At 43.5% G+C, this 249,203-nt stretch overlaps 4 protein-coding genes across 4 annotated transcripts in view; 1 reads left to right on the top strand and 3 right to left on the bottom strand.

Annotated features, from left to right (window-relative positions):
- The window catches only part of TAX1BP3 (Tax1 binding protein 3), a 26,236-nt gene extending 24,148 nt beyond the window's left edge, over positions 1-2,088 (bottom strand). Inside the window, exon 1 of the mRNA XM_040338634.1 lies at positions 1,957-2,088. Within this exon, the coding sequence (XP_040194568.1) occupies positions 1,957-1,995 (39 nt within the window). The 5' untranslated portion in view covers positions 1,996-2,088. The remainder of the gene's footprint in view (positions 1-1,956) is intronic.
- A 10,016-nt stretch (positions 2,089-12,104) lies between these two features.
- Positions 12,105-19,413, top strand: EMC6 (ER membrane protein complex subunit 6). Its single transcript, XM_040338633.1, has 2 exons — positions 12,105-12,258; positions 18,739-19,413. The coding sequence occupies exon 2, from the start codon at positions 18,768-18,770 to the stop codon at positions 19,098-19,100; it is 333 nt and encodes a 110-aa protein (XP_040194567.1). The 5' UTR covers positions 12,105-12,258; positions 18,739-18,767; the 3' UTR covers positions 19,101-19,413.
- Positions 19,414-36,624: 17,211 nt separating this feature from the next.
- P2RX5 (purinergic receptor P2X 5) lies at positions 36,625-152,197 on the bottom strand. Its single transcript, XM_040338632.1, has 12 exons — positions 151,978-152,197; positions 93,914-94,064; positions 93,762-93,833; positions 88,943-89,018; positions 80,566-80,662; positions 77,751-77,831; positions 64,390-64,528; positions 57,162-57,298; positions 50,000-50,093; positions 48,071-48,136; positions 42,999-43,081; positions 36,625-37,112 (listed from the first exon to the last, which is right to left on the bottom strand). Exons 1-12 carry the CDS (start codon positions 152,112-152,114, stop codon positions 37,016-37,018), a joined length of 1,230 nt encoding a protein of 409 aa, XP_040194566.1. The 5' UTR covers positions 152,115-152,197; the 3' UTR covers positions 36,625-37,015.
- A 44,248-nt stretch (positions 152,198-196,445) lies between these two features.
- On the bottom strand, positions 196,446-199,969 carry LOC120927743 (polyubiquitin-C-like). The gene is made up of 2 exons (XM_040338631.1): positions 199,865-199,969; positions 196,446-198,643 (listed from the first exon to the last, which is right to left on the bottom strand). The coding sequence occupies exon 2, from the start codon at positions 198,635-198,637 to the stop codon at positions 196,565-196,567; it is 2,073 nt and encodes a 690-aa protein (XP_040194565.1). The 5' UTR covers positions 198,638-198,643; positions 199,865-199,969; the 3' UTR covers positions 196,446-196,564.
- Positions 199,970-249,203: the final 49,234 nt, after the last annotated feature.

Here is a 249,203-nt window from a genome sequence, read left to right as displayed (position 1 = left end):
TGAAACTGGTCCGCGGACCAGTTTCAGCAGACATGTTCGGTCATGTGTACGGGGTCTTACTGACAATTTTTCGGCCGTGCGACGTTGTACCTAAATTAAATTTACGTCCTTTTTTCCCACAAATAGGACTTTCTTTTGGTGGGATATGATCACCTCTGCGTTTTTTTTTTTTTGCGCTATAAACAAAAAAAAAAAGACTGACAATTTTGAAAAAATATATAAAGCACATTCAATAAAAAAAATGAATGAATGAATATATATATATATATATATATATATATATATATATATATATATATATATATATATATATATATATATATATATATATATATAGAATTTCTTCATCAATTTAGGCCAATATGTATTTTGCTAAGAACAATCCCAATAAGCGTATATTGATTGGTTTGGGCAAAAGTTAACTATGGGATTTTTTTTTTTTTTACTAGTAATGGCGGCGATCAGCGACTTTTAGTGGGACTGCGATATTGCGGCGGACAAATTGGACACCTAAACGGACACCTTTTGGGGATCAATGGCACTAATACAGTGATCGGTGCTAAAAAATATGCACTGTCCATAGGTGTGAGCATGGGGTGTGTCATATGTGCCTGGGCACACCCTAATCACTCTGTGTGGTGCCAATTTCCCCTACTGCCCAGGCTTACCCCCCTCAGTGCTGCTGGCTTCCCTCCTCTCCTATCCCCTCCACTGCTGCGAGGGGGGGGGGGTTTAGAAAGGAGAACTGGGAAAAGGGCTAGTCAATATGTAATTTACTGCCCCCTTCTTTTTCTAAGTAAAAACACTCTCTCACTGTGTTCGATCATAGCTGAAACATAGTAAACTGTGTTTACTATCTTCAGTTTGTGAATGAACAAAAAGCCATTCAGCACAGAGCACTTCCCATTCATTCACTGTCCAGTAAGGATGAGCTCCGGCGTGTTCGCACAGTCCACGTGCAGAGTCCACGTGTGATTGAGCCTTGGGGTGCACACCCTAATGCAATAGGCTGCGCACACCTATGGCACTGTACTAATGACACTGGCAGGGAAGGGGGTTATCAGGGCCGATCAAAGGGTGAAATGTGTGCCAGTGTTTTCCTACTGTGGGTGAAGTGCTTGTACTAGGGTAACGCATGGATCGCTGCCCTTGCTTTGCAGGAACACAGGATCCATGCCTTCTGTACTGACAGAACAGCGATCTGCCTTGTTTACATAGGAAGATCGCCATTCTTCCTCTGTACTGGCGCACATCAAGTCTGCAGCACCCGCTGACCAGCAGGCCGTTGGTGGTGTGTGTGCCCCAGAAGTATCAGATCACATACTAGGCACCCAATCAGCTCACCCGTGCCACCATATATCTAAGTTACATGGTCGGCAAGTGGTTAATTAGAGTAAAAAATGTCTCCTGCCTTTAGAACTACTCTACTTAGTCCTGATGCCGGCTTCGCACTTATGCGTCTGCTTTTCAATGCGTTTTTTCATGTGTGCCCATTGAAGTCTATGGGGGGACAAAAAAAACGCACCCACAGGCGGCCTGCATTGCAATGGTGTGAATGGATCCCAAAGCCAGTAATGGGATTCCTCCTGTCCTACAACGACAGATGGCTGTTTTATGGATGCATCTACAGTGCCTGTTATACAGAGATCATTGGGGGGGGTCACATCTTTGGGGGGGTAATACACCCAGAGATCACACAGGTCTGTGTATGACAATCACAGGGGGTGATAATAGGTGCAAAAACCAGAACTGCCTACTACAGGGTGCCCATCATTCTCCCATTACTCCTCTATGGTATGGGGTGATGACGTCACAGGAGTGCTCTAGGTGTGTCCGGTGCCCCCCGGTATGAGGAGATCTCCATGCTGGGACGGAACTTCCCCGCTCTCTCTCACACACAAAGTACACAAGGAGTTGTCAGGAGTTTCCTATGTCCGCCCCACCGAGCCCACTCACCACCACGGCGGTCACCGGCTGTCCCGGGATGAAAGACATGACGACTCCGGACTCCGCTCAACTAGCCAACACCCTCACTGGACAAAGCGAACCCGGGCCTCACACACGCCCACCTCATGAATATGAATAGAGCAGGCGGGCCTCTTACAAGAAACTCCACCCACAACGTTACATTCCGGAATCCAGGCTCAGCCAACCACGCCCATCTCACAGACCCGCCTCTCGTTACTACCACACCCAACGCTCCCGTTAGGCACAGAAGCCACGCCCCTACAAAGCAGCGCCTGCAGACGTGCTCATAAATTATTCAGGATTGTGTCCGCCCCTTACAGAGACTTCACCTGTACAGGACCCCGCCCACTGAACTTTAAATAATGGGGCACCGTGTCTTTCCTAAACCGTCTCCGCCCCTTCCTGAGCAGATGGTGTCTAGAGAAGTATGTACAGATCTGTATGGGAAGTCAACTTTCAGTACATTTACAAAAAGTTTGTCATTTTTGCATCTGCCCATTACGGCCAAAAATTGTAAAATGTACAGAAAGTTGGCAACTTGATGCTGTGCAAATCACTAAACAGACCTGAGAAGTGCTCACTAGATGTGATTGGATGATACAAGCCAATACTGACTTTTTTTTTTAACAATTGTTAAAGCGGAGGTTCATCTTAAAACAATTATATACTATTCCATCCAGCATACTGCCGACATGTACAGTATGCTGTTTTTTTTTTTGCGCTGTACATACCGTTTAATCGTTCTTTATCTTTTCAGACTCCCGCGGGGAATAGGCGTTCCTATGAAGAGGCGTAGATGATTGACGTGCGGCTAAGGCGCGTCACGCGTTCCGAAAATAGCCGAACTGGGACTCGGCTATATACGGCGCCTGCGCAGTCAGCTCCTAGTCTGTGCGCAGGCGCCGTATAGTGCCGAGTCCCAGTCAGGCTATTTTCGGAACGCGTGACGCGCCTTAGCCGCACGTCAATCATCTACGCCTCTTCATAGGAACACCTATTCCCCGCGGGAGTCTGAAAAGAATGATTAAACGGTATGTACAGCGCAAAAAAAAAACCCAGCATACTGTACATGTCGGAAGTATGCTGGATGGGATGGTATATAATTGTTCTAGGGTGAACCTCCGCTTTAGATTGGTAGATTTAAGTTGCTTTATATGATGTTTTTTGTTAAATGGAATTGTTGAAAAATATATAAATATTATAGTCTATAAGAAAAAGCCAACACTGATTTAACCATTTGACCTCCAGAAGATTTACCCCCTTCATGATCAAGGCATTTTTTGCGATACAGCACTGCATTACTTTAACCACTTGGCGCCCACGCTATAGCCAAATTACGGCTACAGCACGGACCCCAAATGCTGGGAGGACATCAATAGACGTCCTCCCCTTCGCGCGCTGTGATCACCCGAGTCACTGAGACTCGGGTGATCACAGATCTGAGTAAGGGGCTGGTCCTGGTCCCTTACCACGTGATCATCTGTCAGCCAATTACAGATGGTCACGTGATGTAAACAAAAGCTGACAGCGTGAGGAGAACAAAAAGCCAATCCCCGGCTTATGTATAAGGGACATCGGTCCCAAGGAGGAAGGAGGCAATTCTGCCGCCTCTAACTAACAGTACCCCCTGCCATTGCCACCTGCAAGTGCCCACCAGTGCCACCTATCAATGCCCACCAGTGATGCCAATCAGTGCCACCTAGCAGTGCTGCCTATCAGTGCCCATTACTGCCACCCATCAGTGTCCATCACTGCCATCTATCAAGTATTTCTGCGCTACTATGGACAGATAGTAAAATTGCTAAAGGGTGCCGCAAACACTGTGAGGGTCAAACACTACCCACAAAAGAATCCCAAAAAAATTAAACAGTGGTGTTGCGCTCCCACACAAAATAACATATATACCTAGGTACATAAATGATAATATGCAGAGAGGATACAAATATATATATATATATATATATATATATATATATATAAAGTGCTGATGTGCTGTAATCAAGTGACTTTAAGTGAAACAATGATGATAAAACACTAAGTGTTCAAAATATATATGAAAAAATATTGAGTGTGAAATTTATAAAATAAATGGAAATGTAGCGCCTGCGTACTTTCGTAACAGGTGCTATATTCAAATTTAGTGGGAGAATGAGAGAGTTATGTTACACTCATTCTTTGATTTGACAAATTTGGCTGTCGCCAAATCTGGATCTGTCCTGCGGGTCAGTCTGTGCCCCAGAGATGCAGTCTCAACTCTGGGCGGCAGGTGGCATCAGAGGGGTCCAGGCAGAGCCGCTTCTTCCCAGCAGCCAATTGGAGGAGTTTTCCCTCACGGGGAATGCTGTGGAGGAGTATTTCTGTGGTGGAGGCCGTTGTTCGGGGTTCTTCGTGGGTTCCTGGTTCCAGGTGCGGCACCCACCTTTAGGGTGTGCGCACGTCACGTGCCCCACCACTATGGCCTACCTGGCCGGGGCCGCGTACTACGCGGAATTTCTGACTCTGGGCTCTCATAGCCCGGAACAACGTATGCTGCAAAGGGGCCCCAGTGATTTACTGGGTCTTCACTTCTATTGAGAAGATCCCAAGCTGGGTGCTGTTCTGGGGGGGGGGAATCGGTCTGAGGAGAACCCTGGAGGCAGGTGATCCAACAGGGCTTGAACGAACCATCGGGGATCTGGGCACCGGACACTGACAGGTTGCATTCAGGCTGTCAGTCGGTGACCCCAAAGACATACTGGGAGGATTTGCTCTACCGTCCTAACTTCCAAGCACTAGGCTTGTGGCAGAGGTCTCATCTGGACATCCAGATCTAATTTAGAGCCAAGTCTGTGGCAGAGACTTGTTTCCTTTCCCAGAAGCTTTAAGTGGCTCTCTGGCTGCCAGGCCTGTGAGAAAGGTCTGTCCAGGGGCACTTCACCCACTCCGGCTGGAGTGGCGACGTATATAAATACCATTGCTAAAGGGCAGGACTGCCTTTACTATCCATAGCCTGATACTGTGAAGTTGCTTTTCCTTCACCAACCTATCCTGTCTACCTCAAGTTACATGTTCGTCGTGTTTGACCAGGAAAATAAAGCATTGAAAACGCAATCAACGGTCCTGGACATTCTATCATTCTCAACACCACCTTCACCCCTAGACATAGTAAAGAGGTAACTTAAATACGCCAATCCCAAATCTAATCAGCGGCTCCTCCGGGGGTAGCGCTACAGAGATAAAGTCCATTGTGAGTGTAGCAAAAGGTGCTGTGAGTGCTGGCGAATCTCAGAAGGAGAGAGCAAATTCCTCTGGATCCAGAGTGCAGAGTGCAGTATACAGGTGCTCTGTAACAGTAACAGGTGGCACTGTGACTTCCGTGATACCCGTAGGTGTACTACATTCTTACCTTACTGCAGTGAAGTAAGCAGCATTAAAAGATATGGTGGAATGCTAGGTCATTCAAGATGGGGGAGGGGGTTCCTTCCTTCTCATGCATTCCCAATATTGTGTGGATGATAGATGGGGGGGGCGCTCGGGGAGCCGAGTATGGATGGAGAGATAAGAGAATACAGAGCCTCTTGGTGCAGTACGTTTGGTATTTAAAATTTTCACAATTTATTTGGTAAAAGGTACTCACATTAAAGATGAAATAAAGTGCAATGCGTAAAATGAGCAGCGAGCTCGGGACCTTGTCGTGTCACTTCCGGTGTCCGTATGCCTGTGTCCTACGCGTTACGTCCTACGTGTAGGACACAGGCATACAGCACTTTATATATTTATTTATATATATATATTTTTTTATCCTCTCTGCATATTATCATGTATGTACCTAGGTATATATGTTATTTAGTGTGGGAGCGCAACACCACTGTTTGATTTTCTTGCGATAAAATAACACTTGGGATTATTTACACATGGATATACATGGAGTCTAACCACAAATTGGGATATACAGTACATAAATGTAAGTTACAAAAGGGAAATGTAATAAGAAGAAAGGTAACGGAGTGGAGGAAATGGGTCCTCTCTAGGTTAAGGTGACCAGATTTTTAAAATGAAATCCGGGGACATGTTTTTTTTTTTTACTAGTAATGGCCACAATCAGCGACTCTCTGCCCGTCGCTGGCCGCCTCACAGCCTGTCATGTCTTACTCTTACTCTTCGGGCCCCGGCTACTACTGGATGGGGAGCGGAGGAAGATCACTCCACCAGGGAAGGCAAGGAGATAAGCAGGTGGCTGGCCAGGATTTGAGCCAAGGCAGAAGAACACGCGAGCGGAGCTGAATGGGCATGCGCCCGAAACTGAAGAAATATTCCCTCCGCTCTGACCAGCACATGATCATCAGAAAGGGGCACAGATAATGGGAAAACTACAACCCCCCTAAGCTAGTAGGCACGGCGGAGCGGGGGTGTTTCATTCAAATTTTAATTCTGCACTGACTGTCTTTGAAATTGCCCCTGCCCCCTATTAAATCCAATCTGGCTACAAAACCAGGGACAGACTTGGTCCGGGAACAGTGTCCTCAATCAGGGGACTGTCCCCTGAAACTGGGGATGTCTGGTCACCCTACTCTAGGTTAACACGTCCTTCCACTCTTTCACACAAGGATTTCTTTTCCAATTTTGGACCCATCCCTTCAGGTAGTTCCCAGGAAATTGCACCTTTGATCCATCAAGAAGTCATAAAAATGAATTCCTGTTCCAAGATGAGAGTTTAGTATTTTAACAATCACATGATCACACAGGATGACCGTAACAATACTTCCACCAGCAAGCATGTGACAAGTGTGGATAGTTAATACCAATGGAGGGAGACATACTGTCCCCTGTGCTAACAACCCTCAAACATTCATCCATTGATCATTTTTACTGCTCATCGAACCCTTTGTTGACAGTTGATTTTGCAATCTTCATCTACCGTAATAAAAATCTACTTGCAATTTGCTTCCCCGGGAGACATATTTTAGTTCCTATCAAGGCTGCATGGAAATGAATTGTTATCAATACCCTGTTTCCCCAAAAATAAGACCTACCCTGAAAATAAGACCTAGCGTTGTTTTCCCAGGAGGGTTGCAATATAAGCCCTACCCCGAAAATAAGCCCTAGTTAAAAATGCTTGTAAAATCCTCTAATCCACTATATTACAGTAGTATATAATGTACAATGTGTGTGTTTCTGTAATATAATTGCAGGGAAAAGAGCTCCGGCGGGTAACAGAAGTGCAGAGCGACGCTATAACAAATGTATTTGGCACAATTATATTACAGAAACGCACACATTGTATATTATATAATACTGTAATAGAGTGGATTATAGGATTGTACAAGCATTTTAACTCGGTTCACACTTGGGATTCCTGACAGGCAGGGAGGGAGAGGGGGAGAGAAGACAGCACATTACATGGTAAGACCTACCCCGAAAATAAGCCCTACTGTGTCTTTTGTTGGCATAATTAATATAAGACCCGGGCTTATTTTCGGGGAAACACAGTAGTAACAGAAATAGTAGCCCATGGCTGATGTCAGCAAGATGAATGCCTCAACACTACGATTGATGTCAATCGGTTTTTACAATGTGAATGATGTCAGTGTCAGTGTCAGTGGAATGGATAGAGACCTATCGTTGGTGTCAGTGGCATAGTGTCCTATCATTTCTATCAGTGGAATAGTGTTCTATCATTTCTATCAGTGGAATAGTGTCCTATCATTTTCTATGAGTGGAATAGTGTCCTATCATTTCTATCAGTGGAATAGTGTCCTATCATTTCTATCAGTGGAATAATGTCCTATCATTTCTATCAGTGGAATAGTGTCCTATCATTTCTATCAGTGGAATAGTGTCCTATCATTTTCTATCCGTGGAATAATGTTCTATCAGTGGAATAGTGTCCTATCATTTTCTATCAGTGGAATAGTGTCCTATCATTTTCTATCAGTGGAATTGTGTCCTACCATTTCTATCAGTGGAATAGTGTCCTATCATTTCTATCAGTGGAATAGTGTCCTATCATTTCTATCAGTGGAATAGTGTCCTATCATTGGTGTCATTGGGAGAAATAATGCCCATCATTGGTGTCAGTATGAGGATTAATGCCCCATCCTCGGTGTCAATGGAAAGCATAGTGCCCTTTATTGATGTAATTTGAAAAAATAGAGCTCCATAGTTAATATCAGTGAGAGAAGTAGTGTCCATCATTGGTGTCAGTGGAAGAAATAGTGACCCATTGTTGTTGGTGTCATTGGAATGAATAGTGCCTTTTTATTAATGTCATTTGAAGGAATAGTGCCCCATCATTGATGTTCATGAGATGAATAGTGCCCCATAGGTATCAATGGAAGATGCTCCTTCATTGTGCTTCATTGTTGGTGTCAGTGCTTTGAATAGTGCCTCATTGCTGGTGTTGGTGGGACAAATAATGCTCCATAAGATAAGGTGACCAGATTTTTTAAATGAAATCCAGGGACATATTTTTTTTTTTACTAGTAATGGCGGCAATCGGCAACTCTCTGCCCGTCGCTGCTGCCGCCCGCCTCTCAGGCTGTCAAGTCTCACTCTCCGGGCCCCGGCTACTCCTGGGTGGGAAGTGGAGGAAGATCACTCCGCCGGGGAAGTCAAGGAGATAATCAGGCAGGTGGCTGGCCGGGACTTGAGCCAAGGCAGAAGAACATGCGAGCGGAGCTGGGTGGGCATGCACCCGAAACTGAAGAAATATTCCCTCCGCTCCGACCAGCACATGATCATCAGAAAGGGGCACAGATAATGGAAAACTACCATACTACCATAAGAGGAATAGTGCTTCAAAGGCTGGTTAAAGAGGAACTACTGTCTGCTCACATAAAAGCTTTCCTTCAACCACTTTCCATATTATTTTATATATACTGTGATTCTGTACTTGCCAAATATGCTGCAGAAATTTCCCTCCACTAAGTCTGGCTGCAACCATTTTAACTGTGGGCAGCTGAAGCTGCTGCCTGTTCACTTCCTGGATTTACACAGACACACCTCCAGCTCTGCAGCTCTCATTGGCCCTCTTATGACTCACCCCCTCCCTTTTTGGCAAACTCTCACGTGAGTGAGAGAGAGAGAGCTGTGCATGATGTCATAAGCCTAGGCTTTTTACCAGACAAGAAACAGGAAGTGGGCTGTATAAGGTATTTACTGGCAGAAAAAAATGTTTTTACTATCCAAAGTCAAAACAACAAGGGCAGAAGATTTAATAGATGGAAAGATGAAAACATGACCAAAGGTCTGCTTTAAAGGCAAGCAAAGAGCTGATTCCCTGTCCACTAGACTCGGTTTGTAGACCAATTTTTACCCTCTACTGAGTTATCTTAGGCTGTCCATACAACTGCATGGAATTGTATAGAGCGAATGTGCGCACAATAATATTCTAGATTGTCATCACAGCAATAAGTGAAGTAAAATTCTTAATTTTTTTAAAGTAGGGAAGGGTTAAGTTCTGTCATGGAGATTTCCCTTCACTGCACTTCCTGTCTGGCAGACACAAAAAGGAAGTGAGAGGGGAAGTTCCATCTTCGGAAAGTGATTTGGATGGCTGCAAAGCTGCTGGATCTCTTTCTCAAGCACCAGAACGTATTGTCCCCTCACCATGTATCCTCGGCTTTGCTGTCCCACCTGAAGGCCTAGGAAGGGCAGGACGAGTGTCACTTGGTGGAGCTACTTCTATTATTATATAAATATTATGTAGCGCCTGTGTACTTTCGTACAGGTGCTATATTTAAATTTAGTGGGGGAATGAGAGAGTTATGTTGCTCTCTTTCCTTAATTTGTTCAATTTGGCTGCCGCCAAATCTGGATTGTTATGTGGGTCAGTCTGTGCCCCAGAGATGCAGTCTCATCTCTGGGCGGCAGGTGGTGCCAGAGGGGGTCCAGGCAGAACCGCTTGTTCCCAGCAGCCAATTAGGGGAGTTTTCCCTTGCGGGGCATGCTGGGGAGGGGTATTTCTGTGGTGGAGGCCGTTGTTCGGGGTTCTTTGCGGGTTCCTGGTTTCAGGTGCAGCACCCACCTTTAGGGTGTGCGCACATCACGGGCCCCACCACTATGGCCTACCAGGCCGGGGTCGCGTGCTACGCGGAGTTCCTGACTCTGGGCTCTCATAGCCCGGAGCAACTGATGCTGCCCAGTGACTTACTGGGTTCCCATACCTATTGAGGAGATCCCAGGCTGGGTGCTGTTCGGTGGGGGATCGGTCTGAGGAGAACCCGGAGGCAGGTGATCCAACAGGGCTTGAACGAACCACTGGGGATCTGGGTAACCGGACATTGACAGGTCACATTCAAACTGTCAGTCAGTGACCCCAAAGACAAGCTGGGAGGATTTTCTCTATCGTTCAAACTTTCAAGCGCTAGGCCTGTGGCAGAGGTCTCACCTTAACATCCCAATTTAATTAGAGCCAAGTCGGTGGCAGAGACTTGTTCCTCCCAGAAGCTTTAAGTGGCACTCTGGCTGCCAGGCCTGTGAGAGAGGTCTGTCCAGGGGGCACTTTACCCACTCCGGCTGGAGTAGCGACGAGACGAATACAATTGCTAAAGGGCAGGACTGCCTTTACTATCCATAGCCTGATTCTGTGAAGTTGCTCTTCCTTCACCAACCTATCCTGTCTACCTCAAGTTGACATGTTGGTCGTGTTTGACCGGGAAAATAAAGCATTGAAAACGTCAACCAACGGTTCTGGACATTCTGTTACTGCTCTCAACACTACCATCACCCCTAGACACAGTATAGAGGTAACTTCAATACGCCGATCCCAAATCTAACCAGCGGCTCCTCCGGGGGTAGCGCTACAATTATATCACTTCTGGGTTCAAAGCTGCTATTCCCCGACAGTACTGGCTAGGGGTGGCGCTGATCAAGCATGATCTGTGCTTGCTCAGTCTTTTTGGAGTCCCTAGGTGACATTAAAGTGTTACTAAACCCAGAACCTGCATTCACTATATCTGCTCTCCCACAGAACATGGAAATGCATTTATTTTAGTAAATATAAACTGCTAAATACCTTTTCTCATCAGCGGTATATAGTAGTCTTGTGACTGCTATCAGTGTCCAGATGAACACTAATTAAAACTTGTAGGAGGAGATTTTATTCTCCCCTGAGAACCCTGACCCTCTGTCTGGACTCTGGACAGTGCTGATTGGCCCTGTGCTGATCACATGCACTCTCCCAAGAAAAAAACAAAACACACCAAACTGAGCATGTGCAGAGTGTCTCCAAAGGCTCTGTTCTATCAGGAGATGGATTGGGGACTGTGGAAGAAGGAGAGGATCAGAGAAGACAGGATCAAACAGCCTTTTTACCTCTAAATTTACAGCAGCGCCTGTTCAACAGGTGCAGGGCGCTACAATAAAAAAAAACAGCAGTGATTAAAACGGAGGTCTGCCAATTTTTTTTTTTTTTAAAGTCAGTTTTGTTTAAAATAAGTACACTTATATGTCCAGCGCGCCCGTAATGTTGGCACCAGGGGCCGACCCATCCCTTGGTCCTTGGATGCTGCCGCTGCCATCTTCGGTAAGGGAATCATGAAATGAAGTGTTGCGGCTTCACTTCCTGGCTCCATACTGAGCATGCTTGACTCGCGCTGCGTGATCCCACTGGTCCCTGCTGTTTTCTGGGACCCGTGTGTTTCCCAGAAGACAGCGAGGGGGGACATGGCGTAGACTTGCTGGGGTCTATGCCCGGAAGTGGGTGCAAATACCTGTATTACACAGGTATCTGCTACCCCCTCCTCCCTGAAAGGTGCCAAATGGACATTGGAGGGGGGGGGGGGGAATCCGGACAGCAGAGGTCCCATTTTTTTCTAGACTTCCACTTTAAATACCACCAAAAAAATACTTTATTTGTGTGGGAAAAAAAGATAAAAACATCATTTGGGTACAGTGTAGCATGACCGCGCAATTGTCATTCAAAGTGCAACAGCGCAGAAAGCTGAAAATTGGCCTGGGCAGGAAGAAAGTGAAAGTTTACAATTTAGGAAGTGGAAGTTCCAAACAGAATAATTATAATGGCGAAGAGTCTGATCCCTGTACTGTTCACACTGGTATACCCAGGCTCCTCCCCCGGCACGCCCACATGTTATGTGACGTAGAAGACGCTGCCCCAACTAAGATGGCCGCCGCCTCCTCCCGCACAGCATGGAATAGGGTTCTCTTCCGCCATACTAATAGAGGTGAAAGGTTACTTCCTGTCTGTAGTCAAGATGGCAGCGGTCTCCCTGTAGGATCCGGCCGGTGGTCTCGGATAAGAAGAAGGATTGGGGCTGCCGGGTTGTCAGCGGGAAAGAGTCCTTCATAGAGGTGAGCGGGACGTGAGAGTGTTATTGGAGGTGACCTGTCAGAGTATAGTACGGGGGAGGGGGAGTTCAATGCCGGTGACCGGCTCAGGGACTGAACACCGGATCCTGCCATTGTCAGCGCTGAATGATTACCCTCCCCCACATCTCTCTGTACATTGCGCTGTCATATGGGGGGAATACACTGGGCCTGATCTATAATGTCTCTACATGTATGATCACATCCAATACAATCCATGTACATGACACACGGGGGGGGGTCATCAGTAATGGCAGCCAGTCATGTGACACCCCATACTCCGCCGTGATCGGCCCTGATGTTGTACAGGGCTGTCATTGGAGGAGACGAGGAAAGTTGAGAGATGCAGGCAGCCAATTACTGAATTGCACAAATAATCCATAGACTGTGAGAGCGATCACCAGAAACATTGCAGTTCATTGATGGTACTTGTAGTTCATTCATTCACCAAACTTTTTGAATAAGACAGCTGTTTGGGGGGAGCCCTGGATAGCTGTGCAGGGAGAAGATCGGTATTAGACCCCTTTCACACTGGGGTGCTTTTCAGGCGTTTTTAGCGCTAAGAATAGCGCCTGGAAAGTGCGCACACTCCGTGTGCAGAGCCCGCCAGGAAGTCGGCACTGCGCTAATCACAGGCAGTGAGAAATTTCCTGATCTCTGTCCCGACGCGCGGCTGCAATGTCTCCCTGCCTGTGATTAGCGCAGTGCTGACTTCCTGGCGGGCTCTGCACATGTCGTGTGCGAACACGCCGGAGCTCATCCCTAGGAAGCAGCATCTTTGGGGCGGTGGAAGAACGGTGTATACACTGCTCCTCCACCACCCCTGAAATGAATGGGCAGCGCTGCCAAAGCACCGCTAACCATTTCTTTGCCTGCTAGCGGGGGTAAAAGCACCCTGCTAGCGGGCGAAAAGTGCCGCTAGAATGAGCATCGCTTTGCCACTGATGCCCGCACCGCCCCAGTGTGAAAGTACCCTTATGTGTGAATGTCACCCAGGGTGGTCTGCATGTAATTACTATCTGCCTAGGAACTCCCACAGACTGACATTCACCTATCGAGGCATTTTAATATTTGCACAACTCTTCCCAAGAGCCAGCCCACTGCTTGTCAAAGGTGAAAGCTCTTGGGGTGAGTACTGAGGCTGGCGCTGTCATGTTTTCAGGAAGCTATGTACAGGCCCCTCCCAGCCACCAGGATCTGCCTGAATGAATAGAGAAGTGCAGAGATCAAATGATGTCAGTGGACAGCAATGCAATTAAAATAAATCTATGTATTGTAAATAGGTTTTATTTAACCACTTCAATACTGGGCACTTTTACCCCCTTTTCTGCCAGGCCAATGTTCAGCGCTGTCGCACTTTGAATGACAATTACACGTTCATTCGTTACTGTACCCAAATTACTTTTCGTCATATGTATTCACCACCGGTTTTAAATTTTTTTTGCTAAAAAAAAATAAAAAATAAAAGTCTGAAAAATTTGAAGGGGGGAAAAAGTCTATTTGTCAGAAAACTTTGTAAATAAGTAATTTGTCTCCTTCACTGGGCTGCACTGATGAAAAGGCACTGATGGGCATTGTTGGGGCAGCACTGATGATCAGTGCCCTGATTATTTGTACAGGTCTCTCCTGTGAGGAAATGCCGCTGATCGGCTCTGTCCGTGTGAGGCAAGGAGAGCCGATAAATGGCACTTCTATGTTTACATGTGATTGGACACAGCCGATCACATGGGTAAAGAGCCATGTTATCGTCTCTTTACTGAAATCGGGGTCGCTGCCGAGATCTTGGCACAGCACACGAGATGTTGTCGTATGACGTCGTCCCAGAATGAGAGGGGATCCTGCCTGCCGTCATTTGTCTATATATTTTTTTTATCTTAATGCATTCTCTACATTAAGATAAAAACCTTCTGTGGGTAGCAGCCTCCCTATTACCTGAGTGCCATCTCAATCCAGTGATGTTGCACGAGAGTCTTGGCTGTCCAGGACTCTCCCTCCTCATTGGCCGAGACAGCAGCGGACTCGCATTGGCTTTTGCTGCTGTCAAAGTCAGTGAGCCAATGAGAGTGGGGGTGGTGCCAACTGAATGGACACACAGAGCAGCAGTTCGGCTTGGGTACCCCCAGAGCAAGCTGCTTGCTCTGGGGGCACTCGGCAAAGGGGAGGGGCCAGGAGTGCTGGCAGGGGACCCAAGAAGGGGATTCGGGCTGCTCTGTGCAAAACCATTACACAGAGCAGGTAAGTATAGCATGTTGGTTATTTTTAAACAAAAAACAAGACTTTTTAAAATCGCTTTCAAAATGGCATTAGGTTTATGAGGAATAAAAGGAGGAACCAGGGAAGGTAAAATAGAAGCAGATAAAACTTTAAAAAAAAGGGGTGACAATTATTTTTAAAATAAAGTACTGTGACAAACGATTTACTAATCAATGAAATGCAGCACACCAGAGCAGCCTATGGATGATTCCGTTTTTTCATCTTGTTCAACCAGTGGGTTGAATGAAAAAAATGACCCAATTTCCCCCCATGCATACATTTTGAGGTGAATGTGAGAATCCCCCTTCTGTACTATTGTATTCTGACAGCGGGGAGAGCTCTAGAAATTGGGCTAAACTGGGTGAATATTGTTCCAAGGCCAGCTTAAAGAGGAAGTAAACCCTAAAAAAAAACCTGCAAGACAATTGGCATACTAGCTCATTATTACTTACCTGAGATCGAAGCCCTCACAGTGGTCCTTGTCTCCCCCTCCAGCTGCCGACATTTCTCCCGACGCTTACTTCCGGGTATCGCGGCTCCAGCGCTGTGATTGGCTGGAGCTGCCGATAACGCAACACGGACTGAAGCAACGGCACATAGGTGCCATTGCTTCAGTTTTCCCCAGTGTGCATGTGCCGAGTACATCAGCACATGCAGACACAGGGGGATATCGCCTAAACCGTGCAGGTTTAGGAGATATCTTGTGTAGCTACAGGTAAGCCGTAATATAGGCTTACCTGTAGCATAAAGTGGTTGTAAAGGGTTTACAACCACTTTAAGTGGCATGCCGAAAAAAACTTGTACACTAATACTGTCATGGGAAGGAGATGCGATGTATGTAGGAATATGTAACACTGTGATATCTTTTCAGTGTGCTCACATATAAAAGCCGACCCCCCTGAGCAGGGCTGTGGAGTCGGAGTCGGGGGAAATTTTGGGTACCTGGAGTCGGCAAACAATGCACCGACTCCGACTCCTACTAAATTTAGATTGGAATAAAAAAAAAAAAAGCAAGTTTAAATGTCCCAATTCACAAAAAGTTATAATTAATGACTTCTCTACTGTAAGAATAAAGACCAATGCATGCAGTGCCTCACGTAACCGCAAAACGAACACGTTAAGTGTCCATGAAGAAGCATGCTTTTCATGTGCTTCACTATATGGCACGCAACGCACAATTAGGAGCGGCAATACTTATACTTTCCATAGTGTTGTGTTCTGCTTTTACAGGGAACGCAGCGTCCATGTGTAACCTAGCCTCTCACTGATAAGGGATTAAATAAATATGTTTTTTGCAGGACTAGAGTGAGACACTTGTATAAGTGAAGGGAATGGAGGGCCAATAGTTCAAGACTGAAGCTGTAAACCATTGGAAAAACTGCTGTCATTTAGCTAAGGCTATAAAAACGTGTAAACTCCGATTGTTAGCTTAAACTTTAAACATGACTATGGGGGAAAAAAAATTAATAAAACTTTGTTTTCATTGTGTTTGTCTTTTGCTTAAACTGTGCAATACAGTAGACTGTTGGCTTCCCAGCCAGTAGTCCTGTGGTAGGTTGCGTTTCTTTCCCTCAAGGAATGTATAAAATACATTTGCATATTAATACAGAGGAGTCGGAGTCGGGGAGTCGGAAGTACATAAAACTGAGGAGTCGGAACATTTATCTACCGACTCCACAGCCCTGCCCCTTAGTGGTATTCCCGAGTCTGGCTCGGGGTGGAATTTCAGAAACAAAAGCGGTAACCCTGAGCCAGACTCAGGGATCACCTCGCAGAGTCCACTGACACAAGTTACTTACCTTGTCCCTGCGATGCCTCTCCGCTGTGTGATCGAGCGGCGTCCTCGCTCGATTCACAGTGGCGCGGAGCTCCGTTCCCTGCGATGTTACGACGCACGGGGGCGGAGATCGGCGCCAAATTAAAAAAAGTAAATGAACACAATATGTACTGTATGAAAAAAAAATACACACCCCCTTTGTCCCTAGTGGTCTGCCCAGTGCCCTACATGTACTTTTATATAATAAAAACTGTTCTTTCTGCCTGGAAACTGTAGATTGTCCATAGCAACCAAAAAGTGTCCCTTTAGGTCAAAAATGGTTTTAGAGCAGCTAGAAAACAGCGATAATAAATTATAATCACTTGCAGAATTGAGCGATAGCGATTTGTGGGAAAATTCATCAAACACAAAGTAATAATTTTTAATATATTATTTGTTATAATTATTTATTTATTATATTATAATTTATGATTTTGTGTTTCAAATTTTATTATACCTGGGATGTCTACTAGACTCTTGTTTGGACAGATTTGATTGAGTTATTCCTAAGAATTGCAGGCCTACAATATAAAATGCCAAATTTCCATGCAAAATAATGGTAGAGCTTTCAGCGCCTAAAATCTGAAAGAATCATACCGCCAGGGAGGTTAAAGGGTTTGTTCATCTTTCAAAGAAAAAGGTGAACTAACACCCTACACCTTCCCTAGTACTCGTTGCACTTACCTGTGTGGGTGATGGTTTTACAGTCCATGCAGCCCAGTGCCACAGATATGTTCCTTTTTTTTTTTTCTATAATAGGGGTGCTGTGATGGACCAGCACGCTTCTGATTGGTCAGTGCTGGTAAGTGGCCACACTGACCAATCAGAACCTTTTTGATCTCCTAAGCAAAGAAGAGTAAGAATAGCGCAGTTTTGAAACCCAAGACTGCTGCACCAGGCTGAGTAGATGGAGAAACTGAATTGCCCACAGCAGGGACTGCGTGGGGGGACTGTGTGTAGGTTTTTAATTCACCTTTTCATTTTTTACTGAAAAGGTGAGCTTACACTTTAAACCTCTGTGCATACGTACAAACAAAGACACCCCTTTGTAAATATTTTATTATATCTTTTTATGTGACAACACTAAACAAATTACACTTTTCTACAATGTAAAGTCATGAGTGTATAGCTTGTATAACATTACACTCGCTACTTTACATTGTAGCAAAATGTAATTTATTCCGTTTTGTCACATGAAAAGATATAATAAAATATTTACAAAAATGTGAGGGATGTACTCACTTTTGTGAGATACTGTGTGACACAGACAGACTTTTATAACCTGTACTTAGGATTTAAAGTGGTTGTAAACTCTGTTACACCACTTATACCTACAGGTAAGCCTATAATAAGGCTTACCTGTAGGTACTAAAAATATCTCCTAAACCTGCACAGTTTAGGAGATATTTACGATTGCACCGACATTATCAGCACATGCGCTGTGAAAAAACGTCTCTCCGTGCCGTTTCTTCACTAGCAAGTGCCATGACTCACTGCTTCAGTGCACATGTGTGGAAGTGATGTCGCGCAACTCCGGCCAGTCCCGGCCCGAAGGAAGAGGGGTGAAGATACATGCAGACAATGTGGGTTTCGTTTGCAGGTAAGTGCCACTTAATGAGTTAGTATGCGATGTACTAGCCCATTATGATTTTGCTTTGCAGGGGGGGGAAAAAACGAGGAAGTAAACCCTGATGGGTCCAAGCAGGGATTTCTGTGGGGATTAGGCGTTCCTAAGCCAAGCGGATTTGATTGACGGGCTGCTAAATCGCGTCACGCCTTCCGAAAAGACCCTTAGTGACACTCGGGTGTTTACGGCGCTATACGGCGCCTGCCGTGTAGAGCTGACTGCGCAGGCGCTGTAAACACCCGAGTGCCACTTTGGGTATTTTCGGAAGGCGTGACGCGCTTTAGCAGCCCGTCAATCAACTCCGCTTGGCTTAGGAACGCCTATACCCGGAAGGAATCCCCGCTCGGAGCCGGATAACAACGGGTGATAAAACGATAAGTACAAAAAAAAAAACCCAGCATACTGCAGATGTCAGCAGTATGCTGGATCTAATGGCAGAAAGTTGATTTTTGAGTGAACCCCCGCTTTAAGGAACTGTCCACAATGAGTGTCAGGAATGAGAGGAGAGCACCAAAGCCTACTGAAGTGAGAAAAAAGTAAAACAACCTTTTCTTCTTCCCATGGAGCTAATGAGCATTTAACCCTTGCGGTGTGGAAGAGCCCCACTTTAGGGTGTTTGTTTGCTTGTTTCCATGTGGAATTGAGGGTTAAAAGCAAAACATTTTTTAAAAGATGAATTCTGATAGTTCCTGCATATCAGAATGCTTTGCTCAGTTATTCTCAGAGTGGTTATATAACCTTTACCTGATTATTCTTTTCTGTCCTATAGCTGTACCAGGAATCCATATACTTGCAGCAATGGCCGCCATAGTAATGAAGAGAGAAGGACCACAGTTCATCAGTGAATCTGCAGTTCGAGGGAACGCCGCTGTCCTAGATTACTGCAGGACATCCGTCTCGGCCCTGTCTGGGGCCACAGCTGGGATCCTTGGATTGACGGCCTTGTACGGTTTCGTTTTTTATTTCCTTGCCTCGTTCCTTCTCTCCCTGCTCCTGGTATTAAAGTCCGGACGACGATGGAATAAATATTTCAAATCACGGAGGCCGCTGCTCACTGGCGGGCTTGTTGGCGGCTTGTTTACCTACGTCCTGTTCTGGACCTTCCTGTATGGCATGGTGCATGTATACTGAGATACCGCCTTCCACAAACACTCTTTTTTTAATGGAAATCGTGGACTCCCGCCCAATGATTCATCAACTAGTCAGGTTTAGTTTTTAAATTAATAAAGTTATTGCTTGGCTCATAGTAACTTAAAAATAATGTTTTCCTTAATTAAACCCTTCCATATCCCTTGTATTTTGTTAAAGTGTAAATGATTCACAAGAATACTATAAATGAAAGTCTATGAAACATGCAGTAGTTTGTTTATCAGAACACAGACTTTTATTCTTACTTCATTGCCATTCTCCTCATTGCTGAGTAAAAGAAATATGCTGCTATTTATTTGAGTTGTCTTGCATTCTTTGTATCTCTTTTTATTCTATTTATATGGCAAAAACATCCTTCTGAGAAATTATAAGGATGAAACGGCTGCTGAAAATTTCCGTGACCTACAAAAACGCTGACCCTGAGGTGTCCTATTGTCCCTTCTATACAGGAGATGGTTACATAATTGTTGCTATACTACGCCATTAAGTGCTATCGTACCATCCTATCGTGCCATGCTAGTATTATGATACAATTAGGGCTGCAACTAAGCTTAGTTGGCCGATTATTGTTTAGATTAATTGGATAATAGCCTTAAAAAATAGCATTTTACATTTTTTTTTTGGGCAGATTACAAAACACAAATTGCCGCAAAAACACATTGCATGCTTTTCCATTGAAGTATATTGAACCAAAAAAAAACAAAATGGCACCGTTTTGCATTAAAAAGTTCTTGCCCTTTCCAAATACAAGAAAAGAAAAGTCGCGACTTTTCTTTTATATGTATTTTGATGTTGTATAACATCTTTTAAGTCGCAGCTTTTCATATTTTTTATTTTTCACGTTTGGCATGCGCAATTTTCTCCATTTTATAACCCTTTCCAAATACGCAGCAGCTGAAAAAAATCATGGATGTAAACGTGTCCCATAGGAAAACATGTGAACTGTAGTGTGTTTCTGCAAAAAGCACCAAAAAACCGAGGTGTGACCCCAGCCTGAGATGTTTAGTAACATAATGGGGTTAAAAAAACAAAAAAGTACAAAAAGAGCAAATAATCGTTACTGTAAGGGGTTCATTTTTTTTACTGTGGGACAGTGAAAGTTATAATTACTATAGCGATTTGCTTTTTTGTACTACAAAGGCTAATTTTAGTTTTTTTAACCCCATTATGTTACTGATCGATTATGAAAATTGTAATAGATTCATTTCATAATCGATTAGTTGTCGATTAGTTGTTTCGGCCCTAGATACAATTAATAGCACTATAATATGCCAGTACACATTGGGAAAATATACTTCAAGGTCATTCTAGGAATCGGTACATATATCATAAGCAGATCCAACTTTTTCAACAAGTCACTGCTTAACCCAGAGGGGTGCCCAACCAGTGGCCTGCAATCTCCTGCTCTGGGATGGACTATAATACTGTTAATAAAGGTAAGTTTATTACTAACATCACAATGTATATATGGGCATATCTGTTCTGGAATGGTTACTGGGCTGCTTTCAAACTGATCTGCATGTGCAGAGCAGTTTACCTGTGGGTTACCTGCACTGAGCCATAGACTTCTGTTATTACTGCGAGTTTGGTGAGCTTTCTGAAAGTGCACCAAACCTGCAGAATATAATAGAAGTATATTACAAAGTGCAGGAAAGCCAAAGGCACACTGTGTTGCACCCGTGGTGTAGGTAAAATGCAATTCATGAGAGTGAAAGCAGCCTTGGGCCCCTTTCACACGGTCAGTCCGACCAATTGGACCCTCCATAGCAGTGGTCATCAACCCTGTCCTGCAGGGCCCACTAACAGGCCAGGTTTGCAAGATAACTGAAATACATCACAGGTGATATCATTTGCTCCTCAGTAATTGCAGTATTCTAGTCTGCATCTCCCCAAGGTAATACATAAAACCTGGCCTGTTAGTGGGCCCTGCAGGACAGGGTTGATGACCACTGCTCCATAGGATGGGCCAGGGACAGTGAGGTTAGGGAGGAAAAGGAGCTAGATCGGGGTCTCAAACCCTCCAGCTGTGGCAAAACTACAAGTCCCTTCATGCTTGGAACTGTCAGCCTTGCAATGCCTCATGGGACTTGTAGTTTCGCAACAGCTAGAGGGCCGCCGGTTTGAGACCCCTGCGCTAGATGATGCTGGAGGTCCTCCAGCCAGGATATGAGGTGGGCTCTATCTGACCTGCTGCAGCCTATACTGCACACTGTGAGAATCTAATAGTGTCCAGCGAATCAGAGTAAGCAATATCGGTAAAGAAGTGGAGCCTGTACAGCTAAACTGAAGGTAAGGCTGGAGTTTGGTGCCAAGCTCGCCCCCTGCACCCCACAGTGCACCATTAACTTCTCTCTGGAAATGGCTGAGAAAGGAATGTACTGGCTGCTATTGGGTCCATAGTAATTGGGTTAAAAGAAAACTATCTGCAGCTGTTTCCATTTTCCCACAAGTGCATCTATTTTTATTTAGTCCTTGGGATTAAAAAATCAGCTGATCTTTATTCTGTCCTTTTGGGAGTTCTGAATTTTCAATATATCCAATCTACATATTTATTCCTGGTCAGTGTCTAAGAAAAATACAGAAGACTTTAGGTCAGGCAATTGGCATTTTCTGAACAATGTAATGATGAGTATGATTATTTTCTCAGCCCCCCGTTACCTGTGATGTTTTGGAATCCTTTGATTTTATGTATACGAGAATATTTTGTTTTGTAGTGGTACAGAGTGTGTTCTGCTGCTGTTTCTCTCAATGCAAATCAAGGAGTTGGCTGCCCCATTGAGAATCATTTATTAATCTTTGACTCCCTGTATTTAATAACCTACAAATAAACATTAATGATCCAGCTTATTCCACTATGAATGTTATTTTAGTTACCAATACACCATGAAGCATTTTCAGTGTTTGGATGAGAAGGTGACGATCCTAAGAGCCAACCTTAACCACTTGCTTACTGGGCACATATACCCCTTCCTGACCAGGTGAAATTTCAGCTTGTGGCACTGCGTCACTTTAACTGACAATTGCGCGGTCGTGCGACGTGACTCCCAAACAAAATTGACGTCCTTTTTTTCCCCACAAATAGAGCTTTCTTTTGGTGGTATTTGATCGCCTCTGCGGTTTTTATTTTTTGCGCTATAAACAAAAATAGAGCGACAATTTTGAAGAAAAAAAAACAATATTTTTTACTTTGTTGCTATAATAAATAGCCCAATTTTTAAAAAAAAAACATTTTTTTTCTCAGTCTAGGCGATACGTATTCTTCTACATATTTTTGGGGAAAAAAAAAAAAATCGCAAGAAGCGTCTGGTTTGCGCAAAAGTTATTGCGCTTACAAAATAGGGGACAGAATTATTATTATTTTTTTACTACTAATGGCGGCGATCAGCATTTTTTTGCCTTTGACACATTTTTGGCACCATTCACATTTATACAGCGATCAGTGCTATAAATATGCACTAATTACTGTATAAATGTGACTGGCATTGAAGGGGTTAACACTAGGGGGTGAGGAAGGGGTTAAATGTGTACCCTAAATTGTGTTCTAGGTGGAGGGGGGTGACTGGGGGAGGTGACCGATCTATGTCCCTATGTACAAGGGACATAGATCGGTCTCCTCTCTCCCCTGACAGGACGTGGAGCTCTGTGTTTACACACAGAGCTCCACGTCTTGTCCCTGTAGCCGCCGATCCCGAGTCCCTGACGGACATCACGGCCGCCAGGCACTCGCATCGGCATTTCAGTGATGTGGCGAGCACGCGCGTGCCACCGTCGGACGCCCGCGCCGCTGGATGCGCGTGCAGGCCGTGTTTTTACAGCCTGTTAGAGATTGAGAACCACCCCGCAGCCGTATAAAGTCGTACGGCCGTCGGGTAGTGGTTAAAGGGGTTGTAAAGGTACAATTTTTTTTTTGCCTAAATATCTTCCTTTACCTTAGTGCAGTCCTCCTTCACTTACCTCATCCTTCCATTTTGCTTTTAAATGTCCTTATTTCTTCTGAGAAATTCTCACTTCCTGTTCTTCTGTCTGTAACTCCACACAGTAATGCGAGGCTTTCTTCCTGGTGTGCAGTGTCGTGCTCGCCCCCTCCCTTGGACTACAGGAGAGTCAGGACGCCCACTAACACACAGCTCCTTTCTCTATCTGCAACATAGTGGGTGTCCTGACTCTCCTGTAGTCCAAGGGAGGGGGCGAGCACGACACTCTACACCAGGGAGAAAGACTTGCATTACTGTGTGGAGTTACAGACAGAAGAACAGGAAGTGAGAATTTCTCAGAAGAAATAAGGACATTTAAAAGCAAAATGGAAGGATGAGGTAAGTGAAGGAGGACTGCACTAAGGTAAAGGAAGCTCTAACTTTTTATTTATGGGTAACAGCTGCATATAGGAACATGGGCCTTTGGAGACTTCTGACAAAGTGAGGGTGTATTTCTCTTATACTCATTGATGAACACGGCTCTTCCAGTATCTTCATTGTAGGGTTTATAGCGCCACCTTCAGGAGTAGAACCTAGGTAGAAAAAAAAAAACATGGCACTGCCTATGGGCAGTATTGGCTGCTAGTAAACCCCCCTCCCTACTCTGCTATAGGCAACTCGGTTCTTTCTGCCTGGTATCAGGAGTCCCTTTTGGGACTTCTGGTTTCATAGTTGTTGATTGAAGATCTCTGCAGGACAAAAAAACAACAGCTAGATGAGCTTATGCAAGCTTAGCATACAGCCATTCATTACTATGGCAGGTGTATGTTGCAGTCGTCTCTCCCGGGTGTTGAAATATGCCTGCAATTTACATCATAAGCCTCAAACAGGCTGTGTCCATGAGGCCATAGAAGTGGTGAAAGTATAAGTTTACCTATTCAGAAGAAATTAAAAAGGTGATCGAACACACCTTACACCCAACTTAACCACTTAAGACCCGGACCATTATGCAGGTTTAGGACCTTGCCCCTTTTTGCGATTCGGCACTGCGTCGCTTTAAAGCGGGGGTTCTGTGGGATTTTTTTTTTTTTAATATGTGCATCTACTGCTTTTCAGTTTGGTAAGCTTGTATTCACTTGTCTGTAGTCTGTCATTTTGCCGTAAATGTTTTATAAAATTTCCTCCAGGAATGTGCCATCTTGCTTGTGGGCATTGCGAAGCCCACAAGCAAATTCTTCCGGGATTCGGTGAATGCTGATATCCCAGCATTCACCGCTCTATCCCGCGCATGAGCAGTGTTCACGGTTGCCATCACAACTTACGTTTTGCTGAAATATATGTAAAATATAAGGAGCTAGTTATCTTGTCCCGTGCAAGCAATGGTTTCCTTCTCCGCATTCTTTACCTTTTTGCCATTAATTAAAATGGCGGAATTAGATCCGCCCTCCTCACGTGACCTGCTTCTTGAGTCACGTGACGAGTAAAATACCGCAAGATTTCGTCTTTGGGTGTTCTTACTAGCATGACGCTGTGCTCCCAGGAGACACTCGGGCACTGAGAAAGAGAAGAGACACGCCCACTCCCGCGGGAGACAGACCAGGAAGTGTCTGCATAGAACAACAGATTACAGGTATTTGAATGATTTAAAAAATTTTAAATAGCGAAATGTTGATGTGTATAATAAGCTCTTCTAGATAACCTCTACTGTATATTTAGGGTGAACCTCCGCTTTAACTGACAATTGCACAGTTGTGCGACGTGGCTCCCAACAATTTTGAAAAAAAAATGCAATATTTTTTACTTTTTGCTATAATAAATATCCCCTAAAAAGATATAAAAAAACATATTTTTTTCCTCAGTTTAGGCCGATACGTATTCTTCTACCTATTTTTGGTAATAAAAATCGCAATACGCGTTTATCGATTGGTTTCCGCAAAATTTATAGCATTTACAAAATAGGGAATAGTTTTATTGCATTTTTATTAATAATTTTATTTTATTTTTTACAACTAATGGTGGCGATCAGCTATTTTTTTTCGTGACTGCGACATTATGGCGGACACATTGGACAATTTTGACACATTTTTGGGACCATTGTCATTTTCACAGCAAAAAGTGCTATAAAAATGTGCTGTTTACTGTGAAAATGACAATTGCAGCTTAGGAGTTAACCACTAGTGGATTCATTTCAGCTGTACATTGGGCAGACCACATGTGTATGTAGAATACAGCATCAGCATTCACTTTATTTGATCTCTCTGGTTCACTTCTATGTCAAAAAGAGCTGTACAACTTTTGATTTCAATACAAGTTGCTGACATTTTTAGGTATAGAATAGATCAACTTATTTTTACGTAAACTGTCGACTTTATTCTGCAGCAGTCAACATTTGTTATCCTTAAACCACTTCAATACCGGGCACTTTTACCCTCTTCCTGCCCAGGCCAATTTTCTGCTTTCACCGCTTTTGCACTTTGAAAGACAATTGCACGGTCATGCAACACTGTACCCATATGACTTTTTTTTTTAACTTTTTTTTTTTCATAAATATAGCTTTCTTTTAGTGGTATTTAATCACCACCGTTTATATATATATATATATATATATATATATTTTCTAAATAAAAAAATACCAAAATTGGAAAAATAAAATTCATTTTCTATGTTTCTGTTATAAAATTTAGCAGATTAATAATCATTATTCATAAATTTAGGCCAATTGTATTATACTACATGTCTCTGGTGAAAAACCCCAATTAGTGTTTATTATTTAGTCTGTAGGGATGTTATAGTCCACAAATTATGGTGTGTGTGTGTGTGTGTGTATGTATATATATATATATATATATATATATATATATATACATATACACATACAGTGCCTTGAAAAAGTTTTCCTACCCTTTAAAATTTTATTGGGATTTTATGTGATAGACCAACACAAAGTGTCACATAATTCTGAAGTGGAAGGAAAATGATAAATGGTTTTCCAATAATTTTTTTTACGAATAAACATCTGAAAAGTGTGGTGTGCGTTTGTATTCAGCCCCACTGACTCAATACTTTGTAGAACCTCCTTCTGCAATTACAGCTGCAAGTTTTTTTGGGGATGTCTCTACCAGCTTTGCACATCTAGAGAGTGAACGTTTTGCCCATTCTTTGCAAAATAGCTCAAGCTCTGTCAGATTAGATGGAGAGCTTCTGTGAACAGCAATTTTCAAGTCTTGCCACAGGTTCTCAATTGGATTTAGGTCTGGACTTTCTAACACATGACTATGCTTTGATCTAAACCATTCCATTGTAGCTCTGGCTGTATGTTTAGGGTTGTTGTCCTACTGGAAGGTGAACCTCCACCCCAGTCTAAAGTCTTTTGCACACTCTAACAGGTTTTCTTCTAAGATTGCCCTGTATTTGGCTCCATCCATTTTCCCATCAACTCTGACCAGCTTCCCTGTCCCTTCTGAAAAAAAAGCATCCCCACAACATGATGCTGCCACCACCATGTTTCACGGTGGGGATGGTGTGTTCAGGGTGATGTACAGTGTTAGCTTTTCTGCTACACATAGCATTTTGCTTTTAGGCCAAAAAGTTCAATTTTGGTCTCATCTGACCAGAGCACCTTCCTCCGCATGTTTGTTGTGTCCCCCACATGGCTTCTCGGAAACTGCAAACGGGACCTTTTATGGCTTTCTTTCAACAATGGCTTTCTTCTTGCTACTCTTCCATAAAAGACAAATTTGTGGAGTGCACGACTAATGCCGCGTACAGACGGTCGTTTTTTGTGATGAAAAAAACGACGTTTTAAAAAACGTCATTTAAAATGATCGTGTGTGGGCAAAACGTCGTTTTATGTCTTAAAAAAAACGACCAAAAAAAATTCGAACATGCTCGAATTTTTTGTGTCGTTTTTCAAAACGTCGTTTTTGTTTCACAGAAATTGACCGTGTGTAGCAAAAAACGACGTTTAAAACAACGTTTTTAAACCCGCGCATGCCCAGAAGCTAGTTATGAAGTGAGCTTCAATGGAAAAAAGTGGTGAAACGTAACCTCGCTTTGCTAGAGCATTGTGAAAAAACGATGGTGTGTAGGCAACATCGTTTTTGAAAATGATGTTTCAAAAACGTCGTTTTATTTCATGATTTAAAACGTCGCTTTTTTTCATCACAAAAAACGACCGTCTGTATGCGGCATTATGCCGCATACACACAATCGGAATTTCCGATGAAATAAGTCAGACGGAATTTTTTCATCGGATATTCCGACTGTGTGTGTGCCCCACCTGAGTTTTTCCTTCGTAAGTTCTGATTGACAGAGAAACTGTGTTCAACATTTCTATTGGAAATTCCGTTCGTCTGTATGGAACTCCGACGGAGAAAAACCACGCATGCTCAGAATCAAGTCGACGGATGCTCGGAAGCGTTTAACTTCATTTTTCTCGACTCGTCGTAGTGTTGTTGCGTTCTTGACGGTCAGAATTTGGTGTGACAGTGTGTATGCCAGACAGCTTGAATGGAATTCTGTCTGAAAAAGTTTATCCCAACGGAAATTCCGATCATGTGTACAAGGCATAATAGTTGTCCTGTGGACAGATTCTCCCACCTGAGCTGTGGATCTCTGCAGCTCCTCCAGAGTTACCATGGGCCTCTTTACTGCTTCTCTGATTAATGCTTTCTTTGCCCGGCCTGTCAGTTTAGGTAGACGGCCATGTCTTAGTAGGTTTTGGAGTTGTGCCATATGCCCCGTACACACCATCACTTTATGTGATGAAAAAAAACGACGTTTTTAAAAACTTCAATTTAATTGACCGTGTGTGGGGGAAAACGTCGCTTTATGTCTTGTAAAAAACGACCAAAAAAAATTTAAGCATGCTTCAATTTTATGTGTCGTTTTTCAAAACGTCGTTTTTTACTTCACAGAAATTGACCGTGTAGCAAAAAACGTTGTTTAAAACAACGTTTTTTCATCCACGCATGCCCAGAAGCTACTTATGAAGCAAGCTTCAATGGAAAAAGTGGTGAGAACGTAACCTCGCTTTTCTAGAACATTGTGAGAAAAACGATGGTGTGTAGGCAACTTCGTCTTTGAAAATTGAAGTTTCAAAAACGTCATTTTTTACTTCACAGAAAATGTCGTTTTTTTTCATCACATAAAGTGATGGTGTGTACAGGGCAATACTCTTTCCAATACTGCAGCTGTCCCCCGCTGGCTCTTAGACTTAGTCACTGTATTTCTGCTCTGCCCTCCAGTGCTTACTAGAGTGCCAGGCTGTGCAGGAGGCAGGATCGACTGGCTCAGGCTCTCAGCGGTCACATTGAAAGGCTGAGCCATCTTCCGGTCAGGTGTCTGGGTGGATCTCCACAATAAAGTCGGGATCCTTGCGGAGTCTGGACCAGTTCTGTGATGTTATCCGACAGCGAGCTTTATCCCATTGTTGTCTGGGTCATAGGAGTGTAGAAGTGCCCTCACATATTGTACATTATGACCAAAAAAACTTCAGTCTTACTTCTCTTTTAAGGCCCAACTCCAGGAAAGACCTTTTGCAGCATAATGAAAAATATCACTTTTACATCACACATTTACTGGTAATTATCTGACTACACTCAAGTTAGGCATATTCTTAAGTTATAGGTGATTACTCATCAGATCCTTTTTAACCACTTCCGACCGCCGCATGTACATTTACGTCGGCAGAATGGCACGGACAGGCACATTAACGTACCTGTACGTGCCTGCCTAGACGTGGGTCGGGGGTCCGATCGGGGCCCCCCCCCCGCTACATGCGGCGGTCGGATTCCCTCGGGGAGCGATCCAGGACGACGGCGCGGCTATTTGCTTATAGCCGCTCCGTCGCGATCGCTCCCCGGAGCTGAAGAACGGGGAGAGCCGTATGTAAACACGGCTTCCCCGTGCTTCACTATGGCGCTGCATCGATCGAGTCATCCCTTTTATAGGGAGACTCGATCGATGATGTCAGTCCTACAGCCACACCCCCCTACAGTTGTAAACACACACTAGGTGAACACTAACTCCTACAGCGCCCCCTGTGTTTAACTCCCAAACTGCAACTGTCATTTTCACAATAAACAATGCAATTTAAATGCATTTTTTGCTGTGAAAATGACAATGGTCCCAAAAATGTGTCAAAATTGTCCGAAGTGTCCGCCATAATGTCGCAGTCACGAAAAAAAATCGCTGATCGCCGCCATTAGTAGTAAAAAAAAAAAAAAATAATAAAAATGCAATACAACTATCCCCTATTTTGTAAACGCTATAAATTTTGTGCAAACCAATCGATAAACGCTTATTGCGATTTTTTTTTTACCAAAAATAGGTAGAAGAATACGTATAGGCCTAAACTGAGGAAAAAACATTTTTTATATATGTTTTTGGGGATATTTATTATAGCAAAAAGTAAAAAATATTGCATTTTTTTCAAAATTGTCGCTCTATTTTTGTTTATAGCGCAAAAAATAAAAACCACAGAGGTGATCAAATACCACCAAAAGAAAGCTCTATTTGTGGGGAAAAAAGGACGCCAATTTTGTTTGGGAACCACGTCGCACGATTGCGCAATTGTCTGTTAAAACGACGCAGTGCCGAATTGTAAAAACCCCTTGGGTCATGTAGCAGCATATTGGTCCGGTCCTTAAGTGGTTAAGTCAGATAATTTCGAGCCTCCTCTGTCAAATTATCAATGAGTTATGTTAGAATGAAAAGAATTTATGATCTGATCCTAGGTGTGAAGACCCAAACACTAACAATGTGTCCTGGCTCAGAGGGAGCCAAACCTCCAGCTACCTCATTATATTTGTACAATCCCAGTGAGGCCACTATGAGTTGCTATAAATGACAATGCAATACACACTGATTACAGAGGGAGTTGCCATGTCACAAAAACTGCCACTAGACACTTCAAAGCCAGCATTGAACTAGAAGCTGTTTGGACTCCTATATAGTAGGATGGAAACACATTAAATACACAATATATTTTTTTATTTGGTCAGGATTCAGCATTTGTCAAACAGCCAACACTTTATTTTTAATATCCCCTGAACAGATTATTTAGCACAGCCTTTCTTAATCTTTTAACATTAAGAAACACTTAAAATACCTTTCAGATGCCAGGGAACTCCTGTTAATGATTACTTTATATACAGCTTACAGTGCATTAGGGTAAACATTAAGTTGTAGTTATAAGAATAAAATAAAAGAATAAGGAATTTGGGGGTTATTTATTAAAGGCAAATCCACTTTGCACTACAAGTGCAAAGTGCACTTGGAAGTGCAGTCGCTGTAGATCTGAGGGGGACATGCAAGGGAAATAATGATTGGATAATAAAATCAGCAGAGCTTCCCCTCATTTCAGATCTTCCCCCTCAGATTTACAGCAAAAGCACTTCCAAGTGCACTTTCAGTGCAATTTCAAGTGCACTTAGCACTTGTAGTTTGCACTTGTAGTGCAAAGTGGATTTGCCTTTCGTAAATAACCCCCATGGTGATATTAGCATCTTTGACATCCAAGGCTTCCCTACAGGACCAAAATTATTTTCAATATCAATATTGAAATGAAACGAATTACAATGATAGTCAAAAAAGAAACTGAAACAGTAAAAATGTCAGTATTTTTTCTCACACCATGATCAGTGAAGAAATACCTGCTTACGTTGATGGTCAGTGACGTCTCCTCCTTCCCTACCCTGGTTGTCATAATAAAGGGTCTTCTTAAACTGGTCACTACTGAAATTGTTCCTTACACTGTTAGACGGTGGGGATGGGATCTACTTAGATTGGTCGTCAGTTGAGAAAGATCCTCTTAGCTTGTTGGCCAGTTCATAACGGCCTTTTTAGATTGGTGGTTAGTTCATAAAGGCCTTTTTAGACTGGCTGTCAGTGGAGAAGGGCCTTCTTAGATTGGTGGCCAGTGGAAAGTATGCCCCCTTACAGATAACTAAAAAGATATTTGGTGTTAATGGTTACTTATAAAAAGGTCTGAAACCGCTCAAGTATCCCCTAGTAAACTCTAGGGCAGGGGTGTCAAACTTGATTTAATCGTGGGCCGCATCAGCATATGATTGCCCTCAAAAGGGCCGGTTTTATCTGTAAGATTAGATGTCCAGCACATCCCCTCCCCTTACATTAAATGTTAAGAGCCTCCCCTGATGAAGTCAGTGATGTGACGAACACGCGTCGGGACTCAGAGCACTAACCGGGAGCAGTACCGAACGGACGGCAGACGAGCGCGGTGCTCGTGGATATGCGACCGCCACCCTACTGCTCCATGTGAGTTTTTTATTGATTGTTTTTAGCTTTATTAAAAGTTGCTGTACAGTTTTATGCGATGTGCATCTTCTCCCTCCTCCTTCCCCTGCCTCCTTCACCCTGACATGAGCGGACGACTCCACGCAAGCTAAGGAGTTAAAGTGGTGGCAGTGAGAAGTCCCAGGAAACGAGTTCGGCACTCGTGGAGATAGGCATTCTTTCCCTACACACTGGGTAAGTTGTGTAAGTGGATACCTACCCTGTTATCTTGCAAACTGAACCCCTCCCCCCCCTCCATGAGTGATAGGAGGATAAGGCTACAGCTTCTTTGTTATCTTTTTCCATATGTATGACCAACCATTGAGAACTGGCAGCAAGATACCCACCCAATAGGAATACTGGTAATTTGTTTGGTCCTGAATGACAGCTGGAAGGTAAGCTGCACGAGTCACTGAGGTGTGGGTTGCACGCTTTTTGGATTTGTCTGGACTGCACATCTTCACCTATGTGAAGTCTGGAACTCTTTTCATTCTCAACCATTTATTTTTTCACTGCTGTATCAGCTCTAGTGTGGAACTGTGGTCTCTCTTCTCTGTTTTGCACCAATCCAGGATCTTTTGTTCATGTTGTATTTTTGATTTTCACACATATGTTTTTGCTTCTCACCGAAGACTTACACTGTGTTATATTATACAGTCCAGCTAGGACTGTACCTATTTAACCACTTGCCGTCGCCGCACCGTCGAAATACGTCCACAAGGTGGCTCTCCTAGGCGAGAGCACGTAATATGACGTCCTGCCTATTAGCCGCCACTAGGGGCGCACGCGCGCCGCCGGAGGCGCGCGCGCCCCCCGCTCGCCCCGACTCCCGTGCGTGTGCCCGGCGGGCGCGATCGCCGCCGGGCACACGCAATCGCTCGGTACAGAGCGGGGACCGGGAGCTGTGTGTGTAAACACACAGCTCTCGGTCCTGTCAGCAGGGGAAATGCTGATTTTCTGTTCATACAATGTATGAACCGAGGATCAGTGTTTCCCCTAGTGAGGCCACCCCCCCCCCCCACATTAAGAACACACCCAGGCATACTTAACCCCTTCCCCGCCCCTAGTGTTAACCCCTTCACTGCCAGTGGCATTTTTATAGTAATCTAATGCATTTTTATAGCACTGATCGCTATAAAAATGCCAATGGTCCCAAAAATGTGTCAAAAATGTCCGAAGTGTCCGCCATAATGTCGCAATACCGAAAAAAAAACGCTGATCGCCGCCATTACTAGTAAAAAAATATATTAATAAAAATGCCATAAAAATACCCCCTATTTTGTAAGCGCTATAACTTTTGCGCAAACCAATCAATAAACGCTTATTGCGATTTTTTTTTACGAAAAATATGTAGAAGAATACGTATCGGCCTAAACTGAGGAAAAAAAATGTTTTTTTATATATTTTTGGGGGATATTTATTACAGCAAAAAGTAAAAAATGTTCATTTTTTTCAAAATTGTCGTTCTATTTTTGTTTATAGCGCAAAAAATAAAAAACGCAGAGGTGATCAAATACCACCAAAAGAAAGCTCTATTTGTGGGAAAAAAAGGACGCCAATTTTGTTTGGGAGCCACATCGCACGACCGCGCAATTGTCTGTTAAAGCGACGCAGTCCCGAATCGCAAAAAGTACTCTGGTCTTTGGGCAGCAATATGGTCCGGGGGGTAAGTGGTTAAATACCGTTTTTCAGGTTACTTTATTTGTGTCTGCATTACCTCCCATCTCTCAGGCCCACCTAGCCCGCCCACTCACCCTTCCCTATATCCACTTACCCGGCCAAGCAGTATCACAGCGCAGACAATCATTACCTTTTTTTTTTACATATGACTAAAAAGATATTTGGTGTTAATGGTTACTTATAAAAAGGGCTAAAACCGCTCAAGTATCCCCTAGGCCGGTTTTATCTGTAAGATTAGATGTCCAGCACATCCCCTCCCCTTACATTAAATGTTAAGAGCCTCCCACCATCAGAAGTTGAGTCCCCCACTCTCCCTTACATCACAGTGCACCCCCCTTTCCTTATGATGCTGCTGGGAAGAAGCTGGATGCATTGCTTGAAAGGAGAAAGTAAGGGTCTGGAGGAGAACTAGAGGAGGGCTGGAGCTCTCCTGCAGCTGCAGGAGAGGTGCAAGGGCCACATGAAATGGTCTAGAGAGACGGATTTGGCCCACGGGCTTTGTGTTTGACACCTGTGCTCTAGAGGAACCCTGATTAAGAAAGGCCTAATCTAGCTTTTATAAATATAAATCTAGCTTTTATAAACATAAAGATGGCGTCAGGTTCAGTCTATAGTGGTCTCACCACCTCCAGCTGATCAGCTCTCACTTCCTGTCCTGACGTCACATCCGGTTGCAGCGCAACTGTCAAGACAGAAAATGGAAGTGATGTAGTGGTCATCCCGATCAGCTGGAGGTGGTGAGGCTATAGACCAGGGATATGCAATTAGCGGACCTCCAGCTGTTACAGAACTACAAGTCCCATGAGGCATAGCAAGACTCTGACAGCCACAAGCATGATACCCAGAGGCATGGTGGGACTTGTAGTGGAAGTCAGCTAATTGCATATCCCTGGTCTATAGCCTCACCACCTCCAGCTGATCGGGATGGCCACTACATCACTTCCACTTCCTGTCTTGACAGTTACGCAGCAACCGGATGTGACGTCAGGACAGGAAGTGAGAGTGATGTAGCGGCCATCCTGATCAGCTGGAGGTGGTGAGACCACTATAGACTGAACCGGACGCCAACTTTATGTTATGAGCTATTCTATTAGGATTTTAAATGTGAGTGATTTTCTTTGAATAAAACATATGTTAATTTGAGGTATTACAGCATTGGAGGTGTTTCTCTTTTCTTCTACATGTTTTTAATAACATGAGAGCTGGATAAAGGAGTTGGAGGTTGTGTTTGATAAGTGGAATCTTATCATCATTATATGCTATTGCCAGTCATGGAAATGAATGGCAATTGGGTCCGGTGAGTGATATGCTGAAGGGAGTGGGATGCGCTCTTTCACTTTGGTGGTGAATTTATGTTTTATTGTCTTTCTTGAGAAAACATGATGCAAACATTTTTTGGCACTTTATGGACGTTTGTTTGAAGGACATGTTATTCATGTTATTAATTTTCATTTTTTTTTTTTTTGGTACATTTGCGCTACTGTGGAATATTATTGGGTTAACACTGATGATCTTTCACCTTTGTGGGGATCAATCAACTTTTTGCATCCCTAAAATTAGCCTAGAATTGTTTTCCTTAATGCTTTCAGTTTGTCAGTGGACTGATATGAACAGGGGTGGACTGACAACTTATGGGGCCCCTGGGCAATAGAAGATTATGGGGCCCCCGGGCAATAGGATATTATGGGGCCCCCAGGCAAAAGATTATGGGGCCACACAGTATACACATACAGTATACATACACAGTATACACACACAGTATACATACACACAGAATACACATACACACACTGAAAAGGTACTGTAGAGGCGGGGCAGATATAATCTGTGTTTTTTTTTTTAAATCCCAAGATTTTTACATACTGCCCCTGGTTTTACTGAGGCTGGCAACCCTGATGGGGCCCCCTAGTGGCACGGGGCCCTCGGGCAGTGCCCGAGAGCCCAAATGGTCAGTCCGCCCCTGGATATGAATTGATCTATGTAAGTGCTGGATAATATTGTGAAACTATATAAATTATGATCATTTCACCTGTTTGCTTTCAAAACAAAGACTACCCACAATTGTTTATTCCATTTAGGGTAGCGTGCTGCATTCTGTGGGGGTGTTATGTAGTCTGAACAAGAGATCTCCGTCTGCTCTCTTCAAGTGTTCTGGTTCAGGCCTTCACTTATACCTATAGACTCATACACACGATCGGATTCTCCGACAGGAATTGTGTGATGACAGGCTGTTGGCGGAAAATCCAACCGTTTGTATGCTCCAATTGTTGACGGATTTTCCACGGACAAACGTGGGATAGCATGCTTTAAAATTGTCTGCCAACAATTGTGTAATGTCGGATTATCCGATTGTACACAAGTCCATCTAAAAAAACTCCAAAGTACAAACACGCATGCTCAGAAGCAATGCTAACCATAACACAACATTAGCAGAAGTTGCCCAAAGGGTGTCGCTAAAGAGCTGCAAAAACACGTAGTTTCATGTTTGTTGGCTGACAATTCTTTGCCGCTTGTATGCAAGACAAGTTCCCGGCCAACACCCTTCAGACAAAAGTCCTACGCTTTGTCCGATGAAAACCCGATTGTGTGTACAAGGCTTATGAGAAATAAAAAAAGGGGATGCAAACAGTGCTGTCATAGGGCTACATGGACAGTAGTGGAAGGCCAGGTGGCATTGTTACTCAGCCTAGTGACAGGCGTGTTTACAGTACTTGATGCCATACTCTAAAACCAAACTCCAAACCTTTAGATCACCAAAGTGGAACTGTCTTCTAGACCAGTGTTTCTCAACTTCAGTCCTCAAGGTGCCCCAACAGGTCAAGGGCCAGATCCACGTAGAACGGCGTAATTTTAAGCAGGCGTAGCGTATTGTAGTTACGCTACACCGCCGCTACTTTGACAGGCAAGTGCAGTATTCTCAAAGCAAAGTTGCGGCGGCGTAGCGTAAATAGGCCGGAGTAAGCCCGCCTAATTCAAATATGGAACATGTGGGGGTGTTTTATGTCAATGTATTGTGATCCCACGTAAATGACGCTTTTTATGAACGGCGCATGCGCCGTCCATGAAAGTATCCCAGTGCGCATGCTCCAAATTAACCCGCAAAAATCCAATGCTTTCGACGTGAACGTAAATGACGCACAGCCCTATTCGCGAACGACTTTGACGCTGGCCCGACGTCCATACTTAACATTGGCTGCGCCTCATAGAGCAGGGGTAACGTTACGCCGGAAAAAGCCTAACGTAAAGGCGTATCTGTACTGCGACGGCCGGGCGTACGTTCGTTAATTGGCATATTTAGCTGATTTACATATTCTAGGCATAAATCAGCGTACACGCCCCTAGCGGCCAGCGTAAATATGCAGTTAAGATACGACGGCGTAGGCGACCTACGCTGGTTGTACCTTAGCAAAATTCTGGCGTATCTTGTTTTCTGAATACAGAAAAAAGATACGCCGGAGCATCCTAGAAGTTACGCGGCGTATCAATAGTTCCTTACACCTTTTTTTCCCAGTGGTCTTTCACATGCAAGCTCATATAATAAATATCGTGAAGTTACATTCCCATGAATAGTCCTTCTTCTTCACATCACAGAGCTTCTGATTAGCTTAGTCATGTAGAGTCCAATCCATGGTTTAAGAAAATGAACATAATCAGTCATTACAAAATATGGTGCAAAGCCTAGAAAACAACACTGCACCCCAATGACCAACCAGCAAGGTGGGTAGGTCCCTAAATTGCTTGCAGTGGATTTATCAAATGCCTTACAGTGCCTGTAGAGTTCCGCCTGATTGTTGCGTTGGATGAACGAGACTCTAATGTCCCCCATGAATAAATAGGTGTTGCTGTTTGGGGTGCAGCAAATGTTTACACAGAACAGCCGCCGAAGAAAGCTATGGATGGAACAGTTCATGAAAACACCCAACAATGGCGCAACATTCAGCATGTCCTGTCTTATTACACTTCCTCATAGGCACTTTATCTGGATCCTCAGAGTCATCCAGTGCTTTACGCCTCCACACTCTGCAACTGTCTCAACTGATCGATGTCATCGTGGCTTTTTGATTTCTTTTGTCCATTTACCTGTAGAGTTTTCTTGACTGATCTGTACATAGAAATATGCTGTATTAGAATGTGTTAAAAAAACAAGACGTTATAAATGATCTATTTACCGTATTTATCGGTGTATAACACGCACCCCAAGTTTAGGAGGGAAGTTTAACCTCCATGGCGGTATTCCAGAGTCTGGCTCGGGGTGGAATTTCAGTACTAATAGCGATAACCCCGAGCCAGACTCGTAATCGCATCCCAGGATACAGGCAGGGAGTTACTTACCTTGTCCCCCGGATCCTGCGATGTCTCCCCCACTGTGTGAGCGAACTGTCTTCTCGTTCGATTCACAGTGCCCGAGTGCCGCCGAGCTCTGTTCCCTGTGAATTACGACGCACGGGGCGGAGATCGGCGCCAAATTCTAAAAAGTAAAAACACAATACACATACAGTATACTGTAATCTTACAGATTACAGTATACTGTATAAAATAATTTGTCCCTAGTGGTCTGTCCAGTGACCTGCATGCACTTTTTTTATTAAAAATAAAAAAAATTCAGCCTGGAAACTGGAGATTGTCCATAGCAACCAAAAAGTGTCCCTTTATGTCAACAGTGGTTTTAGAGCAGCTAGAAAACAGCGATAATAAATTAGAATCACTTGCAGAATTAAGCGATAGTGATTTGTGGGGAAATTCGTCTTCAGACACTGAAAGTAATGACCTATCAGCGTTGTTTTAGTGGAGAGACGGTTCCACCGTCCTTCCTGACGACGTGGTAACACGAAACGTACGTCGAGGCGCCTGGTCACGCAAAATCAACGCACTTCCGGTCGCGCTGGCTCTCGGGATTTGAGAGGTGGAACGCACGCTATCCTGCTAGTATCCTGAGCGTGAAACCGTCTCTCCACTAAAACTTACAACGCTGATTAGCCTCAGTGCCGGGGAAAGGCACCAACCAAAGTAAGGAACCACTTGGCGCTGTCTGATTTTATATTTTTTATTAGAAACGATATTACCCTATGGCGGTTTTCTCTTTTTTCTGGTTTGCTTCATATGATTTGGAGTCTGGTGGAATCAAGTGACAAAGAGCTGCGCATGGAATCCATGGCTTTTGCTATATGTTGTTATTGACCTCTTTTTAACTAAATAGGTCAACATCTTGTGATAAGGTGCCATCTTTGAGCACATTTGCGTTGATTGTTTTCCATTTGGTGGAGGTGGAAACTTCTATTGGTAGAGTGGAATTATTCTCCGAGCACAAGTTTATTACCAACAGCACTTTTATCAATGGACTTTTGTTGCACAATACTGATTTAGATTTAACACCTAATCTCCCAGTTGGGAGTTATGCACTATGTTGGACATTATTATTATTACTATTAATATTATTAATTATTTATGATTATTCACCGTTTGTTATTGTTGGACATTATTATCACTATTATATATATTTATGATTATTAAGTTATTTCAATATCTGTAGCGCCCCCTACCTTTTCACTTTATCCAATATGGTCAGAGTTAACAAACTCTCTGACCCCCTCTAAATTTAACATAGCACCGGTTCTAGAAAGTAACCAGGCGCTACACAATTATTTGTTATAATTATTTATAGTTATTTACTATATTATAATTTATGATTTCGTGTTTCAAACTTTATTATACTAGTCTCTTGTTTAGACAGATTTAAGTGAGTTATTTCCAAGAATTGCAGGCCTACAAACTTTAAGGAGGGAAGTTTAAGGAAAAAAGGAAAAAAATAAATTTTTTAATGCCCATCAATGCAGCCTTATCAGTGTCCACCTGCAGCCTTGCCCAAAATTGCAGCCTGATCAATGATGGGTTTTAAATTGTTACTGGTACTCAATTTTTCACTTTGCATTGTGTTTAGTTGAATTGGCAGATAAATCCAGCTGCTGTGAACAACACATAAACCTTCCTTTTGCCTGCCGAGGAGGGAACAAGTGCTGCCGAGTTAGACGGAGCCGGATGTCCTGTGTACTCTGCTCGTCTCGCAGTCCCGCCCCTTGACCCGATTCCTTTGATGGACATAACACTGATACAATGGTGGGACGGAAATGCAGGGAGGCAGGACTGGGCGTGACTGCGAGCGGAGCCGAGTACAGTCTTCTATGGGCACGCATCTGATTCGCAGATGTGTTCATTTCTCTTCAGGATTTCTCTCATTCACCTCAATACACTTCCCCCCTCCCCTCTCCCAGGTCTCCAAATTCGCAGCTAAAACGGAGATGATCTGCAGAGATAAGAGAGCTGAAATTCGCACAGCACAAGTGTGAATCCAGCCTCAAAGTGCTGAAGCCACCTTGTCTGCGTCTATTGACAGGGTGGCTCAGCCCCACCCCCCACATGCTCATCACAGAATTTGATCAATCTGTGCAGTGGGACAGAGCCAGGAGAGCCATGGCTCTTATGCACATCGCTGGATCAGGATCGGGCGCGGGCAAGTATAAGCGGGGGGCTTGGAAAACACATGCAGCAGACAGTGTTAATTTTGGCAGCAAATTTCGATTTAGTTTTAGCCTTAGGACTAAAATGGCATTTTAGTTTTAGTCCCATTTTAGTATTCTGCAATTGTTTTAGTTTTAGTCATATTTAGTCTACTAAATCTCCAGGACATTTTAGTCATCTAAAATCGAATGGGTGTAATTAAATTGTAATGCATTATTTAACATTTCTCTACAATTTCCAAACTGATTATATACTGCTGGAGTGAAAAATATCATATGTTATTATTTATGGTATTGACATATGAACATGCACTACAGATCAGTGTTTATTTTGAAGTCAAATTTCAATTTAGTTTTAGTCTTAGTCTTTTGACTAAAATGGCGTTTTAGTTTTAGTCTTAGTCTTTGATTAAAATTAGGGCTGTTACTGATTAAAATTTTCATGTTCGATTAATCATTTTTTTTTTAATCGATTAATCGACTAATTTAGATTAATTATAACGCACATACATTTTTCGGATCACCACCATATATAGTCCCCACTGTAATATCCACAGACATCTCCCCACTGTAATATCCACAGACATCTCCCCACTGTAATATCCACAGACATCTCCCCACTGTAATATCCACAGACATCTCCCCCACTGTAATATCCACAGACATCTCTCCACTGTAATCCACAGACATCTCCCCCACTGTAATATCCACAGACATCTCCCCCACTGTAATATCCACAGACATCTCCCCACTGTAATCCACAGACATCTCCCCACTGTAATATCCACAGACATCTCCCCACTGTAATATCCACAGACATCTCCCCACTGTAATATCCACAGACATCTCCCCACTGTAATCCACAGACATCTCCCCACTGTAATATCCACAGACATCTCCCCACTGTAATATCCACAGACATCTCCCCACTGTAATATCCACAGACATCTCCCCACTGTAATATCCACAGACATCTCCCCCACTGTAATATCCACAGACATCTCCCCCACTGTAATATCCACAGACATCTCCCCCACTGTAATATCCACAGACATCTCCCCACTGTAATCCACAGACATCTCCCCCACTGTAATATCCACAGACATCTCCCCCACTGTAATATCCACAGACATCTCCCCACTGTAATCCACAGACATCTCCCCACTGTAATATCCACAGACATCTCCCCACTGTAATATCCACAGACATCTCCCCACTGTAATATCCACAGACATCTCCCCACTGTAATCCACAGACATCTCCCCACTGTAATATCCACAGACATCTCCCCACTGTAATATCCACAGACATCTCCCCACTGTAATATCCACAGACATCTCCCCACTGTAATATCCACAGACATCTCCCCCACTGTAATATCCACAGACATCTCCCCCACTGTAATATCCACAGACATCTCCCCACTGTAATATCCACCTCTCCCCACATCTCCCCCCACTGTAATATCCACATCTCCCCCACTGTAATATCCACAGACATCTCCCCCACTGTAATATCCGCAGACATCTCCCCCACTGTAATATCCACAGACATCTCCCCACTGTAATATCCACAGACATCTCCCCCAGTGTAATATCCACAGACATCTCCCCCACTGTAATATCCACAGACATCTCCCCCACTGTAATATCCACAGACATCTCCCCACTGTAATCCACAGACATCTCCCCACTGTAATCCACAGACATCTCCCCACTGTAAAATCCACAGACATCTCCCCCACTGTAATATCCACAGACATCTCCCCCACTGTAATATCCACAGACATCTCCCCACTGTAATCCACAGACATCTCCCCCACTGTAATATCCACAGACATCTCCCCCGCTGTAATATCCACAGACATCTCCCCACTGTAATATCCACAGACATCTCCCCACTGTAATATCCACAGACATCTCCCCCACTGTAATATCCACAGACATCTCCCCACTGTAATCCACAGACATCTCCCCACTGTAATCCACAGACATCTCCCCACTGTAATATCCACAGACATCTCCCCACTGTAATATCCACAGACATCTCCCCACTGTAATATCCACAGACATCTCCCCCACTGTAATATCCACAGACATCTCCCCCACTAATATCCACAGACATCTCCCCACTGTAATATCCACCTCTCCCCACATCTCCCCCCACTGTAATATCCACATCTCCCCCACTGTAATATCCACAGACATCTCCCCCACTGTAATATCCGCAGACATCTCCCCCACTGTAATATCCACAGACATCTCCCCACTGTAATATCCACAGACATCTCCCCCAGTGTAATATCCACAGACATCTCCCCCACTGTAATATCCACAGACATCTCCCCCACTGTAATATCCACAGACATCTCCCCACTGTAATCCACAGACATCTCCCCACTGTAATCCACAGACATCTCCCCACTGTAAAATCCACAGACATCTCCCCCACTGTAATATCCACAGACATCTCCCCCACTGTAATATCCACAGACATCTCCCCACTGTAATCCACAGACATCTCCCCCGCTGTAATATCCACAGACATCTCCCCCGCTGTAATATCCACAGACATCTCCCCCAATGTATAGGAAGATTAGTGCTTGCTTAGTCTTACCAGAGAAGCCGGCCGAACACGAGAAGTTGAGGCCGAGTGATGAAGTGTAAAAAAGTGTAAAAGGGGTCTTAGGCCCCATACACACGGGAGGATTTATCCGCGGATACGGTCCAGCGGACCGTTTCCGCGGATAAATCCTCTCGAGGATTTCAGCAGATTTTAATGCGATGGAGTGTACTCACCATCGCATTGAAATCCGCGCCGAAATCCTCTGGCGATGACGTGTCGCGCCGTCGCCGCGATTATGACGCGGCGACGTGCGCGACGCTGTCATATAAGGAATTCCACGCATGCGTTGAATCATTACGACGCATGCGGGGGATCCCTTCGGACGGATGGATCCGGTGAGTCTATACAGACCAGCGGATCCATCCGTTGGGATGGACTCCAGCAGATGGATATGTTCTGCATGTCAGCGAATATTCGATCTGCTGGAATCCATCCCAGGGGAGATATATCCGCGGAAAAAGATCTGCTGGCGTGTACACACCATAGGATCTATCCGCTGAAACCCATTTGCTGGGATTTATCTGCGGATGGATTCTATGGTGTGTACGGGGCCTTAGTCCCATTTTGGTCTTTTGGCTAAAATGCCATTTTAGTTTTAGTCGTATTTTAGTCATTTCAGTTGTTTTAGTTTTAGTCGTATTTTAGTCGACTAAAATAGTATTAATTTAGTCGACTAAAATGTTTTCGTTGTTTTAGTCGATGAAATTAACACTTGCAGCAGAGAAGGTTTTTTTTTACCTTAATGCATGATCAGTGATGGAAGTTTTTTTTGGTTTCTTGACCTCACTATAACTTGTCTGGTTGTTCCAATGTGGTTCAGAAACATTATGGACGTCTGTTATACTTACTTCACTTCTTCAAATTTCTTGTCTCTGTAGAAGTTACTCCTTTTAAGCACATACAGTAAGACCAAGTCACAGAAGAAGGCCCCCTGAAAGAGTAATAGAACACATAATATACTTCCAGTCATAACAAGAGTCCCAGCGACAGTGGGCTGGATTCAGATACATTGGCGTATCTGTCCGCCCGGCGTAACGTATCTGAGATACGTTACGCCGCTCTAACTTTGGGCGCGAGTTCTTTATTCAGAAAGAACTTGCGCCCTTAGTTAGGGCGGCGTAACGTATGTGTTGCGGCGTAAGGCCGCGTAATTCAAATGGGGATGTAGGGGGCGTGTTTTATCCAAATGTGTCTTGACCCCGCGTTTTTTACGTTTTTTTGGAACGGCGCATGCGCCGTCCATAAAATATCCCAGTGTGCATTGCTCTAAATGACGTCGCAAGGACGTCATTGGTTTCGACGTGAACGTAAATTACGTCCAGCCGTATTGGCGAACGACTTACGCAAACGACGTAAAAAATTCAAAACTCGGCGCGGGAACGACGGCCATACTTAACATTAGCTACCCCTCATATAGCAGGGGTAACTATACGCCGAAAAAAGCAGAACGCAAACGGTGTAAAAAATAAGCGGCGGGCGGTCGTTCGTTTCTGAATCAGCGTAAATACTCATTTGCATATTCCTCGCGTAAAAATACGGAAGCGCCACCTAGCGGCCAGCCTGAAATTACAGCCTAAGATCCGACGGTGTAAGACACTTACACCTGGCGGATCTTAGGGAGATCTATGCGTAACTGATTCTCTGAATCAGTTGCATAGATACGACCGGCTGAACTCAGAGATACGACGGCGTATCAGGAGATAGCCCTTGTATCTCTTTCTGAATCCGGCCCAGTCTCTCTCCAAGGCAAGTGGTCCCTGCAGTCCACTCCAGTCTAAACAGCATTTATGGTCCCGGTCCCAGCTTACCTTGCTTCTATACCGCAGACCCACACACAAGGCTCTGGCCGCTGCGGCTTGGCTCCATTGCACCATGACATCTAGCGACATGCTAAGGCACCTCCAGAGCAGCTCAATCACACTGTAGCATGCACTCGGATGGTCTCAGCCAGCTCCGGACCAAGTCAAGTGCCATATTTTTTACTGGCAACCTTTTACTTTTACTGGCACTTACTGGCAGGATAAAATGGCCTGTTTTTTACTGGTTGTCAGTAAACATACTGATGGTTGGCAACACTGAGACTAGGTGATAGCTATGGCAAGGAGATAACGGTCTATGGACCTGTGAGATCAAATGATCAAATGGCTGTCTCTGCCCCTACTCTGTACATTACCTTTCGTATATTGAAAAATAGCATTTCCTTTTCCCTGACATCTGTTTTATTCCTTCTGTTATCTGTTGTTTAAAGGATAACCACACATTTATACTAAAGAAATCCATTTTACCACCATTGTATTCAAGAATAATACATATAGGGCAGCGCAGTTGGCCTAGTGGTTAGCACTACAGTCTGTGGTTCAAATCCCGACCACGATACTGGTTGACTGGAGCCTGCATGTTCTCCCTGCGTTTGCGTGGGTTTCCTCCGGGTGCTCCGGTTTCCCCCACACATATAAAAAAAGACATGCTGGTAGGCCTGTAACGCTTGACGTAAAAAAAAAAAAACAATAATACATATAAATATGGACCTCAGATAGAGACTTCTCCATTTAACACAGCCATGGCTTGCACTAAGTTGGACTAGTGATCAAGTCTAGGGGCCTCTGCAGTAATGTGCATCACATAGGGGTGACCATAGTAATTACGGTTTCCACCTCATCCCTTTGAGGCTGGGTTCACACTTGTCCGACAAACGCTCCGACATTGGGAGCCTCATGTAGCATGACGTGTGAAAATCAATGTATCCCTATGAGAGCCGTCTTAACTGGTCCTACACAAGTCGGTCCGACTTTGAAAATGCTCCCTGTACTACTTTTGGTCCTACATTGATCCTACTTCAACCCATTGAATAACATTGAAGTCGGACCAAAGTAGTATCCTGTTCATGAAAGTAGGATGGATGTAGGACCAATGTAGGATAAATGTAGGACCAATGTAGCAGAGCAAAGTAGGATGAAAGTAGTGTAGTAGTGTGAACCCAACCTGAACCTAAACACATATGAATTAGACAAGTTCTGAGGCTAATTTAATGCAGATAAGGCACCAAGTGAGTTTAATTACCACCTTAATCGGCCATAAAACCTGTGTAATTGATATGTGTTCAGTTTTAACGGGATGAGGTGGCAACCCTAATAGTAATGGCTGTAACTATTTCCCTGCACCAGAGGGGAGATGGTCACAATTACTCTGTATACTCAGAGGACCCATTTCAATTACAGTGGAACCTTGGTTAACGAGTAACACGGTTAAAGCGGAGGTTCCGCGGTCCAACCTTTTTTTTCTTCTGTGCAATCAATGTTGTTTTTAGTTAACAACTTATAGCTAGATTCAGGATGGCGAGCGAATACTTGCGGCGGCGTAGCTTATGGCATTTAGGCTACGCCGCCGTAAGTTAGCGAGGCAAGTACATGATTCACAATGTACTTGCCTGCTAAGTTACGGCGGCGTAGCCTAAAGCGGGCGGGCGTAAGGGAGCCTAATTCAAATTAGGCTGAGGGGGCGTGTTTTATGATAATTAGGCTTGACCCGACGTGATTCACGTTTTTTTGGAACTGCACATGCGCCGTGCGCCTACATTTCCCAGTGTGCATTGCGGCTAAGTCCGCCGCACGGGCCTATTGATTTTGAGGTGGACGTAAACAACGTAAATCCCTATTCACGGACGACTTACGCAAACGATGTAAAATTTTCGAATTTCGAAGCGGGAACGGCGGCCATACTTTAACATTACTATTCCAGCTATTTGATGGAATAACTATAGGCCTGATAATGCGTTACGTAAACGGCGTATCTGTACTGCGGCGGCCAGGCGTACGTTTGTGAATAAGCGTAGTGATTTACATATTCTATGCCGACCGGAATGGAAGCGCCACCTAGCGGTCAGCCTAAAAATTACACTTTAGGATACGAGGGTGTAAGACACTTACGCCGCTCGTATCTGAGCCTAATTTAAGCGTATCTGGTTACCAGAATAAGCTTAGATTAGCGCGGGCGCTCACATTCAGACTTAGGCTGGCGTATCTACTGATACGCCAGCCTAAGTCTCTCTGAATCTGGCTATGAGTACTTACTTTTTTTGCGATTAAAAGCATCCCCTGTCCATTTTCGTTTAAAAGATTAACTTTTAAAAAATTATCCTGGCATGTTCCATTTTGCTTCTGGGCATTGTGAAGCCCACAAGCACGAACTTCCAAGAAGCGGTGAATGCTCATCTCCTGGCATTCACCGCTTTATCTCGCGCATGAGTGAGCAGCGCCGTCAACACTTCCTGGTTGCCATCACAACGGGCGGGGTCATTTAAAGTACACGCCCCGTTGTGACGGCATTCACCTGTGTGCCCTTATTTAAAATGGCGGAAATAGATCTGCCCTCGTCACATGACCGGCTTAATGAGTCACGCGACGAGTGAAATCTATAGCTTGTCTCCTGGGAAGCATGACACTGTGCTCCCAGGAGACATTGCGGAGACATTCCAGCAAACACTGCGGCACCAGGGAAAAGAAGAGATAGCCTACTCCCGCGGGACGAGGTATACCCGGAAGTCCACCTTTACAGAGCTTAGTAAAGGTATTTAAATTATCATAAAAAAAAAAAAAACACTAGGCATATGTATATGTATATGGTGCACTGATCAGGATAAGCTAATGTTAATATTTTGGGTGAACCGCCGCTTTAACAAGCGTTTTGAAAGATGAGCAACTTTTCAAAAAATTCTGACTCGGTTTGCGAGTGTTGTCTCGCAAAACTAGCAGAATTCAAACTAATGGGGTGTGCAGTACCGCATTAGGCCAGAGGTGCGGGGTGCCGGTGACACTCAGAACGGTTTGTAGTCATTCGGAAATACTTGGAAACACTCGGAAATACTCAGTTCCCAAGTGTTTCCAAGCCTTTTCAAAGATTTCTGAGTTCAGCCGAGCTGTCCCAGAGTATTTCCCAGAATATTTCTGAGGCTCTCCGGGGCCCCCCATCTCAGGCCACATGTGGTATTGCATCCAATAGAAGTCAATGTGGAACAAAGTATCTTCGTTTCCATTGACTTCTATGGGGAAACTCGCTTTGATATGCGAGTGCTTTGGATTACAAGCATTCTCCTGGAATGGATTATGCTCGTAATCCAAGGTTCCACTGTATGTTTATTACAAATTCTCCTTCGATTTACCAGTCTTTATAATTATGTCTGATTTTCCATAAATTGAGTGGAACATTTAGGATGACTCTCATACTACATAGTTATTGGTTGATCTAAAAGGAACTGTACAAGGATTGTATAATCAAAAATTGTAAAACGTGTTGTCAATTTAATAAAAATTTGTCAGACTAAAGCCTTGTACACACAATCGGATTTTCTAACGGGAATTGTGTGATAACAGGCTGTTGGCGGAAAATCCAACCGTTTGTATGCTCCATCAGACAATTGTTGTCGGATTTTCCGCCGACAAATTTTCAGACAACAAATGTGTGTTGATGGATTATACATATTGTACAGAAATCCATCGGATAAAACTCCAAAGTAAAAACACGCATGCTCAGAAGCAATGCTCACCATAACACTACATTAGCAGAAGTTGCACAAAGGGTGGCGCTAAAGAGCTGAAAAAACATGTCGTTTTGTGTTTGTTGGCCAACAATTGTGTGCCGTTTGTATGCAAGACAAATTTGCTTTGTCCGCTGAAAATCCGATTGTGTGTACCAGGCCTATAAGATTGTGAGGTGTAAAGCCAATCTGCTTGGATCAAAAAAAAAACATCTCCAACTCATCCAATCGCTGTTTAATGAAACTTTGTTGAAAAGTTATGAATCTGCTGGATTTTGTGAGCCCAAAGACTTTTAGATTTCTACAATTCTGCCTACATGTAGTAGATTGTACAGTTGTATTGTAGCTCGCTTTAGAGCTAATTTGAAACATTTCAGATCTGCTTACCGCACCCATTAGAGCCAGGCCTGAGCCTATATTGACGATTGTTGGGATGATATTGAACTTTCCAGCCTGTGAAAATAAACAGAAAATGTTTGCGCTAAAGTTATAGGGCCAGATTCAGATACAAATGTGTATCTTTAGGCGGGCGTAACGTATCTCCTATACGCTACGCCGCCGTAACTTTGTGAGGCGAGTATAGTTTTCAGAAAGATTATGCGCCCGAAGTTATGGCGTCGTAGCGTATAAGAGCCGGCGTAAGCCCGCCTAATTTAAAATTGGAAGATGGGGTGTGTTTTATGCTAATTAAGTGTGACCCCACGTAAATGACATTTCTAATGAACGGCGCATGCGCCGTCCGTGAACGTATCCCTGTGCGCATGCTTCTAATTACGCCGCATATAGTCAATGCTATCGACGTGAACGTAACTTACGCAAAGCCCTATTCGCGAACAATGTAAACGACGCAAAATTCAACGCTGGCCGATGTCCATACTTAACATTGGCTATGCCTCATAGAGCAGGGGTAACTTTACGCCGGAAAAAGCCTTACGTAAACGACGTAAAAAAATGCGCCGGGCGGACGTACCTTTCTGAATCGCGTATCTACCTAATTTGCATATTCAACGCGGAAGTCTTGGGAAGCGTCCCTAGCGGTCAGCGTAAATATTGCACCCTAAGATACGACGGCGTAGGGGACTTACGCCGCTCGTATCTAGGCAACATTGAGGCGTATCTGATTCTATGAATCAGACACCGAGATGCGACGGCCCGCATTCGGAGTTACGACGGCATATCTGGAGATACGCCGACGTAACTTCTTTCTGAATCCGGGCCATAGTGTTTACAAAATAGGGGATAGATTTATGGCTTTTAAAAAAAAAATTTTTTATTAGTAATGGCGGCGATCTGCGATTTTTATCGTGACTGCAACATTATGGCCGAACACATCGGACACTTCTGACACTATTTTGGGACCATTGTTATTTATACAGCATTCGGTGCTATAAAAATGCACGGATTACTGTGTAAATGACACTGGCAGGGAAGGGGTTAAACACTAGGGGGTGATCAAGGGGTTAAGTGTGTCCTAGGGAGTGATTCTAACTGTGGGGGGATGGGATACCACTAACATGACAGCGATCACGGCTCCCGATGACAGGGAGCAGTAGCTCCCTGTCATGTCACTAGGCAGAACAGGGAATGCCTTGTTTACATCTCCCCGTTCTGCCTCTCCGTGTCACGATCGCGGGCCACCGGCGAACTCGATGTTCGCCGCTTCTGCGGGCATGCATACGGAGTATGTGGCAGGTGCACGAGCCCCCGCTAGCAGACAAAAATGAAAGGGGACGTATCTGTATGCCCATTTGCCCACCGCTGCCATTGTGCAGACGTATATCGGCGTGCAGCGGTCGGCAAGTGGTTACAAATGCTGCAATTACAGAAAAATAACTTGATCTGTGTGTAGGCAGGTGCAGTCTATTTTCTCCACTGTTGGTGGTGCTCATCCGCAGCGGCATTGCAGTTGGAGGGGAAGTCAAGCGGAACATGGTTCCTCTATGGTTTTCTGGGTCACTGGGAAAGCTTTCTGATTGGGTGCTGCTGCCCCATGTGACTCTGGCAGCCATCTTGGGTCAGGCAGAGCCTACTTAGGGCCCTGGCTCTCAGGCTTGTCGCTTTTTTCACATGTGGGTAGTGTAGGGACAGGTCAACCATCTGGTAGGAACAGTGACTAGCAGTAGGAGGAGGTTCCAGAGGAGTAGGGAGAGGCTAGGAACCTTCCTGGAGACCTTCCACATTTGGTGACAGACCATCCAGGCCGCATTCCACCTCTCAAGACAGACTCTGTTGACACATCTGAGTTATTTGAGAAGTTTCACAAATGTATGAACTGGTGAATAATATCATTATATCTACTATTTAGAAAATTGGTACCTTTCCATTCACCATGATGTCAAAACGAATGCCGTATGCTTTTATCAACGTTCTGTAGTCCGTCTCATTCACATCACGATAATACTTGGCAAATCTTAAAAGAAATATGTTATTAAAAACACATAATGGGCAGCCACCTAGAACTCAGATTCTGCAAACATTTCTCATATGAAAATGTAGCAATTTAAAGTTAGTATAGCAGCACCAAGGTCTAACAATAGTTGTGATTAAAGTACAGTTACAGTATCTCACAAAAGTGAGCACACCCCTCACATTTTTGTAAATGTTTTATTCTATCTTTTCATGTGACAACACTGAAGAAATGACACTTTGCTACAATGTAAAGCAGTGAGTGTACAGCTTGTAGAACAGTGTCTAAACTGCTGGCAACAAAAGTGAGTACACCACTAAGTAAGAATGTCCTAATTGGGCCCAATTAGCCATTTTTTCTCCCCGGGGGCATGTGACTCGTTAGCAGGGCCGGACTTACCATTGGCCTTGACTGGGCTCAAGCCCAGGGGCCCCACCCAATAGGGGGCCCCCTTTAAAAAAAAAAAAAAAAACATTTTTTTTTTTTTTAATTTTTTTTTTTTAGGGGTCCGGAGGTCCCCAGGGGCCCGGAGGCCCCCAGGGCCCCGGACGGCAACCCCCCTTTTTTTTATTTATTTTTTGTAAAAAAATGTTTTTTTTTATATATTTTTTATTTTTATATATATAATATATATATATATATATATATATATATATATATATATATATATATATATATATATATATATATATATATATATATATATATATATATATATATATATATATATATTTTATTATTATTATTAAAGGGCCCAGGGGTCTCCAGGGCCCCGGACGGCAACCCCCCTTTTTTTTATTTATTTTTTGTAAAAAAATGTTTTTTTTATATATTTTTTATTTTTATATATATATATAATATATATATATATATATGTATATATATATATATATATATATATATATATATATATATATATATATATATTTTATTATTATTATTAAAGGGCCCAGGGGTCTCCAGGGCCCCCGGATGGCAACCCACCTTTTTTATTTTTTTATAAAAAAAAATACATTTTTTTTATATATATATATATATATATTTTTTTATTAAAGGGCTCAGAGGTCCCCAGGGCCCCATGTGGCAACCCCCCCTTTTTTATTTTTTTTATAAATGTTTATTTTTTTATTTTTGTTTATTTTTTTATTAAAAGGCCCAGAGGTTCCCAGGGGCCCAGAGGTCCCCAGGTCCCCCGGGTTTGGCAACCTCCCTTTTTTTATGTATTTTTTATAAATGTTTTTTTTTTTTATTATTAAAGGGCCCAGAGGTTTATTTTTTCTTTTTATTAAAAGGCCCAGAGGTCCCCAGGGCCCCGGATGGCTACATATATTTATATATATTTGTTTTCTTCTTTATTTCTTCTTTTTTTTGTAAAGGCCCCCCCGCTTCTCAATTTGCGGCAGCCCCCACGCTTCTCAATTTCAGGCGGCAGCACCCCCATCCCCCCTAGGTTCTCTGCTTCAGGGGGCCCATGCCTTAAGCTGTGCAAGGGGCCCCAAAATTCCTGATGGCGGCCCTGCGCATACCTCCCAACACGCACGGATTCTGTGGGACTTTCCCGCACAGACAGCTTCTTCCCGCAGTCCCGCAAAAGGGTTAATTTTCCCGCACTGCAAGAGGAGGCAGCACGGAAGCAGGAGGAACCGGAGTGGTGTGTGGAGGACTGTGGCTGCTGAAGGGAAGAAAGCCGACAGCCGGGCTAATGACAGTCTGTGGCCCCGGCTGTTGGCACAGGTGAGAGGCACTCCCCCCTCAACAACTGCAAAATCCCCCCCCGCTCAACAACTTTAATGCGCTCCCCCCCGCTCAACAACTTCAATTCGCCCCCCGCTCAACAACTTCGATCCCCCCCAATTCTCGGCTCCATGTGACTCGTTAGCAGGGCCGGACTTACCATTGGCCTTGACTGGGCTCAAGCCCAGGGGCCCCACCCAATAGGGGGCCCCCTTTAAAAAAAAAAAAAAAAAAATTTTTTTTTTTTTAAATTTTTTTTTTTTAGGGGTCCGGAGGTCCCCAGGGGCCCGGAGGCCCCCAGGGCCCCGGACAGCAACCCCCCTTTTTTTTATTTATTTTTTGTAAAAAAATGTTTTTTTTTATATATTTTTTATTTTTATATATATAATATATATATATATATATATATATATATATATATATATATATATATATATATTTTATTATTATTATTAAAGGGCCCAGGGGTCTCCAGGGCCCCGGACGGCAACCCCCCTTTTTTTTATTTATTTTTTGTAAAAAAATGTTTTTTTTATATATTTTTTATTTTTATATATATATATAATATATATATATATGTATATATATATATATATTATATATATATATATATATATTTTATTATTATTATTAAAGGGCCCAGGGGTCTCCAGGGCCCCCGGATGGCAACCCACCTTTTTTATTTTTTTATAAAAAAAATTACATTTTTTTTTATATATATATATATATATTTTTTTTTATTAAAGGGCTCAGAGGTCCCCAGGGCCCCATGTGGCAACCCCCCCTTTTTTCTTTTTTTTATAAATGTTTATTTTTTTATTTTTGTTTATTTTTTTATTAAAAGGCCCAGAGGTTCCCAGGGGCCCAGAGGTCCCCAGGTCCCCCGGGTTTGGCAACCTCCCTTTTTTTATGTATTTTTTATAAATGTTTTTTTTTTTATTATTAAAGGGCCCAGAGGTTTATTTTTTCTTTTTATTAAAAGGCCCAGAGGTCCCCAGGGCCCCGGATGGCTACATATATTTATATATATTTGTTTTCTTCTTTATTTCTTCTTTTTTTTGTAAAGGCCCCCCCGCTTCTCAATTTGCGGCAGCCCCCACGCTTCTCAATTTCAGGCGGCAGCACCCCCATCCCCCCTAGGTTCTCTGCTTCAGGGGGCCCATGCCTTAAGCTGTGCAAGGGGCCCCAAAATTCCTGATGGCGGCCCTGCGCATACCTCCCAACACGCACAGATTCTGTGGGACTTTCCCGCACAGACAGCTTCTTCCCGCAGTCCCGCAAAAGGGTTAATTTTCCCGCACTGCAAGAGGAGGCAGCACGGAAGCAGGAGGAACCGGAGTGGTGTGTGGAGGACTGTGGCTGCTGAAGGGAAGAAAGCCGACAGCCGGGCTAATGACAGTCTGTGGCCCCGGCTGTTGGCACAGGTGAGAGGCACTCCCCCCTCAACAACTGCAAAATCCCCCCCCCGCTCAACAACTTTAATGCGCTCCCCCCCCGCTCAACAACTTCAATTCGCCCCCCGCTCAACAACTTCGATCCCCCCCAATTCTCGGCTCCAGGGGGCCCCTTCAACACTCAAGCCCAGGGGCCCCCACCACCCTAAGTCCTGCCCTGCTCGTTAGCGTTACAAGGCCTCAGGTGTGAATGGGAGCCGGTGTGTTAAATTTTGTGTTATCGCTCTCACTTTCCCATACTGGTCACTGGAAGTTCAACATGGCATCTCATGGCAAAGAGCTCTCTGAGGATCTGAAAAAAACATAAAGATGACCTAGGCTATAAGAAAATTGCAAAGACCCTGAAGCTGCAGCACAGTGGCTAAGAACATACAGCGGTTTAACAGGACAGGTTCCACTCAGAACAGGCCTCACCATGGTCGACCAAACAAATTTAGTGCACGTGCTCAGCGGCATATCCAGAGGTTGTCTTTGGGAAATAGAGGTATGAGTGCTGCCAGCATTGCTGCAGAGGTTGAAGGGGTGGGGGTGGGGATTCAGCTTGTCAGTGCTCAGACCATACACCGCACACTGCATCAAATTGGTCTGCATGGCTGTCGTCCCAGATGGAAGCCTCTTCTAAAGATATCGCACAAGAAAGCCCGCAAACAGTTTGCTGAAGACAAGCAGAATAAGGACTTGAATTACTGGAACCATGTCATGTGGTCTGATGAGACCAAGATAAACGTATTTGGTTCAGATGGTGTCAAGCTTGTGTGGTGGCAACCAGGTAAAGAGTACAAAGACAAGTGTGTCTTGCCTACAGTCAAGCATGGTGGTGGGGGTGTCATGGTCTGGGGCTGCATGAGTGCTGCCGGCACTGGGGGGTTCATTGAGGGAACCATGAATGCCAACATGTACTGTGACATACAGAAGCAGAGCATGATCCCCTCCTTCAGAGACTGGGCCACAGGGCAGTATTCCAACATGATAACGACCCCAAACACACCTCCAAGATGACCACTGCCTTGCTAAAGAAGCTGAGGGTAAAGGTGATGGACTGGCCAAGCATGTCTCCAGACCTAAACCCTATTGAGCATCTGTGGGGCATCCTCAAACGGAAGGTGGAGGAGCGCAAGATCTCTAACATCCACCAGCTCCGTGACGTCATCATGGAGGAGTGGAAGAGGACTCCAGTGGCGACCTGTGATGCTTTGATGAACTCCATGCCCAAGAGGGTTAAAGGGGAGTTCCAGCCATTTGTGTGTTTATTAAAAGTCAGCAGCAACAAAAAGTGTAGCTGCTGGCTTTTAATAAACAGGCACTTACCTGATCCAGCGCTCCAGCGACGCGCCGGCCGGGGCTCCGCTCCTCTCCCCCCCTCCCCGGCCGGCGTCTTCATCTTCAGTGTGGGCAACCGGCCGTGACAGCTTTCGGCTTCACGGCCGGGCACCCACTGCGCATGCGCGAGCGCAAGCGGCGCGGCACTGCGCATGCGCGAGCGGCGCGGCCCGGCGCCGCGCCGTGTAATTGGCCAGGAGATCGCCTAGGACCTGTGACGTGTCCTAGGCGATCGCCTACAGCAGCCACTTCCTGAAGGCGACTAAGCTTAGTCGCCTACAGGAAGGAGGAAGTGGGACAGGAAGTCCCACTCGTGCTGAAGCCCCCACTCCCCCCCCCAAAAAAATTACATGCCAAATGTGGCATGTAAGGGGGAGAGGAGTGGGTTAAGAGGAAGTTCCAAATTTGGGTGGAACTCCTCTTTAAGGCAGTGCTAGAAAATAATGGTGGCCACACAAAATATTGACAGTTTGGGCCCAATTTGGACATTTTCACTTAGGGGTGTACTCACTTTTGTTGCCAGCGGTTTAGACATTAATTGCTGTGTGTTGCGTTATTTTGAGGGGACAGCAAATCTACACTGTTATACAAGCTGCACACTCACTACTTTACATCGTAGCCAAGTGTCATTTCCTCAGTGTTGTCACATGAAACGATATAATAAAATATTTACAAAAATGTGCCTTTACTACCTGGTTCAGTTCCTGTTTTCTTTGATATAGCACTAATATTGGGCACTAAGTATTATTTTGAGTGAACTCCTGTGTTATTGTATGTTTGTACAATCAACCTGATGTGTCAGAGGGGATGAAGTTTTTGAGAAGGTTGAGAAAAAGAACAGAGGACACATCTTATCCAGTGGCTCCTATGGGGGTAGCGCTACACTGGGTTTCTGGATAGCATTAGTAGCACACTGATTTCATTGATTATCAATATCACCTTTGTCTGATTTGACCCTCTTACTGGATGAGATATACGGCATCAGTAAATCTAATACAATCGAATAAAACAATGCTAGACAATTTTATATGTCAATCGTTTCTAAAGTGATACACTGAGGCAATCCAAATGCCCCACATACCTAAAATGAAAGAATATTGGGCCAGATTCACAGTGGAGATACGACGGCGTATCTGCTGATACGCCGTCGTATCTCTGTTTCTATCTATGCGACTGATTCATAGAACCAGTTACGCATAGATAGCCAGAAGATCCGACAGGTGTAATTGTTTTACACTGTCGATCTTAAGATGCAATACCGCGGCCGCCGCTGGGGGGAGTTTGCGTCGTAAACCAGCGTCGGGTATGCAAATTAGGAGTTACGGCGATTCCCGACGGTTTTTCGCGTTCGCTGCGTCGCCGCTAGTCTAGTTTCCCGTCGCAAAGTTAGTCGTTTTTTTTTTGGTGCCTTAACTTTACACAGCAATCGTATTGCTGTATAAAGTATGGCCGTCGTTCCCGCGTCGAAATTTAAAAAATAACGTCGTTTGCGTAAGTCGTCCGGGAATACGGAATTACGCTACGCGCGTCGCCGTTCGAAAAGATGACGTCACGGCGCGCAATGCACGACGGGAGTTCGGAAACGGAGCATGCGCGGTAGGTCCGGCGCGGGAGCACGCCTAATTTAAATGGCGCACGCCCATTTAAATTGGCCCGCCTTGCGCCGGAGGCCGCCGGCGTAGGTTTTCATCGCAAGTGCTTGGTGAATCAGGCACTTGCGATGAAAAATTGCGGCGGTGTAACGTATCTACGATACGTTACGCCGCCGCTCTTCTATGTGAATCTGGCCCATAATGTATTTTTCCTCACATCAAATGTATATACAGATAGGTTCACACTGGTGCTGCTGCGACATAACCCCATTTTCAGTGCTATTTTGTAGTGCCACACAGCACGTTTCTAATGCAGTTTTCACGCTACATGCGTTTTTTGGAAGAGGAGGGAGACTAGGGGGTTTTCTGCAACTCAGGGATGCTGGTCGTTAAGGAAACGGCATCTGCCAGCATCCTAGCAACCAGTGACTGAACCCTGCTGTCAGCCGGGGATAAATAAAGGAGCCTATCATTAGAAAATGGATTCTGGGGGACCTCACGCCATTTTTTGGGGGGTTCATACCAGACCGGAAGGGCCTGGTATGGAGTGTGGGGGGGCCCCCCACACCGTTTTTTATTCTTCTTGAGGGCTCCTCTAGTTACTTTCTGCTGTCAGTCAGGAATCCCCAGCTGACAGTAGAGATGAGTCACTGGTTGTTAGGATGACGGAGGGTGCCATTTCCCTACCAACCTACACAAATCTTGAAAAAACGCATGGACATTCATTTGACAAGTGTTTTTTGTAAATTCCTGTTGAAGTCGATGGAGCCAAAACCATGCAGCAACCACAATAAAGTAGCACTCACACCTTTTCCAAAAATGCACCTTGCTGGACTGCATTGATGTGAAGGGGCACCATGGAGAATAATGTGATTTCCATTGTACTGGGATTCTGTGCGATACAAGTTGCATCTGAAGTCGCACAAGTGTGAATCAGGCCTACAAGTGCAGGAATTTGTATATAGTAATACCTGAAATTGTAGCCAGAGGAGACAGATTTCTCAGAGAATTTATTATCCAGCCGCGTGAAAGAGTAGCGTGGGTGACATTCAGAAGTATCCTTGTCCAGGTTACAATCCCATTCTATCTGAATTCCAATAACGCCACCCTGATACAAGATATTTACAATGTTATCAGTTTTCTAACAACTTGTGCATACAATACAATTACAATACTTTGGAGATAAAATAAGACAAGCAATAAAAGAAATTTCATGAAAAAAAAATGTTAGCATCTTAGATGAAGATAAAGTACAATTCCTACACAGACCACAAGAGGGCAAAGAAATCCTATGGCTAATGGCATTCCGTTTACAGATTAAAGGGCAGATCCACATACATCTGCGCCGGGCGCAGCGTATCTAAGATACGCTATGCCGCCGTAACTTATCTTTTTTATTTCGAATCCTCAAAGAATTTGCGCCGTAAGTTACGGCGGCGTAGTGTATCTCTGGCGGCGTATGGGCGCGGAATTCAAATGGATGTAATGGGGGCGTGTTTTATGTAAATACGTTGTGACCCGACGTAAACAACGTTTTTTTTTAACTGCGCATGCGCCGTCCGTGGGGGTATCTCAGTGCGCATGCTCGAAATTAAACCGGAACCAGCCAATGCTTACGACGGTGACGTCATTCTACACAAATTCCTATTCGCAAACGACTTACACAAACGACGTAAAAAATTCAAAATTGTACACGGGAACGACGGCCAGAATAGCAGCTTTAACTATACGCCGGAAAAAGCCAAACGCAAACGACGGAAAAAAATGCGCCAGCCGGACATACGTTCGTGGATCGCCGTAACTAGCTAATTTGCATACTCAACGTGGAATTCGACGGAAATGTCACCTAGCGGCCGCCGAAAAATTGCACTTAGGATCCGACGGCGTACTAAGACGTACGCCTGTCGGATCCATCCGAGATGCCGTCGTATCTTGTTTTGTGGATACAAAACAAAGATACCAAGGCGGGAAATTTGAAATAAATGCTGTATAAATTACAGATTTAGGGGCAGATCCACAAAGAAATTACGCCGGCGTATCTACGCCGGCGTAATTTCTTTGTGGATCTGCCCCTAAATCTGTAATTTATACAGCATTTATTTATTTTTTACAGCTAATTACATAGTGCCAACATGTTATGCAGTGCTTTTACATACTGTCTCTGCCCTCAAATAGCTTACAATCTAATGTCTTGTTCTCACACACATACAGTATAGACATTATACATACAGAAACCAGGGTCAATTTAGACAAGAGCCAATAAACCTGCCAGCATATCTTTGGACTTTAACCTCTTGGTGCCGGCCGCACGCATATATGTGGCCACTTAGCAGGTGGGTCTAAACACCGAGCTGAGAACACACTCCCTGCATGGGAGCCAGAGGGGATCGGTAAATTCCGGATGCATACTTGCAATTGGAGCTTTCTGATCATGTGACCACTGTGACAGCCAATCACAGCGGTCACATGACCCGAATTTCCACCTCCGCCTCCTGGCGTTTAGAACTCTTAAAGGGCCGGGAGGCAATTTGCGGAAAAGGTACCTGGGGGAATCCCACACAAGCACAAGGAAAACATACAAACTCTATGTACAATATGTGTAGGGTGACCAGATTTTTTAAATGAAAACCGGGGACATATTTTTTATTTTTTAACTAGTAATGGCGGCAATCAGCGACTCAATAACCGTCGCCACCACCGCCCACCCTACAGACTCTCAAGTCTTAGGCTGCATTCACACTATAACGCGGCGTACGCGGCGTATTTTGCCGCGATTTGTAAACTTTTTTTTTTTTTTTTAAATTAACATTTACATTGATGTTTATGCCGAACGCCGAAAGCCGCCTGAAAAAAAGGGTCCGGGACTTGGTTTTAGGCGGCAGGCGTACGGCGTTTCGGCGTGAGATGTGAACCATCTCATAGACATCAATGTAAATTCGCCCCTCCAGCGGCACGAGCGTCGGGCGTAAATACGCCTAGGTGTGAATGCAGCCTTACTCTCTACTGGGTGGGGAGCGGAGGAAGATCACTCCACCAGGGAAGGCAAGGAGAAAAGCAGGCAGGTGGCTGGTTGGGACTTGAGCCAAGGCAAAAGAACATGCAAGCGGAGCTGAATGGGCATGCGCCCCAAACTGAAGAAATATTCCCTCTGCTCCGACCAGCACATGATCATCAGAAAGTGGCACAGATAATGAAAAAAAATAAAAAAAACGAGCGAGCGCCCCCCCCTCCTGAGCCGTGCCAGGCCGCATGCCCTCAACATGGGGGGGTTGGGTGCTCTGGGGCAGGGGGGCGCACTGCGGGCCCCCCCACCCCAGAGCACCCTGTCCCCATGTTGATGAGGACAGGACCTCTTCCCGACAACCCTTGCCGTTGGTTGTCGGGGTCTGCGGGCGGGGGCTTATCGGAATCTGGGAGTCCCCTCAAATAAGGGGGCCCCCAGATACCGGCCCCCCCACCCTAAGTGAATGGATATGGGGTACATCGTACCCCTATCCATTCACCTGGAGGCAAAAAGTAAAAGTTAGTAAACACACAACACAAGGGTTTTTAAAATAATTTATTATTCTGCTCCGGATGCCCCCCCTGTCTTCTTTATTAGCTCTATTACCAGGGGGGGGCTTCTTCTTCCACTCTCCGGGGGTCTTCCACTCTCCGGGGGTCTTCTTCCACTCTCCGGGGGGGGGGTTTCTTCTTCCGCTCTCCGGGGGGGGCTTCTCGGCTCTCCGGGGGGCTTCTTCCATCTTCTCCCCTCTTCCGCTGTTGACTCCGCGAACCCCGGTTCTTCTGCAGATGTCCGGTGCCTTCTTCTTCAGCGCTGGCTGCCTGCTATGTTTGTGTGTTAGCTCAATTTCTAACAGGCAGCCGGCGCGGTCTTCTGTGACGTCAGGTTCTTCTTCTCTTCTGTTCTTCTCCCCTCTTCCAATGTTGCCTCGTCGCCTGTTGTCACTGCAATGATGGAAGCGCGCCTTGCATCCCATTTATATAGGCATCACCGTCCCATCATGCTCCGGCAGGTACCCACGTGGTGGGTGCCTACCCACGTGCACCCACCTCGTGGGTACCTACCGGAGCATGATGGGACGGTGATGCCTATATAAATGGGATGCAAGGCGCGCTTCCATCATTACAGCGACAAGATGCGACGAGTCAACATCGGAAGAGGGGAGAAGAACAGAAGAGAAGACCCTGACGTCACAGAAGACCGCGCCGGCTGCCTGTTACTAATTGAGCTAACACACAAAGATAGCAGGCAGCCAGCGCTGAAGAAGAAGGCACCGGACATCTGCAGAAGAACCGGGGTTCGCCGAGTCAACAGCGGAAGAGGGGAGAAGATGGAAGAAGACCCCCGGAGAGCGGAGAAGACCCCCGGAGAGCGGAAGAAGAAGCCCCCCCTGGTAATAGAGCTAATAAAGAAGACAGGGGGGGCCTCCGGAGCAGAATAATAAATTATTTTAAAAACCCTTGTGTTGTGTGTTTACTAACTTTTACTTTTTGCCTCCAGGTGAATGGATAGGGGTACGATGTACCCCATATCCATTCACTTAGGGTGGGGGGCCGGTATCTGGGGACCCCCTTATTAAAGGGGACTCCCAGATTCCGATAAGCCCCCGCCCGCAGACCCCGACAACCAACGGCAAGGGTTGTCGGGAAGAGGTCCTGTCCTCATCAACATGGGGACAGGGTGCTCTGGGGTGGGGGGGCCCGCAGTGCGCCCCCCTGCCCCAGAGCACCCAACCCCCCCATGTTGAGGGCATGCGGCCTGGCACGGCTCAGGGGGGGGGGGCGCTCGCTCATCCCCACTCCCTTCCTGACCGGCCGGGTAGCGTGCTTTGGATACGGGTCTGGTATGGATTGTAGGGGGACCCCCTACGTCGATTTTTCGGCGTGGGGGGGTCTCCTTACAACCCATACCAGACCTAAGGGCCTGGTATGCTCCTGGGGGGGGGGAACCCATGCCGGTTTTTTCTTTGAAAATTGGCATGGAGTTCTCCCTCAGGAATGCATGCCGAGCGACGCTGTCATTTTTTTTTATAATTATTTGTTTTCCCGGCGCGTCTTTTTTTTTTCACCCGTCGCAACTTTAGTGTCCCGTCGAAATTCTCAAAGCCGCCCGGCGGCTGCACGTCGGGAAAATGACGTCACACGCATGCGCAGTACGGCCGGCGCGGGAGCGCGCCTCATTTAAATTTTAAACGCCCCCAGGAGAGGAGGACCGCCTTACGACGGCGGCACTTAAGTTACACAGCCTGAAATTTCTACGTAATTGCTTTGACGATCGGGCACTTAGGTAGAGATTTTAAGTCAGTGTAACTTAACTGCTGAAATTTAAGTTAGGCTACGTTTTGGGGAATTTGGCCCAGTGTCCTCAATCCGGGGACTGTCCCCTGAAACCGGGGATGTCTGGTCACCCTAAATATGTGTATTTTGTTTTTTTCTACCCTATAATGTTCAGCTGGTGAATTGAGATGCACCTGTACCTTGGAGTTTGTATGAGAACCTTGAACAAACTACTGGAAATTGCAAATAGTACAAATATTTTTTAAGTGTTCCCAGCAATATTAGGGCTTAAAGTGTATGTAAACCCTAGCAATGATTTTCTCTTATTTACTACCCTTTGGTCTGTTAGATATACTTTTAAAAGTGTTTTTTCTTAAATGTGTTCAATATGTGCAAAAAATACTTTTAAACTTTAAGTTCCTGTGCTCTCTGTCACTGCTGCACTTACATGAGTTAACATTATTCCCAGTTTAGATATGTTGACTAGTGAACACCTGCCCATGTTATAGAAATAAGGAAAGAGGGAGGTGTTATGTAGTTATGACCTTTCTTTATGCCATAAGATGTCAACACTGCTCATCCACAGATATAGTACAGTGGGGGTTTATTTTCTAAAACTGGAGAAGCTGTGCATAGTAGCCAATCGGCTTCTAACTTCAGCTTGTTCAATCAAGCTTTGACCAAAAAAATCTGGAAGCTGATTGGTTTCTATGCAGACCTGCACCAGATTTTATACTCTCCTGTGGTAGTAAATTAACCCCAATAAGTGAGTGCTGTCACCCTAGGGCAGTAAATTATGTTACTGACAGGCGCAATAGTCACCACATCTGGTAAGCTACAAGGACTGGAAAGCTGCAATAAATTCAATTTTTATTCTTGATTTTAATGAAAAAGTATAAACAAGAAGGGTTGTCAGAGTAGTGTAAATATTGCATTGTTTGCATTCAACAAGTCTGTTACTGCACCGCCATACAGCATCACATTAGGCCCCTTTCACACCAGCGGACTGATCGAAAAACAGAAGGAACCAAGAAGCTGAACTAAAGGAAGCCCTCGTATGCCGCTTACACACGATTGGAATTTCCGATGAAAAAAGTCAGACGGAATTTTTTCAACGGATATTCCGACCGTGTGTGTGCTCCATTGGAGTTTTTCTGTCGCAAATTCCGACGGACTTAAGGCCCGTACACGCGGTCGGACTTTTTGCCAACAAACTTCAAAATCTGCAAGTTTTCAAATTTGTCTGATCGTGTGTACGCTCTATCGGACTTTTGTACAAAGTACAAACGTGCATGCTCAGAAGCAAAGACCAGCCGGAAGCGTTCTGTCTAGTAAAACTAGCGTTCATATTTGAAAGAGCACATTCGTGACGCGGCAAGTTCTGAAATCAAGAAAAGCTTCCTCTTTATAATGTGATAATACTAAAAGCTGCTTTGCTGGTGATACTGGCAGAGTAAAAACAAATGTCTTTACTTTGGATTAGTGTATTTTGGTTATATGAATCAAACATATTATTTTTTTGTGGGTCAAGTTAGCACAACCCCATTGCGCAACATGTCTGCTTGATGAACAAAGTAAATTGCCACGAAACTGAAAATCGCGAATGCACACAGACGAAACCTCTACCAACTCTCAATTAGCAGAAGGAGCCCAAAGGGTGACGCCGGAGAATTGAACTTCCTCTTTTAAACTCTCGTCAGTACGTTGAAACGTCACTACGTTCGTGTTTGTTGCCGAAAAAGTCCTAGCGTGTGTATGCTATGGGTGTGACAGGACAACTCCCTTCAGACAAAAATCCAAGGGAAAGTTTGTTGGATGTCCGACCATGTGTACGAGGCTTTAGAAAGAGAACATCTTTTCCGATGGAAATTCCTATCTTCTGTATGGAACTCCGACAGGGAAAAAAACATGCATGCTCAGAATCAAGTCGACGCATGCTCAGAAGCATTAAACTTCTTCTTTCTTGGCTCGTCGTAGTGTTGTATGTCACCGCGTACTTGATGGTCGGAATTTGGTGTGACAGTGTGTATGCAAGACAGTTTGAACGGAATTCCGTCTGAAAAATCCATCAGAGTTTATCCCAATGGAAATTCCAATCGTGTGTATAAGGCAATATGGTAGCGCCTTCTCACCATTACCTTCTGGGTTATACTTTTTTGTTGGTCCCCAAACTTTACTCTGTTGAAGCCATGGTTTGCATACACTGCACTGGTGATGGCCAACAAACCTTCCTTGTTTTGGGTCTGTCTGGCAGAATATTAAATAAATAGAAAAACAAAATAATAAAAATTCACCTTTAGGCCCCTTTCAGCCGGAACGGAATCTGTTCTAGCGGATCCGCCTGCTCAGCAGGGGATCACTTAGTTGATCCCTGCCGAGCAGGCGGATGACAGGTCAGTGTCTGCTCCGCTATGCAGAGCAGACATGGACACAGCCCTCTGTTCTCCTTTGGAGCTGTCAGATGGAAATGGACTGCCAGTCCGTTTCCATCTGATGGTTATATTGTCCACCGGAGAGTTGGGTATCAGATCCCGAGGCCAGATGCCGGCAGATGACAGTGGGCACATGTCTGTTGACATCCGCCTCCCCATAGAAGACAATGGGTATTCAGTTTTTTCACATGGACCCGATCAGTCCGCTGGTGTGAAAGGGGCCTAATGTAATGCTGTATGGCGATGCAGTTACAGACTTGTTGAACGTAAACAATGCAATATTTACACTACTCTATGACTCTCATAGTACAGGGAGGCAGAGGTAAGGAGGTTTATTTAAAAAGTTTTTGGGTATCCATGGATATATGGAAAAGCTAGTTGTCTGAAAAGTACAGTTATCCATTTATTCTATTTGTGAAATAAAATTGTTGTAAGTATGAAAACGTCTGATCCATTTTTACTGATTATAGGATTACATCTGATTTACCTCCAGTGCTATATCCTGAAAGTCACTCCCAGACCAAGAGACAATTTTCCCTAGGTGGAAGATGGGGCAATAATGGTCCTCTTTACTGTGTCGACAGGTCTTCAGGAAGGAGCCATCCTTTGTATCACGAACATTCGTTCTGTGAAATATAACAATTCCAATACATCACATCACTGTATTTCACTAGGAATATTACTTTATTTTTCCTGAAATATGAAATACGTAGAGAAAAAATAAAACTCCACCTTTTGACTAATGTGATGCTGTATGGCAGTACAGTAATATTCTAATGTTTATTAACCACTTAACCCCTGGACCATATTGCTGGTCAAAGACCAGAGCACTTTTTGCGATTCGGCACTGCGTCGCTTTAACTGACAATTGCGCGGTCACCTCCTTTTAAGGTAAGTATTTCATAATGAGCTAGTATGCGGTGCATACTAGCTCATTATGCCTTTTCTCTTACAGGTGTAAAAAAAAAAGGCAACGGGTTTACTAACGCTTTAATAGTATTTTAGCTAGATTCAGAAAGACTTAGGCTGGCGTATCAGTAGATACGCCAGCCTAAGTCTGAATTTGCGCCGGCGCTAATTTAAGCGTATTCTGGTAACCAGATACACTTAAATTAGGCTCAGATACAAGCGGCGTAAGTGTCTTACACCGTCGTATCCTAAAGTGTAATTTTTAGGCTGACCGCTAGGTGCCGCTTCCATTGGAGTCGGCGTAGAATATATAAATCACTAGATACGCCTATTCACAAACGTACGCCCGGCCGACGCAGTACAGATACGCCAAATTTATAGGCAAATCTATAGCTAGACTAGTGTTTTCAGTGTTCACTCCAGTCCTGAAAGACTCATCTGATCTCTGCTGTAAGGACAGCACCCCAAAAAGTCCTTTTTAGGGCTAGTATATCAGTCTCATTTTTTTTTCTTCTGTAATCTAATTGCAGTTGCCTGCTAGGCAGCGTGTGTGTCAGGATCACAGCGTACACTGTGCCCAGTGCCACCCACCACTAATCTATCTTGGTGGCACAGTAGATAACATTAAAAAAAAAATAGTTTTACTGCAATAGAATAGTAGTCAGTTGCCTGGCTGGCAGCGTGTGTCAGGGTACAGCGTACCCTGTGCCCAGTGCCACCCACCACTAATCTATCTTGGTGGCACAGTAGATAACATTAAAAAAAAAAAATATTATTACTGCAATAGAATAGTAGTCAGTTGCCTGGCCGCCAGCGTGTGTCAGGGGTACAGCATACACTGTGCCCAGTGCCACCCACCACTCATCTATCTTGGTGGCACAGTACATAACATTTAAAAAATAAAATAAAAATGTATTACTGCAATATAATATTAGTCAGTTGCCTGGCTGCCAGCGTGTGTCAGGGGTACAGCGTACACTGTGCCCAGTGCCACCCACCACTCATCTATCTTGGTGGCACAGTACATAACATTAAAAAAAAATTTTTTTTATTACTGCAATAGAATAGTAGTCAGTTGCCAGCGTGTGTCAGGCTCATATAGGTAGATTCACGTAGATTGGATTAACTTTAGGTTGGCCTAGCCTAGCCTGTTTAGGCTACACCGGCCTAATCTGTAGGTTGATGATTCACCAAGCTTTTGCACTCCAATGTGCGCCGGCCAAACCTAAAGTTGGAGGCTTAAGTCGGTGCAAGTGAAAGTGGGTGTCAACTTATGTAAATGATTGTCTGAGCGTGGTGCAGTGGCTTACGCCCCCGGCCTAACTTCAACGGAGCATGCTCAGTAATGTTTTATCCGAACTTCCTGTTGTAGGCCGGCCTAATGGCTAGGCTCGAGTGTACAAGTACGGCCAGACATGCATCTGGTCTTTGCAAAATTACATCCTGCTTTCCACCCCCCCCCCCCTGAGCTTGGTAATTTTGCCCCTTGCGTTCAGTTTCTGAATGACTAACTCTGCTCCAGTGGCAGCTCCCGTGTCAGCTCCTGTCACCCACAGGAAAAAAAACTTTACACCCCAGGAGAGGGCCATTATTATTGATGGGATGGAGGAGTTCTATGACTCCCTCCATGGCCCTTCCAGCCGCAATACGACCCGCGCCAGGCGTCAAGAGATTTATAATACCATTGCCACCAGGGTCAATGCCCTTGGCAATGTCCCCCGCCTTGGCCATCATATTTAAAAAAAGATTAATGACATGCGGCTTCGGGTGCGGGAGAAGGTGGCCCACAATCAGAAAGCACCGGACTGGCACTGGGGGTGGACCACCCTGTGCTGTCGTGCTGACCCCGGAGGAGGAGAGGATAGCCCGGTGTCTGCACAGGGAGCAGGTTGAGGGGATTGAGGGCTTTGATTCCCGGGAAGATGTCTTGAGGACAGGTAAGTGTGTTTTATATTTCCTATCTGGTGTGTAACATGTGTGGGTGGGGGAAGGGAACATGTGACAAGTGTGTGGGTCCCCCAACATGTGACTGCTTTATGTCATTTACAGATGTGCAGGATGAGGTGGGCCCATCTGGGCTTGTTGGCCGTCCCACCACCTCTTCTGAGGAGCCACATGATGCCCCCCAAGATGTTGTGGAGGAGGGGACAGTCCACACCAGGTCGATTGAGGTGGTCTTGGACGACTCGATGGACCTAGGCCAGATTGGGCATATTTTTGAGGAGTGTCTTGTGATGGTTGGGCCCTCCACCACCTCCACCCCCATTATAAGAAGCCCCTCTCCCTCACCCACCAGCAGGGCCACCACCACCAGGGGCTCCCCCTACACCTGCTCTGTTGCCTCTTCTGGCCCCAGGAAGGCGACTAAGAAGACCAGGGGTGTTGTTGGCGACGTGCAGGAGCAGATCGCCCAGGACCAAACCCTCCAAACCCAGCATATGGGGGATCTAGCTGGGGAGATGAAAAAAATTGCCCAGGATGGGCACCAAGGTGGATTGTCTTTGTGAGGCTGTTAAGGCCAACACCGCCGCGGTGCAGGAGGAGGGGAGACGGAGGCTGCGGAGTGAGAGGGCCAACCTCACCCGCCAGCTGCGGATGCAGGCCCAAACTAACGTGGTCCTCACCAGGATTGCAGCTGCCTTGGAGGCCAGGCAGGCGTCACCTGGCATTAGGTGTGTGCCACCTCCCGATCTCCCACCGTCCCCCCCCACCCCATCTCCCACCTCCCCCACCACCCCATCTCCCACCCCCCCACCACCCCAGGCTCCGCCCAGGCAGCTGAGGAGCCAATCTTCTGCCACCAGGCGAAGCCAAAGAAAGGCTAAATGAAAGCCTTTTTTTTCTTTTGCTGTTTTTGCTCAGGTCATGAGCTTGATTATTATTTATTTTTTGCTCAGGTGATGAGTGTCTTTTATTTTTATTTGCTCAGGTGATGAGTTTTTTTTTTCTTGCTCAGGTGATGAGTTTTTTTTTATTTCTTCCAGCACACGGTGAGGAGTGCTGCTTCAGTGTGACTGGTGTGTGACTGGGGGGGGGGTGTCACTCCTGCTGGCAAAGGGGTGTCACCCTCTGCCATGTGAAAGGGGTATGAATGTACAGTGACATAATTGGAGCCTTGGCGTGGCGTTGCTGCTCCCAAGTCCCGTCCGGTGTCCTTGGGTCTAATCCAATTAGATGAGGATGAGATGTGTCTGTGCTAGGGACCCCAGTGGTGTGCATGCGTGCATTCTCATTGTGCCATGTTTAATGTTTGTTTTTAACGTGTAAATATCTCTTCTGTGAGGCGTCTTCTGATTGCGGCTCCCACAGCAGACGGGTTATCCTCAGTTAGGGGGGATTGTGTGGCTCAGGGGTCAGGTCATCATGTATGTCAATCTGCAGGCCCTTTCTCACTGCGTAGTTGTGCAGAATGCAACATGCCCCGACAATCTGGCACACAAAGTTTGGGGCATAAAACAGGGTCCCCCCAGACTTATCCAGGCATCGGAAACGGGACTTCAGGAGGCCAAATATGCGTTTCACCACTCCATGGGTACGTGCATGTGCTTTATTGTAGTTTTCCTCTCCTTGGGTTTGGGGGTTCCGGTATGGAGTCATGAGATGGGGTCCAAGTGCATATGCAGAGTCACCTGGAAGGGAAAATACAGGAGGATGTTAGTCATGCATGTGCCCCTTGTGATGTCTGCATCATGGGGGGGGGACAGTCATACCTGACACCCATGTCACTCACCAACCAGCCAGGTGTCCCCATACACGTTCTGGTCAAAGTCTGTTGGGATGTCGCTTTGACGGTATAGGAAGCTCTCATGGCTGGATCCTGGGTGTTTGGCACGGACATGCCATATGAGGCATTGGGCATCGGCTATCACCTGTACGTTGATGGAATGCCTATGCTTCCTATTGCGGTATATGTGTTCTGTGTCACGGGGGGGGGGCCGTAGTGCCACATGTGTGCAATAAATCCAGGATGGCTTCACGGCTGAATCTGTAGATGCGATACACCTCTGCTTCCCCCATGGCAAAGACGTTCACGCGCGTTCGGTTGATCCGCTCCCGTGCCCTCCTACGAGTCCGTGGACCCATTAGTAGTGCTAGGAGCACGCCTGCCCCTGGCATGTTGGCACACAGATGTGTTGTCCTGCAAGTGTGGGTGCTCGGCTTGCTCAGCTCGTCCGTAACTCTGCTGCTGGAGCTGCTCTCCAGCTGACCTGTGTCCTGGTGCAAAGTTATTCCACCTTTTTGGTGATGTAACACTTGATTGCACCGGGCTTAGCCTAAGTCTGGTGCACTTTCATTTGTGAATCGGCGTATCTCCCTAATTTGCATATTTAAATAGGAAATCAATGCAAGCGGAAGATGCATCGTGCCTAAATATGCACCCGGCTTAGAAAAGTTACGTCGGTCGGAAAAAGACTATTTTCAGGCTTATTTTGTTCTGTGGGTAAGGAGCAAAAGCGCGCCGGAGCATATCTACACCTACGCCGCCTATCTGGAGATAAGCCGGCCTAACTCTTTGTGAATCTACCTAATAGTTTTCTGGGTCACTTAGCTGTCACTGAACTACCTCAGTACGACCATAGCTTTGAAAAACCCCCATCGCCTGCAATCTCCAAAACGTTCATTGACGTCAGTGAGGACAAGGAACGGGACATGGCTAGCTTGGTAGCTTGCGGTTGTGCTAATGGACTGTTTGCAGGTGTTTGCGGTGCGTTAAACGGGGAGTTTGATCTGTCAGAGTTTGGTCTGTCACTGTGAACCCTAACCCTATTACAGACAGGGTTAGGGTTACAGATAGGGTTAGGGTTACAGATAGGGTTAGGGTTACAGATAGGGTTACAGATAGGGTGATGGTTACAGATAGGGTTAGGGTAGGGTTAGGGTTACAGATAGGGTTGGGTTACAGACTGTAACCCTAATCCTATCTGTAACCCTAACCCTGTCTGTAACCCTAACCCTAACCCTATCTGTTACCATAACCCTAACCCTATCTGTAACCCTAACCCTATCTGTTACCCTAACCCTAACCATATCTGTAACCCTAACCCTAACCCTAAGCCTTACACTACCTGATCGATAACATCATACTTGATGTTTTAAAACACGTTATTCCAAACAATTTATGAATGTTAGGTGATTTATGCCCTTTATGGATTAAAAACGGACTCTGCGACAACTACGTAATTTTCCATGGGAGTTTTGCCATGGATCCCCCTCTGGCATGCCACAGTCCAGGTGTTAGTCCCCTTGAAACAACTTTTCCATCATTATTGTGGCCAGAAAGAGTCTCTGTGGGTTTTAAAATTCGCCTGCCCATTGAAGTCTATGGCGGTTCGCCCGGTTCACGCATTCGCGAACATATGCGCAAGTTCGCAATCGCCGTTCGCGAACGCGAAATTTTAGGTTCGTGACATCACTAATGACAGCCCATGAAAGGCACCTGAATAACTCTCAGACATGAGAAACAAAATTCTCTGGTCTGATGAAACAAAGATTGAACTCTTTGGCCTGAATGGCAAGCATCATGTCTGGAGGAAACCAGGCACTGCTCATTACTTGGCAAATACCATCCCTATAATAAAGCATGGTGGTGGCAGCATCATGCTGTGGGGATGATTTTCAGCAGCAGGAACTGGGAGACTATTCAGGATCAAGGGAAAGATGAATGCAGCAATGTACAGAGACATCCTTAGAAAACCTGCTCCAGAGCGCTCTGGACCTCAGACTGTTGCAAAGGTTCATCTTCCAACAGGACAACGACCCTAAGCACACAGCCAAGATATCAAAGAAGTGACTACAGGACAACTCTGTGAATGTCCTAGAGTGGCCCAGCCAAAGCCCAGACTGAACATCTCTGGAGAGATCTGAAAATGGCTGTGCATCGGTGCTCTCCATCCAGCCTGATGGAGCTTGAGAGGTCCTGCAAAAAAAATGGGAGAAAATGAAACTGAAAATAGGTGTGCCAAGCTTGTAGCATCATACTCAAAAAGACTTGAGGCTGTAATTGGTACCAAAGGTGCTTCAATAAAGCATTGAGCAAACGCGGTGAATAATTATGTACATGTGATTTTTTTTTCATATAAATTTGCAAAGATTTCAAACAAACTCCTTTCACGTTGTTATTATGGGGCATTGTTTGTAGAATTTTTATGAAAATAATGAATTTAATCCATTTTGGAATAAGGCTGTAGCATAACAAAATATGGAAAAAGTGAATACTTTCCGGATGCACTGTAATTTTGTGCTCTCCTCACTCTGTAGCTAGGGGATGCTCTGTGTAGTTAGTTCCATACTTCTTCATCGTCCCTTATGTCGCGTATAGACGATCAGACATTCCGACAACAAAACCGTGGATACATTTCCGCCGGATGTTGACTCAAACTTGTGTTGTATACACACGGTCACACAATTTTCTGTCGGAAATTGTGAACGTCAAGAACGCAGTGACGTACAACACCACGACGAGCCGTGAAAAATTAGGTTCAATGATTCCGAGCATGCGTTGAATTGATTCCGAGCATGCGTAGAATTTTTTGCGTTGAATTGTATACACACAGTCAGAATTTCCGACAACAGTATTTGTTGTTGGAAAATTTGAGAACCAGCTCTCAAATTTTTGTTGTCTGAAATTCCAACAGCAAATCTCCGATGGATCCTACACACGTTCGGATTTTCCGACAACAAGCTCACATCGAACATTTGTTGTTGGAAATTCTGATTGTGTGTACGCGGCACAAGTCTCCATTAACCACATGCATTCTGCTGAAGTTAGATACTGTGGGGTTGATTTGCTAAAACGGGAGACTACACAATCTGGTGAAGCTGTGCATAGTAACCAATCAGATTCCATTTTTTTTTGTGAAAGCTTAAATAAACAAGCTAATGTTAGAAGTTGCTCATCTGTACCAGTTTTAGTAAATGAACCCCACTATGATTTTATGACCTATCTGATGTCCATCTGTCATGCTCTGCAAACGTTTTGGATTAAAGCTTTCTAGGATCTGCAGGATGTCATTTTGATTGAGTCGCTTTATGCCAAGCTACTGAGACCCTAATGTAAGCTAAGCTATATCAGCAACTCGATCAATTATAGAGATCAAACGTTAACTTTCAGTGCTTAGATGTGGAAGCAAAACAATCAAAAAATCATCTCTAGCTCTGGAATCGGTGGCGTATCTAGGGTATGGCAGCCATGGCAAGTGCCATGGGCGCCATGGGGAGGGGGGCGGCAAAAGGCTACCCCCTGCATGGAAAAACCCCCACTCGTCCTCCTGCGGCCGCCTCCTGCACTAATGTAGCTCCCGGCATCGCGGCCAGCCTGCTGAAGCGCGGCGCCGGCACAGCAATTGCTAATATTGCTACTTGGCCTGGGAAGGGGAGTGACAGGTGCCTCCATGACGGCCTATGACTGGCCATTGATGGCACAGTGGCTGCTTTTGATGGAGACAGTGGCTGCAATTGATTTTTTTTTTCAGTTTGTTTGCACCCCCCCCAAAAAAAAAATTCAGTGGTCCCCAGTGTCCCTCTTTGTCCTCGTCGCACTGCGTCCCTCCCTGTCCCTGGTTATCTGAAAGGTTTCAAATGTTTTGACAGGGGCGCAGTTTCAGTGCTTGCCATAGGCGCCATTTTCACTAGATACGCCTCTGTCTGGAATACACTGTGAAATGTGATATCACCCTGGGTATACAGCAGCTTAGGGCAGGGAAGCCATTGTCAAACATGGCCGGATCTAGGGGGGTACTGGATCAGTTATAGAGATCTCACTTTCAGTGCTTAGATGTAGAAGCAGAACAGTTCCCCTACTGATCTCACAAATCATGTAGTCTCAGTGTGTGGTGTCTATAAAATATATACATGTAAGGCTTTCTGTTTTATATTCCAATAAGGTGCACAAAACAAAGTGCGCCTGTGCCCAGACTATGAACATTACATTTTAATATACAACAAAAAAGGCTTTAAAACAAACACCTGCTGACCTCTCTAGTTTCTTTTACTGTGAACTAATGCATCCACAAATATCCTCAAAGATTACAACAAAGACTCTAAATTGTATTTCAGTCACCTTATAACTGCTCAGAACCCTGGTGCCCAACACACAGCCATTGGATCCCTGTGTCTGTCTCATGGTGTCTGGGGGTGAATTTACTATCTGTCGGGCACCTGCTGACTTTTTTAGAGCTGCAGGGGGTTGGGGTTCAAAAACACTGCCACTAATCACCAATACAGGGATTAAAAAAAAAAAAAAAACACTACAATGACCACCAATGCTAGAGGAGCGAGGGGGTAAAAAAAATCACTGGCACTGATAATCAATGGGAAGGGTATGGTTAAAAAAAACACTGCCATTGTAGGGGAGGTGCTGTTAAAAACAACACACTGACCACCAATATCGTGGAGGATGGGGGGGGGGGGGGGGGTTAGCGCAGTAAACAGTACCACTGAAGACCAATGCAGGGGGAAGAAGTGGTAAAAACACTGCATTGACCACCAATGCCAATGACTATTAATTTTAGGGGCTAATAGTACTATCACGGACATCATTGCTGGGTGGTTTGATTGCAGCCACTGACCCCAATGATAACCCTAATTTTTGCTTCAGTGTTTATTTTGGTGCATTTAAAAAAAATGTAGTAGGGAAAATTCAGGTGTGTTACAGAAGAAATAGTTGGGATTTTAATTGAGGTTATGGCCAATAGGGAACATGTACCTCTGTCCCTGTCTAATGAAAAAATATAAAAAATATTAAGGGAGAGGGAAAAGGAATGCTAAGAAATGGTTTGGGACTTTATGTGGAGTACACAGTTTGGGGAAAAACAGCTATCAATATAATTGTAAATATAAATATTTTAATTAGGTATAGATAAACAATAATTACATTAATTTAATAGTAATTGATAGTATTATAGACCATAAATATATACAAAGACAGTATTTGAGCAGGCGCGTGATGCATATCTAAATTAGGATACAAAAAATACAAATAAGTAAGATTCCATGATTAATTAACATATGGCAGAGGAATTACTGCATATCAAATAAGATTAAACCAATCCTTTAGTAGACTTACAGACAGGCATGCTGTGTATGAAGACATGTCGTGGCCCTTGGAACCAGGGGGTCCACCAGTCTAAGGCCCCATACACACGGGAGGATTTATCCGCGGATACGGTCCAGCTCGAGGATTTCAGCAGATTTTAATGCGATGGAGTGTACTCACCATTGCATTGAAATTTGCGCCGAAATCCTCTGGCGATGACGTGTCGCGCCGTCAGCGCGATTATGACGCAGCGACGTGCGCGACGCTGTCATATAAGGAATTCCACGCATGCGTCGAATCATTACGACGCATGCGGGGGATCCCTTCGGACGGATGGATCCGGTGAGTCTATACAGACCAGCGGATCCATCCGTTGGGATGGATTCCAGCAGATGGATTTGTTTGGCATGTCAGCAAATATTCGATCTGCTGGAATCCATCCCAGGGGAGAAATATCCGCGGAAACAGATCCGCTGGAGTGCACACACCATAGGATCTGTCCGCTGAAACCCATTTGCTGGGATTTTTCAGCGGATGGATTCTATCGTGTGTACGGGGCCTAAGTCTACTATAGAATTTGTTTCATCTTATTTGATATGCAGTTATTCCTCCACAATATGTTAATTAATCATGGAATCTTACTTATTTGTATTTTTTGTATCCTAATTTAGATATGCATCACTTGCCTGCTCCTGACGAGTGGTAACACCAAACAACGAAACGCGTAGAGATAATCTAAAGCCGTGGTTGCATCCATATGTTCTCGACAATTCCTTGTGACATCCAATTTAATTTTGTGGCACCTAGATTGAGATGCTATCACCCTAGGATCTCTTTCAAATTATACCTTGCCGATCAGGGAGGTTGGAGGCTTATTCCAAATGTGTAGCCGTTTCTATGTGATATCTGTACTGTAAGATCTTATATGTATGTGTTGATATATTTAATTTATGGAAATTTTACAAACATCATCAAATATTGTCTTTTTATATATTTATGGTCTATAATACTATCAATTACTATTAAATTAATGTAATTATTGTTTACCTATACCTAATTAAAATATTTATATTTGCAATTATATTGATGGCTGTTTTTACCCAAACTGTGTACTCCACATAAAGTCCCAAACCGTTTCTTAGCATTCCTTTTCCCTCTCCCTTTATATTTTTTATATTTTTCAGGTGTGTTACAGTCCATTCATTTTGAGTTGGCTGACAAACTCAGTGAAACTCAATGTACTGTTATTGTGCCTCCCCTATAATTGACCACCAAATTGACCACCACTGGATTAGAAACACCTGCTATGTGTTTACATCAAATGACTATCAGGCTGTGATTTTATTGCCTCTCTTGTGAAATTTGAGATCAATTTCCCCACAGTACCTATAGCAACAGAGGCAAAGGGGCTCTGGTTCAATGTTTGTTTAGAATATACAAACACTTTAGCGTGCATAATCTTGGCACAGGTTTGTGGGCAGGGTGCCCTAGAGGGGACACCGATACTGCACTCACTAATGATTGTAACACAGGCCGGAGCCGCGGTCATGTGAACTCAACATTAAGGCAGAGCTCCAAGCTTAGAAGCGAGTTGTCCATTTGTACAGTTAACTCCTTGTAATCCGTGGCAATACTTCTTACACTGGTAAGTAACACTAAGCCCTTCAGACACAACTTCTGTTAGAGAAGTGTAGCATTTCTGAGCTGGTACTGTAGAACATGTATTAGTTTCCCCCAACTCAGTAGTCCTATCACCTCACTCCCTGTGATAATATTCTATATGTTGCTACCGGACACAGAAAACACAGCTCTCCATAACTTTCATAAAGCTTTTTCTCCTTCCCGGGGCCCCTTTACGTCTCTCGAATATTCTCTCTTAAAGGGGTTGTAAAGGAAAATTTCTTTTTTCATAATAAGCATCCTTTACCTGCAGACATTCCTCTTTTCACTTCCTCATTGTTTGTTTTTGCTCAGAAGTTGCTCAATTTCTTCTCTGTTCTGTTCACTTCCTGCTTGTCTGATTTTACTGACCGCCGTGACGGGAGGGTTTACTGCTGTGGGCAGTAACGTGCTCACCCCCTCCTGGGAACTACATCTGTGTGGCAGGATGCTCTCTACGTGTTAGAGACCTCAAGGAGGTGTGAATTAATTGGCGTGCCGCAATGCATACTGGGAAATGTAGTTCTTACATGAATGAACGCCGCAAACCAGGAAGTGAATGAGAGAACAGAAACTAGAATGCCGGAGGTGATATAGATGAAGGAATTTAATAGGTATTTACTTGTTTTTTAACAGAATAATTACACTATTCTGTCTGTCTACCTTGCATTTTAGGCAAAACATTTTTTTCCTTTACAACTCCTTTAAATTCAGTCCCCTTGCTGTAAGCCCTGATCTTTTCATATGTCATGCATGCACCCCTTTAAGTACTTTAGAAAAGGCAGTTAAACGGAACAAAGGGCCAGATTCACGTAGAATTGCGGCCGTGTAACGTAACCCGTTTACGTTACACCGCCGCAAGTTTTCAGCGTAAGTGCCCGATCCACAAAGCACTTACCTGTAAACTTGCGGCGGTGTATCGTAAACACGTCCGGCGCAAGCCCGCCCAATTCAAATGGGGCGGGTACCATTTAAATTAGGCACGCTCCCGCGCCAGACGTACTGTGCATGCTCCGTTCGCAATTTTCCCAACGTGCTTTGCGCGAACTTACGGCGGCCCGACGTGTTTGTGAATCGCGACGTGCGTAACGTACTTACGCCGGGAAAAAAAAAATATTCGAAAGCGACGCGGGAACGACGGGCATACTTTAACATGGTGGAGTAATTTTACACCATGTTAATAGCACCCCTAACTTTGCAACGGGAAACTAAGACTTGCGCCGACGTAACGACGGGAAAAACCTTTGTGGATCGCCGTAACTGCTAATTTGCATACCCGACGCTGGAATACGACGAGAACTCCACCCAGCGGCGGCCGAGGTACTGCATCCTAAGATCCGACGGTGTAAGTCAATTACACTTGTCGGATCTTAGGGCTATCTATGCGGAACTGATTCTATGAATCAGCCGCATAGATAGAACAGGAGATACAACAGTGTATCAGGAGATACGCCGTCGTATCTGTTCTGTGAATCTGGCCCAAAGTTCTTTACTAAAGTAGTTGAAACACTTTAGTAGAAACAGTTCTCCAAAACATTCTCAGCACAAAGTGACTGTAACATAAGCAGCTGGCACTATCCATAAACAGGAAAGAGTCCATAGAAGCAATAAAGCCACAAAGCCAATAATTAATCCACAAACAGCAGTAAGTCCATAACTGGCAGCTATAAGTCCATAAAGATCCAGACCCCTTGGAACCTTAAATGGGTTCCTACCAAAGGGGAAAACTAAGGTTTGGGCACTGATGTCAACATTCTTAGCAAATTACATCTGTTAGTGAATGTTCCATATATACATGTTAACATACAGCATGTGCACTTGCCCATGAGCATTGGCAATACAAGGTAGGTACTATTAGAATACAACTGTGATTTCCACCATGCTCCACATGGCATTGGTATTTAATGTCCATATTGTCAAGTAAATCAGAAAAATCAATATGCCATTGCTGACCTCTTTCTAAAATTCCCAGTTGCCTAGCTATCATTCTTTTCCTCTGGCTTCGGTAATATTGCTGGTATTTTGGTTGCATGTTTTTAGAGTCATCTGTCATATTACAAATACATGAGACATTTCCAGCTTACAATTCAAAAAGTCCAAAAACCTACACATTAGGATTCAATTTCCAGACTTCAACAGGAACCTTCACTTTCATGTAAATAAACAAATTAAACATTAATCAAAGTCTACTGTTTTATTGAAAACCACATTGTAATAGTTTAATTGCCTTCTAGAAGAACACTTACTTGGAAAAATTGAACTTTGGAAAACGGATGGAATTTTTAATGTACACTGTGAAATCCTCTGCTTTTCCTAGAAGTGGAGCTCTACCAGTAAATACAAGAAGAATACAAAGGAAACAGATAAAACAAATTAAATAGATTCCGATGTGTAATCAAAATAATTGTGTTCAGCAATAAGACAGATCTGGTGTTTAGTGTACAGATATTGGTGTGCTGATTTATAAAAGTTGTAAAAAATTAAAAAAAGAGGGGCAATTGTGCATAGGCTTGATTTTTCCCCCAAAAATGTAAAAGATTAAACAAATATTTTTTTTGTCATCTTTTTACAAATCAGCTCTGGAGACAAATATTGTCTAAATACTGGAGCCATATGTATTTTTACTTAAATTTTGTTGTTCTTTGCGTATTTCTTTCAGATCTGTGTAGTACTCCAGCAAGAACAACTATTTTACTTTGCCTCTGCGCAGTAACTTCCTGTAATAAAGACCAGTCACCGCTGCTCCCTCTTCTTGTGTAAGGGTGACTGGTCTTGTTCACGCCTAAATGTTCTTTTTTGTAGGCAGCCTGCAAAGACTACCCCCCCCCCCCAACAGTACTGCTTTCTGCAAGGGGCTGAAAAACATCTGTTGCATGAAAAAAATATATATATACTCTTTGTGGCTACCAAGGAATATATTTAAAGTGTTGGTTCACCTTTACAATAAAATTCCAATGTATTTCAGCATCCTCAATACATTTAAAAAACACTGCTCAGGTTTTGAATAAGCAGCTGCTTTCTTAAAGCATAACTTCACCCATTTTGATAAGTTCCACCTGCTCCAACCCTCCTCCTCCCTCCACAAATACAGAGGTTTTTTTTAAACTTTTTTTTTTAACAGCAAACAGCTGGGCCCTGACCCCCAATGCATGTTATTTGCTTAGATGAATGATGTGCGCTGTGCTCATTCACTATTTTGGAAGCAGTCAAACCTAGTGGCAGGTCATGGCGAGGCACCGCCGGCTGAACCCAGAAGAGCTGGCGGGCAACGTGATAGTTACATAGTTACATAGTTAGTCAGGTTGAAAAAAGACACAAGTCCATCAAGTTCAACCATAAGAAATAAAATAATAATAATATCGTACAATCACATATACCCAATTCTATACCCACAGTTGATCCAGAGGAAGGCAAAAAAAAAACAGCAAAGCATGATCCAATTTGCTACAGCAGGGGAAAAATGTCTTCCTGATCCCCCATGAGGCAATGAGATATTCCCCAGATCAACTTTACCTATAAATGTTAGTACCCAGTTATATTATGCACATTTAGGAAAGTATCCAGGCCTTTCTTAAAGCACTTTACTGAGCTGGCCAGAACCACCTCTGCAGGGAGTCTATTCCACATTTTCACAGCTTATACTGTGAAGAAACCTTTCTGTATTTGGAGTCGAAATCTATTTTCCTCTAGACATAAAGAGTGCCCCCTTGTCCTCAGTGTTGACCGTAAAGCAATGATGTCACGAGCAAGATGTCAGCGCGTTACCAAGAGGTGTCTGTTGACAGAAGGATGTCAGTGGTACAACGCTGGATCCATGGGCTGGGTGATTATCCAAATTGTGTTTATAACACCACCTAGTAAGCGGGGGCAGATAAAAAAATGGGGGGGTGGATAAGCTAAAGGTCCTCTTTAAGGTCTTATGTGTGTAGTGCCACCCCCAAACTCCAGAGGCCTGGTGGTGATCCCTAGAGACTGGGAGGGATGACGTTCCTCCTCAGGGTGCAGGTTACTAGGCATGGTGGGTGGTGTACAAAGTAGAAAGACGGGCGCAAGTCACTTTTATGCTTGAACAAAGAGACGTTTATTCCTCACAACAGGAAAAATGTAGGATAGAGGGGACAGGCACAGGACACCCATAGTCAAATACAACAGTAGACTGGCAGACTTCTTAGACAAAAATGTAGAAAAAGGTAGACAGCGGTACAGAAAAAGAGTCCTAAAGCTGGAACCAGCAATCTGTACTTTGTAGCATAAGCTGTCTCCTCCTATAGCAACAAACTCAGGTCACAGCATTAAGCGAAATTCTCTTGGATGAGTTCTCTCCTGAAGTTTTCCCAGCCACTTCATTGTCCCCGGCTCATCATGACGAGTCACCTCTGGTACTTCCTCAGAACTCCATCCCTCTCAGCATTGTCTCCAGGTAGTGAGCAGGCTCTCCCTTGCTGAGACCTGTGCAAAGGACCCACATCACCTGACTTTTTTCAAACAAATACCTTCTCCCAGCATTCTCAGCGGCCAAAGAAAACCTACTGATTGGCTGAGAAAAGTGTATATTTACAGTATATAACCTGAATTCACTGTAGCCCATCATACTAATGCCAAAGATAACAGTGCCACCAATATACAAAATGGAGAAACCACAGTTAAACCAGGCTTAGGAGGGGCTTAGGAGCAAACCCATTTGATCAAAAAGACTACAAATTAGCAAGGCTAGCTACCACCCAGCGCAGCTAAATTTACTTGTAGCCCTGTTTAAGACAAGGGCGCTACACCTGTATGCCTCCTGTGACTGTCTGGGGAGTGATACTCACAGTGGGAGGGGTGGCGCACTTGTGTCGACAGATTTTGACGCACTGGTGAACTATTGGGGACTTTTATGTAAGACACTTTTGGGATCATTTGGATGTTCATTAATTATTTAGCGCTTCCTGAATCTCTAGACATTTGACTCTTTTTTTATTTCATGTTTGACACTTGACCCTTCAAAAGGATCACCCATACTGTATCCAGAGAACAGTTTTGTACAGCAAATAGCATTTGCTGTTCATGCAGAAAACTTACCTCAACTTCTGCTTCTTTTCCAAGGGACACCATGCAAATATTTCACAGGTTCCAGTTGTGTTTTCTTTTATGTTTAGGCAGCGGCCAGTCTTCACCCCTGCAATGATAGTCAATTTGTGCAGTAAAGATTTACTATATACTGCATGTATACAGAGAAAGGTTCGATTGTTACCTATAGCTTATAAAAAATAGATTGGCTACAAGTGGACCTGAAGTCAAAATATGAACTCAAAATATGTTATAGTAAACATTTAAAAATGTTACCTGAGCCTAGTACCCTGAAAACATTTACCTTTGGCCTAGAATTCCTCCTGAAAAACAACAATACACTTTCTGGTAGTTGAGGGTGTCTAGGCCTCATAGCTGTCTATCTGCAGTGTGAGGCCCCGTACACACGTCCGAGGAACTCGACGAGCAAAACTCATCGTTTTGCTCGTCGAGTTCTGTGTGAAGCCGCCGAGGATCTCGGCGAGCCAACTTTCCTCATTGAACAACGAGGAAATAGAGAACATGTTCTCTATTTGGCTCGACGAGGAACTCGTCGGCTTCCTCGGCCGAAAGTGTACACACGCCGGGTTTCTCGGCAGAATTCAGCTCCGATCGAGTTTCTGGCTGAATTCTGCCGAGAAACTCGGTCGTGTGTACGGGGCCTGAGATCCAAGACACGTCATTCTTCTGACAGACAGTTTTAAGAGATTTAGAGTGATAAATTATGATACCATCACTGTGCTGCTCACCGTTCTCCTTGCTGGAGGCTTTGACATGAGCAAAGGTCCTGCCGCTACCAAGATGGCCACCTCTACAGAGACAGTACAGACCATTGCTTGGTAAGTCAGTAATGTGAAAAGATCACTGCAGGGAGACCACATGCAATAATGGTAAATAGTCTTTTGCTCTTTGCTTTTCATATTCTTGGGCACAGCTTTCAGAGTTTAGTTAATCTTTAATGAAAATAATGTTATTAATGTAGAAAATGAAGATGAATGGCCACACACCTAGTCCGGATGTTGCTTTCTTTTTTGTTGCATATCAAAGAAACAAAGAAAAAATATCACACCACAAGGAGCATAGAGCACAGATGAGAATAGATTTAACGCGTTTCACACTAGCATTAGATAGCTCTTACTCATAACACCAACAACTATAAAGAAATCGACATCCAGGCTGAATGTGGGGTCATTCATCCTTATTTTCTGCTGTTCTTGGAGGCAAGCACTTTTGTAAGTGGACATGCTATATGGGCACTGTATACACACACTTTAAGTTGTGTTGAATTGCAGAAAGTACAGGGTTATGGAGTGCCTGATGCACAGAATTCAGAGGTCAGGAGTGCGTAATGAATGCAGACTGTGAAACTCAGAGTACCACTTGTATACAAACAAAAATGACCCCCTCTACCCTGTACAAATCCCGCCAAACCTATATCCCCCGCAGTACAGATCTCCACCAACAGCCTCAGCCTCCTGCCCATCACAGACCACCCTTCAACCCCCCCCCCCCCACACACACACACACAATCTTCTACTCAACATGTGCAGCAGCAATTCACAGACCTCAAAAGAAACAGAAGTTCAGCATGAGGGGGAGTCCTTCCACAGTTGTGCCATGAGACTGGAATAGTGAAGAAGCCTCCTGTTGGCTCTGACTGCAACTGTCAGAGCCATACAACAAAATTGTCAGGGAACCACAACATCCCCAGAGTTTTGGGCACCCAGTGCAGACTGCACCCCCCACCCCAAATACGCCACTGCACATACCAAGATGCTTCAGCAACTGAAGCAGTAGATGAGAACTGATTGCCTATTTACAAATAGAGGAAGAAAAACGTTATATTTAATCATTGCTGGCAATGATGTTTTGATGTTTAACTCCTTTCATATATACCCTGTTGGTCCGGATGTCTTGCTGACTATAAATAACATCAGCTAAGACCTGACCAGCAGTTACCCATGACTAAGTCACGTGTCTAGTGACGTAACGCGTGGGGGAGGAGCTACGAACGGGACGGATTACACATCCGAATGAGGAGACACATCGTATGCTGAGCAGCCAAATGAGGATTTGATTGTTTGTTTGCCTACACTAATCGGTGGATTCATGAGTGTGACCTATCTCTAGCTTGCCATTTGATTTCACATGGTTGTGTATATCTGCGCAATGAGGTTTTCTTTTTGTCTCTCTGTCTTTTACATGAGTTGCACAACTGTGTGAAGTAATCAGTTTGGAGTCTGCAGGATCTGTTCACCCCATACATATCTTTCAAGCCAGTACACGGCACTTGAACACAGGAGGTGTATTGTAGTACATGTCATTCAGCATGTATTTGGACAAATTTTTTTGCACATGTATTGTATTTGAATCATATTATGATTCTGGTCTCACATCACAGAAGTTATTAATCAGCGCATATACCATATATATTGAGTTATTTTTAAAAGACAATCGTCTTTTCTTGGCTGCTAAACTTCTACCATCATGGACAGGCACTATGCCATCTTCAGCTCTATGCTTCGTTAGACATTTACAGCTAAATATAGTCAAACTAAAATAAATTATTTTTCTTACCATTTACTTTCTCATTTTATTCTGCCAACAAAGAACAGCTTAAGAACTCTTCATTGCCAACTTTGCTGACCTTGAGCTATCATTGTACCTTGTACTGTACATTATGCACTTTTTTCATTTCTTCTAAATATCCATTCCATGCTCACTCAATTACTGACCATGAGAACATCCTATTTCTATTTCCTATCCATCCAATATCATATACCAATGACTTCTAGGGCTTCCTGAACCCACCAATCCAAATATGGCATTCTGTCTATACAAATGTTTCATGTACACTGGATACATTTGGACTGCATTGGGCAGCTATTGCAGCGCAGTCCTACTGCATGACAAAACAAAATGCCTTTTCACCTGTGTGCCCAGTTCACAACACTACAGTGGTGTGCGGACAGTGTGTGCTGCACTGTCAGCCAATTGAACCTAATGAAACACTCTGTGTGACATTTTAATAAAGTTATTTTTTAACAAATAGTGAACAGTGTGATCCTGCCAAACTCCCACTGTGTTGTAATGCAGTGTCTGGTGTGAATTGGCTCGTAGGCTCGGTTTACACCTATGTGTTTTTTGGTGCTTTTTGCAGAAACGCATGACAGTCCATTTAACAGGTTTCCTATGGGACACATTCACATCTTTGCTCTTTTCAGCCACTGCGTTTTTTGGACTTTTTTATACGCAAAACAATGTGTTTTTTACATTTTAGGTTCAATAGACTTGAATGGAGAAGCTGCAGAAAAGCATTAAGTGTGATCTTAATGCGATTTTGCAACAATTTGCGTTTTTGCCCTACAACAAATTGGCAAAGAAATGCATAAAAAATGCAAATCGCAGCAAAGTCGTGGTAAAATTGCGTGTGGTAAAACGCAAAAAGCACTGCAGAAACAATCAAAAGCAAACTGAATAGGTGTGAACCGAGCTTAAATCATTCCTGAACTGCTGTTCTTAACTCAGATCCAGCTAACTTCTTTAACTAACAGCTCCATGGCTTCAGGTTATTTGCAGAAACTGTGGGCTAGATTCAGGTACCTGTTATCTCCAGATACGCTGCGCAATTTCAAATCTACGCCGATTCTCAAAGGCAGATACGCTCAAAAAAAAGGCTTCCTCCGCCGACGTAACTTGAATACGGCGGCGTATAATTGTGTGCAATTCTACGCTGGTCGCTAGGGGCGCTTCCGTTGTTTTCGGCGTAGAATATGCAAATTACCTAGATACGCCGATTCACAAACGTACGTACGGCCGGCGCAATTTATTTACGTCGTTTATGTTAGGCTTTTTCGGCGCAATGCTTGGGAGCAATGCACACTGGGATATGTACACGGACGGCGCATGCGCCATCCGTACAAAAGGTCAATCACGTCAGGTCATCATAGATTTACATAAAACACGCCCCCCTTCCACATTTGAATTACGCGTGCTTACGCCGGCCCCATTTACGCTACGCCGCCGCAACTTACGGAGCAAGTGCTTTGTGAATACTGCACTTGCTCCTGTAAGTTACGGCGGCGTAGCGTAAATATGATGCGCCGCCATAAGAAACAGCGCAGGTACCTGAATCTAGCCCACTGTTTTCATTTTGTCAAACCTTGATGGTTTGGAAGCCTTTATACTCTCTTTAGTAATGTAAATCATTTAAGAAAAGCTCACTTTGTTCACATTAAAGAGGACCTGTATTATGAAAGCTGTACCAAAAAAAAAAAAAAGGCAAGCAGACAGCAAGTCACAAGTGATGCCCATAGTCTTTCTGCAGCTGATCTTTTCCCCATTAATACATTACCATGTTCAACACTGTGGAAATAATAACATGCAAGATTGCAATAATAAAAAAAAGGTTATACTTCCCTGCTCTGTGCAGTGTTTTGCTGCCGGCGGTCCTGGCTCCCCCCTGCCGAGTGTCCCCAATAGCAATCCTCTTGCTATGGGGGCACTTGAGCAGGTTTGCTCCAGAGCCACACTCCTGTGAGTGGACATTGTCCATTCACACAAAGTGCTGTTCGTCCCCGCCCCCTGCTTTATCCTCTTTGGCTCACTGGCTGTAATCAACAGCAGCAGGAGCCAATGGCTCCCACTACTGTGTGGGCCAGTGAGGAGAGAAAGCTGCTGCTTGGATTGAGATGGAGTTCAGGTAAGTATAAGGGGGGCTTGGGGGGGGGGGGGGGTAGCTGCACACAGAAGGTTTTTAATTTTATTGCATTAGGGTAAAAAAAAAACTTCTGTCTTTAGAACCTCTTGAAGTATGTTTCACACATCTTGGTAAAAACAGTAATTCCTTATGTCAGACATTCCCTCAAAAACTGGAGATCTGATGACTTGTGGGGAAATAATCAAGAAGCAGCAGCAGGGGTGCAGAAACCACAGATTGACTGAGTGAAGCAGAAGCAGAAAGTTACTTGCACTGCAGGTCCTCAGGTACATCTTTCTCTTTAACAAGTGAGCAGCACAGCATTATCATCATCACCAAATCTTTCTAGCATTCAGAATCAGCAGTGGCTTAGATGATCTCACACTCTATATATACTGCTATGAGGCTTGTAGGCACAGTAAAGTTTAGTGCTATTGTTCAGGAAGAATGCAAGCAAAAATGACGATTTTCAGAGTACTGCTTAGGTACAATAAACTCTATATGATATATACCTATAACACTGTAAATAATCTATTTTTTAGTTTGGGTCTGCTTTAATAATCTTAGTTCCATTTCAAGTAAAGTGTCATTTTGACCTCAATGCAACCCTTCAAGACATCTAAAGCCTTCACAAAACTGGGAGCAGGGCCGTCTTTACCGCAGGGCAAATGGGGCAGGTGCCCTGGGCCCTGTCACTGTTGGGGGCCCAAAGCAACCCTCTTTAAAAAAAAAAATTTTTTTTTTTTTTTTTTTTTTTTTTTTTTTAGGGGTCCGGAGGCCCCCAGGGCCCCATATGGCAACCCCCCAATTTTTTATTTATTTTTAAATAAAAAAAACTTTTTTTTTAATATATTTTTTTTTATTTTTTATTAAAGGGCCATTTTTTTTTTAGAGGTCTGGGGGTCCCCAGGGGCCCATAGTTCCCCAGGGCCCCGGATGACAACCCCCCTTTTTTTATAAAAAAAATATTTTTTTTATATATTTCTTTATTTCTTTTATATATATATATATATATATATATATATATATATATATATATATATATAGATATATAAAATATTATATATAATATAAATGTTATTATTATTATTATTATTTTATTATTATTATTAAAGGACCCAGAGGTCCCCAGGGCCCCCGGATGGCAACCCCCCTTTTTTTTATAAAAAAACATTTTTTTAAAATTTTTATTTCTTTTTTTTTCTCTCTCTATATATATATATATATATATATATATATATATATATATATATATTTATTAAAGGGCTCAGAGGTCCCCAGGGCCCCATGTGGCAAACACCCTTTATTTTTTTTATAAATGTTTATATATTTTTTTTATTGAAGGGCCCAGAGGTCCCGGATGGCAACCCCCTTTTTTTTGTAATTTATTTTTTATTAAAAAACAATTATTAAAGGGCCCAGAGGTCCCCAGGGCCCCAGATTGCAACCCCCTTTTTAAAATATATTTTTTATATATATTTTTTATTTCTTTTTTTCTTTTTATTAAAGGGCCCAGAGGATGGCTACACCCCTTTTTTTATATATATTTTTGTTTATTTCTTTTTTCTTTATTTCTTTTTTTGTAAAGGACCCCCCCGCTTCTAAATTCGCGGCAGCCCCCCCCCTGCTTCTCAATTTCAGGCGGCAGCACCCCCCCATCCCGGTTCTCTGCTCCAGGAGGCCCATGCCTGAAGCTGTGTAAGTGGCCCCATAATTCCTGATGGCGGCCCTGCCGCCCGTTAAGCCCCTGTGCTGCCCACAAATCAGGCTGAAAATCATCAGCGGCACGCAGCCAGTGACAGTACTGCTTACCTTCCCAGTGTTTTAAAATGTACAGCACCCCTGGCTTCCCTTTAGACGTGCACTTCTCCCTTCCTGCCACTGGGTGCTGCTTGTATATAAAAGTGAATTAGAATGTGATTTTATAACATCCCCAGTTTGCTCTTCCCGAGGCTGACTTCTTCATGTCCTGCTCCTCAAGGTATGTCACTGTTTGCTAATCTATATTGTAAATAGAAGTTTTCTGTAGAGTGTGCCCAAAGTCTTTATAATATTTGATGATTCACTGCAGGTCTGGTCAGTGTTTTAAAAAGTTCCTCTATTTTACACATGGCATGGCATGGGGTCACAGCACCGTCTGTCCATTCTGCTTTAGCACCATGGGACCCCATGCCATGCCATGTGTAAAATAGAGGAACTCTTTAAATCACAGACCAGACCTGCAGTCCAGGCTGAGTAAGGCCTCAGAGCACATGGCATTACTGTCTGTATTTAACTGCTTGATGGGCTTATTTTGGGCCTGGCTGGTTCTGCAAAGAAAAGCGCATGCCTCATGTATTAGGCTGCGCACACGGCACGCCTATGCCCATCAAGCACTGAAATACAGCACTGTCTGTCCATTCTGCTGTCTGCTGTGACTTATCTGCAGTTCCCGCACTGTCAAACTTGCTGCATTTTTAAACGTTTAGGTCACGCTTTTAAAAACACAGTGCGTTTGTGTGTGCAAGAACTGCAGGTAAGTAGCATGGTGCAAAAGCAAAATGGATTTCAAGGCAACTGTATTTTTAAAATGCTGAATGCACCTTTTTTCTGCAGGAAACAAAGGCATGGCAGCCCATTCAAATCAATGGGCTGCTGTACCTGCACAAATGAGGACCGCCAAAACATACATGTGAACCAGCCAGGCCCAAAATAAGCTGGAGGGGGGCCCAAAAAAAATGTTTGCCCAGGGCCCAAACCATATTAAAGACGGCCCTGACTGGGAGATGCATTTTTAAATTGTATTCGTAGTGGCCAGCCAGCTTCACAGACAGCACAACAGACCCCCTCCAAAGTCCCCCAAATACAAACCCTTAAAGTAGATGTAAATCTGATTAATTCAATTTGAGCTGTGCATATATATCTGCAGTGTTTTATTATCTCTCTTCAAAGCACTAAGTCTCTTAGCTCTCTCCTGCTCTGTACCTCTGTTATCAGCCTGATAACTCCTGACAAATTCCCTGTCACATATGATAAAAGCAGCCTGAGTTTTGTGCTGCGGAGGATGCTATAAATAGATTGGCAGAGCCCTGAACTATTCAACGATCAGCTCTGAAAGTCTCTACCTATGAGGAGATGGGGTATGTACCTTTCCTCCAATCATCTGTCTTGGCTGTATGCCCAGACTTCACTGCAGTGTTCAACAGGAAGAGAAAATGTTCTAACACAATCTGAACTTTCTAAACATTTTATAAAGCTGAAGACAGATAAACATGTACAACTTATGTAGGGAGATTTGTTTCATCTCTGTGTATCATCTAAGGCTGTTCACTTCACTGGGTATATGTGAGGGTTTACATCCACTTTAAGGGTTTTCTATGTATTTTGGGGGACTTTGGAGGAGTCTGTGTGCATTTTTTTTTAATTTGTATCTTTTAAATCTGCATGACATTTATAAGCTATATTAAAAAGAAACAACATTTTTTCCTATTGTAAGTATTGTGTTAAAAAAAAATATATTCTTTGGTATAATATTCTTTAAATTGCTCATGTTTTTTCTATACTTCAGTTTGTCACATTCTCTGTTTTACTGCTTCATTAATGAATGCAATCTCCTCTCCAGATTTATGTCTTCTACACTTTTAGTAATGTAATTGGTGCAGTGAACAAACGCGTATTAGCAAGCTTTGTTAAAATGTGATCACATTATACCATTGCCGGCAATGACCGGTTCACCCTCCGGGCAGTCACTGTCCTTTGTACATACTGCGTCTGGAATTCCAGCATTCTGCACAGAAACAAGAGTGGAAAGTGATTTATTTTATATTACTGGCTCTTGATAGTGTTAACATTTAAGCAAGAACTGTCTGCATTACCCAGAGTTACCAATCAGATCCATTATTGCCAAAGTATCACTAATGCTAGTCATAGAAGCATAGATCTATCTCATTATGCCTGCAGGCAGAACGAGAGAAATCAAATAAATTCATTCATCCATGCTAAACAGTAATGATGGAGGTATCTATTGTATTCAACGCCTGCAGCTGCTTGAATACCCAAACAGTGACTGCATGCAGGGCTGGACTGGGACAGAAATTTGGCCCTGGACTTCATCCAGACTGGCCCACTTTGACAGGTCTCTCCCATGGCGGCCGGCAGGGCCGCTGTTAGGAATCATGGGGCCCCGTACAACCTACCTGACGGCCCCCCCCCCCCACACACACACCTGACATGATTATTAATGGACACAAATGCCATCCCAATTCCCTCTCCTAGTACAAATCTCCCCTGCCTGCACAATTCCCCCAAACCCTTCTGTTAGCCCAGAATTCCCTCATTGGCTCCTGGTACACAATCAGCCGCATCTCCCCTCCCAGCACAAATCTTCTATCTTCAATCCCTCTCCTAGGACACATTCCCATAAATCCCTCCTCCTAGCACAACCCCCTCTTGGGGCAGGGGGAATGAGCTTAGCGGTGGGTGGCCAGGTTCATTATGCCTCCATGTCTCTCACCCAGCAGCTAAAACCCGGCAGGAGGGGGAGAGAAACCTGGGTGAGAGACACGGAGGGCATTGTTCTCCACCAACCCTCCTGCTGTCTGGGCCCCTCTGAGTGCCGGGGGCCCCCTACAAGAGGGCTGATGGTCCCCCCCTATCAGCAGCCCTGGCGGCCGGACAACTCCCGCACCGCCACCCAACCCCTCTCTCCCCCTTCACTAGCCACTAGCCGTTCTATTTATTAGAGTAGAACGTCTGGTACTGGTACTCTTATAGGCAGTACCAGTGGGGAAGCTAGACATAATTTTACCCGGGACAAAGAATCAGTTCGGTAACCCCCCTTATGGGACAAGATTAGGCAGAAGTGAGAAACTCCCAGCTATAACTGTTGAGTCAGCTGTCATGCTCCTCTGTTGTCCCCCCTGCTCCTCTGCTCCTCCCCCTGCTTCTTTGTTCCCCCCAGGTGAGTGCTGTGGGGAAGGAGAGGAGTGGAGGGGGGAGGCGGTCCGCTGTCACCCAAGCCGGCCCACTGAGCCATCGGCCCACCGGGAAACTCCCTGTAGTCTCAATGGCCAGTCCATCCCTGACTGCATGTGATAGAATGCAGTCACTAATCAGTTGCCAGTTTTCCACCTGGCTTCTTCAGTCAAAGTTTAGTAAGGTGGGTGGTGCTGACAAGGCCACCCACAACTTGAATTTTGTCAGTTTCAACAAGAATCGGTCAAAATTCAAGCTGTGTATGGCCAGCTTAAGTTTGAACTTGACTGATAATCCAAAGCAACAGATGTACATTTTTCAGAAGAAGACTTTGTACATTAGGAAAGCAAAATATTTGGATCTTTCACACCATGAATGTCCACAATAATTGAAGGCTGGGTTATTTTATTGGAGGAACACTTCTCTCTGTCAATGTTAATAGGGATTACAGGTAAGATAATTTAGCTGTGTGGTGTGCTTGGGCACTGTGGTGGCGTGTGCATTCTCCTATCTTCACCATTTTTACATAGATAGTCAGTGAAGAACCCTTCTTTTATTGGTGGTCAGTGAAGCACCCCTTTACATTGTTGGCCAGTGAAGCGTTTTACCTATATTGGTAGTCAATACTGTAAAGTGCCCCCTTACATTTATGGTTAATGCAGTGCCCCCTTACAATAGTGCTCAGTGTAGTTTCCTCCTTCATTGTTGGTCAGTGAATTGGAGACATGCACATGTACATGGGCTGTTATAGTGCTAGTTCTGCCCTTGCTTTCTTCTTATGGTAAAGTCCTAAAATGGTATCAAATGAGATTCTGCACAACACGACCTAAATGATTCTTTGCTTATAGGGAAATTGTTCACATGAGACTCCACAGTCCATCCTGAGCTCATAAAAGCACACAAGGTAGTAGCTATGCTTAAATGTGACAGCATATCCATATAGTACTGCTTTCTCTGTAAATGTAGTCCAGGTCAATGTCTTCATGGGCCTAAAGTCCACTCCATTCTGCAGACGGAGGAAAACCCTATTTTTCCTTCCGTCTGAGGATCGGATCGGGTGAACACAGACAGACGGTCCATGTTCATCCGATCCCCCCATAGGGGAGAGCGGAGAAAAGACAGGGCGGTCCCTGCACAGTGTGCGGGGACCGCCCTGTCATCCGCCGGCTCAGCGGGGATCCCCGCTGAGCAAGCAGAGGTTCCCCGGGCGGATCATTACTAATCCGCCCCGTGTGAAAGGGCCCTTACAAACAACTTATAAAGGAAGGAGACAACAGGAAGTGAGAGGAAATCTCCCCCTAGGAAGCATAATTCCCTCCTGTAAGATTTATCATGGAAAAAAATTGTCTCCACTGAAGCTTTATCACCAATCCTTGTTTCCCCAACAACCCAAAATGAAAAAAAAATCCAATTGTCATTGGGACAGAAAGTGAGGTGAAATCTTCTGAACAGGGGCACAGACAGCAAAACAAATGTTACAGGGGTGTTAACCCTTCCCTATGCTAAAAATTGAAAAAATATTTTTAAATTAAAAATGTACCTGTTCCAACTTACATACAAATTCAAACTTAAAGGGGTTTTCCACCCATTTTGTAAGTTTATTAAAAGTCAGCAGCTACAAAAAGTGTAGCTGCTGGCTTTTAATAAACCGACACTTACCTGCTCCACGGCTCCAGCGACGCGCCGGACGGGGCTCCACTCCTCGCCCCCCCTCGCCGGCCGGCGTCTTCATGCTCAGTGTGGGCACCCGGCCGTGACAGCTTTCGGCTTCACGGCCGGGCACCCACTGCGCATGCGCGAGCGGCACTGCGCATGCGTGAGCGGCGCGGCCCGGCGAGGCGCCGTCTGATTGGACAGGCGATCACCGAGGACCTGTCACGTGTCCTGGGCGATCGCCTACAGCAGCCCCTTCCTGTAGGTGATTAAGCTTAATAGCCTAGGCGATTAGGCTTAATCGTCTACCCGGAAGGAGGAAGTGGGACAGGAAGTCCCACTCCTCCTGAAGCCCCCACTCCCCCCCCCAAAAAAATTACATGCCAGATGTGGCATGTAAGGGGGAGAGGAGTGGGTTAAGAGGAAGTTCCAAATTTGGGTGGAACTCCTCTTTAAGAACAAACGTATAGAACCTTGTTTGTAACCTGGGAACTGCCTGTACTTAGCATTAATTTTTTGATTTCTGTCCTACGTATCTAAAAAAAGCACTACACGGGTCCTAATCTGAATTGCTTGGATGCTTGATCCGATACTTAGGCAGCCTTAGTGGTGATCGGTGCAAAGGTGGGGGGGAGTTACAAGCACTGATCTCCATGTATAGCTTTTCTGACAGCCGCTTCTCCTCCTCTACCCCAACTGCCGCACCGATCACCCTTGGCTGTCCCCCTCTGTGCTCCCTGTGTCCTCCTCCAGGTCCCCCTGTGTCCTCCATGGCTCTCCATGTCCCAATCCATTTTACCCTCCAGGTCCCCCGCTGTATCATCCTCCGGGTCCCCCTGAGTCCTTTCCGGCTCTCCGGCTCCTCCTCCGGTCCCCCCATGTCCTCCTTTGGTCCCCCCTGTCCTCCTCTGGTTCCCCCTGTGTCCTATATGGCTGCTTCACCGGTCTCCCCCTGCCCCGGATCTGTGAGGATGGAGAGCGGAGGAAGGAGCTGTTAAATTTGTCATTTACCTGCTCCTTTTTCCGAATGCACCGAGTCAGTGATCACTGACTCTGTAAATTGATCATAACTGAAACATCGTAAACCAGGAGCCTCTGTCTCATTCATTTTTATTCATTTTCAGTGCAGCTGAGGCTGCAGAGAAAGGGACTGGGGAATCTCTGTCTTCAGTCCCTTTGCCTGTCTAAGAGGGGAGATGTCAGGGGTCTGTTTAGACAAATCTGCCCACGATTCAAAATGCTGAAGTGTGAATGCAGCCTTACTTTTCCACTGATGATTTATACTTGGGGGTGCTAATCTTTAGGCACATAATAAAGCTCATATCCAACCAAATATTTTTTTAGCTTTGTGGAGATTCGAAAAGGGTAGAACGTCTAAAAGTTTTTCTGTGTGTACCCTTTTTGGAGATATTTGCCCTCAATTCCTGCCCAGGTGACACTCCATTGCAACATGTCATACAGGGGACCAGAAAGCGATGGGAATATTTCACTTTGCATGGAGTTGGGTTGTAAATTATACACATCACATTATGTAAATAAATGGTTGGGACCTCTAACCCCCTGTGAAAGTGTTTGTCTGGCCAAAACCTAATTTCATTTTGGATAGAGTGGGGAAGGGTGAGAACCACTGTCAACTTTTTACTGGTATCTGGGGCTCTGTTAGAGAGATTTACTCTCACTTCCTGTACTGCTGACATTTTACCAGAAATAACGGTAGGCTAGAACTCATGCCAGATTTTCTATTGCTGCCTGTGTCCTTGCTGCACATTTTCCCTCATTTCCTTTGTAGTGAAACAGGGCAGGAAGTGAAGGTAAATTTCTATAACAAGAAGAGCATAGTTATTATAAGGTTGTTCAGTGGAGTACTTTTTTTATTCTTTAAGTGAGTTTATGTCTTCCTTACCTCACTGCATTTACCTTGCCTCTGGTTAGGGGTGACAATCAGGTTTGTTACCACAAAAAAAATATTTTCACCCTGAAGGAAGAATAAAAAAAGAAAATTAGATATGTCTTTTGTAGAGATATTTTATACATGCAATGAAGAGATCTACTGACCTGTGGCGGTATGACATAATCTACCACATCCCAGAGTCTTGGTCCCAGTTCTGTAGTGTTGGTGAAGGCAACTCCCTTTAACTTGGTAATGACAGAGCTCTGTATGGATGTGTCGGTGTCTTGATACCCTTTTTTAGTCACAAACACCCACCTACACAAGCAAAATGGAACATCAGATAAGCTTGTCATACATATTTCAAAACTTTTCTGTGATTGGTGAACTACACAGACACAATATATCAGATGCAAAGGCAGCATCTGACCCCACATTCCAAAATACACAAACAGAATCAGGGATGCAGGGGTCAGGGTGGGGGGGTTCGGGGTATTCTGGGATAACAGAGCGATGGGCTAGAGGCCCAAAAAAAGAAAGGGTAAGAGGAGGTGGGAAAAGGAAAAGGAAGGTCCCCCAGGCTGGGGATGGGGTCAAGTTAGTTTGAGAGGCCTAGACTGGTCGGATGCAGAGTAGGGAATGCTCAGGACCACCACAGGGTCCATACTTTGAGAAATTTGTCATGGGAGTGGTGGAGGATACTGGACATTTTTTCATGGATCATGAGGGTCGTCAAGATGTTCTTCACCCCCGAAAATGATACAGCCTGCCTTTTCCAGGCCCTTGCTATTGTATGCTTAGCTGCGATAAACCGATATGTGGCTAGTTTCTGCTGGTGAGAGAAGAGGCCCGGGATCAGACAATGGAGCAATGCAAGTTTGGGGTCCTTGTGGAAAGGTAAGTGGATAAGGGTAGCTAGGAGTCCAACGACCCTCGACCAAAATCTCACGAGGCAGAGGCAGGACCACCATATGCGCATTTTATCTCCTTGTTGACTACACCCCCGGAAGTAACTATCACTGTAGGATGGGTTTGAATTGACAATGCGAGCTGGCTGTGTTAAATGTATGTGTTTTTAATGTGCTTCCATTGAAATCTATGGATCCAAAAATGCACTGTCTTGTAAAAAGAAAAAGAAAAAACATTGCAGGAAACTGCATAGATGTGAATAGGACCCATAGGAAATGATGATATAAAACAAAATAGATTATTGTGTGTTTCTGTGGTTCAGCAAACGTACTAAAATTGCGTAGATGTGAACCTAGCCTAAGGCTCCATTCACATCTCTAGCCTAAGGCTCCATTTACATTTCTGCGTTTCGGATTGTGGGCGGAATTGCAGGATGCCCGTGCGCTGCCCGTCAATTTCAATAGCACCCATATTGGTTATGATTGCGGTACTTTGGACTGTAAGTGTCAAATTTGTGATCAATAAACTTGTTTTTGGATTAAAAACAAATTTCAATAGCACCCCAAATGTAACACAATTCTCCTGCGACAATTGCTGTAAAAACGCGTGAAAAGAATTGCGGAATGCCTGTCACCCAAAAGAAGTACATGAGCTTCTTTTAGGCGACAAGTGTCCTGCGATTCTATTTACATGTTTTTACCACGATTGTCGCCCCCATATGCCAAGATGTGAACAGAGCCTAAAAGAGCAACTTTTGGACAGCACGCCTCTTCTCAGGCTGGATACAATGCACAATAAAGCTACAAAGTTTCAGTTATTAAAATTAAATACAAGGGAACCAGATTCAGTAAATAATTATCATCACTCAGAATATTGGAAACACATGCAAAAGTAGAGCCTTCTGCACAAGTTAAAGAGACACTAAACCCAAAAGATCAGATTATATTTAAAGATGTTATTATGTGTGCTGTTTACACTGTTTTGGTTTCATTTACCTGAGGATCCTACCAGTTCCCTATTCAGATTAGCAACATAATAGGGGTGATACGCACTCATCATCACCAGAGAAATAGGCATTACCAAAAATAGAGAAATAGAGAGGACTTATTAAATCCAAGGGTTAGGGATAACAACTTTGATTTCTCTTCTAGATTCTCCTTTTTCACTACCTATTCCAACCAACATTTCTCCATAAAAAAGATCCTAAACCGATTGCCGCCCACCAGCCGTCAAATGACAGCTGGGTGGTGCGTCTCTCGTCCTGGCCAGGCGTCATATGACGTCCTCGGCCCTCTAGGGGGCGCGGCGCGTCACTCAGGAGCCGAGGCGCGTGCCTGGTGGCCGCGATGTCCGCCGGGCACCTGCGATTGCCGGTTAACAGAGCAGGACCGTGGATCTGTGTGTGTAAACACACAGATCCACGTCCTGTCAGGTGAGAGGAGATCAATGGTGTGTTCCTTGTACAGAGGAACACCAATCGGTCTCCTCCCCTTGTGAGGCCCCGCTCCCTACAGTTAGAATCACTCCCTAGTGTTAACCCCTTCCCTGCCAGTCACATGTATACAGTAATCAGTGCATTTTTATAGCACTGATCGCTGTATAAATATGAATGGTCCCAAAAGTGTCCGATATGTCCGACGCAATATCGCAGTCACGATAAAAATCGCAGATCGCCGCCATTACTAGTAAAAAATGAATAAATAATAAAAATGCCATAAATCTATCCCCTATTTTGTAGACAGGTGTGTGAAAATGTAGCGCTGAGAGAAATATACAATGATAATGTACAAAAGTGATAATATTACTAATAAAAGTCAATCTAAAATCCTGCTAAGTAGATGAGGAAAAAAAACAAGTCCAGTGAAGTAAATCAATCCTTGTATACAAAGTCCGCCACGGACGAGTGGTTGTTCTCAAATGAATACTGATGATAAGAGCAGGTAGATAGAAAATCCAGATTGATATGTCATCCAATCAGTGATAAGAATATATACTCTTACCGGAACTGATGGACCCGAATGTCAGCGACAACAAGTCAGTAAAGCATGGGTGTCCAGATCAGCAAGTCGACCAAACAATCAAAGAGGCCCAGGGAACTCGGAAAGATCTTGGATAGCCAAAAAGCTCATGTCCGAAGAGGTGTGTAAAGAAAAAATGCCTCCAATAGTGTACGTCAAAAAGCAGTTTTTTATTTAAAAAGACCGACAGACATAGGTAAAATGTGATCACAAAATAAAAGCAATGTGGGGAGCAATGAGCCAAAAATGTGTAGAGCATACATATCGGTCTAAACTGAGAGGCCCAGATTCAAGTAGAATCGCGCAATATTTGCGTGGGCAAAGAGCAAATTTTTTTCTCTGCGCCCACGCAAATATTGCGCTTTGCCCGCGATTCACGGAGCAGTTGCTCCGTAAATTGCGCGGGCAATATGCTCAGCAGCCGGGCGCAAGGCTGCCTAATGTAAATGATCCCGCCGGGGGCGGGAATCATTTAAATTAGGCGCGCTCCCGCGCCGAGCGAACAGCGCATGCTCCGTCGGGAAACTTTCCCGACGTGCATTGCGGCAAATGACGTCGCAAGGACGTCATTTGCTTGTAAGTGAACGTGAATGGCGTCCAGCGCCATTCACGGTTCACTTACGTAAACGACGTTAAATTTGAACGTCGCGAGCGGGAGGCGTAGCTATACTTTAGCATTGGCTGCGCCTGCTATAGCAGGAGCAACCTTATGCTAAAGGCGCCGTACGGAAACTCCGTACCTTGCGTGAGAAGGGCCTGCGCAACTTTTGTGAATCGGTGGTAGTATGCAATTTGCATACTACACGCCGATCACAAAGGCCGCGCCCCCTAGCGGCCAACGCAAGAATGCAGCCTGGGATGTGAAGGCATAAGGAGGCTTATGTTTGTCACATCCTAGGCTGCATTCGGTGTAACGAGGTTCCTGAATCAGGAGCACTCGTTACACCGGAGCAAGTAAGCACTTGCGCCGCGCAACCTATGGTTGCGCGGGCGCAAGTGCTTCTTGAATCTGGGCCAGAGTGTTTAAAAAAAAACAATTGGATATTTATTATAGCAAAAAGTTAAAAATATTGTGTTTTTTTCAAACTTGTCACTCTTCTTTTGAGCAAGAAATAAAAACTGCAGAGGTGATCAAATACCACCAAAAGAAAGCTCTATTTGTGGGGAAAAAAATTCATTTGGGTACAGTGTTGTATGACCACGCAACTGTCATTCAAAGTGTGATAGCGACAGCGCTGAAAGCTGAAGAATGGCTTGGGCAGGAAGGGGGTTTAAGTGCCCTGTTTTGACTTCATCCCCGAAAGGATTTACCCCCTTCCTGACCAGACCACTTTTTGCGATACAGCACTGCGTCGCTTTAACTGACATCGTGCAACCCTGCATCCAAACAAAGAGCTTTCTTTTGGTGGTATTTGATCACCTCTGTGGTTTTTAAAAAACAATATTTTCTACTTTTTGCTATAATAAATATCCCCCCAAAAATATATATATAAAAAAAAAAAATCCTCAGTTTAGTGACTGCGGCATTGCGGCGGACACATCGGACACTTTTGACACTATTTTGGGACCATTGTTATTTATACATCAGTGCTATAAAAATGCACTTATTACTGTGTAAATGACACTGGCAGGGGAAGGGGTTTAAACACTAGGGGGTGATCAAGGGGTTAAGTGTGTCCTAGGAAGTGATTCTAACTGTAGGGGCGATGGTCTCACAACAACATGAAAGAAATCACTGTTCCCGATGACAAGGAGCAGTAGATCCCTGTCATGTTGCTAGGCAGAACAGGAAAATGCCTTGTTTACATAGGCATCTCCCCGTTCTGCCTCTCCGTGCCATGATCACGGGACACCAGCAGACATCGAGTCCACATGACCCACGGGCACAGTCACGCAGTATGCGGCGGGCACGCGCCCACTAGCCCGAAAATTTTAGGGGACGGACAGGTACTCCCATTTGCCCACCGCTGCCATTCTGCCAACGTATATTGGCGCGCAGCGGTCGGCAAGTGGTTAAGGAATGATAAAATACTAGATCCCTTCCTGAAATTCCAAGTGTCACCTAGAGGGGTGCCCCTCCACTTAGGCTTCAGCTAGCTCCTAATATAGTTAGATCTTCGGCTAAACATATTTTTTTTGGAGAACTCAAAGGTTTTTATTTATGCAGGAGATATGAGGTATGTAAACAAAATTGAGGAAATATCTCTGTTTTAGTTCTAATATCACAGGCAAAACATATGACATCAACTTTTTAATCACGTTTGACCAAGAATGTGGTCTATTTGATCACATGCCCTTGTGGGCTACATTTTGTAGGCCACACTGTTCGTAAATTAGAGGTTAGGCTTAAAGAACATTAGGCCAATATATGTAAAGGCTTTTTTAATCATAGCCTGTCTAAACATTATGGCCCAGATTCTCAAAGGGCTTACGACGGCGCAACGCCATTTGCGCCATCGTAAGTCCTAATCTGGGCCGTCGTATCTATGCGACTGATTCTTAGAATCAGTTACGCATAGATATCCCTTAGATCTGACAGGCGTAAGGCTCTTACGCTGTCAGATCTTAAATGCAATTTTTTTTCCCGCCGCTAGGTGTCGCCTCGTTGTTTTCCCCGTCGTCTATGCAAATTAGCTATTTACGCGAGATTCCCGAACGTACGCGCGGACGACGCAGTGAATTTACAACGTTTACGTAAGCGTAAACTTGCCCCTGCTATATGAGGGGCAAGTTTACGAAGGTCCGTCGTATGCCATGTTAAGTATGGCGTCGGGTCCGCGTCGGCTTTTTCCGTTGTTTATGTCGTTTTCCTAAGTCGTCCGCGAATACGAGTTTACGTCAATGACACTCACGTTGGCGTCATTGATGTTTTCTGTCGTGAGCTGGAGCATGCGCACTGGGCTATTTTTCAGCCCAGTGCATGCGCAGTTCGATCGGCGCAGGGGCGCGCTTAATTTAACTACAAGCCGCCCCCTTTGAATTACGCGGCCTTACGCCGGGCCGTTTAAACTACGCCGCCGCAAATTACGGAGCAAGTGCTTGGAGAATACGGCACTTGCTCCAGTAATTTGCAGCGGCGTAGTGTAAATGGCTTACGCTACGCCGCCGCGGATTATACAAGAATCTGGCCCTATGTGTTGTGCTATAATATAAGCCTTAAGGGTACTTCATTGATGGCCATTGATAAGTTCAATTCCCATTGTAGAGGAAGTCACACGAGGAGAGAGATTTCCAGGATGGAAACCTGGTGGATTTTCTCTTTAAGGTCTTGAAGACCTCATGGTTTGAATATCGAATGGGATGTTACCGCTTTTATCAATAATAACTGAATCTCCAGGTTGTTTACATTTTTTGTGCTATTCTTTTTTGAGTTTCATGATTTATTGTAATGAATTAATTGTATTATTGTTATATTTGTTTTCCACCACAAGATGGCAGCATTATCCCACTCTTTTTTAGATCCCTGATTTTGGATCTTTTTTATGTGAATTCGATTGCATTTAATGTGGTTGTCTTGGCTGTGATGTTTTCATCCGGTTATGACGTCATTTCCACTTCCGGCGGTCGAAACTGAGGCTTGGAACTCAATAGAGAGTAGACGTTTTGAGCCCGCCTACTCCCTAAATATAGAGGAAGTGACGATTGACAGCCACACCCCTGACAACGTTCCTCATTGGATGAAGCGCGTAGGATGGAGCCTGAGATCTGGTGTCACGGCACTACATGCGCGGACTGCGACCATCTTGTGGGTTGTAAAGATGTGCTTGTTCTTACCATATGACATGCTCATTTTTAACATTTTAAATGTGAGTATTCTGGAATTCTTTTGGAATAAACTCTACAGTGGATTGATATACTGCACCACGAGGAGTCGTATTCTCTTATTTTAATGGCATGATACCTGTGGACTCTTTTTACAAGATCAATTTTCATGTTGTTTCCCCAGTGAAGACGTGGCTAGCTTGCGGATAAACATTATGCTTGTTTGAACACCTATAACCCAGTGGCCCATACTTTGGGGTAGGAGGCCCGGTGTGTTGATGTTTGGTGGAGGATATCATTATTCACTTCAGTCTGTCTGATTATACACCTCGGGTGACTTCAATAAGAAATATGGACTTTTGCGCCAGTGTTTATGGACACTTTTGAATTTTATTTTCTTCTAGTGCTGCATATACCCTTTCTTTTATTACCAAAAAACAGGTCACACACAACACATCAACAAGTCAACACATTTACAAGTAAAAATCTGTATTTCTTGCTAGAAAATTACTTTTAGCAGAGGCCCTAAAGAATAAATGGCACGGTTTTGCGCAGTGTTTTTTCATATGCAATTTTTTGGGAGAATATACACTTTCATAGGTGTGCACAGCCTATTCCATTAGGGTGTGCACACATTACCAATAAATCACAATGTTCATTCAGAAAGGGAAGGGGCTGGTAAATTACATATTTACCGGCCTCTTCCCCCACTCATCCTAAAACATCTCCGCTGCAACAGTCGACAGGAGAGCAGAGGGGGGAAGTCGGCAGCGCGTGGGAGGGGAGGGCAGTAGAGGGAATCTGTGCAGCACATGATGATTAGGGTGTGCCTGGGCACACCTGGCACACCCTGTACGCACGCCTATGTACACTTTAATTAATTAACCACCTCAATGCTGGGCACTTTCACCTACTTCCTGCCCAGTGCAATTTTCATCTTTCAGTGCTGTTGAATGACAATTGCGCGGTCATACAAAACTGTACCCAAATTAATTTTTTATCAATTTCTTCCCACAAAAATAACTTTCTTTTGGTGTCATTTAATCACCGCTGTTTTTTTTTTGGGCTAAAAAAGTACAAAAAAAGAATGAAAATTTAGAAAATAAAAAGGTTTTCTTATTTTTTGTCAGAAAGGTTTGGAAATAAGTACATTTCTCCTTCACTGATGTGCGCTGATGAGGCTACACTGATGGGGACTGATGAGGAGGCACTAATATGCAGCACTGATGGGCACTGATAGACGGCACTGATAGGTGGCACTGATGGGCACCGATAGGTGGCACTGATGGGCACTGATAGGCAGCACTTATGGGCAATGATAGGCTGCTCTGATGGGCGGTCCTGATGAGCAAGCACTGAAAGGCAGCACTGACTTGCAACACTGATGGGCACAGATTGGCATCACTGGGAACAAGTTGGGATTATTGATGGGCACATATTGGTATCACTGATGGGCACTGACTGGCATCACTGCTGGGCAATGTTGGGGCTGGACTGATAGTCAGGGCACTGATGATCAGTGCCCTGAATATCTGTACAGGTCTCCTCTCCCCTGTGAGGAAATGCTGCTGATCAGCTCTTCTTTCCTCACACTGTTAGTGTGAGGTTAAGAGAGCCGATAACCGGAATTTCCTTGTTTACATTTGATCAGCTGTGACTGGACACAGCTGACCACATGGGTAAAGAGCCACGTCATCGGCTCTTTACCGAGAGCAGGGTCGTGCCATGTCCCAGGCACACAGCGAGCCCATGATCACTGCGCTGCGCGGCCCGTAGGCGCACAAGCACTTTAAATCTGGGGCGAAGCCATATGACGCTGTTAAAGAGCAACAGCGTATCCTGCCCCCTGTTCTTTGTCTATACGGCAGGTATACATGGAGGAAATTTAGCTGCACACCAACATCCGTTCAATAGGTTTAGTGGAAGACTGCCACCATGACTTTTCCAATGAACAAAGGGGTGACAATGTTTCACACATACATTGTGCTTTTTTAAAGATGGATGTTGGTGTGCAGCTAATTTTTTTCACTTGGTCCACACGTTCATGGCTGCAAGCCAGAGCTAGAACCCAACCCCGATCTGTCTCATTTCTCTTGTTTACATGGGACAGGAACTGGAAGTGACATCATGATGCCACTCTGGTCCTCCTTGGCCATAGAGATGAGCGGAGGCCATCTTTCCTTCGCTCATCTCTGTGCCTAGCCGCTGCCAGCGCCAGATCATTTCCTGGAGCTACCTATCGTCCAGGAAAGACTGAGAACCACTGGAAAGCGGCGAGGGAACAACCCCTCCCATTGCTTCTAAAAGTGATCCAGCAGACCACTTTTATCAGAAAGACCGGCCCCTAAGGGAAAAATGATACCAGGGTTATGACATCTAGCTGCAGCCATAACCCTGGTATTAAATGTCAAAGTAATGACGTATTTTCCCAGTTAGGTGGTTGTCAAGTGGTTTAAATGATGCTGAACTGGTGGGTTTGAATAAAGGACTGGGCTTTTGTCTCAAGACAAGGATGGATACATTTGTATTAAAACAGAATTTATATAGATTATAGAGAATTCATTATTTTTTGGTTGTTCTTCTACAATGACACTGGGATCAGCTTGTTTATATGATCATTAGGATAACAAAAGAAAAGTAATGTGGTCCCACCTACATTTTTTCCTGCAGTTAAAAGGTGGAGATAGATGCGTCTCAGTTTCTGGCAGATCAGACTTAAGCTGGGTACACACTTTAGACTGGGTTCACAAATAAGCACGCAGTGGCTCACAGCAGGATTCCAGTGCGTTCCCGTTCACAGAATTTTTGGATGACCTGAAACGGACCAAAAGACACACAAGCCTCCTGTGCAAATCGCACCGGAGCGCATGCGAAGATATGTGAACTGGCTCCACAGAGAGCTGGTCAGGTCACAATCTCCTGCTCTGCGAATTGGATGAGGTAAAATCTGCATTCAATTTGCACTATTATGAACAGAGACTTACAGTTTTTTATTTGTTCAACCATCGGGTTTAACGGAAAAAAAAAACTGACCAATGCCAGAATTTATGTTTTCCAGCATAAGCGCTGAACAGATGTCGGTCATTAGATTTCGATTTATCTTAAAAATATATATATATATATATTTATAGGTGGCGATTGGTGTAAATTATTTATTGTACCTGTGTCTAAATATACAGTATATAAACTTAACTGTATATATATATATATATATATATATATATATAGTTAGGTTCATATACTGTATATTTAGACACAGGTATAATATTTTTTTTCAGGTATATACCAAAACATATTCAAGCTATAGTTATATAATGGGCTACAAGTGCACACGCTCAGGTTTTATTTGAGGGCATGTTCATCCAAATCGGAGGAAGGTTTTAGGAATTACAGCTAAAAGCTGTCTCATGGCCAGGTTTGGGCTACTCCTTCGTTATTTCTTTATCAATTAAGCCGGTAAAAGGTCTGGAGTTGATCCTAATGCCCTGTACACACGATCCGAATATCGTACGACAGATCGTATGATCGTAGTCACAAGTAGAGATTGAATAGGTTATTAAAGTCACGAAAATTCTCGTACGACAGAAAAAAAATCGGCAGTGATGTCATGTGTTGTAATGTGTTTGTATTATATTTTCGGACAACAACTGTACTCACTAAACGAAAATCATACGATCTGGTATTGTGCAAGAAAGTTTTTCGTGCATGTCCGATAAAATAATATCGGATGAACTGTCATGATCGGCTCTCAAAAGCTCTGTACTAACGATCTGATTATCGTACGATTCTTCCTCGGACGACATTTTTTGTACGATATTCAGATCGTGTGTACGGGCCATCAGTGTGGTATTTGCTTTTGGAATCTATTGCTGTGAACCTATATAATAGTGTCTGTCCACGCATGTGAAACAGGCAATTGTAAGGCTTCAAAAACTAAACAAATTCATCAGACAGATAGCAGCAACATTAGGAGTGGCCAAACCAACAGTTTTGTACATTCTGAGGAAAGAAGAATGCTCTGGTGAGCTCAACAACATAAAAAGGCCTGGATGTCTATGGAAGACAACAGCAGTGGACGATTGCAGGATCCGCACTTTGGTAAAGAAAAACCCATTCAAAACATCCAGACAAGTGAAGGACACTCTCCAGGAGTTGGACGTATAATTGTCGAAGTCTACATTCAAGAGAAGACTTCACAAGAGCAAATACAGAGGGTTCACCACAAGGCGCAAACCATTCATAAGCCTGAAGAATAGAAGAGCCAGATTAAACTTTGCTAAAAAAAATCTAAAAAAAAAACAGACCAGTTCTGGAAAAGCATTCTTTGGACGAATGAAACTAAAATTAATCTATACCAGAATGACGGGAAGTAAAAAGTGTGGAGAAAGCTTAAAACAGCTCATGATCCAAAGCACACAACGTCATCTGTAAAACATGGTGGGGGCAGTGTGTTGGCATGGGCATGCATGGCTTCCAGTGGCATTGGGTCATTGTTGTTTATTGATGATGTGACAGAAGACAAAAGCAGCCGGAAGGATTCTGCAGTGTTTAGAGATATACCGTCAGCTCAGATTCAGCCAAATGCAGCAAAGTTGATTGGAAGGCGCTTCACAGTACAGATGGACAATGATCCAAAACACACTGCAAAAGCAACCCAGGAGCTTTTGAAGGAAAAGAAGTAGAATATTCTGCAATGGTCTAGACAGCTGCAGTTAGAGCCTGGCAAAGCATCAGAAAGGAGGAAACCCAGTCTTTGGTAATGCCCATGGGTTCCAGACTTCAGGCAGTCTTTGCCAGTAAAGGATTCTCAACAAAATATTGAAAATTAACATTTTATTCATGATTATATTCATTTGTCCAATTACATTTCAGCCTGTGTATACAAATGGCTGCAGTTCCTAAATTTTTTACTTGATATTTATGTTCAACCCCTTGAATTAAAGCTGAAAATCTGCACTTCAAATTCATTTGGATTGTTTCGTTTTAATTTTATTCTGGTAGCATACAGAGCCAAAAGTATGAAAATTGTGCCTGTATCCAAATATATATGGACCTAGCTGTGTGTGTGTGTATATATATATATACTCATATTCCCCAAAGACAACATCTGGATATGATGCTGAGCACATGCATTCAACCTATTTGGTCGACCATGGCGAGGCCTGTTCTGAGTGGAACCTGTCCCATTGTATGGTCTTGGCCACCATGCTGCAGCTCAGTTTCAGGGTCTTGGCAATCTTATAGCCTAGACCAGTGATGGCGAACGCGTGGCACGCGTGCCGCTCCCGGCACGGCAAGCTGTTTTGGTGGGCACGCGGTGACAATGCAGAAATGTCAAAGAAAAAAAAATTAAATCGTCAACCGCAACTAGAAACTACATTTCCCACACTACCCTGTGCTAGCGGTGACGTGTCCGAGTGGGCGTAACTTAGAATGAGCGCCCGGAGGTCACGTGTTAGCTTGCTACCCAATGAGAGCTCTCAGATCATCCACTGCCTGACGTGCTGCTGGGCGTGACTGGGAGCATGAGGAGAAGACGCACGGCGGGAAAGAGCTGCAAGACTCGTGAAGCCATCTTCTTCATTGCGCAGTTTGATTCAGCTGCAGACAAAGGTAAGAATACTTATTACTCGAATACTATTTAGACATGGGATACCTGGGTCGTTTTATGGGTTGCCCTGCTAACATCACCCAATCTAAAATGTAAAATTTTGCTGAACAATTACTTTAGCTAATCTCGCTGGTGGGTGTTCTGACAGTTGCTGACTGACTTGGGAAACTTTGTTCTGCAAACATATTACCCCCCTCATTGCTGTTATTGGGTCTAGTTGTCCTTTGCAAACATATTACCCCCCTCATTGCAAATGACACCTATGCCCAATAACAGCAATGAGGGAGGTAATATGTTTGCAAATGACACCTAGGCCCAAAAACAGCAATGAGGGAGGTAATATGTTTGCAAATGACACCTAGGCCCAAAAACAGCAATGAGGGAGGTAATATGTTTGCTGTTATTGGGCATAGGTGTCATTTGCAAACATATTACCTCCCTCATTGCTGTTATTGGGCATAGGTGTCATTTGCAATGAGGGGGGTAATATGTTTGCAAAGGACACCTAGGCCCAATAAAAGCAATGAGGGGGGTAATATGTTTGCAAATGACACCCAGGCCCAATAACAGCAATGAGGGGGGTAATATGTTTGCAAAGGACACCTAGGCCCAATAAAAGCAATGAGGGGGGTAATATGTTTGCAAATGACACCCAGGCCCAATAACAGCAATGAGGGGAGTAATATGTTTGCAAAGGACACCTAGGCCCAATAAAAGCAATGAGGGGGGTAATATGTTTGCAAATGACACCTAGGCCCAATAAAAGCAATGAGGGGGGTAATATGTTTGCAAATGACACCCAGGCCCAATAACAGCAATGAGGGGGGTAATATGTTTGCTGTTATTGGGCCTAGGTGTCATTTGCAAACATATTACCCCCCTCATTGCTGTTATTGGGTCTAGGTGTCCTTTGCAAACATATTACCCCCCTCATTGCAAATGAGGGGGGTAATATGTTTGCAAATGACACCTAGGCCCAATAACAGCAATGAGGGGGGTAATATGTTTGCAAATGACACCTAGGCCCAAAAACAGCAATGAGGGAGGTAATATGTTTGCTGTTATTGGGCATAGGTGTCATTTGCAAACATATAACCCCCATCATTGCTGTTATTGGGCCTGTGTCCTGGCCTATGGACAACAATGACACACTTTTTTTTTTTTTTCATTTTAGCCCTTTGGATTCTTCTTTGCAATTCTTGTAGAATCTACAGCAGCTTCCAGACCCAGCAGAGCGGTGTCAGCAGCGGCACAGCGCGACTTCTTGTTTCACAGGACATTGGACGATTTGAGCTTATATCTGTCTACATTAAAAAAAGTAAGTTGCTAAGGGTCACATCTGGCCCCCGGGCTACGGTAGTTTCCTGTGTCCCTATGGACAACAATGAAAACATATTTTTTTTTTCATTACAGCCCTCTCTCCGGGATTCTACTTTGCAAATCTTGTAGAATGTACAGCAGCTTTCAGACCCAGCAGAGCGGTGTCAGCAGCGGCACAGCACGCCTTGTTGTTTCACAGGACATTGGACGATTTGAGCTTATATCTGTCTACATTACAGAAACGTAAGTTGCTAAGGGTCACATCTGGCCCCCGGGCTATGGTAGTTTCCTGTGTCCCTATGGACAACAATGAAAACATATTTTTTTTTTCATTACAGCCCTCTCTTTGGGATTCTTCTTTGCAATTCAGAATCTACAGCAGCTTCCAGACCCAGCATAGCGGTGTCAGCAGCGGCACAGCGCGACTTCTTGTTTCACAGGATATTGGACGATGTATATCTGTCTACAAAACCGTGAGTTGTTCTACCTTTTTTGTGAAATGTTGCAATAATATTTTTGGTATAGGTAGGTAGGGATAGATTTGTATTGGGTGCTTCATCCATCCTTATTTTATACATTTTGTGTTTTTTGTAGACATGAACAACCAAAAATGAGTACATCAAAAAAAGCAAAATTAAAAACAGATAGTGGAAGATCATTCCAAGAGACCTGGACACAGTCATTTGGAGTGATTGAACGCAATGGGAAAGCGTTATGTGTTCTGTGTAGTGAAAGTGTGGTATCTCGCACATCTAGTGTCAAACGTCATTTTGATACCAACCACAAAAGTGTTGCCGAACTTGGTGTAGCTGAAAGAAAAGAGTTTCTTGATGGGAAATTGAAGAGATATCACTGCCAGTATCGTAGTTTTTGCAACTATCTTTCTAAAACAAATTATCTGGCAAATGCCAGCTTTGAAATTTCACTGTGCATAGCAAAACATGGAAAGCCCCTCTCTGATGGCGATTTTATCAAAACGGCCATGTTGGCTGTGAGTAATTCCCTTTTTCATGAATTTCCAAACAAGGACAAAATTAAGCAACGAATCTCTGAAATGCCACTTAGCAGAAATACTGTTAAAGATAGAGTCCTGCGTATGGCAAGTGATGTTAGTCAGCAGCTCACCACTGACTTACAAAAGGCAGCCTGTTACTCCATGTGCTTGGATGAAAGCACAGACATAAATAATCATGCAAGGCTAGCAGTAATTTTGCGTTATGCTGTTGGTGACACCATGAGAGAGGAGCTCATGAAACTGTTGTCTTTGCCTGGAAGAACACAAGGGATAGATATCTACAATGCTGTGATGGAGGCTTTTGTCTCACAAGACATAAGGCCAGAAAAAGTGGTTTCAGTTACTAGTGACGGGGCACCTTCCATGGTGGGGGTAACATCTGGTTTCATACAGTTTTTTGTCAAAGAAGCAAAGCACCCAGTCATTCAATTTCATTGTATTATACATCAAGAAGCTCTTTGTGCCAAGGAAAGCAGCAAAATATTAGACGATATCCTCAAGGATGTCACAAAAATGGTGAATTACATCATGGCTCGTGCTCTTAATTTTCGACAGTTTCAAGCACTTCTTGATGAGGTACAGGCACAGTATAATACTTTACTTATGTACAATAATGTACGATGGCTAAGCAGAGGACGGGTCTTGGAGAGATTTGTAGCCTGTTTGGATGAAATTAGGCTGTTTATGAATGACAAGGGGCAGGAATATCCACAGCTCACTGATATGACCTGGCTCACCAATCTCATGTTTTTTACTGATTTTACAATACACTTTAATGTCCTGAACAAAAAACTGCAAGGTTTAGGGAAAACGGCAGAAAGAATGTTTTGTGATATCAGAACATTTGAGAGAAAACTGCAGGTTTTTGAAAGAGACCTTGAAAGTGGGCAGCTGAAATATTTTCCCAATCTAAAAATGCATTTGGAAAATTCTACAACATTTACAGACAATCCAAACCATCAAGAAATCTACAAAGAATTTTCTAGCATTATAGTAGTTGCAAAGGAGAATTTTGGCAACAGATTTGTACAGTTCCGTAAGATGGAAACAACCCTGAGTTTTCTTACTTCTCCAGATAAAGCCAAATTTGAAGAACTTGATCTTTCCTGCTTACACTGGTTAGATTTAGAAAATTTGGAAATGGAGCTACTGGAATTTCAAGAAAGCTCTATCTGGAAAAATAAATTCTCTGACCTGCGTGCCACTCTTGAAAAGATGGAGTGTGAAGGGATGACCAAAGACAGCACAGTTGCTAGTTCAGAAAATGAAATACTTAAAGTGTGGAATTCTCTGCCAAATAATTTTAAGGCAATGAAAACACTTGGGATTGCTTTCCTTACTTTGTTTGGGTCATCCTATGCTTGTGAGCAGCTGTTTTCAGCATTGAATTATATCAAATGTGATGCCAGAAATAGACTAACAGATGATTTGAGTGCTGTATGTGTTGCTCTCAAACTAACGGAGTATGAGCCAAGGTTTGACAAGTTATCAGCATGCATACAACAGCAAAAATCACATTAATTGTGCAAAAGCATCCCAAATCTTTATCAACGCCCAGCCAAGGCATCTTTAAAAATGCCCAGCAATGGCATCTTTAATAATGCCCAGGCAAGGCATCTTTACCAATGCCCAGCCAAGGCATCTTTAAAAATGCCCAGCAATGGCATCTTTAATAATGCCCAGGCAAGGCATCTTTACCAATGCCCAGCCAAGGCATCTTTAAAAATGCCCAGCAATGGCATCTTTAATAATGCCCAGGCAAGGCATCTTTACCAATGCCCAGCCAAGGCATCTTTAAAAATGCCCAGCAATGGCATCTTTAATAATGCCCAGGCAAGGCATCTTTACCAATGCCCAGCCAAGGCATCTTTAAAAATGCCCAGCAATGGCATCTTTAATAATGCCCAGGCAAGGCATCTTTACCAATGCCCAGCCAAGGCATCTTTAAAAATGCCCAGCAATGGCATCTTTAATAATGCCCAGGCAAGGCATCTTTACCAATGCCCAGCCAAGGCATCTTTAAAAATGCCCAGCCAAGGTATCTTTAAAAATGCCCACTGCTCTGCTGGGTCTGGAAGCTGCTGTAGATTCTAATCTACAAGAATTGCAAAGAAGAATCCAAAGGGCTAAAATGAAAAAAACAAAAATGTGTCATTGCATCTTTACCAATGCCCAGCCAAGGCATCTTTACCAATGCCCAGACAAGGCATCTTTACCAATGCCCAGCCAAGGCATCTTTAAAAATGCCCAGCAATGGCATCTTTAATAATGCCCAGGCAAGGCATCTTTACCAATGCCCAGCCAAGGCATCTTTAAAAATGCCCAGCAATGGCATCTTTAATAATGCCCAGGCAAGGCATCTTTACCAATGCCCAGCCAAGGCATCTTTAAAAATGCCCAGCAATGGCATCTTTAATAATGCCCAGGCAAGGCATCTTTACCAATGCCCAGCCAAGGCATCTTTAAAAATGCCCAGCAATGGCATCTTTAATAATGCCCAGGCAAGGCATCTTTACCAATGCCCAGCCAAGGCATCTTTAAAAATGCCCAGTCATGGCATCTTTAATAATGCCCAGGCAAGGCATCTTTACCAATGCCCAGCTAAGGCATCTTTACCAATGCCCAGCCAAGGCATCTTTAAAAATGCCCAGCCAAGGTATCTTTAAAAATGCCCACTGCTCTGCTGGGTCTGGAAGCTGCTGTAGATTCTAATCTACAAGAATTGCAAAGAAGAATCCAAAGGGCTAAAATGAAAAAAACAAAAATGTGTCATTGCATCTTTACCAATGCCCAGCCAAGGCATCTTTACCAATGCCCAGACAAGGCATCTTTACCAATGCCCAGCCAAGGCATCTTTAAAAATGCCCAGCAATGGCATCTTTAATAATGCCCAGGCAAGGCATCTTTACCAATGCCCAGCCAAGGCATCTTTAAAAATGCCCAGCAATGGCATCTTTAATAATGCCCAGGCAAGGCATCTTTACCAATGCCCAGCCAAGGCATCTTTAAAAATGCCCAGCAATGGCATCTTTAATAATGCCCAGGCAAGGCATCTTTACCAATGCCCAGCCAAGGCATCTTTAAAAATGCCCAGCAATGGCATCTTTAATAATGCCCAGGCAAGGCATCTTTACCAATGCCCAGCCAAGGCATCTTTAAAAATGCCCAGTCATGGCATCTTTAATAATGCCCAGGCAAGGCATCTTTACCAATGCCCAGCTAAGGCATCTTTACCAATGCCCAGCCAAGGCATCTTTAATAATGCCCAGCAATAGATCATTAGACTCATCCTCTGCTTATGTTCAATAATGTCTTTTAGCTATGCAAAGTATACTGTGCCTGTACCCATCACAGCATTGTAGATCTCTATCCCTTGTGTAAGCAAATGCATCTTTACCAATGCCCAGCCAAGGCATCTAATGCCCAGCCAAGGCATCTTTACCAATCTTTACCAATGCCCAGACAAGGCATCTTTAAAAATGCCCAGCAATGGCATCTTTAAAGATGCCTTACCAAGGCATCTTTAATAATGCCCAGCAAAGCCATCTTTGGAAATGCCCAGCAAAGCCATCTTTGGAAATGCCCAGCAAAGCCATCATTGGAAATGCCCAGCAAAGCCATCTTTGGAAATGCCCAGCAAAGCCATCTTTGGAAATGCCCAGCAAAGCCATCTTTGGAAATGCCCAGCAAAGCCATCTTTGGAAATGCCCAGCAAAGCCATCTTTGGAAATGCCCAGCAAAGCCATCTTTGGAAATGCCCAGCAAAGTCATCTTTGAAAATGCCCAGCAAAGTCATCTTTGAAAATGCCCAGCAAAGTCATCTTTGAAAATGGCCAGCAAAGTCATCTTTGAAAATGCCCAGCAAAGTCATCTTTGAAAATGCCCAGCAAAGCCATCTTTGGAAATGCCCAGCAAAGCCATCTTTGAAAATGCCTAGCAAAGGCATCCTTACCAGCGATCAGCAAAGGCATCTTTACCAGCGATCTGCAAATGTATCCTTATCCAAAAATACATGCACAAGTACAGTTGTTGAGAATCTTTTTCAATAAAAAAAAAATGTTTAATAGAAAGCTCTGTTATTGTGTTTTTCTTTTAAAACAAAAGCTGTTAATTAGTTTGGACAAGTGTACGAGTTGATTTTTCTAAACGAAAACCTTGGTATTCATGTTTAATTGCAGTGTTGGCACTTCAAAAAAAAATTAGGTTTTGTGTTGGAGTTTGGGCACTCGGGCTCAAAAAGGTTCGCCATCACTGGCCTAGACCATCTTTATGTAGAGCAACAATTATTTTTTTTTCAGATCCTGAGAGGGTTCTTTGTCATGAGGTGCCATGTTGAAATTCCAGTGGCCAGTATGAGAGAGTGAGAGTGGCCCCCCATTCACACCTGAGACCTTATAACACTAACGAGTCACATGACACCGGGAGGAAAAATGGCTAATTGGGCCCAATTTGGAAATTTTCACTTAGGGATGTACTCACCATTGTTGCCAGCGGTTTAGACATTAATGGCTGTGTATTGAGTTATGTTGAGGGGACAGCATATTTACACTTTTATACAAGCTGTACACTCACTACTTTACATTGTAGCAAAGTGTAGTTTCTTCAGTGTTGTCACATGAAAAGATATAAAATATTAACAAAAATGTGGGGGGTGTACTCACTTTTGTGAGATACTGTGTGTGTGTATGTGTATATATATATATATATATATATATATATAGTATACTGTATATATAATAAAAACCAGGTGATTTATGAAAATTCAAAGCCATAGTTTAGGTCAGTCAACAGTCACAGCCTGGGAGAAAAGGCATGTTAGACCGGGAGGGGGGGTGGGCTTACTGGAACATGACAGAGATCACTGTTTCTGATCACTGGGAATCACTGGCAGAACGGGGAATTGCCTTGTTTATATAGGCAGTTCCCCGTTCTGCCTCCCCTTATCACGATCACGAGTCGCCGGCGGACATCAAGGCTGCGGGACACTCTCTTGGTACCCGGCGGGCATGCGCCAGCACGCGTGCTACCCTTCTTGCATGGACCGACGTACAGATACGTTGGTTCGCGCAGGAAAGCCAACCTGCCGCAGTATTTCCGTGAGCTGGTCGGCAAGTGTTTAAAAATAATCTGCACCATCAAAATGTAAAGTATATAAATCAGATGGTAAAATTCGAATTAAATCCAACTCTTGGTAATAATACAACAACAAAAAAAGTGGAAAGGTCCAATAGAGAGTGAATATTTGTGCAAATCATTGTATAGCTAAAATCTATACATAGTGAAAGAATGCAAACTGGAATTAGAATAGATAAGAGTTACTAATAACAAAAGATAATAGGAACTAATTATGCCAAAATAGTAATAAGCTTGGTTTAATAATTTCCTTTAAACCATGAAAAAATGCGAATATGCCTTAATATATGACTTGGTCGGAGCCCACAAAATGTCACAGTTAAATATTGTCCTGGCATTAGAAATAAATAAATTAGGAATCTGCAGTCTTAGCAGCTTTAGATTTTACTTATTGCAGTAGGTTTTTGGACTCATCTTGTAATGAGTTAGAATCCAATAGTGACAAATACAGTATAGGGAACAGTAAAAGCAGTGTATAAGAATCATCAACATTGATTGGCTTATCTTTATATAACCAATCAATACCTTGCAACAACATTAAAGAAATAAGTTTAAGGAAGTTCTCCAGAATTTAGACTTTTTTTTAACAATTACATGCAAACCCTCCTTAAAAGGCTTTTAAGGTGTCTCATACCTAGAAGCATCAGCTACCTCAAGTAGCATCATTGGCTAACTTTACAAGATAATTAAAGTGTAAGGCCTTGTACAGACGACCAGATATGTCAGATGAAAACGTTTTTATCGGACATGTCTGCTGGGATCATTTGGTCTGATGTGTGTACACACCATCAGACCAAATTCCCCGCGGACAGAATACGCGGTGACGTGGCGGCGACGATGACACGGCGACGTGCGCGAACCCGGAAGTTCAATGCTTCCACGCATGCGTCGAATCACTTCGACGCATGCGTGGGATTTCGGGCCAGCGGACATGTCCGATGAGTCGTACTGACCAGCGGACATGTCCGACAGACAGCTTTCCAGCGGACATGTTTCTTAGCATGCTAAGAAACTTTTGTCTGCTGGAAACCTGTCCGCTAGGCCGGAAAATTGTCCGGTCGGCCCTACACACGACTGAACATGTCCGCGGAAACTGGTCCGCGGACCAGTTTCAGCGGACATGTTCGGTCGTGTGTACGAGGCCTCACTAAACCCACAACAGTAAAATCAGTCTGTATATGCAGAATAGCATGCTTGTTATACTCAGTGTGGAACTTAAGGGGTTAATCCTCTGCATTGTGTAAAAAGGCTCTTTGATCCTGTATGGACAGATCCTCCCCCTCCTGCAGGGTCCCTCTTTGCAAGGTCAGATAATACACTTTTAGAATAGTAAAGCTGCACATGCTCAGTTTGGTCTCTATTGCTGGAGAGAACATTTTTTGAGCTGAGCTTTTCATGATATTGACATCACACATTTGGGGCGTGTATACAGATTTTACTTGACAGCCCGGTCCCTCCCTGCTCCTCCATGCCCAGTAATCTAAAAAGAGCACAGTGGGTGGGATGTCACATCTTGAGTCATGGAAGATCTGCCTCCCATAACAGCATGAGGACACAGGCTGTAGTAGAAATCTCCTCCTACCTGAACTTTCAGCACTCAGGCAGATCCTGCAGTTTATCACGTGACTATGGTATACAAGTCAGCCAAAAAGGTATATAGTGGAAAAAATTGTTGTGGGCCCTGTGAGTGTGGGGGGGGGGGGGGGGGGGGGGCGAACTATTTTCATATTACTGGGTTTAGTAACACTTTAATTATAAAGCCAATTATAAAACAGAATGTGTTGTTTTATTGATCTATCCAAACATACAGCAACTTAGATTATTTACTAAATCTTTCAAGTTATTTTCCCTTATTTTATTTTCAGATTCCTCTTAATATTATTATGATAACATATGCAGAGAGATATGTTAAAGGGATTGTCTGCTTTTGGAATAATTTGCTAAGACACAAACATAACACTACCAACTTTCTGCATCAGCTAGTATATCCTACAAGTCCTAACTTAAACATTTGTTCTGATGAATTCACAAGTCCTGCTGAATGTGAAAACCAGTGCATTATCAGATGTGGACAGCACTAAGTGGCAAGCGTTTAGTAAAGTACAGTAGATTTTGGAATTGAGGTAGCGTCAAATGGTGCACTCATTTAAAACTGAGATGCTCAATACTAACAATAAAGTGATTTTTTTATGTACAGACAATTTCTTTTACAGGTCTAATGTTAGAAATTCTGTATATAGCCCTACAGAACAGTCGGTGCACAGTCCACTTGGGCTTTGCAGCTTAACTGCAGACAGGAAACAGGAACATTATTCAGGAAGAAGACATAGAGTATAGTTATAGCACCCTGATGTTTAGGCAGGGTTGCTATTAAATTTGTTTGCGAAGTGATAGTTGCCTTGGCCAATTGTTAGGAGGTCAATTGATTTTACCCAAATTCTGGAATTGCTTCACTTCTCTCTTCTGTGACTAGATGGCTGGGTATCTGGTGACATTAGATAAGAAAAGGGCATTGCAAAAACAGATTAGGAATGAATGGGGTGTCTCAGCCAATGGCCTGCTGGGAGAACCTATTTATTTGGGTGGAGTCAGGTGATCCGTGTTCTGTGCCACCTGGATGGCTATCTGGGTGGACTTGTGTTGTATTGCCCTGGGCTGCTAGGCCAGAAACCTAAGGCACCCTAGGCACAGGTATCCTAGGCACATCTTGCTGCTAGGCTATCTGAGGGCCTATCCAGAAGTAGTGCAGGGTTGGGACTGTGGTCTTGTAGTCCAACCAGAAGTAACGGTTCCACCGGCCAGATAACCAGATTGTAAAAGAAGTGAAAGAGTTCATTGCAACCTTTGTTAGAAACTGTTACTCATGCAGATGTGGTGTCTGGCTGGATACCTTTCCCTGCATGGCTGTCTACCTGTAGAAGTCTCAGAGCCTGCCAATTACCATTGCATCTACTTAAGGGTGTCCTGGCCCCAACCCTCTCTCCCCCAGTTCTGTTTAAGAGACAATAAATCTCTTTGCATTCAAGAAGTGTCTGGCGCCCATCAATCCACTTTTCATTACACCCACTATGCCTCGTAGCCCACTATACACAGAAGAATGACGGCTGTCCCTGACTCTGAAGGTCACCATTGGGCCGAGACAGGCCCGGGACTTTGTATATAGTCATAGATGCAGTTAAAAACTTATAAACACTGCCATCTACTGGCTGAAGATTATACCTGTAGTTGTACAAAAATACATGAACAATGTAACATTGGTCACTGCATTTGCAATTTTTCAAACCTCATACGTTTATAGTGCCTTACTGGGTAATGCAGACCACAGACAGAACACATTTTCACAACATATTTTATATCATACAAGAACATATATATTTAATATCATATGGGGGTTGCGTAGCTCAGATGATGGTGCTCACAGACTCCTTCAGACCCCTGGACTCGCCTAATTGCCTCAGCTTTCTCAGTCTCCCAGACTCGCTCAGCGGTCCCAATGTTTCCAGTCCTGTGGGCAAGGAATCTCTCCAACATGGAGTGCAGTATCTCGAGTAGGGCACCTCTCTTAATGACAATACACCTTTCTCCTTATAGGAGCACACACCCATCTCAAAACAGGGCCACTGAACTATGACGACCAGCTCCTTGCTTATAATGATCGTGCACGTGTGCAAAGTGCATCCAGCAGCTACCACCGCAGGTAATCATTGGCTGTGCAGATAGCTATGGACAGCTGCGGCCACTAGCGTCCTATCATTATAGTGAACGGGGCCAGCGTACTTAGCCGCTAAAACCGCTGAGAGTCGCAGCAGGAACTGACCCTACAATTTTCACTGGCCTTAGTCACCAGTGTAAATGTAGTCTAAGGCAGTCCTTCTCAAATTTTTTACCCCAGAAATATATTTAACCACTTCCATACTAGGCACTTACGCACCTTCCCGCCCAAGCCAATTTTCAGCTTTCAGCACTGTCGCAATTTGAATGACAATTGCGCAGTTTTGCTACACTGTACCCAAATGAAATTTTTATCATTTTGTTCCCACAAATAGAGATTTCTTCTGGTGGTATTTGATCACCTTTGCGATTGTTATTTTTTGCGCAACAACTAAAAAAAGACCGACATTTTTGAAAATTTACGGTTTTATTTTTTTTCTGTTCAGCGGGGCTGAGGAAGTTGAACAACGCAACGCGTCGGGGGGTTCAGGAGCCTGCATACCACGTCACTCATCTGCCGTCCTTGACACACAAATGATTGTACTTCTGATATGCCATTTTTTGTCTGGCCAAATGTGAGTAGCCTGACCTTTTAAAGCCTGTGAATAAACCTACTTAGTGTAACAGAGAGCACTTAGTTCTGTGATTATCTTTTCCATGTTCCTGTACATGAGTTCTGGTTGCCTTATGAGGATCTGATTCATCAGCCTGGTTTCCTGGTTATTGTGACACCTGCTTAATGTCCTGTGGTCTGATGAGACCAAGATAAACGTATTTTATTCAGATGGTGTCAAGCAGGTGAGGAGTACAAAGACAAGTGTGTCTTGCCTACAGACAAGCATGGTGGGAGTGTCATGGTCTGGGGCTGCATGAGTGCTGCCAGCTCTGGAGAGCTACAGTTCATTGAGGGAACCATGAACACCGACATGTACTGTGACATACTGAAGCAGAGCATGATCCCCACCCTTGGCAGTATTCCAGTATGAGAAAAACCCCAAACACACCTCCAAGATGAACACTGCCTTGCTAAAGAAGCTGAGGGTAAAGGTGATGGACTGGCCAAGCATGTCTCCAGGACCTAAACCCTATTCAGCATTTGTGGGGCATCCTCAAACGGAAGGTGGAGGAGCGCAAGGTCTCTAACATCCACCAGCTCTGTGATGTCGTCATGAAGAAGTGGAAGAGGACTCCAGTGGCAACCTGTGAAGCTCTGATGAACTCCATGTCCAAGAGGGTTAAGGCAGTGCTGGAAAATAATGGTGGCCACACAAAATATTGACACTTTGGGGCCAATTTGGACATTTTCACTTAGGGTGTAATAACTTTTGTTGTCAGCGGTTTAGACATTAATGGCTGTGTGTTGAGTAATTTTGAGGGGACAGCAAATTTACACTGTTATACAAGCTGTACACTCACTACTTTACATTGTAGCAAAGTGTCATTTCTTCAGTGTTGTCACATGAAAAGATATAATAAAATATTTACAAAAATGTGAGGGGTGTACTCACTTTTGTGAGATACTACATATAGCATTGGGAAGAGCAGCTAAAGAATGTTAAAAAACAACTCTGAATGCTCAACATTACTATGTTAACTCCATATCAGGTTCTGCAACTGAGATTTAGCTCTGCTCTAACTATGGATATTAACTAAAGATTTACTCAGCTCCAGCTCCAAGCTATACCAGCTATGGGCTAGATTCAGCAAGAATTTACGTTGGCGTATCTATTGATACGCCGCGTAAATTCAAAGCTGCGCCGGCGTATCTTCTTTCTGTATTCAGAAAGCAAGATACGCCGAAATTAGGCTAAGATCCGACTGGCGTAAGTCTCTTACGCCGTCGTATCTTAGTTGCATATTTACGCTGGCCGCTAGGTGGCACTTCCGTCGATTTCAGCGTAGAATATGCAAATGAGCTGGATACGCCGATTCAGAAACGTACGTGCGCCCGGCGGAATTTTTTACGTCGTTTGCGTAAGGCTTTTTCCGGCGTAACGTTGCTCTTGCTATATGAGGCATAGCCAATGTTAAGTATGGACGTCGTTCCCGCGTCGAATTTCGAAAATTTTACGTCGTTTGCGTAAGTCGTTCGCGAATAGGGCTGTACGTAAGTTACGTTCACGTCTAAAGCATTGACGAGTTGCGGCGTAATTTCGAGCATGCGCACTGGGATTCTTTCACGAACTGCGCATGCGTCGTTCGTAAAAAACGTCAAATACGTGGGGTCACACTAAATTTAAATAAAACACGCCCACATCATCCACATTTGAATTAGGCGGGCTTACGCCAGACCTCATACGATACGCCGCCGTAACTTAGGGTGCAAGTTCTTTATGAATACGGAACTTGCGCCCTAAGTTACGGTGGCGTAACGTATCTGAGATACGTTACGCCAGCAGAAAAATACACCGGGCTATCTGAATCTAGCCCTATATGTTTTTCCAAAAGCCTATATTTCTTTTGAAATGGGCAAGACATCAGAGATAAAAACATCACACCATAATGAGGCACTGGTGATTATACACATTTTTGTCCATATTCTAACATTTTAAAACGTTCTGTTGGTTGAATGGTTTCTATTATATTGAATATGTAGTAACGGTCCAAGTTTATGAAAGGTTTCCTAATGGTTTCTGTAAATGTGATTGGTATCTAATGAATTGGCAGATAAGGTTTATTTTTAGAGTATGATATAGGGACATACATTTTATATTGCCATCTTTAATGACTTTTGGATATCAAGTGCTTCCTATCACATTCATAGACTATTTTTGCCTTTTATCTGCTCATTTTTTCACTGTGGGATTTATTATCTAAAATACTTCAGTCATTTTTCTTTTTTTCGTAATAATTTGAATAGTAAACACGCAATAAATTATATTTAAAATGACTCCAGTACATCCTCCATCACTTAGGTATTTTATGTTTTTAACCTATTGGATTCCTGCTTAGGATTCTGCATTAAAGATTTTTGCAGCAATGATGTCCATACATGGTAATATTAAAGAACTCCTATAAGCATTTTACTATTAAAAAAGGCCAATTAACCACTCGCCGACTGCCTAACGTAGATATACGTCGGCAGAATGGCACGGGCAGGCAAAGCAACGTACAGGTACGTTGCTTTGAATCTGCCGCCTAGTAGGCGCACGAGACCCGCGGACTCAATGGCCCGGATTCAGAAAGGTGATACGACGGCGTATCTCCGGATACGTTGTCGTATCTCCGGATACGCCGTCGTATCTCCGGATACGCCGTCGTATCTCTGAGTGTGCGGCGTCGTATCTATGAGACTGATTCATAGAATCAGTTGCGCATAGATTTCCCTAAGATCCGACAGGTGTAAGTGTCTTACACCGTCGTATCTTAGGCTGCATATTTACGCTGGCCGCTAGGTGGCGCTTCCGTATATTTCCGCGAGGAAAATGCTAATTAGGTAGATACGCCGATTCAGAAACGTACGTCCGCCCGGCGCTTTTTTTTACGTCGTTTACGTTCGGCTTTTTCCGGCATAAAGTTACCCCTGCTATATGAGGGGTATCCTATGTTAAGTATGGACGTCGTTCTCGCGTCGAGTTTTGAAAATTTTACGTTGTTTGCGTAAGTCGTTCGCGAATAGGGCTGTACGTAAGTTACGTTCACGTCTAAAGCAATGACGATTTGCGGCGTAATTTCGAGCATGCGCACTGGGATTCTTTCACAAACGGCGCATGCGCCGTTGGTAAAAAATTTCAAATACGCGGGGTCACATCAAATTTAAATAAAAACACGCCCACATCATCCCCATTTGAATTAGGCGCAAGTTCTTTCTGAATACGGAACTTGCGCCCCAATTTACGGCGGCGTAACGTATCTGAGATACGTTACGCCCGCAGAAAGATAGACTAATCTTTCTGAATCCGGGTCAATGTCTGCGGGTGTCCCACGATCGTGTCACAGAGCAGCAGAACAGGGAGATGCCTATGTAAACAAGGCATTTCCCTGTTCTGCCTAATGACAGGACAGTGATCTACTGCTCCCTGTCATGGGGAGCAGTGATCACTGTCGTGTCACTGGTATCCCAGCCCCCTCACAGTTAGAATCAGTCCCTAGGACACACTTAACCCCTTCCTCGCCCCCTAGTGGTTAACCCCTTTGCTGCCAGTGTCATTTACGCAGTAATCAGTGCCTTTTTATAGCACTGATCGCTGTATAAATGACAACGGTCCAAAAATGGTGTAAAAAATGTCTGCCATAATGTCACAGTCACAATTAAAATCGCTGATCGCCACCATTACTAGTAAAAAAAAATGATAATAATAATAATGCCATAAATCTATCCCCACACTGCAGGTATACAGCTATGAGACTAGGCAGAGGAGTGACTGGGTATCCTCCCATACTAAGGTACATTCTGTATGTACAGTTAACATTTCTAGATTTTCCCTATAACATAGCATACACTGTTGCTCAGTATCACTGACTAGATCCCATAACTGAAACATAACAAAAACAAGTAACACAATTATGCCGGGTACAGACGAGCAAACATGTACGATGAAACCGGTCCGTCGGACCGTTTTCACCGTACATGTCTGCCCGGGGATTTCTGTATGGTGGCTGTACTCACCATCATACAGAAATCCGCGCGTAAACAATACGCGGGGCGTGTCCGCGCCGTCGCCGCGACGATGACGCGGCGATGTGGGCGGGCCTGCCAGTTAAATGCTTCCACGCATGCGTCGAAGTCATTCCACGCATGCGAGGGATGGCGGGCGCTCGGACATGTACGGTAGGTCTGTACAGACGACCGAACATGTCCGAGGGGACAGGATTCCAGCGGGCTGTTTTAAAACAAGTCCAGGAAATATTTGCCCGCTGGGAAAAGGCCCGGCGGGCAAATGTTTGCTGGAATCCTGCCCGCTCGGGCCTACACACGACCGAACATGTATGCTGAAACTGGTCCGCGGACCAGTTTCAGCAGACATGTTCGGTCGTCTGTACGGGGCCTTACAGTATGTAAACTCCTACTCCATCTAGATCTCCTAAGGTAAATTATAGTACAAGACGGTTAACAACCTTGGGGAATCAACCGCTAAGCATTTTGTATATGTGGGACCTCTGTTTTCTCACTTCCCACTCTAAAAATAGAGTATAAGATATAGTTTATGTGTAAGAATATAAGAAAGTTGTACACTAATGCCGCGTACACACGATCGGTTCATCTGATGAAAACGGTCCGATGGACTGTTTTCTTTGGACGAACCGATCGTGTGTGGGCCCCATCGTTTTTTTTTCCCATCGGTGAAAAAACGTAGAACCTGTTTTAAAACTATCTGATGGTTACAAAACTGATAGAAAAAAACGATCACAAAGTCAGTAGTCAGACACACATTTGTCAGCCATGTAGCTAGAGTATGTTGATTGGGCAATGTCCATTTTCTAGCAATCAGCTTCCCTTACTACAAACAAGGCTCTAGCTAAATGACTGTGACTTGGGGTGTCCTAATACATGTACCTGGGAAAACAGATGAGAAGGTTGCAGGTCAATTGTGTATTCAAGATCCGATGGATGGTGTGGCTAAATCTTTTACAGTATCTTAGAAGTTTGAGATACCTCGAGAGGAGATGAAGCAAGTCCCCCTGGTCTACCATCAGGGACATATAGTGGGTGGGATTAGGGTTTACACTGACAGCCTGCACTATAGATGCCATTTCTGGTGCCTGTCAGGTCTGACACAGGCAACTGCAGCTCAGAGCAAGGGAAATTTTCCTTATCTCTACCTTGACACTCCAGTCACATGACAGAGCCAAGGGAGGCTTCCCTTCACTCTGAACTGCCTGGTTTGACTGGTGAGTGTGTTTCATGGAGGGGGAGATCTGTCTGCACTATTGGGAAATGGAGATCTGGGGGGGCTGCACTAAACGAGGTGGAAGCTGTACTAAAGGGAAGATCTGTTCTTGTGGGACAGACCTGTCCTGGGTTGGACTGTACTAATGGAAGGATCTGTACCGTGGGGGGGGGGGGGCTGTACTAAGGGGGAGGGAGAGCTGTATGGGGGGGGGGGCCTGCACTAAAGAAGGTGGAAGCTGTACTGAAGTGAAGATCTGTTCTTGCGGGACAGACCTGTCCTGGGGGAGGGGGGGGTGCACTAATGGAAAATTCTGTACTGTGGGGGGGGGGGCTGTACTAAGGGGGAGGGAGATCTGTATAAGGACTGTACTAAGAGAGGAATCTGTGCAGGGGAGCTGTACTGGAGGGAAGATCTGTGCTGGGGGAAGCTGTACTAATGCAGGGATCTTTACCTGGGGGGAGCTGTACTAAGGGAGAAATATGTACCGGGGGAGCTTTACTAGGGGAAGGAACATCTGTACTAGGGGAGCGGTATTTGGGGAAGACTGCACTAAGGGGAGAAATCTGTACTGGAGGGAGAGCTGTATTTGGGGGAGCAGTACTGGGGGGGGGGGGGTAATATCTATACTGGTTCTCAACTCCTGACTAGCGCTTTGTGCATTCTGCACTCCTAACCCAGGCACTCTGTGCATTATGCCCTCATGTGCTTTGTGCATTATGCATGCCCTACCCTGCACTGTGTGCGTTACACATTCCTGACCTCTGCACTCTGTATGTTACTCAATCTTTGAGCACAGCTATATATATATATATATATATATATATATATATATATATATATATATATAAAATAAAAATAAAAAAAAAAGGCAAGAAAAAAACAAAATATTACATGAATAATAAATAAAAATATGGCACAAAAGTTAAATGAACAGGAGAAACCAATCACCAATTGGCTCAAAAACAATTGAGGTCTACGTTTAACCCTTTAGGATTCATAGTATTTAGCAAATATATGCATTTAGTTTCATTCTGCGAGAGCCCCTTGGTGAGGTTGCATCCCCTTCAATGTGGGCGTATCCTATCAATACTGCAAAACTTAAGTGATGTGAGGTCGCGATTGTGAACCGGATAGGCTATGATTAACAAACCCCTTTTTTATATTATTGACATGTTCACGTAACCTGATACCAAGCTTTCTTTTTTTCTTTCTTTTTTTTTTATCACTTCTTTTTATTTTCATTTTTACAACATACAAACATACATCAAACTTAACACTGATCTTACAGAATACATATGTTTGAATTGCGGATTCGTATTTCAAACAATCTACCGCAATAACTATATACCAGAAAAAAATTATAATAAAACTGTCACTGTAGCTCCTCCCGTACCGTTAAACCCGTCCTACCCAACCTATATTTTGCCCATCTACTCTCTCCTCTTTCATTCTATAATATTCTATATGGGGTCAAAGAGAATGAGGTCAAGCCTGGAGTTGTTAGCCATGGACCCCGCAGCTTATCTAACATCTCCAGTGTACCCCTATTATGATAAACCTGTCGTATCATTAGTATTGCCTCATTTACCTGGGAATGCCATTCCTCAAATACTGGTACACTGGAGGACATCCATTTTCTAGCTATTAACTCACAGGCTATAAATAGTAACCTACCACTTGATACTGATGTTTTCCTCTGATATAGCTCTTCATAAAGATAACCCAATAAACAAGTTTTGGGTTCCAATTCTATCTGGGTACTATAGGCCCCATTGATTGTAGTCACCACCTCTCGCCAATATCTGACCAGTTTAGGACATTTCCACAGCATATGAAGCAGGTCAGCCTGGGATTGCTTACACCGTGGACAATCTGGAGTTTCCCTCTGCCTCCACTTATGTATTTTTACTGGGGTCCTATATGTCCTATCCAGCAATAATTGTGATAAGCATTGTGTTGGTGATAAAGATACCAACGGGGTCCTCTTCAGGATACTTTGCCATTCCTCCTCCGATATGACCCCCAGACCCGTCTCCCATCCTTTTTTACCTGGATTATCCAAAAAATCTTGATAATTCTTCATAAGTTGGCTATACACTAATGAGATTAAACATTTTTTTCCCACATCCCCTGCTAATAAGGATGTTCATCCCAACACCTCTAAACTGAGAATAGACCGCATGTCGTAGCTGCAGGTATTTATAAAAGTTATTATGCAGCAGTTTATATATCTCCTGTAGCTCCTGGAAGGACCATATAGCATTTTGAGCATAAAGCTGAGGAATATATTGTATTTCTTTAAAGCACCAATGTTCAAACCCCTATAATTTACAGAGTTCCACATAGTATCTATTCCCCCATATTGGTGAATATTCTGACACCCCTTAATATTTTATTATGCGTCTCATATCCTGCCATACTTTATTCATAAGTTTCATTGTTGGACCAGATTGAATGCAGGCAAATTATCGTGATTGTAGCTGAGCCATAAGGTTGTAGCGTTAGCATTGACTCAATAGCGCAGCCTGTATTGGGTCTCTCCAATTTATCACCCCCCACCCCGCAAAATACTGTAATTAGGAAGCTATAAAGTACATTCTTGGATGTGGCACTGCTAACCCCCCTTTCCTTAGTCCTCTGAAGAGTAGACAGTCTAATCCTAGAGCTCTTACCTTTCCATATTAACTTGCGAAACAAAAAATCTATTTTCTGATACCAAGCATTCTAGTAGTTCTCCCCACATACTGAAGCTTGCATGGACATTCAAGCAAATATGTTACATGTGTGCTATCACACAAGATGATCTTGTCTTTTTCAAAAGATGTCCCTTTACTATGTGACTCAAAATGGGTGGTTTTCTTTTGTCTGTTTCTAAGGCCCCATACACGCGGGAGGATTTATCCACGGATACGGTCCAGCGGACCGTTTCCGCGGATAAATCCTCTCGAGGATTTCAGCAGATTTTAATGCGATGGAGTGTACTCACCATCGCATTGAAATCCGCGCCGAAATCCTCTGGAGATGACGTGTCGCGCCGTCGCCGCGATTATGACGCGGCGACGTGCGCAACGCTGTCATATAAGGAATTCCACGCATGCGTCGGATCATTACGACGCATGCGGGGGATCCCTTCGGACGGATGGATCCGGTGAGTCTATACAGACCAGCGGATCCATCCGTTGGGATGGATTCCAGCAGATGGATTTGTTTGGCATGTCAGCAAATATTCGATCTGCTGGAATCCATCCCAGGGGAGAAATATCCGCGGAAACAGATCCGCTGGAGTGTACACACCATAGGATCTATCCGCTGAAACCCATTTGCTGGGATTTTTCAGCGGATGGATTCTATCGTGTGTACGGGGCCTTATAGTCCTACATGCTACACAACTCCCATATGTGAAGACGTCCACTTGATCCAAAAGGGTGCCAACTCTACGGGGAGGGTTGACCACATTCTTGGCAAGCTTGTTTCTCAGAGTGGGAGGCCTGGTGTAGATAAATTGGGTTTTACTAGGTAAGATTTTAGTTAGTACTTGATGCTTCAATAGTAATGGCCAGTATTATTCTTTCAACCTGCTTATATTGCCTTGTAAAACCAGTCATAAAGGCCAGACCATGGTTATTGTTCCTTTTTTCTCTATCTTGCAGCATTAGATCTCTACTTGCAAAACTTCCTCTTGTGTTTTAACCAATTCTTTTGGTTCATATCCTTTTTTTTGGAATCTATTTATAATAACTTGAGTTTGGTTATTGCAGTCTACTACATCTTCACAATTCCTACATATCCTCATCATCTGAATCTTATGTACCCCATTTAGCCATCTTGGGGGGTGGCAACTTCCTTTCAGAATGTAGCTATTCGGTCGACCTCCTTTAAAAAAAGTATGTGTATTTAGTTTTCCATTGTACTTGAAAATAACTTTTTTAATTGTATCATATGTTTCTGAAAAGGAGATTCAATTATAGTTATTATTTAGTTTCTTATGTTCCCGCCCACACAATGAGGATATCATCGATATACCTCTTGTATAGCTTCAATTCTGGTCTAGATTCCCCATATATGGCCTCATGTTCCCATTTGCTCATAAAGATATTTGCTACTCATGGTGCGTATTTTGCCCACATAGCTACTCCCTTATTTTGCCTAAAGTAACTGCCATTGTGCCAAAAAAAAAAATCTCTCGGCTAAATCTAATGGGGTAGATTCAGGTAGATCCGTGCAATATTTGCGTGGGCACAGGGCAACGAGTTTTGCTCTGCGCCCACGCAAATATTTTGAAATGCCCGCGATTCACGGAGCAGTAGCTCCGTAAATTGCGCGGGCGATATGCTAAATAGCCGGGCGTAAGGCTGCCTAATGTAAATGATCCCTTTCCCGACGTGCATTGCGGCAAATGACGTCGCAAGGACGTCATTTGCTTCTAAGTGAACGTGAATGGCGTCCAGCGCCATTCACGAATCACTTACGTAAACGACGTGAAATTTAAATTTCACGAGCGGGAAGCGCAGCTATCCTTTAGCATTGGTTGCCCCTGCTATAGCAGGAGCAACCTTGCGCTAAAGTCGCCATACGGAAACTCCGTACCTTGCGTGCGCAGGGCCCGCGCAACTTTTGTGAATCGGTGGTAGTATGCAATTTGCATACTATACGCCGATCACAATGGCCGCGCCCCCTAGCGGCCAACGCAAGAATGCAGCCTGAGATATGAAGGCATAAGGAGGCTTATGTCTGTCATATCCTAGGCTGCAGTCGGTGTAACGAGGTTCCTGAATCAGGAGCACTCGTTACACCGGAGCAAGTAAGCACTTGCGCCGCGCAACCTATGGTTGCACGGGCGCAAGTGCTTCTTGAATCTGGGCCAATGCTTTTATCAGAAATTCCCTTTGCTTTCTTTTTGAATTGCTCTGTTGTAAGGCCCACATTACTGCCTCCAAGGCATAACTTTGCTTGATGTTTGTATAAAGCGAGTTAACATCAATACTCGCTAGAATACAATCATCTGATATTTCCATATCTTTAAGCAGATTAATCAGCGCCTTACTATTTCTAAAGTAAGCTGGGAAATCCTGGGCCAATGGTTGGAAAAAGCAATCCAAATATTCTCAAAGCCTGCTAAACAGAGAGTCAATGCCACTTATTATCGGTCTCCCCGGGGCATTCTAGGGGCGTCTGGTACTAGATATCTTGCTTCTCTTTTATTGATACGAATTTGGCCTTATACTTATTTGTGGGATTCCCCTTACATTTTTCCTAAGTCTCCTGGACATTAGCCAGTCTATTCAGTTCCGCCATATAATCCACTTTATTAAAGGGGTTGTAAAGGTTCATCTTTTATTTTCTAAATAGGTTCCTTTTATGCTAGTGCTTTGTTGGTTCACTTACCTTTTCCTTCGATTTCCCTTCTAAATGCTTTTTTTCTTTGTTTGAATTTCTCACTTCCTGTTTGTCCTCAGTAAGCTTTCCACCATCATCCGAGCGGTGGAAAGTCATTTAGAACAGCTTACTGAACACCTTACTGAGGAGAAACAGGGAGTGAGAAATTCAGACAAAGAAAACAAAGAAAAAAAACATTTAGAAGGGAAATTGAAGGAAAGGGTAAGTGAACCAACAATGCACTAGCTTAAAGCAACATATTTAGAAAATAAAAAACCTTTACAACCCCTTCAAGGATCTCCAATCCCCCTCCTTTATCTGCTGGTCTTATAACCACCTCTTTGTTTTTTTTTCTAGCCTTTTTAGTTCTTGTTCTATGTCTTTATTCTGCCCTTCTGGTATAATATTTAACTCATCAAGATCCTGTTCAACCAGGGTCCTAAAAAACCTCACTAAAATTATTGTTGGTTACTTTGGTGTCAAACAAAGACTTATTCCCAAGCTGTGTATGTTGATATTGGTTTTCTTCCTGGCCATCCTGTTGTTTAACGTTGGCATAATGTTCTAATTTCTAATGAATATATCAAGACATACTATACTATGGGTGCTCTCTCTCCCTTTTGTCCGAGTTGAACTACCACAGGAAGAACCGTGTCTTGGAGTTGGCATTATTTGGGAATAAATTGTATCTTTGGGATAGATTGTACCGGCAAGCAAAATGGGATAACAATTCAACCTCATTTAATTTCATACAAGAGCACAATTTTTTTTTCTACCAGGGAATAGGGCACAATTTGGGGACTTTAACACACAGTTAAAAGATATTATAAAAAAAAGGAAAACTATGTTCACTTCAAGAATTGAAAACAAGGGAGGAATGATAAAATTTAATGAATGGAGGTATTAACAGTTAAATCATTTTGTGTTAATGCTTCCACAACCGATAACATCAGAAGAAAAGTTGAATTCATTAGAAAAACTATGTATTCTACAGGAGCCTGTAAAACATGGTATAGCACAGATTTATAGAATAATTACGGACATGGCGGAGCCGAAAATACCTCCATTTATCGGGAAAGGGAATTGGGTACACGGTTAACAAAGCAACAATTGCATAAAATATTGAGTGCTGTAAATAATTATTTTGTAGATATTAACAGCATTGAAATTAACTATGAATGTCTGCCTACATGGTACATAACTCAGATTAAAGCTCATAAATTTCAAGCAGGGAAATCTCCATTGTGCTGGAGAGGTTGCAACTTGCATGGCACTATGACCCACCTATGGTGGGAATGTCCAAAGATACAGGAATATTGGCGGGAGATGTGGAAAAATATAGTTGAGATTATTGAAGTGGAGTTGTCTATTCCACAGTACAAATAAAACAGTATAAGGATACAATAGTTACATTTATATTAAATGCAGCCAAGAGACTAATAGCAAAAAAATGGCTTGATCCAGAAAGACCTACAGTAAGGGAATGGTATATAAGAATTGATTATATATATATATAATATGGAGTACTTGAGTAGTAAAGAGGAAGATCAGACAGAAAAGTTTGCTGGAATTTGGAAAAAGTGGATGGACTTTAAAAAACAAGTAAATATGTGGAGAATTATGTGGAAATGTAAAATCCCAGGAGGAGGGGATGAGGAATGGGAGGGGGTGCCCTTGGCAAGACGGGGGAGGGGGAGTTGAGGGATAGGGGAATGATAAAAAAAAAATGTTATTGATAAAAAGATGTAATAATCTTTTTGTATTAATAATTTTGTATATTGAAACTTAAAAAAAAAGAAAATAGATTATGTCTCCATCGGTGCAATGAAGTGAACTAGCCACTTAAGGACCGCCTCCTGCAGATATACGTCGGCAGAATGGCACGGCTGGGCACAAGCACGTACCTGTACGTCCTCTTTAAGTGCCCAGCTGTGGGTCGCTGGCGCGCACCCGCGATCTGGTCCGAAGCTCCGTGACCGCGGACCCGATCACCGCCGGAGTCCTGCGATCGGTCCCCGGAGCTGAAGAACGGGGAGAGCTGTGTGTAAACACAGCTTCCCCGTTCTTCACAGTGGCAGCTTCATTGATCGTTGGACCTTGGAATAAAGCATTGAAAACTCAATTGACGTCTGGACACTCTTTATTCACACTCACAGCTAGACCAAGTCAAGAAGGTAACTTAAATAGGCCGATCCCAAACTAAACAGCGGCTCCTTCGGGGGTGAGCGCTACACATCTTCATAAAATTTCCACAACAGCCCCCTGTCAGAACACAATAGAACAGCAGGGGCGATCACTGTACTAATATTGGTTTGTTAGTACAGCGGCTCGAAAAAAAAACTGTAGTGTGTACAAGGCTTAATACTTTGTATGTCTTGTATTGTTTTCCTACAATTTTAAGTATTTTATATGTACAGCATTTTTGTTTAGTAAAGACCTTAAAAGATACAAAACTGGTTTTTATTGCTGTTTGTTGACTGATTAGGGGCATATTCACCCCCTCTAAATCTTCCAATGGGGACACCAGTTCTAGGGACCCTGGATGCAACTGGTTACAACTAGAGATTTCCCTAATTCCTGTCACTTCCTTTTGTGGCTATGGGAAAGGAAGTGAAGAGAAAACCCCACCAACAGGACACCTTTAACAAAAAAACTGGCACGGGTTATAACCCTCCCTTACTCTATCCAGAATGGATTCCTTGGAACTTCAAGTTTACATGAGCAAACATGAGTAGAAGCATATTCTATTGTATTTTTAGCTCTTTAGCAATGTGATCACACTTTTAATGTAATAGGTGCACTTTGAAGACATCATGATGTCAATAACTATAACTTCAAGATCTTACAAGACTGATGACAAATCTGTTTCCAGAACATGATGACATAATTAGATTAAAATGTATGTTACTTCACTACAGTGTGTAGTAGGGTTTATGGTGATTATGGCTGTTGACCATATGGTGTCTGGACCCATAGTTGCCAGCATTAAAAAACAAACAAAAAAACAGGAAAAAAATGTTTTGCTATGTGTCCAGCAAGCCATTGTAGGTGGAAATTAAATTTATATAAGACTGGGACATTGGTTCTACAAACAGCATAATGAACCTATTGTAAAATAAAAATAAATAAATACTGTATATACAGGAAGATTTATCATAATCAGGCTAGAAACACAGACAAGAAGGTGTTGTTAATTGGTAAAATGATTTATGCATCTGCTTAGCTAGCTGCAGCTTTTAGTCTGTACAGTTTATTTAAAGTGTGGCAACCCAAGAGAGAACACAGTTATATACACCTATTAGGCTTCATGCACACGTGCGTTAGAAAAAACGAGCTGCAAAGCCGCTACCAACGCCAGGAAAAAAATTTGCTTTTAGTAGCTTTTTTCACTGGTGTTAATGCGTTTAGCCGCGCTAGCTTTTACCAGCATTTCTCATGCCTCTATTCAAAATCAATGGTTCCCTAGGGGAGCCCATTGATTTAAATAGAAGTTGCACCAGATGTCGGATCATGATGATCCGACTTGCGGCATGGCTTGTGTGCTGAGGATCTTGAAGGGGAACCCTTCGCCAAAATGAAAAAAAAAGTTGGCGTGAGGTTCCCCCAAGACAATACCTGACCCTTTGGTCTGGTATGGATTTTAAGGGGAGACCCCACGCCCCAAAAAAATGGCGTGGGGTCCCCCCAAGATCCATATCAGACCCTTATCCGTGCATGTAGCCTGGCAGGTCAGGAATAGGGAGAGCCCCGCTCCTGAACCATACCAGGCCATATGCCCTGGAAAAATAAACATATTGGGCTAGATTCAGCAAGAATTTACGCCGGCGTATCTATAGATACGCCGCGTAAATTCAAAGCTGCGCCGGCATATCTTCTTTCTGTATTCAGAATGCAAGATACGCCGAAATTAGGCTAAGATCCGATTGGCGTAAGTCTCTTACGCCGTCGTATCTTAGGGTGCATATTTACGCTGGCTGCTAGGTGGCGCTTCCGTAGTTTTGGGCGTAGATATGCCGATTCACAAACGTACGTGCGCCCGGCGGAATTTTTTACGTCGTTTGCGTAAGGCTTTTTCCAGCGTAACGTTGCTCTTGCTGTATGAGTGTTAAGTATGTTAAGTATGGATGTCGTTCCCGCGTCAAATTTTGAATTTTTTATGTCATTTGCGTAAGTCGTTCGCGAATAGGGCTGGACGTAATTTACGTTCACGTCGAAAGCAATGACGGTTTGCGGCGGAATTTCGAGCATGCGCACTGGGATTCTTTCACGAACGGCGCATGCGCCGTTCGTAAAAAACGTAAAATACGCGGGGTCAACAATAATTTAAATAAAACATGCCCACATCATCCCCATTTGAATTAGGCGGGCTTACACCGGCCCACATACGTTGCGCCACCGTAACTTAGGGTGCAAGTTCTTTATGAATACGGAACTTGCGCTCTAATTTACGGCGGCGTAACTCCCACACTAAATTACGCAGGCCTACCTGAATCTAGCCCTTACTCTCTGCTTACATAGAGGACTAGTTATTCATTTTTGTTCTAGTGACAGGTTCACTTTAAAATGGTACTGAGAAGTTCATGCCTGTATAAGATGTTTCAGCCCACATTCCATAAGGGGTTGAACACATTGTTATCAGTGCTTGCTCCTAGTTGTGATCTGTGTAACGGTAAGTGCTGGTGTGTGCAGGCTCATTTTAATTTTGAAAGGTGATGGGGAAATAGCATATTGTCTCACAATATCTAAGAAACCCTCCAATATCCTGGTTCACTTAGCTGAATTTATACCATAGGAATGTCATTATAAACTGACCAAGTCCTTATAAGGTCATGTTGCACCAAGGGGAGTTAGCTGGGGGTTGTCAAATACAGGTATACTACAGCTAGAACTTGGTATAATTGTCTCACCTCAGAGTCACCGTCATGCATGCGTCTGATCTGGTCATCTGTGCCATATAAAATGGAGGGACCCGTGGCAGAAACAGCATCTTTAGTTAAGTTATATTTTCTAATATTATTACATTTGTTATCTGTATCTGTCATTACTTAATGAAATATTATACTTATAAGTATTTGTTTTATCTCTCCTTGGACATCTCGAAAACAAAAAACAAAAACATAAACTATCACGTAACACTGATAAAATATTAGACCAGTGCTTGGAAATTAATGATGTAAGTGTAGCACTACCCCCGAAGGAGCTGCTGGTTTGTTTTGGGTGGCACGTTACCTCGTGGCTCCTCCACCGTCCTAGGGGTGTACGGTGCATATAGCAGTAACGGAATGTCCACGACAGGTGTGCTTTTCTGTGCTCTTTATTACCCAGCTGGGTAAAAACATTAAAACTTGTGGTGAAGAGTAGAGGTGAAGTAAAAGAAGAAGTAGCAGACTCAGGCGCAACAATAGGCAAACAGTCCTGCTCCCAACAATGCTTTATATTCTTTCGCCACTCTAGCCAGAGAGAGTATAGCGCACCTGGACAGGCCCCTCTCACTGACCTCGCAGCCAGAGTATCACTCGAACTTGAAGGAAAAGCCTCTGCCACAGGCCCTCCCTGTGATTGTGATTACGGAGATGATCCTCCTTGATAGAATTGCGTCTGGATCTCCTTCAGATCGTTTTCAGGTACCGACTGACAGGTGACCAGCCTCTCAGTGTCTGGCTACCTTGATCCCCGGTGGTTTGTCGAGACCCTATTGGATCGCCAGCCTCTCATTGGCTCTCCTCAGATGAACTCACCGAACAGCTATCCCGCTTGGGATCTTCAGGATTGGGAACCCAGTCGACCACTGGGCTCCCTGTCACAGCTCAAATGTTCCGGACCAACATGGTCCCGGAACCAGGAACACCGCGTGGCGCGGGCACCCCGGCCTGGAAGGCCATTACGCTGGGGCGCCGTGGTGCAGTCACTCTGAATGTGGGTGCCGCACTCCGAAAAAGAACCCAGACCAATGGCGTCTGCCCCACAAATACCCTCCCACAGCATGCGTAGCAAGACCGAACCCTCCTGATAGGCTGCTGGGGAAGAGCACCCAAACCCCGACTCCACTGCTGCTACCCTTCGCCCCAGGGTAGGAACTACACCCTAGCAACAATAGACAACCCACAGCACAGCCAAGCTGAGACAGAGACCAGCTTTGAACATAAAAATTGGATCAGAGTCAGTAAACACTCTGATCCCTCTCTAAATTTAACTAGCACCGGTACTTTTTAAAGCGGGGGTTCACCCTTAGAGGGCACTTTTCCCCCTTAGATTCCTGCTCGTTTTCTCTAGGGGAATCGGCTATTTATTTTAAAATATGTGCAGTACTTACCCGTTTACGAGATGCATCCTCTCCGTCGCTTCCGGGTATGGGCTTCGGGAATGGGCGTTCCTTCTTGATTGACAGGCTTCCGAGAGGCTTCCGACGGTCGCATCCATCGCGTCACGATTTTCCGAAAGAAGCGTCGGTGCGCAGTCGCAGTATAGAGCCGCACCGACGTTCGGCTTCTTTCGGCTACCAGTGACGCGATGGATGCGACCGTCGGAAGCCTCTCGGAAGGCTGTCAATCAAGAAGGAACGCCCGCTCCCGAAGACCCATACCCGGAAGCGACGGAAGAAGATGCAGCTCGAAAACGGGTAAGTACTGCTCATATTTTAATACAAATAGCCGATTCCCCTAGACAAAACGAGCAGGAAGCTAAGGGGAGAAAAGTTTTTTTTTTACAAATGGGTGAACTCCCGCTTTAAGTAACCAGGCGCTACATATGTTTCACATAGAGTTGTTTCATTATAATGACCTCCTAGTATGGCAAAATATAGTGTGTTTTAACAGGAGGGGACTAGGGGGGAAAATTCCCAGTGTGCAGGAATCATTCCTAATAACACTTAGTCTTATGAATAGTTGATCCCAGTCTTTGGACTTTCCTGGCTCTGACTATAATGTCACTTCATTGCTGGCTCCACTTCATTTCCTTCTTGAAGGTGCTTAGGAAGGGATCATATTTCTTAGACACATATTTTGTTCAGGTGTTTGTGTCGAGAAGTTATGTATCATCTAAAACTGGAGTGGATGTAACCCAGACAGATTAAAGTATACCTATCAAAATTGCAGGCTGCCTATAACCTCTTTTCTGAAATACTGTCACGTTCTTACTTTGGCTTCAGTGAGTTTTGAGTCACTGGTTTTGAAGTATAAAGTTAAGGAATTCAGACTTTTTTCCAACTTTTTTTTTTTTTTTTGCTTTTTGCGCAATACCGGTACTTATTCCAGTGTCATGAAAGGTGTTCTTTAATATATATGAACACAAGAACTAAGGTTCATATATTGCATCTTACCAATCATTGGTGGTGGTTGGCATTTGTTTTCTTTTCTTCCCAACTAATAATTTTAAGAAAGTACCGAAAAGTACTTATCAATACTTATGCCTACGATAAGCTGTACTGGGGATAATTCTTGGAAGTTGACTCGGTTCCCTTTGGCAAAATCATAGGGAGGCTATGCCCTTTGTGAAAGACTGGACCCCAAAGGTGTAGGATAAACATTAAAGTGGTTCTAAAGGGTGAAGGTTTTTTAAACTTCAGTGTGTAGCTCCCACTTTAGAACCCCCCCACCCCCTTATTCTCAGGCCTAGTACACACGAGAGGATTTATCCGCGGATACGGTCCACTGGATCGTATCCGCGGATAAATCCTCTCGAGGATTTCCACGGATTTGGATCCGATGGAGTGTACTCACCATCGGATCGAAATCCACGCTGAAATCCCCTCGCGATGACGTGTCGCGCCGTCGCCGCGATGATGGCGCGGCGACGTGCGCGACGCTGTCATACTTTTATTCCTTTGAATTCCACGCATGCGTCGAATCATTACGAAGCATGCGGGGGATCCCTTCGGACGGATCGATCCGGTGAGTCTGTACAGACCACCAGATCGATCCGCGGGAGCCAATTCCAGCGGATAGATTTGTAGACATGTCTACAAATTTTTATCTGCTGGAATTGGGAAATATCCGCAGGAATGTACACACCATAGAATCTATCCGCTGAAACCGATCCGCTGAGATTTTTCAGCGGATGGATTCTATGGTGTGTACGGGGCCTCACGTGAGCCAGATCTCGATCCGATGTGCATAAGAGCAGAAGCTCTCCTGGGTCTCTTCCTCCTTCCTGGCTGAGACACAGCAGCAGGAGCTATTTGCTCCCACTGCTTTCAATCACAGTCAGTGAGTAGGGAGCAGGGGGTGTGGCCGTGCCACGCTCTGTGTGTCTCATAGACGTTGCGCCGTTGCACCCAAACAAAATAGGGCTTTCTTTTGCACCCAAACAAAATAGGGCTTTCTTTTGGTGGTATTTGATCATCTCTGCGGTTTTTATATTTTTTGCGCTATAAAAAAAATAGCGACAATTTAAAAAAAAAGCAATATTTTTTACTTTTTGCTATAAAAAATACCCACAGAAAATATATAAAAAAACAATGGTAATTTTTTCCTCAGTTTAGGCCGATATGTATTCTTCTACATATTTTTGATAAAAAAATCACAATAAGCATATATTGATTGGTTTGCGCAAAAGTTATAGAGTCTACAAAATAGGGGATATATATGGCATTTTTATTAATATTTTTTTTACTAGTAATGGCGGCAATCTGCGATTTTAATAGTGTCTGCGACATTATGGCCGACACATCGGACGCTTTTGACACTATTTTGCAATCATTGTCATTTATACAGCGATCAGTACTAAAAAAATGCACTGATTACTGTGTAAATGACAGTGGCAGGGAAGGGGTTAAACACTAGGGAGCGATCAAGGGGTTAAGTGTGTCCTAGGGAGTGATTCTAACTGTGGGGGGATGGGCTATCACTGACATGACAGCGATTACTGCTCACGATGATAGGGAGAAGTAGATCCCTGTTTAATGTCACTAGGCAGAACAGGGAAATGCCTTGTTTACATAGGCATCTCCCTGTTCTCAAAATTAGCAGATAACAAAGATCAGGGGTAAGGGAAGATGAGAATTGATCTTAGATAAGGTCATTAGAAGAGAAAAGGGGTTACTGTAGGCTGCACTTAAATGATCCCGATCCTAACAATAATAAACTCAGGAGATAATATCAAAGAGTTTATTCTGATAATAATTTAATCAGTTGGATCACATTGAATTCCACAACACAATTAAAAAAGCATAGTATTAGGTACATTAAACCATGAGCACACATAACATACAGGACATACAGTAGACAAACATTGACACACGACGCTGTCCGGACTCTGTCGGGGTCAGTCATTGGTTTTAGTCACTATGAACAGTTATGTTAGGTAGTGGGGTATATGATGTTCAATAATAGATTGACATAGGACTGCCAATTGTGGCCCTAATAGTATACTGACCAATGACTGATCCCTAAGGATTGGAGGAAGGGAGGGGGAGGTGTGTGAGGGAAACAGGGAGGGGGGAGTATGGGGATTGAGGCGATGATGTTGCAACATCATCGCCTCAATATATTTACCCTAGGTAGGCGAAGCCATAACAGTACTGCTGTGTGTCAAGATAGGATGGTTAGTGTGACTCAATAACCGGGAGTCATATGAATTATGTTGCTTTTCAAATTGAAGCAGCTGGATCCCCAAATATATCTGACAATAGCAAGTTGGATGTTAATGAAAATTCGGAGGATATAGTCATCCAAGTGGCTCCAAGTAGTAACATTCAAAATGAAAGTTGGTTACAGACCTTTGTTGAGCTTCATTCATTCTATGAAATGATCAGGGTGATGATGAGTCCATTATTTGCAAACCTCTGGTTGGTTGTCACAAGTGATGTATCCGAGAGTACAAGTAACTCGGTTGGGACAGGAGTTAAGTTACCCCGTATCCGGAGCGTGGGCTGAATAGCCCGGTGTAGCGCCTCAATCGCCGTCTCCGTCTCGCGTTCCTCCGTGTTCCTTCCTGGTTTGAATTAGGTCACATGGACAGGTCACATGGGCAGCGTCTGGTGATGACGTCGACGCGTTTTGCCGTAGCCAATGGCGTAGCTTCTTCCTTGTTCTGCCTCTCCGTGTCACGATCGCGGGATGCCGGCGAACATCAAGTTTACTGACTTTGATTGACGGCAGCAGGAGACAATGGCTCACACTGCTGTGTCTCAGCCAATCAGGATAGAGAATCCCGGACAGCTAAGACTCTTGTGCAACATCGTTGAATTGAGATGGGGCTCAGGTGAGTATTAGGGGGGCTGTAAAAACAGAAGGTTCTTTATTTTAATGCATAGAATGCATTAAGATAAAAAAAAAAAACCTTCTGGCTTCAGAATCACTTTAATGTGATAACTTCTTTATGTAAGCATTGTTATAAAGAACATTTTTAAATGCTTCTGTTATTGGAAAGCTCTTTTTAGGTCTGTTCCCTATTGCAGTAGTTGTTATTAATTTGGAACCACTGATCAATTTTTATTATAGGAGTTGCCTATCTTTAAAATATCCAAGGAATGGATAAAATATCAGATCTGCTAGCAGGGTCAACGGTTAATAAAATGAAAGTATAACTATAGGCAAGGGATAGAGCAAGGGAGGGTTATAACTCCTGTCAGATTTTTTTGTACCATCTGTGTAATGCAATGGGGCAGAGATTTCTCTTCACTTCCTGTCCCATAGCAAACAGGAAGTGAGAGGAAGTGAGAGCAAATTAAGGGACCCACAGGTCAAATCCCTGAAAATAAAGGGTCCCCCAGGTCACCAGAACTAGTGTCCTTATTGGAAGATTTCCCCTCTATTACTTCTTCGGGGGACAACCCCAAATGTGAGATTTTCTGTTACTTTCAGTTTCATTGATAATGGTTAGCAGGACAAATTGAGAGGGTGAATCTCCTTTACACAGGGGGGCACAGACAGCAATAAAAACTGACACAGGTTCTAATCCAGCTTCCCTCTATCCAAAGCAAAAAGAAAAGTCGCCTTTAGTTATATTTTATTTAGCAGAGGGGATTAAAAAAAATATATATAAAAAAATTGTGTTAATACGTGACACTGTATCCTATACAGGTAGTGCAGAATTATTAGGCAAGTTGTATTTTCGAGGATTCATTTTATTATTGAACAACAACCATGTTCTCAATGAACCCAAAAAACTCATTAATATCAAAGCTGAATATTTTTGGAAGTAGTTCTTTGTTTTTTTTTTAATTCTAGCTATTTTAGGGGGATATCTGTGTGTGCAGGTGACTACTATTACTGTGCATAATTATTAGGCAACTTAGCAAAAAAAAAATATATACCCATTTCAATTATTTATTTTTACCAGTGAAACCAATATAACATCTGAACATTCACAAATATACATTTATGACATTCAAAAACAAAACAAAAACAAATCAGTGACCAATATAGCCACCTTTCTTTGCAAGGACACTCAAAAGCCTGCCATCCATGGATTCTGTCAGTGTTTTGATCTGTTCACCATTAACATTTCGTGCAGCAGCAACCACAGCCTCCCAGACACTGTTCACAGAGGTGTACTGTTTTCCCTCCTTGTAAATCTCACATTTGATGATGGACCACAGGTTCTCAATGGGGTTCAGATCAGGTGAACAAGGAGGCCATGTCATTCGTTTTTCTTCTTTTATACCCTTTCTTACCAGCCACGCTGTGGAGTACTTGGACGCGTGTGATGGAGCATTGTCCTGCATGAAAATCATGTTTTTCTTGAAGGATGCAGACTTCTTCCTGTACCACTGCTTGAAGAAGGTGTCTTCCAGAAACTGGCAGTAGGACTGGGAGTTGAGCTTGACTCCATCCTTAACCCGAAAAGGCCCCACAAGCTCATCTTTGATGATACCAGCCCAAACCAGTTCTCCACCTCCACCTTGCTGGCGTCTGAGTCGGACTGGAGCTCCCTGCCCTTTACCAATCCAGCCACGGGCCCATCCATCTGGCCCATCAAGACTCACTCTCATTTCATCAGTCCATAAAACCTTAGAAAAATCATTCTTGAGATATTTCTTGGCCCAGTCTTGACGTTTCAGCTTGTGTGTCTTGTTCAGTGGTCGTCGTCTTTCAGCCTTTCTTACCTTGGCCATGTCTCTGAGTATTGCACACCTTGTGCTTTTGGGCACTCCAGTGATGTTGCAGCTCTGAAATATGGCCAAACTGGTGGCAAGTGGCATCTTGGCAGCTGCACGCTTGACTTTTCTCAGTTCATGGGCAGTTATTTTGCGCCTTGGTTTTTCTAAAAGGTTCTTGCGACCCTGTTGACTATTTTGAATGAAACGCTTGATTGTTCGATGATCACGCTTCAGAAGCTTTGCAATTTTAGGAGTGCTGCATCCCTCTGCAAGATATCTCACTATTTTTGACTTTTCTGAGCCTGTCAAGTCCTTCTTTTGACCCATTTTGCCAAAGGAAAGGAAGTTGACTAATAATTCTGCACACCTGATATAGGGTGTTGATGTCATTAGACCACACACCTTCTCATTACAGAGATTCACATCACCTAATATGCTTAATTGGTAGTAGGCTTTCGAGCCTATACAGCTTGGAGTAAGACAACATGCATAAAGAGGATGATGTGGTCAAAATACTCATTTGCCTAATAATTCTGCACTCCCTGTATACAAACTTTTATTTTGCCTATAGTTATGCTTAAAGGGTCACTAAAGGATTTTTTTTTTTTTTTTTAGCTAAATAGCTTCCTTTACCTTACTGCAGTCCTGGTTTCATGTCCTTATTGTTCGTTTTTGCTCTAATCCTTCTCTGTTCTGAACACTTCCTGGTTGTCTGTTTCCTGATGAAAAAAGTCCTGGGAGCTTTCTCTCTGTGGTCACTAATCAAGGAGGTGTGATTACTGTGTGTTTAAAACCCCTCAACACCAATCAGTTTCGTTTTCCAAACCATCACTGCCCTGTATTGGCTCAGAGAAGCAGGAAACATGCAAAAACTAAACTGAAACTACAGGTACATTATATGATTAATTTTTATCTATTTTTAATCATTTTTAAAAGGAATCAGTTAACTATTATGTCTCTATACCCTGTAAACAGTCATTTCAGCAAAAAAAATGTTTTTCCTTTACAACTCCTTTAAAAGAAAAGCTAAGCACAATAGAGAACTTCAATACAGAAAATGTAACTAACCACAGCTTTTTTATTCACTCATACAGATGTCTGTGTATAGCTGTGATATGTGTGCTTTGTAGTATGAAGGATTCCCCAAACACTAGTTAGCGTCACGATACTGTTTCACATCCAAATGCACTTAAAATTGAGTGATGCTAATTCATCTGTTACAGGACTCCAACTAATCCCACAAATGACTTCAACAGAGTGTTAAGCCAATTCCATGATGAATTAATCACAAGTTTGATGGTCTCATTTGTTGCTGCTGTTCAATGACAACTGATACTATCTTCATTCAGTTAACTTATCCGGAGTATTACTTTATCTTAGTACTTTCCCATGATAACCCTCAGCTGTCCTTGGCACCATGGTATGAGTACACCGGGTACAAGTCAGAATATGAAATACTGAAAAATATATTAGATGACACAACAGGCATATGGCCAGTAATCAGTCCTAAAACTGAAGTATGATTCTACAACACTGACTGCTAAATAGGAGACCTGTGTTCAGAAGCAATCATGGGAACTTGAAAATCCAGTTACAGGTGTAACAGACTAAAGACTGATCACTGAGTGTTACATGGATGATTGGTTGTTTGTGAAACTAATAATAGCAGAGTATACAAGAGAGGTGTTTAGCCACTAAAGGTGCACTACCCGCTCGAAAGAACATCAACCACAATTGATGACTGAATATTTGCAATTGTAGCACCCCCTGACCCCCGGAGGCATGGTGGCAACCCCCAGAGGCATGGTGGTAACCCCCAGAGGCATGGTGGCAACCCCCAGAGGCATGGTGGCAACCCCAAGAGGCATGGTGGCAACCCCCAGAGGCATGGTGGTAACCCCCAGAGACGGGTGGGCTGACATTTCACCTCAGGGTGAACATTACTTAAAGCGGTAGTTCACCCTCCTTCACCCCATTATTCCATTACTTTCGGCATCGTAGCGCGAGCTACGGTATGCCGGTCTTAAATTTTTAAACCCCGTACTCACTGTGCTATTGTTGATTGAAGAATCCGACTCCCGCGGGGAATGGGCGTGCCTATGGAGAGGGAGGATGATTGACGGCCGGCTCTGGCACGTCACGCTCCCCGAAGACAGCCGGAGTAGGTCTCGGCTATTCACAGCGCCTGCGCACAGGCTATGCGCAGGCGCCGTGAATAGCCAAGCCTATTTCGGCTATTTCCGGAGAAGCGTGACGTGCCAGGGCCGGCCGTCAATCACCTTCTCTCACCAGAGGAACGCCCATTCCCCGGATTCTTCAATCAACGATACCGCAGTGAGTACGGGCATAAAAAATGTAAGACCGGCATACCGTAGCTCGCGCTACGATGCCGAATTTAATTGTCTAATAAAAAAAAACTTTTTTTTTTTTTTTTACAGGGCGAACCCCCGCTTTAAGCAGTAGTGGGATATGAACAGATGGGCACAATTCACTATAACCTCTTTACAACTAAGGTTGCCACCTTTTCTTCAAGCCAAAGCCAAACACTTTAGCGCGCATGGCAATTTTTCATTTATTTTGCAGTATACACTATAGAATTATAAAAGACCTGGGACACCTTTGAGTGCCCCAAGGAAAGTAGTAATGTGGCACGCATAGCACGTGGTGGCAAAAAGAGGGTGTGGCCAAAATGCTCTTGCTGGCATCAATGCCCAGCCTCCCAGTAATGCAGAATCTGCCACCCAAAAGCTACCTGCAGCTTCCAGACAGCAAAAGATTTGTGTGCCCCAAGGAAAGTAGTAATGTGGCACGCATAGCACGTGGTGGCAAAAAGAGGGTGTGGCCAAAATGCTCTCGCTGGCATCAATGCCCGGCCTCCCGGGAATGCCGAACCTGCCACCCAAAAGCTACCTACAGCTACAGCTTCCAGACAGCAAAAGATTTGTGTGCCCCAAAGATAGTAGTAATGTGGCACGCATAGCACGTGGTGGCAAAAAGAGGGTGTGGCCAAAATGTTCTTGCTGGCATCAATGCCCGGCCTCCCAGTAATGCAGAATCTGCCACCCAAAAGCTACATGCAGCTTCCAGACAGAAAAAGAGTTGTGTGTGGCTATCTTAGTTACTTGGGGGGCCACAGTCTGGTCTGAATAATGTGTTGCAGGCGGACTAAAACCCGGATGCATAATTCAAAGCCCGGATTGTCCGGGTGAATCCTGGACAGGTGCAACCCTATTCCAACAGTATTCCAACATAACGACCCAAAACACACCTCCAAGACAAACACTGCCTTGCTAAAGAAGCTGAGGGTAAAGGTGATGGACTGGCCAAGCATGTCTCCAGACCTAAACTCTATTGAGCATCTGTGGGGCATCTTCAAACGGAAGGTGGAGGAGCTCAAGGTCTCTAACATCCACCAGCTCTGTGATTTCATCACGGAGGAGTGGAAGAGGACTCCAGTGGAAACATGTGAAGCTCTGGTGAACTCCATGCCCAAGAGGGTTAAGGCAGTGCTGGAAAATAATGGTGGCCACACAAAATATTAACACTTTGGGCTCAACTTGGACATTTTCACTTAGGGGTGTACTCCCTTTCGTTGCCAGCAGTTTAGATATTAATGGCTGTGTGTTGAGTTATTTTGAGGGGACAGCAAATTTACACTGTTATATAAGCTGTACACTCACTACTTTACATTGTAGCAAATTGTCATTTCTTCAGTGTTGTCACATGAAAACATATAATAAAATATTTACAAAAATGTGAGGGGTGTACTCACTTTTGAGAGATACTGTACGTGATTCTGTACTTCCGGGTTTTGGGTGCGAGCATGCCCCGCATGCCCTGCTATGATTTTACACGTAAGAGGGGTGTCTCTTGCTTGATAAGAGGGATGTCTCTTGCTGGATATGGGGGATGTCTCTTGCTGGATATAGGGGGTGTCTTTTGCTTCATATGGAGATGTCTCTTTGCTGCATATGGGTCTGTTGAAATCGTCTGGAATTGCCTCTGAGCTTACTTTGGTAATTGCTGGATATTTCCAATGTTTTGTAAATTTTACTACGCTGCTTTTGTATTAACAAATTCCATAAAAATTACTTGTATATCCCCCCCCCCAATTATTCTTGTCTCCCTGTTCTCTAAAGGGGCAGTGCTAGGAGGTATGTAAGGGTGGAGAAAATGGGTGGTCCTAGGGGTGGGTCTAGAGGTGGGTAGGAGGCGGAGACAGGCGTGACCTAGGGGAGGAGGGTGAGTTCCTACACGCCCTGCATAGATCTTTTTAAAATATGCACAATTTAGCTATCAAAAGCTTTAGATCTTTTGCACATTGATGCCTAAAAAACACAGCACTTTTAGGCATACAGTCTTTTTTTTTTTTTAAACTATAAATTCAGACTATTGTTTTCAATAAGCATTTATGTTCAGGCTGCCAGACAGGTAAACATGTGCTGCGTATTGTTCAGTAAAAAAAAAGCTAAAATCTGCGTTGCCAGTCAGTATTTTATGCATATACACTTGTACATACACCCGCAGTGGCATATCTAGGGTATGGCAGCCATGGCAAGTGCCATGGGCACCATGGGGAGAGGGGGGGCGGCAAAAAGCTACCCCCAGCACGAAAAAAACCCACCCGTCCTCCTGTGGCCACCTCCCGTACTAATGTAGCTCCCTGCATCGCGGCCGGCCTGCTGAAGCGCGGTGCCGGCACAGCAATTGCTAATATTGCTACTTGGCCTGGGGAGGGGAGTGACAGGTACCCCCATGACGGCCGATGACTGGCCATTAATGGCACAGTGGCTGCGTTTGATTGGCACAGTGGCTGCAATTGTTTTTTTTTCAGCTTGCTTGCGCCCCCCCCCCCCAAAAAAAATTCAGCACCAGCCGCCAGTGGTCCCCAGTGTGCCTCTCTGTCCTCGTTGCACTGTGTCCCTGGTTATCTGAAAGGCTTCAAATGTTTCCACAGGGGTGCAGTTTCAGTGCCTGCCATAGGCGCCATTTTCACTAGATACGCCTCTGTACACCTGTACATGCGTACAACGCTCATTTTAAGAAATTACACTTGCATTCTGAGATCTAGATTTTTTTTTTCACATGCAAAATGAACGCAAGAAATTTTGATCAGGAATATGGATGTTCAAACGTCAGTGCTGTGTGCAAGTACCTTTTTATCCAGCACTTAATATTTATCCAACCTCTTTATAACTGAATTCATTATTTTGAAAAGTATAAAAAAAAGTAGGAGGACAAAAATGATGGTTTAACCAATCATTATTTGCTTATTATTTCTTAGTTTCCTTTTAAATAGGGGGGTGGCAGGGGTGTGTCCTTTGCCTACATAGTTTGTACTGCGTTCCCCTTTTTCCCATGTCATAAAGTTGGGTTTGATGGAAAACACATTGTTAATGGCCCTATTAATGTCACACTGCTGTGCCACTTAGAGAATTTGCAGACTAGGGGCCAGATTCTCAAAAGAGATACGACGGCGTATCTCCAGATACGCCGTCGTATCTCTGAGTTGCGCCGTCGTATCTATGCGCCTGATTTTTAGAATCAGTTACGCATAGATTTCCCTTAGATCCGACAGGCGTAAGTCTCTTACGACGTCGGATCGTAACTGCATATTTACGCTGGCCGCTAGGGGCGTGAACGCTGATTTACGCGTCGAAATATGTAAATCAGCTAGATACGCGAATAAACGAACGTACGCCCGGCCGACGCAGTACAGTTACGCCGTTTACGTTAGGCTTTTCCCGGCGTAAAGTTACCCCTGCTATATCATGGCGTAAGTGCGGCGTACCAATGTTAAGTATGGCCGTCGTTCCCGTGACGAAATTTGTAAATTTTACGTTGTTTGCGTAACTCGTCCGTGAATGGGGCTGGACGTAATTTACGTTCACGTTGAAACCAATACGTCCTTGCGGCGTATTAGGAGCAATGCACACTGGGAGATTTCCACGGACGGCGCATGCGCCGTTCGTGAAAAACGTCAATCACGTCGGGTCACAGAACATTAACATAAAACACGCCCCCCTGTCCCACATTTGAATTAGGCGGGCTTACGCCGGCTGATTTACGCTACGCCTCCGCAACTTACGGAGCAAGTGCTTTGAGAATACAGCACTTGCCCGTCTAAGTTGCGGTGGCGTAACGTAAATCGGATACGTTACGCCCGCGCAAAGATACGCGGATGTACGAGAATCTGGCCCTAGTGGTTTTGCGCTTACAGCTGGCCCAAACAAACTATTTTCATTGCTAACTGATGCAGCTACTGCGTGTGCTGTACTATAAGCTCTCAGAAATAGGGTGCTGTAGCAACAACCAGCTGGATACTGGTTCAAGTCACAAGGTAGATATTTGCCGACACACCAAGGATCAGCACAATGTGGCGTCCAAACGGGTAGTTTATTGCATGATCGCAACACAAGAATAGTGCAACGTTTCGGAGTCAGGCAGGACCCCTTCGTCAGGCACATACTATACTATAGTCGCATTAGCTTACTCTGATTGGCTGAGGTGGAAATTGCGATGTCATCTCCCTATATCTCCTCCTTAGCCAATCAGAGGGAGAGTTATATTCATTGATACAAAAATATAAGTCTTCTTGTGAATTATGTGGGCAGGTTCAAACAAGCTATTTAAAGGTTTAGTAAACATGGAATCATACTTTAACAACAATGTATGCAATGGGGTTCATTTACTAAAGGCAAATAGGCTTTTCACTTTGCAAGGGAACTTTAATATTATTGGGTATCCTTTGCAGTGAATTTCCGCTACATTCACTAAGCTAAGTGAAAATTCCCTTGAAAAGTGAACAGCTTAAAGCGGAGGTCCACTCAGTTTATTTTTTATTTTTTTAAAGCCAGCAGCTACAAATACTGCAGCTGCTGACTTTTAAAAAATGGACACTTACCTGTCCAGCACGCCCATGATGTTGGCCGCCGAGGCCGAGCAATTGCTCCTCTCTCGGCTGCCCCTGCTGCTATCCTCGTGAGGGAATCAGGAAGTAAAGCATTGCCGCTTCACTGCTCGGTTCCCTACTGCGCATGCGCGAGCCCCGATGTCTGTGACGCAAAGGGGTGTGACTCCCACAGAAGTCTATTCCCGGAAGTGGGTGCAAATACCTGTATTATACAGGTATCTGCACCCCCTCCCCCTGAAAGGTGCCAAATGTGACACCGGAGGGGGGAAGGGTTCCGAAAAGCGGAGGTTCACTTTTTGTGTGGACCTCCGCTTTAATAGCCTAATGGTAAATCAACCCCAATATCTACACCCAGTTTTAACTGAGTGGTATTGCATTGCTTCCTTGTTGTACAACATACAGAAGTATTCTTGGCATCCTACTTTCTCAAAAAGGTCCTATTGAATGACTGAATGTCTTAAAAGCCTTAACCACTTGCCCTCCAGAAGACTTACTCTCCTTCGTGACCAGGTCATTTTTTGCCATACGGCACTGAGTTACTTTAACTGACAATTGCACAGTCATGCAACAATGTACCCAAATAAATTTGTGTGCTATAAACATAAAAGAGCATACATTTTGAGGGAAAAAAAAATAGTTTTTTACTTTCTGCTATAAAACAAATAAAAAAAATCAAATGTCTTCATCAATTTAGGCCAATATGTATTCTACCACATATTTTTAGTAAAGGAATCCCAAAAAGTGTATATTGATTGGTTTGCGCAAAAGTTATAGGCCCAGATTCACAGAAAGCAAGGCTCACATTACGCCGCCGTAGAGCAAACACTGTACGCTACGATAACGCAGCGCAGAGAGGCAAGCATTGCTTTCATGGAAAAAATGGAAATGGATGGACAGCCGCACTCCAGAGGAATTTGAAGAAGTAGTCTTTATTAATAAAAAATTGACATGCAAATCCAAAGATACAGTCACATGCGTTTCAGATATGCGTTTAGCACTCTGTTAGTGCTTAGTCATGGCTCAGCAAGCCAGTGCTCCCAACGCTGCGCCAGCGTGGCGTGTGTTTCGAAGGCGTACGCCGGCGTAGGTGGAAGTGGGCGTGACCCCATGTAAATGATGGGCCGAGCGCCAGACAGGTACGTATCACAAACTGTGCATGCGCCGTGACGTGGACGCACCCCCCTGCGCCTGCTCATAACCATGCCGGCACAACTGCCTAAGCTACGCCGGAACACTGCGTACGCCGTGAACATAACGTACGCCCAGCCAGACACACGTCCAACGCACAATACGTCGGCTTGTGTTCCCTGGTGCAGACTTGAGCATGTCTGTTGCTGGGTTGCACCTCCTTTATGGGAATAACTTTACGCCAAACGTACAACTTACGCGCATCTCGCGTAGCATGCGCCGAGAACACGCACATTCGTGAATCGCCGTATTTTCCTCATTTGACAGTTTGAATGGCTAATCAAGCACCATGCTCCCAGCCTAAATGTACGCCCACCCTACGCCGGCGTAAGCAAGATACGTGGGCGGAGTGTAGCCTGTTTTTAGGCGCATATTAGTTTGTGGGTCTGGCGCACAGATACGACGGCGCACATTTGCACTTACGTTGGCATAATTTGTTATACGTCGGCGTAAGTGCTTTGTGAATCTGGGCCATAGTGTCTACAACTATGAGAACTATGAGATATTTTTTTTGTTTTTTTTACAAGCATTTGTAGCAAACAGCAACTTCTAAAGGAAATGCGATATTGTAGTGAACAGTCAGACACCACTAATTAACAACACTTTTTACAGATCGCCCCCAAAATTGAGCACCAGCCGCCACTGTTGGCAGCCCATTCTATATGAATAAGCTGTCCTAATACAATGCCTGCTAACATGTGACACAACATGGGTTAACAAACATGCGCAAATTAACATAGTTATTCTTGCATAAAAAAGACCCAAGTCCATCTAGTTCAACCCATAGCTTTTTTTCTCAGAAAATAGGTGCAGGAACTTAACCACGACCCCGTTCAGATTTCAAAAACGGTAGAAGGGTCCTAAAGGGGCATTAAATACCAGGATTGCATTACATACAGAGTGCAGAGTTCAGGGGGTCACACACAGAGTGTAGAGCTGTCACTTGTAAACACAGAAACCAGACTTCTGTGTTTACAAGTGATTGTGGTGAGCAGGAACCAAAGGATCTGAGCCAGAGGTGGTGGAACTGAGTTCCCCTAAGTTCCCCCTAAAAAAAAACCCTGGTTCAACCAATCAACTTAACGCAATACTCAAGAAGGAAAAAGTGTGAATGGGCCCTAGAAGGTTTAATTAAAGGGGGTACACATGAACATGAATCCATCCTTCTGAAAGCTGTGTATAGAGTTATGAAGTGGTCCAGTCTCTAACCCCCATCACCAGAAGAAGCAGAGATAGGAGATACATCTTCTATGAGTACAACTAAACAACACATCCAGTACACAGTCCTACTGACCAAACCTATAATTCTAGATTTAAGATCTACTCTGTCAAGGTTACAAAGGTGAGCAACCTTTGTGTGAAGAAAAAGATCTGACCAGAATATCTGGTTTGATTACACATGTTAGCACTGTTTAAAGGAATGTGTGCTAAGAACGATGAATAATGCAGTATGTACATATTTTAAACAAGAGGCAAAAGCACTTTAAAAGAAGCCCTCACTTACCTCAGTAACTAAAATGTTTGTGGCAAAATGTTACTGCAACATTCACCATTAGAGCACTAAAATCGTGGCTCTTTGGCTGTAATTTCTCATTGGTATCCTTGCCAGCCTTATAATGTAAATAAACAGCAGGTGCTGTTAGAAACCAACTGAAACCTGACTTTAGAGTCTCTGCTAACATCCTTGAGGATGAATTATTGCACAATACATGCATCTACAGCGATAAATTAGGTGTTATTTTTAAGATATTTTAGTGCCTATTAAATATATGTAAACATTTTAACAACTTGCCGACCAAGCAAAACGCGTGAACCGTCAGATCATTTCCTTGGTACGCTGTTTAAATCGATAAGCCTGAGAAACACCGGCGAGCGGCGGGGGATGAGGTGGCGAACGGCAGACGACCCCTCCCACTGCTTCTGAAAGCGATCCAGCAGTTAATTAGCCACTTGCATCACTTTCATGAGTAAGCCAATCGCTTTTGCAAGCCGCAACGTTACGTTTATATACGTATTGTGGTTGGCAATAGTCTGGACACAGTTGCACTTTAAAGCGGAGGTTCACCCATAGCGAACACATTTTCCCCTTAGCTTCATGCTCGTTTTGTCTAGGGGAATCGGCTATTTGTTTTAAAATATGATCCGTACTTACCCGTTTTCGAGATGCATCTTCTCCGCCGCTTCCGGGTATGGGCTGCGGGACTGGGCGTTCCTTCTTGATTGACAGTCTTCCGAGAGGCTTCCGACGGTCGCATCCATCGCGTCACGATTTTCCGAAAGAAGCCGAACGTCGGTGCGCAGGCGCAGTATAGAGCCGCACCGACGTTCGGCTTCTTTCGGCTACGAGTGACGCGATGGATGCGACCGTCGGAAGCCTCTCGGAAGACTGTCAATCAAGAAGGAACGCCCTCTCCCGAAGACCCATACCCGGAAGCGACGGAGACGATGCATCTCGAAAACAGGTAAGTACGGATCATATTTTAAAACAAATAGCCGATTCCCCTAGACAAAACGAGCATGAAGCTAGGGGGAAAATAGAAAAAAAAACGAATTGGGTGAACTCTTGCTTTAAGAACTGCTAAAATGTTGAAAAGTGGACAAGAGGACGTTGATATATCTCGGGAAACTGGTATGGAAGCAATTAAAGCCTACAAAACAAATTAAGTACATTTCTCCAAAATTAAGTACATTTCTCCAACAGTTTATTGGTGATAAGCATGTGAGGCTAATGATAGCATCATTGTTATGCAAAAACAATTGACTGTTAACGGCATTAACAGATAAGTACTTCCCTCCTCTCTTAGTAGCACTGCTGCACTTGAACACAAACTATGCATTGAACAAATTGATACATACATACAATACGACAATTACCTTTACATTGTACGCTCTGGTAAGCAGGACCCTTTGTATTAGTTGGCATTCTAATGTAAATGCTTTATATTCTAGTGTAATATTTTTGAGCCCTTACTAAATAACTTATCAACTTTATTATTTTGATAATTATAAATAACTAAATTAGTGCAAAAAGTTGAAAAGTCTAAAAACTAAAACTAAAATAATTTGGTTTATATATTTATCACAAGATATGTTGAAAATGTAATATCACGTAATGTGCCACATTAGAATACACATATTATTTATCTCTAATTGGTAAATTATGGTTACTCAGGCATACCCTTTATAACGTAATAACAATGATCTCATCCAACACTATATATATCTATATATTTGTATTTATCTATCTATATATCTATGTGTTATACAATATATATATACGCACACACACATACATATATATAAAACCTGATTTGCATATATAATGCAGTACACATGCTATATACAGTACACAGCAGAGGCACAGAGCACATGATATATACAGCAAAGAGATGTGTCCTTACCCCACAAGATATGCCAGAATGGACAGCTGAACAACACGGAATAAAATCCCCACCTTTTTGTTCTTGGCAATGACATATTTTTCAGTCTTATAATCAAAGAGTGACATGAACAGCCCTTTCCAAGCGACCTGCCCCATTCTGTCTGCTCACATTGCAGCAATGAGGGAGAAGAGTCAGGAAGGGAATGCAGATCTGATTCAGGCACACGCGCTCTATTCTGAAACATGAGAAACAGCTGAGACTGGTGCTACTGCTCCCTGTCTATACAGTACATCTAGGACAGAGCTCAGTATGCAGTAGCTTCATGACTGGCATGTGCGGGATCACTGCCAGGGTAACCACACAGCCCGCATTTTAAAATGCATCATTTCAGCTTTATTTTTAAATGTATCTTGTCACACAAATTTCTTCAGACTTTCAAATAAACAATGTGATCCGCCTGTGGGCTTATTTAAAACCAAGATCCATTCCAGTCTGCTGTTTCAGTTTAACAGGGACATCAGTGGCATGAATCACACCCTAACTTCTTACACCCCTTTCAAGGTCCTGTGGTTAGATTTTCGCTCTTTCCAACTGGGTCGTTTATGAGGCCAAGATATGCTGTTTTTCGAATGAGGTTTATTGAGGAAGCACCAACGCCAAAGACAGTGATGAGCCTTGAGCCTACACATTGGTTGTTTCTGCAAACTCTGCAGCACACACCTGCCCTAAACAGGAAAGCTTAAGTAGACTGCTGGACATTTAGGGCCAGATTCACAAAGGAGATACGACGGAGTATCTCAGATACTCCGTCGTATCTCTCAGAGTATCTATGCGACTGATTCATAGAATCAGTTACGCATAGATAGCCCTAAGATCCGACAGGTGTAATTGTTTTACACTGTCGGATCTTAGGATGCAATACCGCGGCCGCCGCTGGGGGGAGTTTGTGTCGTAAACCAGCGTCAGGTATGCAAATTAGGAGTTACGGCGATCCACGACGTTTTTTTGCGTTCGCTACGTCGCTGCTAGTCTAGTTTCCCATCGCAAAGTTAGTCGTCGTTTTTGGTGCCCTAACTTTACACAGCACACGTATGTGCATTATAAAGTATGGCCGTCGTTCCCGCGTCAAAATTTGAAATGTTTTCCTTCTTGCGTAAGACGTCCGGGAATACGGAAGTACGCTACGCACGTCGCCGTTCGAAAAAATTACGTCACTTCTCGCAAAGCACGGCGGGAATTTCGTAACGGAGCATGCGCAGTAGGTCCGGCGCGGGAGCGCGCCTAATTTAAGTGGCACACGCCCATTTGAATTACGCAGGCTTACGCCGGAGGCCGCCAGCGTAGGTTTTCATTGCAAGTGCTTTGTGAATCAGGCACTTGCGATGAAAACTTGCGGCGGTGTAACGTATCTACGATACATTACGCCGCCGCACTTCTACGTGAATCTGGCCCTTAAATACCAAAAAATCAAGGGCCAGATTCACGTAGAAGTGCGGTGGCGTAACGTATCGTAGATACGTTACACCGCCGCAAGTTTTCATCGCAAGTGCCTGATTCACAAAGCACTTGCAATGAAAACCTACGCTGGCGGCCTCCGGCGTAAGCCCGCGTAATTCAAATGGGCGTGTGCCATTTAAATTAGGCGTGCTCCCGCGCCGGACCTACTGCGCACGCTCCGTTTCGAAATTCCCGCCGTGCTTTGCGCGAAGTGACGTCATTTTTTCGAACAGCGACGTGCGTAGCGTACTTCCGTATTCCTGGACGTCTTACGCAAGAAGGAAAAAATTTCAAATTTCGACGCGGGAACGACGGCCATACTTTATACAGCACATACGTGTGCTGTGTAAAGTTAGGGCACCAAAAACGACGACTAACTTTGCGACGGGAAACTAGACTAGCAGTGGCGTAGCGAACGCGAAAAACCGTCGTGGATCGCCGTAACTCCTAATTTGCATACCCGATGCTGGTTTACGACGCGAACTCCCCCCAGCGGCGGCCGCGATACTGCATCCTAAGATCCGACAGTGTAAAACAATTACACCTGTCGGATCTTAGGGCTAACTATGCGTAACTGATTCTATGAATCAGTCGCATAGATACTCTGAGAGATACGACGGAGTATCTGAGATACTCTGTCGTATCTCCTTTGTGAATCTGGCCCCAAGAGGGCAGGTTCATCTTATACTTTGTATAGTTGATCTGAAAGCACCATCCCTTCATTTTGAATAGAACTATGAAAACCTTTACCAGCAAAAAGCAAAGCAAGGTGAGGAAAAAATTTACTTTTTTGTGTCACCCAAAGAAAACACACACATACAGTATATATAAAACAAATGATATCATTATTATGCATCTTTATTAAACAGCTGTGCTGCAGACAATGGCCCAGATTCACAAAGCACTTACGCCGACGTATAACAAGTTACGCCGACGTAAGTGCAAATGTGCGCCGTCGTATCTGTGCGCCAGACCCACAAACAGATATGCGCCTAAAACCAGGCTACACCCCGCCAACGTAGCTTGCTTACGCCGGCGTAGGGTGGGTGCACATTTAGGCTGGGTGCATGGTGCCGCTCCCATTCATTAGCCATTCAAACATGCAAATGAGGGAAATACGACGATTCACGAACGCGAGGTGCGCGTAAGTTGTACGTCCGGCGTAAAGTTATTCCCCATAAAGGAGGTGCAACCCAGCAGCAGACATGCAAAGGTCTGCACCAGGGAACACAAGCCGGCGTATTTTACGTTGGACGTGTGTCTGGCTGGGCGTAGGTTACGTTCACGCCGTACGCAGTGATCCGGCGTAGTTTAGGCAATTGTTCCGACATGGTTGTGAGCAGGCGCAGGGGGATGCGTACACGTCACGGTGCATGCGTAGCCCATCATTTGCATGGGGTCACGCCTCATTTGCATGGGTCACGCCCACTTCCACCTACGCCGGCGTACACCTTCGAATCCCACGCTGGCGCAGCGTTGGGAGAACTGGCTTGCTGAATGCATTGCTTGCCTCTCTGCACTGTGTTGCCATAGCGTACATTGGTTACTCTACGGCGGCGTAATGTGCGCCCACACTCTGTGAATCTGGGCCAATATCTATTTTCTCTGTTGGTTTTTCAGCCATACAGCCATGGTGAGAGTCCCTTAGTTTTTCTGTAGCATGCTTTTTTATTTATATCTGAGTGTGAGGGTGTGCATGTGCTTGGTCCGCACTGATGTTTGCTCAATAGAATGGATTTGATGAGTTCACAATGTTGAACTTTTTCTAAACACCAGTATATTGGGGGCTCTTTTCCCTTGCCTTTTTCCCTTTACAACTATTTGCTGGTTCTGTACATTTTTAATAACATTAGATTACAATATGACTTGAGTGGCAATTGTATATGCTATATTATATATTTTTTATTTGCTATTCTTTTCCCCCCACGAAAGTGGAGTTTCCATGTAAAGCTTACTGCACTGTTCAAAAACCACCACAAACCACCTTTATTTCACTTTCCCTATTGACTTCAGTGCATTTTGCCAGAATGGTAAAATTTCGCAGAATTATCCTAATTTCATTAAACCGCAACATGAGAACATTAGCATTTCAACTCAATACTTGTAGAGTCCTATGGAACATCTGCCAAGGTGATGTGCAGTGTTAGTTTTCTGCCACACATAGCATTTTGCTTTTAGGACAAAAAATTCACTTTAGGTCTCATCTGACAAGAGCACCTTCTTCCACATGTTTGCTTTGTCCCCCACACATGACTTGCTGCTTCTCTGATTAATGCTCTCCTTGCCGAGCCTGTCAGTTTAGGTGGATGGCCATGTCTTGGTAGGTTTGCAGTTGTTCCATACTATTTCCATTTTCCAATGATGGATTGAACAGTGCTCCGTGAGATGTTCAAGCTTTATATATTTTTTCTTATAACCTAATCCTGCTTTAAACTTCTTCACAACTTTATCCCTGACCTGTCTGGTGTGTTCCTTGGCCTACGTGATGCTGTTTGGTCACTAAGGTTCTCTAACAAACCGCTGAGGGCTTCAAAGAACAGCTGTATTTATACTGAGATTAAATTTCACACAGGTGGACTCTATTTACTAATTAGATGACTTCTGAAGACAATTGGTTCCACTAGATTTTATTTAGGGGTATCAGAGTAAAGGGAGCTGAATACAAATGTACGCCACACTTTTTAGATATTTATTTGTAAAACATTTTGAAAACCGTTTATCATTTTCCTTCCACTTCACAATTATGTGCCACTTTGTGTTGGTCTATCACAAAAAAAAACAATAAAATACATTTACCTTTTTGGTTGTAACATGACACAATGTGGGAAATTTCAAGGGGTATGAATACTTTTTCAAGGCACTGTATTTTCAAGCTTCCTTTTAACACAAGTTTGTACCCTGAAATGATGTAAGTGCACATTCTTTTTTACTTATTAAACATCCAAAAGATTTTACACTATGCAAGTCTTCTTTGGTTCTTTTGCATATTGAGAGCTCATACTCCTTGATGACTGAGACACTGGTGAAGATTTGGCTGCATTGTTTTACTCTGATGGATGCCCTATGTTGATCTTACTGTGGAGGATGTTGGCTATCTCATAACACCGCTGTGTTTGATCTCCTTGAGATCTTAGGCTCTGGTAAGGGTCAGTGTTTGATGGTGTTTGATGGTGTTGGAGGTCCTTTTGTCGTCATCTATTGCACCGTCCTGTGGATCTTTTACACTTTTGGCGGACTTTTTTTACTTTGATTTCAATTGGGACTTCAATTTTCCGTTTTTTCACATTTTTGATGTGTATATATATGACATTTGATACTCACTGTTCATTATTGATCACTATATACCTTATTGTGCTTATTGTACTTATATATATATCAATGGACATAAGGTTTTTTATTTTTCATTGTTATTTTTAGCGCGACCCTTTTTCTTCTTTACCAAGTACCGACTGACAGGTGACCAACATCCAGCCTCTCAGTGTCCGGTTCCCCTGGTCCCCGATGAATGGTCAGGCCCCTATTGGAACACCAGCCTCTCTTGGCACTCCTCAGGCAGACTCTCCACCGAACAGCTTCCTCCAAACAGGACGGACAGCCCAGGACCTCTTTAGGTGGGGATCCAGTAGATTACCGAGTCCCGAGTGGCAGCTCAAATGCTCTGGGCCAACGTGGTCCCGAAGCCAGGATCTCTGCGTAGCACGTGCACCCGGGCCCGGAAGGCCATATGCCTGGGCGCCGTGGAGTGGCTACCCTAAAGGTGTGCGCCACACGAGGAGAAGACCCAGGAAAATGGCGTCCTCCCCATAAATACCCCTGCGCAGCATGCACAGTGAGCAAACCTCCCGCTGATAGGCTGCTGGAGAAAAGTATCTATCCCTTGACTCCACTGCTGCCGCCTGCCGACCTGGGGTGGAACTACACCCCAGGAACAACAGCATGAGCCCACAGCATAGCCAAACTGGGACAGAAGCTTCAAATTTGAATATATTAACAATGGTCAGAGTCACTTAACTCTCTGACCCCCTCTAAATTTCAATAGCACCGGTTCTGAAAAGTAACCAGGCGCACATCACTGTGTATGCGGTCTGCAGACCCCTGATGTGAGTCTTTCGGGAGAATTATGACAACTGTCTATTTAACTACTAGCCGACCAGCCACCGTCATTATACGGCGGCAGGTCGGCTCTCCTGGGCGAGAGCCCGTAGCTATACGTCCGCTCTTCGAGTGGCCACTAGGGGCGCGTGCGCGCCCCCGCTCGCCCCCGACTCCCATGCGTGTGCCCGGCGGCCTCGATCGCCGCCGGGCACCCGCGATTGCTTGTTACAGAGCGGGGACCGGGAGCTGTGTGTGTAAACACACAGCTCCCGGTCCTGTCAGCAGGGGAAATGTTGATCTTCTGTTCATACAATGTATGAACAGAGGATCAGTGTTTCCCCTAGTGAGGCCACCCCCCCCCACAGTAAGATAACACACAGGGACATACTTAACCCCTTCCCCGCCCCCTAGTGTTAACCCCTTCACTGCCAGTGGCATTTTTATAGTAATCCAATGCATTTTTATAGCACTGATCGCTATAAAAATGCCAATGGTCCCAAAAATGTGTCAAAAGTGTCCGAAGTGTCCGCCATTATGTCGCAGTACCGAAAAAAAATCGCTGATAGCCGCCATTACTAGTAAAAAAAATATATTAATAAAAATGCCATAAAAATACCCCCTATTTTGTAAACGCTATAACTTTTGCGCAAACCAATCGCTAAACGCTTATTGCGATTTTTTTTACGAAAAATATGTAGAAGAATACGTATCGGCCTAAACTGAGGGAAATTTTTTTTTTAATATATTTTTGGGGGATATTTATTACAGCAAAAAGTAAAAAGTATTATTTTTTTTCAAAATTCTCGCTCTATTTTTGTTTATAGCGCAAAAAATAAAAACCGCAGAGGTGATCAAATACCACCAAAAGAAAGCTCTATTTGTGGAAAAAAAAGGACGCCAATTTTGTTTGGGAGCCACGTCGCACGACCGCGCAATTGTCAGTTAAAGCCGCGCAGTCCCGAATCGCAAAAAGTGCTCTGGTCTTTGACCAGCAATATGGTCCGGGGGTTAAGTGGTTAAGCTGCACAGAGGGAGGAAAGATAAATATACATAGACTTTTCTGTTAGGTATGTAAACGAGTGTATATAATAGTCCCTTATATTCTTCTTTTTTTCATTTGGATTATTATATAAATTTGGGGAAACACACTCCGCCAATAGTAGTGGTACTTTTGGGGAAGTAGCAAACGTGTTTTTGTTTTGTTTGGCATATTGCTTACCCTGTGATCACAAACAGCAATGGTGTGCAATACTGTTGTTATTTAAACCATTAATTGGTCCAGCTAAAGTATCTCAGTTTTACAGTCCCGGGTTGAGATAGCAATTATTCAAACAGGGCGAAGGGAACAGAGAAATGTATAACAGAGGAGAACTGGGTTGTTCTCAGGGTTTAGTTACAGTTTCAATTAAAATTTCAGGTCAGTGTAACCTTGTGGTGATTTAAATATAGCGCAGAGTGAAAACAAATGCTACATTCTCATTCATCAGCTGCCCCTATAAAGAAGAGGAAGGTGCTTGCTCCAGATCTGCCAAATCTAAATGCATGTACAGTATACTGGCGCTGACCAGAGTTTATCCTATTAATGAATTATCTATAAATTACACAGACACTGTGACTGATTAAATCTAAAAGAGGCACCAACATAATGTGATTACTTAGAGGTGTCAGTAATTAAAAGGTTGCGTTAGCAAGCCTAGCACTGACACATACTTCTCCCTTTGTGAGAGGTCCAGATCCAACGTTTTCACATCATTTGTAGCTATGAAGGCTATGGTCTTGCTTTACTGAAGGCAAATAGACTGTTCACTTTGCAAGGGAAGTTGCAGTGTGCAAGGTAATGTCCATCACCCCATCATGTTTAACCACTTCCTGCCTGCAGAATGACGGCTGGGAAGTGGTTCTGTTATCCTGACTGGGCGTCATATGACATCCAGCAGGATAACAGCCCGGCTGACACACCACCGCGAGTGTGGTGTGTCAGTCTGACACACCGCATCTTCGATCGTGGTAAGAACCCCCTGACAGAGGCTTCTTACCATGTGATCAGCTGTGATCAATCACAGCGTGAACCAGGAAGTTTCGGCAAATGGTGCTGCATATCAGTGCCACCTATCGGTGCCCATCAGTGCTGCATATTAGTGCCGCCTATCAGTGCCAACTCATCAGTGTCCATCGTGTCGCCTCATCGGTGCCCATCAGTGCCGACTCATCAGTGCCCGTCATCGAAGGAGAAAGCAACATTTTATAACAAAAACTTTTTCTTTTTCAAAAATGTCAGTCTTTTTTAGCTTGTTTAGCAAAAAATAAAAACCACAGAGGTGATCAAATACCACCAAAAGACAGCTCTATTTGTGGGAAGAAAATGATAAAAATGTTGTTTAGGTACAGTGTTGCATGACCGTACAATTGTCATTCAAAATGCGACAGCGCTGAAAGCTCAAAACTGTCCTGGGCAGGAAGGGGCGAAAGTGCCCGGTATTGAAGTGGTTAAAGAAGTATTCCAGCTTGGACCAATGTAACTATGTATACAGTAGGGATGAGCTTCATATTCGAATCGAACTCACGTTCGACTCGAACATCGTATGTTCGATCGTTCGTGTGGCGTGTGACGGCCCATAATTCACTGCGGCATCGCAGTGCATTGCTGGCTGATGATTGGCCAAGCATGCACTATGACCTGCATGCTTGGCCAATCACAGCACGCAAAAAACGGAGAGCCATAATTGGCCAAAGCCAGGGTGGCTTTGGCCAATTATGGCTCAGGGGGTTTAGTACACGCCCCACGCTATATAATGCTACCTGGAAGTCGGCCTTCTGTAGTGTGTTGATGGTTTACAGAGAGAGACAGTGAGAGAGTGTGTCATTTTTTGGAGTTAGATAGAGCAGGCAGGCTAGTCAGTTAGAGTTACAGGGCTAGATTCAGATAGAATGGTCTATCTGTCCGCCCGGTGTAACGTATCTCATTGCTTTCGTCGTGAACGTAAATTACGTCCAGCCCTATTCGCGAACGACTTACGCAAACGACGTAAAATTTTCAAAACTTGACGCGGGAACGACGCCCATACTTAAAATAGGATACGCCACATATAGCAGGGGTAACTATACGCCAAAAAAAGCCTAACGTATACAACGTAAAAAAATGCGCCGGCCGGATGTACGTTTCTGAATCGGCGTATCTAGCTCATTTGCATATTCCTCGCGTAAATCTATGGAAGCGCCACCTAGCGGCCAGCATAAATATGCAGCCTAAGATACGACGGTGTAAGACACTTATGCCAGTCGGATCTTAGGGAAATCTATGCGTAACTGATTCTATGAATCAGGCGCATAGATACGACCGGCCGGACTCAGAGATACGACGGCGTATCTGGAGATACGCCGTCGTATCTTCTCTCTGAATCTAGCCCACAGTGTGTAGAGGATATGTATGCATCCCAGGTGTTGTATATATATTTATACACTGTATTGAGTTTAGCTAGATCTGCTCTTCCTAATTTACTGACAGGCAGGCAGGTGATTGTACTAGCTGCAGTATTCTCACGTGGTGTACTGTCTGTGTCCTCTGTACAAGTGTGCACATAAAGCTACGTCAATAGATTTGCTGGTGTTTCTCATATTAATTCCTAAAGGCAGTAGAGCTGCACGATTCTGGGAAAAATGAGAATCACAGTTCTTTTGCTTAGAATGAAGATCACGATTCTCTCTCGACTCTCAAAAAAATGCATGGTGCTTTTGTTAGCATGCATTTTTGTGATTTTTTTTTTATTTACACACACATATATATATATAATGTGTGTAAATAAAAAAAAACACTAAAATAAAAATGCATGCTAACAAAAGGACCATGCATTTTGATGCAGCGGCATTAAAAAAATAAAATTAAAAAAAGGCCCATGCACTTTGGTGCTATTGAGGGGTGGCAGGCAGTTCATTCTCAAATTAATAGGCTGTTCTGCAGCAAGGCACATACTCTGATGCATCGCATAGATGTGAAGTTGAACCTTTAAAACACAGTCAGGAGGCCGAGGGGCACCAAAAAACCCACATTTTCAAAAAATCATTTGTCATTGGGACAGAAAGTGAATTGCAATCTTCTGAACAGATGTGCACAGACAGCAAAACCAATGTTACAGAGATAACCCCTCTCTATGTTTTCCAAAAAGCTTAAAAAATTGTTTTTTTTTGGCTGGAGCTACACTTTAAAAAAGTACCAGTTCAAAATTACAAAAAGATTCTACTTAACAACAAACCTACAATCCCTGTCTTGTTTTCACCGCCTGTATACCGCCTGTTTAAAGTATATAGGGCCAAAGGGGCTTGTAATGACCTGGGGGGATTGGGGCGGGGAAACCCATGCTATTTTTCTCAATGATTTTCATCCATATTGCAGATATTACATTAAAGCCGCAAGCAGTTTTAAATTACTTTTTTTCTTATAGTAACACCAAGCAGGTACGATATTTAAAGGAATTTTTCTATTTTTTTTTTCACTTTAAGCATCATTAAAATCACTGCTCCAGAAAAAACGATTGTTTTTAAAACTTTTTTTTCCATTGATACATGTTCCCTGGGGCAAGACCCGGGTTCTCAAACCCGTTTTACGACAATAACTTGCATATTAGCCTTTAAAATTAGCACTTTTTGAATTTGAATGTTCGAGTCCCATAGACTTCAATGGGGTTCTAAAAGTTTGTGCGAACGTTCGGTCCGTTCAAAGGTTCTGGTGCGAACTGAACGGGGGGGGGGTGTTCGGCTCATCCCTAGTATACAGTATATCATACCTGGTTGATGCCCCTGTAAAACTGAAGGTCTTGCACCAATCTGTTGCCCTTCTGCATTCTGAATGCAGGAGGTTGGAAGCTCGGGGCAGATACCATTCAGAGAATAATTAGCATTTTCTGAATGAATGCATCCTGATTGGACAAGGTGGAAAGGAAGGGCAGTGAGGCTTCACTCTCCACTTCGTCCGATCAAAGAATGCTTCACTTGTGGTGCCCATATTTAACCTCCCTGGCGGTATGATTCTTTCAGAAAAAACATGCTGAAAGCGGTACCATTATTTGCAAGGAAATTTGGCGTTTTATATTGTAGGTCTATAATTTTTAGAAATAACTCACTAAAAACTGACCAAACAAGATTCTAATAGGCATCCGGGGTATGACATTTTTTTAAAAACAAAATTATAAATTATAATATAATAAATAATTATAAATAATTATAACAAATAATAATATAATTATAATAAAAATTATTCAATAATGTAATCAAATCAAAATCACTGAAATTTGCTCAGTTGCAGAATTGTCGCTGTCATTATTTTTTTTTTTTTATGACGAATTTCCCCACAAATCGCTATCGCACAATTCTGCAAGTGATTATAATTTATTATCGCTGTTTTTTAGCTGATCTAAAACTATTTTTGACATAAAGGGACACTTTTGGTTGCTATGGACAATCTACAGTTTGCAGGGAGAAAGAAACGTTTTTATTATATAAAATGACATGCATGACACAGGACAGACCACTAGGGACAAGGGGGGTGTGTTTTTTTTACATGCAGTACTGTAATCTATAAGACTACAGTATACTGTATGTAAAGTGTTTGTTTACTTTTTTTAATTTGGCGCCGTTCTCCGTCCCCGTGCGTCGTAACGTCGCAGGGAACGGAGATCGGCGGCACAGGAGGACGCTGTGTGAATCGAGCGAGGTCCCGCTCGCTCACACAGCGCGGTGGCATCGCTGGATCCAGGGGCAAGGTAAGTAAACCAAGCCTGTGGATCTAGCGAGGCAAGCCCGAGTCTGACTCGGGGTTACCGCTCGCAGCATGAAAATCTAACCCCGAGTCAGACTCGGGAATACCGCCAGGCAGGTTAAAAAGGGAACAAAGGGCCAGATTCACGTAGAATCGCGGCGGCGTAACGTATCCTAGATACGTTACACTGCCGCAATTTTTCATCGCAAGTGCCTGATTCACCAAGCACTTGCAATGAAAACTACGCCGGCGGCCTCCGGCGCAAGGTGGGCCAATTTAAATGGGCGTGTGCCATTTAAATTAGGCGCGCTCCCGCGCCGGACCAACTGCGCATGCTCCGTTTCTTAACTCCTGCCGTGCTTTGCGCGCCGTGACGTAATTTTTTTGAACGGCGAGGCGCGTAGCGTAATTCCGTATTCCGGGACGGCTTACGCAAACGATGTTAAATTTTGAATTTCGACGCGGGAACGACGGCCATACTCCTAATTTGCATACCCGACGCTGGTTTACGACGCAAACTCCCCCCAGCGGTACTGCATCCTAAGATCCGACAGTGTAAAACAATTACACCTGTCGGATCTTAGGGATATCTATGCGTAACTGATTCTATGAATCAGTCGCATAGATAGAAACAGAGATACGGCGCGCCAAACGAAGACAGGAGCTGGCAGTTCCCATTCGTACGCCGCACGCTGCTTCCTGGAAGTCTGCACACTGAAAACTACCGCAGCGTAGCGGCGGGGATAGACCACAGCACGGGACGGACCAGCCCGACCTGCCTCACGCTAGGATGTCTAGCCATATTGGCCACAGCGGGTAAAGAACCAGACACGGACGGGAGAGGAGGAGACAAGCGGAGCATGCAGCGGGAGGTTCAAATCATGCAGGGAGCATGAGACAGGTCGTATACACCCACTCATACCCATATCACCATCACAGAGGATAAGGTCGGCTTTTATTTGTATTATGCTTGTACTTCAAAGGCACTCGGAGGAGGAGGAGGTGCGGTAAAGGAAATCCCTAAGGGATGAGGATTGAGAGTCTTAGAAGAAACTGTCAATGTTGTTAAAGATGTGCCAAGTGTCTAATTTTGTCCGGCTCGGTCCTGTTGCTCCCTAAATTATTGAGAGTGTAAACTATAAGGCGTAACTCAAGAGTCAGGAACCATCAAATGCTGAGAATCCTTTTTTACACTATCAATGCCTCTACCTGTACACTTGCTCGATTCAATTCAATATTGTTTGTCAGTGAACGGTGAAGATCTATAGAAAAGTGGGTAGAGAACCTAACAGGGGAAAAATATAAACATTGACAAAAAAAAAAAAAAAACGGTAATCCCCCTTAAACTAGCCACACCAATTGGTGACCACTCAAAGTACATAGATAGCCCTACTCCCCATGATGCTGTGACAGCAATGTAGAAAGGAGTCAAGGAAACCTAACTCATCTCCATGCTCAAAGAAATGTGCATGCAGTTAGAATAGTCCACAGAACGGGGTAGGACCATACGTGCACTTACACGTGTTGGTGCACATATAAGCATATATAAGTAAGCCGCAGCGCATTAGTGAGTAAGCACATTTAAATAGCCTTATTGGCGCTTAATGGTCTACTTAAAGCACCACAAGACTCAGGATCATCGCTAAACAGGTGTCAGCCCCTTCCACCTGTAACCTGACCCTGGGTTTTTGTTTGTGCTCTGATCCACACTTTTGATTCTGCCGGTCCATGGAACTCTGTTGATGACCCTATTTTGTGACCTAACGCTTACTGAGAACCGCAAATTTTGATTGGGTTAAACGAGCATCTTTGCCCTGGCTGTTACTCTCCCTTTTACATTTTTCTATTTTTTTTCTCTCCTTTTATGTCCATTCCTTTCGGTCTTCTCTCCCTTTTTCCTTTTATGTATTTTTCGGTGTTTGCTTTATTTTGTGATGGGGACCTCAGATATTGATCAAATAAACCTTCTGAGCCGAGATTAAGATATATTAAGCAATTTTCTCTCAGGGGGAGTGAATGAGAAAGAAAACCAAAGTTAATTCAAATTTGAAGGAGGATAAGACCCGGTCATACTGGGTAGAGTACCAGACATTGGATTCTTGATTAACCCGCCGGGAATAGGAAGCCAAGCTGGGGAAGAGAATTAGAAGGAAGGAGACTAAGATGAGCAGAATGACGAGTAGATCAACAAGGGGGGGACCCCCAACTACTCCAAGTAATACAACAGCAACAAGCTCAATAAGACCATTTGTGACAAGAGGGGAAAGCCCGCGAGTCCCTGAGACCCAGGGGGTAACAAAACAACAACAAATGAACAAAGTCAAAAAAGCTGAAAATAAGAAACCCCAGAGTGATAACTCCAGAGAAACATCTATAGAATCAAGAGAGGAGGGGCCTACAGAGTGCAGACGGGAGAGTAGCAGGATGGATGAACGAAGCGCAGACACTCAGTCCCCCTCAAAGGGAGAAATGGCAGAGATGTTGTTAAGGCTGGAAAACGTGATAAAAGGAGAAATACAGAACCTACGGACAGATTTTGTCCACATGCTCTCTAGAATCGAAACAGCAGAAGAACAAATAGAGAAACAGGAACAGGAATCAAGCGCACTAAAAGCTCAGATGGATCAGATTCAATTACAACAGAGGCATATTCTCTACAAATTGGAGGACCAGGAAAATAGAAGTCGGAGACAAAACTTAAGGATAAGATCCATACCAGAGAAGAGGGACGAGGACCTCAGGCTAATAGCTCAGAAGATATTCAACCCAATACTGGAAAGAACAATAGATAACCCAATTGGAATCGAAAGGGTCCATCGAGTGGGAAACCCGAAAAGAGCGACCCCCGAGCGAACAAGAGATGTCATAATAAGGTTCAGATTATATGAAGATAAGGAAGCAGTTTGGAAGAAATTGAGGGGACAACCCCCGATAGTGTTTGAAGGAACGGAGCTGCAGATATTTTCGGATGTGGCCCCAGAAACCCTGGCAAGAAGATGGTTGTTAAAACCACTCCTAAAGCAGATGATAGACTCGAACATTAAATATTACTGGGGGTTCCCTGCATGCCTAATTGGAACAAAGGAAGGGAGATCAGCGACACTAAGATTTCCCGAGGACTTAAGGGAATTTTGTAGGAAGCTAGATATCCAGGTTCCTGACCTGCCAGGTTGGGAGTAGGGGGGGGGGGCGGGGACGAGAGGGAGAGGGGGGGGAGGGGAAACTCCCGCCCTGTCCACTCTACCTTGTTCTCCCCGGTTGCCCCTTCTCTCTTTTCCTTCCCTGTTTTTCTCTGTGTATGCTCCTTGTTTTTTTTTTTTTTTTTTTTTTTTTTTTTTTTTTTTTCATTACCTAGCAGCCTCTTTTCTATCTCTGACTCGGGCTTTCCGCTGACCCCAGACTGGGGCTTTGTCCTCGTCCCCCCCCCCATCTCCGGCTGGAAAACCGGGAGAGGGGGGAGGCAATCTCAGACCCCCACCCAGAGCGATCTGGACCAGGGCTTAGAAGATGGCCCAGAGGCCTTTAATAGGCCAAATAGGGGGGGGAGGGAGGGAGGGGGGAGGGGATGAAAAGGAGGGGGGGATGGGTTGGAGGGGGAGGGGATGGGAGGGAAGGAGGGAGGGGGGAGGAGATGGGAAGGAGGGAGGGTGGGGGAGGGGACGGGGGGGCGGGGGGGAGGGGAGGGACGGGATTGAGGGAGGGAAGAAACCCTATCTCACCAAAACAATCAGAAGAGAGCATAATCCGAAGAAAGGAAAACAAAGATGACAGTGATTAAATGTCTGTCCTATAACGTTAAAGGCCTTAATAGTCCCACTAAGAGACATAAGATATTAAAGGAGTTGAAAAGGTATAGGACAGACATTGCCTTCTTACAAGAAACCCACCTTACATTGGGGTCAAACATAAAGATATACTCCCCCGACTTTCCCAGATGGTACTATGGAGATACCATCTCAAAAAGAGCTAGAGGGATAGCAATTGGAATAGCGAAGGGGACACGGTTTGTTCTAACAGATAGAATGACAGACCCGGAAGGGAGATTCCTCTTTTTAAGGGGAAAACTGGAGGAGGAGGAATACACTCTTGTAAATATATATGCTCCGAATACCTCCCCGATGAAATATCTGTTGGGAATATTAGAGAAATTAAAAGATTTTAGGAGGGGAAAGTTAATACTGGGAGGTGACTTAAACTTTTGTATGGACCCGAAGGTAGATAAAACCTATCAGGCACCAGAAACCCAAGACATACTACTAAAAAAGGTTAAGGAAAGTCTGTATAGAAATCAACTAGTGGATACATGGAGGATCCTTAACCCGGGCCAACGAGATTACACGTTTTTTTCCCCGGTCCACGGTAGTTATTCTCGGATCGACCACATACTGGTGGACCATAGAATGCTGGAGATGGTGGTCGAGACAAGAATAGAAACCATGACGATTTCGGATCATGCCCCCATCAGCATATCCATAAATATCTCAGGGAACCAAAAGCCCTATCAAAACTGGAGACTTAATGAAGAGCTAATAATCAAAGAGAAAAGCTTCCTGAGGGTTAAAAAAGAATTAGAAGAGTACTTTAAAACAAATGAGATAGATGGAATCTCTAAAGCAACACTTTGGGACGCCCATAAGGCGGTGATAAGAGGGGTCCTGATCTCTGAAGGAGCAAGGAAGAAGAAAGAGGAGAGTAGTACAAGGGAAAAACTTATAGAGGAGATTTTTAATCTTGAACAAAAACATAAGAAAATAGGAAAGCAACAAGACCTATATTTAAACTTAGTAAACAAGCGAAACGAGCTTAAAGAACTCTTAGATCAAGATACAAAAAGGGAATTTAACTCAATAGCAAGGGAAAGATACAGGTGGGGAAATAAAACAAGCAAACATCTTGCTCGGATGGTACAAAAAAAGAAATCTAGGAATTATATAGACAAAATTAAAAATGAAAAAGGTAAGGTCTTACATACAACAAAAGATATTGCAGAAACATTCAGAATATACTATGAGAAACTATATTCAGTAGAACAAAAGAATTGGCAAAAAGGGGAGAAAGAAAACAAGATTACAACATTTTTAAAAGAAGCAGGAATATCAAAAATAGATCAAACAGAGGCAGAAGGGATGGATAGGCCTATCACAGAAAATGAAATTAAACTAGCATTAACAACTTCAGAAACTGGAAAAAGCCCGGGCCCGGACGGCTTTACAGTGATGTATTATAAAAAATACAAGGAGATCCTTCTACCAAAACTATGTCAGTACTTTAATGGACTTGGAAGAGAGTATAAATTAAGTAAAGAAGCATCAGAGGCAACCATCACAGTTATCCCAAAGGAAGGTAAAGACACAGGAAGCTGTTCAGGGTACCGGCCGATATCTCTGCTGAACACTGATATAAAACTGTACGCAAAGGTATTGGCCGGAAGAGTTAGACAGGAAATGACAAAACTGGTACATCCGGACCAAACAGGCTTTGTCCAGGGTAGAGAGGGTAGAGACAATGGAGTAAAAACACTTCTGTTGCTCCAGAGAATGAAGGCAGTAGGGTCCCCAGGTTTACTTCTGTCGATTGACGCAGAAAAAGCGTTTGACAGAGTAGACTGGGGACTTATGCTGCTGACTCTGAGAGGCATGGGGTTTGGACAGAGAATGATAGACTGGATTGCAGCCCTTTATTTGTCTCCCACTGCCAAAATAAAGATAAATGGCAGTCTATCTCAAACTTTCTCAATGAAAAATGGTACAAGACAGGGGTGTCCTCTGTCGCCACTCCTGTTTGTGCTCTCTTTGGAGCCGTTGCTGGCCAGGATACGCAATTGCAAAGAAATAAAAGGGGTTAAAGTGGGAGAGGAGGAATACAAACTCTCTGCCTTTGCAGACGACATCCTCTTCTATTTGGACAAACCCAAAACATCAATCTCAAACCTTTTAAATCTATGTAGAGATTATGGGGAAATCTCGAATTTCAAAATAAATCTCACCAAAACGGAGATTATGAGTATAAATATAAGTAAATTAGAAGAGCAATTCTTAAAAGTGAAGTACCAGTTCGCCTGGGTTAAAGAACTCAAATATCTAGGGATACTGTTAGCAAACTCTATAAAAAAAATGTATAAGATAAACTTCATTCCCCTATTAAATGAAATTAAGACAGAAATAAAAAGAGTGGAAAATAGAGCAATATCATGGATAGGACGAATCAATTATTGCAAAATGGTTATCTTACCTAAAATATTATATAAATTTCAGATGATCCCCATAGCCCTCCCGAGAACACTATTTTCTGCTTTAAAAAAAATAATTATGAATTACATTTGGAGAAATAAGAAACATAGGATATCACTCCAGACCCTAAAACAACCAAAAAAAAAGGGGGGCTTAGCGGTACCGGACGTCAAAGGATATTATGATGCAGTGATAATGACAAGGGTGGTGGAGTGGGCCAGAGCCAACAAAGAAAAAAGGTGGGTTAGTCTAGAAAATGAGTTAGCACAGACGAGGCTGGACAAGATTATATGGAATCCTCCTCAATTTAGAACACTAGAGAAAAACGCACACGAAATAACAAAAAATGCACTTAAAATATGGGACAATGTCTACAAAAAAATTGAGAAAGAATATAATTCACCTTTTATAGCACTGAAAAATAATGATTATTTTGCACCAGGTAAAACACAAGTCGGGGGGAATTGGATCAAACAGGACACGGCACAATTAAGGGACATAATAAGAGAGGGTCACATAATAACACTACCCGAGTTAAAAACTAAAAAGAATTTAATGGAAATTAATGAATGGAGGTACCAGCAGCTTAAACATTTTACCCAGGATCTACCAGGCCCACTGAGAGCGGGAGACCAGTTAACAGACCTAGAAAAAATATGCTTCATGGAAAGAGCAAAGGGAACTACATCAAAGCTATATAGAATTCTATTGAAGATAGATGAGCAGAATATACCTCCATTCATTAAAAAATGGGAAAGGGAACTGGGAACACAACGGGACAAGGGCACAATAGATAAAATGTTGGCTCTGACACACTCCTCTGCGGTGGATAGCCGAACGGCGGAGATGTGTTTTAAATGCATATCCGGATGGTACATGACCCCGGAAAAGCTAAAAAAATTCAAAGAAGATCAGACAGGAGAGTGTTGGAGGGGATGTGGGTCACCAGGAAATATGGCACACATCTGGTGGGGATGTACTAAGGTTAAGAGGTATTGGGAAAAAATCTTGGCTTGTGTGGAAGAGATCACGGGGAAAAAGATCAAGATGGACCCATGGGTCATCCTATTTCATGGGGGGGAGGAAGGTATAAAAAGTTACAGGAAAACGCTTGTACCACATCTACTCAATGCCGCTAAGAGACTTATTCCAAGGAGGTGGCAAGAATTGGAGTGCCCCTCAATTTGGGAGTGGATTGATGCGGTCGAAGAAACTTACAGAATGGAAGAATTAAAAGAGGGCATAGAGGGTAATAACATCTTACAAATCACGAAATGGGATAGATGGAGGACTTTCAAGAAATCGTGGAGTTATGCAGAAAAATTAAGGGTAGACACTTAAAAGAAACACTAGAAGAAAATTTGAAAGAACTAGTGATATAGGAGATTGTTTAAGGTGAGATAGGGGGGGGGGGGGGGGAAGGGGGGGATAAAATAAAAATGTAATCCTTTGGTGCCTCTGAAATATGAGGAGTGACATTTAATAAATAACAATAATACATATTTACATATATAATAATAATATAAAAGGAAAAAAAAAAAAAAAAAAAAAAAAAGGAAAAGAAAAGAAGAGTAAAAAATTCACACAAGAAGAAGCGACACTTATGATGCAAAACCAACATAGAGATGCAATGGGCGGGTGCGCCGAATATGAGCATATAGTGCACACTCTATGGGGTGGAGTCTGAAGTGGAAAAAAAAAAAAAAAAGAAACAGAGATACGACGGCGTATCAGGAGAAACGCCATCGTATCTCATTTGTGAATCTGGCCCAAAGTCTTTACCAAGTGACTATAGACCTGTTTGTTTAACTTCTATAGTTGGGAAGATACTGGAACGTTTAATAAAAGACCACATGGATGCGTTCTTGCTGGAAACAAAGGGCCGGATTCAGAAAGAGATACGACGGCGTATCTCCTGATACGCCGTCGTATCTCTGAGTTCCGACGGTCGTATCTATGCGCCTGATTCATAGAATCAGGTTACGCATAGATATCCCTAAGATCCGTCGGATCTTAGGCTGCAATTCCAGGCCGGCCGCTAGGTGGCGCTTCCGTATTATTACGCGAGGAATATGCAAATGAGGAGTTACGCCGATTCAGAAACGAACGATCGCCCTGCGTTTTTTTTTTACGTCGTTTGCGTTCGGATTTTTCCGGCGTATAGTTACCCCTGCTATATGAGGGGTAGCTAATGTTAAGTATGGCCGCCGTTCCCACGCCGAGTTTTGAATTTTTTACATCGTTTGCGTAAGTCGTTTGCGAATACGGATGGACGTAATTTACGTTCACGTCGAAAGCAATGACGTTTTGCGGCGGATTTTCGAGCATGCGCACTGGGGTGTTTTCAAGAATGGCTCATGCGCCGTTAAAAAAAAAAACGTCAAATACGCGGGGTCAAGCAAAATTTAAATATTTAAATTGGGGGCTAAGAATATGCATGCATCATACATGCTAGGGGGAGTACAACTGGGGGGATCTGTAGTGGAGAAGGATCTGTGGGTTTTAGTTGATCATAAGCTCAATAATAACATGCAATGCCAAGCTGCGGTTTCCAAAGCAAGCAAAGTCCTTTCTTGTATTAAGAGAGGTATGGACTCCAGAGACAGAGATATCATTTTGCTCCTGTATAAATCATTAGTAAGACCTCATCTGGAATATGCAGTTCAGTTTTGGGCACCAGTTCTCAAAAAGGATATCGGAGAACTGGAGAAAGTGCAGAGAAGGGCAACCAAACTGATAAGAGGCATGGAGGAGCTCAGCTATGAGGAAAGATTAGAAGAACTGAATCTATTCACTCTTGAGAAGAGGAGAATAAGGGGGGATATGATCCACATGTACAAATATATAAGAGGTCCATACAGTGAACTTGGTGTTGAGTTATTCACTTTACGGTCAACACTGAGGACAAGGGGGCACTCTTTACGTCTAGAGGAAAAGAGATTTCACCTCCAAATACGGAAAGGTTTTTTCACAGTAAGAGCTGTGAAAATGTGGAACAGACTCCCTCCGGACGTGGTTCTGGCCAGCTCAGTAGATTGCTTTAACCTCCCTGGCGGTATGATTCTTTCAGAAAAAAGATGCTGAAAGCGGTACCTTTATTTGCAAGGAAATTTTGAGTTTTATACTGTAGGTCTGTAATTTTTAGGAATAACTCACTTAAATCTGACCAAACAAGAGACTAGTAGGCATCCCAGGTATGACATTTTTTAAAAACAAAATTATAATATAATAAATAATTATAAATAATTATAACAAATAATAATACAATTCTAATAAAAAATATTCAATAATGTAATCAACTCAAAATCACTGAAATTTGCTCAGTTGCAGAATTGTCGCTGTCATTACTTTTATTTTTTTATGACGAATTTCCCCACAAATCGCTATCGCACAATTCTACAAGTGATTATAATTTATTATCGCTGTTTTCTAGCTGCTCTAAAACCATTTTTGACATAAAGGGACACTTTTGGTTGCTATGGACAATCTACAGTTTGCAGGCAGAAAGAACAGTTTTTATTATATAAAAGTACATGTAGGACACTGGGCAGACCACTAGGGACAAGGGGGGGTGTATTTTTTACATACAGTACTGTAATCTATAAGATTACAGTATACTGTATGTAATGTGTTTGTTTACGTTTTTGAATTTGGCGCCGTTCTCCGCTCCCGTGCGTCGTAACGTCGCAGGGAACGGAGATCGGCGGCACAGGAGGACGCTGTGTGAATCGAGCGAGGTCCCGGTCGCTCACACAGCGCGGTGGCATCGCTGGATCCAGGGACAAGGTAAGTAACTTTGTCTGCTGCTGCAGCGAGGCGAGCCCGAGTCTGACTCGGGGTTACCGCTTTTGGTATGAAAATCTCACCCCGAGTCAGACTCGGGAATACCGCCAGGGGGGTTAAGAAAGGCCTGGATACTTTCCTAAATGTACATGATATAACTGAGTACTAAGATTCGTAGGGGAAGTTGATACAGGGTAAATCCGATTGCCTCTCGGGGGATCAGGAAGGAATTTTTTCCCCTGCTGTAGCAAATTGGATCATGCTCTGCTGTTTTTTTTTGCCTTCCTCTGGATCAACTGTGGGTATGGAGTTGGGTGTATGGGATTGTACTGTGTTTTTTATTTTGTTTGTTTATTTTTTTTTGTGGTTGAACTGGATGGACTTGTGTCTTTTTTCAACCTGACTAACTATGTAACTATGTAACTATGTAACAGTGTCTAACGTACAGTAAACCAGTCAGCTGAATGAATAACATTTACCGTATTCTAAGACCAACAATAATTGTAAAAGAATTCATGACCATAGGTAGACCCTGAACTTTATACTCAAGGTTGACTAGAACTGACTTCAGATGTATTCAGGTATCTCTTGTGTTGGCTAATTTTGGAGGTCAGGTTAACAAAATACAATGACACAGTCACTCACCTCCTAGATCGGTTCTCCAGTGATCCTCTAGGTCAGTTTACTGCTGCCTGAAAACGATCCTGGTGTCCCTTTGGTGATTCCCTAGGTGAGTCCTGCAGCTTTGTGTTATTAGTGTGATGCTTTAGCATTCTTTTGATGTTGGGTCTAACTGCATTGAAAGATGAATATTCCAAAGCAGATCAGAGGTCAATACAATGAAAGTTACACATGAATCTGCTGACTCTAAAATAGTTGACAGATAAGAACCTTTATGATGAAGCAGATCTGTCATACAAAGAATAATTACTACATGAGATTATGCATGTAATGTAGCTCAGGCTTCAACCATGACAGGAAGATTTGGGGGGTGCCACCTCCAATTGTCCACAATTCATATATGCAGTAGAATTCAATGCACTTTACGTTTCAATATTTTTATTGAGAATTTTAGAAAACATAACACTTACAATTAATTATGTAATAATACAGATGTACAGATATTAATAATTATTGCTTATTAATCATGAAAAGAAAAATGAGAGACAAAAACAAAAAGCAAATATATATTAATCATTAAGTGAGTTCGAATGAGGATATATGTATTAAAAAGTAGTATGGTCATATAGACCAATGTAAGAAATAGAACATTTCTAATAAAATGTAAGAAAAGACAAAATATATTATTAGCATAGAACAGAGAAAAAGAAGGAGGAGGAAGGAAAAAGGGAAGCAAGAGAGGGAAGGGAGGGTGGTTCAGGAAAACGACGAGAGTGCTCTCCAATTTAGTATAGACCATAAACTTCAAAAGATCACAGATGAATTTAAGTATTTATATTATAATTAATCCAGGGTTCCCATACAGCTTCAAACCAAGCAATTTTATCCTCCTTGAGAGCAGATAACCTTTCATTAATCATAATCCACGACAGTTTGCTTTTTAATAAACTAAACGGAATCGTAGATGTCTTCCAGGATTTAGCTATAGAAATTCTAGCAGCAATAAATATGAATGTTATAAATTTTACCATTTGCTTTGATGTACCTCTTACTTGTAATCCCAATAATGCATTCCATGGTGATTTCGTGAGATTCACATTAGTTAAGGAAAAAATAAAGTTATAGGTACGAATCCAAAATCTCCTTACTTTTTGACAGGTCCACCATATGTGGTACATAGTCCCCTCTGCGTTACAACCTCTATAACATTTAGGTGAAGCACCTTGGACAAACGTAGCTAAACACGCTGGAACCATGTACCATCTTAATAACACTTTATAATTCGCTTCAATCATTGAAGTATTAATAAGAGATTTAGAAGCATTTAAGGCCAATTTGTTCCATTCAATAAATTCCATAGAAGAACCAATATCTTGTTCCCATTGTTGCATATAAAATAGCTTGTTAGAATTCAAGGACAGTACGTTATATATTGAGGATATATGGCCAGATTGTTTATCGAAAGATTTGCAAAGATACTCTATGGGAGTGAGTATAGACAAATTAGAGACGTGTTGTAATTTCAATAAGAATTTTTTAATAAGAGTATAACGGTGAATTTCCGAGTCAGTTTAATTTTAATTTTTAAATTTAATTTAATTTTAAATTTATTTATCTCTCAGGACCGTTTCCGTTAATACGCCATTGCGATCACACAGATCTGCAATCCTTATTAATCCTTTATTGGTCCACCACGAAAAGTCTTGCGGGCGCAATCCAGGGAGAAAGGAGGAATTATTAAGTAATGGAGCCAAGGGAGTATGTGGGGACTTAAGTTTGTGAATATTGGAGAGTCTGTCCCATAAATGGAGGGAAAAAGATAAAGACGGGCATAAAATTGCTGGTCTGTCTTTACATTTCATCCACATTAAATGACTAATATCGGGATATAGGAAGGATTCAAGATTCATCCACACAGGCCTAGCCTGTCTAGTATGAAAGCGTATCAATTGAGATAGTAGCGTTGCTTGAAAATATTTTAGTAGATTGGGCATACCCAAACCACCTCCATTTTTAGGAGTATATAACGTTTGTTTATTCACTTTTTACCATTCCATATATAATTGAGTAATTTTGATGGAATTTCTTCAAATCGCTATTAATTATTGAAATCGGAAGGCATCTAAATAAGTACAATATTTTTGGTAAAATTATCATTTTAATTGAGTACAGTCTTCCGAACCATGAAGGGGGATTAATATACCAATTTTGAAGATTCTTCAGTATTCTATCATAGAGGGGAGGATAATTATATTTGTATAAAGTGGTAATAGTAGACGTTAGATTAATTCCTAGGTAGGGTAATGATGCCTTATTGAATTTAAAGGGGAAGGATGCACTTAAAGATTGTAATATAGAGGGATGTAGAGATATGTTAAGAACTTGTGACTTAGAATGGTTAACATGTAACCCTGAAAAGGATGCAAAATGGTTTAATATCACATAAAGATTTGGAATTGACGTGATTGGGGATGATAGGAGTAAAAGAATGTCGTCTGCGAATAAAGCGCATTTGTGTTCCCGATCACCACAGACAACTCCTAAAATATCAGGGTGTTCCCTTATCTTTATGGCTAACGGTTCAATTGCCAAAACAAATAGTAAAGGAGAAAGGGGACATCCCTGGCGCGTACCTCTTTCAATACTTATGTCTTGAGATTTGTAACCTTTCACTACTAGTTTTGCAGTAGGATTGTTATATATCATTTTAAGTGTCGTAATAAGGTTTACACCAAAACCATAACGATTCAACATAAAAAATAAATAATCCCAAGTCAGGGAACCAAATGCCTTATGAAGGTCTAGAGACATTAATAAGGCTCCCCTTTGTCCCCTTCCATCCGAGCCCGAGTTCAACACTGAGATAATATCTATGATACGTCTAGTTTGGTCTGGGGCTTGTCGATTGGGTATAAATCCTGCCTGATCAGGGTGAATATAATTTGATATAAATAAATTCATGCGAGTGGCCAGTATTTTCGTAGTTTAAGGTCAACATTGATTAATGATATTGGACGGTAGTTTGCGCAGTCACTGTGGTCTTTGTTCGGTTTAGGAATTACATGAATGAAAGCCAAATTTTCCTGCTTTGGGATATGTGCACCTTTCCTCAAGTCATTATAAAATTTACAAAGATGTGGGGCTAAAATGTCTGCATATTTACGGTAATAATGACCTGAGAACCCATCAGGTCCCGGGGATTTGGACGGATTTATAGACTTAATAGCTGTCAATACCTCAAATATCGTGAACTCTTCCTCCATTAAATCTGAGTGTTCGCTAGATATGGTAGGGAGATGTAAGCTGTTTAGAAAACTCTCAGCTTTAGTTGTATCAAACGATTTGGGGGCTTTATATAATTTAGAGTAAAAATTAAAGAATTCTTGTACAATAAGTTGTGGATTTTGGGTGTTTTGGCCATTTTGCATGCATAGTTTAGGAGGTGCTGGATTAAACGATGTAGGAGTGAGTTTCCTTGCCAATAATTTGTTTGGTTTATCAGCCATAGTGTAATATTTATGTTTGGTGTGTGTAATATATTTTTCCGCTATAGTGGTTAAACTCATATTCAATGCTAGTCTGGCTGCGTCAATTTTGGATCTAAGGTCAATGCCTGTGTTATTCTTTTGTTCCTGAATGAGATGGAGTAGCTCATTCTGTTGTCCGCGTATCATATGATCACGTTCCCTTTTAATTTTGGAAGCACATTGAATTTGTTTACCACGGACAGTCGCCTTATGAGCTGCCCATATTATCGTAGGGGAAGAGGTTGACGAGGAATTAAACTGGAAATATTCTAGAATGGTCGATTCAATTTCCTTATTTATGGCTATGTCATTCAACAAGTATTCATTTAATCTCCAAGACTTAGGGCACGTCTTGGACCAAAGACCCGTCAAAGTAACTTGTACAGAAGAGTGATCCGACCATGACATAGGGAGAATCTTAGATGACGATATGTATGGAAGTAAAGGGGACAAAGTAAGCATATGATCTATCCTAGAATAAGTCTTATGGGCATGGGAATAGAATGTGTAATCTTTAACATTAGGGTGAGTATCTCTCCAGACATCTATTAGGTCATACTTATGCAGTAAGTTCGCTAATACATTACTCTGCTTAGAGATGTGTTTAAGAACAGCCTTGTTGGGATTAGATTTATCTAATATTTTATCTAAAGAGGTATTACTATCACCGCCAAAGATCACATGTCCCAATACATGAGGCATTATTGTCTCTAGCATTTTACGGAAGAAGGCAATCTGGCCAATATTGGGGGCATAATAGGACAGGAAGGTAACTATGTTGTCGTTGATTTTTCCCACCACCATAATATAGCGACCCTCATCATCTTTTATGACGTTAGTGGCAGTGAAGGGGATCCATTTGGCTAAACAGACAGCAACTCCTCTTTTTTTATCTTCACCATTGGATAAATATACTGAAGGATATTTGGAATGTAAGAATTTCGGAGATGATGATCGGGAAAAATGCGTTTCTTGTAGAAGCAAAATGTCTATTCCCAATCTGTTGTAATTTTGGAAAGCCTTGGTTCTTTTACAAGGGTAATTTAGACCATGTATTGCGAGATTTTGGGCAACAACCTCCTTCCCTCAGTTAGAGCTTTGAAGATGGGTCGAGGCTGGGTCTTCCAACATGACAATGACCCGAAGCACACAGCCAGGATAACCAAGGAGTGGCTCTGTAAGAAGCATATCAAGGTTCTGGCGTGGCCTAGCCAGTCTCCAGACCTAAACCCAATAGAGAATCTTTGGAGGGAGCTCAAACTCTGTGTTTCTCAGCGACAGCCCAGAAACCTGACTGATCTAGAGAAGATCTGTGTGGAGGAGTGGGCCAAAATCCCTCCTCCAGTGTGTGCAAACCTGGTGAAAAACGACAAGAAACGTTTGACCTCTGTAATTGCAAACAAAGGCTACTGTACCAAATATTAACATTGATTTTCTCAGGTGTTCAAATACTTATTTGCAGCTGTATCATACAAATAAATAGTTAAAAAAAATCATACATTGTGATTTCTGGATTTTTTTTTTTGATTATGTCTCTCACAGTGGACATGCACCTACGATAACAATTTCAGACCCCTCCATTATTTCCAAGTGGGAGAACTTGCAAAATAGCAGGGTGTTCAAATACTTATTTTCATCACTGTACCTTCATAGCTACAAATAATGTGGATCTGTACCTTTCACAGAGTGAGAAGTAGTATATATCAGTACTAGGCTTACTAACTGAACCCTTTAATTACTGACACGTATAAGTAATCAAATTTGGTTGCTGTGTTATTTAATCAGCCACAACTGCATAATTCATAGATAATTCATTAATAGGATAAACTGGCAACTCAGGTCAGTGCTAATATGCTGCACATGCATTTAGATTTGGCAGATCTAAACTCAGCATCCTCCTCTACTTCATAGAGGCATCTCATGAAATATCTCACTAATTAAAGTGGTTGTAAACCCTCTCATATACCTAGTGAGTTGAATAGCCTCAGATGATACACAGAAAAAATATCTGTGTGAAATCAATGAGTGCAATCAAATACTAAATAACAATAAATGTGACAGTGAATAAAAAAAAGTAGTTGCTATGACTCAAAGGGGGTTATTTACGAAAGGCAAATCCACTTTGCGCTACAAGTGCAAAGTGCACTTGAAAGTGCACTTGGAAGTACAGTCGCTGTAAATCTGAGGGGTAGATCTGAAATGAGGGGAAGCTCTGCTGATTTTATTATCCAATCATGTGCAAGCTAAAATGCTGTTTTTTATTTTGCTTGCATGTCCCCCTCGGATCTACAGTGACTGCACTTTCAAGTGCTCTTTCAGTGCAATTTCAAGTGTACTTTGCACTTGTAGTGCAAAGTGGATTTGCCTTTAGTAAATAACCCCCACTGTGTTTGCATCCTGCATTGGAGGTACCGTTACCTTTGCACTGACACCCACTGCAAATTGCAAGGACAATGCAATTGGAATGTGGTGTGTGAAACCAGCACTGAACACAGGTTTCTATCACTGCATTCTAGTGTGAACGAGTCCTTAAAGTATGTTTTTTCAAATATACATTAACCACTTAAGACCCGGACCAAAATGCAGGTAAAGGACCCGGCCAGTTTTTGCGATTCGGCACTGCGTCGCTTTAACTGACAATAGCGCGGTCGTGCGACATGGATCCCAAACAAAATTGGCGTCCTTTTTTTCCCACAAATAGAGCTTTCTTTTGGTGGTATTTGATCACCTCTGCGGTTTTTATTTTTTGCACTATAAACAAAAATAGAGTGACAATTTTGAAAAAAATTCTATATTTTTTACTTTTTGCTATAATAAATATCCCCCAAAAATATATATATATAAAAAAAAAAATGTCCTCAGTTTAGGCCGATACGTATTCTTCTACCTATTTTTGGTAAAAAAATCGCAGTAAGCGTTTATCGATTGGTTTGCGCAAAATGTATAGTGTTTACAAAATAGGGGATAGTTTTATTGCATTTTTATTAATAATTTTTTTTTTACTACTAATGGCTGCGATCAGCGATTTTTTTTGGGACAATTGTAATTTTCACAGCAAAAAATGCTATACAAATGCATTGTTTACTGTGAAAATTACAATTGCAGTTTGGGAGTTAACCACTAGGAGGCGCTGAAGGGGTTAAGTGTGACCTCATATGTGTTTATAACTGTAGGGGGAGCGTCGATGGACGTGTGACGTCATTGATCGTGCTTCCCTATATCAGGGAACACACGATCAATGACAGCGCCACAGTGAAGAACGGGGAAGCTGTGTTTACACGCAGTTCTCCTCGTTTTTCAGCTCCGGGGACCGATCGCAGGGTCATGCTGTCACGGAGCTTTGGACCGGTTCGCGGGCGCGCGCCGCGACCCACGGCTGGGCACTTAAAGAGGACGTGCCATTCTGCCGACGTAGCTTTAGGTGCACACTGCAGAGGACACAGGCAGTACAGGCATACCCCACTTTTAAGTACACAATGGGACCAGAGCATGTATGTAAAACGAAAATGTACTTAAAGTGAAACAATACCTTTTTTGACTTGTAGGTTGTAGTGGGGGGTCAGGGGGTGTAGTGGGGGTGTTAGGAGCTGTAGTTAGGTCTCAGGGGCTGTAGTGGGGGTGTCAGGGGCACACTGGAACAGGACCGGCTATGCTCTCTGAGCATCAGCTCCTTCTATTGCGGCTGCAAAATGTACGTACAGTGCTTGTAAGGCACTTTACATACACTTGTGGGTATGTCCTTACTCGCGAGTGTATGTAAAGTGAGTGTACTTAAAGCGGGGTATGCCTGTACACATCACAAAGCTTTAGGTGCAAACTGCAGAGGACACGGGCAGTACACCCCACGTAGCTTTAGGTGCACACTGCAGCGGACACAGGCAGTACACACCACGTAGCTTTAGGTGCAAACTGCAGAGAACACGGGCAGTACACACCACGTAGCTTTAGGTGCAAACTGCAGAGGACATGGGCAGTACACACCACGTAGCTTTAGGTGCACACTGCAGCGGACACAGGCAGTACACACCATGTAGCTTTAGGTGCACACTGCAGAGGACACGGGCAGTACACACACCACGTAGCTTTAGGTGCACACTGCAGAGGACACAGGCAGTACACACCACGTACCTTTAGGTGCACACTGTAGAGTACACGGGCAGTACACACTCCACGTAGCTTTAGGTGCACACTGCAGAGGACACGGGCAGTACACACCACGTAGCTTTAGGTGCACACTGCAGAGGACACAGGCAGTACACCACGTGAGAATACTGCAGCTAGCACAATCATCTTCCTGCCAGTAAATTAGGAAGAGCGGTTCTAGCTAAACTATACAGTGTATAAATATATATACAACACCTGGGATGCATATATATCCTCTACACACTGACTAGCCTGCCTGCTCTATCTACCTACAAAAAATGACACTCTCTCTCTGTCTTCTCTCTCCTAACCTCCGCAACACACTACACAAGGCCGACCTGCAGGCGGCCTTTTATAGTGTGGGGCGTGTACTAAACCCCCTGAGCCATAATTGGCCAAAGCCACCCTGGCTTTGGCCAATTATGGCTCTCCGTTTTTTGCAAGTTGTGATTGGCCAAGCATGCGGGTCATAGTGCATGATTGGCCAATCATCAGCCAGCAATGCACTGTGATGCCGCAGTGAATTATGGGCCGTGACACCCCACTCGAATTTGGCGCGAACGGCCCGTAACGTTCGTATTTCGACGAACGGTCGAACATACGATGTTCGAGTCGAACGTGAGTTTGACTCGAACATGAAGCTCATCCCTACTCAGTGGAAGCACATGTATGCTGATGGATAGATAAAGGGCAGGTGACTGGAGGTAGCCCAGCCCTCCTTAAAAGGGGCAGGGGCACACTAAACACCCAGCGCAGTGGGTGTTCATTGGTAAACAGAGGCGGCAGCATTCATATGTAAATAGAGGTAGTATTCATATGTATATCATGTCTCCCTGAGGTCATATCCACCATCACCTATTCTGAATGCCGCCAACTGGGGAGATAAAGGGGCATGCTTGAAAGTCTTGCCTACAACTGTGGTCATTAAGCCTACCATCAGCATATTCTGCAAAGGTAAGCAAATTGGTAGGGGAGGGTAGTGTGGGGTGTGCAGAGGTAGGCAGAGAAGAAATTACAGTTTGGGATGCACAGGTGAGCAAGGAGGGGATGTATGGAGATAAAAAAGGTGGGTGCAAAGATAAGCAGAGGAGGCAGGTAGAGTTAAAGGAGAGGGGGATTGGATTGGAGTGGAGAGGATGGGGGAGGTTTTGGGTGTAGAGGTTAACATGGGTTTTAGGATTGCAAAGGTGTACTGACAGGGTGGATAAAAATGCAGGTGATTATTAGGGCAGCCCATTGATTTCAATGGGCTGCTCTATGTGCTACACATGCAGAAGATAGTCCCAAACCCTTTTTCAAAATTACACGATGCCAAGGCACATGTCAGCCGATGCGTGAGGGTGTCATTAACAATTAATGGCACTGATGTGTATCTGCTAAAGGGCAGCATGTTTCTGTGGTGTCAGGAAAGCGATTTTGCATGCGTTCCCGACACAGACAAATGTGAACGCAGGATAAATGTCTCAGGTACATTGGTGGTCAGTGTAAATCTTCTCATTACATTGGTGCTTGGTGTAGAATCCTTTCATTCACACTAGTGGCCAGTGTGAATGCCCCCCTTACATTGGTGGTCAATGTAAATCCCTCCTTACATTGGTGGTTACTGTGAATGCTTATATTACATTAGTGGTCTGTGTAACCCCTATTACATTGGTGGCTAGTGGTGAAACTCCTCTTTATATTGGAAGTCGGTAAAAATCCGCATTGCCATTAATCGAAACGAGAGCAAAACTGCATGGAGGGGGGGGGCCAAGAATTGTTTTGCCCAGGGTCCAATCAATATTAAAGACGCCCCTGAATACATGAGAACAGTGATGGCTCCTCTCGGCATGTCATTACAGCTGCCACTGTAGCACTCCATATTCGAAATACCAGCATTTTATGTAAAGGTTTAAAAATTCCAATAAACCGTTCATTCTTTCAACAAGTTCTATACTGTATAAGGAAAAAGATGATGCTAAAGTGCCATCTAGTGACACAACATGGTAAAGAAGAATAGAAGTACTAATATTATTTCTCACTAGTATTTGGAGGTCTCTTCAGGTAATTAGAGCATAATTCATTCAAGAAGCATGCTTGTAAGCCAAAGCACTTGTATATCAAAGTGAGTTTCCCTATAGGAATCAAAGGAATATCAGATACAGTAAATCCTTGGTTTGAGAGTACCTTGATTTTAGAGCGCTTTGCAAGAGGGAAGCAACATTTTTTAATGCATTTTGACTTGATATACAAGCGATGTCCTGATATACAAGTAGCATTATGTCACAACTCATTATAAAAGAGAAGAGAGGAGCCTCTAAGTGTTGCAATATGGTTACATTAAATTAAGGTACAACATTTACAAACTCACATGGCTGATGATTAACCACTTGCCGCCCGCCAATGACAGATTGACGTCGGCAAAGTGGTTGTAGAATCCTGACTGGACGTCATATGACGTCCTCAGGATTCTGAGCCGCTGCTCGCCCCCGGGGGCGCGCATCGCGGCGATCGTTGTTGCGGGGTGTCAGTCTGACACCCCGCAACACCGATCTCGGTAAAGAGTCTCTCACGGAGACTCTTTACCACGTGATCAGCCGTGTCGAATCATGGCTGATCACGATGTAAACAGGAAGAGCCGTTGATGGCTCTTCTTCACTCGCGTCTGACAGACGCGAGTAGAGGAGAGCCGATCGGCGGCTCTCCTGACAGGGGGGGTTCGCGCTGATTGTTTATCAGTGCAGCCCCCCCTCGGATCGCCACATGGACCACCAGGGAAGCCCACCCTGGACCACCAGGGAAGGGCAGATAAAAAAAAAAAAGGCTGTAAAAAAAAAAAAAAAAAAGGCTGTAAAAAAAAAAAAAAAAAAAACATTTAAAAAAAAAAAGATGCCAATCAGTGCCCACAAATGGGCACTGACTGGCAACATAGGTAAATCAGTGTCGCCCCAGTGTCCATCAGTGCCACCCCACATTGTCCATCAGTGCCACCCTACAGTGTCCATCAGTGCCACCCCACAGTGCCCATCCATGCCCAGTGCCCACCTATCAGTGCCCATCTGTGTCACCCATAAGTAGCCATCAGTGCCACCCATAAGTGCCGCCCATCTGTGCCGCCTATGAGTGCCCAGTGCAGCTCATGAGTGCCCATCAGTGCCGCCCATGTGTGCCCATCAGTGCCGCCTATGTGTGCCCATCAGTGCCGCCTATGTGTGCCCATCAGTGCCGCATACAAGCGCCGCCAATCAGTGCCACCTTATCTGTGCCCGTCAGTACTACCTCATCGATGTCCATCAGTGCCATCTCATCGGTGCCCATCAGTGCCGCCATATCAGTGCCCGTAATTGAAAGAGAAAACTTACTTATTTACAAAAAAATTAACAGAAAAAAATAAAAACGTATTTTTTTTTTCAAAATTTTCAGTCTTTTTTTAGTTGTTGCGCAAAAAAAAAAATCGCAGAGGTGATCAAATACCACCAAAAGAAAGCTCTATTTGTGGGAAAAAAAGGACGCCAATTTTGTTTGGGTACAGTGTAGCATGACCGCGCAATTGCCATTCAAAGTGCGACAGTGCTGAAAGCTGAAAATTGGCTTGGGCGGGAAGGTGTATACGTGCCCTGTATGGACGTGGTTAAAAGAGGCACATCTAAGTATGCAGGCATCCAAGGTAAAGCTGTCCACATAGACCGTCCTCCGCACCGCCGGCTCTCACGGCTGCCAGTCTGCAATCGTGACCGGGTAGACTACCCTGAAGTAGAGCGATTTGAAAGTGAGGCTTGAAGCGCTGGTGGGGTGCAGCGTGGAAGAGATGAAGTCGATAGCGGTGAGGAGTATGGTCTATGTGGACAGCTTTACCCCGGAGGCACATCTAAGTATGCAGGCATCCGGGGTAAAGCCTCGCTTTCAGATCGCTCTACTGCAGGGTAGTCTTACTGGTCAGGATTGCAGACTGACCTCGGTGAGAGCCGGCGGTGCGGAGGACGGTCTATGTGGAAAGCTTTACCCCGAATGCCTACATACTTAAATGTGCCTCTCTTGTACCTTCATTAAATGTAACCATATCGCTACACTTAGAGGCGCCTCTCTTCTCTTTCATACTCTGTAGCTCCTGCTGGATTTTGCTTCTAATCCCCTTGTGGAGGCTTCCATTTGTAGATGGACATTTTATGGTTACACAATCTATCACATTGCTATAATCTTTTTATATGGACTATAAACTGAAGCACTTATGAATAAATGGTTGTGGAACAAATCATCAGAGTATTCATTATTTCTTATGGGGAAATCTGATTTTTGAGCATTCCGTGCAACAAAAAAAGGGGAAATCACATCTAAAGGGATGAAGACTCTGCCAATTTCCTCATTAGAGCCCTGCAAGTGCAGCAGCTGCTTGATAATTATAAAACCACTGCCATACACATTCCCACATGGACACAGACAAACAAACAGCTATAACTTCAAAATAACAAAAGGTAGGAATCTGCTATAAAGTTTGTTTAAATCCCTGCAATGTACATAGATCACCCAGAGGGGATTTTTTTCCCAACAAAAGTGGAGTTACTGTTTAAAAATATTTTCATCTTTCATCTTTCATCAACTTACTCAGAAAACCCATCTAATTATTCACATCACAAAAATGTATTTAGAGCATTTGGAACAAGAACGTCCAACTTCATCAATTCTGTGTGCCACCTCTCAGAGGAGGTAAAGAGTGGATTTTTTCTGGATGTTGTAGTCGGCAAGGGTGCGTCCACCTTCCAACTGCTTGTCTGCAAAGATCAATGTCTGTTGGTCTGGGGGGATACCTTCTTTGTCTTGTATCTTAGATTTTATATCTTCAGTCATGTCAGAGGATTCCACCTCAAGGCTGATGGTCTTTCCAGTTAGCATTATCACAAAGATCTGCATGGCTTGATAAAAGGAAAGTTATACATATAAAATTACTCAAAGAACATTTAAATTTGAATTTAAAAAAAAAGCGAAACATATTTGCCCTGATGAAGGGGGCTCATGCACACTGCAGCTAAAATAAAAGCTGCTTTTACAGGCATTCAAGCTTTTATTTCTCTGCCTAATGTGTTGGCTTATTTATTTCTGGTACTTTCATGAAATTAAAATATTTAGGCTCAACCATTGGTGTGGAGCTTCTTTTTCCTAAATCACTTAAAAATTCGACAGAGGTTCTAATTCTTCCCTAAACTGTCCCAAACGACAAAAAAAAATTTTTTCCACAGGTCTCAAAGTTTCGCTGCTGTTTACATAGATTAGGTTGGTAATAGGTTAATTAGGTTGCAGAATATTTGCAATTTGTGATTCTAGGTGTGGTACAGATTGTGTCCTCACTGCATACATTTATATAAATATTCAAATGTACTATAACCTGTTCTGCAATCTCTGATGTGTATAATTAAAGTGGTAGTAATAGTAAAGTCTTTTTTTGGACTTGTACTTACTGTTAAGCCTATAATAAGGCTTACCTGTAGGTACATTGAATATGCTTTGATATCTTTGAATATCTCCTAAACTTCCTAAACTTGCTGTGTTTAGGAGATATTCCCAATGGATGCAGCCCACGACGTCATCAGCGCATGCGTTCTGAAGGTCCAGCATACCTTGCCGCACCTCCAGAGATCCATGCCGCAGCCGACGGCTCCTGCGCAAATTTGCGTGAGTGACGTCATGGCGGTCAGATTTTCGATTTCAAATGTGTCAAGAAGAGATTTTGGGATGTTCTGAAAACTAAAAGAGTATAGAATAGTGTAAAATCAATATATACAGTGTAAATACTGTATATTAATGGGCGAAACCAAAGTGTACCTTTACTCCAGTATGTAATTTGAAAAAAAAAAGCCATTTTCATTACATTATTACATGATACCCAACACTCCATCATTTTGTGTGCCAAAAAAAAATCAGCTGCACTGCTTGTGTAAAATATGCACAGTATCATAGAATAAAAAAGACATAACATCTTAACACAGTTATAGTAACAGTATAAATTAAAGTGGTTGTAAAGGCACAAGGATTTTTACCATTATGCATTCTGCCCCAGCCCCCCTAGTACTATTGGCTTTTGGCAGCAGTGGTAGCCATTAGATCGCCGTTCTGTCTCTGTTAGGAGCGATTGTGGGTGCCCGGCGGACATCGTGCCCGCCGGGCACTCACAGTAGCTTCTATTTCACGTGGCAGGCGCGCTCACCCCCTATACCCCTTAAAGCACCCGTTGTTACAGCTACAGTGATTTGCACGGGGAAGCCAACCTGCCACCATCAAACAATGGCAGCTGGTCGGCAAGTGGTTAAAGGGGAGTTTCAGGCTTTTTTTTTATGTTTATTAAAAGTCAGCAGCTACAAAAAGTGTAGCTGCTGGCTTTTAATAAACAGACACTCACCTGCTCCACGTTCCAGCGACGTGCCGCCCAGAGCTCCGCTCCTCTTCCTCCCTTCTTCGGCCGGCGCCTCCATTATAGGGAATAAAATAAAAACAATCCAACAAAAACAAACAGCCACAGAAATACTTGACGTCATCAACAAGGCTCTACTACAGTCAGCCGACTTGGTGGCACCAAACCGCAAAACTCACATCCGAAAAAACAACTCCAGCTAGTTTAATGACCAGCTGACGTTGCTAAAGCAAGAGCGTAGAAGAGCAGAAGCTGCTTGGAAAAGGAGCTCTTCAGATAAAAACCACACTATCTACAAGATAATAACAAAGAAATATCACAAAGAAATCTTTATGGCCAAAAAAATTCACTTCTCCAACATCATCGCAAATGCCCTGAACCGCCCCCGTGAACTCTTCAAGCTGGTTTCGCAGACGATGAATCCAGCGTGCTTAGAGACCCCCAATTCTGATTCACAACAATTTTGCAACGAATTATCGGATTATTTCATTAATAAAATTGAAAAAAATACGTGAAAGTATTCAGCAAAATGGAATCGTCCCTAAGCTTTCCCCAAATCCCAAACCTAATACCCTCATAAAACGTCCGCAACCACCAAAATTCACTCTAAAACCCATCACCATCAATGCCACTAAAACCATCATTGGGACTAATAGCACAGCACCCAATGATATCATCCCCACAAAACTACTGAAAGAAAGTGCCGATATACTGGCACCAGCTATCACGCAGCTCATAAACCAATCATTCAAGGAGGGCATGGTACCCACCTTGCTGAAACAAGGTACAATAAAACCAATCCTAAAAAAAACGCCCTTGACCCCAAAGGCCCAAATAACCGGAGGCCCATAACAGGTCTAAATGTTTTCTCCAAGATAATGGAGAAAGAAGTTGTACAACAACTGCAAATGCATTTAGACACCCATAAATTACTCGACACGTTCCAATCAGGCTTCCGTCCGGGTCACGGAACAGAAACGGCACTGGTCAAAATATGGGATGACGTTCTAGAGGCCGCAGATGAAGGAGAATCTTGTCTCCTGATCCTGCTGGACCTAAGTGCGGCTTTTGACACTGTAGACCACAGACTACTACTAGCTAGGCTAGCTGAAGTGGCCAGAGTAGCGGAAGGTGATTTACTCTGGTTCTCCTCCTTCTTGGAAAACCGATCACAAACAGTGAAACTGGGATCTTTCGCTTCTGAAAAACGTACGGTATCATGCGGAGTCCCTCAGGGATCTCCCTTGTCACCCCTATTGTTCAATATGTACCTCTGCCCCCTCTTTGAAATCATCAGGAACCAGAAGTTACTCTACCACTCCTATGCAGACGACACTCAACTGTATTTCCGCTTCTGCAACAAAAAGGATCATTCTCTTGGACTAGAGAAATGCCTTACTCTAAGGCCCCGTACTCACGACCAAACATGTCTGCTGAAACTGGTCCGCGGACCAGTTTCAGCAAACATGTTTGGCCGTGTGTAGGCCCGATCGGACCATTTTCGGGCGGATCGGACAGGTTTCCAGCGGACAACTGTTTCCTGGACTTGCTTTAAAACAGTCGGCTGGAAACCTGTCCGCCCGGACATGTACGGTCGTCTGTACAGACCTACCGTACATGTCCTGCCGCCCGCCATCCCTCGCATGCGTCGAATGACTTTGACGCATGCGTGGAAGCCTTTTAAAGGCAGGCCGCCCACGTCGCCGCGTCATTGTCGCGGCGACACCGCGTCATCGACGCGGCGACACCGCGGACACGCCCCGCGTATTGTTTACGCGCGGACCTCTGTTCGATGGTGTGTACGGCCATCGAACAGAAGTCCCCGGGCAGTCCCCGGGCAGACATGTCCGATGAAAACGGTCCGCGGACCGGTTTCATCGGACATGTTTGATCGTGAGTACTCGGCCTAATAGATAACTGGATGACATCCAGTTATCTTAAGCTCAATGGTTCAAAAACAGAACTTTCCTGTTTCACGCAAACCGGAAAAGTCACCCCGCTTCAACCTGGACCCCCCCCCCCCCGCCCATTCTGGGTAAAAATATCACCCCTAGCACCAAAGTCAAAAGTCTCAGAGTCATTTTTGACTCCTACATGACAATGGATGCACAAATAGGGTCAGTAGTCAGCGGATCCCACCATCTGCTGCGCCTTCTACGCCGACTCGTCCCCTTTATCCCGAAAGAGGACATTGCAGTCGTAGTGGGAACAATCATCAATTCCAGACTGGACTACGCAAATGCCCTCTATCTAGGACTCCCCAAATACCAAATCACTCGTCTGCAAGTCGTTCAAAATACGGCCGCTCGATTCGTGACTGGCAAAAAAACATGGGAATCAATCTCACCTTCACGGAGATCCCTTCATTGGTTGACAGTAAAAGACAGAATCACTTTCAAGGCGCTCTGCCTAACGCATACGTGTATTCACAGAAAAATGCCCCCCCAATATCTATGCGAAAAAATAAAAGCCCATAACCCAAATCGCATTCTGCGATCCACAAATCAAAACCTACTCCAAATACCCAAAGCCAAATACAAGTCCAAAGGAGATCGAAGATTTGCAGTCCAGGGACCTCGGCTGTGGAATGCGCTACCAACTACCATCCGATTAGAGTCAGACCACTTGGCCTTCAGGAGAAAGATTAAAACCCATCTCTTCTGAGGTCAAGGGGTTTTCCTTACCCATGGAATGGAAACAGCGCCCAGAGGCAATTCAGTTTGCATGTGTTGCGCTTTACAAGTTTCTCATTTACTCACTCACTCACCCGACCGTGACAGCTTTCGGCTTCACGGCGGGCACTCACTGCTCATGCGCGAGCGGCGCTGCTCTCTATGAGTGGTCAGACGATCGCCTGGGACCTGTCATGTTACGTGTCCCAGGCAATCGCCTACAGGGAGGGGCCGCCGTAGGCTATATGACGTATCACCTAAGCGGTCCCTCAGCAGAAGGAGGAAGTGGGACAGGAAGTCCCACTCTTACTGAAGCCCCCACTCCCCCCCAGAAAAATTACATGCCAAATGTGGCAGGTAAGGGGGCAAGGAGTGGTTTAAGCGGAAGTTCCACTCTTGGGTGGAACTCAGCTTTAAACATGACTTTTGTATATACATTTTTTTATATGAATGTTTTTGAATAAAATATATTGTTTTTAAACTAAATGATTGTAAATCTATGATGGTACCATGAAAGTCCATTTTGTCAAAATCTGGAATGATGGAAAGGGGGCAATTCTGTATGATGATATTATCAATATACCTCCCTAAAAATATTATATGGTAGACAAATGGATTATAATAGTGGAAGTGTTGCTGATCCCACATTTCCATTGTGAGATTGGCATAGCATGGTGCAAAGCTAGCTCCCATGGCTGTGCCTCTGGTCTGTAAATATAATTGTCTGTCAAAGGTGAAACAATTATGTTCTAAACGTAGTTGGATGGCCTTCAAAATGAAGCTAGCTTGTTTACGGTTGATATAGGAGTGGTGTAAAAGAAAACATTTCACAGCTTTGAGACCTATGTTAGGTGGGATGTCCATGTAAAGAGAAGTGACATCTAGCAACAGACAGCTGTAGGAGGGTTCCCTTGTATAATTAGTCATAACATCAAGAAGATAAGAGGAATCCCAGATGTAAGAAGGTAGCTCCTTTATGGGTTGGAGAAAGTTATATATATATATATTCAGAAAGCCCATAGAGGCTAATATGGGTCTCCCTGGTGGCTGAACAGGTGTTTTGTGATTTTTGGATAGATAATAAAAATACAGAAGGTGGTAAAATTTCTTTAAGAAGAAAACATTCTCTTTTTTATTGATAATTTCATCTGATCTGGCTTGGTTAATGAGTAGAGGGAATTCTGCAATGAATTGGTCTGAGGGATCTTTAGATAATTCGGTGTAGATATCGGTATTAGGGATGAGCTTCGAGTTCAAGTCGAACTCGGAACAATTTGGGGTGTTCGCGGCCAATTCGAAAAGCCGCAGAACACCCTGGAAAAGTCTATGAGATCTAAAGTACTAATTTTAAAGGCTTATATGCAAGTTATTGTCATAAAAAGTGTTTGGGGACCTGGGTCCTGCCCCAGGGGACATGTATCAATGCAAAAAAAGTTTAACAATAAATATCCCCAAGAAATAGATAAAAAAAGTGTTTTTTCCTCAGTTTAGGCCGATACGTATTCTTCTACATATTTTTGGTAAAAAATCGCAATAAGCGTTTATTGATTGGTTTGCGTAAAAGTTATAGGGCCAGATTCTCAAAAAAAGCGCCTATCTATAGGCAGGCGTAGCGTATCTCAGATACACTACGCCGCTGTAACTTTGTGAGGCAGGTCCTGTATTCTCAAAGAACTTGTAGTGTAACTGTGCTGGCGTAAGCCCATGTAATTCAAAGTAGGCTAGTGTGGGCGTGTTTTATGTTAATGTATCGTAACCCGAATTTTCAAATTAAATTACGCCCGCTCAATGCCTAATCGACATGAAAGTAACTTACGTCCAGCCCCATTCACGGACGACTTACGCAAACGACGTAAAACACGACGCTGTTCGTACGTTTCCGACGTCCATACCTAACATGACTTACCCCTGCTTTATGAGGGGTAACTTTACGCCGGCGTATGTCTTACGTAAACAACGTATCTTGCTACGCCGGGCGCACGTACGTTCGTGAATCTACGGAAATCTACGGAAGCGCCACCTAGCGGCCAGCGTAAATATGCAACTAAGATATGACGGTGTAAGAGACTTACGCCGCTCGTATCTTAGCCAAATTTATGCGTAACTGATTCTAAGAATCAGCCGCATAGATACGACGGCTCTCATTTGGACTTACGATGGCGTACATGGCGCTACGCCATCGTAAGTCCTTTGAGAATCTGGGCCATAGTGTCTACAAAATAGGGGATAGTTTTATGGCATTTTTATTAATATTTTTTTTTTACTAGTAATTGCAGCGATCAGCGATTTTTATCGTGACTGTGACTTTATGGCAGACACATCGGACACTTTTGACACCATTTTGGGACCATTGTCATTTTTACAGCGATCAGTGGTATAAAAATGCACTGATTACTGTAAAAATGACACTGGCAGTGAAGGAGTTAACCTGTAGGGGGCGCTGAAGGGGTTAAGTGTGACCTAGAGAGTGCTTCTAACTGTTAGGGGTGTGGCTTGCCGTGACACCTCACTGATCGCTGTTCCCGATGACAGGGAACAGACATTCAGTGACAGTGTCACTAGGCAGAATGGGGAGATGCATGTTTACACTTGCCTCTCCCCGTTCTGCAGCTATGTGACCCGATCGCTGGACACCGGCAGACATCGAGCCCGCGGGTCCCGCAGGCACGGTCACGGAGCGCGGGACGTACATATATGCCCATTTTTTCCAGCCGTGCCATTCTGTCGATGTAAAAGTGCGTGCGGTGGTCAGAAAGCGCTTAACATGGGTGGGATTGGACATCGATTTGGATTTGAAGGAGACATTTTGGATAGAAAAAAGTGGATATACCACCTCCTCTGGGTCTGGAAAATGGCTTTCCCAAAGAAGCTCCTTCAGAGTCTCCAGGAGTAGGGTGTCTTGAGAATAGGGTTTTAGTTCTAGATGAAAGGACAAATTGTTTTTCAAAACCAAGTGGTGAGATGCATTCTTGAGATTATTATAAAAGTTCTTTACAGTCAGATTTCTTATGAACCTGTTCAAATCTTAAAAAATGGTGAATAAGTTTGGAGTATTAGAAGGGGCAAAATTAAGACATGTTTGCAATAAAGAAATGTGGGCCTTGTCTAGATGGAAAGACGATAAATATAATTTTTTTGGGTGTTATGACTTTCTCTCCCTATCATTAATATTCTACAGGATTTGTACTGCACCAACAGTTTGTGCAGCGCTTTACAATGTGAGAGCAGACAGTACAGTTACATTAAAATTCAATACAGGAGGAATCAGAGGGCCCTCCCCGTTAGAGCCTACAGTCTAAAAGGGAGGGTCAATTGATACAAAAATGTAATAACTATGGGGGATGGGCTGATGGAGAAAATAAGGCCTAATTCACACGAGGCGGACTCCGTCGCACTCCGTTGCAACGGAGTCCGCCTGCTCCCGCCAGCTCAGCGGGAGATCAGTCCGCAGATCTCCACTGAGCCGACGGATGACAAGCTCCTCTCTGCTCACTGAGCGGGGAGGGGCTTATCGGGCACCGCTGTCTCCTATGGAGCGATCTGATGAAAACGGACAACATGTCCGTTTTCATCAGATCTTACCCGATCCGATCCGCATGGACGGATGGGGACGTGCCCCCCATACGTCTGTTTTTAGCGGATCGGATAGGGTCGGATGTCAGCGGACATGTCTCCGCTGACATCCGACGCTCCATAGGGATGCATGGAGCGGCCTTTCGGGTCCGCCTGTCAGTTTTGATGGCGGACCTGAACGGCCGCTCCATGCATCCCTATGGAGCGTCCGTCGTGTGAATGAGGCCTAAGAGTATAGTTGTTAGGTGGGGCAGACTAGGCCTCTCTGGAAAAAAAACTTTTCAGGGATCACCTAAAAGTTATAGTGCTGGAAATAGTCAGAGAGATTGGGGTAGGGAATTCCAAAGGATTGGAGAAGCTCAGATGAAGTCTCTTTTAAAAACCCTTTTTCTCTTGTTCCCCTCACTCCTCAATCCATTCAATCTTAATTTCATTGAGCCTAAATTCACACTGACAGCGGGATTAATATTGTGTGAGTTCAGCTGAACACGCATAATTTTATACCTGCATGTCAATCCGAATTCGGGGGAGATTTCAAAGACACGTGTGCGGGTTGCTGCACAGATGTCTATATGAATCGCACCCTGAAGTCACCAAAAGTAGTACAGGAAAAACTTTTGGGAATCGGTGCAGCGCTGCAAAGTTGGCATCACACCAATTCGGACGGTGCTATTGCCGGCAATAGCCGCCGATTTGGCATGCGTTTTGACAGGTCAAATCACATGCCAAATCAAATAAATCTGAACCTAGGCTTAAACCTTATCATTTTTACATGCTTACATGCCACGCAAAATTAAAGAAACCATAAATAATTTCCCCATTCCCATTTTAATTGTTGATTCCCATTGTGCCACTATCTGATACAAAAATGGATACCCCATATAAAAAAATAACATATTTACGTGTTATACTTGACTGTTACGCACATAAAATGTATACCCGACACACAAATATTACTTCATTTTCTATACGTTTTACTTTCTGTATGTCATATAACTGATTATTGATCACAATTTTTTTTTTTTTTTTTTTTTATAAAGGTCAATTTTTATTTTGATTGATCACAATTTTTGGTATCTAAGCATGGATACATTAATAAGCCCAATATCATAAGATTCACCTATTTACAATCAAATTATCATTAGAACACGTCTTTTTTTTTTATTTGTTCATATTCTATTTCTCATTTTTTTTGAGACAGGACAGGCTCCTTCTACTCATATCTACATACAGCCAGGAGCTAATGTAATCTGTTAATTTCATGACACTTATTCACTCATTTCTCCTTTGAGGTGTTGTTTTAGGTTTTAGTAGATATTTTTAAATGATCTTTTCCTTAACTCCCCATCTGCTTGCCTGGCGGGCTCTGCAGCCTCACAGAGATCCTATTGAGGTCTATATGGGTTTATGACAAGCCTTGATCCACTTAACATGTAAGTGCATTTTTATTGTCTTTTATTCTTTTTAATAAATCGCTACAGCTCGATGGAGGCACCCTCTTGTATGTGTTTTATAAATGTGCATTGGGATCTCAAGACCTAATGTGAGAGGAGATGCATCCCCCTTATCTAGTGTTCCCTACCACTCTCCTGGCTCTCTTACATGCCCCGTTAAATGACAGTTGGGGTCTAGTCAGTGCATTAGTTACTCATTTTCCAGGGCAGGAACATGCTGGTTTATTTCACTGAAGACTGTAAGATTGGCTTCAAATCACAGATTAGAAGACGATACGTGGTTTGACAAAAGTCGATGAGTAAAATGTATTTAAATTATAAACAAAAAAAGTAATTTACAATGCACAAACAACAAAAGGGAATCAAATTCTCAGAAAAAAATAAAAAAATTCAAGTGAGCAAAATACTCTCAGATCTAGACCTTGACTTATTTAAAAGCTAATCATCAATCTGTGTCATTATTTTATTTATAAAAATACTTTCCATAAAAAAATATTTTTTATTTACACTAGTGAAGTTCAGTCAACTGTATAATAAACTCAACATAGGAATTCAGTCTTTTGATTGGAAGACTTTCATAAGTAGAATTCTTTCCTTCATTACCCTGTGAGGTTGATCTACTAAAGTCAAGTAAATTGTTCGCTTTTCAAGGAAATTTTCACTGTCCAAGGGAATTTTCTATATAGCTTGTTGAATGAGAAGACATCAGTTTAATTATTATATTATTTTGAAAGCATCAAATTAATACAACATAGTGTTCATTTAAGGGAAATTTTATTGAAAATTAAGAATATTTTCATCCATCAACTTACTCAGAAAACCCACCTAATTATTCACATCACAAAAAAGTATTTAGAACATTTAAAACAAAACTGTCTAACTTAATAAATTGTGTGTGCCACCTCTTAGACGGAGCACAAGGTGAAGGGTGGATTCTTTTTGGATATTGTAGTCAGCAAGGGTGCGGCCATCTTCCAATTGCTTCCCAGCAAAGATCAATCTCTGCTGGTCTGGTGGGATACCTTCTTTGTCTTGGATTTTACATTTCACATTTTCAATACTGTCACTGCACTCAACCTCAAGGGTGATGGTCTTGCCTGTGAGGGTTTTCACAAAGATTTGCATACCACCTCTCAGACGGAGCACAAGGTGAAGAGTGGATTCTTTTTGGATGTTGTAGTCAGCAAGGGTGCGGCCATCTTCCAACTGCTTGCCGGCAAAGATCAATCTCTGCTGGTCTGGTGGGATACCTTCTTTGTCTTGGATTTTACATTTCACATTTTCAATACTGTCACTGCACTCAACCTCAAGGGTGATGGTCTTGCCTGTGAGGGTTTTCACAAAGATCTGCATACCACCTCTCAGACGGAGCACAAGGTGAAGAGTGGATTCTTTTTGGATGTTGTAGTCAGCAAGGGTGCGGCCATCTTCCAACTGCTTGCCGGCAAAGATCAATCTCTGCTGGTCTGGTGGGATACCTTCTTTGTCTTGGATTTTACATTTCACATTTTCAATACTGTCACTGCACTCAACCTCAAGGGTGATGGTCTTGCCTGTGAGGGTTTTCACAAAGATTTGCATACCACCTCTCAGACGGAGCACAAGGTGAAGAGTGGATTCTTTTTGGATGTTGTAGTCAGCAAGGGTGCGGCCATCTTCCAACTGCTTGCCGGCAAAGATCAATCTCTGCTGGTCTGGTGGGATACCTTCTTTGTCTTGGATTTTACATTTCACATTTTCAATACTGTCACTGCACTCAACCTCAAGGGTGATGGTCTTGCCTGTGAGGGTTTTCACAAAGATCTGCATACCACCTCTCAGACGGAGCACAAGGTGAAGGGTGGATTCTTTTTGGATGTTGTAGTCAGCAAGTGTGCGGCCATCTTCCAACTGTTTGCCGGCAAAGATCAATCTCTGCTGGTCTGGTGGGATACCTTCTTTGTCTTGGATTTTACATTTCACATTTTCAATACTGTCACTGCACTCAACCTCAAGAGTGATGGTCTTGCCTGTGAGGGTTTTCACAAAGATCTGCATACCACCTCTCAGACGGAGCACAAGGTGAAGGGTGGATTCTTTTTGGATGTTGTAGTCAGCAAGTGTGCGGCCATCTTCCAACTGTTTGCCGGCAAAGATCAATCTCTGCTGGTCTGGTGGGATACCTTCTTTGTCTTGGATTTTACATTTCACATTTTCAATGCTGTCACTGCACTCAACCTCAAGGGTGATGGTCTTGCCTGTGAGGGTTTTCACAAAGATCTGCATACCACCTCTCAGACGGAGCACAAGGTGAAGGGTGGATTCTTTTTGGATGTTGTAGTCAGCAAGTGTGCGGCCATCTTCCAACTGTTTGCCGGCAAAGATCAATCTCTGCTGGTCTGGTGGGATACCTTCTTTGTCTTGGATTTTACATTTCACATTTTCAATACTGTCACTGCACTCAACCTCAAGGGTGATGGTCTTGCCTGTGAGGGTTTTCACAAAGATCTGCATACCACCTCTCAGACGGAGCACAAGGTGAAGGGTGGATTCTTTTTGGATGTTGTAGTCAGCAAGGGTGCGGCCATCTTCCAACTGTTTGCCGGCAAAGATCAATCTCTGCTGGTCTGGTGGGATACCTTCTTTGTCTTGGATTTTACATTTCACATTTTCAATACTGTCACTGCACTCAACCTCAAGGGTGATGGTCTTGCCTGTGAGGGTTTTCACAAAGATCTGCATACCACCTCTCAGACGGAGCACAAGGTGAAGGGTGGATTCTTTTTGGATGTTGTAGTCAGAAAGGGTGCGACCATCTTCCAATTGCTTCCCAGCAAAGATCAATCTCTGCTGGTCTGGTGGGATGCCTTCCTTATCTTGGATTTTGCATTTCACATTTTCAATACTGTCACTGGGTTCAACCTCAAGGGTGATGGTCTTGCCTGTGAGGGTTTTCACAAAGATCTGCATGACTGGCTGAAAGGGAAATTATACATATACAATTACTCAAAGATAGGTCAGTTTTTTCAAATGATAACAATTTTCTTGCTATCAGTAAGATGCTTTGAAAACATTTTATTTCCTTGTAGTCTAAGGTTTAGAAACAAAAATACACACACAAAAAAATGCCTATATTGCCCTAGGTAAACCCTTTACAACCACTTTTTACTAAAGGTAAGCCTATAATAAAGCTTACCTGTAGCTTCCCTTGGATATCTCCTAAACCTGCACGGTTTAGGATAAATCCCCTGTATCAGCATGTTACGACGTCATCACACGTGCGCACAGAAGCAATGGCACGTTCGTGCCGTCGCTTCAGCTAGTGTGCCGTTACCGGCGGCTCCCAGCCAATCACAGAGCCGGAGCCCACTCCAGGAGAGATGTCGCCGGCCGGAGTGGTGTACGAGGACCAGTGCGGGGGCTTTGATCTAAGGTAAGTAATTCATAATGAGCTAGTATGCTATGCATACTAGCTCACTATGCCTTTGTCTTGCAGGTTATTTTTTGTTAGTGGGTTTATAACCGCTTTAATAATTAAGCTTAAACATAATGTATGTTTGATTTCCTGTATCAATGAGAGAGTTCAAAGTAATACATTCAATTTTTCATTATAAAAGTTTGTTTGACAAATGCTGTCTTTCGTTTTTTTTTAAGTATTTAGTCAATATAACATCTAAATCATACTACAATATACTACAGTCATAGCAATAATGGGTTCTTTATCTGACAGCTTTTGCTCCACCAAGGTATATCTTGCACTAACATCTCAGAACTGAACGCAAGGAACTCACTGTCTCATTGCAGAGACATAAGGAGTGCTTCCAACAGGACATATGATGATGATTAGAAAGTAAGACGAAGCCCTTGTTTTATCCCATTGCATTCTATCAAGGGTCCTAAATCTATACTAGTACATTAATTACTGTAAACAATATTTGAGATCCAATTATAACCAGTGCTTAGCTACAGTCACAGAGCAGTGAATGTAACTCAGTACTGATGTGCAATGATACAAGAGAAGGACTCATATGCAGAAAACCTATTTTAAAGGCTGTTATAATTATTTTCCACCACTCTTTATGCAGATAGAAAGTGTGTTGATGACCTAAATTCTAAGCAGAGTTTGTGCTTCCAATTTACACCAGGTATACTTTCATTCAATAAAAAGAAAAAGAGGAAACTTATCAAAGAACTTACCTTACTGCACGTTGCTTTGTCACTGCTGGAGCCTTGCTCTCCTGAAAATCTAGTAGATAGAGATTACAATAAACATATACCTGCATATATATATACAACCTCCCAGATGACATCAACAAGAAACCAGTCTAATTATTTAGCACATTCCTCCTCTATGCACAAAATCTATAATAAGTCTAATTGTCTTAATTATAGCTTAGTGTGCTGGGCAGCTCCTTGTTATTAATCTTCCCTGTATTGATGTGTCATTGTAAAAGATTGCGCAAATGAAACAGGACTAGAATAACTAGATCACCAGAAAGTTTTGGAGGAAAGTCCTTTACAGTACTAAGGGCTGTTTTGTTTTAGTAACTGGTGCATACGTATGAATTTTTGCGCACATGTATATGTGTGTGGTGTTTATTATGGGGGCACTAAACCAACCCTTAGATATTGCATAATCGTTTTAAAAGAGAAGTCAATTAGTAAAAAAAAATTTGCAGGTTTATACTTACCTTGGTGGATGCAGCATGGGTCCCCCGTCGCCTCTACACTGAGAACCGAGTGGTCGAACATTGCCAATGGCTCAGTTCTCCCAGCTCCCTGAGCAGAAAGCTGCTGACTGTCAATCAGCAGCTCTCCACTCTGCTCCTTCTTGCTCATTGGAGCGCTAAACTGTGTAGGGGTGGGGAGTGGCCATCTCAGGCTCTCAGAGGCTCGCTGAGAGGCTGAGACGGGTATCAGTCCAGGCACCTGGCGGATCCAGGCTCCCATTGTCGGGATGACACGGTGCCTGGACTGATTTCTGGGACGTAAGCAGAGAGCGGACTTCAGCCCGATCTCTGCTGAAAACGGGTCACAGGAGTGCAAAAGTAATTCCACTCCTATGATCCATAGGAGAAGCCCAGCCAAATGAGCTTTGGCTGGACTTCTCCTTTAATATACTGTATGATTTCTTATGATTAGCCAATAGAGCTCTAAGATTGCTTTAAATTCACTTTTCGACTGCAAAAGTTTTAAACAACTTTCCTTTTTAGATTTCAATACCTATGAAGCTAGGAATACCAGTATTTTTTTTTCTGAGTTACTTTAGTACTACTATCCAAGCTGATGTTTTGTCCGTGTGATATTTCAAGTTTTAACATAGAGGCATTGACATTAGTACTCCAGTTTAGATATGTGCATTCCCGTTCGTACGAATGTTATTTTCGTACGAAAATATTCATTTTCGTACCCGCAGAATAATGTGTACATACGAAAAAATTTAAGCACCAAAATACGAAAACGGCGGGATTACGAATGAGTCACATAACGAACAACCGCAAATACGAACGAACGATCCGACGAAAATACGACAAAACGAAAACGGCAAAAGAACGAATATGACATCTATAACAAAAGACTTGCATTCTTTATTTTGTTTGAATCCTTGTTCTGTTCGTATTTTGATTTTCAGTCGTATGTTCATATGACATCTAACAAAAGATTTTCATTCTGTATTTTGTTTGATTCCTTTTTCTGTTTGTATGTTCATATGACATCTTATAACAAAAGATTTGTATTCTGTATTCTGAATTCCTTTTTTTTGTTCGTAATTTGGTTTCAAAATACAGAATGCAAATCTTTTGTTATAAGATGTAATTTTCATTTTTTTGAATGGACAGTGAGTGTGGTTAGTTAGTGAAGCAGCTTCTCTTTTGTGCTGAGTACAGTAGTACAGTAAAGCCAAATAAACTTTTCTGTGGATTTTCGTCTAAAGGGAGATCAGTTGGCCAGACTTTTGAACCTGGAACCCAAAAATGGTTTTCTGATGGAGTTTAAAAACGAACAAACGTTCGGTAAAACGATCGTTTTTATGTTTGTTGTTAAAAAAGTCTGACCAAGTGTATGGGGCTTAACAATAGTTAATATGGATGAGCCGCGTGTTGAAAGTGCCGCGAATCCCGCGATATATTTACGAAAGTACAAAATGATGAAAATTCACGAAAATTATTGTCTAACAAATAATGAAAATGAATTAAACAGAATAACGAACCATCCCGCATGTACGAAAATAAAACGGTAACCAAAATACGAAACGATCGGAATACGAAAAAATCGCGTCGTACGAAAAACGAACGGGAACGAACAGGAAAACGGGCGTCTTACGAAAAACGAACGGAAACGAACCTACGGAACGATACGAAACAGAACAAAAAAACCCGAAAAAAAATTCTGTGCACATGTCTACTCCAGTTATATAAATTAAAAGTATATGCTGTAAATGATAGATGCACATTTGTTTTCGGCTGTGCATTGAATATAGACATTTTCTGGGCATGCTCCAGGGTATAATGGGTGCTTTAGGGGTGGAATTATGATCATATAAACATTAAAGTGTACAGTGTCTTGAAAAAGTGGTCATACCCAATGAAATTTTCCACATATTTGTTACAACCAAAAACTTTAATTAGTTTTATTGGGATTTTATGTGATAGACCAACACAAAATAGAACATAATTGTGAAGTGGAAGGAAAATGATAAACAGTTTTAAATTTCTTTTACAAATAAATATGTGAAAAGTGTGGCCTGCATTTGTATTCATCCACCCTGAGTAAATACCTTTTGCTGCAATTACGGCTGCAAGTCTTCTTTGAAAAATAGCTAAAGCTCTGTCAGATTGGATGGAGAGCGTCTGTGAAAAGCAATTTTCAAGTCTTGCCACAGATTCTCAGTTGAATTTAGGTCTGGACGTTTGCAGACTTTAAAGCCGTGTACACACGATCGGATATTTAATGGAATCTAATCCGATGGATTTTTTCGTCGGCTATCCGATTAACCTCCCTGGCGGTATGATTCTGTCAGAAAAAACATGCTAAAAGCGGTACCATTATTTGCAAGGAAATTTGGCGTTTTATATTGTAGGTCTGTAATTTTTAGAAATAACTCACTTAAATCTGACCAAACAAGATTCTAATAGGCATCCCAGGTATGACATTTTTTTAAAAACAAAATTATAAATTATAATATAATAAATAATTATAAATAATTATAACAAATAATAATATAATTATAATAAAAATTATTCAATAATGTAATCAAATCAAAATCACTGAAATTTGCTCAGTTGCAGAATTGTTGCTGTCATTATTTTTTTTTTTTTTTATGACGAATTTCCCCACAAATCGCTATCGCACAATTCTGCAAGTGATTATAATTTATTATCGCTGTTTTTTAGCTGATCTAAAACTATTTTTGACATAAAGGGACACTTTTGGTTGCTATGGACAATCTACAGTTTGCAGGGAGAAAGAAACGTTTTATTATATAAAATGACATGCATGACACTGGGCAGACCACTAGGGACAAGGGGTGTGTGTTTTTTTTACATACAGTACTGTAATCTATAAGATTACAGTATACTGTATGTAATGTGTTTGTTTACTTTTTTGAATTTGGCGCCGTTCTCCGTCCCCGTGCGTCGTAACGTCGCAGGGAACGGAGATCGGCGTCACACGGAGGCACTGTGTGAATCGAGCGAGGTCCCACTCGCTCACACAGCGCGGTGGCATCGCTGGATCCAGGGACAAGGTAAGTAACTTGTGCCTGTGGATCTAGCGAGGCAAGCCCGAGTCTGACTCGGGGTTTCCGCTCGCAGCAGGAAAATCTAACCCCGAGTCAGACTCGGGAAGACCGCCAGGCAGGTTAAGGTGACTTTCATCAGTCTTGCCTACACACCATCAGTCAAAAATCCAACCGTGCCAAAATGCGGTGACGTAAAACACTAAGACGAGCTGAAAAAAATGAAGTTCATTGCTTCCGAGCATGCGTCGACTTGATTCTGAGCATGCGTGGATTTTTCTCCGATGGAGTTCCACACAGACGATCAGATTTTTCTATCGTTTTTTTTATCCATAGGAAAAATGTAAAACATGTTCTATTTTTTAACACCGATGGAAAAAAAAAAACGATGGGGCCCACACACGATCGGTTTGTCCGATGAAAACAGTCCATCGGTCTGTTTTCATCAGACAAACCGATCGTGTGTACACGGCTTAAGTCTTTTGCAGACTCTAACAGGTTTTCTTCCAAGATTGCCTGTATTTGGCTCCATCCATCTTCCCATCAAGTCTGACCAGCTTCCTTGTCCCTGCTGAAGAACATTATGCTACCACCACCATTTTTCACGGTGTGTTCAGGGTGATGTGCAGTGTTAAGCCCCATACACACCATCAGATTATCTGCAGATTTTTGTCTTCAGATTTACCAAAACCATGTAGTACAAGGGCCTGCCTGATTGCATACAAATTGAAACTCTTAAGGTTTGACCTCATATTATATGGTTTTGGTAAATCTGAAGACAAAAATCTGCAGATAATCTGATGGTGTGTATGGGGCTTTAGTTTTCCACCACACAAAGCGTTTTGCTTTATTTATACTGATATTAAATTACACACATGTGGACTCTATTTACTAATTAGGGGATTTCTGAAGGCAATTGGTTTCACTACATTTTAGTTAGGGGTAGCAGAGTAAAGGGGGCTGAATACAAATGCACGCCACAATTTTCAGATAATTATTTGTAAAAAATTTGGAAAACCATTTATCCTTTTCCTTCCACTTCACAATTATGTACCACTTTGTGTTGGTCTATCACATGCAATTCCAATAAAATAAATGTATTTATTTTGGTTGTAACATGACAAAATGTGGACATTTTCAAGGTGTATGAATACTTTTTCTAGGCACTGTAAATATAGCGAAACTGATATATTGGTTTAGGTTGGATGGAAGTAAGGGAATCAAATGCTGGGGCCTGATGATTTTTTTAGGTACTTCAGGGATAAATGTGCATGGATGTCTTTTTGATCACTTGTGATCTACTTTGTCAATTTGAATCTAAAAAGAGAAGCTAAACGTTTAAACCTTTCAACTTTTTTGAATCTAAAATCATTCCCGTCTTGATAAAGGTGGCACTTAGAGCTGTCTAATAGTGTTGGCTTATTTCTTTCTGGTACTTTCATGAAATAAAAATATTTAGACTCAACCATGGGTGTGGAGCTTCTTTTTCCTAAGTCACTTAAAAATTTGACAGAGGTTCTAATCCTTCCCTAAGCTGCCAAAACTAGAAAAACAATTTTTTTTGACAGGTCTCAAAGTCTCACTTCAAACCATTGAGTTGATACACTTGCATGCTGTTTAGGTTGTTAATATTTGAAGAATATTTGAAGAATATTGAGCTGTGCTTCTACTGTAGGTGTGGTACAGATTGTGTCCTCACTGCATACATTTATATAATTATTCAAATGTACTAAAACCTGTTCTGCAATCTCTGAAGTGTATAATTAAAGAGTTACTAAATCTAAAATACATGCTTGTCTCATATGAAAATAGGATATACAATCACATTGCAAACCAAATTTTGTTTGATTTTTCTATTTGCTTCTTTGATTTGCTCAGATTTTCTATTTCAAATGTGTCAAGAAGTGGTTCTGGAATGTTCTGTAAACTGAGTATAGGAAAGTGCAACTAAAATCACTATATACAGTGTAAATACTGTACATTAATGGGCCAAAACAGAGTGTACCTTAACCCTAGTATGTCATTTGAAAACAGCTTCCGTATTTTCATTACAGTACATTATGACACAATGTCCAACACTCCATCATTTTATGTGCAAAAAAAAAAAAATTGGCTGCACTGCTTGTGTAAAATGTGTACATTGAATAAAAAAGACATAACACCCTAACCCCAAAAAACAAATAAAATCCAAATATAGCTGATTAAGGAGCCCTCTGAAATATAAGTACCAATTAAAGCGGAGTTCCACCCAAAAGTGGAACTTCCGCTTTAAGTACTCCTCACCCTCTTACATGCCACATTTGGGATGTCATTTTTTTGGGGGGGTGGGTTCTTTGTTTTGAAGGGGACTTCCTCTCCCACTTCCTTCTTCCGCCTAGAGGGTCGCCTAGGCGACTCCTCCTCTCCCCCTAGACGGCCCCTCCCTCTAGGCGATCTCCTGGGACAAGTGACAAATCCCAAAAGATCGCCTATCCACTCCGAGAGAGCAGCGCGACTCTCGCATGTGCAGTGCACGCCCCGGCCATGAAGCCACAAGCTGTCACAGCCGGGGGCCCACAGTTCCAATGGAGGCGCCGCGGAGAGAAGGGGGAAAGGAGCGGGTCTCTGTGCGACCGCATCGCTGGACCGTGGGACAGGTGAGTTGCTGTTTATTAAAAGTCAGCAGCTACACTTTTTGTAGCTGCTGACTTTTAATAAACTAAAAATAGCCTGGAACTCTGCTTTAAAAATGGCGTATAAACCAACAAACACATGCAAATAAATATCACAGTTTTAGAGACATATGATTATTTGTTTAGCTCCGCCTGTAGGCACAACAAAAAATCTACTCTACACATCAACGCTAATGCCTCTGAGGTGCTATTGGAGGGAGCCATCTGGGCTGCCTATGAAGCTAATTCATCAGGAACTGGCCAAAGTTTGCACAATTTATGGTCAGCTTAAAGCGGTGTTCCGACCAAAAAATCAAAAATTAAAGCCAGAAGCTACACATACTGCAGCTGCTGGCCCTTAATAATAGGGGGCCATATTCTTAAACAAGTTACGTAGGCGTATCAACAGATACGCCTACGTAAGTCCCTTTCCTATGTTTAAGTGTATTCTCAAAATGAGATACACTTAAACATGCCTAAGATACACCAGCCTGCGCCGTTGTATCTTAGGCTGCAATATTTACGCTGACCGCTAGGTGGCGGTCAGCGTAGAATATGCAAATGACTACTCACGCCGATTCTCGAACGTACGCTTGCCCGCCGTAGTGTTTTAACGTCGTTTCCGTAAGCGATACGCGGCGTAAAGATAAAGATGCCCCCTAGGTGGCGTACTCAATGTTAAGTATGGCCGTCGATCCCGCGTCGAAATTTCAAAATTGAACGTCGTTTACGTAAGTCGTCCGTGAATGGCGCTGGACGCCATTTACGTTACAGTCAAAACAAATGACGTCCGTGAGACGTCATTTAGCGCGATGCAAGTCGGGTAATTTACCCGACGGAGCATGCGCATTACGATCGGCGCGGGAGCGCGCCTAATTTAAATGATCCACGCCCCCTGCCTGGATCATTTGAATTAGGATGGCTTACACGGGTGGACTTTACGCGATGCCGCCGCAAGTTCACAGGTAAGTGGTTTGGGAATCCGGCACTTGCCACTTAAACTTGCGGCGGCGTAACGTAAAGTACATACGTTCCGCCGCCTGAAATGTATCAGAATATGGCCCAGGATGTTTACCTGTCCTGGAGTCCCTAAATGTCGACACAGCAGCTGATGTTTCCATCAGCTGTCAGGTGCTGCCTCCGCCATTACGGATAAGGGAACCCGGCAGTGTAGCCTTTCGGTTTCACGCCGGGAACCCTACTGCACATCAGTGTCATCTTAAGAGCATTATAGGCCCCCGGGCAATACAGTGCACTGGGGCCCTGTCTACACAATCACGCACGAGAATTTACTGACAAAAATCATAAAATTTACTGGCAGAACCACATTTTTTACTGCAACTGCAAAAAAAGTACCTAAAATTACAGTTTTCAGTGCCGAACAATGCAAATGTCAGTATTTAAACTATAAACATATAGCTAGTGCTATTAGCAATGTGTTTAAGTTAAACAAAAGTAAAAAAAAAATGTCTTCATTGACATGAAGGTCAGGTTACTATAACCCAGCCAGCACAGAGTTTCCTCTTACATCAGAGTCTGCAGGATTCCCCCTTACAGTGAAAGGGAACTCTTATGTAAAGGGGAAAGCTGCAGATCATGATCTAAGGGGGGAACTCTGATGTGGAGGGGGGCTCTGGTGACCAGAGACCACCTTATATCAGAGTCCACTGCTTTCTCTTTCCCACTTACATCAGGGTCCGCAGACTGAGTTCCCCCTTGCATTGTAAGGGGGAATCCTGCAGACTCTGATGTAAAGGGGAACTCTGATGTGGGGGGGGGGCACTCTGGTGACCAGAGACCACCTTCCGTAGAGTAAATACACTAAGGTAAGGGGGGTCATTAATATAAGAGGGGGAACCTTTATATCAGTGCCCCCTTACATTTTTGCATTCACTCCCCCCTTACATCAGCAACCCCCCGCACTCGTGGAGGACCGGATCTTCTCTGTGATTTCCGCAAACTGGGCATGGGCAGTTCTAACCCGTCACTCTCCACAATTTTTTACTGGGGTTGCTGGGCAGCCGGTGGGGCCCCCCAGGCAAGCGGGGCCCCCGGGCAGCTGCCCAGCGTGCCCAATGGAAAAGATGGCCCTGCTGCACATGCGTGAGGCCCCGTTCCTCTCTCCTATTGGCCCGATGGCCGGGGGAGGAGGAGGGAGCTTTGCAGTGACGTCACAGGCCGCGGCCCTGACTCCCGGAAGTGGGAAAGGATACCTGTTAAGGATACCTGTCAAAATAATCCAAATATAAAAGCTCTTCTTGTATCAGTAAAAATCATTCTAACAGAGAAACACCAAAGCCATTCAATTTGGCCTATAGGGCAGCATCCGGACTATAGCAATTCAGGAACAGATGTCAGTCCAAAAGATTTGTGCATTCTGTCTCATCATGGTCATGCAATATTCCACTTTTTCGTATATGTGACACCCCTCCATGGCCCAAAGTGTGCTAAGTACCATCTATATATAAAAATGCATATATATATATACTTAGATTTATATGTCTCACTTGGCTGCTGTAAAGTAAAATTGTTGAAAAATTCATAGATGATGGTGCCACCTTATATACATCAATGGATCTGTTAAAAAAGTTACCGTAACTCAATACATTTATTTGGGCAGGGAAAAAACCCAGATGCAGCTATGCTCTGATGCACAGATCCCAATCAATGGGTGGTTTGGGTCTTCCCAATCTTTGGCACTATTTCCTAGCCGCTAGGCTGACTCAATTAACCCAGTGGTTCACACCACCTCATGATGTCCCATGGAAACAATTTGAGGCAAGCACAATCTCCCCACTATATCTACAGGGGATTATGTGGTCCAGGTCTATATTGTACAACAAGCTAATTAAACTTAAAGGAACACTAGATGTTTGTTTTTTATTAGATCAATTGATTGCTGTAAGCTAGAGAATTTAAATATCACTTACCTTGTTTTTCCTTTTAAACTCCAAAATACAGTAATCCAGGTTTGAAAATGCCATTTCCTGTCTCTCCTCTTCTTGCTTTCCACCAGCATCTGAGCCGTTTTGCATGGTGGAAAGCAGAATGTTCTCCCCCCCTCCCTATGACTACAGCCCTGCGTGAAGATGCTCTCTTATCCCTCACAGGCATGGAGGCTAAGCCTAATGGGAACTGTAGTTCCCATTAGGCCGTGATGTAGCAAGAATGAATGCGCACCGCAAACCAGGAAGTCAGTGAGAATAATGATTCAGGAGTGACGGAGGTGAATAAAACAGTTCGATTTCAACAGGTTTCAAACTACAGTAGTTATAATGCAAAACATTACTTTTTACTTTATCAGCTACTGTCAGACTTTAATTTAAGAGGAAAATATTTTTGTCTTTACAACCCCTTTAATACTATTGTAGCCCATTCATATCAGCTCTGGTTCAAAACCAATGAGGTATACAGTCTATCTTCGTCCCCCCCTCCCCTAGCATCCTTCTTGGGTGAACCAAAATTTGATTTGGCTTTTGGTAATAGTTATTCTTTTAATTAATAACAATTTGACCAACCTAAAGTCCCTACAATCTAAATGGGAATTTTCCTCTTTTTCTAGTTTACAAGCTAGATTTGGTTTCCCCCCTTCTGAGCTACAACAGTACAATCAAATTAAAGCCTTTTACGCTAAACATTACTCACTATCAACCCATCAAATGCTCACGCCTTTTGAACGTCTCTGTGTCTCTTCAACCAATGATAAAGGCATTATCTTGCGATTATACTGCCACCTTAACGAACATGGCCTCCCTGATAAATCTGGTCCAATGCTCCACTGGGAACTTGACTTGGAATGCTCCCTCTCGGTTGATGAGTGGCACAATATGTCAGACAATCTAAGTAGAAGCAATAAAGCCATCTCCTTTAGAGAAACTCCTATGAAACTTTTTTTCCAGGTGGTACCTTACCCCCTCTAAACTCCATACCTATTACCCTTCCTTGTCCCCGAATTGTTTTAGGGGCTGCTCTGCTCCTGGCACGATTCTTTACATCTTTTGGAGCTGCACACACTTAAACCATATAGGGCGCAATGCTGTAACCAGAATAGAATGCTCATCTAATCAGAAGATCATAATTAGCCCTCAGGTATGCCTACTATATGCTAACATACCAGATGTACCAACACCATGTATGAGATTATTTCACTATGCAGCTCCAGCCAATGGATGATTGCCCTTAATTGGAGGACCAATAGCCTTCCCTGGCCTCAGGTTCTGGCTAGAATGGAGACAATTAGGTTATCAGAATGGATTTTCCATACACTACATGACTCCGTTCATATCTTTGAGAACAAATGGTCTTACTGGCGCCTACCACCTTAACTCTTATTATTAATTTCACTATTCTCTGAACTACATATTGGCTAATGTAGGTACCTCTTAGCTGGTTTAAATTCCACATTCTTATAACATGCCAAACCTTCTCTTTGTGTACCTTGTATTTATATACTTGTATTCTGTTCTTGTATCTCTGAGTGCTAAAAATTATGGTCATGTACTTTTAACTAATTTGTTCTTATGTTTGTTTTCTTGAACTTCCAAATAAAACTTTTGTAAACAAAAAAAAGTTACCGTATTTAATTTTTATGCAATCACAATGCAGAAAACTTTAATGCAAAGGTAATAGCAAACAGATGAAAGCCCAAATATTCCATATATACACATAGTACTATTCTTTACCCATCGCGTGGCAATACATTCTGGTGTAAAGATGATGTCATAAATTCCACATGTGTATATTCTAGTAATGGTACTTTATCCATCATGGTGAACTCTATTGGTTGCCTTTCACTCCTTGAAAGTGAAAGGCTTTGAACAATATGTCACTCACATTTTTCCTCTGTATATTTCCTAACAACAGTTCTACAGAAACCGCCTTTTTTATGTACCTGGATTATATTACCCTGTGTCCCTTAAAGTGATATTAAAGCCTTGTTTTTTTGTTTGTTTGTTTGTTTAACCACTTAAGACCCGGGCCATTATGCAGGTTAAGGACCTTGCCCCTTTTTGCGATTCGGCACTGCGTTGCTTTAACTGACAACTGCGTGGTCGTGCGACATGGCTCCCAAACAAAATTAGCGTCCTTTTTTTCCCCACAAATAGAGATTTCTTTTGGTGGTATTTGATCACTTCTGTGGTTTTTATTTTTTGCGCTTTAAACAAAAATAGAGCGACAATTTTTAAAAAAATGCAATGGGCTAGATTCATAAAGGAGTTACGTCAGTGTATCAACAGATACGCCGTTGTAACTCCGAGTGCGGGCCGTCGCATCTCGGCGCCTGATTCATAGAATCAGATACGCCTCAATGTTGCCTAGATACGAGCGGCGTAAGTCTCCTACGCCGTCGTATCGTAGGGTGCATATTTACGCTGGCCGCTAGGTGGCGCTTCCATTGATTTCCGCGAGGGGGCACGGTAGGGGTTAAGTGTGACCTAATATGTGTTTCTAACTGTAGGGGGCGGGGCTGGACGTTTGACGCCAGTGATCGTCTTTCCCTATATCAGGGAACAGACGATCACTGAGACTGCCACAATGAAGAACGGGGAAGGTGTGTTTACACACACCTCTCCCCGTTCTTTAGCTCCGGTGACTGATCGCGGGACACCGGCGGCGATCGGGTCCGCGGGTCCCGCGGGCGCGGTCACAGAGCTTCGGACCGGGTTTAAAGAGACAGGTGCGTGATTGTGCCCAGCCGTGCCATTCTGCCGACGTATATCGGCGTGAATGGGTCCTTAAGTGGTTAAGGACTGTGTCACCCTGATATACGCCAGGAGAATGGCACGGCTGGGCAGATACATCGCCTTTAAGGCGCGGTATTGTGGGCGCACGCAAGCCCTGTGAGTGTGACCGCGGGTCCCGCAGGCTCAATGTCTGCCGGGAGTCCTGCGATCGTCTCGTGGAGAGGAAGAACAGGGAAATGCTGAAGTAAACAAGCATTTCCCCCGTTCTGTCTAGCGACCGGACACTGATCAGTGTCGTGTCACACGTAGCCCATCCCCCGACAGTTAGAACACATCCCTAGGACACACTTAACCCCTTCAGCGCCCCCTACTGGTTAACCCCTTCACTGCCAGTGTAATTTTTACAGTAAGCAGTGCATTTTTATAGCACTGATCGCTGTATAAATGACAATGGTCCCAAAATGGCATCAAAAGTGTCCGATGTGTCCGCCATAATGTCACAGTCACGATAAAAATTGCTGATTACTGCCATTATTAGTAAAAAAAATTTTTTTTTATAAAAATGCCATAAAAACCATCCCCTATTTTTTAGACACTATGGGCCGGATTCAGAAAGAAGATACAACGGCGTATCTCTGAGTGCGGCCGTCGTATCTATGCGCCTGATTCATAGAGCACTAAATGCTCAGCAGGTATAGATGGGCAAAGAGAGAAGAAGGCACATAGTACAGCTCCGCTTTTTTAAGCGGAGCTGTACTATGTGCCTTCTTCTCTCTTTGCCCGTCTATACCTGCTGAGCATTTAGAGAGAGGATCAGCATACAATCAAGATCACAGACTGGGTCGCACGAACTCGCCGTTCATAGGAGATAGGCCCACTGCTCACGGCCTCCATGTGAGTGCATGTGCATGTGATTGATCGTTTTTAGACCCTTGCTTCCAGTATTACGCCATATCTTCCCCATTTTCTTGTTTCTTCCAATATGGTCATTTAATGTGGAGACTACATCTAGCCCTCATCCTGCTGGATCTTTGAGTACACCTTGATTGGTATCCAGGCTATCCGTGCTATGGCCTTGAGGTGAGCATTCTATACCACTAGAGGTGTGCGCACCGAAGCTTGCTCTTCTCTGAAATATTGGATTTCCTGGTTTCTCATCACTTATTACTCACAGCTATCAAGGACTGCACCTTTAAATATATGCTTTTTGGATGCGAGACTTTTATTTGCACTTGATTTCACTGGATTTTTACCCTTTATTATGTGTTGGGATCACTTACCTTTGGTCCTTAGTACCAATCCTGGACATTTATTTTGATAACTGTGTTTATTTACTTCCATGTTTATTTTATTTCCTTATAAGGATTTTGCTGCATAGTGTTAACCTTTTCCAGATCACCCACCTTCACAGTTCAGATTGCACACTGCTTGTAGAGTTCACCCTGCCCAATTGGTGGGACTTATTGATCACTGTTTTGTTTTGCTTTTTTGTTTATTGTTTTTCGCCCCATCCCTCCATACCCACACAGCGCAGTTATTATCACTCATTTCATTTGCTTTCACTTTTGGCTAGGACCAATTTTAGGTAACTGCAGCAGTGCCCCCTAGGTTTAGAACATCGATAGCGCGAGAGCCCTTCCATTGCATTAACATACAATGTACTTTATGCTTTAGTGAGTAGACCCTCTTGTCCTGTATTGTCCTGTATTCATTGTTTGTCTTTATTTCCTAGGGAGTGCAAGCAAGGGTGTTCTGTATACAGTTCATGAAACAATGGCTACACACTGCAATGGGCTGTATACTCTAATACCGCGTACAGACGGTCGTTTTTTGTGATGAAAAAAAACGTTGTTTTTAAAAACATCATTTAAAATGACCGTGTGTGGGGAAAACGTTGTTTTATGTCTTCTGAAAAACGACAAAAAAAAAATTCGAGCATGCTTCAATTTTTTATGTCGTTTTCCAAAACGTCGTTTTTTGTGTCACAAAAAATGACCGCGTGTAGCTAAAACGACGTTTAAAACAACGTTTTTAAACCCGCGCATGCTCAGAAGCAATTTAGGATGCGAGTTTGAATGGAACAGAGTGCCGTCGTACGCGCTGAACGTAACCGCGCTTTGCTAGAGCTTTTGGAAAAAACGATGGTGTGTATGCTCCGTCGTTTTTGAAAATGAAGTTTGAAAAAAGTTGTTTTTTTTCATCACAAAAAACGACGTTTTTTTACATCACAAAAAACGATGTTTTTTTACATCACAAAAAACGACCGTCTGTACGCAGCATAAGTGCGAAGCACAGAAGTCTGACTCATGAAAATCCCCTTTTAACCAGGTCATGATCTCAGCTAATGCCCTTACTCTTTCTATATGAATATGTATATTGCACAGTCACCTTGATGTTAGGTTTGCTGATGACTCCTGGGTGTGCCAGATTAATTTACAATTATGTATGTATGGTAACCAGTTTTACTGCTTTGGCAAGTTAGAGCTGCATAGAATGTATTTTGTCAGTAGAAGAAGTGAACACCATGTAACACAGAACATACGGAAAAAAGGGTTTGGAATAGGGTGGTAGAAGGTGATTTTTTCTTAGCACTGGGTGTGCTGATAAGAGAACATGCTGTATGTTTATATATTGTTTTATTCAATTACAATGCAAAGTTAAACTTAGCAAGCTGTTAAGTAATTCTTGTGTTATATGAAGCCTAAGCAGGTCCTTTGCAAAATGAAATGCTTCACCGTACCTGCATTAAAAAAAACACGTGGGCCATGGCATCCATGGTCTATTTAAACAGTGTTTTGTTACCTTCAAATACCTTTTTTTGGTCATCAAATCAAATTAATAGGTTCTGCACCATGATAAGCATGTAGTATATTAGGAATAGGAACTAAGAATTGTGATGGGTTAAGAACTTCCTTTTGGCCCCCTTCACACCTTTGCAATGTGCTATGGTGAGTTATGCAAGTTAACACATGTACAGCATACTTTGTTCCTTTTTTTTACTTTTTCTCTTAGTGCTAGGAGCCACGGGCATGCCGAAGATGACCAGCTTCAGGCTTTCAGTGTTGAGAACAAAGGGCCAGATCCACAGCCAGCGGGCTTAACTTAAATCTTCCTATTTAAGTTACACCGCCGCAAAATTTCTACCTAAGTGCCCGATCCACAAAGCACTTACCTAGAAATTTTCGGCTGTGTAACTTAAATCTGTCCGGCGCAAGGCGTGCCCAATCTAATGGGGCGAGTCCCATTTAAATTAGGCGCGCTTCCGCGCCGGACGTACTGCGCATGCTCCCGACGCGATTTTCCCGACGTGCTTTGCGCGAAGTTACGTTACGCTGAGTTTTGTGAATCGCGCCGGTTAAAAAAAGTTGCGTCGAAAAAAAAAAAGAGATGCGGCGGGAAAAAAAAATTGACAGCGTCGCGGGAAAGAAGGGTCTACTTTTACATGGTTTTACATGGTACATGGTACATGGTTTTACATGGTATACTAACTTTACACTTTGTAAAAGTAGCCCTAATTTTGCGTTTGCAAACTAACAACTTACGGAGACTTCACGAAGGGAAACCACTTTGTGGATCTCCGTAAGTGCTAATTTGCATACCCGACGCGGAATTTCGACGAGAAATGCCCCCAGCGGCGGCCGAGGTACTGCATCCTAAGATCCGACAAGTGTAAAACTATTACACCTGCCGGATCTTAGGAATATCTATGCGTAACTGATTCTGTGAATCAGTCGCATAGATAGAAACAGGGATACGCCGGCGTATCAGTAGATACGCCTGCGTATCCCTTTTGTGGATCTGGCCCAAAGGTATCATTTATTCCATTAGCCCATTCTGCACCGCTTTTTACACAGTAATGTTCTCTATTTACATCACTATCTAACACAGTGTAAAGCACAGGATTATAGGGCCAAATCCTCAAAAGAGATACGCAGGCGGAACTGCTGTTCAGCCTGCGTATCCCTGTGCCTATCTTTGGAACTGATCCTCAGAAGCAGTTTTCCAAAGATAGGCAGAAGATCCGACATCTGTAAGAGACTTACACTGTCGGATCTTAGGATGCAGTACCGCATCCGCCGCTGGGGGCATTTCGTGTCGAAGTGCCGCCTAGCGTATGCAAATGAGGACTTACGGAGATCCACAAAGCTTTTCAGCTTTGTGTTCTCTGCGTAAGTTTACGTTTGCATACGTAAAATTAGTTCTGCTTTTACAAAGTGTAAACTAGTTACACCATGTAAAAACAGACCTTTTTTTCGATCGCCGCGATTTTTTTTAAATTTTGATTTTTTTTTTTGGCGCGTAACTTTTTTTTTACCCGACGCAACTTTATTGTCCTGTCGCAATCCACAAAGCCCGGCGTAACGTAATTTCGCGCTCTGCCCGTCGGGAAAATGACGTCACGAGCATGCGCAGTACGGCCGGCGCGGGAGCGCGCCTCATTTAAATTGTCATCGCCCCCTGCAGAAGAGGACCGCCTTGCGCCGGAGACATTTAAGTTACACGGCCTGAAATTTCTAGGTAAGTGCTTTGTGGATCGGGCACTTAGGTAGAAATTTTAAGTCAGTGTAACTTAAATGGGAAAAGATAAGTTAGGCAGGATCTTTGAGGATTTGGCCCATAGTGTCCTCATATCAGACCAAAACTACATTTAAAGAACATTTAAGACATAAGACAATTGGACTAAAACTAAAGAACACATGGGAAAACTAATGTAAGCATTATGAGAATATTGATAACTTGCGTAAGTACCCCTTGAACTTATGAGATGTGGAGGGAAGTTATACTAACATAAAGCACCCATTATATTCACACCTATTGGGCACACCAGGACCTCTAATAAAAACTAGCATAATACAGCATTTTCAAGTAAACACACAACAATATATATCAAGATACATAGCTATATACATTATAGATAAAAAAAGTTGAAAAAACATGTATTGCTATAAAAATATATTTTCTTTTAAGATACAAATGTCTGATGTGAAGTTATCATTGCATAAAAGCAAGCAAATGGATATTTGTAACTATCATTATATCACACAGACCTTTATTTAACAGCAAGAACCAATTGTGTGCATCAGCCAATACCAACAATTCAAGCAACCAGCCAACCACAGGCTGCATTTTATTACTATTCAAAGCTGTATTCTGTTTGGTTACTGTTGGTTCCTAATTTTTTTTTAAAGGGAGACTATAATGTTGTTTCAGTCACTACAAAATTACAGTTGCTATTGATTCCTTTGCCTGCAGGTCATATTTTAGCCATTTATGCAAAGTGCTATTTCATGTGCGTGCATGTAAAGTAAATGCCCCCCTAATAAATCTCTGTATATTAGACAGAGGAATCAAAGCCTTGCTAAATAAATGATGAAAGAAAATCAGTTACAAGATATGCCATCTTGAAGTAGAATTGGCTTCTGTGTCTTTAAAGCGGAGTTCCACCCAAAGAGTGGGACTTCCTGTCCCACTGTCTCCTTCCACCCAAGGACCGCCTCTGCGACTTCTCCTCTCGCCTCTCCCTCTAGGCGATCTCCTGGGACACGTGACAGCTCCCAGGAGATTGCCTGTCCACTCAGGGAGCACAGCGCCGCTTGCTCATGCGCCGTGAAGCAGAGTGAATGGAGGCGGCGTACAGGGGGGGTGGGAGAGGAGCGGAGCTCCGGGCGGCTGCGTCGCTGGACCGTGGAACAGGTAAGTGTCTGTTTATAAAAAGTCAGCAGCGAGACCATGCGCGTCCACGTGAGGACGTGATGACGCGATGCGTTCACGGGCGGGGGAGCGAAGAGCGATGGGACCGCTAGGAGGAAGGACGGACCGAGCCGAATGAGAGGGGGAGACGTCAGCTTCCTTACGCCGCACATGCTGCCCATCGGCTCTCCACTGAACCATCGGACCCACTCGTTCCTTGTGATGCTAAGGGCTGCGGGCGGTGAAGTGTCGTGCCGCGCCTCAGCACCGGAAAACGGACACAGGACGCGGGGTAAGTAGTGGGAGGACGGTACCCGCCGACTGCAACGGCTCCAGCCAGGACCTTAGCCCACACTGAAGTGAGTATGCCGAGACAGCGTGCGCGCTGAGCCTAGATGGATGGATATCATCTGCACCCCTCCTCTCAGCTGATCGAGACCTAGAGGTACATTCGATGCTAACAATTAATCTGTGAAGAAAAATCAGAATGTTTGAAAACAGCAATTTAATGCAGATCCATGGAGAAGAGAGAGGTATTCTTTTTTTCTGAGAAGTTAAACTAAGAGCTGCATTGCATGGTATGACATAGAACAATTTAACACATTTGAACACAAGAGAATAGAAGACCAATAAGGGAAGCTAACGGGAACCTTGAGATAACCAGCTGTATATGCTAAGCGAAGTTGTATAAAGAGGTGGATAAGATATGTCATTATGAATAACTGATTGTTACAGCACTTTTTTATACTACTCGATTGGGGGGGACTATTTATACTGCATGTGAAATACCTAAAATAGGTAAAGCTGGCATATACATTTTGTATTCAAAATTCTACACACATGTTCTGCTTGAAGCCTGTCCACTCGTATTTCCTAAATTATTTATTTATTTAATTTTGTTTTCTTTCCTTCGATTGAGGGGAACTTATACGCCCCATTTCTCTTGGGGAATTCTTAGGCACCTCTGGTGTTGGACCTTTATTTTTATTTTTTTTTCTATTGGTATCTCCCAAATTCCCTGGACGTTAAACAGCAGGAAAAGGGAAAGATCTTTGGAGGTATCCTGCCCCCCTCTTTAACGCCCTATAACCAAATGGTAAATAAGGGAACTCCGTCTATCCATATCCCTTGCATATACAAATACTATTTGTGGTAATTGATCAAGATCGGATATATTGGTACATTGATAAGCGTCGTTCAGACTGTCAGAACCGCTGAAATAATACTAGTAGGGTAAGAGCCAAAAAAAAAAAGGGGGTAGAGGGGGAGAAAATAAAATTAAAATAGCGAATCCTTACAAAGTAAACCTCTGGCCCAACCCAGCATAGCACTCTATATCGGTCTCTCCCTTTATATTGGTTTCTGTATCAATTGGGGAAATAAGAGGTCAAGCTGGGGAAGAGAATCAGAAAGAAGGAGACTAATATGAGCAGAATGACGAGTAGATCAACAAAAGGGGGACCCCCAACTACTCCAAGTAACACAACAGCAACAAGCTCAATAAGGCCATTCGTAACTAGAGGGGAAAGCCCGCGTGTCCCTGGAGCCCAGGGTGCAACAAAGCAACAACAAGTGAATAAAGCAAAAAAGGTTGAAAATAAGAAACCTCAGAGTGATATGTCCAGAGAAACATCTATAGAACTAAGAGAGGAGGGGCCCACCGGAAGTGTATTAGAAAGCAGCAGGATGGATGAACGAAGCACGGACACTCAGGCCCCCTCAAAGGGAGAAATGGCGGAGATGCTGTTAAGATTGGAAAACGTGATAAAAAGTGAAATACAGAACTTAAGGACCGACTTCGGTCACATGCTCTCCAGAATAGAAACAGTAGAGGAACAAATAGAGAAACAAGAACAGGAATCAAATACACTAAAAGCCCAGATGGATCAGATTCAACTTCAACAGAGACATATTCTCTATAAATTGGAGGATCAGGAAAATAGAAGCCGGAGACAAAACTTAAGGATAAGGTCGATACCAGAGAAGAGGGGCGAGGACCTCAGGATAATAACACAGACGATATTTAATCCACTACTGGAAAGAACAATAGACAACCCAATTAGGATCGAAAGGGTACATCGAGTAGGAAATCCGAAAAGAGTGACCACCGAGCGAACAAGAGATGTCATAATAAGGTTCGGATTTTATGAAGATAAAGAAGCAATTTGGAAGAAGCTGAGGGGACAACCCCCGGTAGTGTTTGAAGGGACGGAGCTGCAGATATTCACCGACGTGGCCCCAGAAACCCTGGCAAGGAGATGGGTGTTAAAACCACTCTTAAAACAGATGACAGATCTGAAGATTAAGTATAATTGGGGTTTCCCTGCTTGCCTAATTGGAACAAAAGAGGGGAGATCGGCGACACTAAGATTCCCCGAGGACTTAAATGAATTCTGTAGGAAATTGGATATTCAGGTCCCTGACCTACCAGGCTGGGGGTAGGAGGGGAGGAGGAGGTGGGAGGAGGAGGGGAGGAAAATGGAAACTCCCCCCCATCCTCTTTTCCTCAGCTCTCTTTCTGGTAGCACCTTTTTCTTTTCTGGGCTACGGTTGAAGTTCCCGGTTATCCTTTTTTTTCTTTTTTTTTTTTCTTCTCGGTCTCTCCTCTGACTTCGGGCTTGGGACAGGTCCCCTCCCCCCCCTCCTGGGTGGAAAACCGGAGGGGGGGAGGTGGTCCCAGACCCCACCCGGAATGATCTGAACCATGACATGGAAGATGGTTCAGAGGTCTTCAATAGGCCAGATAGGGGGGGTAGGAGGGAGGAAGGAGGGAAGGGGGAGGGGATGGGAGGGAGGGAGGGTTGGGTGGGTTGGGGGGAGGGGATGGGAGGGAGGGGGAGGATTGGGTGGGTTGGAGGGAGGGGGGGGAGGCATGGGAAGCAGGGAGGGAAGAAACCCTATCTCACCAAAACAATCAGAAGAGATCGTAACCCGAAGAAAGGTAAACAAAGATGCCAGTGATTAAATGTCTGTCCTATAATGTAAAAGGCCTTAACAGCCCAACTAAGAGACATAAGATATTAAAGGAGCTGAAAAGATATAGGACAGACATTGCCTTCTTACAAGAAACCCATCTTACACTGGGGTCAAATACAAAGATATACTCCCCCGACTTTCCCAGATGGTACTATGGAGATACCATTTCCAAATGAGCCAGAGGGATAGCAATCGGAATAGCGAAGGGGACTAGGTTCGTTCTAACGGATAGAATGACAGACCCGGAAGGGAGATTCCTCTTTTTAAGGGGAAATCTGGAGGAGGAGGAATACACCCTTGTAAATATATATGCCCCAAATACCTCCCCGATGAAATACCTGTTGGAAATACTAGGGAAATTAAAAGATTTTAGGAGGGGAAAGTTAATATTGGGAGGAGACTTAAACTTTTGTATGGACCCGAAAGTAGACAAGACTCACCAGACATCAGAAACCCAAGACAAACAACTAAGAAAGGTTAAGGAAAGTTTATATAGAAATCAATTAGTGGATACATGGAGGATCTTTAACCCAAGCCAACGAGATTACACGTTCTATTCCCCGGTCCACGGGAGCTACTCTCGGATTGACCACATACTGGTAGACCATAGAATACTGGAAATGGTGGTCGAGACAAGAATAGAAACCATGACGATTTCGGATCACGCCCCTATCAGCATATCCATAAAAATCTCAGGGAATCAAAAGCCCTATCAAAACTGGAGACTTAATGAGGAGCTAATAATCAAAGAGAAAAGTTCTCTGAGGGTTAAAAAAGAATTAGAAGAGTATTTTAAAACAAATGAGATAGATGGAATTTCTAAAGCAACCCTATGGGATGCCCATAAGGCGGTGATAAGAGGGATCTTGATCTCTGAAGGAGCAAGGAGGAAGAAAGAGGAGAGTAGTAAAAGGGAAAAACTAATAGGGGAGATCTTTAATCTTGAACAGAAACATAAGAAAATGGGAAAACAACAAAACCTATATCTAAACCTAGTAAATAAGCGAAATGATCTTAAAGAACTCTTAGATCAGGACACAAAAAGGGAATTTAACTTAATAGCAAGGGGAAGATACAGGTGGGGGAATAAAACAAGCAAACATCTAGCTCGAAGAAAGAATTACTAAATGTTGGGACTTTAAATGAAGCACACTGCTGAACTCAATGAATCAACTGAAGTAAATACATTTATTAGTTACAGATAGGGCATGACAAACGGCACTAAGGAGTAGGTAGGTAGAACATCTAGCTCGGATGGTACAAAAAAAGAAATCAAGGAATTATATAGATAAAATTAAAAATGAAAAAGGTGAGGTCTCACATACAACAAAAGATATTGCAGAAACATTTAGATTATACTACGAAAAATTATACTCGGTAGAACAAAAGAACTGGCAAAAAGGGGAAAAAGAAAATAAGATCACTACATTCTTAAAGGAAGCAGGAATAGCGAAAATTGGACAAATGGAGGCAGAAGAGATGGATAGGCCCATTACGGAAAATGAAATTAAACTAGCATTAACAAGTACAGAAGCCGGTAAAAGCCCGGGCCCTGACGGCTTCACTGTGATGTACTACAAAAAATACAAGGAGATCCTCCTCCCAAAATTATGCCAGTATTTTAATGGCCTTGGAAGAGAGTATAAATTAAGTAAAGAAGCATCAGAGGCAACCATCACGGTTATTCCAAAGGAAGGTAAAGACACGGGAAGCTGCTCAGGGTACAGGCCGATATCTCTTCTAAACACTGATATAAAATTGTACGCAAAGGTACTGGCCGGAAGAGTTAGACAGGAAATGACAAAATTGGTACACCCTGACCAAACGGGCTTTGTTCAAGGTAGAGAGGGTAGAGACAATGGAGTAAAAACACTCCTGATACTCCAGGGAATCAAGGCGGCAGGGTCCCCAGGTCTACTTCTGTTGATCGATGCAGAAAAAGCGTTCGACAGAGTAGACTGGGGATTTATGTTGCTTACCCTGAAGGACATGGGGTTTGGACAGAGAATGATAGATTGGATTGCAGCCCTTTATTTGTCGCCCACGGCCAAAATAAAGATAAATGGCAGTTTATCTCAAACTTTTTCAATGAAAAATGGTACAAGGCAGGGGTGTCCTCTGTCGCCGCTCCTGTTTGTGCTCTCATTGGAGCCTCTACTGGCCAGGATCCGGAACTGCCAAGAAATAAAAGGGGTTAAAATAGGAGAGGAGGAATACAAACTTTCTGCCTTTGCAGACGACGTCCTCTTCTATTTAGATAAACCCAAAACATCAATTCCAAACCTATTAAACCTATGCAGAGAGTACGGGGAAATTGCGAACTTCAAAATAAACCTCACCAAAACGGAGATTATGAGTATAAATATAAGTAAATGGGAAGAGCAATTCTTGAAAGTGAAGTACCATTTCGCCTGGGTCAAAGAACTTAAATACCTAGGGATATTGTTAGCAAATTCTACTAAAAAAATGTGAAAATAAACTTCATCCCCCTATTAAATGAAATTAAGATAGAAACAAAAAGAGTGGAAAATAGAGCAATATCATGGATAGGACGAATCAATTATTGCAAAATGGTTATTATACCTAAAATCTTATATAAATTTCAGATGATTCCCATAGCCCTCCCGAGAACACTATTCTCTGTACTAAAAAAATTAATTATGAATTACATATGGAAAAATAAGAAACATAGGATATCACTCCAGACCCTAAAACAACCAAAACAAAAGGGGGGTTTAGCGGTACCGGATGTTAAAGGATACTATGACGCAGTGGTAATAACAAGGGTGGTGGAGTGGGCCAGAGCCAACAAAGAAAAAAGGTGGGTAAGTTTAGAAAACGAATTAGCACAGGCGAGGTTGGACAAGATAATATGGAACCCTCCCCAATTTAGGACACTAGGTAAAAACGCACACGAAATAACAAAAAATGCACTTAAAATATGGGATAAGGTGTATAAAAAAACTCAGAAGGAATATAATTCACCTTTTATAGCACTAAAAAATAACGATTATTTTGCACCAGGTAAAACACAAGTGGGGGGTAATTGCATTAAACAGGACACTGTACAACTAAGGGATATAACGAAGGATGGCCACATAATAACACTACAAGAGTTAAAACTTAAAAATAATTTAATGGAAATCAATGAATGGAGGTACCAGCAGCTTAAACATTTTGTTCAGGATCTCCCAGGACCACTGAGAACGGGAGACCAGTTAACAGAATTAGAAAAAATATGTTCCACTGAAAGATCTAAAGGAACTACCTCAAAGTTATACAGGATTCTATTGAAGATGGATGAGCAGAACATACCCCCATTCATTAGAAAATGGGAAAGGGAACTGGGAACACAGCGGGATGGGGGCACAATAGATAAAATGTTGGCTCTGACACACTCCTCAGCGGTAGATAGCCGTACTGCGGAGATGTGCTTTAAATGCATATCCGGATGGTACATGACTCCGGATAAGCTAAAAAAGTATAAAGAGGAACAGACAGGAGAGTGCTGGAGGGGATGTAAAACATCAGGAAATATGGCACACCTCTGGTGGGGATGCCCTAAGATAAAGAGGTATTGGGAACAAATTTTGACCTGTGTGGAAGAGATCACGGGGAAAAAGATCAAGATGGACCCATGGGTCATCTTATTCCATGGGGGGGAGGAAGGTATAAAGAGTTATAGGAAAACGCTTGTACCGCATCTACTCAATGCCGCTAAGAGACTTATCCCAAGGAAGTGGCAAGAGGTGGAGTGCCCCTTAATCTGGGAATGGATAGATGCGGTTGAAGAAACATACAAAATGGAAGAACTAAAAGAGGCTATAGAGGGCAATAACATCTTACAAATCACGAAATGGGATAAATGGAGGACTTTTAAGAAATCGTGGAGTTTTAAGGGCAGATACTTAAAAGATATATCAGAAGAAAATTAAAGATAACTAGAGATATAAGAGATTGTTTAAGGTGAGATAGGGGGGGATGGGGGGGAAGGATTAGGGGGGGGGGGGGGATAATTGAAATCACAATTACTTTGCGCCTCTTAAGCACGAGGAATGATATTAAATAAATAACATAATATATACTTATATTTAAAGAAAGGAAAAAAAAAAAAAGAGGGAAGAAAAAAGCAAATTTCCACACAAAAGAAGCGACACTTATGATGCAAAACCAATATAGAGATGCAATGGTCTGGTACGCAGAACATGAGCATATAATGCACACTATATGAGGTTGAGTCTGAAGTGGAAGAAAAAAAAAAAAAAAAAAAAATGAAAAAAAAAAAAAAAAGTCAGCAGCTACACTTTTTGTAGCTGCTAACTTTTAATAAACCTAAAAAGGCTGGAACTCCCCTTTAACCTCCCTGGCGGTATGATTCTGTCTGGAATTATGTACCAAAAGCGGTACAATTATTTTGCAAGGAAATTTGGCGTTTTATACTGTAGGCCTGTAATTTTTAGAAATAACTCACTTAAATCTGACCAAGCAAGAGTCTTGTAGGCATCCCGGGTATGATTTTTTTTTTAAAACAAAATTATAAATTATAATATAATAAATAATTATAAATAATTATAACAAATAATAATATAATTATAATAAAAATTATTCAATAATGTAATCAACTCAAAATCACTGAAATTTGCTCAGTTGCAGAATTGTCGCTGTCATTACTTTTATTTTTTTATGACGAATTTCCCCACAAATCGCTATCGCACATTTCTGCAAGTGATTATAATTTATTATCGCTGTTTTCTAGCTGATCTAAAACCATTTTTTACATAAAGGGACACTTTTGGACAATCTACAGTTTTTAGGCAGAAATTAAATTTTTTATTTTATAAAAGTACATGCAGGGCACTGGGCAGACCACTAGGGACAAGGGGGGTGTGTATTTTTTACATACAGTACTGTAATCTATAAGATTACAGTATACTGTATGTAAAGTGTTTGTTTACTTTTTTGAATTTGGCTGCATTCTCCGCTCCCGTGCGTCGTAACGTCGCAGGGAACGGAGATCGGCGGCACACGGGGACACTGTGAATCGAGCGAGGAGGACCCGCTCGCTCACACAGCGGGGAGGCATCGCTGGATCCAGGGACAAGGTAAGTAACTTGCCTGTGGATCCAGCGAGAAGGTAAGCCGCGCCGCTGCACACTCTGCACGTCCAGCCCGAGCGTGACTCGGGGATACCGATCCTAACATTGGAAACCTACCCCGAGTCACGCTCGGGTTTACCGCTAAGGGGGTTAAAGAGGAGTCTTGATTTTTAAAAAGACATTGAGATCTCTATATTTCCAGGGATGTCCACCTTAGAACCACTACTACAGGCAGTATCACAGACACAGGCAAATCTCGGAGATGAACTGAAAAGCTTTGTGCGTCTTTGGCTGCTAGAAAGCAAAGCAGCTCTCAAGCTCTATCTGGTCTTTTTGCATATATTTCCTTTGTTGGTTATATTCATAACTAAAAAGTATGGGCCAGATTCACAGCAGTAATACGCCGGCGTATCCTCAAACCAATATACGACGGCTTTTGGCAAAGATCCGACAGGCGTACGGCTTCGTACGCCTTCGGATCGTAGGTGTAATTTTCCGGCGGCCGATGGGTGGAGTTTGCGTCGTTTTCCAGCGTTGAGTATGCAAATTAGCTGTTTACGGCGATCCACGAAGGTACCTGCGTTTGTCGCATTCTCTTACGTCGTCGCTAGTCGTTTTTTCCCGTCGCAAACATAAGCCTGCTTTTTCATGGCTTACATTTAGACCAGCCATGTTAAAGTATGGCCGTTGTTCCCGCGTTGAATTTCAAATTTTTTTTTTTTGCGTAAGATGTCCAGGAATACGAAACGACGTAACGCACGTCGCCGTTCAAAAAATACGTCGGGGCGCCGTAATTTCGCGCAAAGCACGGCGGGAAATTTTTACACGGAGCATGCGCAGAACGTTTGGTGCGGGAGCGCGCCTAATTTAAATGACACACACCCCATTTGAATTAGGCGGGCTTGCGCCGGACAGATTTACGTTACGCCGCCGCAAGTTAACATGTAAGTGCTTTGTGAATCAAGCACTTACGACGAAAACTTGCGGCGGAGTAACGTAAAGGGGATACGTTACGCCGCCGCAATTTTTCATGAATCTGGCCCTATATTTTTTGGGAATATACCTGTACTTGTATGTTTTTAGTCCAGTAAATTAGACATTTTTTGTATGAATATTTCATTTTTTCCACTTCCAGCAAGAGACATTTGGCAATCATAAGGCAACAGGGCCATGTAATCGATAGAAATTAATAGATTAATTGTGATGAGTGTAAATATTCTATTGTTGGGCTGTGTATAGCCTATTAAATGTTAAAGCTCAACTCCATTTAGTTTTACATTGACTTAAAAATACTTTGCTTTCACTGGTCTGAGATTCTTCCTTCCCCACTACATCTAAAACAAAGAAAAAAGTTTTGGATGGTGTTGGGCCTAAATGTTATAAATAAAGTTAAACAATAAAAAAAAAATATATATATATATATATATATATCAATTTATAAACGTGATAACTAATCTATAATATAAATCCTTATTATTATTATTATTATCTATCTACATATCTCTCTATCTATGAGTGTGTAGTAAATGAGGTGAAGCAAAAGTGAACTTTCTCTTTGTAAAGAATATCCAATCATATGCAAGGAAAATTACACAAAATAGGATTTTTTCTTGCAGATGAATGATTAGCGTCAACGCGGCAATAATTTGAATGTTTCCCAATATACAAGTCTATGGGTCATCCTGACCCTCCTCCAAAATGTGGATTTTTTTGAAAACTTAAATTTTATTGAATTTTCAACATTTTCCAGGTAAAGGATAAACAAAAGAAGGGACCAGGAAAGAAAAAAAATAAAAATAATAGAAAAAGACATAAAAGGACACATGGCATCATAAAGGGGCAGCACTAGGAGGGACAGACAAAGTTGCCAGTGCAACAACTGCATAATAAGACAGGTCAGTGCAAAATCCAAACTAGTTAACATAGGACCTAGTGTCTATATCATCACAGAATCTAGCCTGCCACAGTGTGTTTTAGCGACCAAGGGAACATAAAGTATAGTGGGGAAGTAAAGAAGAGTCAGTGAAAGTGGAGAGAAGTATAGAAAGAGAGGTGAAGAGTGCAGGGGAAAAAGAGAGGAGAAAGGTCCACCATCCGCCCCGAACCCCCCCCCCCCCAGCCCGGGATACTTAACCAGGTCGCCCCCCCCCCCCAAGACAGGGGTTATCACGTGATCGGGGCCTCCAGCGCATTCCATAGTTCCCATACCTGGTTGTGGGTGTCAAGAGTGTTATTCAAGGAAGCTGTCATGTATTCCATCCTTTTAACGTCCCTGATTCTAGAGTGCAGTTCAAACAGGGAGGGAGGTTCCTTCTTTTTCCATTTCAGGGCCACTAGGCACCGTGCGGCCGTAAGGACCTGGGCCAGGAGTTTTTTAGAAAGTTTAGAAAACGAGGGGGGTGGGAGGCCCAGAAGGAAAAGTTTAGGACAAAACGGCACCGATGAACCAAATATAGAGTGAATTAGGGAATGGACTGTCTGCCAATAGGGCACGATCAAGGAGCAGGTCCCAAAATGTGGATTTTTAAAAAGAAACAAACTGTTCTTTTGTTATATAGAATTTATATACAGTACCTAAAAAAATTATATATATTTTGTCATGTTACAACTAAAAACATAAATATATTTTTTGGGATTTTATGTAATAGACCGACACAGAGTGGCACATAATTGTGAAGTGGAAGGAAAATGATAAACGTTTTTTAATTTTTTTTTACAAATAAATATCGGAAAAATTTGGCGTGCATTTGTATTCAGCCCCTTTTACTCTGATACCCCTAACTAAAATTTAGTGGAACCAATTGCCTTCAGAAGTCGCCTAATTAATTGGTAAATTGAGTCCACCTGTGTATAATTTAGTCTCAGTATAAATACAGCTGTTCTGCAAAGTCCTCGGAGGTTTGTTAGAGAATTTTAGTGAACAAACAGCATTATAAAGGCAAATGAACACACCAGACAGGTCAGGGATAAAGTTGTGGAGAAGTTTAAAGCAGGTTAGGTTATAAAAAAATATCCCAAGCTTTGAACATCTCACGGAGCACTGTTCAATCCATCATCTGAAAATGGAAAGAGTATCACACAACTGCAAACTTACCAAGACATTGCCGTCCACCTAAACTGACAGGACCGGCAAGGAGAGCATTAATCAGAGAAGCAACCAAGAGGCCCATGGCAACTCTGGAGAAGCTGCAGAGATCCACAGCTCAGGTAGGAGAATCTGTCCACAGGACAACTATTAGTTGTGCACTCCACAAATCTGGCCTTTATGGAAGAGTGGCAAGCAGAAAGCCATTGTTGAAAGAAAGCAATAAGAAGTCCCATTGGTAGTTTACAAGATGCCATGTGAGGAACACAGCAAACATGTGGAAGAAGGTGCTCTGGTCAGATGAGACCAAAATTGAACCTTTTGGCCTAAAAGCAAAACACTATGTGTGGCGGAAAACGAACACTGCACATCACCCTGAACACACATCCCCACTGTGAAACATGGTGGTGGCAGCATGATATTATGCGGACAATTTTCTCCACAAGGCACAGGGAATCTGGTCAGATTTGATGGGAAGATAGATAGAGCCAAATACAGAGCAATCTTAGAAGAAAATCTGTTAGAGTCTGCAAAAGACTTAAGACTGGGGCAGAGGTTAACCTTCCAGCAGGACAACGACCCTAAACATACAGCCAGACTTACAATGGAATGGTTTAGATCAAAGCATATTCATGTGTTAGAATGCAGACATCCCAACCTGCATAAACTAATTTCAGGGAGGTGTTCGCTTTGCGCCGGCATCTGCGCTGACCTCCCCCCAATAAAATACAGCCTGATCCGCCACTGCCCAATGAAATTCAGCCTTAACGAACAGCTGCTGGGGCTGGGCTACTGGTCCTGGTGCTTGGCTGCTAGGGCCTGGCTGCTGGTCCTGGAGTCTGGCTACTGGGGCCAGGGGTCTGGCTACTGGGGCCAGGGGTCTGGCTGCTGGGGTCGGCTGCTGGGGTCAGGAGTCTGGCTGCTTGGGCCGGCTGCTGGGGCCAGGGATCTGGCTGCTGAGGCTGGCTGCTGGGGCCAGGGGTCCAGCTGCTGGGGCAAGGGGGCCAGCCGCTTGGGTCAGGAGTCCGGCTGCTGGGGCCAGCTGTGCTGGCGGCATAAGAATGTCTCCAAGCAAATCTGCACCTGGGGGACCCGTCTACAAAGTTTCTTTCTTGTCCTGGTACATTTTCACTGCTAATGTATAAGGGTCGAGATGTTAAACTGGGAGTTCTCTTTGGAGATATTGTATTATGACCGGAAGTCAACAATTTGTGGCACAAACTATATAATGTACATTCAATGCAGAACTGTACATTTTCTTTATATCTGTGTTTCAAATAAAACTGTTTGTTTCACATTGAAGCGGTATGGTTTGCCTGCACCACGGGAGCAAAACAGTATACCCACTTGGAGTGGGTTAGCTGCACTTTATATTGTGTCCCACATAGTTGGTGCGCTTTCTGAAAGAACACCAAAAGATGTATCATGCAGGAGTTTTGATGCATTTTTTAGAAAGTGCACCAAAGCCATGGAACACAATAGAACGCTAAGGCCCCTTTCACATTGAGGCGTTTTTCATGCGGTACAGTGCTAAAAATAGCGCTGCTATACCGCTTGAAAAAATCATGCCCTGCAGGCTTCAATGTGAAAGCCCGAAGGCTTTCACACTGAAGCAGTGCGGTAGCAGGAAGGCTCCAAAAGTCCTGCTAGCCGCATCTTTGGAGCGGTATATGAGCGGTGTGTTTACCGCTCCTATACTGCACCTTACCATTGAAATCAATGGGAAACCGAGGTAATACCGCGGTAATACCGCCCGCAATGCGGGCGGTATTAACCCTTTTTCGGCCGCTAGCGGGGGTTAAAACCTCACCGCTAGCGCCCGAATATCGCGGTAAATACGACGGTATAGCGGCGCTACAAATAGCGCGGCTATACCGTCACGCGGCTCCACCGTGGCTAACCCACTCCAAACACATGGGTACACTGCCCTACACCCACGGTACGGTCAAACCGCACCCCATCAGTGTTAAAGCAGCCACAGCAAATGTACAGAGCCAGGATTTCAAGAGAAAATGTCTCATCAATAGAGTGCCGAAGAGATATATGAAATCATAGGGTAGAATATTTCTCCAGCACCCACAAAACATAGAAAAAAAAAACGTTTTGTGTGTTTTGACCCTTAAGGTAACACCCAGGTGCCTTTTTTATTAGGCCACCAGTAATAAAAATGGGAATATGTTGCTACAAATCTGTTATGTATATTGAATATTCTAATACATGTTTAATTATATCTTCACATTGCGCATTTCATCTGGTGATGTGTCTCAGTGCTGATTTTGGTCAAAAGCTTTGTATTTTCTCTTAAAGAAGCCACACTGTAAAAACAAAGAAAATATATAATTATATGACAAAATCAATTGTATTACAAATATACAATGATTAATGAAATAAAAATGAAATTGTCATTTAAATGTAAATATATCACTAGTTATAAGTGATAAGTACATTGACTACAGTATATATGAACCACATTTGCATTATCTTCATACCTTTAACAATACTTTGTCTTAAAGCGGAGGTCCGCCTAAATAAAAAAATATTAAAAGCCAGCAGCTACAAATACTGCAGCTGCTGACTTTTAATAAATGGACACTTACCTGTCCAGGGTGCCCACGATGTCGGCAGCCGAAGCCGAGCAATCGCTCGACTCTCGGCTGCCCCCGCCGACATCCTCGTTGATGGAATCAGAAAGTGAAGCATTGCAGCTTCACTTCCCGGTTCCCTACTGCACATGCGCGAGTCGCGCTGTGCATCCTAACTGATTCCCGCTGTCTTCTGGGACCTGTGTATTTCCCAGAGGACAGCAGGGGGCGGGGCGGGAAGGGACGTGACCCCCGTGGGAGTCTATGCCGGGAAGTGGGTGCAAATACCTGTAGGTATCTGCACTCCCCTGAAAGGTGCCAAATGTGACACCGGAGGGGGAAAGGTTTCGAAAAGCGGAGGTTCCATTTTTGTGTGGACCTCCGCTTTAATATCTTATATAATAATATCAGAATGTTCATGATATTATTAAAATGGTTGTAACTTTCTTTCTTAAACTTGTACCTATAGGTAAGCCTATAATGAGGCTTACCTATAGGTACTGTAAGTATTAGACATGTGCATTAGTTTTCGTTAGAATGCATTTTCGTCCGAAAATCAGTTTTTTTCGTTATCGTTTTAACAAACGATAACGAAAGTGCAAGAAACGAAAACCGAAAGATCCGACATAAAAAATGCTTTATTTTCGTTTTCGTTGTGGTAAAAATTCGATATAGAGAGATTCAACATTATAGGGAAAAGATTCGACATTATAAAGAAAATATTTGACACTATAGAAATAATAGATTCGACATTACAGAGAATAGATTTCGATTTATGAGAAAATAGATTCGACATTATAGAGAATAGATTCGACATTATTACTAGTCATACAACATTAGAATTCTTGTAGGCGGAATATTCGAACGGAAATGTACGATTCGGCGTAAAGATTCGACGTGCGGTCGAATATTTTTGACCATTAGACAGAAACCAAGTATTATTGGATTTTCGGACGAAAGTTATTCCCCAACGAAAAAACGAAATAAATCAAAACGATTTTCGGGAGTAACTAAATAAATGTATTTTTCAAACAAAAACGAAAAAACAAAACAAAATATTCCAGTCTGCACATGTCTAGTAAGTATCTCCTTAATGTGCGCCATTTAGGAAATATTTACTGTAACAGAACCCCAAATGGGACAGGGGTTAACGACGTTTAAGATATTCCGATATTTAAGATCTTACCCGATCCGATCCGCCATGGAGGTATAGTGACGTATCGCCATACGTCTGATTTTAGCGGACCGGATCAGATGTCAGCAGATGTCTCCGCTGAAATCCAACGCTCCATAGAGAAGTATGGAGCGGCCGTTCAGGTCCGCCGACTAATATGACAGGCGGACCTGAACGGACCGACCATGTTAAAGGGGCCTTACACCTCAAACCAGAGGATTGGAATAACACCCAAATTAAACACTCACTTTTTCACCCTGCAAATGAGTTGCAAATAGCGTGTGCATGTTATACACCGATACTGCAATTTGGGCTGCCTCATCCCACCCCCCTCCCTGAGATGGCCATTGATCAGGCTACATTCATGGTAATGGGGAGGCTGGAGATGGGCATTAATCAAGTTGCATTGACAGACAATTGTGAGGCTACAGATGGGCATTGATTAAGCTGCATTGATGGGCAATTGTGAGGCTGCGGATGGGCATTGATCAAGCTGCATTGATGGGCAATTGTGAACCTGCAGATGGGCATTGATCAAGCTGCATTGATGTGCAATTTTGAGGCTGCAGATGGGTATTGATCAGGCTGCATTGATGGGCACTGACCCTTATTTTGCTTCAAAGTTCTTTATTTGAAATTATTATTTTTTTCCTGAAACTTCCCTCTTAAAATGAAGGTGCGTGTTATACACCTGTGCGTGCCAAGAAATGCCAATAAATACGTTACTTATTTTCACTGTTAAAGGGGTTGTAAAGTCAGAAGTTTTTGATAAAAAGCCTTCCTCTGCCCCCTAATACCTACCTAAGCCCCATCTCTGTCCAGTAATGTCCACAAGTGTCTCAGCCATTGGAGATTCCCCCCCCTGATTGGCTGAGACACAGCAGCGGCACCATTGGCTTCCGTTGCTGTCTATCGAAATTAGTTAGCCAATCAGAAGAGAGAGAGGGCAGGACCCAACCACAGCTCCGTGTCTGAATGAACACAGGGAGCTGCATCTCGGCTCGGGTGCCCTCAGAGCAAGCTGATTGCTCTGGGGGCACTCAGCAGGAGGAAGGGGCCAGAAGCACAGAAGAGGGACCTGAGAAGAAGAGGATCGGGGCTCATCTGTGAAAATCCACTGCACAGAGCAGGTAAGTATAACATGTTTGTTATTTAATAGAAAAAAAACCACAAGACTTTACAATCACTTTAAGTTTGGCTAAGGTACGTAAGTCAGACCCTACAACGATAGTACAGGTCAAAAGAAAAATGTCATAGTACTTGACAAATTGAAAACTGTTTGTTTTATTCCAGGATTCTATGCATAAATTGAACAATTATGGGCACCTTGGATAGCCTATTATATGGCCATCTATTTTGATCATGTACTATTAGCTGTCTAATTAATCATGAGCCTACTAATGTCTTTTTCATTATTAGATGACAATATTCTGTAACACCAATCCCTCTCCAAGAATTAGAAATATGCATTAATTTGCGATTACATATTTGTATTATTACTTTGCAACCAAATGTATTGGAATATTTGCAGTGCACTAAAAATGAAAGCTAACATACAGATTTCAGTTTATTGTGTTATGTTGTTAAGAGTTACCGGTACTTACCTTGATAAGGATCCAAATAATGATCAATAAGAGCAGAATGCCCCCAATCGAACTTCCAATGATTACTGGCAAAATATTCACCACTTTTTCTTTAATAATATTAATCGTCAACTAGAAAGAAAAGGAGAAATGCTACTGAATAAAATGAATGCTGTAATACATTACCCTCCTGCCAATATGCAATTGTATTTCCAAAGCTAGATATATAATAAAGCAATCGGCAATAGATTTTAGTAATATGTAGAGATCGGTGATGTTTAGTAAGATTTTATGGGCTCAATCAACACAATTTTTTTTTTTCACACATGTGACTGTCATTTTCAAATCTCATTGGACTCACCTAATAATAACTAATAACTAAACTTTTGTCTCTTCCACACAACTCATAAAAGTGCACCAATGTACCTGTTGCTGCTTTTTGTTTCGGGATGACTCGTTCAGAAACAAAGTTCCAAAACACAAGCAAAGAAGACATTGCTCATCAGAAGGTTATACCTGCCTGAAAGAAACCGCAACTTACAGAAGAAAAAACAAGTTCACCTGAACCAAAACAGTTTGGCCACAGAATCTCTTCAGCACTTGAATGGATACATGTATTGCCAATATTAGTAAAGGTATATGTAGATGTTGTCAGTTAGGGGTCACTTTAATGATTTAGGTTAGGGTTGGTGCTAAGAGGACATGATTGATTTGGCAAGAGCATGAAAGCATTAGAACCTCTGTTAAGTTTACATTGTTGTCATTGTCCCCATTGGGGAGGTTTCTTCTTAGTTCCTGTGCCAGATATAGGGGTTGCTGTAATGGGACCAAAATGGGCAATCTTCTTCTAACATCAGGGGCCATTTATCTCTTCCAGATTCTTGCAGACGGCCCTGTGATGTGACGTTAAGGCAAATTTTAAAACCCCTGTCAGGATTTTTGTCGTCTGTATGGCATTGGGGAGATCTCCTACTCCCCCCCCCCAAGTCCTGTAGACAAAACAGGAAATGAGAGGAGATTTCTCCAAAGTGTGGGAAGTGCTCAGCTGTCACTAGAGCAAGAGTCGTCATTGAAAGATTTCCCCACTATTGATTCCTGCTACCAACTCAAAAGTTTGGACTTGCTCCAACTTTAAAGCCCTGTACACACGGGCCAGAATGTCGTCAGGAAAAAAATGTAGTTTTTCCTGATGAGATTCTTGGCAAGAATGTCTTGCCACCCGAGTGTACAGACACTCCTTTCAAAAGAATCACGGTTCTTTTGGAAGGCAAGAACGCGGTGACGTCATCGCCGTCACCGCCATCTTGCTGCACCCTACCAATGCCTAGGAAGCTACCGCGCATGCGTCAAAGTCATTTCGAGCATGCATGGGTTTCCACGGCGACAGGTAAGTATACACACTCTCGGGTTTCTCGGAAGGAAAACACTGCCGAGAATCACGACGAGAAAATAGAGAGCAGATTCTCTATTTTTCTCGTCAAGATTTTAGGCAGTTTTCTTGAAAGCCTCGTACACACACTTGGTATACTCGGCAAGAAAGCTCTGCCAGCAGTTTTCTTGCTGGTTCTTGCCGAGTAAACCGAGCGTGTGTACGAGGCTTTAGTCTTGATAACAGTGGTTACCAGGACAAAACAGAGAAAATTAATCTACCCATTATGATCACAAACAGCAAAAAAAAAAAAAACGATAGAAAACACATTAATGCCGCATTCACACGATCGGAAATTCCGACAAGGAAACCGTGGATTTTTTTCAGACTGAATTTTGGCTCAAACTTGTGTTGCATACACACGGTCACACAAATGTTGTCGGAAATTCTGATCATGTGTATTAGGCTTTAGTTACACTTAAATGGATATTTACGAAGCATTAAATCTGATATTTACCAAACATTCCCTGCCGATGAACATTTCAGGTGCATTTGTCTTTAATGACAGTGACTGACTCACCACAAGTGAACATTAGGTAGACGTTACATTCACTGCTTGACAAATATTAAAGGAACACTAAAGCTTCGTTTTTTATTAGCTAAATTGATTGCTGTAAGCTAGAGCATTTAAATATCACTTACCTCGTTTTTCCATTTGCCCTCCAAATTAGAGTAATCCAGCTTTGAAAATGCCATTTCCTGTCTCTCCTCTTCTTGCTTTCCATCAGCATCTGAGCCGTTTTGCATGGTGGAAAGCAGAACGTGCTCGCCCCCTCCTTATGACTACAGCCCTGCATGAAGATGCTCTCTATCATTCACAGGCACGGAGGCAGGACATAAGTGGGCGGTCTTAGGATGCTGTAGCCTCCGCCTCCCTTGCATTCTTTTTCTTTAGCAGAACTCTTTTACAACCCCGCCTTCATTCCGCCCCCATTGAAAAAGACGTGGCTTTGTCGGCTGGGGAGGGCGGGAATGTGTGTGTAGACTGGGGAGGAATGAATGGGTATAGGCAGGGGGTCGGGAAGGGGTGTATACTAGGGACGGTAGGGGCGGAGTGTGGCTGTGTGTGTTCTTGAGAACTTTGCTCGCTCTCGTCCGTCGGTTTAAAAAAAAAAAATTGCGCATGCTCAACGCCGCTAAACCTAATAGGTACTGTAGTTCCATCAGGCCGTGACGTAAGAATAATGCACGCACACCGCAAACCAGGAAGTGAAGTGGGGACATAATGATTCAGAGTGACGGAGGTGTATAAACCAGCTCAATTTGAACAGGTATAACAGTAGTTATAATGGCAATCATTACTTTTTTTTTACCTTATCAGCAACTGTCAGACGTTAATTTAAGTGGAAAATATTTGTGTCTTTACAACCCCTTTAATCCCTTAAAAGGGATTCAAATTAAATTGGAACTTCACCCTTACTTCTATTTCCTCCACGTGCCACCATCTTCCAAAAATCCAGCATGTGCACAGATGTGCCACAGGTCTCTGCCAGGTATTTCTGGGACTCTGCAGAGACTTGCAGAGCTGAGGCTGATTTCTGCACATGCAGACAATGCCACTATTTCCTGGTATATGGGCATTGTAGTAACCTGCAGCCCCTGTGCAACATGCGCAGAAATCCCATTGGTGCACAGACATACCAAGGCCAGTGACATATGTGCGTGTGTGCTGAATGTTGTAGTGTGCATGCACCCTTGGTAACACACTGCCTCCTGGGATATTTGTGACGTGGCAATCTCAAAAGGCAGCAGGCCTGGCCTAGGCCAGAAATCAATAAGGGCTACCTTACAGCACAGAAAGGTATTCCACTATGAAGTTAATAGTATAACTTTTTGTAAGAGGAAGGGGAAGGAACAATAAGAGAAAAGCTTGCTGTAATAGGTTAAAGGGGGTTGTACCCACTTTTAGTAAAATAAACACTATCCATTCTGTATCCTAATAGAGTGCCCCCCTGGTCTCTGTTGTTTTATTAAAAAAATACCTCCTTCACTGTATCTCATGGTGTCTTCCGGCCAAGGCTGTATCCTGGCCTAGGCCAACAAAGGCCAGGCTAGGGCAGCACTTTGCAGGGGGGGAGGAAGCACGAAAAGAGTCCCTGTCGGCTTGCGCTACACTGTTAGTGTAACACAAGCTGCTTCTAATTTTGACTGTCCTATTATCCTGGACCACAAACCTTCCTCACTGTGCTATATGTTTTCTGCTGCACCATTGGCATGGCCTATATCTTCTTAGTCCTCTCCATAAAAATTATCAGAATTTGTGCTTAAAGTAGAACTATAGGCAACACTTTTTTTTTTTCATTTTGTATAGAGTAAGGGAGGGTTATAGCCTCTGTCAGTTAATTTTTTACCATCTCCGTCCATTGCAGAGATTTCACTTCATTTCTGCCCCATAGCCAAACAAGAAAGGAGAGGAAATCTATGCAAATTATGGAAAATCCATCCCCTCCCCCCCAGGCCTAAGAACTAGTGTCCTCACTCAAAAATTTCAGGACGGGTCTTAAACAGAAAGGGGTGTGGCCTTGACAGGAAGGGGGTGGCTCATATTTAAATTAGGGGGGTGCACGAGTTTAAGTCAGGCCTAGGGCAGCACGAAAACCTAAATACACCACTGCTCCCGGCGCTCATGTAACCAGCTGTGTCTCCCCTCTCGGTCCGTCTTATAGAAGCAGCGGCCGGGTCCACATGATCGCTGGGAGCCGTTTTGAAATACAGTGATGGAGGTTATTTTTTTTCATGAAACACAGAGACAGAGGGCACTCTTTTAGCATACAGAACGGATAGTATATAGATATATTTTTTATTCCTGCAGCAGGAGGGGGATGGGATGGCACTGTCACTAGGTGACACGCAAAGTGGGGATGGGAGGAGGACAGAGGAGACAGACACAGGAGAGCAGGCTGCGGATGGATGTCGAAGGCATGCAAACAGACCAAGGTATCAGGGGCTCAGCTAGCCATGATTATCATGGTCTGTTTAGGGAGTAGAGGGTATATCCAGGCAGGATCAGCCAGGTGTTACAGGGGGCCAAATTACACAGCACAAGCACTGTGCTGTGTAACATGCTTTAATGGAACAGTGTGGATCAATGGAAGATTCCCTGCTGAGCAAACGGACTCCGCCTGTGTGGAAGGGACCTAAGTGTTAGTGACAGGTTATGTGTTAGGAATAGGTTAGGTGATGCTTTTTCACTGCTATTGTCGTTTATTTTTAGGACTGAAAACACCATGTTAAAAACTAGCAGTGTCTGGTTCCCAACGCAGAAACCTAATTGGAAGGAAGGAAGGAAGGAACAAAGGAAGGACAGATAACTATTAATCTTACTGTGTACGGAGTTTCTGGGTCCTTTACATTTACAAATAAGTGTTTGTCATATAGAATTTCTCAGTAATGTTTAGTTCTTGTGTGTCTTCTACTAACTAAAAAACAAAAAAATATGTGCCACAGTAACATAACTTGCATAGTTTCAAACAGAGTATTGACCTTTTATCGTTTATAGGGTGGTGACAATGCAATTAAAGTCACAATAGTTGAAAGAAGCTTCAAGAAATGCCGGGAGGGCATTGTGCTAAAGGAGATGTTGAAAGAAAAAGGATTGCCAACACTGTGCACTCAGATAAAAAAAAAAGATAGTTGAATTTTAAATACGTAAAGCGCAGAATGAAATTAAAAAAGTTTAAAAAAAAAATTACCACTATATGCTTCTGAATCAGATAAGCATTAATTGAATGGCAAATATTATTATTATTATTACTACAGGTACTTATAAAGCGCTGTTAATTTATACAGTGCTTTACATACACTATATTGCCAAAAGTATTGGGCCACCCCTCAAAATCACTTACAGTCTAAGGTCCCTAAGACCCCTTTCACATTGGGGCCGCCTGAAAGTTAGCAGTAAAGCGATGCTCGTTTTACCGCTGCTATATTGGCGCCACCAGTCGGGAAGTAGCGGGGCGCTTTTAACCCCCAAGAAGGGGTTAACAAGATGTTAAAAGCACCTGTGTTGAGGCTCTGCCGGAGCGCTTTACAGGTGCTTCAGCAGTGCTGCCCATCCACGCAGGACTTTTTCTGACATCCTGCAAGCGCACCGCCCCAGTGTGAAAGCACTCGGGCTTTCACACTGGGGTGACATGGGAGGTGTTTTTCAAGCGCTTTACGCTTTCTATTTTTAGTACTAAAATGCCTGAAAAACTTCTTAGTATGAAATGGGTCTTACTCACATAGTAGAGCCAATTTAGACAGGAGCCAATTAACCTATCAGCATGTCTTTGGAATGTGGGAGGAAACCCAGTTTAGACCCAATTACCAAAATCTACTATAAAATGTATAGTTATGTTGTTTCAAAAGTTGTTTTCAATCTTTTAAAATCTGCAGCTTTCATTAAAATGATCCTGCATTAACGGTAGTTCTTTAGGCACTTCCTGTTATAGATAGATATACTTTATTGTCATTGTATACATACAGCAACATTTTTTGGGGTGTGAGCTGTTAGCACCCTGTCAGATGATGACCCTGACCAAGATAAGCAGCCATGTTGACACACATTGTGCAGGTATGGCTCATTATCAGGAAGCCGGTCCAACTAATTTGTGCCATTTCTATGTAAAATGTGCGTAATGATTTGTATTCAATTTTTGTTTGATTGCATTAAATAGTTGTCTGCCTTGAATTTATCTTTAAAGGTCTGATTGCATGAATACTTGTGATACAGGCAGCCAGTTTTCTATACATTTTTTTAGCTACCCACTAAAGCCCTGTACACACGATCGGTCCATCCGATGAAAATGGTCTGATGGACCGTTTTCACCGGTTAACTGATGAAGCTGACTGATGGTCAGTCGTGCCTACACACCATCGGTTAAAAAAACGATTGTGTCAGAACGCGGTGATGTAAAACACAACAACGTGCTGAAAAAAATGAAGTTCAATGCTTCCAAGCATGCGTCGACTTGATTCTAAACATGCATGGATTTTTAACCGATGGACGTGCCTACAAACGATCGTTATTTTTTTCTATCGGTTAGGTATCCATTGGTTAAATTTAAAACAAGATTGCTTTTTTTAACCTATGGATAAATAACCGATGGGGCCCACACACGATCGGTTTGGTCTGATGAAAACGGTCCATCAGACCATTCTCATTGGTTTGACCGATCGTGTGTACGCGGCAAAAGAGTGTCTATATGGCCCCATAAAGACAACAAAATACACTGTATGCTGCGGCTGGTGCTCAAAATTTTGGTGGGGGGCGACACAAACTAACCCCACGGGAGATGGACGGCGGCGATCATCCCCCCCAGCCCCCCGCAGGAGACGGATGGCGGTGATTCACTGTGAATGTGCCATGAGAACGATGCCTTACATTACGGATGCAGTGCGAAGGGAGAGTCGGGCCACTTTGACCGATTCTCCTCCCTGCAGCACACTAACAGGAAGTGTGTCCTGAGACACGATTGGCCAGGGAGTCTTAGGACTCCCTGGCCAATAGGGGCTTCCTGATTGGCCAGAAGTAGAATGAGGAAGACAGGAAGACAATAGCGAATATTAATTTGCTATTGTCACACAAGTGGGTGTGCTTGGGGCACAGTGCACCATTTTTAAAAGCTTATTAGAGCCTCAGGCTCTAATCACGTGCTTCAAAAAGGAAAAAAAAACATTGGAATCCATGCATCCGGCACCCTGCATGTAGATTAGGGGGCCGCTCCTGCTTGATGCAATGTTTACTGGATGAAGAACTAATCTTGCTTTTCACATTCTCCTGTTCTGAAGCTGGAAGGGGGGATTAAGTTTAGTACTAAATGTAAGGATCTAAATAGCTGAGCAACACAGACAGTTTTGCTCACACTTACATAAAAAATGTAACCCAGTGAGATTATAAGGGTTTGCAATTATTGAATAAAATGTATTGAAGATTACATATTTGCAATAGTTGCACAATGTAATCTACAGTCCAGTAATGTCGAGTATTTCTGACTTTCCATTGCTAAACACCCGGAAATGGTGAGCCCAAAATGCACGTACTAAGTATATGAATGTACTAAGCTTAGTACACGTGACTTGTTGGGAGGTGTGGCATTCCGGTGACCAAAACATCAAGATCTGACATTTGTGATTTGGCTACCTACCAATTATAGAGCTGCTTAAATCTTCACCGACCTTCCTGACCTCTGCTCATTCCTTAAGAGAGCTTTGCCCTGCAATGCATCCTGCATTCAGAAAGGGCTTTGCCCGCTACAGAATGGCTTCTGAAAGGTACAGATGTATACATATTCACTCTGCTGGTTAAATAATCATGCTCCTCTTGAGACTGGTAGCTAACACCCCAGCATACCTTCTCACAAGCCTTACATATACATAATCCTACACCAGCCATTTACCACTTGAAGTAAAAAGAGCATCAACAGTGATACGTTAATGATCTGACTGGCTGAATGATTGGTAAATATTATCCCTGTATATCACCCTGACAAACAAGTTCAGGATACAAAGGTTGAAATTTAAATAAACTGTTACCTTCTGCAGGGTCTGTAAGAAAAGCTTGGCTGTAACTGTTATCTCCATGGGCATTGAAGAGATGTTGCACCGGACAGCCAGACATGATAGAACTTCCTCTTTCTACCCAAAAAAGAGACAATCTTTTTTACACTATACACACTTCAAAAAGTATATTAGTATTAAGTTTTGCAGACTTAAATCCAGTGCATTATCTTTACAGTTCTACACAGTGTCTGGGGAAGGCTGGCTTATTAAAAACATTGAAAAATATCCTTTAGTCGTTATAATTTTTCATAATTTCAGTAGAATTTTACAGGAAACCCATATGGAGAAAATACAGTATGCTCTTCTGTCGGCTTGTTCCGAGTCAGTGAGTTAAAAAATACTGAAGCCAGAAAAAGCCAAGTTTTAAGCATTCCCAAATGGCCCTGTTTGCCTTCAATACAGGTTTCCTTTAATAACTGTAATCAAAGAATTTAGTAATATGGGTTAAGGTAAATTTCAAAGTTTTTGAAAGACTCACATATTTTCTGGACACATTTCTACATCTGCATTCCCGGTTTTCAAGGATACACGAGTGTAGTTCTATGAAAAAGAATGTATTTTATGAAAATAAAATGTATTTTATAAAAGAAAAAGCAAGACATAATTAAAAATCTTAGGACACTGTAGAGATATTTGGTTGATTTTATTGTCATTCTTTGAATGTTAAAAAACGGAAAATTGTATACTCACCTTTCCGTAATTTTCCTTTCCTGACGCATCTTCCATGGCAGCACACACTGGGTTGTGACTCCGCCCCCACAACCTGACAGGATTGGTTAGCTATAAATTCGAAGAGGAGACACCGGCATCATTCTCCGTAAATATCATCATCATTGAACAACAGGGTGGGCAGCTGGTGTGCTGCCAAGAAGAGCGTTCATGAAAGGAAAATTACGGACAAGGTGAGTATACAATTTTCCGTTTTCCTGACGCATTCATGGCAGCACACACTGGAAATAACTCGCTAGTCGGGCGGGTTCAATGCAAAAAGTTTTTTATTTTCTTATAGAGCCGAAGAATTGGCCCTGAAGATAGATCTGCCCAAATTCGGAGTTGCCAACAGAGCGGCGTCACCCTATAGTGGGTGATGAAGGTATGCCTGGAGGACCAGGTTGCTGCTCTGCAGATGGTCTCTGAAGAGACTCCACAATAAGCTGCCCAAGAGGTAGCCACTGCCCTGGTTGAATGCGCTTTGATGCCCTCTGGGATCTCCAGCTGTTGAGGGAAAATGCTTTCCCGATCGCTTTAAACTAGCCAAGAGGCGATGGTCCGAGAGGAGGCAGCCTGACCTCGTCTGGGCTCCGTGAGTATAATCAGGAGGGCGTACTGTTGACCGAAGGTGGGTAGTGCCGACAGGTAGTTAGAAAATTGCAGACTTAATGTCCAAGGCATGCGGTTCACCCTCTTCGTTAGAAAGACATGGCAAGACGATGTCCTGGCCGAATGGAAGGCCGAAGTAACCTTGGGGAGGAAGCGATCCGAAGGCCTTAGTATCATCCCTGTCGGGCAGGAAAACTAAGTATGGCTCTTTCGACATGAGAGCTTGCAACTCCGACACTCTCCTAGCCGAAGCAATGGCAATGAGGAAGGTCAAATTTCAGGGTCAGGGTCCCATAAGGAGATAGAGTTGAGTGGAAGAAGGAGGATTGGACAGCGCCTCCAGAACTACCGAAAGATCCAGGCCGGAAAGGATGGTTTTCTGGGCGCCTAATCTTAATACATGCCTTCATGAACTGAATTATCAACGGGTGTAGAGCCCATCTAGTGCCCGTCTTGGCAGACAGAGCGAGATCTGTACTTTCAGGGTGCTTGAGCTCAGGCCTTTGTCATGCCTTGTCTGTAGAATTCTAGGATTTGGTAAGGATCCGGAAGGCGTGATTCCAACCTTTGAGTTGTGCCAAGTGGGCGAATCTTTTCCCAAACTCTGGTGTAGACCGTGTTTGTGGTGATCTTCCTGGCCTGCATTAAGGTTGCTATAACTGCCTGGGAACATCCTTGTTCTCTAAGCCTAGCCTTCTCAACCTCCTTGCTGTTAAGTGGAGTCTGTCCGGAGCCGGATGGAGGAGCTGACCCTGGTGAAGGAGGTCTGCTGAGACCGGTAGGTGGATTGAGTCGGGTAATGAGCTGCAGGAGAGTCGTGAACCACGGTCCTCCTTGGCCAGAATGGTATTATTGCGATCACCGTGGCCGATGATCTTCGGAGCCGGGATAGGAACCTTGCTATCAAGGAGTTGGGGGAAAGATGTACCCCAGGTTGAAGTTCCATGGATGAAGAAGGCAATCTGTCCCCTCTGCTGTCGGAAAGGAACTCTGGAAAGAAACCTCACGCATTTGGCATTTGCTGGTGTTGCTGCCAGGTCGATCTCTGGAGGCCCCCCATGCCTCCGTGAGAATGGAGAACTCCCGGAGGTTCAGAGACCACTCGTTGTTTGAACGAAGTTCCCTGCTCAGGAAGTCGGCTAGCGTGTTCTGTGCCGCTGGAACGTAACTGCTCACAGGTCTAATAGTTGAGCCTGGCCCATTCCATTATGGGGTAGAACCTCCTCTAATAGAGTGTGGCTTCGTGTACCGCCCTGTCTCTGGACATAGGCTACCGCACCTGTGTTGTCCATCCGGATTAAAACAGTCTTCCCCTGTAGCAGAGGCGCGAAGGCTAAGAGTGCCTGGATCGCAGCTCGGAGCTCCAAAATGTTCGAAACTGTGCCCCGGGCAGGGAAGTGCCACGGTCCCTGGGCAGTCTGGGTCCCGGTAGTAAGCTCCCAGCCCTTCTCGCTGGCATCCGAGTCACGATCTCCGGACTCGGAGGAACTATAGGTCTGGATCTCCTGAGGTTGGGAGGAGTATGTCCACCATACAAGAGCTTGTTTCACTTGACTGGGGATTCTGATATGTTGGTGCATTGAAACTCCGTCCCTGAGGGTTGAAGGCTGCTCTCCGCCAATTGACCAGCCAGCCGAAATTCTGAAGGGTAGAGATCAGGATTTCCCGCTGGAGGAGCAGAGTCTCCTGGCTTGCTGCTAAAAAGCAGGATGTCGTCTAGGTAGTGATGTACCCGGAGCCCCCTCTCCCTGAGGAGGGCTATGAGAGGTAGGAGGACCTTTGTGAACGTCCTGGGTGCCGAAGAGATGCCGAACGGTAGGCAACGGAATTGGAAGTGATGTTGGCTGATGGAAAAGCGTAGAAACTTCTGAAAGGCAGGATGGATTGGCACATGGAGGTAGGCGTCGGAAAGATCCACTGACAGCATCCAATCCCCGAGATTTACTGCCAGAAGAATAGACTGGAGGCTCTCCATCTTGAAAGCTTCTATCTGAATTCTCCTGTTGAGTCGCTTGAGGTCCAGAACGGGCCGAGGATTTCTTTCGGACCAAAAATAGAGGGGAATAAAATCCCCTGCCTCTTTGGTGCGAAGGAACTTCTGCGACTGCTCCCTTCAGGACTAGCTCCGAAACATATCGGACGAGAAGCTTCCTCTTGTCCGGAGAAGATGGAATCTTGGTGGGTTGGAAGACGGTGTGAGGTAATGCCCCCATAAAGTTCCACTTGTGACCCTGATCGATCGTGGAAAGAGTCCATGGGTCGTTTATGTGCTCTGACCACACTTGTGCGAAAGCCCTGAGCCTGGCGCCCACCTGAGCTGGGTGGGCAGGCAAAGCTTCAAAAAGATTTTGGTTGTTCCCCTGCGGTAACGGCTTTGGCCTTCTGAGCCCTTGCAAAGGGAGGGCGAGAAGCTCTCCAATCTCTCCTAAACTCCCTGCCGGGGCGATAGGTTCTGGCATCTCTGTATCTGTCAGGCAGATTTCGCCTGAAGGTAGGGCCCCTCTGCGGTTTGGGCCTCCTGTCCGAGGGAATAAGCCCCGACTTTCCTCCCGTGACCTTGGAGATCGCTGAATCCAACTTAGCGCCGAACAAGTTTGTGCCGTCGTATGGTATCTTGCACCAATTGGATTTTGATGTTGTGTCAGCGACCCAGGGCTTCAGCCATAAGGCTCTGCGGGCCATCACTGAGGCTAGCATGGATCTAGCCGAGGAGCGAATGGCGTCTACTGAAGCCCCCGCCACAAAGTCGCCCGCCAGCCTGATCTCCTGTAAAGAGGATACCACCTCCGCCTGGTCAGTACCTTCTAGGAGGGCCTTTTAGCATTGGCTGCCCATGCGGAAATGGCTCTGGCAACAGCCGCCGTGGTAATAGCTGGTCTGCAGGCTCCCCCTGCCGTAGAGTATGCCTTTTTTAGCTCCAAGTCGATCTTGCGGTCGAGGACGTCTCGGAACGAGACCGCGTCCTCTATAGGCAGCGTGACATGCCTGGCTAGCCGCATTAAGGATGAATCAACGATGGGAGCGTTGATGAGAGAAGAAACCTTAGACTCCCTCAGAGGGTATAACTTTGCGAGCTTATTAGACAGACCGGGCCGCTTATCTGGTCTTTCCCAGTCGTCCTTGATGAGGTCTTCCAATTCCTCAATGAAGGGGAACAGTTCGGGGTCCCTCCTTAATTCTGGAAAGTATTTCCCCACCTTTGGTGGTTCCGCCACAGGCTCTTCCCATCCTATGGCCTCTTTAACGGAGCGTGCAAAGGGCTCGACCAAGCAAAAATCAAAGCCTGAAATCATCTCCTGTTCCTCCTGATCGGGAAAGGATCCTGCCGGCTGAGCATACAGATTGAAGGCTGAAGAGGTGCCCGGAGTGGGTTCATCGCAGGCCAGGGGGGCCATGGTCCAGGCTGCTTCCTGCGTAGGCTCTCCTGAGCGATCAGAAGCGACTCTGGTATCCGTCTCCCTTTCCTTCGTTGCTTCGTTGAAGCATGAGTGACAGGCTAGTTTTCCTGGCATTGCAGTAGCACCGCATACCCAGCAGGCGTTTGCTGCAGGACGGGCATGGTAATGTTCACGGTGCGATGAGGGAGACCGTCTGCGGTGGGACCGACTGCGACGGGAGCGGCTGTGGCGTGATCGGCTGTGCCTTGATCGATGGTAACGGGAGGAAGACCTCGACCGACTTCTGTGGGACTTCCGGCTTGATGCATGCCTGGATCTCTCCCTGCGTCGTGGGCTTGCGTCTCTTGGCCTGGGACTGCAAAAAAAGGCAGTGTTCAGTGGCCGGCTCTCTTTTGTTTCTTCGCTACTTACCCGTCATATGATGGCCTCCATACCTCGTTTGTTGGTGGTGGTCTGCTAGGGCAGTGGGTTCCATGAAGAGGACAGGGACAGCAGCAGATATGGAAGCTGGAGGAAAAATGCATAAAGAGAGGTTAAAAAAGGGCAGGATTAGAAATGCCTGGAAGGGAATATGAGCTGGAGTACCTGGGAAAGAAATCCAGAGAAAAAACAGCAGAGCAGCAGCCTAGGGAAGGAAAACAAAAAATGTCATTTTTTTTCAAATTCGGCGCTGCCGTCGCGGCGCTGATGACGTCATCGCGCATGCGCAGTAGCGCCGCGCGCATCCCGCCGCCATCTTGGAAGAGGGCGAAAGACACTGGCGCTGTCATCAGTGTGCTGCGCCCAGCGCTGAATGGACAGGAGGACGCAGGTAGGCGGGGAAGAAGCATGGGACTACAAGGACCTGCAAGCCCAGCATAAGGAGGTACACTAAGGGCAGAAATAAATAAGGTTTAAGCAGGCAAAAACGAGGGTGCATAAAAACACAGCAGAGCAACACACAGCTCTATGGAAAAGGATACTGATCATCACAGAGTAACCCACTGCCGAATCTAAGCTTGTTTAAAGCTTGTAATATGCCAGGATATTGCCGGGATTTTTAGCCCTTGAGACCACCAGAGCAGGGCTCCCCCCATAAAGCTCTATTAGAGACTGCACAGGGGGGACTTCCAAACAGGAGAGGCTGAACCTGCAGGGGCGATAGCGGTAGGAGGCAGCTGTACGTCCACGTCCTTGTCAGGTGAGGATAAAAAAGAGAATGGTGCCGGGTGTCTCCTCTTCGAATTTATAGCTAACCAATCCTGTCAGGTTGTGGGGGCGGAGTCACAACCCAGTGTGTGCTGCCATGAATGCGTCAGGAAATTGTGTTATATGTCCGTTTTCATTTCATTACTGTGTGCATCCATGATAAAGTATTTAGAGTGTCTTTATAGCCAAAACTATACAATAGGGAAGTTTTACACCTACTTCCAGTTTTTTGTTTGTGTATCATTGGGGGAATGTATCTTCACTTCCTATCCCAAAGCTGCAACAGGAAATTAGAAATGATCCCCCAAAGTCAAGGCAATTACCCTCTTAGTTGTCCCCATTGGATAATTTGCCCTCACCTTTTGTTCTGGGGGCAACTCTGCAATTTTTAACTCCCCTTTACTTTCTTTCCCAATGTCAATGGCCAGCAGTAAAAATGGAGGGATGAATCTTCCCAATGGGGATACAGACAGCAAGAACAACTTGACAGAGGGTATCACCCTTTTCCACTATATCTTACACTAAAATATTTATTTTTTGCCCTGTGATACAACTTAAAGCTTAAGGCCCAGATTCTCAAATGAGATACGACGGTGTATCTCCAGATACGCCGTCGTATCTCTGAGTCTGAGCGGTCGTATCTATGCGCCTGATTCTTAGAATCAGTTACACGTAGATTTGTATTAGATCCGACCGGCGTAAGTCTCTTACGCCGTCGGATCTTAACTGCATATTTACACTGGCCGCTAGGGGCGTGTACGCTGATTTATGCCTAGAAATATGTAAATCAGCTAGATACGCAAATTCACGAACGTACGCCCGGCCGACGCAGTACAGATACGCCGTTTACGTTAGGCTTTTCCCGGTGTAAAGTTACCCCTGCTATATGAGGCGTACATGCGGCGTACCAATGTTAAGTATGGACGTCGTTCCCGCGTCAAATTTTGAAAATTTTACGTTGTTTGCGTAAGTCGTCCGTGAATGGGGCTGGACGTAATTTACGTTCACTTCGAAACCAATACGTCCTTGCGGCATACTTTGGAGTAATGCACACTGGGATATTCCACGGACGGCGCATCACGTTAGGTCACAAGTTATTTACATAAAACACGCCCCCCTGTTTCACATTTGAATTAGGCGGGCTTACGCTGGCCTATTTACGTTACGCCGCCGCAACTTACGGAGCAAGTGCTTTGAGAATACTGCACTTGCCCGTCTAAGTTGCGGAGGCGTAACGTAAATAGGATACGTTACGCCCACACAAATATACGCCGATCTACGTGAATCTGGGCCTAAATGCAGTAAACATTAAAACACACAAATATCAGCACAAGTGGCATAGATGTCAGTCAGTACGATATGTCCCTTGTGCCCAATTGTTAAGTGAAGTGCTCCTCA

The sequence above is a fragment of the Rana temporaria genome, chromosome 2 (genome assembly GCF_905171775.1).
Source record: "Rana temporaria chromosome 2, aRanTem1.1, whole genome shotgun sequence".
In the NCBI taxonomy this organism is placed as follows: Eukaryota; Metazoa; Chordata; class Amphibia; order Anura; family Ranidae; genus Rana; species Rana temporaria.
The sequence above is the reverse complement of the archived record's forward strand: the minus strand, read 5'-3'. Positions and strand labels throughout refer to the sequence as shown.

Excerpts from the sequence above, each read along its gene's own strand:
- EMC6 (XM_040338633.1), top strand. The coding sequence starts at position 18,768 with ATGGCCGCCATAGTAATGAAGAGAGAAGGACCACAGTTCATCAGTGAA.
- P2RX5 (XM_040338632.1), bottom strand. The coding sequence starts at position 152,114 with ATGGGGCAGGTCGCTTGGAAAGGGCTGTTCATGTCACTCTTTGATTAT. Across the intron at positions 64,529-77,750 it reads CCAAAGTTCAATTTTTCCAA|AACGAATGTTCGTGATACAA; the intron begins GTAAGTGTTCTT and ends TATATTTCACAG. Across the intron at positions 37,113-42,998 it reads AAGAAATTTGAAGAAGTGAA|ATCAGTCAAGAAAACTCTAC; the intron begins GTAAGTATAACA and ends TTCTATGTACAG.
- LOC120927743 (XM_040338631.1), bottom strand. The coding sequence starts at position 198,637 with ATGCAGATCTTTGTGAAAACCCTCACAGGCAAGACCATCACCCTTGAG.